At 36.3% G+C, this 217,398-nt stretch overlaps 3 protein-coding genes and 1 non-coding gene across 8 annotated transcripts; 3 read left to right on the top strand and 1 right to left on the bottom strand.

The window, feature by feature from the left end:
• The first annotated feature begins 21,364 nt into the window (after window positions 1–21,364).
• Window positions 21,365–21,439, top strand: LOC124094715 (small nucleolar RNA SNORD51). Its single transcript, XR_006852308.1, has one exon. It is a non-coding gene; the product is annotated as a small nucleolar RNA SNORD51 (small nucleolar RNA).
• Window positions 21,440–24,455: 3,016 nt separating this feature from the next.
• On the top strand, window positions 24,456–29,144 carry CUNH2orf66 (chromosome unknown C2orf66 homolog). Its single transcript, XM_046447624.2, has 4 exons — window positions 24,456–24,641; window positions 25,088–25,254; window positions 26,800–26,998; window positions 28,374–29,144. Exons 2-3 carry the CDS (start codon window positions 25,132–25,134, stop codon window positions 26,977–26,979), a joined length of 303 nt encoding a protein of 100 aa, XP_046303580.1. The 5' UTR covers window positions 24,456–24,641; window positions 25,088–25,131; the 3' UTR covers window positions 26,980–26,998; window positions 28,374–29,144.
• Window positions 29,145–33,187: 4,043 nt separating this feature from the next.
• Gtf3c3 (general transcription factor IIIC subunit 3) lies at window positions 33,188–77,044 on the top strand. The gene is made up of 18 exons (XM_046447440.2): window positions 33,188–33,387; window positions 34,277–34,388; window positions 38,252–38,439; window positions 39,149–39,272; window positions 40,756–40,947; window positions 41,451–41,616; window positions 44,708–44,855; window positions 45,515–45,584; window positions 50,617–50,720; window positions 51,612–51,783; window positions 54,186–54,388; window positions 54,868–54,969; window positions 55,556–55,691; window positions 57,774–58,011; window positions 58,701–58,891; window positions 60,388–60,512; window positions 61,753–61,905; window positions 75,700–77,044. The coding sequence occupies exons 1-18, from the start codon at window positions 33,286–33,288 to the stop codon at window positions 75,820–75,822; spliced, it is 2,649 nt and encodes an 882-aa protein (XP_046303396.1). The 5' UTR covers window positions 33,188–33,285; the 3' UTR covers window positions 75,823–77,044.
• A 12,507-nt stretch (window positions 77,045–89,551) lies between these two features.
• On the bottom strand, window positions 89,552–217,139 carry Ccdc150 (coiled-coil domain containing 150). 5 transcript variants are annotated; one of them, XM_046447626.2, is made up of 27 exons: window positions 216,986–217,139; window positions 210,416–210,579; window positions 206,141–206,361; window positions 205,845–206,023; window positions 203,825–203,893; window positions 191,863–191,979; window positions 190,524–190,653; window positions 187,219–187,262; window positions 185,145–185,237; window positions 183,206–183,313; window positions 182,581–182,705; window positions 182,149–182,326; window positions 181,527–181,595; window positions 146,850–146,963; window positions 143,092–143,175; window positions 130,845–130,952; window positions 125,406–125,534; window positions 123,856–124,025; window positions 122,573–122,666; window positions 121,682–121,851; window positions 117,964–118,090; window positions 103,288–103,482; window positions 102,772–102,840; window positions 102,524–102,685; window positions 101,700–101,786; window positions 95,880–95,999; window positions 89,552–95,184 (listed from the first exon to the last, which is right to left on the bottom strand). In XM_046447626.2, exons 1-27 carry the CDS (start codon window positions 216,995–216,997, stop codon window positions 95,071–95,073), a joined length of 3,252 nt encoding a protein of 1,083 aa, XP_046303582.1. In that variant the 5' UTR covers window positions 216,998–217,139; the 3' UTR covers window positions 89,552–95,070. The 5 variants fall into 5 exon arrangements, with proteins under 5 accessions (XP_046303582.1, XP_058436325.1, XP_058436324.1 ...); XM_058580342.1 differs by having other exon boundaries at window positions 205,923–206,023; XM_058580341.1 differs by lacking the exon at window positions 216,986–217,139 and adding an exon at window positions 211,834–211,877.
• Between the last annotated feature and the right edge of the window lie 259 nt (window positions 217,140–217,398).

Raw genomic sequence — 217,398 nt, 5'->3', positions numbered from 1 at the left:
TTTAAAGGAGAAATTTAGTTAGGCTCAGTGTCAACCATCTGTAATCCCAGCTACTATGGGGACCGAGGCAAGAAGATAACAAGTTCAAGGCTAGCTTGGACAACTTAGACCCTATCTCAAAACATATACTTATATATTTTAAGGACTAGGAATGTTACATTGCTTGTCTAGTATGGGTGAGACCTTGGGTTCAATCCTAAATCGGGGGAGGAGGGGAAAGAGGCCTGGAATTCTGATTTGAAAAGTGACCCAAATGTAATTCTCAAATGTTTGATGGCATTGCCTTGGTCAATAAAATTAACTTGTTTGGGCTCCTAGAAGCAATTAGAAAGATAGTCTATAGGGTTATAAGATGCCTAAAAGAATACCAAATAATTTGAGAGTTTAGAATAGATTCAAACTTCATTAAAATAGATGGAAGAAATAAGAGATTTTGAGGGACAAGTATCTATTTTAACCAGAATTCCTAAGTACATGAATATTTGAGTTATCCACATACACTTTATTGTGTACATTATTATATATATCCAAAAATGTAAAGTTTTAAGGATAAGAAATACGTAACTAGAAACCTTAGTGTATTCTTTGGATATCTAGAGGATTATCTTGAAACCAACAAAATTGTGAAATGACTGAGCATGCAACATGAAAACCTGTGAGCCTTTCCCACCAGTTTTACTCCCCCTTTTCAATTTCCTCTTCATTCCCTTTCCCTTATATATAAGTTAATTCCCATGTAATGACTGCATGGCCAATTACTACAAATTTAACAACTTAAAACAACAACCGTTTATTTGTTCACAATTCTGTAGAAGTTCAAACACAACCCACTGTGTTCTCTATTGAGTCATGGACTTTTGGAATCACTCAAATGACTCTGTTAAGCCATCTGAGGTTCATTCAAGTTATCCAATTCACTTCCTTGTGGGTGATAGGACTGAGCTTCCTGTTTTCTTGCTGTTGACCTGGGACTGTTGCACTTTGGTGCCATGTCCTACGACCTAACACTTCACAACATGGCAATGTGCTCCTTCAAGACCAGCAGAACCACATTTTAAACCATTTTACTTTCTTTCCCTCTCATCTTTAAACCCTGATTTAAAGGGCTTAAGTGAATAGCTAGAATCCAGTGATAATTCCCGCTTTTGGTTAATTCAGTCAACCTTAATTATTTATCTGCAAAATCCTCTTTGCCATATAAGGTAATAATCATATTTCCATCATAGTCACAGGTTCCACCCACCATCCAGGAGAGGGGATTTATTATTATAAAAGGTATGTATACCAGGGCATGAGAATTTTAAGAATTTTAGAATTCTGCCTACCACATAAAACATTGAACTAAAGTGTTTTTGTATAACTGCTATATGTAATAATTCCTTAATTTTAATTCAGAGAGCTGATGAGTTAAATATAAAATGTTTTTGTGGGGGGAAAAAAAGCCCCTCAATGCAGTCATTGAATTTTAAATGGCCTTTAAAAGAGTAAATTATGTCTGTCACTCCTGGGTTGTTTTTCTTGTACATGAGATTAGGTGAGAGATGGATTTGTTCTTTTGCGGGGTGATGTGGCCTAAAATTAAGAAAGAGTATACCAAATTGCCATTGAGTTGTAGCATTTAACTGTACTTAACAGGTATAATTTCTTGTTGGGTATGAGTGGTGAATAATGACAAACTCAAGTAAAATGATAGATCAAACTGGCTTTTAAAAATGCTTCTAATAGCATGCCTGTAATCCCAGCAATTTTGGATTCTGAGACATGAGGATTGCAAGTTCAAAGCTAGCCCCAGAAATTTAGCAAGGCCCTACACAACTTAGTAAGGTCCTGTCTCAAAATAAAAAAAGCTGAGGATGTAACTCAAGGTTAAGCACCCCAGGTTCAACCCCCAGTATCAAAAAAAAAAAAAAGAAAAGAAAGAAAAAAAAGAGAGTTCTAGTAAGTTTCTCTTGAATATATATAGAGAGAAAGAATTAAATTCCATAGACTTTCTAAGTGTGCATAAATCCCTGTATACTGTGGAAGTGAAAGCTTTGGGTTTTGCAAAGCTACATGCTCATGAAGATAAACAGTCGTGCAAATCATCTCCTGTATGGAATAGTTCTATAAGAAATATCCATAATTCATATTAACACATGTTCAACGAAAAGTACCCAGTCACTGTGCTTTCTGCATTTACTATGTGGTGCCATTCGGATCAAGAAAGAATTATAGAGGTTAAGAGAAAAGAGTTAAAATAATCTAGGAGTGAAAGTGTAAAATTCAGCTGAAGCAATGAAGGACTACTTGGTCTAGAACCACAAAAGTTTAAAAGGTGCTTAAAGAGTAACTTCTTTCCTTTCTTTTTTGAATTTATTCTTTTTTGTACATGACAAAGAGTAACTTTTCTGATTCAGTCTCTGTTTCCTCACATGTAGGAAACTGCATTTCACATGGGGTGGGGGGCATTGTTACCCTTAAGATGGCAGAGGATTGGGATAAAAGAGAGGAGGAAGTTGATTTTTTTCTGTAAAAGATTTTTGACCTACTGGAGGGGAAAAAAAAGGATTTTAGGTTTAGAAAGGCATTGCTTTGCCCTTTATAAAAGAATAGAGTTGTGTTCTAATTAAGAAAGTATAACATTTGCTATATTTAGAAATCTTTGTTCTTACTAGTTTTGTTCCCTAATTTTTGTTTTAGATTGCCCATGACAATTTACATCTTACACACTTTAAGTATGTAGTGATATTAAATACCTCCATAATTGCAGCCATCACCACCATTCATCAGCATAACTTTTCCTTTGTAATGGAGTACTGGGGCTGGGAATGTAGCTCAGCCTGGAGTGCTTGTCTAACATGTGAGGCCCTGGGTTTGATCCCCAACTCTGGGGTGGGGGGAACTCCAAACTGGAAATATCCATTAAAACTTTACCATTCTATTCTCCTCCCCAGTCTCTGGTAACTACTATTTTACTTTCTCCATGATACTTACTTTAAATTTTTAATTAATTTTTGAAATTACAGATCCACAAAGGGAAATGTGGCTATGTTAGATAATGACCTCAAGAGCTTTTTGATTGCACACCTTCATTGTTAAAAAAACGTTTAAACTTCCCCCCATAAACATACCACTATGCTTATATGTAAATAATATCTACAATGACATGGTGAAGATTTATATGTTTTATAAATCTTAAAATATTTTGTTAATTATAATACTTCATACTATCAGTAGTTAATACCTTGATCAAATATACTTGGGGCAATAATGAATATAAATTGATTTTTCAAATCCTGGTGAGTTTTAATGGGAAGAAATGACATTAAATTATCAGATATGATTATTCTTTTTAATTCCTCATGAAGCTGGTAAAGGGAATAGAGTGTATTTCCTTCATAGTTTGTGCTTGCTTTGCTGGTTTTTTCAACCTGTGGTTTCTTGGAAGGAGTGTTTTTTAAGCCGCTTATTCAATTTGTGATAGTTCTGTTAATACAATATGACATAGTATAATGCATGAGTTCTTTAACTTAGTAATATATACAGTTATGTCACAATAAGCTTAAAGGGAACAAGCAAATGAATAGAGTAGTAGTAGAATGCCTGTCATCCTACATGCAGTGGCATCCCCAGTCTTCTCTCAGCTTCCATCCCACACACTTGATTGCAGTCATCTGTGATAAAGATGGGTGTGTGTTGGTGTCATTCGGTGTATAAAATACTAGTAACAATTCTAAATACATGAAAATGAGTCATTTTCCTCCCACATCTAAATATGTTGTCTTGCACACACATCACTCACAATGTACAAACCCCATTTGGAGAAACTTAGGATATATTCTGTAATCCTTTTAGATTGTTTTTTCCTCAATTTTATTCAGGAATAAATAAAAATAACTTAAAAATAAATAATTGGGGCTGGGGTTATGGCTCAGTGGTAGAGCGCTCGCCTCGTAAATGAGAGACCCTGGGTTCGATCCTCAGCTCCACATAAAAAAATAAACAAACAAAATAAATATATTATGTCCATGTATACCTAATAAATAAATAAATAAATAATTGGTGTTTTGATATATACGTGTACATTGTGAAATAATTGCCACAATCATGCTAATTACTATATCACCTCTTATAATTACCACGTGTGCACACGCGTGCGTGTGTGTTGAAAACATTTAAGATGTGTCCTCCTAGCAATTTTTTAAAAATAATTTTTATACCTTTATTTTATTTATTTATTTTTATGTGGTGCCGGGGATCGAACCTAGGACCTTGAATGTGCTAGGTGAGCACTCCACCGTTGTTGAGCCACAATTCCAGCCCCCTCCTAGCAATTTCAAGTATACGATACAATATTATTGACTGCCAACACTCAACATGTACATTGGATCTCCAGGGTTTATTCATCCTACATAACTGAAACTTTGTACTTGTCCACCAATGTTTCCCTGTTTCTCTTATCCTCCAAACTCAGATAACCACCATTCTGCTTCTATGTGGTTTGCCTTTTTTAGATTCCATATGCAAGATCATGCAGTATATGACTTCCCTGTGTGCCATTAGGTTATTTCACTTAATGTAATGTCCTCTGTGACATCTATGTCAAAATGACAGAATTTCTCTCTTTTTACGACTGTATAATATTCCATTATTAGTATATGAGTGTGCACACACACACACACCACTTGTTTTATTCATCCATTGATGAGCACTTAGGGTTGATTCCATACGTTGGCTATCGTGGATTGTGCTGCAATGAACATGGGAATGCAGGTAATTCTTTAAGATACTAATTTCATTTTCTTTGAATAGATATCCAGAAGTGGGATTTGGGGATCTTATAGTAATTCAATTTTTAACTTTTTGAGGAACTACCATACTGTTTTCCATATGGCTGTACCAGATTACCATCCAAGCAGCAGTGTATGAGCACCCCCTTTTCTCCACATCCTTATCAGCATTTATTTTCCTTTGACTTTTTGATAACATCCTTTCTAACCCATGTGGATATCTCCTTAGAGTTTTGATTTGAAGTTCCCTGATAATTAGTGGTGAGCATTTTTCCTTAAACCTGTTGGCCATTGTGTGTCTTATTTAGAGAAATATTTGTTCAGATCTTTTGTCCTTTTCTTTTCTTGCAGTACTGGAGTTTGAACCCAGGGTACTCTACCACTGAGCTACATTTTATTTTGAGACCCTTCTCACTCAGTTGTCCAGATTGGCCTCAAACGTTCGATCCTCCTGCCTCAGTAGCAGCTAGGATTACAAGCGTGCACCACCATGTCTGTCCTGTGCCCATTTTTTCATCCGGTTGTTATCTTGCTATTGAGTTGCTTTTCATTACATATTTTGAATATTACCCCCTTATCAGATGTGTGCTTTCTAAATATTTTCTCCCATTCCTCAGGTTGTCTCTTTACTTTGTTGATAGTTTCCTTTGCTGTGCAAAGTTGAGGGTTTTTTTTTTTTAATGAAACCACTTTTATTTTCTTCCAGATAGATAACTTCATGTCAACTACAAAAATCATGAAATGAACTGATCATGAAACTGCAAACTCAAAATCACTAGAGTGATAAACAGGTTTACCCCAGATGACTGTTTTAAAAAAGTAACCAGGATAAAACATTCATATTTAAGTAGTAAACATGTCATATATTTAAAAATAATACAGTATAGCAGTAGAGAAATTAACAGCATAAACAGCATGAAGTATATTGTATTTTTTAAGACAGATGAAATTTCTAGGCACAGTTTTAGGCATTAAAAGAGGACACAGAGGCATAGGTTAGTGTGCGCTGCTCTGTACAAAAATACAGTCTGAATAAATTACGCTGCTAGCCATACAATTAGACATCACCAGTCAATTCATTGCATCTTTAGTAATATACAGCTACATGCTAATCCATATATATCATTTATATTTCAAACACATAGATCTCTCTATTTATGACTTCAAAATTTACATGTTGAACTTACAGAAAGCTAAATACTTATGCAAGAAATCCAAATAACTAGGCTTGCTGAGTACTTTTATGATATGCATGTGTGTGAATATATATTAGGTCTCTAAGATAAATAATGGGTTTGTAGAGGTTTTTAATAGGTTTTTAATATCTATATTTATATTAACTTGAAAGCAAAAGTGAGGTTTCTGGATCAGAAACTATTACTTAAAAATAATATTCTTGTCAGTTCTCCTTGCTTTTTATTCTCCCTTGAGAGCAATGTGAGGAGAGCCAACAGACCCTGAAAGTGCAAAAGGAGTTTTTGTGTAGTTTTATTTTGTTTTGCACAACAGAAGAGGAATGGAAAATTATCATTTTGACAGTTTGTAGAAGCAACATGCTACCTTCCTTCCCTCCTGAGAAAGGGAGGGAACCTGTGCTCCCAAATGTTTTATGGTCCTTTGAAATACAAACAAATGGCTCAGAAATTCATCTTCCTCCCCCTTAAAATGTAAACATATGGCCTCACCAGACAGGAGGCCAGAGGAAGAAGAGCATTAAAGAGCCAGTGACTCCGGAGAAAGAAGACATTAACTTTATAGCATGTCAGTTCCCTTGCTGAGGAAGCCCAACCATGCAGAAACATGAAGATATTTGTGTGGCATTGTCTCCCTGGTAGTCTTCACAGGGCCAGAAATGTTGCCTCTCTGCCTCTTGGCAATACTGCTACTAGAGTCCAGGTCAGAGCCCTGAATTCAAGGCCCCAACTGACTTGATTCAGTCATCCACCTGCATCAGAAATAAGAAAAAAACAATTTAAAAAGGAAAAATGAATTTAGTCACAGTTTGGCCAAAACTGGGAAGACAGCTAATCTGCCTTCACCCATCCTGCAGAAGAAGCATTACATTGTAGAGGAACAAAAAGCCAGGAAATACACTGTCAATTCAGCCAGACAGTGAGCCGGAGCTATGTTACAATTCTGGTTCTCCTGACTTCTTGTGCTCCTGGTGCCAGGGCAAGGCCTTGGGGACACCTCGGGCTTCCATTCTCAGCCTGAGATGATGGCCTGTAGCAAGCTGGAGAAAACAAGGAACAGGTCCCAGCAGGAAAAAGGCTGGGACCCGAAGAATAAGACAATTTGGAACTTCTTTGAAATTTTCTAATTTTAATTGGACTCATTACAGTAGTGTTAGAAACATTTAATATTGAAATGATTTGAGAGTATTCATCAAGTAGAACAACTTAAATGCCATAACTTCTAACTGAGTGGGATAGGCGGGAATGAAACTAATAGGGTCAACTTTGGGGAGTGTAAAGTGGCTCAGAGCTAGAGAGCTCTCCTAGCATGTGCGAGGCCCTGGGTTTGATCCTCATCACCACATAAAAATAAATAAATAAAATAAAATAAAAAGGTATTGTGTACCGGGTTTCTGTTCTCGCAACTAAAAGGCTAAGGGGTCACTCCAGTTAAACTGGGCTAACTGGGCTGCATGAAATAACCACACAAGAGACACAAATACCTTTTTCTTTGGGGTCGCTGTGACGGCTCCTCCGACCTTAAGGGTCCGCAGAAAGAGCCAGAGCATGTGCTGACCCCTTTTATTGAGGAGAAGCTATTCAAATGAGGCAAGGAGTTAGGTTTCAGGGGGCTGAGTAGCAAACACAATCCTTAACAAGAGAAGCAAAGCAGGAGGCATTACAGTACCAGACCTTATACTATAGTAACAAAAATAGCACGGTATTGGTGCCAAAACAGACGTGAAGACCAATGGAACAGAATAGAAGATACAGAGACAAAACCACATAAATATAGTCATCTCATACTAGACAAAGGCTTCATATACATACATTGGAGGAAAGGTAGCCTCTTTAGCAAATAGTGCTGGGAAAACTGGAAATCCATATGTAGCAGAATGAAATCTCTTACCCTGTAGAAAATTCAACTCAAGTGGATCAAGGACCTAAGCATTAGAACAGAGACCCTGTGCCTACTGGAAGAAAATGTGGGCCCACAATAAACAATTAACAACCCACAATAAAAAATTAAAAAAAAAAAAGAAAAGAAAATGTGGGCCCAACTCTCCATCATGTGGACTTAGGAACTGACTTCCTCATTCTTTTCTATTATGAAAATAACCATTGAATTAAATTGTGTGATGTCTACAAATTTTAGATTATGTTGTACAAAGAACATGACACGGACTATAGACAATAAATACTATTTCAAAGAACTGGTGTAAACAAGTGGCAAATTGGCTATTAAATGTTGCAACATCAATTCTTGGTAAGTAGAAGAAAAATAAGGGTATAAAAATACTGAAGAGAAAGAAGAGATCTTGAAAGTGACCCAAGAAAATGGCAACTTCACATCTTTATTTACCCTTTACATAGATATCCAGGGATGCTCCCACTCAGTGTGAATTAATCTTCTGACTTATCTGGTAGCTTGAGAGAGCAAGATGGGGGATATTTTGTGCTGTGATATAATATATGTAGAAGTACAAATGTGAGGCCTAAGTAAACTAGCCTTGTCGACTGTTACGTAGACATTTCCTCTCCACCTATAGAAATACTTTGGTTTGACTTAACACAAAAAATTGTTGAAACTTTAAACAAATAAAATAAAATAAAATATTAAATTATCCCCACAGCTCAAACCATAAAAGAAAAAATTCATAAATTTGTCTTCATCAAAATTCAAAACAATAGCCAAGCTCTGGAACTAACCTAGATGCCCATCAATAAATGAATGTATAAAGAAAATGTGGTATGTATACACAATGAAGTATTATTCAGCCATAAAGAATGACTTTGTGATATTTGCCAGTAAATGGATGGATCTGAAAACTATCATACTAGGTGAAATAAGTCAGTCCACAAAAGCCAAAGGTCAAATGTTTTCACTGATATATGGAAGCTAACCCATAATAAGGGGGTAAGAAGGAAAGAATAGATATTCAGTAAATTAGGCAAAGGGCAATAAAGGGAAGGGTAGGGGATAGGAAAAGGAAAGTTGGTGGAGTTAATTCAAAATAATCTTCCTATATATGTAGATGAACATATACCGTAGTGAATCCCACCATCATGTACATCCATAAGAGTGGGGTCCTAACTAGAATAGGATATATTCCATGCTTGTATAATTATATCACAATGAATTCTACTGTCATGTACAACTAAAACAAACCAAATAATAATAATAATAATAATAATGACAATGAAGAAGAAGAAGAAAGAAGAAGAAGAGGAGGAGGGGAGGGGGAGGGGGGGAGGAGGAGGAAATAGTAGTAGTTTAGCTCCTGAACAAATGATCAGACAAAAAACAAGGGAAAAAAAAACCTAAAAACTTCTTCAAAATAGTATTATGAAAATGGAAAGCCAACTTAAAGGCAGGAGAAAATTAAGAACATTGGATAAGAGCATGTATACAAAATATATAAAGAATTCTCAAAACTAAAAAAAAAAGACCTATTTTTTAAAAATGGATAAAGTACTTTGATAATATTTTATAGTATTGATACCTCACTTGATTTTTTTATTGGTTGTTCAAAACATTACAATGCTCTTGATATATCATTTAAAAAATGGATAAAGTACCTAGGCAGACACTTCACTGGAGAAGATATGTGTATGACAAAATAAAGCATGTGAAAAGATGCTCAACATAGTCATTAGAAAAATGCAAATTAAAATAATGCCTAAAACGAACATTTCAAAAACTGGCAATACCAGATTTGAAACAGCTAGAATTCTCATATATTGCTGTTGGGAATGCAAAATGGTAGGTTATCTTGGAAAACAATTTGGCAGTTTCTTACAAACATAAATTTACCATATAGACCAGCAATACCACTCCTACATATTTATTTACTCAAGAAAAATAAAAGGTATCCACATAAAATTATATATGCAGATGTTTATAGATCCTTTATTATTTTCATTAATTGAAGGCAACTCAAGTGTCTTGCCACCTGGCTCGTGCATAAAAAAAAATGTACCACATCCATAAAATGTAATATTACTTGGCAGAAAAAAAAAGAGTAAATGGCTGACACAAGAAGTAATGATCACCAGGCATGGGGGCACACACCTATAATTTTGGCTATTAAGGATGCAGGGGCAGAAGGACTGCAGGTTTGAGGCCAGCCTGGCAACTTAAGGATGCCCCTGCATCCTTAATAGCAACTTAGCGAAACCCTGTCTCAAAGTAAAAAATAAAAGAAAGGGCTGGGGATGTGTGCTTGAAATTAGTACCCATGGTTTTGATCCCCAGTCCTTAATGTATAAATAAATCAATCTTAAATGCATTGTGCTAAGTTTAAAAATGTCATTTCTATATGATTCCATGCATGTGACAGAAAAAGGAAAAGCTATAGAGAGAAAACAAATGAGTGGTTACAGGATGAATTCATTCCAAAAGGGCTTCCAAGAACTATTGAAGGGTCATAAAAATGTCCTAAATATTAATTTTGATGGTGTTTACACAACTATATGCATATAAATCAATAAACCTGATTTAAAAAGTAAGAGCCCCCACAAAGAAAACTCTAGTCCCAGTGATTTCTTTAATTTGTTCTTTTTAGTTATACATGACAGCAGAATGTATTTCAACTTGTCATACACACAGGGAGTATAATTTCCCATTCTTGGGGTGGTACATGGTGTGGAGTTACACTGGTCACATATTCATATATGAACACAGGAGAGTTATGTCTGATTCATTCTGTCTTTCCTATTCCCATTCCCACCCCCTTCCCTTCATTCCCCTTTGTTTAATCCAACTAACTTCTATTCTTCTCCTCCCTACACTCCGGTTGTTGTAGGACCAATAATTTATTAGTGAATTCTTTGAACAGTTGTTTCCATTGAATGTTGGGTAACACCAATGTTGGGCAACTTTTTCAGAAAACAAAAAAAGGAAGGGTCACTTCACAAATCACTTCATGACACAGTGTGACCTGTTAATAGGGCATGATAAAGAAATTACAAAAATGATGTTACTAACAAATATCTCTCATATAGATTTGATTTGCTAGTATTTTGTCCTTAGCAAATATATATGTATGGTTTTGTTTTTTGTGCTTAGGATTGAAACAAGGGGTACTCTACCACTGAGATACATCCCCAGTTCCTTTTACTTTTTGCTTTGAGACAAGGTCTCGCTAAGTTGCTGAGGCTGATCTTTAACTTGTGATCTTCATGCCTCAGCCTCCCAAATCACTAGGATTACACGTGTGGGCCACCATACCTGGCTGCTAACATCATATTTAATGGTGAAATCGGGAATGGTCAAGAACAAAGCATGATTGTATACTCATCACTTCTTTTTAACATTGTTCTAAAAATCCTAGTCAATACAGCAAAGGCAAAGGGCATAAAGATTAAAAAGGAAGAAGTATACAATTCAACTAGTAGTAATAATTGAATGTAGAGAGATCACAAAATCTATTCAAAAAAACTACAAAAATTCTGTATACAAGCATCAACCAATTGCAAAATAGATCTTAGAAAATACCATTTATATTACAAAAATAAGATACTTAGTAATGGGATATCCCAGACATTAACAATTCTATTTTGGTTCTGGGACTCAGAACCAAAGCTACCAAGAAAAAGAAACTTAAGAGCCCTGTTCCCACACCCCACCCTCCCAAGTTCCCTAACTAAAAAAATCTGTTGTTACCCAACCACCTACATCCAAGTTCAATTCTAATTTGCTGCACCCAAGGTCATCTCCAGCTTGCTCTTGTTCCCTTGTTTAAAAAGATATAAAACCCCTATTTAAATATCTCTGGCTGCTGCGCCACTATATTGGGCAGCCTGGCAGGCCTTTCCTACTAATAAACTTAGTTTCTGAGCATGAGACTCTGTCTTGAGAGATTTCTTAGAGCGTTCTGTCTTAATACTTAGGAATAAATTAAAAGGTCAGGACTTCTACACCAAAAGGTACAAAATATTACTTAGAGAAATCTCTCTCTCTCTCTCTCATCTCTTTTCAGTAGTGCTGCAGATAGAACCCAGAGCCTTTCACATACTAAGCACATACTCTACCACTGAGCTATATGCCTGGCCATACTTTGAGAAATTTTAAGAACCCTAAGATAAATATACAGTATTCATTGATGGGAAAACTCAAAATTGTTGGAATGTCAATTTTCAAAATAAGATGTAGATCAAATACCTCAAGCAAAAATTCAGCACATTTCTAAAATTCTAGAAGTTTATTCTAAAGTTTATATGAAAAAGCAAAGCATTTAGAATAGTCACATATTTGAAAAGAATCACATTACATGCTTTCAAGGCTTTCTCCAAAGCTATTGTAATCAAGAATAAGTTTCTGAGCCAATCTGGGTGGTGCACAACTATAATTCCAGCAATCTGGAAGGCTGAGGCAAGAGGATTGCAATTTCAAGTTCAGCCCAGGCAACTTAGACCCTGTCTCAAAATAAAGAAATTTGAAAAGGTTTGGGGATGTAACTCAGTAATAGAATGTTTGCCTAGTGTGGGTGGGTGACTCCCTGCGTTTAATACCCAGCATCTCCCAAAAGAAAGAAGAAAAAAAGAAGAATATAACATGACAGTAGGCAAAGATGCTTAGAAAACAGAAAGCAACAATGATTTTTTGAAATTGGTAGTTATCTTCCATAAAATTTAAAGACTTTTGCTCATCAAACGACATCATTAACAAATGAGCTATAAACAAAATATTTCTGACAAAGGACTCATTTCCAAAATATATAAAGACTTTGTACAACTCATAATTAGAAACAAAATAACCCATCTTGTAAAAGCAGAATTTTAATTTTCTTTCATTCAAACCAAAAAGCTTCTGCTCAGTAAAGCAAATAATCAACAGAATTAAGAAATACATAATGGGAGAAAATATTTGCAAACTATTTGTCCAACAGGGAATCCAGAATATAAAATGAATCTAAACAATTCAACAACAATAAAAAGAAAATAAACCTGATTTTAAAAAGGAGTAAATTATTTGAATAGACACATAAATGGACAAGTATATTAAAAAATGGTTATCACTAATTATCAGAGGAATGCAAATTAAAGCCACAATGAGATGTCATCTCACTCCAATTAGAAGGGCTTTTATCAAAAAGACAAAAATTTACAAAAAAAAGTGCTTGCAAGGATGTGGAAAAAGGGAAACTCTCAAACACTATTGGTTGGAATTGTAAACTAATATAGCCATTATTTAAAAAAAAAACACAATGAATCTTCTTCAAAAATCTGGAAATAGCACTGTGACATGATCCAGCAATCCCACTACTGGGTACATATCCCAAATAAATTAAATCAGTATCTCAAAGAGATATCTGCACCCCCGTATTTATTGTAGCTCTATTCACAGTAGCCAAAATATGGAATCAACTCAGGTGTCCATCAACAGGTGAATGCATAGTGAAGATGTGGATCAGCCATAAAAAAATAAAATTCTGTCATTTGTGGCAACATAGATGGAACTGGAGGATATTTTGTTGAGTGAAATAGGTCAGGCACAGAAAGACAGATACCACATTTCTCACTTATATGTGAAATGTCACAAAATTGTAGAAGTAGATAGTAGAATAGTAGTTTCCAGAGGCTAGGAAGTGTCGGGGAGCATAGATGAGGAAAGTATGGTTAACAGGTACGGGGTACCACTGGATAGGAGGACTATCTTCTAACATTCTGTAGCAAGTAGGTTGACAACTATGGTTGGCAAAAATTAATTTATATTTCAAAATAGCTAGTAGAGAGTGTTTTGAATTTTAAAGACAAAAATGGTAAATGTGAAGTTAATAAATATGTCAATTACCTTGATCTGATCATTGCATATTGTACACATGTATTGAAGTATCATGCCATACCCCACAAATATGTACAATTATTACCTGTCAATTAAAATTTTTAAAAATATTTTTGAGAACTTAAAAATACATGTTTCCTTTAAATTAAAAATAAGTGTGAAATGCTTAACCAGAAGTCAGCAGATAATATTTTTAGCAGAAACTTAGAACTAGCAGTATTCGGATGCATATTAATGTTGGATGATTTAGGATGAAATCATCTTTTTTACTGAGGTTTCTCATGAATTTTTCCCAGAGCCAGACTTACATAATGCATTTTTTAAGGTTGAGCATAAAGGTTTGTTATCTATTCTATTTTGTAAAAAATAAATAGATAAAGCCATGCGTCATCCCTACTCGGCTGTGGCCCTCAACAATTTCATGCCAGAATGCTAGGTGCTAATATCCTTTGCCAAGAAGAGGAGTATTTTGGGTTTTGTTTTTTGTTGACTTTTTTTATTTCCTTACGATGAAAGTTCATTGGTTCTATTTCAGAGCTCACAATTGATGAATAGTACTAAAAGAATCATATGTCCAATTATGCCCCAAAATATCCAAAGAAATAGTTGTCTGTCTTGTTCTCATTTTCCTCCTTCTCTGAAACTACTTCCTTTAACACACAAAATGTGTACCTGGAAATTTAGGGTGGTTCTATTTTTAAAATGGATGTTTTTTTTCCAAATACTTGAATAATTTTATTAAGGGTTAAAATATGCAGTGTATTACAAAATTATGTGACTCATGCGTAGGGTCTGATCTAATCCCTTTTGTATCAAAAAGATGTGTTAAAGTGTAGGTTTCCATATTTAAAATTCCACGTTCACAATAGACCTTTCAATCCAAACCCATTTTGTATTAGAAGTTGAATGGCAGAACAAGCTCAGATTTCGCAAAAGGAAATTAAGAATTTGGATTCAAGTTTTCTGTCTACAATGCAGCATGTTCAGTAGAACTTAGAGCAGTTGTGGTGAGTCATGGACCTTCCTCCTTTGTGATTGGCCTGACATCTCCACATCCCCTCTGTTCTTTTCCTGTGCTGGATGTAATAAAGTACCAAAAACCAGAGGGCTTAAAACAACAGAAATGCACTCTCTTGCAGTGCTGACAGCCAGAAGTCTAAAATCAGTATTACTGGAACAAAATCAAGGTGTGGGCAAGGCTGTGTTCTCTCTGTAGACTCTAGGGAAGAATTTGTTTATTTCCTCTTCCAGCTTCTGTTGGCTGCTGGCATTCCTTGGCTTGTGGCTGCATCTCTCTGGTTCTCAAGGCTGGCACCAGTCTCTGTTCTTTGCTCTATCACCTTACCCTCTGTGTGTCTATGGACTCTCCCACTGCCTCTCTTTTTTAAAGCCAAGAGGTTATGCTGGTTGCATTGAGGACATCCAGATAATTCAGGATAATCTTCCCATATCAAAAGACTAAAGTTAATCATATCTATAAAGACCTTTCCCCAAATAAAGTAGACCCAACCAGAGCAACTGTAGAGGAAGAAGGTTTACAGTTACAGAGGCCTCAGTCCATAAGTGGCTGGCTCCATTCCTCTGGACTCAAGGTGAGGCAGTACATATCATGGTGGATGAGTGTGGCAAAGAGAAGCAGCTCACATGATGATCAGAGAGAAGACAGAGAGGCTCCACTGGCCAGATATAAAATATATACCCCAAAGCAGGCCCCCAGTACCCTACCTCATCCAGCCACACCCTACCAGCCTTCAGTTACCGCCTAGTTAATCTCATCAGGATTGATTATATGATTGGATTAAGACTTTCACAACCCAGTAATTTCTCCTCTGAACCTTTTTGTATTGTCTCACACATGAGCTTTAGTGGGACACCTCACATCCAAACCATAACATTTATAAATATTAGGAGTCAATGTCTTTGGGGAGACATTTTCAGTCTTCCACATCTCCCAGTGCCCCAGAGTATTTTGGGTAATATAGATCCTAGGAAACCCAAATCCTCAGAGAGAATCTGAAGTTTAGATCTGCATTCCCAGTTTCACTGAAGCCCAGGATCATCTCAGAAACAAGGGTTATTTCATAGAATTCTTGTTCATATATTTCCTATTTTTTGAAACCTGAGATGCACACTAGGCGCAAACTCGTAAGAACTCATTTATCTTTACGCCAAGTAACAAGCTAAGAAATCAGTTGAAAACTCTTGTAACCTTTACTCCTACACCACTTCCAAAGTATAAAATGAAAAGAATGTGGTCTATTTATTGGGTTGTGAAAATTAACAATGATAAGTGACAAAATCACCTAATAGATACCATACATTTTATATCAGAAGGGCAAGCCAACCATAAAATTTGGCAATGAGGTAAACATCTAAACAATTATTTAAAAGGTGCAAAAGAAGAGGTGAGAACTCCCAAGGTGCTATTCATTGATAACTAATAGGAGAACACTTCATTAAGGAACTATTATTCTAAAAAAAAGAATATATATATATGTGTATATATATATGTGTATATATATGTATGTATATATATATATATATATATATATATATATTTTTTTTTTTTTTTTTTTACTAGAGATTGAACCTCAGGGCACTCTACCATTAAGCTACATCCCCAATCCTTTTTATTTTTATTTATTTTTTAAATTTTGAGACCAGGTCTTTCTTTCTGAGTTTCTTGAACTTAGGATCCTCCTGCATCAGCCTTCTGAGTCACTGTGATTACAGGTATGCACCACCATGCCTAGTTCCCTGAATATGTATTTCTTATTGACTGGTTTTCTTACGTGTATTATCTTTGGACTTGGGCAAAATATATCTGTCTCATTTTTTTCAAATACAGAGAAATTTAAGTAGAAAGTGTATATGGTCATATAAGTGTCATAATCCCCCCAGTCTCCATTGGTTTGTATGTAAGCACTAGATAAAATATAATATTAGTTTGTACTTTACTCGTCCATTATGATATACTCAAATCAAGTCAAACAATATTTGTTGGCCACTTACAATGATCTTTTCCTTTATTAAAACTTGATGTTAGTCTCTAGGTAAACTATACTAAATAGAAATGTATAACAAGGCTCAAATTTCAATAGAATATAATAGGAATCTAAGGTCAAATTCTACCTAAAGAATTTTTAATTCCATAAACATTGGTGATATAACTATTCTATGGCAGGCATTATGTATTAGGTACAGCTCTGAAGAACCAATGATTAAAAGCAACCAAAGAGAGAGAGAGAGAGAGAGAGAGAGAGAGAGAGAGAGAGAGAGACACTGCTACTTCAAGGGGCTCACCTTGTAAACTATGAGACATGTGGAAGCAAATGTAATTTGCTTAATTGTCTTAGTCCATTTCAGCTGTTATAGCAAAGTACCATAGATTGAATGACTTATAGACAACAGAGATTTATCTCTTCCAGTTCTGGACGCTGGAAGTCTGATATCAGAGTGCCAATATGGTCAAGTTCTGGTGATAACCCTCTTCTAGATTTCAGATTGTTGTTTTCTTATAATATTCTTACAAGTTGGGGAAAGGGCAAGACATCCTCTAAGGTCTCTTTTATTAGCACACAAATCCCATTTATCAGGGCTCTTCAGGAACTCCCTCAGAGCCCCACTGCCACCATGCTTCCCACAAGCCTCTCAACCCCCACCCCCACTCCTCCTGCTCTTGAGGCCAATTGGCTGGGTTGCATGGGCGGAGCCAAAAGAGTCCCCCAATGAGCAGCTCCATGGTCTGAAAGGGCTGGGAAACAGCCCAATGAGCATCATGGCAGAGGAGCCAATCAGCTGGCAGCTGGAAGTTTGCTGGGGCTGCTGGGAGCCAATCATCAGCTGGCAGCTGGAAGTTTGCTGGGGCCACTGTGAGCCAATCATCAGCTGGCAGCTGGAAGTTTGCTGGGGCCCCTTCGGCTGTGGCTCTCAACACTACCTCATGATCTAACATCTCCCGAAGGTCCCACCTTCTAATACAATCATATTGTAGGTTTTACAAATTTGGGGGGAGTACATTCAGTCAATTATATAACTCAGTGTGGTAAGAGCAGTTGAAGTGACTAAGAAGTCTTCTCAAAAGAAGTGACATTCTATCTGAGTCTTGAAGGACAAGGAGAGATTCTGAGAAGCATACAAGTGTTGGGAAGACCTTCCAGGCAGAAGCAACAAGAAGTTCAAAGGCACTGAGGGATGAGTATTGGTGATGGTCACTGGAGAGATCAGGTGTCTAGATGGTGGGATTAGGTCATATTGAGAACTTGAACATCATGATCAAGAGTTTAGACTTTATTTTAGGTTGTCAAGAAGCTTCGAGAAGTAGGCATGGTGTTGGTAAGTAGTTAGTAAATTTCAGTTGTCTTTGCTCTGGGGTCATTGCAAAACCAAAAGTGATCCCACTGTCTCTGCCGAAAAAGCAATGTGCCTATTGAAAATCTGTTTACAAAACCCTTAGAATATAACCTTTCCAGGCATAGTGGCATATGCCTATAATCCCAGCACTTGAGAGGCTAAGTCAGGAAGATCACAAGTTTGAAGCCAGCCTGAACAACTTCCTAGGACCCTGTCTCAGAATTAAAAAAAAAAAAAAGCCTACTATACTTTAGGAAGAATCCTTTTCTTCTATTATAATTCTGGAGAGTCAATATGGTTTGATATTAGTACTTGGGTCTCAAATCCAGTTTATAGAGTTCAGTTATTAAGCTACTCTCTGCTCTGTTTTAAGTGTGTCTCCCCCACATTCACCTGTTGGAAGCTCACTTTCTTAATGCAGTAGATCTGGGAGGAAGGGCCAAGTGGGAGATGCTTGGTCATGGGTGGAGCCCTCATGAATGCATTAATGCTTTTTGTTGAAGGAACAAATTTAACTATCACAGGTTACTTTTTACCATAAGTGCTGAGAAACAAGAGCAAAGGGATGACCTAAAGGTGGAATATATAATCAAAAGGGAAGCAAAGCATAAAAATCTTTCTTGGCTTGACCATATAGAATGAAGAAGCATGTTTGGCAGAGAATGCTGAGTGTGACCAAGTGACCATTGTTGAAGATATCAGTACAACTGCAAGGGAGCCAGGTGCTATTCATCAGACAATGGAACAAGGCCCTGGAGGTATTTTGGAGATCTTCAATGCTGCCTTTCCTATCACAGACTCAGATCACCAGGAGGCAGAGTGGCTTAGGGGTACTAGTCCAAGACTCCATACCCAGGGCCACCTCAGGACTCTGCTCCCTGCATTCTGGTGCAGTGTGGGGAGCTCAAGTGGCCCCAAGCGCAGCTTGTGCCTCCTCCCCAGAGGATCAAGCAGTAAGTCTTGGTGGAGCCCACAGGGGGCATATTCTGCAGATGTTTAGGGTGAAGAGCCATGGAGATATAGTGGCACCACCCAGATTTTGAAGGATGCTCCATCTAGTTGCTTGGGAGTCTAGACAGAAATCTCTTCCAAGAGCAGCATTCCCACAGAATCTTCACTAAAATGCCTCATAGAGCCATGGGAGTAGGGCCACCCTTGGGATTCCAGAATTGCAGAACCACCACCAATGTGCAACACATGCCTGGAAAAGCTGCAGGCACCAGTTGCAACTCCAACCCAAGGAAAACAAGCACAGACTGAGCCTAGCAAAGCCCAGGAGTTGGGGCTGCCCAACATTTGGGGGGCTCAACCCCCAATGTGTCCAGAAGGCTGCATGGAATGATGATTCTCCAGCTTTAAACCTTAATGTTTGCTTTCTTGGTTTTCAGATTTGCTTGGGATGGTTACTCCTATCTTTTGGTCAATTTTTACCTCTTGGAATGGAAATATGTACCCTATGCCTACCCCACCACGGTGTGTCCTGATTAGCCCTCTTTGATTTTGTGATGCTTGCGTTTAGATGTGAAGAATGCAGGCCAGAGAAGGTTGAAAAGGAGTCCGCTGCCCTAACCCACCCACTGATAATAAAGAGGAGAGCAGAGAGGCTGTGAGGCCAGTCAATGCTCTCAAGAAAGAATGGTCAACCCACTTAGCATGGCCTCTTCCCTTGATGATTCAGGCTTCTGGAATTGGCTCACACTCTGGCCTTTTGAGGTAAAAACAGCTGTCATGTATGCAGACGTGTACCCCTTTAACTTACTTACTTACTTACTTATGTCTATATGTATTTATTAAGCAGTACTGGAGATTCCGGGAGTGCTCTGCCACTGAGATACATCCCCAGCCCTTTTATTTTGAGACAGGATCTTGCTAAGTGCGAAGTTGCTCAAGCTGACCTTGAATTTGTGATCCTCCGACCTGGGCTTCCCTAGTAGCTGGGATTACAGGTGTGTACCACTGTGCTGGGTTCCCTTTAACATTTTTAAACAAAACTGGTGATTGCAAAGAACAAAACAGGGATTTCTCTATAGCTACAGAATCTGAGGGCCAAATCTATGCAATCAGAAACACTGACACCTAGTGTTGACACTGAAAAAGGACAGATGGTGAGAGGTATTTGAGAATGCCATGGGTTTTCTTAACTTTAAGCCCCTATACCAACACGGAGGGGGGCGGGGAGACAATTCCAGCCATTTCCAGGCCTTCCCTCACCTCCCCAGGGTCTCATAGGACCAGGATATGAGAGATGAGCCAGGCTTTCCTCTCCTGTTCCTCCTAGTCACTGTTGCTCCCTGGACCCAGAGCTCTTGGCTTCTGTTCTGTGCATTTTAAGAGGTTTACTTCTCATCTCTCTTATTCTCTTTATTCCACCTGCAATTTGAAATCTGCCCACTGTCAAAAAAAAAAGAAAAAAAAAGAAAAGAAAAAGAAAAAGAAAAATCATTCAGGTGCCTCTGGGTGTAGAAGCACCTTTTTGCCTGTAATGTCCCAATGGCTACATTTACAAATGCTTTTTTTAATGAATAAGCAAAATGAAAACATTTAGACCAGAAACCAATTCTGGTTATGAACCTGAAATGTCCCCCCACCCCCTCTCCTTCTCCCTCTCCTGTCAAAAAAAAAAAAAAATTGAAAAATATCCATTAGTTCAGTGTTGTTATAATAGTACATTCTTCTACCCTTTGAAACAAATTTTAAAATGAGAAGCATAGGAAATTTTTGAAAATTTTTGTTTAAATATATCATTTCTGCTGGGCATGATGGCACATACCTGTAATTCCAGTGGCTTGGAAGGCTGAGGCAGGAACACTGCTAGTTTGAGGCCAGCCTCAGTAATTTAGCGACATTCTAAGCAATTTAATGAGAGCTTGTTTCAAAATAAAAAATAAAAAGGGCTGGGGATGTAGTTCAGTGGTTAAGTACCCCAAGGTTCAATCCCTGATACCAAAATCAACCAACCAACCAATCAATCAATTAATCATTTCTTTTAGCAATCAGGGAAACTCTGGTGTTCATGAATGAGATTATCGTATGTATTTGTTGCCTGTAGTCCATTGCTACTATAAGAAACTATAAATATTTCCCAAGTGGGGAGCTCATTTTTTTTAGAGAGAGAGAAAGATAATTTTTTAATATTTATTTTTCAGTTTTCGGTGGACACAACATCTTTATTTTATTTTATGTGGTGCTGAGAATCGAACCCAGCGCCCCACACATGCCAGGCGAGCGCATTACCACTTGAGCCACATCCCCAGCCCAAGTGGGGAGCTCTTAAAAGGAAGAACATTACATGATGAGTAGAATCAAATCATCCCTTGCTGAGCTCGTGATAAATTTGCTTTTTCCTATCAAAAGCTGGGAGAAAAGGGAGAACAAATGAGCTGTGTTTTACAAAAATGGAATTAATACTAGAAGTTACTTGCGATCAATGGCTATGAAAATCTAATTTATTCAGTGGCTCTCTTCTATTTAAAAAGTGCATTGCCTGTGTATTGAGCTCAATGATCTAGGCCCTCGGAAATTAAAGAGTGAACTGTGTCTAAGGAGTTTATGGTTTGTTGAGTTTGCTGTAACCTCATTAACAATTTAGTACATCAAACTTATTAGGTATTTTAATTTCAGAGTCCTGGAGTTTTAAGGAGAGTAATGAAATTCCAGAATGTCCCTTTACTCATTAACCACTGATGTTTAAACAAACTAGTCTCTCACATTAAAACTACAAGGACACCTTCATTTGACTCCACTTTCTCTAGTTACTGCCTTCTCTCTTTCCCTTCACAGATAAATTACTCAAGAGCTTGCTGTATTTTCTTTCTTTATCCCTTCTCATCTGACTTTCCTCCCACCTAGCAAAACAATTCTAATGTTCCATTGACCCCTTTCAGGCTTCATTTTGTCCAATTCATCTCTTCTTGAAATGCTCTTATTTCCATTCTGTCCTGAGTTCCCCGAATGATAGGGTATACGTGCTGGGTACACGAGGTTAAGGGAACAATTCTATAAAATGGACCCACTGTGCTGACCCCCACGTGCTTTTTTCAGCAAGCAATTTACCTGCAGCCCTGCCCAGCTTAAGTGGACAGAATACGTCACATTCCTCAGCAAACTACCTGCAGGAAAAATGCAGGCCCCAAATAATGTTAAGAGGACCCCAAGTTACCCTGAAGGGGGAAACGTTTGTGACCCTTTTCACAGACCATATCCAGAAACTCAAAATTCAGAGATAAGGATAATTCCTCCTAATCATAAAATCTATAATAATTTATTGTTAAAAATTCAATTAGAACTGGTCAGCATAGGCCAAAGTGTCCTAGAGTTGTCATGGCAGTGGGGCCTTGAAAGACTGATGACACCCTGCTGTAAGAGGTGGATCTAGGTAGGACTCTCTGGAAGCTTCTCTGGGATTGCCAATAAAACTGGAGTGCAGGAGAAACACACCCCTCTCCTCTCCAAGAGGGCCCACACTCTCCTCTGAGGGTGTCCCCTTTCCCTTTTCCAATCCCTTCAATAAATTTATGACTGTTACTCTGACAGGTTTGAAATCTTTCTGACTTAATTGCAAGAATTGGGGTTTGAAGGTGGGAGGGTGTCTTCATGCTGCCTCAGTTTTCTATAATGACTCAGCCCTGTAACACTACCTCCTAGGTCTCTCGTAGATTCTATATATGGCTGTTACATATTAGAATCTCTCAAAGCTCAAGTCCTAGGGCTTTTTCTTTTCATTTTCTGAACCTTACTGAGCTAATCTCATCCATGTCTATGTCAACCACTCCAGTTTATATTTCCTTCTAAGACTTTGCTTCTGAGTTTCAGAACTGCGTAGCCATTGCATTCTATCCATTGCTGCTTGGAGATCTCAAGTTCAACATGTTGCAAATGGGTGGAATCATGATCTTCTCTCCTCCACACCTGTGTCTGATATCTCAGTGAATGGCACTGTGATCCATAGGCTACATAATCCAAAGACCTCGGATTAATTTTGAACCTCCCTTTCCTTTAGTTCTCCCCACACACCCCACCACCACCACAGTATGCAGTACATTACCAATCCTTCTAAATATCTCTGCATCTGTGCTAGTGGTGCCCTAATCTATGCTAATGTGTTTTTCTACCCGGACTACCTGCAGTAGCCACCTAATTGGCTTTGTACATTCTTCTTTTTTAGCTCAGTCTGTTTTCATCACTGTAGCCAGAATAATCTTAAAAATTTCTGGTCCAATAAAGACATTTAGGTGCTTAAAACATTTCTATCACTTAGCATTGCTTGGAGCAGAAAGATCACAATCTGTCTCTTGGTTCCACTTCCCATCAGGCTTCCCCCTTATTCCCTCTTCTCCTGGCATACTAACTTATTTTCAGTTAATGTGCAATGTTCCTTTTTAGCCACAGTTCTTTCTGTACAGCTAGCCACTGTGAGAAACTCTTCCCCTCTTTCTATCTCCGGTTGCCTAGGCAACACCTAATGGATGGTCACTTTCTCACAAAAGCCTTCCCTGACCTGGAGACTGAATCACATTCTCCTTTTCTTCACAGAAATTAGCATCATTTATATTTACACATGTTATGGTCTAAGGATTTGATAAAAGTTTGTCTTACTCAATAATCGGGTTGACCATTAAAGGCAGGAAATGTATTTATCCTTCTTAACCATCTGATCCTCAAAGCCTTATGTAATGCCTGGCACATAGTAGGCATTCAGTAAATTTTTTGACTTAATGAATAAAGAAAATAAACACATGAAGGTCATAGTGAGTTGCCCAAGGTCAGGATGGCAAGGCTGAAACCATAGCCAAATATTCTAAGTTCCGGTCCAGCTCACCAGCCTTCTCAACAATGAGTTTATCCAAAATTTTATTCTGAATCATTGGAACCAAAGTAACTTTACAACTCATCAATTTCTCAAGTCCAATTTACAAGTCCAATTTCTCAACCCTTCTATTTTCTACCAATGGGATTTATTCAGTAAGGTGATGCTGTAGGTATAGTAATTTTTTCTTTTTCCATGAAGTACATGCTATATTTGTTCCATTTTAAAGGGGTATTATGATATGCCACTATTTCAAACTTGTAAAGCTTCTCAGGATTCTAAGAAGAAATACAAGGTTTTTGTCAAAAAGAACAATTTTGTCTCTTGCAATAGAATTTCCTGTTCAAAAAGTGCTATTAATTTGAAAACTATATCTCCAAAAGAACATTCTATTAGGTGGGATCATCATCATCGTATTCCCAGCCGCTATGTATATATCTTCTCTTAAATGTGAAAAGGGAGAAAGCCACTTTGCTGTGTAGAAAAGTGCCTCGTGTGTTTTATAAAATGTTCAGTAGTTAAAGGAGAGGCTGCTGCATTTGTAAGATAAATAGGCTATCCCTGAAGAAGCTTGCAGATCTGATTCTCAAGGGTCTTTGTGCCATGGATGAAAATGGGATCATTACTTTTGATCCTCTGCACACGTCACTGACTCCCACCTCCAGCTGATCCACGGGTTATAAGTACCTATGAATCGTCTTGCAGATTGTAGGCAAGATTACCTACAAGGGCCAGCCAAAGCCAAGCTCCTGGTAAGCTTTATTGCCCTTTGTATTTCTGTTTCCATTTCACATATTGGGGTGGAAAGACAATCTGTATTCATAGGTATGAGATCCATTTCTCTGTCTCAGATGTGTATGTTGGAGGCATTTCTCAGTATAGGGTATCTGAAGTAATTTTTTCTTTTTTAAGGCTGCTATCTTAAGACATAAGTAATTTAAGGTTTGGCTGTAAAACTTGCTTTCTTTGGAGAAAGCAAAGTGTGTATTTATTCAAAGATGAAAAAGGCATACTTGGACTTTCTAGGTTGTATTCATAATTGCTTTGCTCATCATTGTATAATGTTCTCCTTATCATGGACTCTTTTAAGTGAATCACCTGGATTTGGAGGGCCTCATTTGAAAGTGAATATGGAAAAGATGGTTGAAAAATTTAGGTGAACCAGTAGTCATTTCTCCTTCCTTTTCTACCTTTATAGATTACCCGCCCCCCATCTCTCCTTTTACTCAGCTTCATTGCATCATGACCAAAGCACCTCTCTTGCTGCTATGTGTTGCCCTGGTGCTAACTGGGCATGTGCATGGAGCCACACTGAGAAATGAAGACAAGTGGAAGCCACTCAGCAACCCCAGAAATCGTGATCTGGTAAGAACACATCTGGAACATGCTGAACATAAGGTGGAACTGGCACCTCTCTGAAATTATGCACACTGTGTCCTGTATTGTCGAGCAGAGTTGAGAAGAGGCTACCAGGAGTTGAGGATTTCCACAAGGACAGGTCCAATGTTTTGCTAGTTGAGTGGTGGGCATTCTATTGTTTCTATGGCCAGTTCACATTTATTTCTGTAAGGAGAAACATTTATATTTAGAAATGATCTTATGCATACTCAGCACATGACATTTGTAAATGTCTTATATACACATTGACTTTATAGCCTTGATTCCTAATACATACACAAAATAATGTAATTGTGGTATGTGCCTGTAATGCCAGTTACTTGGGAGGCTGAAGCAGGAGGATCACAAGTTTGAAGCCAGCCTTAGCAGCAACATAGTAAGACGCTTTCTTTTTTTATTTATTTATTTTTTAGTTGTAGATGGACAGCATGCCTTTATTTCACTTATTTATTTTTATGTGGTGCTGAGGATCGAACCCAGTGTCTCACATATGCGAAGCAATCGCGCTACCACTTGAGCCACATCCCCAGCGCAGTAAGATGCTTTCTTAAAAAATAAAAAGGGGCTGGGTTACACACCTGTAATTCCAGTGACTGAGGCTGGAGGATTAAGAGTTTGAGGCCAACCTCAACAACTTAGCAAGGCCCTAAGCAACTTAGTGAAATCCTGTCTCAAAAATAAAAAAGAAAAAAGGGTTGGGGGGTATGGCTCAGTGGTTAAGCACTCCTGGATTCAATCCCCAGTACCTGAATAAATAAGTAAATAGTATAGCAGGGAATTGGTTTTTTTGCTCAACATAAATTGTACTGATGATAACATAGACAATCATACAACCAACATTTGCAAAACTTAATCACAAAAATTGGAAAGTGACCCTGCATAGTTATCAACTTACTAAGCATGTTTTTAACATATGGTTATATAGAAAATAGAATTCAGAAGACCAGTAAAAATTCTAAAGCATGCCAAATACAAAACATGTTGATATGACTATTTCAAATATATTTTTTCTAAAGAAAATGATGTGAAATGTAGATTAGAATAATTAAACCAGTAGTACTTTGCCCAGTTTCTATGTGTTTGTTTCCTAAACAGAATCTGAAAAACACTTAAAAAGAAACTACTGCCAAGGGCAGCAAATGGCTCTCTCCTTCAGCAGAGGAGACACTGAGCTAATAAATGTGGAGTTCAGATTCATTTATGACCTCAGTACTCAGACAGCTCACAATGAATCCTGCCTGTGGTGTTATTATGATTGACATTCCTCTCTTGGAATTTTTCATCAACAGTGGTGAATGATCTTGTTTAGGGTTGAAATGTAAGAAAGATGGTAGGAGGAGAGGAGGAGGAGACAAATTGAAGCTTGAACTTCTCTTTCTGGATTTTCAACCTCCTGCTTCTTAGATTAGTCTTAAAGTCAATTCAGGGAGAGAAAAGGAGAGGAAAAAAAAATCATATTTGAGTTGTGATGTTTCATTTACATATGGCAATGAATATTTTCTTTCTCTCTAGTTTTTCAGAAGCCTTCAGGCATATTTTAAGGGCAGAGGTCTTGATCTTGGGAGGTTTCCAAATACTTTCTCCATGAACGAGAATCCCAGACCTCTCTCTTTCCAGCCAGAACTGATAGCTGCTGCGTTTGCAGACTATGAAGAACAGAAAAATTCCTTTCCCAATTACCTCAAAGGCTGAAAGTTTCCTCTGAGCTCAGGTAAAAGTTGTTGCTTTACTCCCAAGATCTAACCAAACATTCAAATCAGCCATAAGTAGAGGTTTATATTTCTTTGAAAAGTGACTTATTTCCTCAGAGAAAAAAGTGCTTAGTTCTGATAATACTCATCACGATTAAATATTTGAGTTTGGTTTGAATATTTTATAGTATGGCTTTTTAAAATATTAGTTACAAATTTAAGCATATATTTCTAGGGATACATATATTAAAATATTGAATTGTTACTCTTAATAGAATGATTAAATTAATTAAATATCACATACTCTTACCTACAGCTTCTTTCAGACCATGTCATATAGCTAAGTTATGTAGAAAATCATACATAAAGAAATATATCAAATTGATCAGTTGGGTTAAATAAAAAATAAAAGTTAAAAGAATGGTTCTTTTGAAGGGGAAATCAAACTCATAGAACTCGAATTTCCTAATTTAGAGAAAAACAAGGTAAAATATTAGTAAAGATGGCATTTATGGGGTTGTGAATATAGTTCAGTGGTAGATATTTGCCTAGCATGTATGAGGCCCTAGGTTCAAGTCCCAGCACTGCCAAAAAAAATCATGTTTAAGACTTGAATTTAGTATTCTTATTACTTTAGCCTTCTATATGTACCATTTAAAAAGAAGCAGGTTATGGTACATTTCAAGAAAATACATTATGGTTCTAGCATATTAGCATCTTGTTTGGCTGAATAATAAACAGAATGGAATCATAATTAAAATCTTTTCCCATTCTTCTACATATTGGTGAAATTGTGAGGAAGCATAACCACCATTATATTTCATTGTATTTTTGAGAGGGTTTTCACTATAGTTCTCTAAAATGAGATGATTAAAAGAAATAATGATCCTTATTTTTAAAAAAAGATGCAATTTGTGATGTGAAATATGAACTTGAATACTATCCTAAGATGAAAAAATAAAATGGAATAAACAGAAAGATACTAATAAAGTTTTTCCTTGACTATTTTTCATAAACAGACTGTAGGGTATCAGAAGCTAAAACAGAATAATCATTAATACCATAGTTCCTATTTTGGTATGAGGTATATAAATTGCTTGTAAGCCTCAGTTTCTTCATTTGTAATTGCAGATACTAATCTCTACCTCACAGAAAGTATCACAGAAGTACTAAATAGATACTTTACTGTAAGCATGGATTGAGGTAATATAGGAATTATTCAAAGTTGTGAAAGAAGCTGAGCTTCTGATTTGGAGTAATTTCATAATTATGAGCTCTATATTTCTAATATCTCTGATATAAAAATGAGAACAAAAAGTTTTCAATGAATTATGTTGAGTTGGGTGTCTTTGTCTTAATTTTCTATTTCATTATAACATTTTCTTGTTCTTTCAGGAGTCAAGGCCATTTTAAAACCACAGAAGCAGCTTCTCTTTAGAACTATTCCACCATGGTCATGGCTAAACTTTTGCGTGTTATTTCTCCTTCATGCTTATTAGTCAATTTGTAATGATTTTATTCTACATGCCCATATTTATATATAAATATTTGGACCTTTGTGATGTATGTGACTTATGCGCATATTTTGGAGTGTTTTTTCCCTTCTATTATCATATTGATGTAGGGCACTGCATGTATTTATAGGACTTACAAAACATGAAAAAAAAAAGACATCATAGGTTCAAAGAGATAATAATCTTCCAAATTAGATATTTTCCTTAAAAACTCACAGTCTTAGTTTCATATCAAATGAGAGTACGTCGAAATGGAAGCAAGCAGATATGGGATTCTAGGAGGTACCAAGGTCTCTGGAAGATGCTCTCATGCTAATATATTCGGAGACTGACATTGTGTTAAATCAAATATTCTAGCTACACTCAGTCTTCAGTCTGTGGAACACAACCTCCTCAAGAAGAGAGAGGAGAAACAGGAGGATTTCTATTCTTTTCCAACCAACCTCCTCTCCTCATCATAGTGTGTTCTAAATTATTCTAATTCCCATATGCTCATTTGGAATGACTACCTGTGCTATATCATTATGGATAGTTACATCATTTTCTCTGTGATTCCTGCAAAAGAAACACTGTACTAGAATATGAACATCAATGTCCTAACAATGTTAATCTGTATGTTCCAAAATAGTTTTAGTGGGTTTTTGTGGATTGTCAATACTGAATATCAATAATAAAATGTTTATGTAAAAATAAATTCTGCCTAGTTTAATATATTTTATTGTAGTTAGTTGTAAATGTGTCTGTTTTCCCTGGAGGATTGTGAGGTCTTGGTGAGAAAAATATCATGTCTAATCCTTTTTTTTTTTTTTTTTTGGTACCAAGGTTTGAACTCAGGGTCACTCAACCACTGAGCCATATCCCCAGCCCTATTTTGTATTTTATTTAGAGAAAGGGTCTCACTGAGTTGCTTGGCGCCTCACTTTTTGCAGAGGCTGGCTTTTGAACTCATAATCCTCCTTTTTTAGCCTCCAGAGCTACTGAGAAAATAAGCATACACAACTCCTCCTGGCTCCATTTTTTTTCTCCTGAGGCTAGCACAATGGCTAGCATGTAGCAAGTGTTCAATAAACACTTGTTAAATTGAAGTAATTGTGCCCTATTCTACTATCCTTCACACTATAATGGAAGCTGCTTTTAGTTGACAAAATTATTCTTTCCCATTAAAATATAATTATTGATAAGCATAGCTTTTATAAAGAAGAGAGTGTTTCACTGCTATTGAGTTCCTTTCCAAGTACCAGTGGTTTTCCTTTTCTCACTCCTACTCTACCACTGGGTGTCAAGACCACCACAAAGGGAGTGCTTATCAGCTTCAGGACCTTTGAAAAGGAAAGACACTCACATAGGATTTAGGCAAGAGCTTGCAAAGTCTCAGGGCAGAATTTTGCATCCTTCAGCTGCAAAATTCATCACAATTAGTAGCTGTTAATAGTAGCCCTTACTCCACATTGCCTTGAGGTCCATAATGATGATGCTATTGATACCTCGGGTTACTGGTGACGAGTTCTGCTCCCTCTGCTCCCTCTGTTATGTTGAAGTATAACATTAGAGAAGCATGCCGAAGCAAGCATACAAAGCAGGGTTCATTTAAAAAGGGGGGTAACAGACTTCTCCCAGGAGGGAGAAGGGGGCCATATTTGGTATCCTGGTATCCTAAGAAGCGAGGTGTTCTGCCTTTTTTTAATATGTCCTAGGCTTCCTTTGTTCTCCTGCTCACTTCCCCTATCTCTCTCCTTCCTTCCTACATGACTAGGCCCAGGAGATGCTCAGTGGGATGGCCAAAAGGTAAGAAGCAGATGGATGGGAGAAGACCAGCCAGGGACACATTAATAACTTTATAACTCCCTGTAAGAGGTGGGGGGCAATTCCTGGGACAGGTTACCTTAGCAACAGGTTGGAGCAGGGGCAGGTTCTTGATAGGGTGGAAGAAGGGCTCTGAAGGAATTAACATTTCATTCCTTCAGGGGACAGTCTCCAACTTCCCGAGCTCAGTCAAATTGGCCTCCTTGATCTGACCTGACTCAATTTACCTATCTATACTGACTGCCTGTCTAATTCTGGCTTCACTGTTGGCATTTGGAGAAGGCAAAATCTTCACTTTGTGTCAATTCTGGTCTTCACACCACCCCTGGGAAACAGAAAAATTGTTAGGAAAATAGAAGAACTGTCGTCTTTCCTTGAAGAGAAATAAATGTTCTGCAAATGTTCAAGGGGTCTGTGGTACTCCTCTACTTAGGACCTTGGCAGCCTCCCACCACTGACCCTGCTCTTTTTCAGTGAGGACCCCATTCTCAGGACATAGCCTGTTGTTCTCTGTCTCAGATCTAGTTTGGTCAAGAACTGTTGAGAGTGTGTGGTTGTATTGTATTTGTAAGCTACACAATAGTTTTCTACATTTTCATCAATCCAGGCAGTCACATGAAACTCCGGTCTGAGACAATTGGCTTTATTTCTCATGATGTGACAGGCAGCATGAATTTTATATTCACGTGGGTTCTCCTCATCCCCCAAATATTGAAGGGAGGGCATGCAAATGTGGGTTCAGGGGCATGCTTGGCACAAGTGGGTTTGTGCCAAAGGTTTCTCCAAACTAGGAAATTCCTACTCTTATAATGGGGCTGCTTGCAAAAATGCTCAAACTTTGCCCTGGAGAGAAACATTATCTTTATTATACTGATCATAAAACAAAAAACTCTATGTCCCAGAAAGAAGCACTATCTCTACTTTTGAGCATGTTTGCTCTATAAAGAGAAACTTACCACAACCTTTTGCAGAAAAGTGAAAGTTCATGGAAAAATGGCCTCCCCAAAAGTGTCACAGCTCTTCCTGACTCCTCCTCTTGACAAGAAAAAAGAATGGAGAAATCTCTTCTCTCTGTACTCTCTTAATTCTCTCGTCATGGTATAAATTCAATGTTCTGCTTCCTTCAGACTTCCCATTTTGATTCTCAAAAATCAGCCTGAAGAACCAAAATGTTTCTTCTTGCTTTTTTCATTATTGCTGTAACAATTCTGCTTCATCACAAGGTAATGTGGATGCCGCTGACTCACCAGGGGACAAATCACTACCAGGAAGTGGGGAAAAAGAAAAACAGAAAGATTAAAAGTTCAAGTTACTCAAGTGTGTTCTGACTTCTAAAAGAACTTTCACATCATCAAGATTCTCCACCCACCCCTTGTGCATTGCTTCCTTCTTCTTTAATGGAAATCTGTACCTTCAGATTTGTTATTCCCAAATTCTAGGTATCCAACAATAAAACAAGCTAGTCTAAACCATCTGGGTCTTAGAGTGTTTTTACCAATTTACCATCCCCTCTTGCTTTGATTCTTTTCTTTTTTCCTAGGAGAGTTAGAACTAGAGATTCTTGACTTCTTAGATGCAGATCCCAACTGCCGGGAAAACTTCAGGGGAAAATTCCTACAAATGATTTCTGTGGATTACCTTGACATATCCCACTTGTTCACCTTTCATATTTTATACCCTGATAGTACCGTGAGGATTCTTCCTCTTGAGAAAGAGTATGAGATATTTTTTTCTCTCACCCAGCAGCCCTGCTTTTGCAGGTCCTGGCTTCTCATTCTGCCATCCTACTGCTGCTTAATTTCACCTGGATTGTCATAAAGATGGTCAAATGACAGACTCCCTGTAACTGTCTCTAACATTAGCTACATACCAAGCTATACTCTCCACACCTCAACTCCCTTGCTCACAGTTTCAAATGCACTTCCATTTTCATTCAATTTAACTCACAAACATGTTTTGAATACAAATTACTGGACTAGAGTAGGGTTTATGATGACACATGAGCTAGTGCTATTCTCAAAATGATTCCAAGTAGTCTCTAGATTAGGATATGAAGAGACACAGTAAATCAGAGTCTGGAGTTGAAAAACAGCTTCATTAAGGGAAGACAGTAAATCATCACAATTTCACACATGGGATTTGAAGCCAGAGATCAGGGATCAAATCCTGGTTCTAGGGCCCTGGTGTAGTTCAGTGGTAGAATGGGTGCTTAGCATACCCGAGGCCCTAAATTCAATCCCTAGCACCAAAAATGAAATTAAGAAATCCTGATTCTAGTATTTACTAGTAACTCCACTGTGGCATTGGGAATAACAACTTTCTTGACAGATGTACTTAATTTGTACGACAGTAGTTGCCCTAAATGGCATCAGCCTATAAACTCATCAAGTATTGAGAAGACAGCTGAGGAAAGCCAGATTTTGAGGATTTATGGAAAATGGGAAAACTGAAGGTGTCAGACGAAGGTGATGTGGTTTAAGGGGTAAATTGTGGGAGGACTTCAGTTTTCTGCAGCAGGAGCGATATGGAAAGTCCGCACGTGGCAGAGCAGTTAAATTAAGGGGGGAAATCATTACAGCCAAGACCGGATTAATTTCTTAAAAATTTCAGAAATGGAAACTGATTAGGAATGAGAATAAAACAATTTCGTGGAGTGAAGGGAGATTATCTAGATTTTAAAAGTCTCTTTGAAGCACATTTTTTTCCACCTGCCCCAAAGTTTTCATCAGCAGGCGGCTGGGGACAGCCCTGAGTGAGAGGGATCCACCGCGCGTCCTGGCGCACCACGCCGGGGCTGGTGGAAGAAAGCCCCGGGCCTGGCGCACCAGCGGAACCCGAGCGCGGTGTCTGCGGCGCGGGCCGGGCAGGTTTCCTTGGAGCACGAGGTGTCCCCCCATCTCCGCGGCCCCGGCGTCGAGTAGAGTACGGGAGTCGCTGCTTTCCTCTTCTTTGTTCCGGTGGTTGGGGCTGATTAAACCGACCCTGCAGACATGTCGGGGTTCAGCCCGGAACTCATCGACTACCTGGAAGGGAAAATCTCCTTTGAAGAGTTCGAAAGGCGGAGAGAAGAGAGAAAAACCCGTGAGAAGAAAGTGAGATGCCCACTCTCTCGTCCTAAAACACTTAGGTGTGGGGGACCCAGGTGACCCTTCCTCAGTGACAGGATGGGTCCAGAAGTCCCAGAAGCTTTTTCCTACTAATACCGAAACTCCGGTTTTCACCCCTCGTCCCTGTGCTAAGATCCTCTTAAAACATTTTCCCCCACCGAAAAGCTTTTGTCTCAGTGGTAACTTCTTCCCTTTTTTGGTAAATTTTTATTTGAGCCTAGCTTAATGCTGGTAGGTTACTTGGGAGCAGGGAGAAGACTTTGGAGTCAGAATGTTTGACTAGTTCTAGTCCTAGCTGTGCCACTAAGTCGTTTGTGAACGTGGGTGGGTAACCCACTTCTGTGGGCCCCAGTGTCTGTATTTCTGGTATCAAGGCCTAGCCCACGCTAGCCCTGCACGCTGCTCCAGAGCTAAACCTTAAACCCTGAGCTCCGGTTTTTGATGAGTCGGCGCTGGTGAGATATTGTCTTCCACGAAGTGAACCAAATTGATAAGAAAGTCTTCACTCATACTTCATTTTTCATACTTAGAAAATATCTGCACTTTGTACATCTTCTCGCTTACTTGAAGTCTCAGGGAAAATAAAAGTGAACATTTTGAAGTTAGCTGATGGTTTCTTGAGTAAGTGACCCATGTCTTTGTTGAAAGTATTAGATTAGTGAGAAAATCACTTTTATTATTTATTATTCTTTACAAATGACTTATTAAGACCGGAGAATAGACCTAAGTACTTGCTTTGACAGTATTCAAATTTAAATCCATATATGGTGTCTAGGTCCAGGCTGTATAAATAAAAGTTAAGGCAAAGCTAAATTTGAGTAGAGCTAAATCTGCACTAGTTTTTGGAATCAATTAAGTTAATTTTCAATCACAGAGTCTTCAGGAAAAAGGAAAATTATCAGCTGAAGAAAACCCAGATGATTCTGAAGTTCCATCATCATCAGGAATTGAATCTACCAAATCCCAGGACAAAGATGCCAATGAAGGTATGTTTAGATCATTTGCTATGTGCATTAAATATTAAGAGTACCTGGGGCTGGGGTTGTGGCACAGCAGTGGAGCGCTGGCCTCCCACGTGCCAGGCCCTAGGTTCCATCCTCAGCACCACATAAAAATAAACAAGTGAAATAAAGGTATTGTGTCCAACTACAACTAAAAAATATTTTTAAAAAAAGAGTACCTAAGCAGAGTAATTTAGTGAAAACATTTTCTTAATTGAAGTGGTATTATTTTTTAGTAGATTATGGATGATTTTTAGTTTCCTTTTTAAAAATATATTTTCTCAGTCTTCTAATGTCAATGTGTGTTTCTTTTGAGAATGAAAAGAGTTCTTAAAACTGTTTTTGCAATTCAGGTGTATTAATCAATGCTATTGTTACCCTGTAGTTTTCATACAGCAAAATGCACTGATTTTAAGCACATAGTTTACTATTTTACAAAAGTATGTACATCCATGTTTTTGCTCAGTCGTGGCATAGGATGTTTCCATTCCCTAGAAAGTTCATTGGCATCCCTTTTTAAATTTTTTAAAAAAAATTCTAATTAGTTATATATGATATCAGAATGCATTTTGATTCATTGTCTACAAATGGAGCACAACTTTTCATGTCTCTGGTTGTACACAATGTAGAGTCACACCACATGTGAAGTGGTATTATTGATTGCCCTGTTTATCAGGAGCATGGTGCTTTGTATGTAGTAGCTGCTCCATTAATATTAGTCATTATATGATAATAGTTATTTTTGTGAGTTCTCCATGTTGGAGAAGTGTTTCAAATTGATGTATTTGTTTGGTGACCTTTATAGTCATTATGTTTAAAATTGGGCCTCCCAATTGGTGACTAATTTCAGATCATACTCACCTAGATTGTAATGAGTCACACTTCTGTACAAACTCCCTTTCAAACCATGTCAGACTGGAAGGTGAGTTGGCTGCTCAGATGGGACTTCACACACATTGTTATTATGGTGTGCTGCCTCATTCTAGGATCCAGTCCTAAGCTTTGAATGTCCAGATATTAAATTTGGTTAGTACATTGAAGACTAATTAAACTCATCAGAGCTTAATGGATGAAATAACATGCAAATCTGTTAAGTTGTAGGGATTGATACACCTAATGATCAGAATGCAAATAGCTCATTATATCCATTTCCCATGTTAAGTTACCAAATATGCTGAATTGTCAATTTGAATGTACCTATAGAGTCTGATGAAGAACTAAACTCAACTCTAGTTTTGGGGGGTAAACGCATATACTGGCTCTTTTGTCTTTGAACACATATGCACACAAGAGAACACACAGAAAACAAACAAGCTTTATTCCTACCTCCCTGGACCACATGAGGATGAAAGGGTAAAGGGAGGAAATTGGGGTTACACTTTCTTACTTTGCCATGCAAGTGGTGTGGGGAAGCGACTGAAGTTCTACAATCTATGGGTCCTTCTTTATTTGCTCAGGGAATAAGCACCTCTTTTATAGTTAGTCTTTGAGATATAAATCTAACAGCAGGAACACTGAGTGCTTGTCAGTCTTATTGCCTAAAGTTGACCTCAAGAGCTGGCCATCAGGCCCTCCCTTTAAAAAAAAAAAAAAAAAAAAAAAAAAGGAGTTCACCTGAGTCCAGTTCTGGATCATTAGAGCAGAGAGGCAAGAACCGGCTGGCCTCACTTGGAACAGTAACCTTAGTTTTTAAAGATATAAGTTTCCCTGTTTCTTAAGAAGGAATTGTCCCAGAACCCTTCAAAGACTATTGGAGAGTGTGAGCATGTTTTCAGAATAGAAGGGATTACTTTTTAACAAGCTTTGGCAAAAGCTACTTATTGAAATATATGGTCTTTTTAGTATCATTTCTTTTTCTTCCTGAACCTTGCTCTTGCGTTCCTTTCCTACATACCACACAGATAGGGTCTTTTAATTTCATATTCAATTCATCATTACTGATATTTAAAACTACAATTTTTATATATTAACCTTGTATCCTACAACCTTGTTAATGTATTCTGACAGTTGTATTTAGATTCTTTTGGATCTCCTATATATAATCATGTCATCTGTAATGATAATATGATAATTTTATTTCTTTGCCATCTTTTGCCTTTTTTTTTTTTTTTTAACTTGGTTAAGACATCCAGTAAAATGAGTAAAATATTGAATGGAAGTGGTACCAACAGGAATTTTTGTTTCAATCTCAGTAACTTTCAATAATTCACCATAAATTGATAAACTATGGAAAGTTAAGATTTTTTTCCCCCCCAGTACTGGGGATTGAACCCAGGGGATATGTGCCACTAAGCTACATTCCCAGCCCTTTTTGTTTTTATTTTGAGACAAGGTCTTGCTAAGTTGCCCAGACTATCCTGGAACTTGCCATCCTCTTGTCAGCCTCTTTAGTCACGAAATTATAGGCATGTGCCACCATGATTCGCCAATAGATAATTTTCATCAAAGTAAAGATCATTCCTTTCATTTCTAGTTGACGAAGACTATTAGGAATGCATTGGATTTTAGCAGATTATTCTTATTTTTTTTTGGAGGTGGGGAGGTACCAGGGATGGAACTCAAGGGCACTCAGCCACTGAGCCACATCCCCAGCCCTGTTTTGTATTTTAAATAGAGATGGGTCTCACTGAGTTGCCTAGCACCTTCCTTTTGCTAAGGCTGGCTTTGACCTAGAGATCCTCCTGCCTCAGCTTCTTGAGCCACTGGGATTATAGTTATGCTTCACCGTGCCCGGGTTGCAGATTATTCTTCAAGATGATCGTATGATTTTTTTTAATCTTTTTTTTTCCTCCTGTGATGAACTTGGCATCTTTCTTTTCATCTTTGTTTTGGATGTTCAGAATTTTTGAATATGATGTTTATGACTTCTTAATAATAATTACTTATTTGTTGTTCAGAACATGTAGCTTTTAAAACCTTTTCTTCCTTAAGTATTACTTCATTTTTTTCCTTTAACATGACTATTTCATTTATTCAGTATCTTTGGGGTTTGAAGTGTTTCATATAACTGAATGGGCTTAAAGGTTTTTGAATATAGTATTTAAAATTTTAACTGTTTTTTTTTGGAATTTTTCTAAAATGTGTTCTATGTCTCTGCTTTACTTAACAGAAAAATGACTTCTGAATATAACCTTTTCTTCATCATTATGAAGGTTATGAACATATAAAAATCATTCTACTGTAATAGTATCCTAATATGCAGATGAAGTATGTCAGGTTAATTTTGTTTCTGAAATAATAATGCTATTTTAATACTATTAGTATAAATAATAGTAAATTATTAGTAAAAATGATAATGCTATTTTAATACTATTAGTAAATTAGTAGTATTCAGTGAGGTTTTACTATTCTAAGCACTTATACAGGGCCTCAGTGATTTGTCCAAGGTTATACAGCTATTGATAGATGGAGATAGAATTTGAAACCAGGCAACTTGGCTGTATAGCTCTCATATCTACCTACTGTGCTGTACCATATGGGTTCTACCATATGCTTGTTTAGTTCTTGGGTCTGTGTCTTACAAATAAAAACGTCTTTTCCCCTCTTTGTTTTTAACATTGTTTCTGATTTTTTCACTTAATATTTACCTCCATATCCAGATGAGCCATAAAGGAGGAGTTGGCTTTCCAACAGAGCAGAAAACATGGCTTTGTGACAACTTTCTTCTTTGGGTTGTTTTTGGGGGATGTTCGTTTACCATTTTTTTTTTTTTTTTTTAATTCAAATGTGATGTTGCTAGAGTCAGAAAATTATATTCCAGAAAACCAGAAAATACTTTTTCCTTTCAAACCCTGAGTGTTCCAAAGGTTTTATCCCTGCCTCTCCAGTCTTACTGCCTCTTTCTGTAGGAGAAACATCAGATGGAGTGAGTAAGTCAGTTCACAAGGTGTTTGCTTCCATGCTTGGAGAGACTGAAGATGATGAGGAGGAAGAGGAAGAAGAGGAGGAAGAGGAGGAAACACCTGAGCAACCAACTGCAGGCGATGTATTTGTATTGGAGATGGTTCTCAATCGTGAAACCAAGAAAATGATGAAAGTAAATTACTTATTTTATATTTCTTTTTAGAGAGTTTATATGTAAAATCTTGGTTATCAAACTATAGTTTTGCTATTTGAAGGTATGCAGTATATCTCAATATTTTTTAAAATCAACTTCATTCTGAGTGGATGAATTTGAAAGGAGGATTGTTTTTGTGCATATGTGTGTTATTGACACTTAAGCCCAGGGCCTCACACATGCTAGACAAGTGCTGTATCACTGAGCTACATCCCTAACCCGAAGGAGGATCATTAGTAGAGTACATCATAATATGTTTCTTGGCATGTACATTCATTTTGCAGCATTATAATTTGTTGTTCTAGTTAGCGATTAGTAATTTCCTGGCCACTTTGATTTTTGTTTATTAGATATTTTACTGTGTTTTGAACTTTTCTACTGTATAGTTTTTTGTTTGTTTGTTTTTTTTTTTTTGTAGTTTAATTTCTTAGGTGCCCCTCTGGAAAATATCATAGAATAATTCTGTTCTTTCTTGCACCTGAGTTTTAGATTTTTTTCCTCCAATGTAGACTTTAAGGCTAAAGAGTCAGTAGTTGCAACCATTTAGTCCTTAGTTCTGAGTTTAGAAGATTAAAAAGTTTTAAAGGGAACTTTCAGTTTCTTTATGTTCTGTATTTACTAATGTCATTGAAATTGAAATCTAATACTTTACTATATTTTATCTGGATGTCATTTTTCTTCCATGCAGGAGAAGAGGCCTCGGAGTAAACTTCCCAGAGCTCTGAGAGGTCTCATGGGTGAAGCCAATATTCGCTTTGCTCGAGGAGAACATGAAGAGGCAATATTGATGTGCATGGAAATCATAAGACAAGGTGTTTTATGTGGGGAATTTATTGATAATAGCAGTTTAATAGTCTAATTTTTAAAACAAATGGAGAAGCATTTCAATGTATATTTGCAAATATATTCAGAAACTTGGAGGTGATTGTGGTAACAGTAACTTGCCACATTCACTTCACGTCATTGCAGAAAATAAGGATCATAGGGTATGATTCAGTGAGATATCATTAAGAACTTTCAAGGCTCTTTTTTGCTTTTTAATTTTTTACACTATGGATTTTAGACTTGTACTGTTGTTATTATTTTTAAAAATTTTATTATTGTGGTGCTGGGAATTGCACCTACTATGCAAGCACTCTAACACTGAGCTATATACCCAGCTATGTTAATCTTTTTTGAAATGGCAGACACATTGTGAATATAGAAGGAAAAAAGAGTGGTTTTTTTCCCCCTTTCATATTCTAGATCAGGCAGTGCTGAGTTATTTTAATCTGTTTTTTGGTAAAGATGCAATTTAAACTTGTCCCCCTATTTCTTAACTAAATGGCACATCTTGGGCATATTGCAGGACATCTTCAAAAGTGATTTTTTTTTTTTTAACTAGTTTTATTTATTATCTTGCTTTGCTGATTATTGTCAGTTGATGTTCCACAGATTGGCTTGGGTAGTTCTGAGACAATGAAATTTTAATTTGTCTTTTTATTATTTTTGCATTTCCTTTTAATTATAATAGGGTTGTTTTAGATGTTATAATTTCTTTAATTATTCATTACGGTAATTTGAAGCCACTACTTCTTGTTGTTACTTCAGAAGTTAGAATAACCCAACTCTTTCTTCAGGACATTTCATTTGGTTCCTCCTTTCCATTATTAGCTACTATTTTATTTCAGTTTATACTTATTTATTTTTGAATTTTTATTATTATTATTTTCAGTGTTGGGGATTCAACCCAGGGCCTCATATAGGCTAGGCACACACTCTACCACTGAGCTACATCCCAGTATTAATCTTTGACTTTAATCCTTAGTCTTTGAATTTTGTTTTGGAAATAGTATTTTAGAAATGTAGATTAGTCAGTCACTTTGATATCCTGGGGTCAGGTTCTGCTTAGGTGAGTTGAGTTCATCCTATACTCTTTGATGTGGAACCAGATCATGAAAATTCATTCCCATGATATAGCTAATGATTATTGGGATGAACTTACTGAGTTATTGAACCATACTTTGCCTTAGTGAAGAGGGATTTTTCACAAGGAAGATGAGGTAGATGATAGGGTTTTTCATGTTGTATTCTGTTTAAATAAAATAATGCTTGAACATTATTTTTTAAATGCTAAACATGTATGAAAGTAAAATAAAGCAAATGTAATCTAGTGTTTATTCTAAATTCCATTAAATGGTTTATATAATTCTGATAGTATCATTCTAAAATAATCCACTGTTTGAACCGTGGGATCAATGTTAGCTCAAGCGACTTCCCTCAGTCAATGGAATTTATTTTTCTAATTCATTATAGCTCCTCTGGCTTATGAGCCATTCTCTACTCTTGCCATGATATATGAGGATCAAGGTGACATGGAGAAGTCATTGCAATTTGAGTTGATTGCTGCACATTTAAATCCTAGTGACACCGAAGAATGGGTTAGATTGGCAGAAATGTCTCTGGAACAAGACAATATTAAGCAGGCAATTTTTTGCTATACAAAAGGTAAATAAACCATTTTTCTCACTTTGATTAGATGTTATGTAATAGGTTGTTTGGTAATTACACTTGCTACTCTGGGCTAAGATGTTGGCTGAAATGTATTTATTTCTCATATTCTGTTATGCCAGAGAATATATTTGGGGTCCCTCTCTTCTGTTTATTAGCAACTTTTTTTTATATATTGTGAGCTAATATACACAAAAGTTGATAGATGAATAGTTTCCCACTGAGGTTATACCATCATCATTTTAGAGAATTAATGTCCTTGAAATTAATGTCATGCTAGAGTAACCAAATGCGATAATATGGAAATTCGGGTTCTAGCTAGTCTTAGATCAAACCTAGTCAAGTTTTCCTGTGCAGGTAGATTTATTCCAGAATAACCTGCTTGTTACCATTGCAGAATTAAAGTGTTCATTAAATTTTTGAGAAGATGTTGGGTCACACTCTGGTACTTAGCACCTCTTCTTGTGGTAAATATGTAATTTTTATTCCTTTCTTTCTAGCTCTTAAATATGAACCTACTAATGTCCGTTATCTCTGGGAGAGATCAAGCCTTTATGAACAGATGGGTGATCATAAAATGGCTATGGATGGCTATAGGCGTATTTTAAACCTTTTGTCTCCATCTGATGGAGAACGTTTTATGCAATTGGCTAGAGATATGGCAAAGTAAGTTTGGTATGAAGTATGTATGGGTACTCTTATTAATCATCTATTTTTGTAAATCAAAGAATATATTCAAATTAGAATATACTTTTCATTGAGGTGCAAGGACCTGTTTGCCTTTTATATTTTTTATTGTGCCTAAATACAGAGGTGGGTTTTAAAAAAAACTTTTCTGTTTCCAAGTGAACTGATGGCTTAGAAAATTTTGTAGATAAGGTTACATTTCCAGTTATCAGAAGCTTGAATACAAAGCATATTTTGAAAGATGATAGGTTTCCAGTTTTCCACAACTTAATTGAAGCTGTATATATCTGTAGTATTTAAAAAAAAATTATTGCACATGTGCCAATGAAATGTTTGTGATCTGAGATTGTCTACAATAATTTATTTTGTGTCAGTACTAAAATAATTTTTAAGATTAAAAAGTTTTCTTGAAAGTTGTTATGTGTTACTGACCATGGTGTTATACTTTATTCTAAATTATGCCATACTGCAGTTACTTCTCTGTTACGTTGTGCAGCAAAACAAAGTGGGGAACATTTTGGTTTAATAATGCCTGTGGTGTGCTTTCTATTCTTATGGATATCTACTATATAGTATTTCAGCCTAGGTTTAATCATCTTGATCTGGGTACATTAGTGTTAACTCCATTCTGTAACTTTTATTCTGGTGATGCTTGGTTGTGAAATTGTCATTTACCCTCCCAGGAATGGGTTATATAGGAATACAAGTAGTATTTTTAGGAAATTTGGTGAGGCAGAGTGACCCTAAGTTGATCACTGACGGTATACCATGAATATTGAGTGTGTTCCCAGGTTATCTGCTAATAAAGCTCTGGCTTTTGGTGGTTAGTCTAGTTGTGTTCTACTTTAAGAATCATTATGTGGCCTGTAGTAGTAAATTTGTTTTTCATTTGTATTACATACATTTTTGTTAGGTGAGAGTGGCAGTGGCCACTTCAGTCACTGCTGTGGTGGTTTTCTTACATGGAATTTTGTTACTGTAACATCTGATTGATTAGGCTTTGTCTTTGGTCCTTAATTTCCCTCCAGAAATATTTGTTGTCTGTATCTTATGTGCTAGATACTGTACAAGGATATCCATTTTTCAACAAATTTTAGAAGTCCTCTGCCTTGTGGAGCTTACTTAAATCTTAGTACAGAACAAACAGCTAAAAATTTAATAGAATCTTGCTACCCCACAGATTGGCAACGTTTGTATTACCAGAGAGCTTGTCAGAATTGCAGGATTTCAGTCCTGCTCCAGCTCTACTGGATCAGAATGTGCCCTTTTGAAGAACCCAGTTGATCTTTATGTACATTCAAATTGAGAAGTAATGGACTAGCTAACTATATTGCTTATCAGTACAGTGGGCACTCTTTGGGCTAGCGGTCATTAATTCAGAGTGGAACCAGTTGGTATGTTATTTGGGCAGGTGGTAATGAAGATAGACATACATGAATTTATTTAACTGTAATGGGGTTTTATCAGGTGATTTTGATAAAGGGAGAGGCAGGGCAAGAGAACAGAGGGTGTCTGCAAGGGAGTAATTATAATGTTGTACTACCAAAAAGGGGAGAAATGAGAATAGGAAGGGCATAGGGAATAAGTGGTAAAACCAGTACTTTGTAGATCCATTAAGTGTTCTTGGTATTGAATTACAGAGGGAATGAGCTGAAATGATAGGAAATTTAAAAGTGAGAAATTAGGTGAAATACTTGAAACTAGGACATTGTTATACATTGTGACATGGTACATTTTTCTCTGAATTAGTTTGGTTATAATTTTTTTTTCATAAATAAGACTTTGTCACTATTTAAAAATCTAAATTTTAAATAGATTCTTGGTCCGGTGGCTCATATCTATGAGCCTATTTAACTTTAGCAGTGATCTTATCTCCAGTTGCTTTTCCAAAATTACCTTCATAATGGAACTCCATCAGTTTCCCCAGTTAAGACTTGGGCTTCTTCTGCACTTCCACTTTTTGTTTTCTTAATTTTCTTTCTTTGTTTCACTTTTGATACTGGGGATCTAACCTAGATCTACTACTGTTCCACATCCCCAGATTCCCCCCACCTTTTTTGTTTAATTTTGAGAGAGACAGGGTCTTGCTAAGTTGCTTAGGACCTCACTAAATTGCTGAGGCTGGCCTCAAATTTGTGATCCTTCTGTCTTAGCCTCCTCAGTCCCTGGGATTACAGGTGTGTACTACCATACTCTGCCACACTTCTGCTTTTCTAATGAAGACATCATGAAGAGTATAAATAGATTGCCAAGCCTTTTCTATCTTTTATAATATTGAATCAGTTTATTGGCCTCTTCTTTCAAGTGATTTGTCTGCATCTTTTGGGTCATGATTCCCACCATGTTTTTCCATGTTTGGCATACCTTTTGGAGCTGAGCATAAGAGGTCTTTCATGATTGTTGTTTTTTATTAATACCAACACACAGACCAGTGAAGCAAATAACCATCAGTAATCTTGACATCAACATGAGTTTCAATAATCATGGTCTGCCGTTTTTTGACTGGGAACCCATTTTGTCATGGTAAGATCCATGCCAAGGAAGTTAGACAGGTTTTGCACTGAATACCCTCAGTAATTATTTTGAATTTTCTAAATGTAATTTCACCTTTCTGCACATCAGTAAGCCCCACTTCACACAATCCTTGGATCCATCAAATGCAATTTTGGTACCTGAGCTCTTGGGACTAGTACTTTTCCAACTATTTGCTTTTCTTTTTTTCTTTTGTGGTGCTAGGGATCAAACAAAGGGTCTTGCACTTGTGAGGCGAGAACTCTACCACTGAGTTGTACCCTGAGACTCCCAACATTTCTTACATTGAACATATGAACATATCTTTCATATCATACCAGTCTTTTTTTAGATAATGGATTGTTTCTGACTCTTTTTGCCACCTTTTGTTCTTTTGTCGTTATTGTGTTGCTCATAGAGCCAGAATGCTGATTATGTTTTCTCCTCTCAAATTTTAAGAAAATGAAATCACAGTTAATTAGAGGGACTCAGCCAGGAACTGAGTTTTATAATCAAAATTAAATAAGTATTTATCCATTTTGTCACTTCACTTTTTTAGGAGTTACTATGAAGCCAATGATGGTACTTCAGCTATTAATATAATTGAAGAAGCTTTCTCAAAACACCAGGGCCTAGTCTCCATGGAAGATGTTAACATAGCAGCTGAACTGTACATTTCTAACAAGCAGTATGACAAAGCCTTGGAGGTAGAAGTGTTTGTTTTTACCTTTGTATTCCAAAAGTTCTTAAACATTGGCAACTTCTTATTTTAATTATATATTAAACTGTATATTTAAAGTTTTAAAGGAAATAATTGATTTCTAGATTCTGCAGTGATTCTGTAGGAAATATAAAATATAGTTATCACACGATAAATGATGTTGCTGTTATTCTAAGTGCCAGTTGTATCTGTATTTCCTGGGAGCAGAACTCAGACTAATTACAGTGTTTCATTTCTATCTTTAGCCATTGAGGAAAAGTAGATTGGTTTGCTGCTGCGTAATTATATATCTTTAGTTTTAGTTAATATCATACAAAATATTAATGTATCTCAGCTAGGATTTTTTATTTTAAGAAGACTTAACTGTTCTTTTTTAAATCCCATTTTTATGTTGCAAGGATTATTATTATTATTTTTTTTTAGAGAGAGAGAGAGAATTTTAATATTTATTTTTAGTTTTCTGCAGACACAACATCTTTATTTGTATGTGGTGCTGAGGATCGAACCCAGGCCGCATGCATGCCAGGCGAGCGCACTGCCACATCCCCAGCCCTTGCAAGGATTATTTTAAGTAACTGTACCAGTCTTTGCATTAAGAAAAGTTTTTTAATTTGTTATTTCCTTTTCTTTTTTTCATTCTTTTAGGTAATTACGGATTTTTCTGGAATTGTGCTACAAAAGAAAACAGAAGAAGGCACTTCAGAAGAAAATAAAGGTAGTAGTTTCCTTTGCATAGGAAAGTGTACATTATTCTCTCTTGATCATACTATGGTATTTTGAATTGTTAATGTTCTCATAGTAAGTATTCCCAAGAAGCAATTTTTCCTCTAAGAAATTTCATATCTTTTTATTGTGAATATTGGTTTATAAGTAATCTTTGAAAAAAAATGTTTCATATTCCTTTTATTTTTTGATAAGAATAAAAGCATTGATAAAATGGCATTTCTCAGAGACCAGTGTCTCTTTTATTCATTCTTTTATCCTAATTATTAAAAACCTTTAGATCTATAGTGATTTATTTTTCAAAAAGGACTTAAAATTCTCTACTATTGGGATGGGGATATAACTCGGTAAAGTGCTTGCCTTGCATGCACAAGGCCCTGGGTTCAATCCCTAACACCACCCAAAACAAAACAAACAAACAAAAAAAAACTGTACTATTAAAAAATTCCACTTAAAACAGGTATTCACATGAAAAGTAGAAACTAATGATACCCTATATTGTCTAAAAACTAGAATATGTAATGAGAGATCTGGTTAGACAGTCATACTGGAAGTATGGCTTGCAGGATCTCTGTTAGTTCTTTCTCTCATATCTGCTGTTTTCTTTCTACCACACCCATTAACCATTCTGTGAAAATATTAACATGTAAGAGCCTATTTGAGGTTATAAAAAAATTGGTCGTCTTTATGGGCAGAGTAGACATCCCTATTCTTGGGAGAGAATTCCTATGTTGTACTTTGCACTCCTACCCTGTGAGGATTTTGATGGAATTGGGGGAAGTGAGTTGATACTGAGTATACTACCTGCTTCAGAATAGTTCTCTCCCTGACTTGTTGTCATATACAAAGATTCCATCATGTTGTAATCCTTTCGGTTAAGGCATAATTACTTAAATTTTTCTTTAAAAAAACGATCCATCTTAATAGCAAATAGTAATTCACTTCACAAATCAGTTTGCTAATTCATAGAGAGCAAGGTCCAAGATGAGATATGGGACAGGTGAATGTTCAAGTGGAAAGTTGTTGAGGGGAATCCCAGTTCAATAAGTTTCTTTTAAGTGACTATGCTTGTGGGTATGACATTTCCTGCCCTCAAGGAGGTAGGGAAGGGTTCAAATAAAGTACATATAATTTAATCATAAAAAGAGTTATATGATGATTTCTGTGGCAAAATGGGAAAAGAGAGGAAGGGAGTATATTGTAGATCAGAGGATGTTTATAGAGGTACAGTTTAAGCAGACACTCATGAGGAAGGGAGTTCCAAATGGAGTCACAGGGTGTGGTAGCATTGCTTAGCCTGGATAGGAACAGATAGCATCCGTGGTTTGGGCCTCTTGAGTGGCTGGAATGGTGTGAATGAGTTAGAAGTAGGAATTGTGGTATGAAAACATGAGTTAGGGCATCTGAAGGACTCTGTCAGTTTTAATACTACTTTGGACCTGGCCTAGGTTAGAATTGAGGCTGTAATAAGTTATTTTACATCCATAATTTCTGTTGAACATTTTTCTCCTAAAAATCATATTTGTATTTTGAACTCTTTTTGTTCTTTGTTTTAAAAAAAATTGAAGTTTTAATTATAGATGTAATGAACTATATTTCACTGATTCTATTTCCTTCCTTCTTCCTTCAGTTTCTTAATGATTTAGCATAGCTGGAATCAGGAAACATCTTAACATAAATCAACATCTTAACATAGAGTTTTCAGTAGTAGTATTTTTCTTTCTTAGAATATTGGTGCCTGCTAGGTATGGTGGCACATGCCTGTAATCCCAGTGACTCAGGAGGCTTAGGCAGAGAATCACAAGTTTAAAATCAGTCTTAGCAACTTAGCAAGGTCCTAAGCAACTCAGCAAGACTGTCTCAAAATAAAAAATAAAAGGGGCTGGGGATGTAGTTCAGTCGTTAAGCACCCCTGGATTCAGTCCCAGATACCCCCTCCCCCCAAAAAAAGAACAGTTGGTCCCTGATTCACAATTTGTGCAACTTTATAATAGTTAATTAGTATGAAAGCAATACATGTTTGGTAGAAACTACACTTTGAATTCTTTTTTTTTTTTTTTTTCTTGTTGTCCTAGGGATCAAACTCAGGCCCTTGCATATGTTAGGTAAACTGAATTTTACATTTTGGTCTTTTCCCAGGTTAGCATTAGGCAGTACCAGAGTCTCTCATGATGCTAGGCAGGAACAGCAGGCCATAGTTCCATCACTCTTAGAGGGTAAAACACTGATACCCTACAGTGGACCATGTTGTTAAATTATGTAGTTCAATGGGTTAGGTATATTAAATGCATTGTTCAGTTGAAGATATTTTCAACTTAGGATGGGTTTATTGGGACATAACCTCATTGTAAGTTGAAGAGGTTTATGTATAAAATAGTGGTGCATCTGAAATCTATAGCATCTTAGCATTGATAAAATAACTGCAAAATATACAGAATAGGAGATCTGAAGGTTGAAACACTTCCATGTAAGCAAAGATTATTTTCTATATGCATTTTTGAAAATGAGAACACTTATTGGTAGATTACGTCGCTATTGATTGAAATTTTTTTAATTCTTCCAAATGTGAAAGATCTAATTGGGAATTCGGGAGAATAAGTGTCAGTAACTAACATCAGCTTTTTAAAATATAGGGCTATGATGTGTTAGTTAATATTGTATTATATAAACTATAGGGAATCTAAATAAATATATTTCTTGGCATTGCCAAATTATTGACAGTGGCTAAATAATTGCTCCCAATCTCTGTACTTACCTGATTGAATTGGTTAACAACAGTTTGTGGATTGGCACGGGTCTTAGACTACACCTTGAGTAGCATTGCCCTGTAGTTTTATAAAGTGTCCTTAGCCTTTTTAAATAGTTTACCTGAATTCTACCTTGTCTGATATTGAGATTGTGACCTCTCTTTTTTGTTTGTATGTTATTTTCAACCATTTAGAATGTCTTGATTTTAGACACGCATCTTGTGTCCAACATAAAGTTGACTTTTACTTTGTGATTTGATCTAAAAGCAAGGTTTTCTATTTATACATCTGTATAGATTATCTGTTTAATGGGTATATTTCATTGAATAGTGTCTTAGTTCCTTTGAGTTGCTATAACAAAATAGACTGAATGATTTATAAAAGACAGAAATTTATTATAGTTCTAGAGGCTGAGAAGTCCAAGGCATCAGCAGATTTGGTGTCTGGTGAGGATCTTGCTGTGTCCTCATATGACAGAGGGACTGGACAAACTACTTCAAGCCTCTTTTTTTTAAAAATTTATTTTTTAGTTGTAGTTGTACACATTCTTTTTTTTTTTTTTTTTTTAAGAGAGAGAGAGAATTTTTTAATATTTATTTTTTAGTTCTCAGCAGACACAACGTCTTTGTTTGTATGTGGTGCTGAGGATTGAACCCGGGCCGCACGCATGCCAGGCGAGCGCGCTACTGCTTGAGCCACATCTCCAACCCCTGTACACATTCTTTATTTAATTTTTTTATGTGGTGCTGAGGATCGAACCCAGGGCCTCGCATATGCTAGGCGAGTGCTCTACCGCTGAGCCACAATCCCAGCCCTTCAAGCCTGTTTTTTAAAGATATAAATCCTGTTTATGAGAGCAAAGCCTTTAAGACCTAATCATGTTCTAAAGACCCTCCACCTCTTAATTCACTTGGTTCAGATTCAACAAATGAATTTTAGGGGAATACAAACATTCAGACCATGGCAAGTATTTCTAGAAAGCAAATCAAAATGATAGTTTGGAATATAGAATCCATATATAAGTAGAATACCATTTTATTAAAGTCAAAATGCTCAATAAAATGATTGCATTATTTAATTCTTATTCAGATAAGTGCCTATGACTACTATTTATTGAAGATACAACCCTGAGTCAGACAGACCTTGTTCTTTTCTTGTCCTATGGAGTTTATATGGGGTCTAAGGTGAAAAAATTTTCATGATAGGCTAAATTTTGTTTTCTCATTGAGCAGAATAAACAAGCTTACTCCACTTACTCCACTTACTCTCCCCAAGGAATTGGGAGAGTCCTGAAGAATGAACCCAAGGGTGCTTTACTACTGATCTACTTTTTATTTTTTATTTGGAGATAAGTTGCTGGGGCTGCCCTTGAATTTGTGATCCTTCTGCTTTACACTCTCAAGTCACTGGAATTACAGGCATGGTAGGCAGGAACAGCAGGCCATAGTTCCATCATGCCTGGCAATAAGCTGTGTTTTTGATACCGGTTACTACCTTGAAGTTCAGTGATTAAAAAGTCTCTTAATTAAACTTGTCCAAATCCTCCTATGACTTGGTAACTTTTGGCAATACTATAATTTATGATGAGTTCTGTAAAATGTGAAATTATTTTAAGTAATTAAAAATTTTATTCTGTCACTTTATATCACTGATATCCTCCTATACTTTAGGATTTTCTAAAATGGAAACATATACTTATTTAGAATTTACTATGTAAAATAAAAATAATATTTTAAATGAGAAACAAAATTTCTTCAATTTCTCAGGGCTTTAAAATATTTTTGCTTAATTAAGATTTAAAACAAAACAGTATTATTTTACCCTTTTTGCCCCCCCCCCCCCCTTTTTTTTTTCTGGGAAGCAGTGAACTTCAGAGCTTTATTCTGCAATATGGAGGAAATAATTTTGCCTGCCTCTTCACAACATAAGCTGTATTTGCCCTTTTCTTAATTTATTGTAATAAAGAGGTGGTGTTGTTGCTGATCATTTTGTTTTTCTTTTTCTGTTTTTTTTTTTGTTCTCTGTAGTTTGATAGAAAGTATGGGAGTTTGTTTTGGATAAGTAGATATTAGGAAAAGAATAAGAAGGATGAATGCAAACAAAAGAGACAGACTGAAGGAGATATAAGATCTAATAACAGAGTTAGCCAAAATTAGAATTGACTGTGGAACCATTTTCTTTGAATGAAGTAAATAAGATACAAAGTAGAGTTTGCTTCATTTGCCCCACATTCTAAGCTTGCATATAGGAACTGCTTCTTGTCTGATGATTTCCCAGCTGGTGAGAATGTTACCTGCACTATACCTGAGGGTGTGCCAATAGATATCATGGTGAAGTTAATGGTCTGCCTTGTACATCTCAACATCCTTGAACCGCTTAATGTAAGTAACATTAAGATGTGCACTTGAGATACTTAAGATCAAAACCAGTTTTCTTTGGATGACAAAAATTGTAACTTGACCCTGGATTTTCACATTTTTTAACTGAAGAGGTCACAGTAATCATCAAATCACTTTTGTATGAATGTCTGAGACAAGCTAAAAATGTTTTGAAATTGGGCTTGTAATAATTTGCTTTTCTTTTAAAATGAGAACAATCCAAAGATGAAAAATTGATATTGGGGCTTTTGTTGATAATAATTTCGATACCTATTTTCTTTTGCTGACTTTGGACAAAGTATTTTTATTGAACAAAAAACCTCTACTTTATTGACTCTAGGATAGGGTATTGAGTAAAATACTTCAAATCCCTGCATCATGGGGTTTTTGTTCTAATGGATTAGGTTAAAAAAAATTATAAAATATGTCAGATATTGGGTGGTGATAAATTTTCTGGAGAAAATCAAGGAAGAAAAATATTGAGGAATATTGGGGGTGGGAATGGTTGCAAATGGGAGTCAGGAAAGGCAGTAAACCATTGGGATATCTGAGGAAATCACTTTCAAAAACATAAGCAAACGTAAGGATGGCAAGGCACAGGTGTGCTTGGCTTGTTAGAGAAAGAGTTCAACAGAGCAGAGTGGTCCTAATTCCTGCAGTTTCCTGTCTTTTAACAGGTCCACATCATGTGTTAGATGAGTGAATGATAGAAATATTGAGTTCTTTTTCATAGAGATAAATAAATAGAAAAATGATCATTTAAGCTGTGTTATTAAGCTTTGCTCCTTTTCAGCTTGCTTCATATAATCAATATATATTAAAATGAGAACTATACATAAATGTGCACACTTGTAATTCATGTTTGATGACTTCAGGCTTTTATTTGGGGTCTAGCCTCTCTTGACAACGCTAGTGGAACAGAATCCTGAAGATATGGGAGACCTATATCTAGATGTTGCTGAAGCTTTTCTGGATGTTGGTGAATATCATTCTGCGCTTCCCCTCCTCAGTGCATTAGTTTGCTCTGAAAGATACAACCTTGCAGTAGTTTGGCTTCGGCATGCAGGTAATATATTTTTAGTGGGAGGGAAAAGTTTTAATCATATAAGTGGACAAGAACTTATTATTCCAAGATGGTAATAATTGTGTTAATATCTTAGTGGAAGTATTTGTGGTTTCAGGCAGTTTTTTTTTTGTTTTTCGATACTGAAGATTGAACCCAGGACCTTACACATGCTACCACTGAGCTATATCCCCAGCCCTTTTTTATATTTTTAAAATTTTATTTTAAAAAAGGTTCTAAGTTGCCTTACTCCTACCTTAGACTCCTGAGTAGCTGAGATTATGGTGTGTGCCACTTTGCCCAGATCAGGGTGGTTTTATGAAGATCAGAATTTATTAAATTGTCAGACTCTACTAAGTGATTTCTCCTCACTAATGCTTTGGAGGAACAATTTACTTATTGGTAACAGAGAGAAGAAGAAGGACTAACACGTCCCTTAAATGTCTGTCTCTTAACCTGTATACTTTGGTTTGTGGTAATGCATTATCAGACTTGGGATGAAATCTAATTTTTGAAGAATTTTTACAGATGGATACTTAATATTTTACTTTGAGAGAAAATATTTAAGGTATTTTCAGTACTCTTTGAGCCACATGTCCAAGATTAAATTATCATTCATTTCACTTTTCCTAAGTCCACAGTAATCTGAAATAACTTAATTAGAATAGAAAAAAACAGCTTCAGAACACAATATCTTGGAAAAATATATGAAAGTAAATATATTCTAACTGGATTTCTTATTGAGTTAACATAGAAGATGCATTAAATATTCAATTGTTTTGGTTTAAAATATTGCATGATGACAGAAAGTTCTGATGGCTCTAAGATATTATTATTATATGAGAACTATTATAGAAAATTCTCTAACTAGAGAAGAACTAGACATTTGAGACAGTAGCTCACTCACATCACAGAAATGAACTGAGAAAGAGAGTATTTAAGATAATGCTTTTCTAGCTATTCATGGTGTAGCATGCCTGTAATCCCAGTGGCTCAAGAGGCTGAGGCAGGAGGATTGCAAGTTCAAAGACAGCCTCAGCAATTTAGTGAGGACCTAAACAACTTAGTGAGACGCTATCTCAAAGTAAAAACACATGCTGGGAATGTGGCTCAGTCAAGTGCTCCTGGGTTCAATCCCTGGTACAAAAAAAAAAAAAAAAGGAATGCTTTTCTGTTTCGATGAGTGAACATGAATAAAAATATAATATTATCATACACTGTTATAAAAAGTCACCTTTGTGAGATTTGAATTTTCAAGATGAGCAGAGAGGTTTTTGGTTTTTATTGCATAAGGCTATGATATTGAAATTACTCCTGTGTTAATAATAGTAATAATAGTAAAAATACATAGTTGATAGTCTAGGCAGATTTGAGAAAACAAGAGGCAAAATATTTAGATCATCACTGCAGTAGAAAAGGAAAGAGATGAAAAGGGCCTAGATTAGTGTTATGGCTATTAGGGTGGAAAGAAGAAATGCTCACAGAGACCATTTTCATATATATATATATATATATTTTTTAGTTGTAGGTGGATACAATACCTTTATTTTATTATATTTTTTTGTGAACCCAATGCCTTATGCCAAGTGCTCTACCACTGAGGCACAACTCCCCATAGAGACCCATTTTCAAGTTCAAATTATAGGACTTGGTGGTTGAATGGGCATAGTTTGAGGAATAGAGTTCAGTACTCTGATGTCTGAGAACTATCCTGGGGAGCTAATTGAGTGAAGTGAGGGGGAGTTGTTGATATTGGGAATCACAAAACTCAGGAGTAACAAAAATGAGTGAAGTGGGCAAGTGATAATAGTAGAGAGAGCTGGAGAGCGCTGTCTAAGGGCTGTTTCTCAGCATGGGAATAGGGGACCCGATGTTGCCAAATCCAAGTTTTTCAAAAGAAGCCAGTACTCTGGGTCTAAATTAAAAATACTAATTAAAAAATGTAGACAATCATCTTTAAAACTGAATAATCATATCTGTGGATTAAATTGGTTTACCAGCTATGAACTGTGGCTTTATGTATATGAAGGTGTTTATTGTGGTATTACAAGAATAAAAATTTGGAAACAACCTAAATGTTAAGTAATATGGTTAATAATGTGATTATTATATAACTATTCAACATGCCAGTGAAAACATGGGGAAATATTTGAAGGATAATGCTAAGTGAATAAAGCAAAATGCCATATTGTATATATACACTGAATACGTCCTTGTAGCAATTAAAATTTAGAGATTGATCAATCAATAAAAATTGGAAGGGATTGTTGCTTGAAGTACTAAAAAAGATGTATTCATTTCTTTCTTGTAATTTTTTATGTTAATGTAATTTTTCTTTAAAAATGGAAAAACAATTTTGGCCAATTTAATCTGTAATTCACATGTTTGCTTTAACATTATTTTAGAATGTTTAAAGGCCTTAGGCTATATGGAGCGTGCTGCTGAAAGCTATGGCAAAGTGGTTGATCTGGCCCCCCTCCATTTGGATGCAAGGATTTCACTTTCCACCCTTCAGCAGCAGCTGGGCCGACCTGAGAAAGCTCTGGAAGCTCTGGAACCAATGTATGATCCTGATACTTTAGCCCAGGATGCAAATGCTGCACAGCAGGTAGACCATGTAACATAGAAGTTTTTCCTGGTGGATTGTATTTTAGAACTTTCTCCTCAGTTAAGGATGTCCCTATAGTTTACATCCAAAGTTTTATTTGGGGATTTTTTTTTTTTAATTTTTGTAGTTGTACAGAATGCCTTTATTTTATTTGTTTATTTTTATGTGGTGCTAAGGTTCGAACCCAGGGCCTCACATGTGCAAGGCAAGCATTCTTCCACTGAGCTCTAGCCCCAGTCCCAAATTTGGGGATATTAAATTTAATGTTTTTGAAAAATTATTTTGAGCCTTAAGATTCAGGCAATTTATTAGGAAACATTATAAATTATAGTTTCTATAATATTAGACATTAATCATTATGAAAAATCATAAAGCAAATGTTCTTAAGGTTTGGTTTCTAAAATAAAGCTTTTCTGTGCAAATAAAACAGTTTACAGCAAAGGAATTTTGTCACACTCATCATGTGTTTGTTTATTTAGGAACTGAAGTTATTGCTTCATCGTTCTACACTGTTGTTTTCACAAGGCAAAATGTATGGTTATGTGGATACTTTACTAACCATGCTAGCCATGCTTTTAAAGGTTGGTAATTATCTTTATATGACTTTTTAAATGTTTGGTATTTGATTTAAACCAACATTGCTACTTATAATTGTTTTACTCTTTTAAATCAGACATTTTAAAGTGAAAGTCAAATATAGACAAAAGACTTAGAAATTAATTAGTGGTGTATAGTTGAAAGTTCTACCTGATATTATAAACTTGACCATAGAGTACATGAAATAAAACCTTTCCTAGAAGTTACTTAGAAAAGTGAGAGTCATAGTATCATCAGTTATTGACCATATAGGCAGAACTATGTGCCAAAATTCTTCTAGACCTGATGTCCTTTCTGAGTTTGGCTGTTTTTGCAGGGAGATGGCATGTCTATGTGTATGTTATAAAGTTAATGTGAATTGCCTTCTTTTTCCTATCTAAGATGAATAGCATGACCGAAATTCTTTTGGTAAAGAAAAAAAAATCAATTTTATTCTACTTTTAGGGTGTTTTTGTAATAATTTGACCTCTTTTCCCCTTACTGGAGGAGCTTTCAGTCACATTTGTGGTAATTGTGGCTCTTCAGTTTTCTTTAATTGACTAATAAAACTAATTACCTTCTTTAATTCAGGTAGCTATGAACAGAGCCCAAGTCTGTCTGATATCTAGTTCCAAATCTGGAGAGAGGCATCTCTACCTTATTAAAGTATCAAGAGACAAAATATCAGACAACAATGATCAAGAGACAGCAAATTGTGATACAAAAGGTAATTTCTTCATTTGCTTTATTATATATAACTTCGATGAATTCAGAGTATCTCATGAAGTAATATCTGACAGTAATCAAGTTGAAAATATACCCTTTTCAAATAAAATGAAATTTTGAATCCATATCTCTCAGGTATAATAAACTCATTTGATGTTAAAAGTCAAGGCTAAATACTTCAATTTTTAAAATATTAAAAGGAAAACATCTGCTTGCAACCTTCTGTTGAAAAATGAAACTTTAATTTTGATTTTTCTTTTTCTTTTTCTTTTTTTTTTTTTGGTACTGGGGATTGAACCCAGAGGTGCTTTACTACTAAGCCACATCCCTAATCCTTGTTTATATCTTTTTTGTTGATGTACTTTTATTTTTTACTTATTTATATGTGATGCTGAGGATGGAACCTAGTGCCCCACACATGTTAGGCAAGTGCTCTGCCACTGAGCCACAACCCCAGCCCTTTATATCTTATTTAGAGACAGGGTCTCACTTAGTTGCCAAGGCTGGTTTGAACTTGAGATCCTCCTGCCTCACCCTCCCGAGCCACGCAGATTACAGGTGTGTGCCACCACACCTGGGTAATTTTGACTTTTAAGAAGAAAGTATATTTGGAGAAATTTGAAGATTTGGTGGCAAAACCAATTATTTGTCCAGTCACTTTGATTATATACATTCCATTCAGTTTCAGTTTTGATGAATGTAGTAATAGCCATAGAAACTTTTTGAAAATAAGTTGCTATGACCTACTCTCAAGTCTTAGGACTTTAAAAGGCATCTAATTTTACTTGGAAAAGCATCAAGTATGTTTGGGTGAGGTTATTACTCAGAAAATTTTGAAAATGACTAAGGCTTTAAACTAGAGGTGTAAATTAGGCAGAATCTGACTTCATTATTAATTAATTTAACAAACATTTATTAAATCACTGTAGCATTATTAGAATTGGAAGAAAGGCAGGAGGACTTAGCTGGTTATCATCTAACTGTAAATGCTTGAGAGCCCTGCCAGCTCTCCAGTTCATTAATTCTGGGTTTATCCCAACATTTTCTACCTCTGTAGTATATATTAGACCATGTTTCCTTAAGTTTTGTTTTTCTCTATATCTGATATTGCTTGTTTCAGTGGATCCTCATTTCAGATCTGTTGTTGGTTTTTCTTAGGTTCATAAGGTCTTGTTGGTTAGTTTTGTTAATGTTATCACGGTGGGGATCACCTTTCATGGTGTCCCAGGGTGGATGAGCTAAACCTTTTTATGTTAAATAGAACTTTATACTCTGATATTTTCACTTAATGTTTTCTCACAGAAATTTTCTAATATTACTCTCTTGTCATAGCTATATTTTAGGACTATATAATATTCCTTTGGATAGCAGTTCCATAATTTAATCATTTCCTTATCATTTTTATATATGATACTTCTGCTAAATTTTTTGTAAATAATGTAGTAAGCATCTTTGTACATATAGATTTATCCATATTTTGATTATTTAGGATAGATTCCCACAAGGAGAATTATTGGATCAAGGACAGAAAAAACTTTTTAATAATTTTTAAGGCTATAAAAGAGAAGCATATTACAGAGAAAGAAGGACAAGGAGGTTGTTAAAAGAAAAACTTCAGAAAGATAAAATTGATTAGAAAAAGATCAAGAACAACTTTAATCTCAAATATAAATTGGAAGTCATTAGCTGAGAAAATGGCATTGGAATGCTTTGTATGTGCAGAATCCTCTAACTGATCACAATCATGGAAAGGCCATTTGTTCTGCTCTGGAGGAGCATACATCCTAGCTGGTACCAAAAAATGCAAATGGGGTTAGTTGGACTTTGTAGAGAACAAGTCATAATGAGAATTAACAATTGCATATTGTTAAGCAGGCAGAGAAAAAGGGGGATAGTGTTGAAGGAGTGTAAACAACCAACTACTCCCTGCTCATTTTTGTAAGGAGTGTTATTGGTAAGAATTTAGGCCCATAGGGCTGTGGTTATTAAGTTTATCTTAAAATAGAGCATGTGAATTTTTCTTTCTGATACACTGTTTCTGGAAATACCGTAACCTAACTGGTTTTCATTGGTCTCATTTTAGCAATATTTGCTGTACTCACAAGTGTCTTGCCAAAAGATGACTGGTGGAACCTTCTATTGAAGGCCATATATTCTTTATGTGATCTATCCCGATTTCAAGAGGCTGAGTTACTTGTAGATTCTTCATTGGAATATTATTCATTTTATGATGACAGGCAAAAACGCAAAGAACTAGAATACTTTGGTTTGTCTGCTGCAATTCTGGATAAAAATTTCAGAAAGGCATACAACTACATCAGGTGACTTTCCAATAATTTCATCAGATTCTTTATGATAGAATATACATTTACTTTGATTTAGACTTATAGTCAGGAATTAATAAGCTATTTTATTACTAGCTTTCGTTGTGTGCTGGTTCAGTTCATTGGTGATTCTCAGAGGCAGCATTTGAGAGCATGGACTCTAGAGCTAGATTTCCTGGGTTCAAATCCCAGCCCTGGCTTTGTGACTTAAGACTAGTTAATTTAACCTCTTGTGCCTCTCTCTCCCATTTATAGAAGGACATCTTAATACCATTACTCCCCCATAGTATTATGAGGGTTGAGTTATGTACAAAGCCTTTTTCAGTATCAGGAGCATATTATTATTCATTAAATGCTTATAGTACTTCAGCTGGGCAGGGAGAGGAAAAAGTGAAACCAATTGAATTTTTTTTTTTTTTTTGGTTTAAGAGTTTTGTTGAAAAACAGAAACAAGATGTAGAAATATTAACTTAAGCAGCATTTTTTGAGTAAAATCTTTTATTGTATAAGAGGTTTTGCTTAAATAGATTGAAGCACTTTGCTTTTCCTTGTTGGGGATGGTACAGTTTAGTATTAGAAGGATAGCGCTAAAGGGTTTCATTCTTAGAAATCAGGAAACGGGCTTTTTTTTTTTAAAAAAAAAAAAAAAACATCATCATTTCCTCCTCACCTTCTTTCTGCAATAGGATAATGGTAATGGAAAATGTCAATAAACCCCAGCTCTGGAATATTTTCAATCAAGTTACCATGCACTCCCAAGATGTAAGACATCATCGCTTCTGTCTCCGTCTAATGCTGAAAAACCCAGATAATCATGCCCTGTGTGTTTTAAATGGACACAATGCATTTGTATCTGGAAGTTTTAAGCATGCACTTGGTAAGTGTCCTGGCACATGACTTCGTCAAGCATAAACAGTATAATGTTAAAGGACCAAGCCTTTGGAGCAGAGCTGCCTAGGCTTAAATAACAGCTATTCTGTGTTGCTCTGTTCTGTTCCTTTATTTCTAAAATGGAGATAATAATTGGACCTACCTTAGAGATTACTGTGCAAATTAAATGAGTTAATATAAACTACCTAAAACAATGCTTGGTACATTGATAGCATGAGTGGCTATAAGTATTAGCAATAATGATAGTTTTTGTTATTCTTAAACTTTAGTTCTGAAAGGACTTATTCATTTTAAAGATCAAGAAATCTCCCTACTAAGGTTTGTTTGTTTTTAAAATAATTTTCAGTAATTATGAATGCTTTGCCCCTAATTTGGTTTGCTATTTGCAAAAAAGGATTTAAGATTTGCTGATAGTAATTCCTCTAGGAGGCAAGTCTTATAAGATTTATTTACATGATGCTTACAAATTCCAATTAAACTCAAGGAAATTCATTACTCATAAAAAGAAAAAAAAAATAAGGAATTAGAGGTACTCAAGAAGAAAAATGCTTAACCAAATGTTTAAACTTAGGCACATCTCTTTTGCTGCCAAGTTAATTCTGAATAAACTGCAATTTTGGCTATTTAAAAGTTAAAAAAAAAATTCATGTTTGTGAATGGCTGATGTTTTTATAATTGTTCAGCCAGTAACCTCAAATATCAGCTTTTGGAATTTTACTATGTATGCTTTTTTCTAATTGTTGGTTTAATATTTAGAAAATGGAAAAATTGAGATTTTAAAAAATGTTCATAGACAGTAAAAATAGAAAAGTCCAAATGGCCATTTACCATCTTTCCTGCTTAAACAAAAACAAAAACCTGTGGTATCATTCCTCCTGGAATAGAACCTAGAAGGAATAGAAGTTTTCATCTATGTAGGATAAATTTGGCTAAATTATCCTACCTCATTTGTTTTTTAACATGAGATAATTTATATCAGAATTCTTAAAACCCCAAATTGTTATTAGACACATGAGCTTCTCTTGGGAAAAATACAGTTGCCACATTTAAGAAAACACTGAATCTAAGAAACAAAGCTTCTTTTCCCTTTTCTCACTTCTATAATTCATCACATTTGAATTTATTAGAACAATTAATTTTATAAAAATTCACCCATGCTTTTAAATAGATTTAAGATCATAAATAGAATTATGATCACAATTGATGCTTTTTTAAAGAAATATTATTCTACATAGAAATATCTAGCTGTGCTAAAAAAAAAGTTACTTTTAGTTACACATTTATTTTCATGATCAAGATACATTTATGGAGACACTTCTAATTGTGTTCTGTGTTACATATTGCTATTAAATTAAATTAATATGTAATGATTGATATCTAAGACAGAACTATATGTTTAGCCTTAAAATGTTTGAATACATGTTAAGGAAATAAGGAACTCTGTTCTTGTCACATCATCTGACACCACTTCTTATTTTCCAGGGCAGTATGTGCAAGCCTTTCGCACTTATCCAAATGAACCTCTTTATAACCTCTGTATAGGCCTAACCTTTATTCACATGGCATCTCAGAAGTATGTGTTAAAGAGACATGCTCTTATTGTGCAGGTAATTCATTTGGATTTTTCATTTTTATGTTCCTTGAAAATTAACATATTTAATGTTTTTAAAATTTCTACTTCAAAAGTAATACCTGCTCAATACATGTTGGGAATCAGTACTCCTGGCCAAGACTTATATAGCAAGGTAGTAAGGATACACAACCAGATCACAGGGGAAAAAGACACAGGCAAAATCTAGAGGAATTTATATGCAGCCTCCCTTATACTCTGGAGCCCCAACATCTCTGCTCTTCTAGGCCCTAAAGATTAATTTAAATTAGTTTTTAAAAATATAACTATATAGTCAGGTATGGTGGTGCATGCCTGTAATCCCAGTGACTCGGGAGCCTGAGGCAGGAAGATTGCAAGTTGAAAGCCAGCCTTGGCAACATTGTGAGACCCTGTTTCAAAATTAATAAATAGAAAGGGCTGGGGATGAGACTCACACATTCACACACACACACACACACACGCACACACATGATAATGAATGTTGGATGCACATAATTTCTTACACCATCACCAAGAAGGTGTTTTTTTGTTTTTCTTTTTAATATTCCTTTTGGGTAGGCTAGGGGTATAGCTCAGTGGTAGAGGGCTTGCCTAGCATGTGCAAGGACCTGGGTTTGATCCCCAGTACCACCAATAAAAAGCAAATTTCTTCCTGGTTCTTATAAAAATTAAAAATTATTTTTGTTTTCCTGTTTACATGTTTTGTAGTTTGTCTTCTCTTATAAGATTACCATAAACTCCAAGAGATAAGATTTTATACCAGCCTTATTTCCACTGTATCTTCAACACTTTGTTTTTATGATTTCCATATTTATTTTTTCTCATCCTAGGGATTGAACCCAGGAGTATTCTACATCTGAGCTATATCCCTAGCCTTATATTATTTTATTTTGAGGCAGGGTCTCACTAACTTACCCATACTGGCCTCAAACTTGAATTCTTTCTGCCTCAGCCTCCCTCGTGTCTGGGATTACAGGCATGTATAACTATGCCTGGCTGATTTCCTTATATGTTTGATGTATCCAAAATATGATATGGAGGGCTGGGGATATAGCTCAGTTGGTAGAGTGCTTGCCTCAAAATATGATATGGTATAACGTATACTTTACTCTTATAGGGTAGGGCTTTTATTTTTTCCTTCAATATTTCTATTCCCAATACCTGGCATATATAGTTTAGTACATCCTTACCAAATGAGTAAGCTGCTGAATTATCTTTTTTTTTTTTTTTTGTAGGGCTTCTCCTTCCTTAATCGATACCTTGGTTTACGTGGACCTTGCCAGGAATCATTCTACAATTTGGGCCGTGGCCTTCATCAACTGGGTCTGGTTCATCTTGCAATTCACTATTATCAGAAGGCCTTGGAGCTCCCTCCATTTGTAGTAGAGGTATTGTATAATTTACTTAACTAAGGAATCACTTCATTTCATCTATAGATAAGTTCAGTTAGTTAAGTATTATGGTTCAGACAGTGAAATTATAGCTTCTTTATTAATGTGTATTTTTCCCTAATTCAGTGTATTTGTAATTATGTTCAGCAACAGATAGATCTTTTACATCTTAGCCTTATGACATGATCAGCAATCATATGAACATGTATATTTGTGATGACCCTGTGATTTGTCCTAAGATAGCCCCTGTACTTTACAGATAGGAACTGGTAGATATGAAGCCCAAGTGTTGAATGATTGCCATTATTCATTTTTAAGTTCAAGTATAACTAACATTTATAAAGACTAGTATTCCTATAGCCTCTTGTTTTAAGATAGCCTCTTATTTTAAAACAGGTAAAGTGTTGCCAGTACTATGATGATATTTGTTTAGTCTGATGGATACTTGAATTCCTAAAGAAGAGTATGTTTTCATTATTAATTTTTAGATGTATATATATGAGTATATATAACTTGTATTTATCTTCATTTGACTTTGGTCTTAAGCCAATGTATCCTTTTATAGTTAAGTTTATAAAATATACTTTTGTATTATTTCATAAATATTTTTATATATTGATACCTTAATTTTATAGGTATCACTTTGAATCCTTGCAATTGTTTTCTCCTATTGACCTCACAGATTTCTCCTGGGGAAGATTAGAAACATCATTCTAATCTATTCTTTTTTTATTTTTTTAAGTTTTTGATACAAATTATACATATATATAGGTTATCATGTGATGTGTTGATACATACATACACTGTAATGGTCAAATCAGAGTAAGAATCTCTCCAAACATAATTTTTTGATATCTTTTTTCAGATAATTTGCTTTTGGCATGTAAAAATGCTGCTGACTTTTGTCAATTTTATATCCAGCTACTTTCCTCAATTTATTTATTAGTTCTAATGAGTCTTTTTTGTAGAGTCTTTAGGGTATTCTAAATTTAGGATCATGTCATATGCAAACACTGACAGTTTGACTTCCTCCTTTCCAACGGGATGCCTTTATTTTTTTCTCTTTCCTAACTTCTCTGGCGAGGACTCCTAGTACTGTGTTACATATGAAAATGGGTATCCTTATCTTGTTCCAGTTCTCAGAAAGCTTTTAGCTCTTTCCTGTTCAATATGATATTAGCTGTATGTATCTTATATAGGGCTTTATTATACTGAGATATATTCTTCCTATACCTAATTGTTGAGAGATTTTTAAAAATATTTTATTTTTTTACTTATAATTGGACACAATACCTTTATTTTATTTATCTATTTTTATGTGGTGCTGAGGATCGAACTCGGGGCCTCGCACATGCTAGGTGAGTGCTCTACCACTGAGCCCCAGCCCCAGCCCCTTGTTGAGAGATTTTATCAGTTCTTTTTCTGCATCTGTTGAAATGATATGGATTTGTGTATGTTCAGCCATCCTTGTATCCCTGAGATAAATACCATTGGACCTTGGAGAATTTCTTTTAAATGTGTTATTGGATTTGGTTTGCTAGTATTTTGTTGTGGATTTCTGCATGTATGTTTATCAGGGTCCATATCTTTTTGTTGTTTCTCTTTTCTTTTTTCTTTAAAAAAATATCCATTTATTTCTTAGTTGTAGTTGGACACAATACCTTTATTTTTTTTATATGTGGTGTTAAGGATCGAACCCAGGGCCTTGCACATGCTAGACGAGCACTTTATTGCTGAGCCACAGCCCCAGACCCTGTTGTTTCTTTATCTGGTTTTAGTAGCAGAGTAGTGTTGACCTCATATAATAAGTTTGGAAGAATTGCCTCCCCTTCCATTATGTGAAATAATTTGAGTATTGGTATTAGTTCTTCTTCAAGTGTTTGGTAGAATTCAGTAGTGAAGCCATCTCTCTGGTCCTGTGTTTCTTTATTATTGATTTAATCTTGTTACTCATTTTTGGTCCAGATTTTCTATTTCTTTATGATTCAGTCATGGTAAAGTATATATTCATTTCTTCTAGATTGCCATATAATTTTCATAATTGTCTTTGATTATCTTTTATATTTCAGTAGTGCCAGTTGTAATGTCTCTTTTTTCATTTGAATTTCATTTGAATCATCTTTTTTTCTTAGTCTACCTAAGGGCTTACATTTTTATCCTTTTGAAGAACCAGCTCTTCATCTTGCTGGTCTTTTTATTTTTAGTCTCTATTTATTTCTGCTCTTTCTTCCCTTCTACTATTTTGGGGTCTGATTTGTTCTTATTTTTCTAGTTCCTTGAGGTAAAGTGATAGGTTATTTTGAGATCTTTCTACTTTTCTGATGATGTTATCAATTGTGCTAAAGTACGCTATTAGTACTGATTTTGCTGCATTCCATAAGTTTTGGAATGTTTTATTTCCATTTTCTTATAATTTTCTTTCTTGATAATTGGTTGTTTGGACCATGCTGTGAAATTTTCATTTATAATTCCATATTACTGTTTTATTGCATTATGTTTAGAAAAGATACTTGGTAGGATTTTTTAATATATATTTTTAGTTGTAGATGGACATGATACCTTTGTTTTATTTATTTATGTGGTGCTGAGGATCGAACCCAGTGCCTCCCACATGCTAGGCAAGAGCTCCACCATTGAGCTGCAGTCCCAGCCCGCGATTTCAGTTTTTAAAAGTTTGTTGGGATTTATTTTGTTGCCTACCTTATTTTGTGTCCTAGAGGATGTTCATGTGCTGTAAAGAATTTGTATTTTGTAATGCAGTGTTCTGTAGAGGTCCATTTGGTTCAGGGTGTAATTGTTGGTTTTCTGTCTGAATGATCTGTCCATTGCTGACAGTGGCATGTTATAAAGTGTCCTACTATTAAGGTACTCTGTTAGGTCTGTTAATATTCATCTTACATATTTAAGTGTTTTGACAAATTGTGTGCATATATATTTGTTATTTCCTCTTGCTGAATTGATTGTTTATCATTACATAATGACCTTCTGGTAATTTTGTGCTTTTTATTTAGTCTCTCTTATTTGATAAAATATGGCTATTCATGCTTTCTTTTGTATTGCATTTGCATGTAATATCTTATTCCATGACTTCACTTTCAGTATGCATATTCTTAGAGATGAAATGAATTTCTATGATTTATATTCATTCATTTGTCTTTTAGTTGGAAATTTTAATTACATTTAAGGTAATTATCAATAGGTGAGGACTTACTATTGCCATTTTGTAATTTGTAATTCTTTTCTCTTTTGTAGTTCTTTGCTTTGTGATTGAGTTTTCTTTAGTAGTGTGTTTTGATTCCTTGGTTATTGGTTTGTGTGTCTATTGTAGGTTTTTGTTTGTTTTTGGTTTTTGGTACCATGGATTGAACCCAGGGCTCTTTACCATTGAGCCATATCCTAACACCTCTTACCCCACCCCCCACTTATTTTTTTGAGACAGGGTCTTGCACAGTTGCTTAGGGCCTTCCTAAGTTTCTGACCTGACTTTGAACTTGTGATCATTCTGCCTCAGTTTCCCAGACCACTGGGATTACAAGTGTGTGCCGCTACTATGTTGGGCTTTTTGGGGGGCGGGGGGGGGGGTAGGGTACTAGGAATGAACTCAGGGGTGCTTTACCACTGTGCTATATCCCCTTTTTATTTTAAGACAGGGTCTTGCTAAGTTGCTGAAACTGGCCTCAAATTTGAGATTCTCCTGCTTCAGCCTCCCTAGTCTCTGGGATTATAGGCATGCACCACTGAACCAAGGATACAGGTTTTTGATTTGTGGTTACTATGACACTTATAAAAAACATCTTTTGGGCTGGTGGTGCATGCCTGTAATCCCAGCAGCTCAGGAGGCGGAGGCAGAGGATCACAAGTTCAAAGCCAGCCTCAGCAACTTATTGAGATCCTGTCTCAAAAAGGGGCTGGGGATGTAGCTCAGTGGTAAACATCACCTCTGGGTTCATCCCCTAGTATCTCCCCACCAAAAAAGTTTTGGTAACAAGCTATGGTGAAATGGTAGCAAATCTATATTGATTATTGTAAAGATAAGAAACAAAACAAAACTCTAGCTGGATGCAGTGGTACATGGTTGTGATCCCTATGACTCAGGAGGCTTGAGGCAGAAGGATCATAGGTTGGAGGCCAATATCAAGCAAATTAGTGAAAACCAGTCTCAAAATAAAAAGGGTTGGTGACATAGTTCCATGATAGGCACCCTGGGTTCAGTAGAATTTTACTAAGTTGCCTGGATTGGTTTTGAACTTGTGATCCTTCTACCTCACTGAGTAGCTGGTATCATAGGCATATACCACTATACGTACATCCATTTCACTTTTTACACTGCCTATCTCAACATATTAATATAGTTAATTTAAAAACTATTTTTTAGGGGGCTGGCTCAGTGGTAGAGAGCTTGCCTAGTTTGTGTGAGGCACTGGATTCAATTCTCAGCACCACATATAAATAAATAAAGGTCCATCAACAACTAAAAAAAATTAAAAAGCAACTTTTTTATTCTTCATGCTGAGGATAAAAATGTTTTATGCACTGTGTTTACAATATTAAAACACTGAGGGGCTGGGGATGTAGCTCAGTTGGTAGAGTGTTTGCCTTGCATGTGCAGGGCCCTAGGTTTAATCCCCAGCACCAAAAAAACAAACAACAACAAAAAACCAGTGAGTTTATATATAGTTATGCTTATTGGTGAATTTTATACTTCCAATATACATGCATTTTTTTTTTTTTGTACTTTATTTCAGTTTGAAGAATGCCTTTTAGGATTTCCTAAAAGACAGATCTGATGGTAATAAATTTTAGCTTGTTTGAGAATGTCTTTATTACTTTCATTTTTTAAGGGTAGCTTTCCTGAGTGTAGTGTTCTTGGTTGACATTGGCATTTTTTTCCCCTGAACACTGTAATCTCTCATGTTATTTTTTCTTGGCCTATATTGTTCTGCTAAGTCAGCCATCAGTCAAATTGGGACACCTTATGTATTGTTTCTTTTGAGAATCCTCTCTTTAAATGCTGAGAGCCTGATTATGTTTCAGGGTAAACTTGGTTGAGTTAAATCTGACTAGTGATCTTTGCCCATCCTGTAATTGGGTACTTCAATACCTTGTCTAGATTTGGGAAGTATTTCCTCTTTGAATAAACTTTATACATCCTTAGCATTTTCAAGTCTCTCTTGAACCACAATAACCCAGTAATACTTACTGTCCCAAAGTTTTTTTTTTCCTTCATCTTTTTTTTTTTTTTTTTTGGTTTTCTGAATATGAAGTTCTTTCTTCTTTTTATCTATTTTGCTATTAATGCTTTCTATTATGTGTTCTGTTTTGTTCAGTATACTTTTATTTTCCTTTGTATTCTAAATTGTTATATATGACAGCAGAATGCATTACAGTTCATATTACACATAGAGCACAGTTTTTCATATCTCTGGTTGTATATTCACAAAGTATATTCACACCATTCATGTCTTCATACGTGTACTTAGGGTAATGATGTCCATCTCATTCTACCATCTTTCTTACTCCCATGCCCACTTCCTTCCCCTCACCTACTTTGCCCTATCTAGAGTTCATCTAATCTTCCCTTGCTTCCCCCTCCCAAGCCCACTATGAATCAGCCTCCTTATATCAGAGAAAACATTTGGCATTTGGTTTTTTGGGATTGGCTAACTTCACTTAGCATTATCTTCTCCAACTCCATCCATTTACCTGCAAATGCCATGATTTTATTCTCTTTTATTGCTGAGTAGTATTCTATTGTGTATATGTACCACAGTTTCTTTATCCATTCATCTACTGAAGGGCATCTAGGTAGGTTGGTTCCACAGATTAGCGATTGTGAATTGTGCTGCAATAAACATTGATGTGGCTGTATGCTGTTTTTAAGACCGTTGGGTATAAACTGAAGAGTGGGATAGCTGGCTCAAAAGGTGGTTCCATTCCCAGTTTTCCAGGGAATCTCCATACTGCTTTCCATATTGGCTGCACCAGTTTGCAGTCCCACCAGCAATGTATGAGTATGCCTTTTCCCACACATCTTTGCCAACACTGTTGTTTATATTCTTAATACCTGCCATTCTGACTGGAGTGAGATGAAATCTTAGAATGGCTTTGATTTGCATTTCTCTAATTGCTAGAGATGCTGAAAAATTTTTTATATATTTGTTGATTGATTGTATGTCACCTATTGAGAAGTATCTGTTCAGTTCATTGGCCCATTTATTGATTGGGTTATTTATTATTATACCCTAGAGATTAGTGCTCTATCTGATATGCAAGTGGTAAAAATTTGCTCCCAAGTTGTAGGCTCTCTGTTCACCTCACTGATTGTTTCTTTTGCTGAGAAGAAGCTTTTTAGTTTGAATCCATCATTTATTAATTCTTGCACTATAGGAGTCTTATTATGGAAGTAGGGCCCTGATCCGATATGATGGAGATTTGGGCCTGCTTTTTCTTCTATTAGATGCACGGTCTCTGGTTTAATTCCTAGGTCCTTGATCCACTTTAAGTTGGGTTTTGTGCATGAGATAGGGGTTTAATTTCATTTTGTTGCAGGTGGATTTCCCGTTTTCCCAGGATCACTTGTTGAAGAGGCTATCTTTTCTCCAATATGTTTTTGGCGCCTTTGTCTAATATAACTAATTATGTGGGTTAGTCTCTGTGTCCTCTGTTCTGTACCATTGGTCTATATATCTCAACATTGTAAAAGGTAACATCCATCATTCTAAATGAAGAAGAATTGAAAAAAGCATTCCCTCTAAAAACTGGAACAAGACAGGGATGCCCTCTTTCACCACTTCTATTTAATATAGTTCTTGAAACACTGGTGAGAACAATTAGACGAAAGAAATTAAAGGGATACAGATAGCAAAAGAAGAACTCAAATTAGTACTATTTGCTGATGATATGATTCAATTCCTAGAAGACCCAAAAAATTCCACCAGAAAACTTCTAGAACTAGTAAATGAATTCAGCAAAGTAGCAGGATACCAAATCAACACCCAGAAGTCAAAGGCATTTCTGTATATCAGTGACAAATCCTCTGAAAGGGAAACGAGAAAAACTACCCCATTTACAATAGCCTCAAAATAAATAAATAAATAAACACTTGGAAAGCAACCTAACAAAAGAGGTGAAAGACCTCTACAACTAAAGAACACTAAAGAAAGAAATTAAAGAAGACCTTAGAAGATGGAAAGGATCTCCCTTGTTCTTAGATAGGCAGAATTAATATTGTCAGAATGATCATACTACCAAAAACATTATACAGATCTAATGCCATTCCAATCAAAATCCCAATGATACTTCTCATAGAAATAGAAAAATCAGTCATGAAATTCATCTGAAAAAATAAGAGACTCAGAATAGCTAAAGCAATCCTTATCAAGAAGAGTGAAGCAGGTGGCATCGCTATACCAGACCTTAAAATTATACTACAAAGCAATAGTAACAAAACGGTATGGTATTGGCATCAGTATACTTTTCAGCTGTAGGATTTGCTTTTTATTTTTGGTACCATAGATTGAACCCAGTGTCACTTAGCCACATCTCCAGCCCTTTTTATTTTTTTATTAGAGGTAGGGTTTTCTCCCACACTTCCTGTGTGGGCCAGGGAAAGGGTTCCCCTTTGGAGGGATGGACTGGCTGAGAAATAAAAGCTAAGAAAATAGTACTATAAAATAAACACAGGACACTAGAAATATGTTCTCAGAGTGGAGGCAGGGATGGGCCAGGCCAACCAGAGGGGTTGCAGCTTCTCACAAAGAAAGGAGCGTGTGCTTGCTTTATTTATATTGGAACAAATCAAAAGGTTTCAATAGAAACTTCTTCTCAAAAACAGAATAGTGGTGGGGCCAGGTAAGCTGCTTGGTTCTTAACAGTTGCACCCATCTCCCATTTTGCTTGGGATCTTTGGCAGAGCTGGTAGGAATTCAAATGCACCGCACTGTCTCAAAACCAGCAGGCGTGCTGCTGGGAGTCCCCAGATACCAGATTTTCCTACTGAGTGGCTTCCAAGCTGATTTGGCACACACACATTTCATGGGTGGCTTCCCACAGGGTTTCACTAAGTTACTGAGGTTGGCTTTGAACTTGCAACCCTCCTGTCTCAGCTTCTTGAGCTGCTGAGATTACAGGCATGAGCCATTGTTCTTCGAAGGATTTGCTTTTTAAAATTATTTTAATCTCTTAAATTTCTCTGACAAAGTACTCAGTTGTTTCTTATGTTTTCTTAAAGTCTATTCAGTTTTTTTAAGTATTTAAAACTCTGAGGGTTTGTACATATTGCTCTTTGATCAGTTTCTGGCATTTTATTTTGTTGTTAGGTGAAATCATGGTTCTCTGAATGTTCTTGATGCTGGTGGTGAACAATGATGACATCTGCATATTGAATGATTAGGTGTTATTAAGTCTTCACAATATGGCTTTGTATCTGTCCTTCAGGATATAGGCAAGCTTCTTTTTTCTGTGCCTGTGGTCACTGCCTGTGTTTCAGCATTAGAACACACCCCAAGACAGGGAGCTGAAAGAAAGCTAGGAACTGGGAGACAGGCAAGCGAGAAATGAAAAGACTTGAGACCAGGCAGCGATACACACAGAGTTTATTTGTCAGAGCTGACAAATAAGGGCCATCTCTTCATAGAAGGAGAGAGACAATACAGGCTTGGGTTCCGAGACTTTTATGGGGCAAGCTCAGGGATTAGAGTTGGCTGGGTCCTAAGGCAGGGTGGTGAAGGGTGTGTGGGGGGGTAGTATGAGGGAGTGGTGATTCACCTTGGGCAGGAAAGAATGCCAGTATAAGGGAGTGGTGAGCCTTTCTCAGAAAGGACCCTGGGAGGGAAAGCAAAATTTTTTCTTAAGATGGCCATCCAGCTGCTAAGCAAGGACCTTACAGAGGGCCTAGAAACCTTATCCAAAGTTACCAATATGTGTGGTTGTCACATCATCTTGGGATTTTGTGGGGCCTCACTTCGGAGGAGCCAGTTCTAGATTCCTAAGTAGTGACATGGTATTTATTTTATTCTTCTTCTCCCAAGTGGACAATGTTTCTTTCCATGTTGTGCTGCCATGCTGAGAGCACTGCAACTGGCGAGAATACAAGTCTATCCCTCTAGGCCCAGGTCTTAGCCTGGCACTGGGGTAAGGTCCAGAGAACCTGTCTACAGCACAGGCCTACAGCTGAGAACCACTGGGATCTGCCCGGTGGTGGATTTCACCAGCTCAATACTGTTTCAAGGCAAAGTTCTATGTAGACTTCCCTGCCCTACCTCATTCACCCCTTTCCCCAATAGGTGAAATCTTTTTCTACACTGTAAGCTCAAGGTTGGAGGAGAAGCATTAGAGTTAAGTCAGTCAGCCACAAGGCTACATGGGAGCCCCTGTGTGTGGCCTGGGAGCAGGGACCTTGGGGCTCTGCAGGGTTCCAAGTCAAGACCTGGACTTAATTCCCTTTTCCCCAAATTGGAGGAGTCTCTCCTCTTGTGCTGAGGAGTGTGACTCGGGCATCTCTTTCCTTCTGCCTTCCTCAAAGCATCTTGTTATGCTAAAACCAGTTACTGCAGTTTCTCACCTGTTTTCCTTAACTCTGTGATGAAGGTAGGATCTTCATCACAGGTGATGAACAACAGGTGTTCACATTGATGTTTCTGTGGGAGACAACTGCTGGAGGTTACTGGGGGGTCTTGTTCTGCAGTTCATTGCTTTGTTATTTAAATAGGAAAAAAGAAAGCACACCTGAGGAAATCATAATTTTATAGATACCTTACTTGACCTATTCTTTATATGCTTGTGTTTTTCCCCCATCTGGTCTTTATATGTTTTTTTAATTAATCACCTCTATGTGATTAAAAAAATATTATTATTTTTTTTAATTCTGGAATTGGACAGCATTTTAAGATAAAATTAGTGTTCTGATGAACCAAGCAGAGGAGGTTGGTTTTATAGATGGGGAAAGGCTTGAAAAAAGCAGATTGGTGGTTTTTAAAATTATTATTCTGTTTCCCTGCACCTCCTTACAAAGAAAGTAACTTTGAAATGACCAATCAGTTAACTTCAGATTACTTTAGGTATTTTCTGTAAGGATTAAGACAGAGGGAACTTCATTATCTTGAAAATTAAGACTTGGCCTTTCTGTAATCCCAGTCTATTGCAAGGTCAGATAAACAGCTTAGTTTTAGCTGGGGGACATGGAAGTTTAGCATGAGTGACTCCATTCTGATTTTTAGTTCAATGTGTAGGAGGAAAACTCCTCCAAACATGGGCCTCTTATAAATGTTATTTAATAATTATCCCTTTTTGAGATGTTAGTGCTATTCTCAGCATCATTTTGGGGTTCTGGTCTCTACAAGTCATTTATAAGTTATGGTGTCCTTGTGATCATGATCTCTTTTGAGTTTTTGCCATTCTAGCTAAAGAGAGACTTTTCACATTTATCTAAAAAAACTCTTTGAGAAAATACAGTGTACCAAAAAGCTATTATACTATCAGGAGACTTATACTAAGAATTTGGAGTATGCTTCTTGGCCAGAGAAGCCAAGTATGGCTCCCTTGAACCAAACCAACTAAATCAAATAATTTGAAAAGTCAGATCAAGAATGTGTTTTAACAAAGTAGCCCATTCATTAATTATTGCAACCAAGTGCCTACAATACATGAAATATTTATCAATATGCAAGAATACATGTTAGCTCCATTATCAAGCTGTTAGCCACTGGGAGTACTAAATTTCTTTGGACCTGTAAAGATATGTGTTTGAAATGACAGACCAAATTAGTTATCTGCAGAAAGTACTAATTGTTAAATTCTAATTACAGCATTATCCTGCCAAATGAAAGAGGTATAGTCTTGGGAGAAGCTGCTTATGTTCTGGTGAGCTGTCTGTGACCCATATATTAGGCACAAGACTTTTCCCTTCAAATTTACATCAAATTGTCCATTTTCGATGTATAGGGTTTCAGGAACCAAGTAGTTTCTGTTGCCAGATACTAGAGAAAACTAGAGTTTAGAATCCAATCCAGTCTTCAGATGGATCATTAAAAACTCAAAACAATGAACAGGGCTACAGTTATATACTATAGCTTTCTCCCTCTAACCACACCTTTTTTTTTTTTTTAAAAAAAACTAAAGATAATCACAGTTAAGACCAGTTTATTTGCAAAATAGTTATAGTCTCTTGATTACTTACATAAGTGTAGCCAGAAATAACCACAGTCTTCTTGTAAATTTCTTATGTTGAAAATTTGAAAGGGAGTTTCAGATTGGACTTGGCTGAAAAATCAAACCAAGGCAGTCTGTTTTTGTAGTACCCAATATCTTGAGGTTTCTGGGCCTGCTAGGAAGTGACAGGTTTTGCTCCCTCACTGTAAGCTTAGAACCCCTTACAGCCAGGCATTCTACGTATATTCTTAAGCATTACATTCTAGTCAAAGCCAACATTTCCAATTGTATCCTATTTTAAAAATATTTTTATTGAATTTACATATATATGTGTGCATATTGCTATAAAAATAAGGGTACTCACAAACAGCTTCCAAATTCTGGAGGGATCAGGGAAAAATGAATGTTTCAATTTTTATTTACAAGAAAATATATTCTACCTAATCTACTGTAACTGAGGTAGCTTAAAAAGATGAAAATTGTTTCCTTTAATCTGGAAAACCAAACATAGAAAAGAATCAACACTTTAAAGAAAAAGTCAGAAAAACCCACCTATAATTCTTCATTGGTTTATTCAGTCTCATATAATTCTTGTTCTTCTTGAATGTTAGCTTATTAATTTTGTAAGGCTAGTTTTTCCATTAGCATTCTGCATTTCTTACTTAGGCTAATTCCTACCAGAAATCTGCACTTGTCAGAGTTCTTTTCATCCTTTCTTTCAACCTCCTTGAAGACAAAAAACTTTAGAATTACAATAGCTTGGGTGGGGGTTGTGGCTCAATGGTAGAGTGCTCGCCTGGCACATTGCGAGACCCTGGGTTCGATCCTCAGCACCACATAGAAATAAATAAGTGAAATAAAGGTATTGTGTCCACCTTAAAAAAAAAAAAAAAAGAATTACAGTAGTTTACAAAAAGCTTCCATAACATCAGAAAAAAGCAATTTAACTACGGACAACAAGATTTAAAATAGCCATGGTTATAATCTGATGAGTTTGATATTCTGTGGCTTATAGTAGGTTTAATGTAATAGCCAGAATGACATCAAATTCTAGGAAATTTATAGTTATTTGAACATAAATGAACAATATATCCATACAAATAGAACTCAAAGAAGGTTAAATATTCCTTCTTTGAGAAGACTTCTCATGTAATTTAACAAATTAAAATAAGCTTAATATGTCCCTTTTTGGACTTTCTTTGAGGTAAAAAAATATTGAAAGCTTAAAACACTCAAATAGAATCATAGATCATTGTGAAATAAAACCAGTGACAGAAAGAATTCAAAGGTATAAGAAATTACAGAATCTTTTTCAACTTTAGTTTTGCATCAATATACTTTTGGTATCAATGCTAAATATTACAAATAATTCCTTAATTTTAGCCAATTTGCTCATAGATTTTTTGTTTACAAGAATCATCTTCCACAAACCTTCAATCTTAATTCATTTGCCCCTTAACTCTCAGTGTGGAACAACCAGCTAGAGAGAAAACCACCCTCAACAAAAACATTCTCATATTCCATAACCACCTTTTAAAACAGGCTTGGCTTTCCTCATAGAATTGTCTCCCTTTCTTATTTTTAGTTACTACATATTAGTTAGAATTTTAATTCTTAGTAATTTTGAACCAGCAGTCTACAGACTAACATCTAATTTCTAGTAATATGAGTACAGTTTTTAAAATATAGAACAATATATATTTACTAACAATAAAACATATATTTAGCTTCTTTATGCCCTATAGAAATAAGATATTTAAGTATATACTCTTTAAACTTATACTTAATAATTGATGTTTTAGTATTTTAACTTATTTGGAAATGACCTGGACATTTATATAACACTTAGTTTAACAGGGCACAACCTTAAGATTTGAAGTTACTGAAAAAAATTGTTCAAACTGTGACCAATTGATTTATAAGTTTTTATCTTATTTATTTACATTCACCTGGGTTTACTGCTTAGAGAAATTCTATGAGACATTGGACAAATAATTAACATTTTACTTCTTAGCGTCTTAGTGACTGAGAGGCTATGATTGTAGCATCTGCTGAACAGCTGTGGAAGAAAAGCCAACCATTTTCTAAGAAAATGTTATATAAGTCTGGCATTTAATAGCATTGTGCCAACTAACCCTAGTACCCTCAAAGCCAAAAAGATTGGCTGGGGGCATAGTGCAAAAAGAACAGAATCTGTGAGAGGCACTTCACTTTCAACCCTTGGGGTCCATGAAGAAGACAGGACTCCTACATTCCTCAAGGTGTCTGAGGAGAGAGCAACTGTCTTTGGGTCCTTTTACTGGTTGCCTGCTCTGTCAAGGGACAAAATTACAACAGTTTAGTTTAATGGTCTTAATAGGCTTTATTAGCCTAACACTTTATTAAATAGTGTTCCCTAAAGTTTCTAGTTTTACTATTATATTTAGAAGGGCCTTTCCCAAGATTTTATTATTCAATTTATTATTATTTTTTTTAATCAGTTAGGTTTATTTTGCTATGCCTCATTGGTGAGATCTTTCAGTATTGTATGAATTTTAATAGCTTTTGCAAATACACACTTATGGAACTATTTGCCATGAAAAAAATTGTCCTGGTTGGCAGTTTGAAATCTTAAAAATATTTATTTTCTTCTTTCCCTCCTAGGGTATAGAAGTGGACCAGTTAGACTTACGAAGAGATATTGCCTACAACTTATCTCTCATTTATCAGAGCAGCGGGAACATTGGAATGGCTCAAAAGCTTTTATATACCTATTGTTCTATATAAAGCATATCAACTGCAGAAGGAGCACTGGACAACTGCTGTGTGTGAACCAATCTCTTTTGTCTCAGGGCTTATTATGAGCTCCAAGATGGGAATACTTGGCATCATCTAGCAGTATTTCATTTTTAACATATGGTTCCTGTAGTACTACCATCACTCCAGTTACCTTAAAAACTGCAGCTTTTGAGTTTGTGTGTAGCTCAGTGGGAGAGTGCTTACCTGGCATTCGTAAGCCTCTGGGTTTAATCCCCAGGACCATAAAACGTTGCAGCTTTTATGTATATATGTGAAAATTATCATTCTTGTAAAACTGTCCCCAGTATTGGAATGGATAGTATTCATTTCTGAGCCAGTTTGGAGTTGAATATATTACTTTACATTTAATCATCTATGCCCTCAGTACTGTATATTATATACTTATGTAAGACAGATGTGGTCTTGTCCTTGTAGCACTTACAGAGTACATTACTGAGATAATTACCACTCTGTACAGTCTTTATTTACTTGAAAGTACAGTTTGCTTTGTTTCTACATACACCATTATTGTCATTTCTTAAAACTGTTACTATATGAGGCAGTGTTTCAAATACATGGAAAAGGAAGTTGCTTATTAAAGTAAGTACAAATTGGGACTCTTAGGTTAGGACAGTTACTTAAATCAGTGTCTAACAGGATTATTTAAAATGATTATGTGGTGAGAAGACAAATAATTGATTTGACTTTTTGTGTTTAACCTTCATATATCTTAGCTTTGTAGACTGGGAAGATGGGCTTAATTCAAAATATACTGCTTTAAGGCAAAGTGCATCATCTATGTGTATGTGTGGCTTCCCCAGAAAAGGGCCATCTTCAGTAACAACAGATATTGTGTCAGTAGGAATGTAGGAAAAACTGGAAAAGTTGTACATATGAAATAAAATATTATCGATGAAAAAAAGATTAAAACCTTTTACTCCAAACATTGTTTATTATTGAATCCAAAGATACTTGCTATATATACTATTGACATAATAATTTTTAGGGGAAAATAAATGCCATAGTAAATGTGCATAAGATTGTAGGCTGCAGTCCAGATGTGGGAAGGAAACATGAGATTTAGAGTCAGAGAAATACAATGAACTTTTCAGGATTGTATAAACTTTCTAGTTGAGAAACTGAATTTGTATTTAATAAGTAAATACATCACACACCCTGTATATAAGTTAAATAAATTCTATTTTTGTAATTCGAGCGTTTCACATGCTTATATTTTTTAATTTCATGCCCCTGGCAAGTAATGGCAGGTAATGGTAAAACTGTGATAGAGAAACAAGTTATAGTTATGTCTTAGAATCCTACCTATAGATCTGAGTATTTGGATTCAGAGTTTTTCTCTTGAATTAAGCTCACAGGGCTGTGAAAGACAAATAGAGACTATGATGTCAAGACAGTTACTTCACTCAGAACCTGGCAAAAATTACTCACTGCTTATGTGGTGGGGAAGACAATTAAAATTTACTTTTTACCATCTTAGCAATTGAGAGGCTATGATCTGCTGAACAGCTATAAAAGAAAATCCAACCATTTTCTAAGAAAATGTTACACAGTTTAGTATTTAAAAATCACAGGTACCATTTGCAGAGGGTTTACTGAGTTCAGTGCTGGATGCTTTGGATATAATATCTGATCTTCTCAGAAGACTACCTGCAAAGTAGGTGTTATTACTGATATTATCTCCACTATGAACGCAGAGGTTGAACACCATGTTCAAGATCACTAGCAAGCAAGTTCTTGCTCAGATCCCTTTAGAGGGACACACTTTTTCCATTTCAAAGTAAAAACATAAAAATTGAGTTATTAATAATTGCTATATTAATAATTACTGTAGAAAATATCTTTGGGGGGTTGGGGTTGTAGCTCAGTGTTAGAGTACTTATCTAGCATGTTTGAGACACCACACAAAAATGAATGAAGGTATTGTGTCCGTTTTTAAAAAATATTTTCACTTTATATAGCAACTAGGGAGACTTAAAAGAATTTGTTGCTGAATTATAGGAAATATTACAAAGTCTAATTAAACCCTCTTAGAGTTGAAATAGTAGCAGTGTGCCTATTGGTTTGACGGTGTAAAATTGACAAATTGTTCACTACTGTGCTGCTCATGGTAGTTAATACTGTCAATATTACATTAGTTAATACTACAAGAAGCTGTATTGGCTTCCTGACACTGTAACAAATGTCTGAGATAATTAAGAGAGAAATGGCTTACTTTAGCTGACAGTTCTGGAAGGCAGGGGGAAGCATCTCCTCTGGAAGGAGTCCCCACGATCACCTAGGCGATGATCTAGCCCATGTTGGGTGCCAAAATTGTTAGAAATATGGGGGTGCTGTGAGGAATCAAACACATGCTCAGAAGTAGCTCAGCAAGGCAAACTTTACCTCTGCAAAAGGGTGTGCAAGCACACCTTGATGGGCAGTCTGCCTGTTTTATCCCTAATGTAGCATTGACACTTGCTCTGATAGAAGCAGCTTGGGATTACAGTCTATGTGATTGGCTAATTTAAAATTAGGGAGGTCAAAAGGAAGGGTTGTAGTTAAAATGGCTATGCTTGGATATAGGTTGGGAAATTCAAAATAGCCATAATCAGATCTTAGAACCCAGTTAAGACTAAATACTACTCTGAAAATGGATCACTGCATTTATTTTTCACAAGACTGACAGTTTGGGGGTTTAGGTAGGAGTTTAGGGATACCAAGGTGTTAGAGGCAAGGTAGAAGAAAAATGCTGGAGGACAAGACAGGGAGATAAGTCATCACCTCCCATTACCATGATGACTCCTGCACTGAGGACTTACCGCCTGTGGTAACTCTGGCCACAGATTCAGTATATGAAACAACCAAAAATGGGTGTAAAGTGGACAGTATTATAATTAGGTATGCTAAAGTAACCAATGGGGTAAATTGGACAGTGTTCTAATCAGGTACCATTAGGTAAACAATGGGACAGATGGGGTAAGGTCTTTCATCAGGTCTGTATAGGGAAGAGAACTCCTCAGCTCAGCATGTAAGACAAGAATTTCCAGACACTGGGGCCTTGAGCCTCTCCTGCTCAGCCCACTCTGCTCTACCTTATGCAGTACTACTTTCACCTTCACCTTCAATAAATCTGTACGTTGCCTGTTACTTCTGTTTGTCTTGCTCAGTTCTTTGTTCGGGACACCATGGACCAGGACCCCGTCTGGATACCCCAACAATAACGGGTTCCCAGTGAAAGAACCTGTCCTGGCCAGGGAAACCTGCTACTGAACTCCCACTGAGGCAGTCTGTTTGTTGGCACTGCGCTATTAGCATGAATGGACAAGCTCCTGGTCATTAGATGTTTGAGGGAAGACTGAAATGAAAGAGATCCATATAAACAAAGGGAGTAGGGAGGAGCTCAAAGGGTTCTGCACAGAACTAGTGCAGGAAGTAGAAAAATAAAGAAAATACAATTAATTTCTCTAGATAGGAAAATATTATGTATGTGAAATAAGACAGGGATACACTAAAAAAGAATGAATGCAAAGAATGAGAGCTTTATGAGATTAAAAATGTAACTGTCAAAATTAATTCAATGAAGAGATGGAATTTAAGATAGAATTTAAAAAGACAAAAATGGAAAATTAAAGACAGGAGAAATTTTCAGAGAAACACCTAAGCTTACCCAACATTTAAATTATAATTTATTTGTGACAGTTACTGTATCTTATATTTAAGATATTTTTAAGATGTCTGATTATTACTTGATTATGTATAATCCCAGTAGGACAAACTCCTGTAAGGATTTTTTTATATGCAGTAGATGGCAGTACATTTCCATAAATTAAAAATTTTACAATTTCATTGTCTTAATATATTGTATCAACTTTTAATATTTTCCTTGAAAAATTATGCTGAACTTTTTAGTTAGTATATAAAAAAATTCCAGCATTCTCCTTCCACATCTAAGCAAAAACTTTCTGCCCCTTTGCACTGTCCCTCATCACCACAGAAAGAAACCAGAGCCCTATCGCATGTTTCTTACTGTCCATTTTTCTGCCTTAACTAAAAAAAAATGGCAGATATCAAGGTAGTAATATCACATATGAAAAGTCTAACCATGACCCTGAAGATCATACCCCAAATTTATACTGTTTGCAGATTCAAGGTAAGCAAGCTAATATGAGCATTACAGTACCACCTTGGTGTTTTAGTACTAAAAGATAGTCACATATTTATGTCCAGAGAAGGGAGTTGGTGGAAGTGTACAGAGGAAAGGGAAGGCTAATCAACACACCTCTGGCTCCAGGATTGGCAGTTGTACATAAGAGGATCCCTGCAAGTCAACCAGATTATGGCTAATTCTAGGCATGTCAGTTTTACTTCCTCTTTCTAAAGCTGGTCACTATTGTAGTTTACAAGGGGCCTGGATGCAGCAAAATGTGTTTCTTTATTTAAACATAACCTCAGAAAATGAAAGTATCAGTTACACTGATAACACACTTCACGAACTTGGTTCTGTCTTGTTTGTGCGAAGGTGCTTGGTTAAATCTGTGCTGTGTGTGAGACATGATAACTGCATTTCTCCTTTTCAGGTGCTTCGGCTTATCTGACCAAAGGAGAAAGGAAGTGAATCTAGCCACTAGAGGGTGCATGATATTCACAGAACTTCCCAAGGCCTTGAAGGCCTTGGGCCATACACAAGGAGTGATCATCAGGCTTCCTAGGGCCACCTGTGCCCTTCATCTCAATGGGATGTACAAGTGTTGCATCTGTATGCCACAACATGAAAAAGTTTGGAAAGCATTACCTTCAAGTTGCTCTGAATAAGTAGAGGACAATTCGCATGGACTCTGCATTTCCAGGTTATCAGGCTTAAAAAAATTCTGATGATTTTGGCAGTGTTAAATGCCAGTAGAGATTTTTCCCCTCTTTTTAATCTCTTTTCTCTTCCATCCCCTCTTTTTCTAGAGGAAGCTTCTGTAAGCTTGAGAAAAAAAAGAGACACGGTGACATGTTAACATGTTGAAGCCCTGTAACAATATAAAGGTCTGTTTGTGTCTTTCAAATGATTCATGTGAAGAGGCCTAAAGTTTTCCTCTAAAAATGATAAAACTTTTAGGAACATAAGTTAGCCTTTCCAGGGGAGAAAGGAAAGAATCGGGCATGTTTCCTGTGTATATAGTCAGAATTAGGAAATCACAGGACACACATTTTAATACATATTGCCAAGTTGCCCTCCCAAAGGGCTGTATCAATATGGGGATACTTCTTTCCTATTCCTGCTTCAACTTGGTATTTTTTCCCCAAATGATAGGTGAAAATGGTGGTTTCATTTGCATCCTGGGGTAAGGTTGAAATCTATCTTGAAAACCTTTGAATTTTTCTTCTCTGTATTGCTTTTGATATATTCTTTGCCTACATGTTAAAAATTATATCTCTTACTGGATTGTAGGCAATCTTTATTATAAATATTAAGCCCAATCATTAGCCCCTTTTACTTTATTTATGGTGTCTTTTTGTCAAACTCAAATTTTAAATCGTTATAAGCAAAATTAGCAATCCTTTTTTTTTGTCTTTTTTTTTTTTCACTAAGGCCAACATGAAACTTCTAAACAAAGTTGAATTGCGGGGCTGGGGCTGTGGCTCAGTGGTAGAGCACTTGTCTAGCATGTGTGAGGCACTGGGTTCAATCCCTAACACCACATAAAACTAAATAAACAAAATAAAGGTATTATGTCCCTCTTTTCAACTAAAAATATTTTTTTAAAAAACATGAAGTGTGTTTGAGAAAGTAAGGAAGACCCTGGAAAATCAAATGGAGTTCTGGGGAAGGTCCCATTAAGAAAGCAAACCCACCCCCAACTATATCTGGATAGAAAATAGGGAACAAATAAAACCATTGAAGTGGCCTCTGCAGAATGCTACTAGGTTGTATAAACAGAGAGCAGGTGCGAGAAAGGAAGAGGCAGCTGATAGAAACATGGCTAGACATTTCAGAAACTGAAAGGCAGAGGTGGATTTTGAAGGACTTACAAGGTCCTCCTCTCCTTTGAGATGTTGAAAGGATGAAAGAGCATGTCTGGTCTGGACTGATGAAGTGCTTTAGAGCAAATTTCTGTCTTTGCCTTACACAAAAATGGTCCTATTCTCATCATGAAGCCAGAAGTCCCTTCGCTTTGTCTCTGCAAGGAGGAGTTAAGAACTTATTTATTGTATGTTTATGAAAGTGTAGACAGTGACAAATCAAATAAGTCAGGCAGCTCCAGAGGCAAAAGAAACTCTACAGATACTTTTTACACATCCAGAGGTGGTGATCTCATTTATGTGTATAATCCATCTGAATAAAAGACCTGTACTGTGAGGTGGGATGAGACAGAAATCTGCTTGTTTCTCTAAAGGCTAACTCACTAGTCTGTTGTTTTAATGAACTTTGCTTAATATTCTTTACCATTGTTTGGCAATGCTTGGTCGGCAGTAGGCTCCAGTCAGCAGGACACTTGTACAACCAATAGGCCACACCTGGCATCAGCTTCACTTCATTCTGCAGAACGACAGAGGGTAGAAATCACAGAACATCAGCAGAGGAGCATGTGATGGGGCATCAGCAAGGGCACCAGTCCAGGAGCTAGTCTCAGGCCCAAATGACAGTGCAATATAAAGGAAAAAGAACACCAGAGGAACTAATATTGCCTCTAAGAATCCATGTACATTGCATTGCATCCAGGGTCCTGTAAGGGAGAATGCAATGAGTTAAAAGAATTACACTATACAGGGTAGCTCAACTACCCTGTATAGCACAACTGCCTACTTCTAATCCTCCCTATCCATTGCAGTTCACTGCCTAGGGGTCAGTAAACATTGCTTTACTATAGGCAATGTTGCCAGGCAACATAGCTGCCCATCTGGGTAGTAGAGGAAAGCTGCTTAGCTCATGAAGCCAAGAAGCTGAGAGAGCTCTGCTTAGCAAGGAGAAAATATAAACCCCAAAGACACTCCCCCAGTGACCTACTTCCTCTAGTTACACCCTACCTGCCTACTTACCATCCAGTACAGCAGTCTTCTCAAATTATTAATTCATCAAATGAAGAATCTACTGATTAGGTCACAGTTCTTATAATCCAAACGTAATATAACCTCTGAACATTCCTGCATTTTTTCACAAATGAGTTTTTTTGGGGGACACCTTATATCTAAACCATAACACCATATATGTGTGTATATACATATTTGATCATGTTAAGAATATCTTTCAGTGGGTGTCAAATTTTATCAAAGGCATATATGACTTTAGCATATATGGAGATAATTACATGACTTTCATCTTAGATTTTTAATAGTTTTTCCCTTTAAATTTTTAATATGGTATGTATTAAAAAATACCCTAATATGAAACCAACCTTAAATTCACAGAATAAATTTCAGTTTGGCCAAAGTATTATTTTAATGTGATGGTAGATTCTGTTAATATTTTAGTATTTTTGATTTGATATGCATGAGTGATACTGGTCTGGAGTTTTACTTATACAGTAATCCCTCTTATCCTTAGTAGATGTGTTACATGACACCTAGTGGGTTTCTGAAACTGCAGATAGAGTATGTGTTTTCTTATACATACATGCCTATGATAAAGTTTACACTGTCATAAAATTGTCAGCAACATTACTCTTGCACTTTGGGGCCATTGTTAAGTAAAATACAGGTTACTTGAACAAAAGCATTGCAATACTACAACAGTTGAGTTGATTAAAAAATGTTTAGTGCAGGCTAGGGCTGTGGTTCAGTGGCAGAGCGCTTGCCTCACACATGCCAGGCAATGGGTTCGATCCTCAGCACCACATAAAAATAAATAAACAAAATAAAGATATTGTGTCCATGTTATAACTGAAAAAAAAAAAATGTTTAGTGCTGTGAACTGATCACACCAGAACAGGAGGACAGGGCAAGTTTCTCACTTGCTTCCCTACCTGCCAAGATAACTGTCATGAGACAGTTTCATGTCCACTCCCAGATTGATATGAACCTTTGGCACAGGTGCAGATCCTAAAGCTGCTTAACTACAGCAAGATACTAGCTTGTCTGAAACATGGTATGCTATCATCTGTGTTGTAGCCATCTGGCCACTTTTGTTTCAATGTCATCTTGCCTAAGGGACAGAAGAGAGCTAATACCTTTGATTACTTTTTCTTTCACTGACTATGTAAGTAATAAACTGCCTGAATCTAATGAGGGCATGATGATAAATGGATATGTCAGACTTATCTAGTTTTGTGATTGACAGTTGTTTTGTTCTTTGTTGTGTATTTACAAGTGTCATATCTTCATTGTGAATTGTAGCTTTTAACATTTAAACATGACAAAGCAGGATATTTTATTTGGGTTTGAATTCTGTCCTTTGGACCAAATCAGGCCCATAACCTGTTTCTGTATGACTTATGAACAAATCATTTTTCTTTCACAATTAAAGGGTTGTAAAAATACATGTCATGAACCATATGTACCATACATGTATATACATGGTAGTTACATACATGTATGGTACATGTCATGAACCATACAAAGCCTCTCAAAGACTGTAATATTTACTATCTGCTCTTCACAAAAAGAGTTTACTGATCTCTTACTAGTGCATTCCTCAAGATAGGCGCTGAATTCCCTAAGTTTTTATGTTTAAAACTGATTTTCTATAATTTTAATATGTGAAGGACACCTTTGCTGGATAGAAAGGTTCACACACATTGAGTTTCAAAAAACAAAAAATGCTACTTGTGTTGATTTTATATTGCTGCTACCACGAACTTGGTGGCTTAAACAAAATGTAAACCTATCTCCCAGATTCTATGGGTCAGGAATCTAGGCACAATGAGGTTTGAGTCTGTTCTTCTATAAGGCTGAAATCAAGGTGTTAGCAAAGCTATGTTCCTTACTGGAAGCTCTGAGGTAGAATTTACAGGCAAACTCTTTTTGTTGGCTTCCAGCTGGGGCCACTCTCAGCTCCCAGAGGTGGCTTGCATATGTGGCTTCCTCCTCTTCAAGCCAGCAAGGGCACATGAAATCCTTCATGTACTTCAAATCAGTCCCAGCATGATGCAAACCTCTACACAAAAGAGCAAGAAATCTTAGGGCCTATGTTATAATTCTGCCAACTGTACTGCCGCTGTCATCTTGCTTAGTATGTTGTTTTTTACATGTCAAATGCCAGTCTATTTTGCATTCAGTTATTTGCCCCTTTTGCCTCTAGAACCTGAAAATAATTTGTCTTTGAAATAGAACAGTTTCATTAGGATGTCTCAGTTGATCACTCAGTTTCTCCCAGGTTCCCAGTCAGCCCAGACTGTTTCCTCCATTTTCGAAAGTGTTCTTGAATTATACTTTCAAATACCCGTTCTATTTTGATTTTCTTTTTCAGAGGCTCCAATAACAAATATTATTCAGTTTTACCCATCTTCTATTTTATTACTTCTCTGACCTTTTTTACTTCATTTATATCATTTTTATTTTCTTAATTGTTTTCCTGCCTTTTTCAATGACGCTTATTTTCATTTGACTCTACTTTCCCTTTATTTTGCAGTACTTGGGATTGAACACAGGCCTCTCACATGCTAGGCAAGCACTCTTATCACTGAGCTACATCTCAGCTTTTTTTTTTTTTTTTTTGTTAGCTCATTAAGCTACCTAGGCTGGCCTCATACATGGGGTCCTTCTGCCCCAGCCTCCAGAGTAGCTGAGATTATAGGTGTGCACCACCATGCTTGACTTCTGTCCTATTTTTGAATTTTTATTTTTTTAATATTTATTTTTTAGCTACAGGCAGGCATGATATCATTATTTTTATGTGGTGCTAAGGATTGAACCCAGTGCCTCATGCACGCTAGGCGAGCACTCTACCACCGAGCCATGGCCCCAGCCCTGGATTTCTATTTCACAGTGGTTTTTCATATCCTCAAAACTTTCAATGTGTTTGGTTAGAATATTCACTTTTGGTTTCTTTTCCTTCATGACTGTTTACTAGGGGAGATGTTTTTAAGTTGATGGGGAATTTCTAGATTTTCTGTAAATCTATAAGGATTTAATTCTCCTCTTGCTCACATTTATGGTATGGGGTTGTTTTGCAATATTTCTAGTTTATCCTGTCTTCTTCTGTCAATCTAGCAAAGTTGAGGTAACTTTTCCAGGGTGTTTGTATTTTGGTGGTTGGAGAGCTCTACTAGCTCAGAGGTCAGTAAACTTTTTCTGTAAAGGGCAGACAGTAAATATTACAGCCTTTGGTGGTTTCAGATTCCACCTTAAACTCCTTTCACTATTTCTCCCAATAATGCCAAGCTGAAGACCAAGCCTTCTGGGGACATTCCAGATCCAACTGAGACTTTCTATTTTATTCTTCTTTTTTCTTACTATGTCCTAAAATTCCCACCCCTTCTCTTTAACAATCCAATTGCTAAAAGAATTTCCCCCTTTCTTTTTTGCCTTCAAAGCTTTATTTCAAGCTTTGAATTTTGAAGAGGGACTCTTTAAATCATACCTGCACCTTTAAATCATGAGTGCTTTGAAGCTCCTTCCCTTGAATTTCATGCTTTGTCTGGACAATTTTTTTTTTTTAAGTATCTCCGGTCTTAGTGTATACTTCATTTTCACAGTGGTGGTTTCAGATCCACTTTAAACCCCTCACTACCTTCTTCTATCACCTCTGCAGCTTTTATTGGTTAGCCTTTGTTTCCTACAAAGCCTTGTGGTGAAGTCAAGGTGGGGAAGAAGTATGAGAGTATATATATAGTTTGTGATTTTTCTTTTTAATTAGTTATTTTGAAGTTTTGGCATTATCTGCCTTTAAGTTATGCTGAGTGTGTGGTTTCATGCAGAATTGTTTCCCTCATTTCAAATTGCATGTAAAGAAAATATTGGGAGGTAGGTAGTAGCTATGTATCTCCATTGTCTTCCGCTACCTAGGTTATTAAATAATCTATTTTTAAAAGAACTGAGCCAGGTACAGTGGCACATCCCTGTAATTCCAGCAATTCAGAAGACTGAGGCATGAAGATCACAAGTTTGAGGCCAGTCTTGGCAAGTTCAAGGACAGCCTGATCTACTTAGTGAGACCTTCTTTCAAAATAAAAAATAAAAAGGGCTAGGAATGCAGCTCAGTGGCAAAGTGCTCCTGGGTTCAATCCCTAGAATCTCAAAAAAACAAAAACAAAAACAAAACCTGAAAGCTTGTGCCCTCTTAAGTAAATATGCTAGAGAGGGCTGGGATCGTGGCTTAATGGCAGAATGCTTGCCTCACACGTATGAGACACTGGGTTCGATCATTAGCACCACATAAAAATAAATAAAAAAAAAGGTATTGTGTCCATCTACAACTAAAAAATATTTTAAAAAATTCTAGAGAAACAGAAACTAATGCTGGCAGCGGCATTTGTGGAGTTTGGTCATGACCACCTTTGTTTCTTTTCTCTATTTTTAATATTATCACTTTTGTGATCCATATCTGTGGAAATGGTTTTTGTTTTGGGGAGGTCTACTTCCACTTCCCCTTTCTTTAGGGATTTTCTTTGGGGAACCCCTCAATTTCAGGAATGGGTATATGATGCAGACCCAGCTGGTAAGTACATATGTATCTTTCAAGTCATTGTGTTTGGCTGAAAGTGGGCATGTAATCAGTCCAATGAGACTCAATCTTGGATTTATGCTAAAAAAACAGAAAAAGCTCTATTTCTGCTGGGGTTAGTAAGTAGACAATATTCCAGTCTTTTCTAGTCTGCTATACATTATATGTTGTTTTTGACCATTTATAATATTAGCAAATGGTCTTCCCAATCTCTATTGTCCAAAGTCCAAGGCAGATAATATATGATCATACAATGCAGTGCCAATGTAAGGCCATCTTGCTCAATGAAAATAGACTGGTCACCAGATAAAAGCCAGAATAAATAAATGCTCTTGAGAAGAGAGATGCCAAATATTATCAGTCAAATTTCTTAACAATTTTGACCTTCTTTCCTCTCTTTTAATGGGTTCAAATCTAAATTAGAAAATTTAATGAGGAGAAATTGAAATATGAAACTATTTCAGAAAACATGTAATGTGTGGCTATATATTTTTAGAAAGCCTTAGAAAATAAATGAGCTTGAAATCAATATAACCTATGACTGACCCCTGAGATAAAAAGTGACCAAAAAAAAACTTCTGTTATGAACTGAAGCTTGGGGTTGGGGATGAAGCTTCTAAGGCCCTGGGTTCAATTCCCAGTATTAAAAGAAAACAAATAACAACCCTGAAAGCCTGTAGATAAAGAAATCAGGAAATATTTGAAGCACAAGAGTCAGGGTAATTGAAAGAATACTTTTCTAGTATTGGCTAAGATACTCATCCAAAATCTGTCCAATGATGCCACCCCAAGGGAGTTGTTAGATTACAATTTCCTATCCTCCCTCTAAACTCCCATGTGGAACCAAACAGCATTCTTGTTGCCATCAACGTTATCCATAATTAATTAATCCCACTGCTATGGAATATCACATTCTTCAGAGCAAAATTTAAAGTTGTCTAAAAGGCAAATTGACCCATATGATGAGATGGAGATTTTGTCTTGTAACTGTTTTATGATAGATGAAGAAAGAAGATAATAAAGATGAACTTTAGAATGCACAGTCATAATAGAAGTTTGAGGGGAAATGAACATTATTTGCTTTGGTTTACCAGAAGCAATAAAAATGAGTATTCATAATAAACTTAAGTCTACATTAGTCAGTTTTTCGTTGTTATGATAAAATACCTGAGATAATCAACTTAAAAAGAGGAAAGGTTCATTTAAACTTACAATTTCAGGTTTCAGTCCATGGTCACTTGGTTCCATTGTTTATGGACCTATGGAACACAGGACATCATAGCAGGGAGCACATAGTAGAAAAGCTGTTCATATCAAGGAGGCTGGGAAGCAAGGGTGTGGGAGAGGGTTCCAATATCTCCTTCAAGGGAATGCTCCAGTGACCTAAGTTCCTTCCACTAGGCTATGCCTCTTAAAGGTTCTACCTCTCCTAATAATGCCAAGGTGAGGACCAAGCCTTCTGGGGACATTCTACACTCAAACTATAGTGAAGTCCTTTTCTAAGTCCCAAACCGTAGCTGATACTTAAAAAAAAAAAAAAAAAAGCAGCAGCAAATACAATGTTTATTATTCTCTGACTAAAGTGTAGTTGATACTTTGGGATCACTATTGGAACAATACTCCTTCACTTTCTGTGACACTTATATATTTCAGAGGTAGGATCTAGTTTCAGATAATATACCCTACAGCCCTTACATGTTATGATATTATAAAATAATATGATATTATAGGTGATATGATATTATAAAATCTATCCTACTCTCAGTAAATAATGAGGAAATTACCTGAGAAAAGCTGTGGTATCCAGAATCCCCCAAAGAGAGTTCAAAGATTAAGCCTGTGAGCAAAGTCAATTAGATTTCTTCATTGATTCTCCCTAGATTTAAAAACATTTTTTGTTTTAATTAGTTATACATGACAGTAGACTGCATTTATGTACTGTGATGTATCATATATAGATGGAATAATTTCTAATTTTTCTAGGTGTACATGTTTTCGAATCACATTGGTCATGCAGTCACATATATAAAGCAATAATATCTATTTCATTCTATCCTTTCTATCCCCACATTCCCTTCTCTCCCTCCCTTCACTTCCCTCTACCTAATCTAGTGCCCACCCACTCCCCATTGTAAATTAGCATCCACATATTAGAGGAAACATTTGGCCTTAAGTTTTGTGAGAATGGCTTATTTCACTTAGCACGATATTCTCTAACTCCATATCTATTTACTGGCAAATGGCATAATTTCATTCTTCTTTAAAGCTGAGAAATATACCATTAAATATATATACCACATTTTCTTTATCCATTCATCTGTTGAAGGACACCCAGGTTGGTTACATAGTTTAGTTATTGTGAATTGAACTGCTATAAACATTGACATGGCTGCATCACTATAGTATGCTGTGGGTATAAACCCAGGAGTGGGATACCTGGGTTTAAATGGTGGTTCCATTCCAAGTTTTCTGAGGAATCTTCATACTGCTTTCCAGAGTGATTGTACCAATTTGCCATCCTACCAGCAATGTATGAGTGTACCTTTTTCAACACATCCTCACCAACATTTATTGTTACTTGTATTCTTGTTGATTGCCATTCTGACTGGAGTGAGATGAACTCTTAGTGTAATTTTGATTTGCATTTCTCTAATTGCTAGAGATGTTGAACACTTTTTCATATATTTGATGATTGATGGTATTTCTTCTTCTGTGAAGTGTCCCTTCAAGTCCTTGGCCCTTTATTGATTGGGTTATTTGTTTTTTTTTTTTTTTGGTGTTAAGTTTTTGAGTTCTTTATATATCCTAGAGATTAATGCTTTATTGGAGGTGCCCACGTAAATACAGTTATTTCATACTAGACAAAGGTGACAAAATCATTCACTGGAGAAAAGATAGCCTATTCAACAAATGGTGCTGGCAAAACTGGAAATCTATATGTAGCAAAATGAAATTAAACCTGTCTCTTATCCTGCACAAAAATCAACTCAAAGTGCATCAAAGACTTAGGCATTAGAACAGAGACCCCAATCTTCACCATGTCAGCCTAGGATCTGACTTCCTTAACAAGATCCCTGAAGCACAAGAAGTAAAATCAAGAATCAATAAATTGGATGAATTAAAATTAAAAAGCTTCTTCTCAGCAAAGGAAACAATCAATAATGTGGGGAGAGAGCCTACATATTGGGAGAAAACCATGTGGTCATGCATCTTCCTAGATTTTTATAAATCTCTTTTTGTACAAACATGAATGAATGAACTGATGAAGAATTATAGATGGGGTTTTCTGCATTTTTCTTTAAAGTGTTGATTCTTTTCTATGTTTGGTTTTCCAGATGAAAGGAAATGATTTTCATTTTTTTAAAGCTACCTACTTGCTCTAGGGATGTTAACAAAATGGCACACATAGAACTACTTTTTTACCCTTAACTTACAGCCATGGCTTAGTTTGTATCTAATCATCAGTATTCTCAGAAATTAGTCAAAACACCTATAGAATTACCTTTAAATCTTATGTTACTGTGTGTGGCAAATCTATGTTGTGAAAGGAAACTACTAGTTAATTACATAATTATGAATTGTCATCATTCTCATATTACCATCTACTAGTATACTAACTTTTTGAACATATACAGTTATAATTTTTTAACATCCTTGTCTGCCAATTCTAATATCTGTTGGTTCTGGGTCAATTCCGATTGACATCTCATTAGGAGTCATATTTTCCTGTTTCTTTGCATGCCTGATAATTATGGATGAATTCCAGGCACTCTGATTTTACCTTATTGGGTACCATATATTTTTGTATTCCTACAAATATTCTTAAAGCTTTATTCTGGGAACACAGTCATTTGGAAACAGATCATTGGGTCTTACTTTTAAGATTCGTTAGGTAGGACTATAGTGGTAATCACATTAGGTCTAAATAGTCTCTACTAAGGAGATAAGATGGATCCTTTTGTATACTCTACTGAATGCCCAGAAAATCATGAGGTTTCTAATTCTGGCTAGTGGGAACTGGCACTACTTTTATGTGCCAGGTACTGTTACCTCTACCTCTTTTGGAAGATTCTTTCTCCAGCTTTGGGTAGTTTTCCCACATGCATATGATAACCAGTACTCAGCCCCTATAGATGTCTGAAATATTCCTTCTGTGCAATTTTCTGCTTTCTGGTACTCTGTACTAGAATCTCAGCTGTCTTTGACTTTGGACTCTCAGCTATAGCTCTTTAGCTCAAGGGACCTGCTAGGCTCCACCTTAACTTCTCCTTGATGTGCCGCCAGGGCAATTGTAGTATTCACCTTATTTATTCACCTACTCTCAGGGATCACTCTGCGTAGGGTACTCTAACTAAAGTCCTTATTCAAAGACAGTTTATAGGACATCAACAACAAAATAAAAATATCTATGGAGAGGTTCCAGAAATCTGTCTTAAACCCACTAAATCTTTCCCACTGCCAAATTTTAGGAGATCCTTGAGGATAAGATCTAGTAAAACCGGGCTGGGGTTGGGCTCACTGGCAGAGTACTTGCCCAGCATGTGTGAGACACAGGGTTCAAATCTCAGCAGTGCATAAAATAAAGGTCCATCAACAACTAAATAAAATAAAATAAAAAATATTCCTATTTAAAAAAAAGATCTAGTAAAACTAGATTAAAACTAGTTAAACTTCAAATAGATACTTACTTAAAATCTTTATTGCTTCATTCTAAGTGTTACAAATACATATTAATAATGGCATTTGTTTTCTCTGGATGGACAGAGCATTTGTCTGTCAAGAAGCTGAAGCACTAACAATGGAGAAAAAATGTTTGGATTTTGTGCTTCCTGCCAAAGATGCTCTATCTAATGATATAGGGAGGAACACATTAAGTTAGAACTGTTATTCATGATTTGGATTATCTAAACTTTGCCCTTTAATTGGGATCCCCCATTGTCCACATTACTCTCAATCCTCTAGAAAAACAGAAAAGGTCATAATAGAATTAGAAAGTTATATGTACTAGAGAACTCAAAGTTCTCCAAAAAACTTCCAGAAGCAGATGATCTATAGCATGTGACTGCTAACCTAAGATCCTTAGAACAAGCAGGTGCCTGAGACGGTCGGAACAGGATTCTTTTGTCCTATTCTCTTACATATCCTCATCATACTCTCTTTCACATATTCTTCTGGTCATATTATTTTACTCTGCTCTTTAGTGATTTAGGGTTATATAGTTCTGAGATTTAGTTTTCATGTCTCCCTTACTAATAACAACTATAAGTTTCACTAGTAATGATCATCAATCTACTATAATTTCTTTCTCCCAAGCTATTAATAGCCAATCTAAAAAAAAAATTAAACAAAAGGATGTTACAATAAGTTTATCAATAATGATACTGTTTGATGACAATAAATGAGGAAAAATGTCCTTGTTCTGGATGAGGATATATATATTATTGGCATATATATATGACCATCATGACAATAATCATAGCAATGTGTTTACAATCCATTTACAGTGATCATCTCTCTTGTGTGGTAAATGGGATCTTTTTTCCTTTATGAAATTCAGGATCAAGGCTTTCAGTATCAATAGCCAGGACCAAGGCTAATTTTTCTATTGGACTTTTGGCTAGACTGTTTCAAGACCATTTCTCCCCAATAGCCTCAACTGATTCTATCTCCTTAAGATATATAAAAGATAAGATAAAGAATCCAAAGAAACAGATCTCTTTTTGAGTAATGAATCCTTTGGATGTTAATAGGAATTCAACAACTTAAGGAGATCATCAAAAATATGTTCAATCATTATGGCTGACCCAGTAAACAACAGAACCCACGCCCTGGAGATGTAGCAAATAAGTTAAAAGCCCTTCAATAAATGTCTCAGTTAATTTTTGCTTGCTTTAAACAAAATACCTGAGAATATAAATTTATAAAAACCAGAAATTTATTTCTCACAGTTTTGCAGCCTTGGAAGTCCAAAAACATGGTGTTGGCAGGTTAGGCATCTGGTAAGAATCCTATTCCCTGCTTCCAAGATGGTGCCTTGTTGCTGATGTCCTCTGTAAGGGCTCAATGCTCTGTCATTATATGGGGGAAGGTAGAAAGGCAAAAAAGAACTATGCTAATTACCTCCAGCCTTTTCATGAGGGTTATGCCCTCATTACTTAACCATTTTCCCAAAGGCCCCATCTCTTAATACCACCCCAATGAGGATTAAATTGCAACATGAATTCTGGAGGGGACACATTCACACCATAGCATCAAAGTAATTATAAATAATTAAATAGTCACAATTTTTTTTCTAACCAGAGAGGTTAGAAAATAGTTGTTTAATGTTTGTTGTTCAGTCTGAAATGCTTCTATGGAGCTGCTGTCCTGGGATATGAAGACCAAAAGGGAGAACAAAGAATAAAATGTTCCCACCTTCTGGGAAGAGATTGATTGTTTGAAAGCCATGGTAACAAGCAGTTATCAACACCAATTTTAAACTTGTCCATTAGATCAGTGACAACTTGCTCTAGTGTATATGCTTTTACATGGCTGAACAATGCAGTCTCTCACTTCTGAAAGTCAGACAAACATGGCTCTGAATGCCCATTCAATGAACAATAGTATCACCTAACCAAGTATACATCTATAGATAGTAGAACCTACCCAAGCTTCTGAAAGTCTTCAAATCCTTGAATTCCATGTTCCTCCCAATCCTGTATGAGATAAACAGTGTGCTCTGCTCTGGGAGGAAATAGGCCTGAATAACATAGTTCTCTCTTTTACTATACAGTAAACAGTACATTAAGTTTTACCCTTTTGTTTCAGGTAGTGAGTGGTGGGCTCTTCAACCTTTGACAGTCTTACATTTGATATTTCCATCAAATATATAATTGTATTATATAACAAACTAATTTCCACCAAATTACATAATCATAAACTTCATTTAGGTCTTCATATCAGCAGCTACCATTACTTAAATATTAAAATAGGCATTATACCAACTCATTATATACCTTAGGTCTGCATCACCTAATCCAGCACTCAATATCTGACAAAGTTCAACTTATTAATTAATATTGTAAGGGAAATCTACATTGATCAGGCAGTTTCCTTAAATGGAGCATACTGACATGCTTTTTAAAAAGCTTTCTTTTAATGATCTAGGAAGTTGTAAATATAAACTTTGAGATATGTTATTTAAGAACATAGGTATTAGTCTTATTAAAGACAACACTGGTGATTACTCAGTATAGAAATGTACATGTTTATAAAGCAATGGAAGAGTTTTTACCATTTTCCAGGTGACTTTTTCCAGGAATGATCTACTGGATATGAGACTAGTACTGACTCAAAGTATTATATCATTTAACACCTCACTAAATACTTTTTGATAGAATGTAATAAGAAATAGCCAAATATCATGCAATGGCATTTCCTATTATACAATAAACTAAATTTATTGGGTGGAAAATAGGGAAAGGGACAAAGATAGGGTGGTTCTGTAGTGATTATAAAGGTTTGTAAAACATTAACTAAGGTCCAAAATCTTCAGCCCACATCAAAGACTTCACATTCTTATGACTGTACAAACAGGCCAGCCCTAGTTGTGTGGCTTGCAGAATCATGGAGGTGTAGCTGCACATGAAGAAGTTCCTTTGTCAAGGACATCACTTCCTCTCTACCTCAGAATGATACTTCTTGGGCATGAATCCAAGATTCTGTTTAGCCTCCCATCGATGCAGAGCAGACTGATTAGAAAAATCATGTCTTGTATCTTGATCCTGTTGAAAAGAAAGTACATTTGTCTGTTCTGAGTACAGTGCTTAGCACCTAATGGCCTCTGTGAATGTCACTTAATTCATCTGGTAAGGTGGTCCTAACCTAGACATTAGAAATAAGGTATAACTTATTTTTTTAAATACTTATTTTTTAGTTTTAGGTGGATACAATATCTTCCTTACATTTATGTGGTGCTAAGGATCAAACCCAGTGCCTCATGCATGGTAGGTGAGCACTCTACCGTTGAGTCACAATCCTAGCCCCTAACTTATTTTTATTATCATTGTAGTTATATATAATATTGGGGTTCATTTTTATATAATTATAAAACATAGAATATAATTTATTCCACATCAGTCCCCAGTACATCCCCTGTCTGCCTCCCTCCTCCCTCTCCCTGTTCCCTTTCCTCTACTCTACTAGGCTTTCTTCTATTTATTTATAGTTTGTTTTAAATTAGTACATTATAGATACACATAAAGGTGAAATTCACTATGGTATATTCATACAGGAGAGTTTGGTCAGACTTATTCCACCATTCCTCTCTTTGGAGAAAAAAATCAGTTCGTTGGTTTATTAGAAGTAGTTTAAAGAAATCTAAAGATTAATAAAAGAGTAGCTAGATGATATAAGACTTCTGTAATTTGAAGTTTGAGAAGGTATAAACTTGAAATTGTTTAAGGCATCTTAACCTTACCTCTTCTAGCCATATGTCTTCCCGGGGAAGCCTCTGCAACCGATTTTTTGTCAATTCAAGTTGCAGGCCATCAAACTTGCACTGAAACCAGCGGTGAGCTTCTTGCAGGTTAGCTGTTATCTGAATACAGGTTTTTTTTTTTTTTTTCTATTAGTTTTACAGACTTTTACCTAGATAAAGACCTAAGTTCTGACTGCAAGGTCCTTGTAAACTATTCATACATACAATACGTTTAACAACCGATTAAATAAGAGTAATTTCTAAATGAGGGTTAAAGGAATGCATACAGGCTCACTGCTCTTCATGCACTTGTTAATGTTTCCAGGACATCCCTCACCTGAATCTGGATTTCCCTCACCTAGCAAGGTATCTGACACAGAGTAAGTCCTCAAGAAGTATGCACTGCTGTCTACCTATCGCAGATTAGTTAGGTCAGTATAGGGGGCACACTATAGGAAGCTAAGAAAACTGAACTCAGTGTTATTTAACTTTTAGAAACTACAAAGCTAAGATGTCTTCCAGGTCCGTTTGTGCATCTTGATAACAACTATAATTCCACTTTTCCCAAACCAAACTTCTCTTTCTCTAGCATCTACCAGGAATGGAAGAAAAGGTACTTGAAATAGCTTTGTATAAGACATCTATTGTATGATGAATGAGAAGGAGCTAACACTCAGAGATATCTACTAGAATAAAATAATTATTGTGTGGATGTGGTAACTGATAGGGAAGTTGCCTAAGTGCACTAGTCAGTGTCATAGTTGGCACTCAAACTCGGGTCTCTCAGAGTACATACTATTCCTAATATACCATTCTACAAATCATGTTGTATTCAGTGGCTACAAGAGGAACAATGATAAAATGACAGCAGTGATACTTTAAAAATGTCTGTTTTCTAAATCTAGAAAATAAAGGGTGGTTGTGGGAGAACTATAACCTCAAAGAGCCTTCCTAGATCTAAAAATGTATGATTTAAAACACTTTCAAATAGGCCAATTTAAGTTTATTTTTAATTTGTTCTTTTTAGTTATATGTGACAATAGAATTTATTTTTATATAGTTACACAAGCATAGAATAATATCTTATTCTAAATAGGATGTATACAATGTTCAGATTCACTGTGGTGTATTTACATATGAACATAGGAAAGTTATGTCAGATTCATTTCACTGTCTTCTCTATTCCTATCTACCCTCCTTCTCTTCATTCCCCTTTATCTAATCCAATGAACTTCATTCATTCTTTCCCTACCCACCCACCATATTGTGGTTAGCACCCATATATAACAGAGACCATTCAATCTTTGATTTTTTGAGATTGTCTTATTTCATTTAGCATGATAGTATCCAGATTCATCCATTTACTGGCAAATGCAATAATTTAATTCTTCTTTATGGCTGAGTAATATTCTATTGTATATACACTATAATTTCTTTATCCATTCATCTGTTGATGGGCATCTAGGTTGGTTCCATAGCACAGCTATTGTAAATTGAGCTGCTACAAATGTTGATATGGCTGTGTCACTATAGTATGCTGATTTTAACTCCTTTGTATTTATACTAAGGAGTGAGATAACTGGGTCAAATGGTGGTTCCATTCAAAGTTGAGGAATCTCCATACTGCTTTCCAGAGTGGTTGTACTAATTTACAGACTCGCCAACAATTTATGAGTGTATCCTTTCCACCAAATCCTCACCAACATTTATTGTTACTTGTATTCTTGAAAATTGCTGTTCTGTTTGGAGTTAAGGTTAAAACAGGATAGTTTTACTTTACATTGCTAGAGATGTTGAACATCTCTTGTTTACATACGTTTGTTGACTATATTTCTTCTTTTGAGAAGTGTCTATCATCCATTCATCATTCAATAGCATATTTTTTAGTATCAAGGTGTTTGAGTAGCTTCTTTTTTATTTTATCGTTGATTTCTAATTTTATTCTATTATGATTTGATAGAATGCAAGGTATTTTGTGTGTGTGTGTGTGTGTGTGCATGTGTGTGTTTATTAAGAGTTGCTCTGTGGCCTAAGATAGTCTATTTTAGAGAATGATCCATGTTCTGCTGAGAAGTATGGTCAGTCACTGATGAATGAATATATGTCTTGTAAGTCTAAATTATTAATCGAATTATTCAGTTCTCTAGCTTCTTTATTACTTTTTAAAAATAATATCTATTTAGTGATGAGAGAGGCCTGCTAATGTCATTAAGCATTGTGTTGTTGTCTATTTGATTCTTGATATTGAGAAGAGTTTCATGTATACAGATGTTCCATTGTTTGGGGCATAAATATTTATGACTGGTATGTCTTATTGATGTGTAATTTCATTAAGCAGTATGAAATGACCTTCTTTGTGGCTTCTGATTAATTTTGGCTTGAAGACTTCTTTAACTGATATGAGAATAGAAACCTCTGTTTGTTTATAAGATCCATGTGAATGATATGTTTTTTCCCATCCTTTCGCCTTCAGTCTGTGGACGTCTTTGCTTATGAAGTCATTCTCTTGGAGACAGCATATTGCTGAGTCTTATTTTTTAATCCAATCTTCCAGCTTACATCTTTTGATTGATGAGCTTAGGCCATTTACATTCAATGTTATTATTGAGGGATGATTTTTACTCCTGTAATTTTATTTCTAATTTTTAATTGTATTAGTTTCCTCCTTGGATCAACTATTCTTCTAGCATACTTCCTCCATATGCTGGTTTATAATTTTATTTTTCATTTCTTCTTCATGAAATATTTTATTCATGCTTGTAGTGTAGGCTTTGTAGTTGTGACTCCTTTTGTTTATTGTGCAAAGTTTTTACTTCATCTTCAATTCTGAAGCTTCATTTTGCTGGGTGAATATTCCATATTCGTCTCCATATTGAGCTTGATACATATTATTCTAAGACCTCCTAGCTTTGAGAGGTGTAGGTTGAGAAATCAGCTGAGATCTGAATTGCTTTATGCTTGAATGTGACCTGTTGTTTCTCTATAGTAGCTTTAAAATTCTATCCTGATTCTGTATATTAGTCATTTTCATAATAATGTGCCTCGGTGTGAGTCTGTTGTAATTTTATACACATGGAGTCCTGTTTGCCTCCTTCATTTGATTTCCCATTTATTCTTAAAATGAGTTGGGAAATTTTCTGATGTTATTTCATTAAAAATATTGTGCATTCCTTTAGTTTGTATTTTAGAGCCATCATCTATTCCAATGATTCTTAAATTTGGCCTTTTCATGTTATCTTGTATTTTCTGAAAATTCTGTTCATAGTCTCCTAACATTTTTTCATAGGCAACTTTATTTTCAAGACTACATATTTTGTCTTAGTTGTCTGAAACTCTGTCTTTCAAGTAGTCTAATCTATTGGTGATGCTTTCCATTGAATTTTTAATTTGGCTTATTGATTTCTTCATTTTGAGGATTTCCATTTGATTCTTTTTCAGAATCTCTCTTTATTGAAGTGATCTTTCACTTCCTGTATTTTATCTCTGATTTCATTCCCTACATCATCTTTTACTTTGCAAATCAGTTTAGTTATAAACTTTCTAAATTTTTTTCTGTGACATTTCCCCCACTGTGTTATAGTGGATTCTCATATTGAGGTATTTTGTATTGGGATGGTTTGTTCCCTCGCTTTTTCACTTTGTTTGTGTGTTTACCCATTTATCAGTATGAACTGGAGGTGGCAGAGTTCCTACCTTATGAACTCAGTATCCCTGAAGGTTTCTAGCACCTCATGGTTTAGGGGGACACAAATAATAACAACCACCAATGTAAACAATATATAGCATTAAACTAAAAACTTAGTACCTATTATGACATCTACCATGTTAATTGGTATAATAGGCAATTACCAAAATTAAAACGATAAGTTTGCGAAAGGCTTTGCTATTTCAAAAGTGAACAGAAAGAATGTTGAAGAGATATAGGATGTGATTATGAGGGAGGAGCAAAGAAAGTAGAAATAAAAAATTAAAGGAAGAGTAAAAGAGAGAGCAATAGAATTTGGCTGTTAGCCAAAGAAAAGAGAAAGAAAGTAAAGAGAAATAGACAAGGAAAAAAAAGAAACTAACCCAAAACATACTAATCAAAAACCCTACCCCTCAAAAGACAGTCATGAAAAATAACTACCTTCAAAAAATGCTATAAATGAGAAAAGGGACAAATATAAATGTCCATGAATAATTTAGTACACAAGCAAACAATAAAAAAAAGTTCTTGATGAAAACTTAAGGAATTGTTTCTATTGTGGTGGTTAAAAATCGTCAATGAGAATATATGTTTGTTGACTGTTCCCAAATGTCTTTCTTTCCATATGTACCACGCACAAGAATGCTAGCATACTAGCTGCAAATCCTCGCCTCTTTTTGTGTTGCTCATCTAGTTGCCAGTTGGAGTTCAAAAATTCTTGGCTTCCCTTGTGGCAGTATGAGGTGGAGTGGGTTGAAGAGTGCTGTTCTCCACTCTCACGATGGGATCACTGTAGAATTCTGTGAGAGGAGTTCCTATCGATGGAGGTCCTGAAGGTAGGGCTTAGGTCTAGTTAGGCCCCAGGTGCTACACTGAATGGTGATTGGTCTGAGAATTTTAAATCAGAACACCTCCAGGGTCTGGCAGCTGCTGATCCATGCTGGGAGAATGAACCCCAGGAGTCTCCCCTGGGCCACACTTATGCAGTGGAGGAGCCAATCCTGCACCACCTATGCCACATGCAGATTTCACCCTTTCTGGCCTTGGGCTCAGTCCCCAAGCACAGTCACTCCTGCCCATCTGAATTTCCTGCCCACCCCAGCTGATCCTGCAAGTCAATAGACTCAAAGAGGGAGAGGGACCCAGAATCTCTCAGGTTTCAACAACCTGAATTCCCCCAGGTAAAACATTCTCGAGGCCTGAATTTCTCCTGGTCTCCTAGGCACACTCTTGAGTCATGTGGTAGGCATCAGGCAAGCCTGACTTTCAGACCCAGCTCAGATTTTCCAGGTCCAGGCTCCTAGATTTGCTCCCATAGCTTCCAGCCACCACAGCACAGTGAAAAGATGGCTCCTGCCTTGGCTCTCTGTGGACCACCAGGAGACACACAGCATCTTTGTCACACAAGGCTAATAGTGTGGCACACTTTTGGATCAGTCTGCCAGTGTCCTTGATCTCTGATTTCTCCATACCAAGACACACCACTGTGCCACCTGAAATGCAGGTTCTCTTAGTTCCCTTCCCTGCTTTGCCCACAGTGTATTAGCTCTGGCAGCCACTAGCACTGGCAGGGCTTTCTTCTTTTATTTTATTATATCCAACCTTCTGAGTCTCCAAGCTGTTCTGAGAGTCCAGCATTAAATCCCAGTAAAATCCCTCTTTCACCCACCTCACTGAGCTATTTATCTGCTATCTTGGTCTCACACCACAGAGTAGCTTGGAAAGCAACCTTGTTTCCTCTGCAATCTTCCCAGTCCTCCCCCAATTTACGTTTAGAACAGAGAAAGCAAATTCACATATTAGGACATACTTTATGCTTCTAGTTATTGATATAACAAAGAATTTCCAATTTTCTTAATTCAAGTCAAATAATGCAGTAAAATCAACACACATGGTGTTCTTCCCTTATATTTAGTGGTCAAAACTTAGAGACTTCAACATTCAATTAATATCTTAGTATTCTATTACCTATTATCAAGACATAGACTCTTAATCTAAAAACTACTTATTTTTTACAATAGAGACTTTACTTAGTAAATTATTGGTTCTTGCCTGTTGTACTCATGACAACTGATGAACTCACTTGTGTGTTTCAAGGCTATTGTCTAAGTCTTTATGGCTATGGGCTGGCTCACCTGTTCTGATTCCACACTGGCTTCTTTCAATTTGTTCTCTGTTGCCTCTTTACATTTCTTCAGGTGTCTAACAGTTTCTCCCAATTCCTGAAGATGTGAGAAAGATTTTTAAAAACATCCAATGTACCATATAAAAGAAGTTTCAAATATGTAATACAGCAACCAAATTATGAAAGTAGTATTTTAGTATTCTATACACTTTTGAATTTCAGGTGCTACCAAAATACAAGATACAAATTTATCACTAGTCTAATTCACACTCTTCAATACGTATATTGTTACAGATTCTGATCTGAATTATGAATTCTGCTGCGAGAAAGTGATTAATGTCTCTTTTCAGAATTGGAGAGATACCTTTCATAGCAGACAATCCCTATTGGAAGACAAGAATTCAATGCTCTCTTGAAGTACCTTTGTAGCAATATAACGTCATACTTTTTTACTAGGTTAGGAATAGCTAAAATTCCTATAATAGCAACAGGTATGCATCTATGTTATAGGGAAGAATCAATGGGTATATGTTTCCTAAAGACTATGAAATCCACTTCAGAAGTCTGACTACTTAGTAACTGATATTTTAAAAATGTGAACTCTAGCTTTTCTTTAAAAGTAAACACTTATTAAATTGAAAATGGAAAACATTTGCCATATTCCAAGCTCAGGCTTCTTCCTAGGTATTACTCTTCTAAGAACTTAACTAAGATGAACAAATTTTAAATATGTTTTCTACTACCGAATCTAGAAAACCTAGATGCTATAATGCTGGTTTTAGGCACAGGCCATCTGCTCATAATCTTTGAAAAGAATCTTAAGAAACCTTTTACCTGACACCGATTTTCTAATTCCTGCCTCATTTTCTGCTCTGCTATTAGTCGCAGCTCTTGCTGTTTATTCCGTGCTGAAGTTTCATATTGGCTCTTGGCTAACAGCTGCATCTCTTTCTGCAGGTTACTCATTTCAGATACGAATCTCTGGATACTCAATGACTGGCAGAGAACAAATAGGAAGATATTTAGTGTATCTAAGTTGGAATTTTGTAATGAATAGTAAACAGATTGTAGAAATCATCTACCTGTTCATAGTTTTTTTTCTGATATTGATCCTTAATTAGCTCCATTTGCCTCAATTCTGTTTCTATTTGCTGAAAGTAAATGTAGAAATAACATTAAAAAAAAGATGATCAATGGGAAAAGCAGCTTTTTCTTTTTGCCTTTAGATGACAGAATCCCATATGAGAACCAAGGTTTTATAACTTTGGTTCCTGTTGGGCTCTTTCCTATGTGGCTTACTGACCCGCAAAGAGCAAAGTGCAGTACGATCAACACAGAGAAGACAGATGGGGAGCCAGAATGTGACACTGGCAGCTAATAAGAAACCAAACATTTACAGAGATACATCTCCACTAAAATAGAGATGGTCCCACAAAGGCAATTTGCCCACTTCCCAGTTGTGGCTGTAAATTCTCAGAGGATACATGCTCTGTTAAGGCTCTAAAATCTTTCTTTCTTAGACTCCCATGACTGTCTGGATCCTCATAGCACACTAAGAAAGTGAGGGGAGACTTAGGGACATAGAATGTCTCAGACACCTTCATTCTCTCTACATTCTGAGCATTATTCATCTTAGTGGATAAGTGGAGTTTTATTTGGGCCTTTTGATTCTTTATTTTCTCCTTGTTACTGTTCAGTGTTTTTTCCAGCTCTGCAAGTTTCTGCCGCAGCTCTCTGTTGGTTCGGGATACCTCCACTGATCTGAAGTTGGCTTCATCAAGGGCTTTCTTCAGCTTAGGACACAAAGGAAAAAATTGGAACATTTTTAACTACCATTTGGTAAGAGAAGCTTGTTTAGTTTTGTTCTTATATTTTGCTGACTTTTAAAAAGGAGAATAAGCAACATGATAATGATGTTGGAGTAAGCAGATTTATAGAGCAACAGATCAAGTGATTTTCATAATTTTTAATACTAAAGAATAAAATATTTCTTACAATAGATAAAGAACATACATGTATATTCCTTGTTCGCAGTTAAAGAGCATGGCTTTGGAGTCAGACAGACTCCTAAGTTCAACTCTGAGCTTCACTATTTACTATCTGAGTAATTTGGGGCAATTAACTTTCTCAAGCCTCAGGTTCATCAACCTAAAAGTATGAAAAAGATATTCATAAATCTAAATTAAATAATAAAATGTAGAGAAAGAATGTGAAGCCTGGTACACAATAATTATTGCCATGCTATAAGCTCTTCTCTTCTGTCATTTGCAGTCTCATGTCTTGAGAAGTGAAAATAAATTATATGGTAATTTATCATTAAACTTGTCAGCTGTCAACTTCACTGCATATGTTTTTATAATATTGCTTTTTGAAGCCCAAGTCTAGCTCAAAAAACAAGCTGGGCAAACCTATGCTGCGTGACAGAGAGTGTGCCAAAGTGACCAGGAGAAAAATCAAGCATGGATAGAGGTTTACACAGGGTAATACTGGTTGAGGAAACCCACTTGGCTTCCCTCTCCCCTTCTAATCATGCTGCTTTCAGGACCCACTGGGAAGAGAAATGCCTGACCAGGAATTCAAAAGAGTAGAGGTGGGAGAGATTGAATTTGGAGACTGAATCTGAGACCAGGAATTGTGAGGTATGCAGGCAATATAGTGGGCTAAGAACAGGCTCCTACACTACACGAATAGAACCCAAAAGACATTCCAGGGATGCAATCTTCCAGCATGGCATGGCAATTGCTGGGCACTGGAGGTGTGCTGACTTAAAATCTCCAGACCAACTGGCATTCAGCAAAGAGATTGAAGTATACCTAAGTCTATACCCCACCCTCTAGGAGTTACCACTCCTGGATTAACCCTCTCACCCTAGAAACCCCACCCACTTAACTGCTAAGAAGTGAAGCTGAGAAGCGGAAGATGGCGGCGAGGGGAGTGCATTGCCCCCGTGTGCTGCGTCACTGTGTGGGATTATGACGAGTCAGGATGGCTAAAGGCTATCTTGTTAGGAATTTCCAGCAATAGTGGGGTGCTCCGGAACCTGGAGGAAGGATTTCCATCGCACGAGGATCGGCTACGGGGACTCAACAGCGAGAGATGTGTCGCACGGAGGGTAACACTGCTTACTCAGCAAATCGCCCCACGGCTAGAGTCTGCAGCGCACGCTGGGAAACGAGAAGATAGCGACGCAGGGATACAGCGCTGCAGTTTCTGCCAGCCGTGCAAGCACCGTACTCAGTGCTGAATTCTGGGTTCGAGACGGGGGAAGGAAGCGGTCCATTTCGGTTCTCCGCACCGGTCAGACCACAGAGGAGGCCAGCAGCCACCATCTTGGAGAGCTGACGTCACCATCCCCGTTTTCGACTGACCACAGCTCATGCAGCCATAGAACAGGTAATTTCAGGCTGCCATTCACCTGCGGCTTGCAGACAGATTACTCAGGCTCAGTGCCTGAGTGCTTCTTGGAGCCTGCTCTTATCAGAGCATACACCGAGCACGGAGCGGCCGAGTTCCGGCTCCCGGAACTGCCCTGGCCCAGGGCTAAGGAGCCCGCGGAAACTGCTTCTTGGAGCCTGCTCTTATCAGAGCATACACCAAGCATGGAGCGGCCGAGTTCCGGCTCCCGGAACTGCCCTGGCCCAGGTCTAAGGAGCCGGCGGAATCTGCTTCTCGGTCTGGGTCCTGCTGAGGGCCGGTCAGGACTCACCCGTTGCTTTGGTTACCCGGCAAAGGGAACGAAATGCTGCCATTCGCATAGGATACCAACATGGCAGAGATCTGATGTCATCAGAAAGCGGTGGAGGAGAGAACTTCATCAATACCAGCGGCGACAGAAACAGTTGGCATCCTGGTAGGGAGGGTGAGGCACAGACACCCGACTCTCTCTCGATTTGTCGTCGAGCCAGAGGGGAGGAGCCGGGCCGCCACCCGCGCCCGGAGCAGGCCCAGTGGCTCGCTGGCGTGGTGATCGAATGACCCCAATTGGAGAGGGGGCGGAGCGGAGCCGCCACCCGCGCCCGCAAGGTGGGCAGACCCGCGACCCAGTGGTACACGGGCGTGGTAGGAGGGGCAGGGCAGAGCCGCCACCCGCGCCTGCAAGGTAAGCAGACCTGCGACAGACTGGTGGGTCAGGCCCAGGGGCCTGCCAGCGTGGTACACACGTCACCCCAACTGGAGTAGGGGCAGAGCAGAGCCTTTGCCTGCTCCAGGATCAGGCCCCACTGGTGTGGTGGTCACGTGACCCCAATTGGAGTGGGGGCGGAGCGGAAACGCCACCCGTGCCAGCAGGGTGAGCAGACCTGCGACCAACCTGCAGATCAGGCCCAGCGGTCCGCAGGCGTGGTAGGAGGGGCAGGGCAGAGCCGCCGCCCGCGCCTGCAAGGTAGGCAGACCTGCGACAGACCGGCGGATCAGGCCCAGGAGCCTGCCGGCGTGGTACACACGTCACCCCAATTGGAGTAGGGGCAGAGCAGAGTCGCCGCCCGGGCCAGGAACAGGTCCAGCGACCTGCCGGTGTGGCAGTCACGACACCCCAATTGGAGTAGGGGCAGAGCAGAGCCGCCACCCGTGCCTGAAAGGTGGGCAGACCTGCGACCGACCAGCGGGACAGGCCCAGTGGCCTGCCGGTGCGACAGACACGTCACCCCATTTGGAGTAGAGGCAGAGCAGAGCCGCCACCCATGCCTGCGGGGAAGGCAGACCTGCAACCGACCGGCGGATCAGGCCCGGTGGCCTGCCGGCGTGGTACACTCGTCACCCCAATTGGAGTAGGGGCAGAACAGAGCCGCCGCCCGTGCCCGGAACAGGCCCAGTGACCTGCCGGCATGGTAGTCACGACACCCCAATTGGAGTAAGGAGAGAGCAGAGCCGCCGCCCGCGCCTGCAAGGTAGGCAGACCGCCGCCCGACCCTGCAAGGGAGACTTTTCAACTATACAAGAGCAATATAAATATATAGGGGAAAAAAACATTTCAAAAACACAACAGTTTCACCAAGCAGAAAGAAACGCAAGCAGTATGAAAAGACAAGGAAAGAAAGGACCACAAGCAATGCAGGTCAACTCAACTTTAGAAGAGGTAACAGCTGCAGCAGATGGAATGTCAGATAAAGAATTCAGGATACACATGCTTCAGATGATCTGGAGTATCAAGGAAGACATTAGACAGCAAAATCAGACAATGAAAGATCACTTCGACAATGAATTACACAAACAAATCCAGGAAGCAAAGGATCAACTATACAGGGAGATAGAGGTTATAAAAAACAAACAAACAGAAATCCTAGAAATGCAGGAAGCAATAAACCAACTTAAAAACTCAATGGAGAATACTACCAGCAGAGTAGAACACTTAGAAGATAGAACATCAGACAATGAAGACAAAGTATTTCAACTTGAAAAGAACATAGACAGCTCAGCAAGACTGTTAAGAAACCATGAGCAGAACATCCAAGAAATATGGGATAACATTAAGAGACCAAACTTAAGAGTCATTGGGATACAGGAAGGTACAGAACTCCAAACCAAAGGAATGAGCAATCTATTCAATGAAATAATATGAGAAAACTTCCCAGACTTGAAGAATGAGACAGAATCCCAAATCCTAGAAGCCTACAGGACGCCGAATGTGCAAAATCATAAGAGATCCACACCTAGACACATTATAATGAAGATGCCCAACATACAGAATAAGGAGAGAATTTTAAAAGCTACAAGAGAAAGGAAGCAGATTACATTTAGGGGTAAGCCAATCAGGATAACAGCTGATCTTTCAACACAGACTCTGAAAGCTAGAAGATCCTGGAATAACATATTTCAAACACTGAAAGAAAATGGGTTCCAACCAAGAATTGTGTATCCAGCGAAATTAAGCTTCAGGATGGAAGATGAAATTAAAACCTTCCACGATAAACAAAAGTTTAAAGAATTCGAAGCTAGAAAACCATCTCTTCAAAACATCCTCGCCAAAGCATTACAGGAAGAGGAAATGGAAAATAACAATGAAAACCAACAGTGGGAGGTAGGACAGTAAAGGGGGGGAAATAATCAAAGAGGCAAACAAACCATGTTTAGTAACAGAAATAAACAAATATGGCTGGAAGAAAAACCCATATCTCAATAATAACCCTAAATGTTAATGGCTTAAACTCACCAATTAAGAGACACAGGCTAGTAGAATGGATCACAAAACAAGACCCAACAATATGCTGCCTACAGGAGACGCATTTGATAGGAAAAGACATACATAGGCTGAAGGTGAAAGGTTGGGAAAAATCATATCACTCATATGGACTTTGGAAACAAGCAGGAGTGTCCATACTCATATCAAATAAAATAGATTTCAAGCCAAAGTTAATCAAAAGGGATAAAGAGGGACACTACATACTGCTTAAGGGAACCATACACCAACAAGACATAACAATCATAAATATTTATGCCCCAAACAATGGTGCAGCTATGTTCGTCAAACAAACTCTTCTCAAGTTCAACAGTCTAATAGACCACCATGCAATAATCATGGGAGACTTCAACACACCTCTCTCGCCATTGGACAGATCTTCCAAACAAAAGTTGAATAAGGAAACTACAGAACTCAATAACACAATTAATGACCTAGACTTAATTGACATATATAGAATATACCACCCAACATCAAGCAGTTACACTTTTTCCTCAGCAGCACATGGATCCTTCTCAAAAATAGATCATATATTATGTCACAGGGCAACTCTTAGACAATATAAAGGAGTAGAGATAATACCATGCATCTTATCTGATCATAATGGAATGAAACTGAAAATCAACGATAAAAGGAAGGAAGGAAAAAGCATACATCACTTGGAGAATGAACAATAGGTTACTGAATGATCAATGGGTTATAGAAGACATCAAGGAGGAAATTAAAAAATTCTTAGAGATAAATGAAAACACAGACACAACATATCGGAATCTATGGGACACATTGAAAGCAGTTCTAAGAGGAAAATTCATTGCTTGGAGTTCATTCCTTAAAAAAAGAAAAAACCAACAAATAAATAATCTCATACTTCATCTCAAAATCCTAGAAAAAGAAGAGCAAAACAACAGCAAAAGAAGTAGAAGGCAAGAAATAATTAAAATCAGAGCTGAAATTAATGAAATCGAAACAAAAGAAACAATTGAAAAAATTGACAAAACTAAAAGTTGGTTTTTTGAAAAAAAAAAAAAAAAAAACCAAAATCGACAGACCCTTAGCCATGCTAGCGAAGAGAAGAAGAGAGAGAACTCAAATTACTAGCATACGGGATGAAAAAGGCAATATCACAACAGACACTTCAAAGATACAGAAGATAATCAAAAATTATTTTGAATCCTTATACTCCAATAAATTAGAAGATAGTGAAGGCATAGATAAATTTCTTAAGTCATATGATCTGCCCAGATTGAGTCAGGAGGATATAGACAACCTAAACAGACCAATATCAATTGAGGAAATAGAAGAAACCATCAAAAGACTACCAACTAAGAAAAGCCCAGGACCGGATGGGTATACAGCAGAGTTTTACAAAACCTTTAAAGAGGAACTAATACCAATACTTTTCAAGATACTTCAGGAAATAGAAAAAGAGGGAGAACTTCCAAATTCATTCTATGAGGCCAACATCACCCTGATACCTAAACCAGACAAAGACACTTCAAAGAAAGAAAACTGCAGACCAATATCTCTAATGAACCTAGATGCAAAAATCCTCAATAAAATTCTGGCGAATCGGATACAAAAACATATCAAAAAAATTGTGCACCATGATCAAGTAGGATTCATCCCTGGGATGCAAGTCTGGTTCAATATACGGAAATCAATAAATGTTATTCACCACATCAATAGACTTAAAAATAAAAACCATATGATCATCTCGATAGATGCGGAAAAAGCATTCGACAAAGTACAGCATCCCTTTATGTTCAAAACTCTAGAAAAACTAGGGATAACAGGAACATACCTCAATATTGTAAAAGCAATTTATGCTAAGCCTCAGGCTAGCATCATTCTGAATGGAGAAAAATTGAAGGCATTCCCTCTAAAATCTGGGACAAGACAGGGATGCCCGCTCTCTCCACTTCTGTTCAACATAGTTCTCGAAACACTGGCCAGACCAATTAGACAGACGAAAGAAATTAAAGGCATAAAAATAGGAAAAGAAGAACTTAAATTATCACTATTTGCAGTGACATGATTCTATACCTAGCAGACCCAAAAGGGTCTACAAAGAAACTATTAGAGCTAATAAATGAATTCAGCAAAGTGGCAGGATATAAAATCAACACGCATAAATCAAAGGCATTCCTGTATATCAGCGACAAATCCTCTGAAATGGAAATGAGGACAACCACTCCATTCACAATATCTTCAAAAAAAATAAAATACTTGGGAATCAACCTAACAAAAGAGGTGAAAGACTTATACAATGAAAACTACAGAACCCGAAAGAGAGAAATAGAAGAAGCTCTTAGAAGATGGAAAAATATACCCTGTTCATGGATAGGCAGAACTAACATCATCAAAATGGCGATATTACCAAAAGTTCTCTATAGGTTTAATGCAATGCCAATCAAAATCCCAACGGCATTTCTTGTAGAAATAGAGAAAGCAATCATGAAATTTATATGGAAAAAATAAAAGACCCAGAATAGCAAAAACAATGCTAAGCAGGAAGTGTGAATCAGGCGGTATAGCAATACCAGACTTCAAACTATATTACAGAACAATAGTAACAAAAACAGCATGGTACTGGTACCAAAACAGGTGGGTGGACCAATGGTACAGAATAGAGGACACAGAAACCCATCCACAAAACTACAACTATCTTATATTTCATTAAGGGGCTAAAAGCATGCAATGGAGGAAGGATAGCATCTTCAACAAATGGTGCTGGGAAAACTGGAAATCCATATGCAACAAAATGAAACTGAATCCCTTTCTCTCGCCATGCACAAAAGTTAATTCAAAATGGATCAAGGAGCTTGATATCAAATCAGAGACACGCCGTCTGATAGAAGAAAAAGTTAGCTATGATCTACATTCGGTGGGGTCGGGCTCCAAATTCCTCAATAGGACACCCATAGCACAAAAGTTAATAACTAGAATCAACAAATGGGACCTACTCAAACTAAAAAGTTTTTTCTCAGCAAAAGAAACAATAAGAGAGGTAAATAGGGAGCCTACATCCTGGGAACAAATCTTTACTCCTCACACTTCAGATAGAGCCCTAATATCCAGAGTATACAAAGAACTCAAAAAATTAGACAATAAGAGAACAAACAACCCAATCAACAAATGGGCCAAGGACCTGAACAGACACTTCTCAGAGGAGGACATACAGTCAATCAACAAGTACATGAAAAAATGCTCACCATCTCTAGCTGTCAGAGAAATGCAAATCAAAACCACCCTAAGATACCATCTCACTCCAGTAAGATTGGCAGCCATTATGAAGTCAAACAACAACAAGTGCTGGCGAGGATGTGGGGAAAAGGGTACACTTGTACATTGCTGGTGGGACTGCAAATTGGTGCAGCCAATTTGGAAAGCAGTATGGAGATTTCTTGGAAAGCTGGGAATGGAACCACCATTTGACCTAGCTATTCCCCTTCTCGGTCTATTCCCTAAAGACCTAAAAAGAGCATGCTACAGGGACACTGCTACATCGATGTTCATAGCAGCACAATTCACAATAGCAAGACTGTGGAACCAACCTAGATGCCCTTCAATAGACGAATGGATAAAAAAAATGTGGCATTTATACACAATGGAGTATTACTCTGCATTAAAAAATGACAAAATCATAGAATTTGCAGGGAAATGGATGGCATTAAAGCAGATTATGCTAAGTGAAGCTAGCCAATCCCTAAAAAACAAATACCAGATGTCTTCTTTGATATAAGGAGAGTAACTAAGAACAGAGTAGGGACAAAGAGCATGAGAAGAAGATTAACATTAAACAGGGATGAGAGGTGGGAGGGAAAGGGAGAGAGAAGGGAAATTGCATGGAAATGGAAGGAGACCCTCAGGGTTATACAAAAGTACATACAAGAGGAAGTGAGGGGAAAGGGAAAAATAATACAAGGGGGAGAAATGAATGACAGTAGAGGGGGTAGAGAGAGAAGAGGGGAGGGGAGGGGAGGGGAGGGGAGGGAAGGGGGGATAGTAGAGGATAGGAAAGGCAGCAGAACACAACAGACACTAGTATGGCAATGTGTAAATCAATGGATGTGTAACTGATGTAATTCTTTAATCTGTATATGGGGTAAAAATGGGAGTTCATAACCTACTTGAATCAAAGTGTGAAATATGATATATCAAGAAATTTGTAGTGTTTTGAACAACCAACAATAAAAAATTAAAAAAAAAAGAAGTGAAGCTGAGAAACTTTTGAACTCCAAAGGAAACAACTGTCAATTTTTCCTCGAGATCGTTTTAGTTTTTACCTTTCCTTTTTTTTTCTCTCACATTTCTATCATTTTTGAAACCAATTATTTTTCATGCATCAGTTTATTGAGGAATAGGATGTATGAACAGTATATTTGTTTTGTATTCTTTATTTTTACTTTTTTCTATTTTTCATTTTAAAAAATTTTTATTTTATACATATTTTTTCTCTTATATGTTTTCCTTGATTTTCTTTCTCTTTTCTCCTGCTAACAGCCAATCTCTGTTATTCCCTCTTTCACTCCTCCTATAATTTTTAACTTCTATCTCCTCTCTTACTTTCTCATAAACATCAAACCTTACACAACTTCTGTTCTTTGTCCACCACCTGAAATTGTAAACTCTTTTGCAAACTTACTGTTTTTACTGTAGGCAATAACTAAAATTATCATTTCTGTTTATTGTGACAAAACTATAGACAACACAGTAGGAGCTATTTGGTTTAAGGCTGTATATTGTTTGCATTGGTTGCTGTTAATATTGGTCTTCCCCTTAAAGGTGAGGTCCTGGAAGCCTTCAGGGACACTATAAATCTACAAGGTAGAAAATGTACTGCCTAAGATCTACACTGATAGATGGGTAGACACAAAAACAGCATAAGAAAAGGGAATTTCCCTAAATAACGTAAGATGCTCCATTTATAGAATCCATTGATCCACAGCAGAAGAAATGTCTGAAAAGTTGTTTAGAGTGTACAGGGTTAAACTGATCCATGAGGTAAAGGACGATGTAAAGAATAAAATCAGAGATAAAATTCAGGAGGTGAACGATCACTTCAATAAAGAGATAGGGATTCTGAAAAAAAATCAAGCAGAAATCCTCAAAATGAAGGAATCAATAAACCAAATTAAAAATTCAATAGGAAGAATCATCAGCAGACTAGACCACTTGGAAGACAGAATTTCAGCCAAGGAAGATGAAATATATAATCTTAAAAATAAAGTTGAGGGCTGGGGCTATAGCTCAGTGGCAAAACACTTGCTTAGCATGTGTGAGGCACTGAGTTCAATTCTCAGCACCACATAAAAATAAAGAAACAAAATAAAGGTATGCTGTTCATCTACAACTACAAAAAAAAATAAAGTTGAACATAGAGGATGTTAAGATACCTTGAAAAGAACTTCCAAGAGATATGGGATAGCATAAAAACACCAAATTAAGATTTATCAGGGTACATGAAGATGTGGAGATACAAAGCATGATCTTTTCAATGTAATAATATCAGAAAATTTACCAAATTGTAAGAAATGAAATAGAAAATCAAATACAGGAGGCTTACAGGTCACCAAATGTACAAAATTACAACAGACCAAAAAACTTTATTATGAAGATGTATATCATACACAATAAAGATAGAATTTTAAAGACTGGGAGAAAAAATGTCAAATTACAGTGTAGAGGTAAACCAATCCAGATCTCAGCTGATTTCCCAATCCAGACCTTCAAAGCTAGGATGTCCTGGAATAACATACACCAAGCTATGAAAGAAAATGGATGCCAATCAAGAATGCTATACCCAGCAAAATTAAGCTTCAGAATTGACGATGAAATAAAAACCTTCCATAATAAACAAAAGTTTAAAAAAATTTACAACTAGAACACCTGCACTACAGAACATTCTCAGCAAAATATTCCATGAAGATGAAATCAGTGGAGAAACTAATACAAATTAAAAACCAGAAATAAATAAAAATGATAGGGAATAAAGATCTGTTTTCAATAACAACCTTGAATGCAAATAGCCTAAATTCATCAATCAAAAGACACAGATTGGAAGACTGGATTACAAAACAAGACCCAACAATATGCTGTTTCCAAAGAACCTCATAGAAAAAGACATCCACAGACTAAAGGTGAAATAATGGGAAAAACAATATCACTCATATAGATCACCTAAACAAGCAGGGGTTTCTATTATTATATCAGACAAAATAGACTTCAAGCCAGGGTTAATCAGAAGGGACAGAGAAAGTCATTTCATAGTGCTTAAGGTAATTATACATCAACAAGACATAACAATTATAAATATTTATGCCCCAAACAATGGCGCTTCTACATAAATCAAACAAACACTTCACAATTTCAAGAATCAAATAGACCACAATACAATAATTTTGGGTGACTTTAACACACCTCTCTCACCACCAAATAGATCCATCAAACAAAAAGGAAACTACAGAACTAAATAATACAATCAATAATTTAGACTTAACAGGCAATATAGAGTATCTCATCAATAAATTATAGAATTCACTTTTTTCTCAGCAGCACACATATCTTATGCCACAAAGCAACTCTCAACAAATAGAAAAAAAAACAGAGAATTCTTGCATTCTATCAGATCATAATGGAATGAAATTATATATCAACAATAAAATAAAAAATAGAAGCTACTCTAACACCTGGTGACTAAATAATACATTACTGAATGACAAATGGATAGCAGAAGAAATCAGGTATGAAATTTAAAAAAACCTTAGAAGTAAATGAGAATAGTGACACAATATATCAAAATCTCTGGGACACTATGAAGCAGTGGTAAGAGGAAAGTTCATTGCATTGAGCTCATTTATTAAAACAATGGAAAAATCAACAAATAAATAACCTAATATTACATCTCAAAGCCCTAGAAAAAGAAGAACCACCATCAAAAGCAGTAGAAGACAGGAAATAATTAAAATGAGAGCTGAAATCAATGACACTGAAACAAAAGAAACAATTAAAAAAATTGCCAAAACAAAAGGTTAATTTTTAAAAAAATAAAATCAATAAACCCTTAGCTACACTAAAGAAGAGAGACAGAAAATTCAAATTACTAAAATTTGTGATGAAAAAGGAAATATGATGGACACTTCAGTAGTCTGAAATACAGACAAAATCAGAAACTATTTTGAAAATCTGTACTCCAATAAGATAGAAAATCTTGAAGATATTGAGAAATTTCTAGAGACATATGACCTACTCAAACTGAATCAGGAAGACAATCACAATCTGAACAGATCATTTTCAAGCAGTGAAATAGAAGATGCCATCTAAAGCCTAAAACTAAGAAAAGCTCAGGACCAGATGGATTCTCAGTCAAGTTCTACCAGACCTTCAAAGAAGAACACCTAAATCCTCCTCAAATTATTTCATGAAATAAAAAAGGAGGGAACCCTTCAAAACTCATTCTATGAACTAGTATCATTCTGATACCAAAACCAGACAAAGACACATCAAGGAAAGAAAACTTCAGACCAATACCCATGATGAACTTATGTAAAAATTCTCAATAAGATTCTGATAAATCATACATAAAAACGTATTTAAAAGATAGTGCACCACAATCAAGTGAGGTTCATCCCAGGGATGCAAGGTTAGTTCAACATATGGAAATCATTAAATCACATCAATAGACTTAAAGACAAGAATCATATGATTCTCTCAACAGATGCAGAGAAAGCATTTGACAAAATACAGCATCCCTTCATGTTCAAAACACTAGGAAAACTAGAGATAGAATGAATATACCTCAACACTGTAAAAGCTATATATGTTTACCTAAGGCCAACATGATTTCAAATGGAGAAAAGTTGTTCTAAAAATTTTTATAAAAACTAGCAAAAGATTATTCTAAAAACTAGAACAAGACAAGGATGCTCTCTTTCACCACTTCTATTCAACATAGTCATGGAAACTCTAGCCAGAGCAATTAGAGACGAGTGGTGGGAGGGAAAGGGAGAGAGAAGGGAAATTGTATGGAAATGGAAGGAGACCCTCAATGTTACACAAAATTACATATAAGAGGTTGTGAGGGGAAAGGGGGGGAAAACAAGGGGGAGAAATGAATTACAGTAGATGGGGTAGAGAGAGAAGATGGGAGGGGAGGGAAGGGGGGATAGTAGGGGTAGGAAAGGTAGCAGAATACAACAGTCACTAATAATGCATTATGTAAAAATGTGAATGTGTAACCGATGTGATTCTGCAATTTGTATTTGGGGTAAAAATGGGAGTTCATAACCCACTTGAATCAAATGTATGAAAGATGATATGTCATGAGCTTTGTAATGTTTTGAACAACCAATAAAAAAAGAGCCTCAAAACCACTACTCACTTTATACTAATTTTAAGCAGCATGATAATTACTTCACAAATACTTTTCAATTTAATTCTTAAAACAAACCTGGACCATAGTTGTGATGATTTCTATTTTGTGACTGGAGAAACTAATACTCAAAAGTTAAGTCACTAAAGAATAAATTAACACACAGCTAATGAGAGGCACTGCACATGACCCACTGCTGTTTCCACCTGCTCACTCATGTCACATTTTCACTGTTCCCAGGGAGGTCTTCTTACAACTTCACCATCTCATTGACCCTTGTTGTTAAAGGATTTCAGTTTTATAAGCATTCTGAACAAAAATCTCTGACTAAAGGTACATTTTTACACTTAGTGCATTTTTTTTGTTTTCCACTGAATATGCTCATTATAATATTTATATTTATGTAGCATTTTGCAATTTATAAAACAATTCTATATATCTATATTGGCTTGTTAATGAGATCTGTCAATGACAATTACTGAATCTAACAAATTTGGAAAAACTCACACCAGCCATCTTAATCAAATCTTGGAATTGTTTAATTTCTTCCTCTTCATGTTCATTATACATTTAATGTCTGACTATTTTTCTATTAAAATGGCTTTACGGGCTGGGGCTAGGGCTGGAGTTCAGCGGCAGGGCGTTTGCTTAGCATGCATGAGGCACTGGGTTTGATCCTCAGCACCACAAACAAATAAACAAATAAAATAAAGACATTCTCTTCATCTACAACCACAAAAAAACAAATTTAAAGAAAGGCTTTCTGACTTAATCTTTCTAAATTTTCAGGAGAACTATTTGGGTTGGCCCTAATCATCCATTACCCAAATTAACTGCCATGGTTTTCTTGTATTTCCAGGCCTAGAGTTCCTCTGCCGTCTTCCCTACTCTGTACTGCTGTCACATTAACTCTTAAAATTGTTCTTATATAACCTCTTTGCTCAGAAACCTATATCACTCCATTTTCACCTAACAGTTCACACTGAATTGTCTAGCAGGTGAGGCCAACAGTCACCTGGCTGCCTATGCTCACCACTCTCCCTCTAACATTTCCTAAGTGTCTGGTCAGAGGGGCTCCTTCTAATTTGCTTATGTCCTGTTGGTTTTTGTAACTCAGCTTTACATGGGTTCCTATAGACAGTGTCCAGCCCTGCCTTTCCACCAAACTCAAAGCTATACTTTCATTAAGTTTCCTATCTTCTAGAGCCAGCCTAAAATAAACTTTGTTACTTTGAATTCCTCAAAAACTGTACATTTCCTCTAGCTATCCTAGAAAGGTTCTCTGATGTCTTCCCTGTTTGTCTCATGTCCAGAGTGGAGATCACAATTAAACCAGGGTTATTTAGCACAGAGCAGGGACTATATCTCCTACCGCTTGATTCTGTGGCTCTCTGGAGAAGGTGGATGCACAATGGATGCTGGTTAAGTGAACTGAGATGTGACTGGGTTTCCATCAAAGGCAGTCTCCTCATTCCTCTGTCTGGCTCAGTTATTGCTCTCTGCTGTAAAAGTTCTCCTCAAGGCATTCCTTCCCAGGGCAGAGAACTGTATATCAGAAAGTGTAGCTTTACAAACAGCATAGAGATGGCTAAATTATATCTCACTTGCTGACCAGAGGGGAATGAGAAGAGCCAGAGAACAAATGCAGTCATCCTCTGAAATCCTTCAGCTGGCTATCCTCTTAAAAGGCATTCACCTAGAGGGAAGCTTTGTCACTTGACTTCTTACCTCAGTACTTTCCCGTTGTGCTGCCTTCTTTGCAGTGTCTCTCTCAGTTTGAAACTGTTTTTTTAGAGTTTCTATGCGTTCAGCATGCAACTCTGCTTCTACTTTGGACTCCTCAGCCATATGTTCTCTGTTTTGAGGAAGACAGACAATAAATAAGCTTTAGAAACCATCTCAGGAAGCATGAAAGATTTGGAGAGGAATGAACAACTCTCCAAAATGTGTGTGATTTACAAACAAGATCAGTCTTTAGTTGAATCTCATTTGGAATTCATTAAGAGAAAAAAAGGTCCATTTACCTGCAGCATTAAAAACAAAAAACAAATGTCCGTCTATATTAAGAGATTCATCAAAAGAGTGAAATAAATCATAGGAAAAATATTAGCAGAAGCAGTCATACTTTGAGACACTTTTCATTTTATCATTTTTTTTTGCTAGCACCTATTCACTCCTTAAAGTTTTAACTTCTAATTGTTATTATTTCTTTATCTTTGAAGTGAGGGTCTTATATTAGATCAGCATTCTTAACTTGGGTTCCTTGGTCAAGATCCAAGATTTGGCTTTTGAAGATGCTGAAATACCCTGAAATGATATGCAAAATATTATGTGTGGGTGTGAGTTTTTGACTCTTACAAGTATAGGTGACTCCAAGAAAGGTTTAAAAAGAATGGACTCAAACAACAGCTAGGCTTCTTCCAGTTTTAACCTTCTCTTATTTGCCTCCAAATACTAATGCCTTAGTATGGCACTATTCCATGATTATCTGTATTTCTCAAAGAGCAAAAGGAGCCTGCCTTGCCATGAAATCTTCCTTTCCCCACTCTCCTCCTGAGCATCTTTTGTGTTTATTTGGATTACATACCCACATTCCTCATGTGCCTCTAAAAGTACCTCTGCTAATGGACTCAGCTAGTCTACTTGGCTTGGTCTATAGAATGAGACCTGCAGGAGACAACTGCAACTGTGCCCCACCCTTACTTCCTGGTCCTCAGGTGGGAACATGGCAATCAACTTTGGCACATCATCTCAAAAAAGTTGCTGACACATGTTCTAATGGCACCACATAAACAGATGGGAGATCCGAAGTCAAGGGAGATGACTATTTTGTTATTTATTACATACCCACATTCCTCCCCCACCCACACCAATCTAAAAAATGGACAAAAAATACATGGAGATCCATAAAGGGAACAAACCATTATTTGTGTAGCAGGTATTGTATTTTTATTTTCTTAACAACTTTCTAAATTGTCTTTAAATTTATTGTGCTTATTCTAGCAAAGTGATAAAGACTAGAGGTTTTAGAGTCAGCCTGCTGCTGCCTAGATCTAAATCCCGACTCTAACAAGATGATATGTGATCTTGTTATAGTAAATCATCTTTCCATGCCTGTTTCCTTATCTGTAAAATGGGAATAACAACAGTACCTAGCATCAAATAGTCACAGTAAAAAAGGAAGTGCTCAGCACAATACATGTCAGCTACTATTATCTAGTCCTAAAAATTCTAATTTTTATTAAATGTAATTTGTATTTTTCAAATGCAATTTGAGCTTTTATTAACTTTAATTTTAATTTAATTTTTAAAACTAATTTTCCTTTTACCCTCAACTTTCATATCCATCTCCAACTCTGAAACATAACATAAAATCTACCCTCTTAACAAAGTTTAAGCAATATAGTACAGCACTGTAAACTACAGGCACTATGTTATATACATCTCTAGAACTTATTCAATTTGCTTTTAATTTCTTCTAAGAAAAATATCAGACCATCCACCACTGGTTCTCTGAATAATGAACCACCTTCTTTTCCTTTCCTTCTGATCTCAGAGGAAGAAATGCATAACCTCAATTTCAATGATAACCCCTCTACTTTTCTTTGTTCTCATTTTTCTCCATTTCTATAAGATTCTTTCCCCTACTCTTCAATCATGCTCCAGTTCCTCCTATCCTAAAACAAGACCCTAGCAGAATAACTTTTCTTCATCTACTACTTTTCTTCATGAACTACTATTCAATCTTTCTTTTCACCATTGCCTTTTCTCATCAATCACTTATTCCTTTTAATTTTCTAGATGGACAAAAACTGACTAACTGAAGGATGCTCAGCAGGTACCAGTTGCAAAGATTAATGCTCTGTCTCTGGTCTCATTGTTTTTGCCACTCTTGTAGCATCTGACTCATTTCTGCCTACAGTGACTCTATATCCTCCAAATTCTTTCCTTGCCTCTGTAAATGCTTCCTTTCTGACTTTTGTTCCTTCCCCTTGAAATGTAGTGGATCCCCCAAGTTCTGAACTTGGTTCACTTCCTAGACTTCTTTCTGGGCACACTAACCCACCCAAAGACATCAGCTTTCATCTTTGTAAAGTATGAATTTCAACTTCTAACTTCTTGTCAAAATTGGGCTTCCATTTCTCAGTCTAAAAATTCTACCTCAAAACCAACATGTCTAAAACACAATCTCCCAAACTTGGTCTTTCTTCCTGCATAATTTCAAGAGGCTGACAGGTCTTATGTGAAGCATGATGAAAACATGAACTATTAAACAGTGACATAAAGGTAAATTCTGAAGCAAATGCTGCAAGGAGACCTCTGACTTTCAGTTCACCCTTTTCCTCTAAATGATCCAGCTATGATCATTTTAGCAGTAGGAGGAGGGATTATATTTTATGGTTACCTGGAGCATTTTCAGGGTTTGAAATAATTTATTAGCTATCTAAACCCTATCTACCTAAGTTGTCATTGAGAGTTCTGGGTTTTTGTTTTATTTTGGTTTTGGTACTGGGAACTGATCCCAGGGGCACTGTATTATTGAACTATATCCCTAGCCCTTATTATTTTAATTTGAGATAGAGTTTTGCAAAGTTGTTGAGACTGATCTCGAACTTGTGATCCCCCTGCTTCACCCTCCCAAACTGCTAGGATTTCTGGTGTACACCACTGTGCCTGGCTACTGAGGGGGTTTTAAGTGATTTGGCCAACCACTACATAAACAATATTGTTTTAACTAATTCTGAGTAGTCTTGAGGCAGTAATTGTTAACATTTTATCAGAATATAAAATTTGCACAGATCACATATATGAAAAATACCTTGTTCTGCTTCAGTTCATTCCTGTCTCCTATATCAACATGTACACTAACTGAAAAGAACAAAGATCTACATGCATACTGCATTTAGCTTAGGTATAAATTTTCATTTAATAATATTAGTATCTAAATCATATTTACCTAGGTTTTAACTTAAGACAAAACTTAAGTGGTTTGTCCTGAACTTGATGGGCTTGATCTAACTAATTTCATGTCAAAATTGAAAATAATTAATGGTTCAACATCTACTTAGATGGAATTGTTCCATTCTAGTCTCACCTAGACTGCTTATTCCTTGTCCAAATCATGCTTCAAAAGGATGCATAAGCTTGGAAGAAACAATGTAAGAATCCTTTCCAATCAATATTATTTAATTTTTTTTTAACCTTCACATAAGGAAGCAGCTTGACCTGACCATGGGAGAAGGAAGAGATGAAAAGGAGAACCAAATGGGCATGCGCCAGCCAGCTGTTATCTGCTGGTGATCATCTAGGCTTGGTTTTTTACTATGGTTTGACTTGAGTACTAGCTCAAAGTAGGAGAAAAGCATTTAACTGGCTTATGTAAATGAACTGGTCTTACTCTTCCAGAGGCTCTTTCCCAAGTTTACTGTGACTATATTGCCCTTACTTGAAGGTTTCCAAATTCTGCCGCTCAAGTTCTTTTTTTTCCAATTTTTCTTGAATGTGATCTAGCTTACATTGCAGATGATTATTTGTCTGAAGAGCTTGCTCCAGGCTCAAGGCCAATTTCCTGTTGTCTTCTCTTGCTATTTCTAGAGCTTTGTGTAGAGGCTCCATCTGAAAGAGAGGAGTGTTTTTAATGCCATTATAATAGATGCAAGAAGCCCATTACATTCCTTACACTGTATCCTCAAGTGCCATTGAAATAGGAGACTCTTAGAAGGCAATGGGAAGGCTATGCTGCAGTGATCATCAGAGAGCTTTGGAAAATAGAGCCAGCTTAATTTCTCAAAAATTGTAACTAAAATTCCTCTTCCCAATCCTATCACCTTCTGGTTTCATTCCCTAGGAGAGATAAAAACTGGCAACTATTTCTTGTATATTCTTCCAAAAAGACTTATTTATATAAAATATCCATGCATATTTTATATATATTCATATGCATAGATACATATTTATGTATGTGCACACGTGTTTGTGTTTCCTTATTAACAGTGGGATCATTCCAGCTATTTTTGAGATTATGTTATGTTTCTAATATATTATGTTTCTAAGTCTTTTAGTTTCTGAAATCATTTGTGCATTAAGTGAAAAGATGTGGACTATACAAGACAAAGAATATCAGTCATAATTATGTTCCTGGATTGCCAATAAGTGACTCATTGTGAGGCTTAAAATTAGGTTCATTTCCAATTTTTAAGTATGTCACTGCTTAAAAACTCAGACTTGAGTGAAAAAGAAATTTACTTGATTTTTTTCACTTAATTTTTTTCAAACAGCAACATCCTAATAAAATAAAATAGCTCAGTATTTTCATCTTTAAACACCTGGCCCTTACCTCACTGCTGTGCTGTGCATCCATAACAAGCATTCTGGCCTGCCACTGGTCCACTTCAGCTTCTAGCTTCTGCACCCTCTGTTGATTTAGAGCCCTAAAAATAAAAAGCCCAAGAGTGATTCTAGATTAGAATCATCTAAGAATTATACCACTTGGAGTTTCAGGACACTTTTCTTCTAAGACGCTCAAAGAGCGTCATATGTAGTAGGTCACAAATGCTCAAAATACCTGAGTTGGTAAATGACAATTACAGTCTCAGCTTCAGAGAAATAAACTAAGGCTCCTAAGGAATTAGATAACTTGTCCCATCTATGGTTCAACTTGGCTTGATGCATTAAGCTATCAATATATGTTTCTGAATAACTCATAGGCTGGTAATTTTACACTACCTATATCACTAATTGTTAAAAAAAACTCATCACTTTTATTAGGATTATTTTGCTGATGAGATTTTTGATTCTAAATACAAAGTTCCTTAGAAATTTATTGTGAATGGCAAACAATATTTTTAATATTGTCCTCTTGACTTTTGGTTTTACTTCAAAGATAATATATTTTCACAATATGTAAAAAAATATAAGCACAATGAAGAAAGTAGAATCCATTTATTCTCTCACAACACAGAGGCAACTTGCACCACTAATACATACAATGTATTTTAGAAGCCCTGTTATACTCAGGCCATTTGTTCTTTAACCTAAAAGGAAAATTTTATATAATTTTTAAAACAAAGAAGAGCTTATTTGTAAAACAAGGCTAGAAGTAGTTAGTTCTCAGAATAGTTCACCCAAAATAATTTTTAATCTTGAAACAGGATAGTAATAAATAAATAATTCAAACTAAAGTAGTCAAATACATATATATATTTTCTTTTTCCCAGTTGCTGAGGATCAAAAGTAGGGCCTCATGCATGGTTGGAGAGTGCTCCACCACTGAGCTACAACCCCAGTCCAGCTTTAATTATCTCAGTAATACTATTACTATTCATAGAGCCAAGAGAAGAATTAGGTTTAAATTAGAAAGTAACAAAGGAAAAACAGCAATGCAGCATGACTTTCAAGGATACATACTTCTTCACATAACAACAAAACATGGCCATTTTGAATTTTTAGAAGTTATGTTCACTTCTAATTCCAGGTTTCCCCCAATTTGCTAGATCTTTAAAGAAAATTTTAGTAGTCTTTCATGAGGGAAGTGATAAAAAGTGACTTCATGTTCTCTCTGGACATTCCTTTATAGTACACAATGCAGCAATATGGGGGACAGAAAATAATCACAGGTACCTTTCTTTCTTGAGGCCTGCAATCTCTGAATCCCTTCGCCCAAGCTCTATCTGTACTTTCTCTAAAGCACCTTGCATCTTACTATGAGAAGCCAGCACATTTTCCAACATGATTGTAACTTTGCAGTTGTCTTCTTTAGCCTCTGCTAATTGTCGCTGAAAGTTTCCTACCTAAAAGAAAATGAAACAAGACAAATACTCTTGATCCTTTCTGATTACACTTGTGTGTCTCATTACTCCTAGGAGAGAGTATGGAGAGCAGGTATGGTAGAACACTAAAATGAATAACTAAAATACATTATATTTTTATATTTCTTAAGTTATTGTGACTTTGAGAAAAAGCAAAGTAGACCCCTGATCCTACAGAAAACATGGTAGACTACTATCACTACACAGCACACACATTAACCAGAGATGATAAGGTTGACAAATTCGTGAGTTCAGAGGTGTTCCCAGGTGGTATGCTTAGCTGTCTTCTGATGGGGTCAGAAGAGAACACATCTGAAATCCATCAGAATTATCTCTTTTTCTAGACTGCAAGAGAAATTGGAAGCTGTTGAAGAAAGATATAGCTCACAGCCCTCTGCAGAGAGGCAAAATCTAGTATCTGCTCTCAAGAAGTTTGGAATGTGGTCAGATAAATGGACAAAGAAAATGTGATACATATATATGCAGGATAATATTATTCAGCAATAAAAATAATGAAATTCTATTATTTGCAACAACATGGTGGAACTGGGGGACATTAAGTGAAATAAATCAAGCACAGAAAGACAAATACTTTATGTTCTCACTTACATGTGGAAGCTAAGAAGTTGATCTCACAAAAGCATAGAATAGAATATTGGTTACCAAAGCCTGGGAAGAATGAGGGGGAATGTGGATGGAGATGGGATGGTTAACAGTTCAGGAGTACAGCCAGATAGGAGAAAAAACTCCTAATGTACTAAGCACAACAGGTAATTATGGTTGACAAAAACTAGTTGAATATTTCAAAATGACTCATAGGATTTTGAATGTTCCCAACACAAAGAAATGATAAATGTCTGAGGTAACAGAGATCTTAATTACCTCAATCTTATTATTATATATTGTATACATGTCATACAGAATGGCACAAATATATACAATTACAGTGTATCAATTAAAAATAAAAATGTTTTAAAAAAGCAAAGTTTGGGATGTGACTTCTGTTCCCACTAAGCACACACCATAGGAATGTTAAAGAGAAAGCATCATAGTACTGTTATATCACATTAACGAAACAAAAGTATGAATGTTATTATTACCAAGGTCAGATGAATTTTAATAGGAAAAATTAAGACTTTTGATTCTTTCAAGACAGTTAAAAAACATTGGAGTTACATGACATATCTTTAAGGGAAATATTTAAAACCATAATGAAGTTATCTTCTATAAAAAGAACTCTTCCTCTGATTACTTCTCATTCCTTTTACTAACAGATACAAGAAGATCAGTAATACGGCTCGTGAAAGCTTTAATAAGCACTTCATCTTAGTGACAAACTTTCAGAACAGAGAGATGCCTTGCCTTCTTATTTTCCCTATCCTCCAAAGCCTCCAAGTTCCCTTTCAACTTATGACTCTCTTGCAGGGCTGTATCTCGACACTTCACTGCTTGAGATAGCTCTTCTTCATTTTTTTCAAGAATGGATTTCACCTTAATAGAAAAATAGAAACAATAATTTTCTAAAATACCATAAATCAATGATGAGAATAAGGCACAGCAATTTAAAAACCAAACTGAAGATGCTTAATTAAACTTTTATTCATTAGTATAAATAAATTCCATCTTTATTAGCTGTTTATCCCTTTATAGAAAACTGCAAAATAACAACAACAACAACAACAAAAATCTGTGTGAAAAAACACAGGTAAACCTAACATATTAGTCACTCCCTATGAAAACATATGAATAGAAATAGTAATATTATGAAGACAAAATGTAAAATGATTATCATGGAACTTCTTTTTGAAAATGTAAATGCATAAATTAATATAATAAAAGCCAAGACAAATAAATAATAAATAGTTCTATAAACCAGGTAGAAGTCTTAGAATTTTATATTCTTGAAACACTCCCAGTGGAGCCACACCATCATTTTAGATAATCACACTATTTTAAATATTACTTTAGCCAGGCACAGTGGCACAATAATCCCAGCAGCTTGGGAGGCTGAGTTAGGAGGATCATGAGGTCAAAGCCAGCCTTAGCAACTTTGCAAGGCCTTAAACAACTTAGCAAGACTGTCTCAAAATAAAATATAAAAAAAGAGCTGGGGACATGGCTCAATGGTTGAACTCTCCAGGATTCAATCAATCCCTGATGCCAAAAGAAAAAACAAAAACAAAAACCTTTTTAATCTCAAATTATAGGGCTACAAAATATTTGAAAAATAGTATAAAAAGTTTTTTGTAGTTCCATAGCAAAATTGGCTTATTATTATTATTATTATTATTATTACTATTATTAACTAGATTACAGAATTCAATCAGTTTTCACCATTTTTTAACTTTTCATGCACCTGTGTGTGTCCCAGAGGTGCATGTGCACACACATATTGGACTGTTCCATACACATGCTTATGTGACCACCACCATAATCATGATAAGAACCCTTCCATCATCACTTCTTCCTTTCTACTACCTCTTTGCATTCACTGCCCCTCCAAACCCATCCATCCCCAGGTAAACATTAATTCATTCTCTATCTCTACAGTTCTGACAAGAATATTAAACATTTTGATATAATAAATATTTGAACAGGTAACACATTCATATTCTTTTAAAACTGTTACTGAGGTATAATTGACACAATAAGCTCCATATATATAAAGTGTACAATCTGAGAAGTTTTGACTTGAATAAACCCTTGAAATCATAATAAAAATAGTGAACATTTTCATTACCCCAAAAGTTTCTTTATGTCCTTTTGTAATCTCCCCCTTTATTTCTCCCTGTTTTCTCAACCCAACCCAAGGCAAGCTCTGATCTGTTTTCAGTCACAATAGTTTGCATTTCCTAGAATTTGATATAAATGGAGTCATTGTTATGTACTCTTTCATAGTTATTTTGAGATTTATTCAATTTATTGCATGCATCAATAGTTCATTCCTTTCTGTTGCTTAGTATTCTATCTGGATATATCTCAATTTACTTAACTATTTACCTCTTGGATACTTGAGTTGTTTCCAGATCTAAGCTATTACAAATAGAGCTGCTGAGAACACTTGGGTACAAGTCTTTGTATAGACATATTCTTTCATTTTTTAATGGGAAATACTTTGGAGTGAACCAACTTAGATTCACATAGTGGTAGCATGCCTTGCGTTTTTTAAAAAGTAGCAAACTACCTTCCAAAGTGGTTGTGCTATTTTACATTCCCATCAGCAATGTATCAGAGTTAGTTGTTCTACATCCTAACACTTGGTATGATAACTTGGTATGAAAAATTTTAGAACTTCTTATAGGTGTATGGTAATATCTCACTGAATTTCCCTAATGGTGGATGTTTAATAACTTTCAAGTGCTTATCTATCATCATTCATGTATCTTTTTTTGAAATATCTGTTTGATATTTTACCCATTCTTGTTACTGGGCTGTTTCCCTAATGAATTTTGAGATTTTTAAAAAACCCATTCTAGAGAAAAGACCTTAACCACAAAAGTGGTTTGTAAATATTTCCTCCCAGTCTGTTGATTATTTCTTTATTTCTCTTAATGCCTTCGAAGAATGCACATGTCAATTCTAATAAAGTACAATTTACCACTTTTGTCCCTTTATTGATTATAATTTTTCCTTTATTGATTATAATTTTTGTTCCCTGATTCCCCTGGTACTGAGAATCAAACCTAGAGCCTCATGCATGCTAGGCAAGTGCTCTACCATAGAACCAACCCTCTGGATCACACTTCTGATGTTAAATTTAAGAAATTTTTGCGTAACCCAAGATCACAAAGATGTCTTTTTACGTTTTCTTCTAGCTTTATAGTTTTAGAGTTTACATTTAGATCTATGATCCATTTTCAATTAATTTTTATATATGTTGTGAAGTATGGATAAAATAGTTTTCATTTTTACACATGGATATCCAATTATTCTAGCACAATTTGTTGAAAAGACTATTCTTCCTTAGCTTTTAGTTTTATTTAAAATGAAATATATCCATAAGTTAACAATTTGAACATATAGCACATTCACCTTATTTTTTTAATGTACAAAAAAATGTAAAAAAAATCTCTCAGCCATAGTTTCCTTCCTCAAAAATTTTGCCAGCTTATTATAAACACAATGCATATACAAATAAATATGCATGTATATATTGTTTATTTCCCTGCCCTTTTTGCATGCAAACAGTAAAATACTATCTATTTCTGAACCTTGTTTTAACCTAATAATATACATATCTTGAAGTAGATTACAAGCTAAGATACATGTGATTTATCTAGCCAGTCTCATTGATTGGATTCTGGTTGCTTGCAGCCTTTTGCTATTCATCAACAACTCTTCAGTAAGTAATCTTTAAACAAGTCATGTGTATAAGCTACTAAATATGTAAGGAAAAATCCTAGAAGTTAAATTGTGAGATCGAATTTTGTCACAATTATTACCAAGTTGTACTCCATAGGAATTTGTACCATTTATGCTCCCAACAGCAACCAAGAATGTCTTTTTCCCACACCTTTCTCAACATGTTTATATATCCTTAAAATTTAACCTGCAACATTTAAAATACTTTAACTTTTTCTGTAAGGATTACAGAATAGTGCAAAGAAGCCAATTCATTGGTTCTAAAGATCTATTGATTTTTTTTCTAAAAAATAATACGTTTTAATTTTTAAAATTTTACCAGTGTTTACAAGATATATTTACACACACACACACACACACACACAAACAATATTGCTAACGAAACTGTTTACACAAAGTATCTAAATAGTAGTCTACTTCATAAGATCATCTATAGTATTTTTTATTTTTAAACTTCCAGCAAAGATGGATGCTCTAATAAGTTCTCTCTGGAAAGTACATCCCAATGTTCAATTTCATGGGGATTTTTGGATTAATGTATTTCTATTTTTTTAATATTTATTTTATAGTTGGACAAAATACCTTTATTTCACTCATTTATTTTTTACATGGTGCTGAGGATCGAACCCAGGGTCCTGCGCGTGCGAGAGGAGCGCTCTATCGCTGAGCCACAACCCCAGCCCCTATTTCTATTTTTAAATCATGACTTATTCAAGCATTTTAGCTCAAATGTTGAGATTAGTTAGAAATTTTGAATTTTTAAAAACTCAATTAGATTTATAAAAACTCAATTGTAACTCAAGCCAAATTTTCTATGCCCAAATGAAAATTAGCTGATGGCCAAGAATGGTTTCAAAATTTACATCAGTTTTTATTATTTGTTAAGAACCAATTTATTTGTTGTTATGCATATCTTTAAGTATTATCTTCCTAGATTGTTACTGCTTTCTTCATTATCATATAAATCTGAAGTTTCCCTAAGATTTTATTTGTGTTCTTCACTTACCAAATCCTGTTTAAAACAATTTGGTGATTCATCATTTAGTAAGGGTCTTGAGGCAAGAATGTCTATTTTGCCTTCTAATCTTCCCTCCATAGTTTTAATAGCATTCAAAAGTGTCTTTAGAGAGATTCTGGAGTCTCCAATCTCCTGAGATGTTCTCACAGAAGGCAGTGTAGGTGCAAAACTCACACGGCGTGTGGAGTTTGGAAGAACACTGGGCAAACCAACTGTTGAAGTTCTCTCCTTTACATTATTTACATAAGACCTAGAGCTTTCAAGGGATTTTGAAGACGCTGGCCTCTCTGGAGATTTCCTTCTTCTTGGTGGCATCACCATTTATAAACAAAATAAAAAATTAACTAAATTTAGTGCTATTTTTCAAGGAATTGTTTCTCTCAGAGAAACAGCAATAAAAAGCAGCAGCCAAAATAAAAAAAAAAAAGGTTTGGAAATGTGTTCCTTTGCTTTCAGAATGAAGAGATCACACTGTAAAGTATGACCTAGTAAAGAAATAGGCCTTAAACCAAATTTCCTGTAGGAGAGTGTATCTAATGAGGTCACTCTTACAACTTTGTGACCTCATCACTCATCAGTAGAGCAAGTAGCTAGAACTCCATGACTATTCCACCGGAAGACATATTCTAGTACCTTGGTTACAGGGGGTCCATACACACAAATATTGTAGATACAGAAATCATACATGCTTACACCTAGAGTTGAAGATTTTTAAAATAACCTAATAATCTGTAATCATTAAAAGAACCACTTTCTTTTGGTAACACATTCCTGGGTTAAGTTCTTCACTAAATATTTTATATATTTTGCTTGTTTAATTAATTTGTTGAAATGTTATGTGACCTACAAAGGTTTCAGCCTCAACACTCTTCTTGCTGATAAGAAAACATCTTCACTATTAATACCTCTTTCAGGTGAGCTTCTGACTGTTGCAGGTATACCTTGTTGGCACTGAGTTCTGAGTTTGCCTATCACTCAAAAAACAGATACTTGTTCCTCCCATCTGCTAAGATTTTTTAGGCTCAAATTAAAAAAACACTTCCTTTATGAAAGCATTTACCAATGCTTCCAATCATATTAATGCTTTCTATGCAGGCTCATTAATATAATCTATATTTTTTCTGAAAGGCATAACTTTCTATTCTATAATAAGGTTTATTAAGAACATTCATAAACATCCTTAGAAGCAAGTTGAATGTCTTGATTCTGCTTCAGGCACCTTTATAATATGAATTCCTCTATGGCCTAGTAGAATCTTGTACACAGTAGTGCTTAAAAATGTTTGTTGAATCAAGATTGGATATTCATCCTTCTGGAATTGTATGGTAAAGTAGGGAAAAGGGCATCAAACAATTTCTTAAAAACTAAAACAACAGAACAGCAATCAGACAGCAATCAGCTTTTGAAGTTATTAAACATACATGAGCATATTTGGCCTCTAGAGCCTTATTCAGCTTGCGTAGATGTTCATTCTGTAAACTGGTTTCAGTAAAACACTGAAGTTGTTCTTCTAGCTGTTTAACTTTTGCCTAGAAAGAACATAGAAAAATAATGAACTTCATAATTTCCAAGAAGAGGAGATGTAAGTTTTGCAAAAAAATTAACAGAGGAAACTTGAAACTTTCAAAAAAAAATCTTCAAGTTTTTCTAATCATGCAAAGAATTCTATTTCAACTCACAGTTAAAAGTATATTATAGCCATTTAAATGTACTGAGATAACTCATTTGGTTTCTATTGCTCATGGAAAATACAAATCGATATGATATATAAACTTAACAGTGAGATTTTGTATTTAATATATTTCAATTTTAAAGGAATTTTAGTACCTGGCATTCAAAAACCTTTGAATATGGATAATTAGCATTGTCAATGTGCAAGAAATAGAAATACATTCTTGTTTTTTACTGACAAAGAATTAGAAAAGTTGAATAATTGGAATTCAACTCCATTATATTTTAAAACTAACTCATAAGGATAACTATACATATTTCTCTTTTAAAATTATCTTGTGGGATAAAAATAACATATACTTACAAATATGCAAATTCTATAATTTGCCATATTTTCTTCCTCTTAGCCCTCTTATATAAAAGAACAATTAACATTACTGAGCCTATCCGTGAATCAACAAATATGTATCCAAATTTTTTTGTTTTGTTTTGTTTTTGATACCAGGACTGAACTCAGGGGCACTAGATCACTGAGCCACATCCCCAGCCCTTATCCACATTTTTAAATTTATAAATGTTATTTAATTTTTTCTTGATATTTTATTTGCTATCTGTGGACAGCAAACACCCTTTTGGCTGTAGCTATTAGATTTTCAGGAATTGTTAAAAATTTGAGTGCTAATAGGGTAGAAAAAAGCTTTGTCTTAGGAAATCTCTTTTTTAATTTTTTATTGGTTCATAAATTATACATAACATTATGATTTATTTTGAGATAATTATAAATGCATGGAGTTAAATCTCCAGTATTTTACTTACCCTCCCTGTTTCCTTTTCTCTAGTCTACTGAAGATCTATTTTATATTATTAAAAAAATTAGTGTCTTCTGGGTATACATAATATGATTCACTGTAATATATTCATATAATGTATACTGGTAAGTTAGGTTCAAACATTCCACGGATTTTTCCATTATCCTGTCATTCCTCCTTCTCAATTCCCTTCTTCTACCTCCCCTGATCTTTTAGACTACCTTCCATGTATCAGAGGAAACATTCAACCTTTGATTTTTGGAGTCTGGCTTAGGAAATCTCTCTTATTTCATCAGCAGAATACTTGTTTCTTTCACCTTTGTCAGTTTCTGCCAATCTCTTCCACAGTATACAGTAGAAAACATGTGCTGTGGCTCTCCAAATCATTAGTAAAAATTAATCATGGTTTTCACTTAAGGATAAGAATTAAAATGGTATCTCTAAAGAGAGGTATTGATTCAACAATTATCTATTTTAAATATAAACCACTGTTAGTCCACAGAACCCAAGGAAAAATGAACTGTATGACTAAGAAGACTTTAATGTTTGCCTCTCTTCAAGTAATACAAAGTCCTATTCCCCAATAATACTTAGATAATTCATCCTACTTGATCCCGTAAGTGCCCAATAAAATGCCTTGAAACTCCAGACAGCATGTTCTTATTCATAAAGCACTTTGATATTTATATGGAGTCTCTCACTTGGCAAAAATTAACTCAGGACATTCAAAATGGGAAGAAACAAAGAAGAATGGGTCCGAAGCAAATAAATACTGCTGCCTCTCAGAGGTCTGGTGTTTCTGTGATCATTAAAATCCAAGCAGTTTCTATAACTGTCTTATCAGCCAGTCTTAGGAATAGAAATAATTTAGGTCAAGGTCATACGCTCATATTGTTTCAACTGGTCTAAATATATACATATGTATATAACTCTAATTATATTAACAATAGAGAAACAGATAACTAAGAAATGGAGGGTGGATACAAGATGGCGGGCGGAATAGAGGTAGTCCTGATTCTGGCTGCTCTGTGGCAGGAAACCAAGAAAGCAGACAGCTTATCCACAAGGTCTTGCCTAGACAGAATACAACATCTCAGAGAGTGTGAGAAGACCCCTATACAGCAGATTTTCACAGAATTCACCAGTGCTACAACCACATGTGCAGAAATCAGAGCCTCTGCGTTTGGGTAAGTTTCTAGACTCCAGACCCAAACCACAGTCCTAGCTCATGCAAGACTCACAAATGGCTTAGCAAAATCACCTATCAGCACCTCTGCACAACTCCAGACTGCTCTCCACTCCCACGCAGGTCAGTCAGCTGCTACTGATCCACAGCAGAAGACCATCCCGCAGCTGTCCCCACATCACCAGACACGCTGGAAGCAGACCAACTCCATCTTGGAAAACCTTCCTCGCCATTTTTGGTGGGCATGGCTATCAGATGGGATCACCATTTGAGCAGGTACCTGATTTCCAATTCCCCGCCCCTCCCCAGAGGCGATATCTCAGCACGTGGCCACCCAACACAAAAACAGGTCTCAGTTGGACAGGAGTGCAGTTCCAACAGGGCGCTGCCCACCTGGTGTGAGCCTGGGGTGAGAGGTCCTGCAGGTGGGACCTGATAAGAAAGAGATGGGAGGGGACCAAAGTCTGGAGCATAACAAAGAGACCAGGATCTGTGAAATTTCCAGGCAAGAGAGGGAGACCACAGTGGGGGCTCAAGTCAGATGAGTGGTCTCAAAAAAAGACACGTGAGGTGCTATTTCCCTGCTGGAACTGGTGGGTGGCACTCCCGGCTTCCAGACGCTCCACACCAGGTCCAGTCTTCTCACCCTGGTTATCTATACCATCCTGAGGGCAGAGACACCAGCTTAAAACAGACAACTCTACCTACTGGATGAGAAGAGAAGAAGGAAAGAAAAGGATCTCTAAGAGTATTTTTTTTTTCCTCCTCCTTCTACTTTTTCTTCTTTCTCTTCTACCCTTCTATCCTCTGGCCTTCACATCCCCGATATATGTATAAACAAGAACTTTGCATAAAATAGGACTTTGAGGATTGAGTCACCTGAATTATACAATATAGAGGGGTTGCATAAGCCTCTTTTTTTCTTTCATTCTTTCCCTTTTTTTCTCTTTCCTCTTCTTTCACCCTCTAAATTTTACTAATTTTACATCCTATATTTTTCTAAATACAGAAGTGTTTGTTTTATGTACTCTACTATCTACCCACGTACTTGTCTACCCCAAATTACTCCCTCTCTATTCCCCTGCTACTAACCATCTTCATTAGATTTCTCCTCCACATTCCCTAAGATGTAGTATCTCTATCCCTCACATCTTTTCCCCTCAACATATTGTCCTATGCCTGACCCCCAGTTCATTGTCCACTGCCAGAATGTAAATCTTTTAATGAAACTACTGATTATATTTTAAATAATAATTGAATCCAACATTTCTGGACATGAGACTAAACTGTAAATATCTTAATAACAACAATTTGTTCATAGGTGATATATTGTTGATATTGGGACCTGTTAACATTGTCCTTCCCCATAAAGGAGGGATCTTGGAACCCTACAAGAGCCCTACAAATCTATAGGATAAAAACAATAACACACCAGATCCACAGAGCTGGAAAGGAAGACACATGAGCAACATGAAAAGACAATGGAAGAAAGTACCACAAACAAATCAAGTCAACATATCATTGGCAGCATTGGCAGCTACAGCAGAAAAAATGACAGAAAAAGATTTCAGGACATACATGGTTAAAATGTTTTGGGATTGCAAAGAAGACATAAAACAACAAATATAGGCAGTGAAAGATCACTTCAACAATGAGCTACATACACAAATCCAAGAAGCAAAAGATCACCTCAAAAGAGAGATAGAGGTTCTTAAAAAAACGAACAAACAAACAAACAAAAAACAGAAATCATTGAAATGAAAGAAATAAAAAACCAAATTAAAAATTCAAATGAAAGCATCACCAACAGAGTAGACCACTTAGAAGATAGGATATCAGACAATAAAGATAAAATAAATCATCTTGAAAAGAACACTGACCACACAGCGAAAATGATAAGAAACCATGAGCAGAACATTCAAGAATGGGATAGCATAAAAAGACCAAATTTAAAAGGTATTGGGATAGAGAAAGGTACAGAGATCCAAACAAAAGGAATGAACAATCTATTCAATGAAATAATATCAGAAAACTTTCCAAACATGAAGAATGAATTGGAAATCCAAATTCAAGAAGCCTACAGACGGCAAATGTACAAAATCACAACAGATTCACAAGGCACATTATAATGAAAATGCCCAACATACAGAATAAGGAGAGAATTTTAAAAGCCACAAGAGAAAGAAATCAGATTACATATAGAATAAAACCAATTAGGATAATGGCAGAGTTTTCAACACAGACACTGAAAGCTAGAAGATCCTGGAACAACATATTTCAAGCTCTGAAAGATAATGGGTGCCAACCAAGAATCTTGTATCCAGCAAAATTAAGCTTTAGATTTGAAGATGAAGTAAAAACCTTCCATGATAAACAAAAGTTAAAAGAATTTATAGTTAGAAAATTGGCACTACAGAAATATTGGCAAAATATTTCATGAAGTGGAAATGAAAAACAGCAATGAAAATCAGCAGAGGGACGTAGTACACTAAAGAAAAAACTAATCAAAGAGGAAAACCAAGTCAAGTTAAATAAAAAAATAAACAAATATGGCTGGAAATACAAACCATGTCTCAATAGTAACCCTAAATGTTAATGGCTTAAACTCACTAATCAAAAGACATATGCTAGCAGATTGCATTAAAAACAACAACAACAACAACAACAAACCAATATGCTGCCTCCAGGAAACTCATCTGATAGGAAAAGACATACACAGACTGAAGGGGAAAGGTTGGGAAAAATCATACCCCTCACATGGACTGTGGAAGCAAGCAGGGGTTATCATACTCATATCAAATAAAGTAGATTTCAAGCCAAGGTTAATCAAAAGGGATAAAGAGGGACACTACATACTGCTCAAGGGAACCATACACCAACAAGAAATAACAATCATAAATATATATGCCTCAAACAATGGTGCAGCTATGCTCATCAAACAAACTCTTCTTAGGTTCAGGAAGCAAACTGACCACAACACAATAATCTTGGGTGATTTTAACATACCTCTCTCACAACTGGATAGATTTTTCAAACAAAAATTGAATAAAGACACTACAGAACACAATAACATAATCAATAACTTAGACTTAACTAACATATAGAATACTTCAACCTGCATCAAGTGGATACACGTTCTTCTCAGCAGCACTTGGGTCCTTCTCTAAAACAGACCATTGTGGGAAACCAACCTTACACGTGACTGAGTCACACTCCTCGGCTGGGTGCTGTGGCGCTCAGTTGCAGAAATGTGGCAGAACTTTCCCCACCCTTCTTGGGTTCAAGGGCCAGTGTCTCGTGCATGGGTGTGTCTTGCTTTACCCGTGGGTGAAGCTATGCTCACCTGTTCCTTTGTAATATAACCCCTTGCTCTGTTTAGGATAGAATCTTCCTTGGAAGTGCCTTGTGTGTGTCCCCTTCTCTTACTGTGCTCTTAGGTGTGGCCTACCCAGGTGTCAGTCAACCTGCTGACAGTGGAAATCATGAAGATAGACTCAGCCCCCTGAAACCTGAACTCTTGTCTCATTTGAATAGCTTCTTCTCAATAAAAGGGGTCAGCACATGCTCTCGCTCTCTCTTCCTGCGGACCCTTAAGGTCAGAGGAGCCGTCACAGTGATCCCAAAGAAAAAGGTATTTGTGTCTCTTGTGTGGTTATTTCGTGCAGCCCAGTCAGCCCAGTTAGCCCAGTTTACCTGGAGTGACTCCTGAGCCTTTTAGTCGCGAAAACAGAAACCCGGCAGACCATATACTATGCCACAAAGCAACTCTTAGCAAATACAAAAAAGTAAAGATGCTATGATGCATTTTATCAGATCATAATGGAATGAAATTGAACATCAATTACAAAATAAAAAATAAAAATTTCTCCATTACCTGGAGGCTAAACAATATGCTACTAAATGAACAATGGGTTACAGAAGACATCAAGGAGGAGATTAAAAAATTCTTACAGGTAAATGAGAACACAGACACAACATATTAAAATCTCTGGGAAACTATGAAAGCAATACTAAGAGGAAAATTCATTGCATGGAATTCATTCCTTAAAAGAAGAAAAAGTCAACAAATAAAATGACTTCACACTACATCTCAAAGCTCTGGAAAAAGAAAAACAAATCAGCAGCAAAAGCAGTGAAAGGCAAGAAATAATTAAAATTAGAGCTGAAATCAATGAAATCTAAACAAAAGAAACAACTGAAAAAATTGACAAAACAAAAAGTTGGTTCTTTGAAAAAATAAATAAAATTGACAGACCCTTAGCCACGCTAATGAAGAGAAGGAGGGAGAGAACTCAAATTACCAGCATACATGATAAAAAAGGTAATATCACAACAGACACCACAGAAATACAGAGGATAATTACAAATTATTTTGAAATCTTATACTTCAATAAAATAGAAGACATTGAAGGCATCGACAAATTTCTTAAGTCATACGATTTGTCCAGATTGAGCCAGGAAGATATACACAATTTAAACAGAGCAATATCAAGTGAGGAAATATAAGAAACCATCAAAAGCTTACCAACCAAGAAAAGCCCAGGACTGGATGGATACACAGCCGACTTCTACAAGACCTTTAAAGAAGAACTAATACAATATTCTTCAATTTACTTCAGGAAACAGAAAAAGAGGCAGTAATTCCAAACTCATTCTATGAGGCCAATATCACCCTGATCCCCAAACCAGGCAAAGACACATCAAAGAAAGAAAATTTCAGCCCAATATGTCTATTGAACATAGATGCAAAAATTCTCAATAATATTCTGGCAAATTGAATACAAAAACATATCAAAAAGATTGTGCACTATAATCAAAAGGATTCATCCCAGGGATACAAGGTTGGTTCAACATATGAAAATCAATAAATGTAATTCATCACATCAATAGACTTAAAGATAAGAATCATATGATCATCTCAATAGATGCAGAAAAAGCACTGAACAAAATACAGCACCCCTTTATGTTCAAAACACTAGAAAAAATGGGGATAACAGGAACATATGTCAACATTGTAATGGCTATCTACACTAAGCCTAAGACCAACATCATTCTAAATGGAGAAAAATTGAAGGCATTCCCTCTAAAAACTGGAACAAGATAGGGATGCCCTTTTTCACCACTTCTATTTAACATAGTTCTTAAAACACTGGCCAGATCAATTAGACGAAAGAATTCAAAGGGATATGTATAGAGAAAGAACTTAAATTAGCACTATTTGCTGATGATATGATTCTATACCTAGAAGACCCAAAAAATTCCACCAGAACACTTCTAGAACTAGTAAATGAATTCAGCAAAGTAGCAGGATATAAAATCAACACCCATAAATGAAAGGCATTTCTGTGTATCAGTGACAAAGTCTCTGAGAAGGAAATGAGGAAAACTACCCCATTCACAATAGCCTCAAAAAAAAAAAAAAAAAAAAAAAAGATTTGGGAAACAACTTAATGAAAGAGGTGAAAGATCTATACAATGAAAGCTACCAAACCCTAAAGACAGAAATCAAAGAAGACCTTAGAAGATGGAAAGATCTATCTTGCTCTTGGATAGGCAGAATTAATATTACCAAAATGACCATACTACCAAAAGCACTATACAGATTTAATGCAATTCCGATCAAAATTCCAATGGCATTCCTCATAGAATTAGAAAAAGCAATCATGAAATTCATCTGAAAAATAAGAGACCCAGAATGGCTAAAGCAATCCTTAGCAAGAAGAGTTAAGCAGGTGGCATCGCTATACCAGATCTTAAACTATACTACAGAGCAACAGTAACAAAAACAGCATGGTACTGGTAGACTAAGACCAAGACTGGTAGACCAATGGTACAGAATAGAGGACACAGAGACTAACCCGCACAATTACAATTATTTTATATTAGACAAAGTTGCCAAGAACATGCATTGGAGAAAAGATAGCCTCTTCAACAAATGGTGTTGGAAAAACTGGAAATCCATATGCAACAAAATGAAATTAAACCCCTATTTCTCACCATGCACAAAACTAAACTCAAAATGAATCAAGGACCTAGGAATTAAACCAGAGACTCTGCATCTAATAGAAAAAAAAGTAGGCCCTAATTTTCGTCATGTGGGATTAGGCATCAACTTCCTTAATATGACTCCTATAGCTTAAGAATTAAAACCAAGAATCAATAAATGGGATGGAACCAAACTAAAAAGTTTCTTCTCAGCAAAAGAAACAATCTGTGAGGTAAAGAGAGAGCCCACATCCTGGGAGCAAATTTTTTCCCCTCACACATCAGATAGTTCTTTATATACCCTAGAGATTAGTGCTGTATCTGATGTCAGGATGATATACACAATTTAGACAGACCAATCAAATGAGATGAAATAGAAGATGCCATCAGAAGCCTATCAACCAAGAAAAGCCCAGGATTGGATAGATACACAGCCAAATTCTACAAGACCTTTAAAGAAGAACTAATAGGGTATATAAAGAACTTAAAAAAATAAACACCAAAAGAACAAATAACCTGATCAATAAATGGGCCAAGGACCTGAACAGACATTTCTCAGAAGAGGATATACAATCAATCAACAAATATATGAAAAAATGCTCATCATCTGTAGCAATCAGAGAAATGCAAGTCAAAACTACTCTAAGATATCATCTCACTCCAGTCAGAATGGCAGCTATTATGAAGACAAACAACAATAAGTATTGGCGAGGATGTGGGGAAAAAGGTACACTCATACATTGCTGGTAGGACTGCAAATTGGTACAGCCAATATGGAAAGCAGTATGGAGATTCCTTGGAAAATTGGGAATGGAACTACCATTTGACCCAGCTATCCCTCTTCTCGGACTATACCCAAAGGACTTAAAATCAGCATACTACAGGGACACAGCCACATCAATGTTTATAGCAGTGCAATTCACAATAGCTAAATTGTGGAGCTAAACTAGATGCCCTTCAGTGGATGAATGGATAAAAAAACATGTGGTATATATACACAATGGAATTTTACTCAACAATAAAAGAGAATAAAATCATGGCATTTGCAGCTAACTGGATGGTGTTGGAGAAGATAATGCTAAGTGAAGTTAGCCAATCCCCAAAAAACAAATGCTGAATGTTTTCTCTGATATAAGGAGGCTGACTCATCCGTGGAGTAGGGAGGGGGAGCATGGAAGGATTAGATGAATTCTAGATAGGGAAGAGGGGTGGGAGGGGAAGGGAGGGGTCAGGGGATCAGCAAGAATGGTGGAATGTGACATTATCCAAAGTACACGTATGAAGAATCAAATTGGGTGTCAACATACTTTATATATAAACAGAAACATGAAAAATTGTGATATATTTGTATACTAAGAATTGTAATGCAAAAAAGTACATGTATAAAGGCATGGATTGGCGTGAACATATTCTATATACAAAGATATGAAAAATTGTACTCTATATGTGTAATAAGAATTGTAATGCATCCCACTGTCGTGTATTTAAAAAAATAAAATCAATAATACTAAAAAATAGAAAAAAAAGAAATGGAAAGGAACTCTTCTTTAGACTGTTTATAATGCAAATATTCTAAAATAATACAATTAAAATTCCTAGGTTTTTTTCCTTCAATATATACTGTAAATTCTAAATACAGTAGGACATACCAATAACCTTAGCTTATTTATAGTTTGAAATGAGCTTCAGCATTAACCCATTATGTCCCGTCATTCTATATGTAGTTTTTATACAAGGCCCTATATATGGAATGCCGGGACATAATAGGTTAAAACAACAGGAATGGTCAAAGTTATGCATTTTAATAAATGTATGAAAATAGACTTAAGAACTGATAATTTCAATATAGCATATTTTTTTCTTTTAAGGCCTTTATCTAATATTCATATAATGGTACAACATGCATGCAGCAATGCAAAACAAAGAACCAGCACGACAAATATGAATAATAAAACTCACTACTAAAATGTTGGGTTAAAGAAGCAGGACATTAAAAAGTATGTATTGTGCGATTATGTGAAGTGAAAGCATAGGTAAAATTAATCTGAGGTGTTGGAAGTCAGGATGGTAATTAACCATGTTGGGGATAGTTATTGGAAGAAGGTTCTGGATGTTGGGAATGTGCCGTTTCTTGATCTGAGTGTTAATTTTAATTTGTAAAAAGTTCATCAGGCTGGGTCCCATGTTCTTTTAAGTATATACATTATAGTTCAAGAAAAAGTTTACTAAAACATAAAACAAACCCTTATCTAATCTGTAAATTAAGTTCACAATTGCAGTTGCTTACAAGGGCCAGTCTGCTAACATGTTTGAATCCAGGTGTTGATGTAAGTGATGCAACCAATGGCAGATTATTGCAAGGCTAAGCGACTCAAACTGGCACGTTTAAAAATGATTTTATAAAGTGTTGGAACTCTTTCAAACATATATGATAATATCCCATCTACCCATCATTCAAATTAAAATAAAATATTACCAGATCAATTGAAACCTCTGGACTGGGTGTGTAGCTCAGTGGTAGAACACTTGCCTGACTTCAGGCCCTAGGTTTGATCCTAATATCTCCCCTGACACACACACACAAAACAAACAAACAAACAAACAAACAACAACAAAAAAAACCCACCAATCCTGTAGCACCCATTCTAACCCAATCTCCCCCTCGTCAATTACAATGCTGGATTTGGATTTGGTATTCATCATTCTCAGTTTAAAAATCTTACTATATATGTATCTTTAAATAGTATATAGTATGAGATTCATCCATGTTAACATATGTAACTCTAATGCACCTGTTTAATATATCTGTATATACACTGCTTTTAAAACTGGCATAACTACTTTTAGGAGAAATCCAGTAAATCTTAAGATACTATATGACCACTAATTTAGATAATCTTTTGGATATGAGTACATGAGATATTTAGAAGAATTCATCATATCAGCATCTGGGGAGCTTTAAAAAGTATCAGAGTTTAGACTAGCCCCTAAAATTCTGTCTTAGTTGCTCTGGGTTGGAATTCTAGACATGGGGATTTTTTTATTCTTACATTTTACTAAGAAAAAACTGAACATACAGAAAATTTGACAGAATTTTACTAAGAGCATGCTTTAGGGTCCACCAACCAAATTCAACCATTATTTTTTGTTTTTACTTATCACATATCTATCCATCTATCATTCTCCCTATCAATCCATTAATGTATTTTTTTCCCTAGGATGCATTTAAAAAAAGTGGCAAACATGATGCACGTTCCAGAGCTCAGACATCTTAAACTCTCCCTAGGTGATGATGATGTGTACTAGGCTTAGAACCACTGATGTAGACATTGGTGTTTCCACTGCAGTGGGCTAAAGACAAGCTTAGTCACATCTGTAGCAAGCTTTTGCTCCAACGATGGCGCGGGCCATGCTTCTCTTCCAGTACTAACTTCCCCATGCCCCAAGACAGCGGCAGGAAGAGCCGCCCAATGGTGAGCCCTGCTGACCCTCATGATCATTACCCACCAATCAGAAAGCACCCTGTGCCAATACCCTGCTGTGTTGAACCGCCCCCGGCTCTAAAATGTGCAAAGCTGCTCCTCAATAGGTAGATGCCATGGGGGTAAAATGCACAATCAGAAAAAGAACAGTATCATCACTTTCACTTAAGTCTATTCTATTGTCTCTGAGGCCCAATTGTCAGAGTTATTTCTTTTTAGATGTTTTATAAAAATTCATGAAAAAAGGAAAGCATAGGACCTCTATATTTTCAGTGAGTGACGAGGCATAAAATAACTACAGTAAGTCTTCAAATCATCACAAAATTTGTAAAGATTGTCACTGCATTAGGCTTCAGTATTATATGAATTGAATATGAACAGAAGTCATCTGGATATTAAGGAAGCCACAAACAGGGAGGTTCAAAGACTACAGAATTAGTAAACAATAGGGTAGGTCTTCTAAAAATCCAGCAATATTTAGTTTTACAATTAGTATCTTTAAAAATCATATAAAATATGAAAATAAATCTCATACCTGGAGTTTTCCCTTTTCATAGGCCAGTTTATTTTTACTCTCAGTAATTTTTCCCAAGACATTTTCCACCTTTTGCTCAGCAAGCTGATAATGTAAACACAGGTATCAGTACCTCTTGGCATAGAAAGGAATAAGCATTTTCTTTTGGGGAAAAAAAAGTACTAGTACCCTTACTACTTCTATAGTATTAAGATCAAGATTCATATTTATTTGTTATTGCTGCCTTCTAGTCTCTCCCTAGATAACTGGTCTCAGTGCTAACAAGCAACACATAAGGAGACTTGCTGATTAAAGTATAGAGCCTTAAGAGCCCCAGAGTTTGTTGTTCCTTGTACATTGCTGTTGTTGTTATTTTGCTATGTTAGTTATTTCTTAGCTGTGATCCAAGCCAGATATGGTGTGGTTATATCAGTGGTTGCAGGTACTCTACCACCAGGGGTACTCTACCACTAAGTTACATTCCCAGCCCCTTTAATTTTTTATTTTGAGTCAGGATCTCATTAAGTTGCCCAGACTGTCCTAGGATTTGTAATCCTCCTGCCTCAGCCTCCTCACTTGCTGGAATTACAGGTGTATGCCACTATGGCTTGCTATAATTTCTTTTCAAAGATTAAAAAAAAAATCTATGTGTTGCTCCCACTAAAAGAAAGTATTTTTCTAAAAGCAATGAGACAACTAAAATATTGGTTTCAAAATAATCTAAGGGATGGACTGGGGTTGTGGCTCAATAGAGCACTGGCCTGGCATGTGTGAGACACTGGGTTCTATCTTGAGCACCCACATACAAATAAATAAATAAAGACATTGTGTTCATTTACAACTAAAAAAAAATTTAAAAATAACCTAAGGGAAATGAAGTGTGTTATTAATGATATCATAAAATTAGCTAGTCATTAACTAACATTCTGTTTGTGAAAGATATACAGCCCCTTTTTCTATTTTGGAAACTATGATCCAAAAATCATTCCATAAATGAAACATAGTTTAGGATTATATTTTGACCAACTCTTCAGTCACAAAAAAGTTATGAGGTCAATATGTTACAAAAATAAAACTACAACAAAAAACTTCATTATTTAAAAGTCAGTTTCAAGTTCTATAAATTAAGTTTTCCCAATGTGCTATAAAGTATACAGCATATTAAAAAATAAGAACTAGATCCAACCTAAAATATGATTGCTATAACAAATATAAAACATTCAAAAATAACTTCATTTATCTTCTTGGAATATGGAAAGGTTTTTTTTTGGGGGGGGGGGTTGTTTTGTTTTAATATATAGATGATCTTGGTCTCCTGTAAAAGGGGTCCAGGAAGTTTTTAAACATGGCACTTTTTTCCCCTCAATAAAATTCCCTTTTATGCAAAGGGATAGAGAAATTCTATTAATATTTAAATACACTTTAAAGATAATTATTTCCCCTTTTTGCCACCAAAGAGAATGCCAACATAATAAGTAAAGACTAAATAAAGTCAAAATGTAACAACATTTGACACAGGGTCACTTATTTAAAATCATGACAAAGAGAATTGTTACTAGTTGCTAAGGCACTTACTTATTGTTTACAGATTATTTAAATAGGCCCTGTACTTTAATCAATCAGAGACTGGAAATTAGAAACTACTTAAATGAGTGAACACCTTGGATTCTGAGTTGTACAAAGAAAAATGTCAATGTTTAGATTATATCTTTCAATTCAGAAACACAAGGATATTGCAGGAACAACCACAGAAGAATTATCTTAAGATATGAAAGGTAGGTTGTCATGGATCCACAGTGCTATGGTTTGTGATCTGGAATGCTCCCCAAAGGCCCATGTGTTGAAGGCTTGGTCACCAGCTAGTGGCATTAATGGGAAGTGGTGGAACCTTTAGGAGGTAGGAGCTAGTGGAGGGAAGTTAGGTCACTGGGAGTGTGCCCAATGAAGTGGCTACTGTGAACCTGGCCCTTCCTGTCTCTTTTTGCTTTCCAGCCATGAAGAGGTAAGTAACTCTTCTGCCATATGTACTGCCTTCCACAGACCCAAAGCAATAAGCCAACTAACCATGGACTAAAATCTCTAAAATGGTGATCCAAAATAATTTTTTTCTCCTTTAAGTTGATTATCTCAAGTATTTTGTCATAGTGATGGAAAGCTAACACAAAGAGTAAGTCACAAAACACTTTCTAAAAATATGTATGTATGTATATGTGTGTGTGTGTGTGTGCATTTTTTTTTTCTTTTTGGGGTCTTGGGGATCATATCCAAAACCTTATGCATCTAGGCAGGTGTTCTACCAAGGAGCCATCCTAGCCCTAAAATAATTTTTTGAACTATAAAAAAGTTAGCAGACACTGTTGAAAGAATATATAAAATGAATGAGATATTGGCATATAAAGTAACTTTATAAGCAGAATTTAAGCAAGAATCTTAGTGAAAATATGACATAGGCCTCAGCAGCAGATTGAACCAACTTTGATACAGTTGAATTTCAAATCATTAAAGTTCTATTGCATAGGGAACTGTATTTCTATTTGGTGCTACTATTTAACAATGTGTGGTTAAAATGCAAAAGAGAAGTAGGGAACAATCATTCAACTTGAGTTCAGGAATAGTAACTTTCCTACTATATTTGGATTTTTTCTTACTGTAGTTGCCTGCTTAACTGCCTGTGGTAATGGACTTAAATTGCATTATCACTGAAGGCTAAAGTGGCAAAAATAAACCTAATATTAGAATATGTGAAAGAAAAAAAGGAGAGAGAATAATATTTATTCATATATACTACATGTAAGGGCTCATGATGGGCAATTAGCACTCAAGATGACAATCCTTACAGCCTGGCCAGATATGCGACTGACTCTGTACTTTATTTGATCAATGTTTCCTAATATGCATTAGGCATTATGCTAGAAGAAAGGAGTATAAAGGTGGATGGATAACTTCTATTCTTTTATTAGAAGAGATTGAAAGTAGATACATAAAGAGGTTAGTTTCTAATCAATGTGGTAATTATTCTAACCCTCTCTGCATTGAAGGTTAAAGATCATAGCCCCAAATTGAAACCTAGGCTTAAAATCCATGAAAATGTAAGATAATTTACTTAGTTTATATAAATTCTTCTTAGTTGAAGTAATCAGCAGTTTACGACAGGCTTAAAATTTAGTTCATATAAGAGACTCATATCAGGACTTTATATGAAAATTTTCAAAACTGATTTGCATGTTATAAAAATAACTAATTCCTTTTCAAGTATTCAAAAACACAAAAATTATTATAAGAAAAATTATTAACTTGTTAACAGAATGATCATCTCTTTAATTCCCCCCACTTAGAGATGTTTTAAGAACTCTACCATTTATTTATAATGAACTAACATCATCAAATATCTTCTAGAAAACAGATATATTACTGATTACATAATGGAAGAAACTGACAGGGGAAAACACAAGTTTCTTCCTCAATTTATGGGAGAGAAAATATTTTGAAACATCAGCTATAGTTGTGCTTTTTAGATTATACATCATCTGTGTAGGTGGTCATTTAGTAACTACCTTAAATTCTTGCTTTCTTAAATCTTCTATTGTTTGAAAACTGCAGATATGTCTGCCATATGTATCCCATTATTCAGGATTTATGATAATTACTAATACATGCACACACGCACACACACACACACACACATACACACACCAGAGAAAACCTATCTCCTGACTTTGGATTTTTAAAAAACTCATTAGTCATTATTTTCTAACTCAGACTGACCTTTTTATACCCACCCCATGGTATTCAGAAGTGGCTCGCTGAAGTTCCAGAGAAGCTATTTGATCTGCCAGGTTCTTATTTTCTTCTACTAATGCCTGCAGATTTTGGTTTAATGCATTTATGTCTGCCTTTGAAAAATAAGAGGAGAAAAGAAACTATTTATGCCATATCCATAAATATAATCTTATTTCTAAAATGACAGTTCTAACTTGTGCAAATGTTCAAGTAGCTCGTGAAAATGTTCCTCGAGTCTAAGTGTGGAGATTTGACAAGTCAGTCTGATAGCTCTATGGTGTTCTAAACAGTTTGTGTTTTTATTTTCTTTTTAATTCTTTCTGCTTTACTAGTTGTCTTCAGTAGGAGGGTTACCCCACATGATACAGCTTACCTTTACTAGAAGTGAAAGTCCTCCTGGTACTTAGTATTTGCTTAAAGATTAATTTGAGCTTATGAATGTAGATGCAGAAATCCTCAATGAAATATTAGTAAAACGAATCCAGCAATATTCAAAAAAGGATATAAGACTATGTGGTTATCCTGGTAAAGTTAGTTGAATATTCATCATCAATTAGTACCATCTACCACATCAATAAATTACAGAAGAAAAACTATTCGACCATCTCAATAAAGAATAAGCATTTCAAAAAAAATTCAACACTGATACATAATTTAGATATTAACAAACTAGAAGTGAAACAATCACTTCTACCTGATTAAAACATACCTACAAAAATCCTACAGTTGATATCATTCTTAATAGTGAAAGATTAATTGCCACCTCCCCTGCCAAGACTGGGAAAAAGACACGGATATCTACTCTCACTATTTCTATTCAGCATTATAAGGAGGCCATAGCTGTTGCAATAAAGCAAGAAAAAGTAATAAAAACCATTCATACTGAAAAGGCAGAAATAAAGAGCTGGGCATGTAGCTCAGTGGAAAGTACATACCATGTAAAAAATAATCTAAAAAAAATGAAATGACTACGCTAGTATTAGACATTAAGATTGAAAATTGGTGAGATAAATGAGTATATTAAAATACTCTCATCCAGAATATTTATAAATATATTCATTTAACAACAGAGTCCAAAAATATATGAAGCCCAAAATGACAGAGTTGAAAGGAGAAATAATTTATTTAAGCATAACTGGAAATTTCAATATCCCACCTATGAATAACTGATAAAACAACTAGACAAAAGATCAATGAGGAAATAGAAAACTTGTACAACACTATAAACTAAATAGACCTAACAAAACATCTAGAGAATAATCCTCCAACAAGAGCAGAATATACATTTTTTTTAAAGTGCTTATAAAACATTCTCCTTAAAACAACTCTCAATAAATTTAAAAGAACCAAAATGATGCTAAGTATGTCCTCCAACCATAGTGGAATAAAACTGAAATCAATAAAACAGAGAAATCTGGGAAATTCACATATATAAGGAAATAAACAAAGTTTTAAACAACCAATAGGTTAAAAAAGAAATCTCAAGGGAAGTTAAAGAATAATTTGAAACGAATAAAAAACACAAGATAACAAAACTCCTGGTATGCAGTCCAGAGAAGAAAGCTGATAGCTATAAATGCCTATATTTTTTTTTAAAAAGAGTACTTCTCAAAGCATTAACCTAAGCTTATCTTAGAAAACTAGAACAAAAAAAGAACAAGTTAAAGACAGAAGATGCAAATAATAAATATTAGAACATAAATAAAGAAGAGAAAAACAATAAAGAACATTAATAAAGCCTAGATGAAACAGTTGACTAAGCTAATCAAGAAAAAAAAAGAGAACACAAATTACTAAAATTAGCAGTAAATCTTGTACGTCAGTGTTCATAGAAGCATTATTCACAATAACCAAAAGATAGAAACCATTCACAAGTCTATCAACTGCTGAATGGGAAAGCAAAATGCAGCGTGTATATATATATATATTTTTTTTTTTTTTAAATATTATGCAGCCTTTAAAAGGAAGGGAATTCTGGCATATGCTACAGCATGAATGAACTTTGAAAGTATTATGCTAAGTGAAACAAACCAGACACAAAAGGACAGATGTTGGGTAATTCATATGTTCAGTATCTGGAAGAGGTCAACTCATGGAGACTGAAAGGAGAACAGAGGTTGTTGGGGTCTTCGGGGAGGGGCATTATAGTTTAATGGGTACAGAGTTTCTGTTGGATGTTGTAAAAGTTCTGGAAATGAACAGCGGTGCTGGTGGCACAACATTGTGAATGTCTTTAATGTCATTGAATTGTATACTTAAAAAGGGTTAAATGGTAAATTTTATGTGGTGTGTGTTTTATCACAATTTGTTTTAAACTATAAAAACAAAGAACAGATTGCCAGGGACTAAGGATAAAGCAGAATGAGGGAATTTGGGCAGAGGAGGGGTGATGGAACTATTCTGTATCTTGATTGTCTTAATGGTCACATGACTATTCTTTTATCCAAATGCAAAGAACTGTGTATCAAAAAGAATGAATTTTACTCCGTGTAAATTTAAAAATGCTTTTTAAAAAGATAGAGGTGCTCCTAAATAAATAAATAAATAAAATTAGCAGTAAAATAAAGGACATTACTACAGAATGAAGGAAAAAAAATAAAGGACTATTCCAATCAACTGCATACCAACAAGTTAGGCAGCCTAGATGAAACAGAAAAATTCTTAAAATATGTAATCTACCGAAAGTGACAAAAGAAAAACAAATCTAAAGAGACCTACAAGATGCTAAATCAGCAATAATTTAAAACAGAAGAACAATAACAAAAAAAATCTCTGAACCAGATGATTTTCAGTGATAAATGTTACAAAACTCTAGAAGAAGAATTAATACCAACTGCATAAACTCTCACAAAAACAGAAAAATACACTTACCAATCATTTTAGAAGGCCAATATTGTCAAACAAAATTGACATTACAAAAGAAAAGAAAGCCACAGAACAATATCATTATGAATGAATACAAATGGAAAAAAATCTCAACAAAATACTAGAAAGCCAAATCCAACAAGATACAAATAGCCTTATTCATCATGAAGTTTATCTAAGCTTCATTAATGTAATCTTAGTTAAGAATTTAAAATCAATGTAATTGCATTCTTCAGCTTTTTGTCAGTGTGACAAAATACCTGACAGAAACCAACTTTAAGGAGGAAAGATCTATTTTGGCTAACAGTTTGAGAGGATTCAATCCATGGTCACTTGCCTCCATTGTTTCTGGGTCTGTGATAAGACAGGACCACCATGGCAGGGAGCATGGTGAAGCAAAGCCGCTCACTTCCTGGCAGCCAGGAAGTAGAGAAGGGGTGGGAAAGGACCAGGGACAAAATAAGCCCTTCATAGTCATGACCCCATGACCTTCGTCCTCTAATTAGGCTCCAACTTTCAAATGTTTCTGCCACATTTCAACAGTACCATCAGCTGAAACTAAGCCTTTAGCAAATGACTTTTCAGGAACATTTAAGACCCAAACCTTAAGTTTTAATGTACCATAGTAATAGAATAAAAGAAAAAGTCCACAAGATTATCTCAATGAACTTAGAAAAACTATTTGACAAAATTCAGCATACTTTCATGGCAAAAATTCCCAACAAATGAAGAATAGAAGGAGATTTCCTCATTTTTATAAAAGTGTCTACAAAAAAAAAAAAAAAAAAAAACAAGCAAAAAACACACACAGCTAACATGATCTTAATGTCAACAAGCTAAAAGTTTTCAACTAACAACAGGAACAAGACAAGAATGTCTGCTCTAAACCATTTCTTTCTTTCTTTTTTTTTAAAGAGAGAGAGAGAGAGAATATTTTTTAATATTTATTTTTTTTTAGCTTTTTGGCAGATACAACATCTTTGTTTGTATGTGGTGCTGAGGATCGAACCAGGGCCGCATAAATGCCAGCGCACTACCACTTGAGCCACATCCCCAGCCCCTGCTCTAAACCATTTCTATTCAACACTGTACTGGAGGTTCTAGTCAAGGCAATTATATAAGGCAAAGAAATAAACGCAGCAAAATTTGAAATAATAAATGAAGAGAAAACTCAAATTACTAAAATACAAGATGAAAAAGGAAATATCACAAAGAACATGCTTGAAATACAGAGGATAATTAGACTATTTTGAAAATTTACATTCTAATAAAATAGAAAATATCAAAGACATCGACAAATTTCTAGAAACATATGACCTACTCAAACTGAATGAGGAGGTCATACATGATTTAAACAGATCAGTTTCAAATCATGAAATAGAAAACACCATCAAAAGCCTACCAACCAAAAAAAGCCCAGGACCAAATGTATTCTCAGCTGAATTCTACAAGATTTTCAAAGAAGAATTAACACCAATACTCCTCAAAGTATTCCATGAAATAGAAAAGGAGAGAACCCTTCCAAATTTATTCTATGAGGCTAAAATCACCAATACCAAAACCAGACAAAGACAAATCAAGGAAAGAAAACTTCAGACCAATATCCTTGATGAACACAGATGAAAAAATACTCAATAAAATTCTGGCAAATTGCATACAAAAACATATTTAAAAGATATTGCACCACGATCAAGTGAGATTCATTCCAGGGATGCAGAGGTGGTTCATATATGGAAATCAATAAACGTATTTCATCATATTATAGACTTACAAACAAGAATCATGTGATCATCTCAACAGATGCAGAAAAAGCATTCAACAAAATACAGCACACCTTCATGTTCAAAACAATATAAAAACTAGGGACAGCAGGAACATACCTCGACATTGTAAAAGCTATATATGCTAAACCAAAGGCCAGCATCATTCTAAAGGGAGAAAAATTGAAAGCATTCCTGCTAAAAACTGGAGTAAGACAAGGATGTCCTCTTTCACCATTTCTGTTCAATATCATCCTTGAAACTCTAGCCAGAGCAATTAAAGGGATACAAATAGGTAAAGAAAAACTCAAACTATCACTATTTGCAATGACATGATCCTGTACCTACAAGATCCAAAAAATACCACCAGAAAACTTCTAGAACTAATAAATGAATTCAGCAAAGTAACAAGATATAAAATCAACACCCATAAATCAAATGCATTCCTATACATCAGCAATGAATCCACTGAAAGAGAAATTAGAAAAACTAATCCATTCATAATAGCCTCAAAATACAAACAAACAAACAAACAAACAAAAACCTGAGAATCAATCTAACAAAAGAGATGAAAGACCCCTACAATGAAAACTACATAACACTAAAGAAAGAAATTGAAGAAACCTCAGAAGATGGAAAGATCTCCCATGCTCCTGGATAGGTAGAGTTAATATTGTCAAAATGGCCATCCTACCAAAAGTGTTATACAGATTTAATTCCATTCCTATTAAAAATACCAATGAAAATTCTTCATAGAAATAGAAAAAACAATCATAAAATTTATTTGGAAAAATAAGAGACCCAGAATAGCTAAAGCAATCCTCAGCAAAAGTGAAGCAGGAAGCAAAACATACCAGACCTTAAACTATACTACAGAGCTATAGTAACAAAAATGGCATGGTATTGGCACCAAAATAGACTTGTAGACCAATGGTACAGAATAGAGGACACAGAGACAAACCTACATAAATACGGTTGTCTCATACTGGACAAGGGTGCCAAAAATATCCAATGGAGAAAAGACAGGCTATTCAACAAATGGTGCTGGCAAAACTGACAAATTAAATTAAACCTCTATTTCTCACCCTGCACAAAAAATTAACTCGAAGTGGATCAAAGACTTAGGCACTAGAACAGAGACCCTGCAGCTATTCGGAAAAAAAAGGCTGAAATATTCACCACGTCAGTCTAGGAGATGATTTCCTTAACAGGATTCCTAAAGCACAAGAAGTAAAATCAAGAACCAATAAATGGGATGGGTTCAAACTAATAAGCTTCTTCTCAGCAAAGGACACATTTAATAATGTCAGGAGAGAGCCTACAGATTAGGGGAAAAAACTTTACCACATGCACCTCCAATAAAGCATTAATCTCTAGGATATATAAAGAACTTAAAATACTTAACACCAAAAACCCCAAATAACCCAGTCAATAATGGGCTAAAGAACTGAACTGACACTTCTCAGAAGAAGAAATACAACTGATCAACAAATATATAAAAAAAATTTTCAACATCTTGAGCAATTAGAGAAATGCAAATCAAAACTACTCAAAGTTTTCTCATTCCTGTCAAAATGGCACTATCAAGAATACAGTCAAGAATAAATGTTTGCGAGGATGTGGTGAAAAGGCACCCTCAAACATTGCTGGTGGGACTGCAAATTGCTGCAACCACTATGGAAAGCAGTATGGAGATTCCTCAGAAAATTGGGACTGGAACCACCATTTGATCCAGCTAAGCTACTTCTTGATTTATACCCAAGGGACTTAAAATCAGCATACTATAGTGACGTAGCCACATCAAAGTTTATAGCAGCTCAACTCACAATAGCTAGACTATGGAACCAATCAAGATGTCTCTCAATAGATGAATGGATAAAGAAAACGTGGTATATATACTCAATGGAATACTATTCAGCTTTAAAGAAGAGTGAAATTAGGGCATTTGACAGTAAATGGTTGGAGTTGGAGAATATCATGCTAAGTGAAATAAGCCAATCCCACAAAACCAAAAGCCGAATGTTTTCTCTAATATGTGGATGCTAATTCACAATAAAGCGGGGGGCATTAGGGAAGAAAAGTGTTACCTTAAATTAGGTAGAGGGAAGTAATGGGAGGGGAGGGGTGGGGATATGGGGATAGGAAAGATAGTAGAATGAAACAGACATTATTACTGTAGGTATATATGTGACTACATGACCAATATGATTCTACAACATGTACACTCAGAAAAATGAGAAATTATATCCCATCTATGTATGATATATCAAAGTGCATAAATGCATTCTACTATCATATATAACTAATTAAAACAAATAAAAATTTTTTAAAAGAATAAAGTAAAATTACTTGTGTTTCTTTGTATCTATAAAATATACAACTTATTGTATAAGATTGAAATATTCCCCAAATTGACCTATACATTCAATGATTCCAACTTCCTTTTCTTTTTTGATATCAGGGATTGAACTCGGAGGTGCTTTATCACTGAGCTATATCCCCAACCGTTTATTTTTATTTTGAGACAGGGTTTGCTAAGTTTCTAAGGACTTCACCAAGTTGCTGAGGCTAGCCTCTAATATGCAATCCTCCTGCCTCAGCCTCTTGAGTCACTGGGATTACAGGTGTGCTCTTCCACACCTGGCATGGAAAGGCTGATCCTAAATTGATATGGAAATGAAAGGAATCAGAACAGCCAAAACAATCCTGAAAAAACAAAATTAGAATACTTGCACATCTTGATGTCTAACCTTCCTATAAAACTATAGTAATCAATACTGTATGGTACTGGCATAAGAATGGACAATGTAAGAAAACTGGAAGTCCATGAATGAAGTCATACATCTATGATTGATTTTGACAGGAAGCCAAGACTATCCAATAGAAAGAATCATCTTTTCTACAGATGGTTCTAGAACAACTGAATATCCAAAGGCAAAATAATGCATGAATCCCTCTCTTATACCATACACAAAATTAACTCAAAATCACAGATCCAAATGTAATAAGTAAAACTAAAAAAAAAGTTTAAATTAAAAAAGCTAGTCTAAAAGTCTTTGTGACTTGGATTAGGCAAATATTTCTCAAAGTGATAAAATAAAGTTACCTTGACCTAGCAGTTAAACTCCAAGGATATATATAAGACAACTAAAAATATGGGTCATGAAAAAATTGAGTATAAATGTTCATAGAATTATTAATATCTCAAAAGTGGAAACAACCTGAATGCCTATCAACTGATAGATTTTTTAAAAAGGTACTAGAACAATCAGCTATCCATCTGAAATTAGAATGAACCTTAAAATAGACCTTACATGATATGCAAAAATTAAGTCAAAATGGATAATAGGTGTAGGGAGCCACAATGAAGGACCATACCCTTCCAGTCTTGATGCCTCAGATTCTGACCAACCACTGCATTCGCTATGGCTTGGGTGGGGTCTGGCTCAGATATCAAGAGGTCATCTTTGTGGGATGGGCCCCTAGGGCGAAGTTACACTCATCTGTCCGCCCTTTTTTTTTCCTTTGGATACAACTTTGTCAGAACAAGAGTCCTCCGGATAAAAGCTCACTTCTGAACGTGCTCTTGCCGGCCTCTTGTGACTTTCTCTTGCTCTCCCTTTGGGGAGCCTGAGGCCAAGAGGAGGGAAACCGTCCTGAAGCTTATGTAAAGGTAAATTTTGTCTGTTTTATCTGGTGTCCCTGCAAATTCACACAAGCCATCTTAAGTTCAGCTGCCTGCACTGGTCAGGGGCAGCAAATAGGTCTAATGATAAACTGTAAGACTTCTAGAGGAAAACAAATAACATCTTGGTCATCTTAGGACAGGCAAAGCTTCTTAGAGATGATATGAAAAAGTATGGTCCAGGGCTGGGGTTGTGGCTCAGTAGTAGAGCACTTGCCCAGCACATGTAAAGCACTGGGTTCAATCCTCAGCACTATATATATATATATATATATATATATATTTTTTTTTTTTTTTTAAAAAGCTATTATGCTTCTCTATAAAAATTTTTTTAAAGTATGGTCCATAAAATTTTTTAAATTGATAATTAGGATTCATCAAATTTAAAACTTCTGCACTTCAAAGGAAAAGAAGTCATAAAATGTAAGAAAATATTTATAAGACACATATCTAACACAAATTTGCATATATACAAATAGTAAGAATGTTTTTACTTAATATGAGAATGTTTTAAAATTTCTGAAAATTCAGCAAGAAAACAAATTAAAAATGGATTAAAAAATGGTTTGAGTAGATGCTCCAATGCGTAATAGTAAATAAGCATATGAAAAGATACTATTATTAGTTACTGGAAAAACATAAATTACAACTACAATGACAATACATTAATCCAAGAGCTGAAAATATCATATGTTCGTGGGTATGGAGAGAATCTGGAACTCATAAATTCCTGGTTGGGATGCAAGATTGTATAGATCCTTTGAAAAACAGTTGAATACTTTCCTATTGTATTAAACATATATTTTGAAAGAATCCAAAATCTAACTCTTGATATTTACTAAGAGAAATAAGAATATATATGTGAATATTTATAGAGGCCTTATTCATAATTGCCAGAATCTAGAAACAACCAAATGCTCTTCAATTGGTGAATGGATAAAGAATCTCATACATCCATATGTGAATACAAACTGTTGATACATATGGTATGAATAAATCTCAAACACCTGATGATAAGTGAAAGAAGTTAGATTGAAATGTCACATACTGTGTGACTCCATTTATATGACATTCAGAAAAACATTATTATAGGAACAGAAAAAGAAATCAGTGATTTCCAGGGACAGGGGTCAGAGGAAAGGAAGAGGGAACACAAAATAACTTTTTAAAAAATTAATTAATTTTTTATTCCAATATGCTATATATGACAGAATGAATTACAATTCATATTATACATATAGAGAACAATTTTCACATCTCTGATTGAATACAAAGTATATTCACACCATTCATGTCTCCATTCATGTACTTAGAGTAATGATTTCCATCTCATTCCACCATCTTTTTTACCCCCATTCCGAATGCTCCCTTCCCCTCTCATCCCCTTTCCCTATCTAGAGTTCATCTATTCCTCCCATGCTCCCTCTCCCAACCTCACTATGAATCAGACTCCTTATATCAAAGAAAACATTCAGCATTTGGTTTTTTTGGATTGGCTAACTTCACTTAGCATTATGTTCTCCAACTCCATCCATTTACCTGCAAATGCCATGATTTTATTCTCTTTTATTGCTGAGTAATATTCCATCGTGTATATGTACCACAGTTTCTTTATCCATTCATCTACTGAAGCGCATCTAGGTAGGTTGGTTCCACAGATTAGTTATTGTGAATTGTGCTGTAACAAATATTGATGTGGCTGTATCCCTGTAGTATGCAATGTTTAAGTCCTTTGGGTATAGAATGAGGAGTGGGATAACTAGGTCAAATGGTGGTTCCATTCCCAGTTTTCCAAGGAATTACCATACTGCTTTCCATATTGGTTGCACCAACTTGCAGTTATACCAGCAGTGTATGAGTGTACCTTTTCCCCCACATTGTTGTTTGAATTCACAATAGTTGCCATTCTGAGTGAATGAGATGAAATCTTAGTTTTGATTTGCATTTCTCTAATTGCTAGAGATGTTGAACATTTTTTTTATATATTTGTTGATTGATTGTATATCCTCTTTTGAGAAGTGTCTGCTCAGTTCCTTGGTCCATTTATTGATTGGGTTATTTGTTTTTTGGTGTTTAGCTTTTTGAGTTGTTTATATATCCTAGAGATTAGTGCTCTATTTGATGTACTTGTGGTAAAAATTTGCTCCCATACTGTAGGCTCTCTATTCACTTCACTGATTGTTTCTTTTGAGAAGAAGCTTTTTAGTTTGAATCCATCCCATTTATCGATTCTTGGTTTTAATTCTTGTGATACAGGAGTCTTATTAAGGAAGTTGGGGCCTACCCCAACATGATAGAGATTTGGGCTTTTTCCTTCCATTAGGCACCAGGTCTCTGGTTTAATTCCTAGATCCTTGATCCACTTGGAGTTGAGTTTTGTGCATGGTGAGAGACAGAGGTTTAATTTCATTTAACACAAAATAACTTGTTAGAAATGTTCTATATTTTGGTTGTGGTAGTGGTTACATAGTGATGCATATTTGTCAAAACTCAGAACTGTACACAAAGAAGAGTGAATTTCACTGTATGTAAATTTTGGCAATAAAACTGACTTTAAAATACACAATAAAAATTAATTAAGATTTGAAAAGTGGACTCTGTGTAAGCATTATCATTTGGCTTAATAGAATCTAATAACCAAGTATCTTTTAGCCCCATGAAGTCAACATGTGGTCTACATTAAAACAAATGAAATCAGTCAAAACAACAATGCTATATTTTTATCACAAATGTTTTCCCAGCATTTTCCTTAGCCATTTTTAAATTTTTTATGATTTTCAAGTAAAAAGTTTTAATGAATTTTGTAGTAGCCACCAACTTTCCCAATTTAAACACCATAGTGGGCCAAAGTGACACCAGGAAAATCTTTGCCATGGAAAGTCAGTTTCATTTAAGGATTTTTAGGGTGGGTCATTTTCATATCACTAGATATGAATGAATATTATCACAGGGGGTACTTGCCAGCCTGGTGGAAGCTGTGATTTTAGGCTCCAAATTCAGATTTTTCTTCACCCTCCAATTTTATATTCATTATTTCACATATAAAATACAGTAATATGAATAATAGTAACATGAATGTTGTTTTTGCAAAAATAAAAAAAAACAGCAACAACAAGACAGTAAAAGCTTGATAACTTTATTCAAATTCATAGTCTAGGATTAAAATTCCTGATGCTCTGGATATATATTCTAGATGACAGTGATGCATGATATTTATTTTCTTTAAACTTTGAAACACAAACAGCAATGTTTTAAAAACTGGGTTTTTAAAATTTTTAATAAGGATTTTATTTATTTCTCTGGATATTCTACTTTTTAAGAACCAAGAAAATGGTACCTTGGAAAGATCCAGGATAGGTGAATAGAGTACCCTGCTTACCACTGTCACAGGGAACCAAGACAACAATGGAAAAAATAATTTCTAAGAGTGACTAAGGGAGAACTGTAGAAATCAGAAGGGAAGTGATGGGAACCTAAATAGTACAGAGTCAGAAAGAAAATCGAGGGAAAGGAAAAAGCAAATTTCAACTTCAACCTGGGCTCCCTGGCCGGGGGTGGGGGGTTGGAGAGGTGGGGTGGAATATCTTCACATTGCCAGAAAAGTACCAGCAACCACCATCATAGCAGGAGAATGATAGTCCTAACTACAAGAGAATTTCACAATCCTCACAAGCTTTGAACCTAGTTTGGGGAGCTGGCTGGTCTCACATCAACTGTTCTGCTCCAAAGAAAGAATTCATACTGAGTCCTCCCAAACTCACAGAACACAAGCTGCTATAACAGTCACTAATAGGTAACATTCTGTCTTAGAGTCTAGTGGTTTGTTCCCTGACAATCGCATGGGCTGATGTGTGCCTTCCAGGCAGAAGACAGATCCCTCAGCGTCTCATAGCTTTATGGCTGCCAAAGCCACAGCCCTAGCCACACTCACATTCACTCCAATAGAACTTGGGAAAATCTTCTCCCCAGTCTACTAACTTGAGACTATGGCAGCTAGTACAAAACCTTCGCATCATATGTGCCACAAAATTTAGGGAGGTCCCATCTATGCATTGTAGCTCCAGAATTATGGCTACCACTACCACAAGCCCCAGATATAATAGCACTTGTTCCACATGACTTGGGGACAGTGCTGTTAATGTCCTGCAACACCCAGACCAAGAATAACAAAGCCAAAAGCCCTGACACCACCTGCATTCACTTTATGGGATCTAAGGAAGGTCTCTTCCACTTCCTATGCCTCTGAGATTGTGGAGAGCAGTGACTCAAGCTCCAACATCACATGCATAATAGTGTGGGAACTAGAGAGGGTTTCCTCCACAATTAATGGCCTTCAAACTACTTTAGGGGCTGGGGATGTGGCTCAAGTGGTAGGGCGCTCACCTGGCATGCGTGCGGCCGGGGTTCGATCCTCAGCACCACATACAAACAAATATGTCCGCCGAAAACTAAAAAAATAAATATTAAAAATTCTTTCTCTCTACAAAAAAAAAAAAAAACTACTTTAGGACCTGGTCCCATCCTTGATCCTCAGGGCTCCAGAAATGTAATTTCAAGCACCACAAGCCCCAGTGCCAACTGTGATTGCAGCACAGGACCAAGGGAAGTTCTTCTTTGAGTTCCCAACTTCAAGTCCATGGTTGTTGGTACCACAGATGCAGGCAACCCCTGTGTTCATCTGACAAAACCTGAAGAAGATATAAACCCATCCCATAATTCCAGAACTGTGGCTGCTGATACCATAGACCCTGAAGTATCCTGCATTCATTCTGAGGAACTTTGGAAAGGTTCTGTTTGAATTCTTGGCTCCAGGACTGTGACTATTAGTGTCAAAACCTTGGTGTTACCTTGCTTGCCCGATGGGACCTAGGGACAGTTTTGTCTATACCCTGCACCACTAAGCCCACAGATGCTGCTGTTATAAGGCTCAGTGTCACTGGTAGTCAACTCTGTGGGGTCTGAGGACATGCATTTTTAGAAGCCTACATCCATTTCATAGTCATATAACTACTTTCATGAACCACTGAAGTCTACACTATTGTGGCACTTACATACATTGCTGACATCAATTGCAGCTGAAAAAAATCACGAATAGCAGAAATCCTCAAAATGAAGGAATTAATAACCTAATTAAAAATTCATTGGAAAGCTTCACCAACAGAGCAGACCATTGTCTTCAGGTAATGAAGACAAAATATATAATCTTGAAAATAAAGTTGACCATGGAGAAAATATTTTAAGAGACCATGAACAGAACTTCCAAGAAATATGGGATAACCTGAAAAGACAAAATTTAAGATATATCAGGATACATGAAGGTTCAGAGATACAAACTAAAAGAATACACAATCTTTTCAATGAAATAAAATCTGAAAATTTCAAAAACTAAGAAATGAAATGAAAAATCAGATACAGGAGGCATACAGGCTCCCAAATATACAAAACAATAACATACCTACACCAAGGCACATTATTATGAAGATGCCTAACATATAGAATAAGGATAGAATTTTAAAGGCTACCAGAGTAAAACAGGTCACATTTAGAAGGAAACCAATCCGGATCTCAGCTTATTTCTAAATTCTCACCCTCAAAGCTTTGAGGTCTTGGAATAACATATATCAAAAGCTCTGAAAAAAAAAATGGATGCCAACTAAGAATCCTATACCCAGCAAAATTAAACTTCAAAACTAACTATGAAATAAAAAAACCTCCCATAATGAAAAAAGTTAAAAAAATTCACAACTAAAAAGTCTGCATTAGAAATGAAAGATTAAAGTGAAAAACAGTAAAGGAAGGAACTACACTACAAGAGCCAACCAAGGGAAAAATAATTCAAATTAAAAACCAGACACAAATCAAAATAAATGGAATAAAATAATTTCTCAATAATAACTTTGAACATAAATGGTCTAACCTCATCAATCAAAAGACAGATCAGCAGATTGAATAAAAAACAAGACCCATCTATATGCTGTCTCCAAAAGACTCACCTCATAGGCAAAGACATCCAAAGCCTGAAGGTAAAAGTATGGGAAAAGACATCATTCAGATGGGCCTTGTAAACAAGCAGGGGTTTCTATCCTCATATCAGACAAAGTGGACTTGGAGCCAAAGTTAATCAGAAGGGTTTTAAAGAAGGACATTTCATACTGCTTAAGGGAATATACATCAAGAAGACATACCAATTATAAATATTTATGGCCCAAACAATAGAGCATCTATGTACATCAAACAAGCCCTTCCCAATTTTAAGCCTCAAATAGACCACAACATAATAATACTGGGTGACTTTAATATGCCTCATTCATCACTGGCTAGATCTTGCAAAAAAAATGAATAAAGAAGCTACAGAGTTAAAAAATACAGTTGATAATTTAGATATAACAGACATATACAGAATATTTCATCCATAGATGACTGAATACATTTTCTTCTTAGTAGCACATGGATCCTTCTCTAAAACAGACCATATATTAGGCCACAAAGCAATTCTTGGCAAATACAAAAAAAGAAAAAGAAACAGAGATCATATCTCGTATTCTATTGGCTCATAATGAAATAAAAATTAGAAATAAATGATAAAATAAAAAATAGAAGCTACTCTAATACCTGAAAATGAAACAATGACCAATGAATAGATAAAGAAATCAGAATTGAAATTAAAAAAAAAACAATTAGAGGTAAATAAAAATAGTGACACAACATATCAAAAACTCTGGGACACTATAAAGGTGGTTCTAAGAGGAAAGTTCATTGTACTGAGCTCATTTGTTAAAAGAATAGAAAAATCGACAAATAAATAATGTAATATTATAGGTCAAAGCCCTAGAAATAGAAAAACAAATCAACATCAAAAGCAGTAGAAGATAGCAAACAATAAAATCTGAGTTGACATCATAAAAGCTATCTATGCTAAGCCCCAGGCCAACATCATTTTAAATGGAGAAAAATTGAAAATATTCCCTCTAAAAACTGGAACAAGATACAGATGCCCTCTTTCACCACTTCTATTTAACATAGTTCTTGAAACACTGGCCAGAACAATTAGACAAAAGAAATTAAAGGGATACAGATAGATAAATAACAACTCAAAGTAGCACTATTTGCCAACGATATGATTCTATACCTAGAAGACCCAAAAAATTCCACCAGAAAACTTCTAGAACTAGTAAATGAATTCAGCGATGTAGCAGGATACAAAATCAACACCCATAAATCAAAGGCATTTCTGTACATCAGTGAAAAAATCCTCTGAAAGGGAAACAAGGAAAACTACCCATTTACAATAGCATCCCAAAAAACCCAAAACACTTGGGAATCAACAAAAGAGGTGAAATACCTCTACAACTAAAACTACAGAATGCTAAAGAAAGAAATTAAAGAAGACCTTAGAAGATGGAAAGATCTACCTTGCTCTTGGATAGGCAGAATTAATATTATCAAAATGACCATACTACCAAAAGCACTATACAGATTTAATGTAATTCCGATCAAAATCCCAAAGGCATTCCTCATAGAAATAGAAAAAGCAGTCATGAAATTCATCTCAAAAAATAAGAGACCCAGAATAGCTACAGCAATCCTTAGCAAGAAGAGTGAAGGAGGTGGCATAACTATACCACACCTTAAACTATGCACAGAGCAAAAGTAACAAAAACAGCATGGTATTGGCACCAAAACAGACTGGTAGACCAATGGTACAGCATAGAGGACACAACAACTAACTCACATAATTACAGTTATCTTATATGAGACAAAGGTGCCAAAAACATACATTAGAGAAAAGATAACCTCTTCAACAAATGATGAAAAACTGGAAATCCACATGCAACAAAATGGGAAAACTGGAAATCCACATGCAACAAAATGAAATTAAATCCCTATCTCTCACCATGCACAAAACTCAAAGTGGACCAAGGACCTAGGAATTAGACCAGAGACCCTGTATCTAATAGAAGAAAGAGTAGGCCCAAATTTCCATCATATGGGATTAGGCCCTGACTTCATTAATAAGACTCTTATAGCACAAGAATTAAAATCAAGAATCAATAAATGGTATGGATTCAAATTAAAAAGCTTTTTCTTAGCAAAAGAAACGATCAGTGAAGTGAATGGAGAGTCTATAGAATGGGAGCAAATTTTTACTACTTGCACATCAGATAGTGCACTCATCTCTAGGGTATATAAGAACTCAAAAACCTTAACAACAACAACAACAACAACAACAAACCCAAATAACCCAATCAATAAATGGGTCAAGGAACTGAACAGACACTTCTCCAAAGAAGATATGCAATCAAATGTAGGCCCAACTCTCCATCATGTCGGCTTAGGAATCTACTTCCCCAACAAGACTCCTAAAGCACAAGAAGTAAAATCATGAATCAATAAATGGGATAGAATCAAACTAAAAATGCTGCTTCACAGCAAAGGAAACAATTAAGAACATAAATAGAATAGGAGAAAATCTTTTAACACCTGCATCTCAGAGCATTAATCTCCAGGATATATAAAGAACTCAAAAAACTTTGCACCCAAACCCCCTAAATAACCTAATCCATAAATGGGACTGAACAGACAATTCACAGAAGAAATATGATTGGTGAACAAATATCTGAAAAAAAAATGTTGAACATGTCTAGCAATTAGAGAAATGCAAATTAAAACTACACTGAGATTCCATCTCACTCCAGTCAAGAATGGCAATTATCAAGAAGACAAGTAATATAAATGTTGGTGAGGATGTTGGGAAAAAGGTACACTAGTGGACTGAAAGTTAGTACAACCACTAAGGAAAGCAGTATGAAGATTCCTCAGGGAAACTTGGAATGAAACCACCATTTGTCCCAGTTATCCCATTCCTCCTTATATAACCAAAGAACTTAAAATCATCATACTGCAGTGATGCAGCTTCATCGACATTTTTAGCAGTTCAGTTCACAATAGCTAAGATATGGAACCAACCTAGACGCCCTTCAACAGATGAATGAATAAAGAAATTGTGGTAGATATACACAACAGAATATTACTAAGCCATAAAGAAGAATGAAATTATGACATTTTCTGGTAAATGGATGAATTGGAGACTATCATGCTAAGTGAAATACGCCAATTCCCCCAAAACAAAGGTTGAATGTTCTAATATGTGGTTACTAACATAGAATAGAGAAGTTCATTAGATTAGACAAAGAGGAATAAAAGAAATGGAGGGGGATAGGAACTGAAAACACAGTAGAATGAATCAGACATAAATTTCCTATGTTCATATATGAATACATGAACAGTAGCATACGTACAACCACCAGAATGGGAAGTTATATTCCATATATGTATACCATGTTAAAATATACTCTACTGTCATATATATCTAAACAAAATAAAAAAATTACAGAGGCTACTTTTGAGCTCACCTATAAATTTTGTCTAAAAAAGGTATTCCATAAAATTGGAAGAGGTGACTGGTTACACTAGATACACAAACATCAATGTAAACATAAAAAGTATGAAAGCAAGTATGACACTTCCAAAGGAACACAATAATTCTTTATAGAAGAACTTGAAGAAAATCTGCAAAAACCTGAAAAAGAATTTTAAATAATAATTTCTGGAAAAATGAGTAAGATGCATGAGCTCACAAACAATTAATACAAAGAAATGAGAAAACATCTTAGGTACATGGCTGTAATCCCAGTGACTCAGGAGGTGAAGCAGGAGGATCTCAAATTTGAGGTCAGTGTGGCAACTTTGTCACCCTGCCTCCAAATAAAAAAAAATAAAAAAGGGATAAGGATATAGCTCAGTAATGCAGCACTCTTGAATTCAGTCCCTAGTATGCAGGGAAAAAAAGTCAAGATATGAGTGCGATACTGACCAAAAAAAATCATGAAAAAGAACCAACTAAAAATCCACAACAGATTAGAATAGAACAAAGAATTCCTAACCTTTAGGAATGGTCTTTTGAATTAACTCAGTAAGACTGGGGAAAAAAAGAAAGGAAGGAAGAAAAAATTAAAACCTGTTTTACAAAATAGCTGAAAACATATTACTCAGCTACAAAGAAGAATGAAATTATGGCATTTGCCAGGAAGTGGATGAAACTGGAGACTATGATGCTAAGTGAAATAAACCAATCCCAAAAAACTAACGGCAAATATTCTCTCAGATATGCAGATGCATACTCATAATAGGATAGCAGGAGGGAAGAATATAAGTTCATTGGACTCGATAAAGGGGAATGAAGAGAAGTGGGAGGGGACGGGAATAGGAAAGACAGTAGAATGAATTGGATATAACTTTTCTGTGTTTACATATGAATTCATGACCAGTGTAACTAACTTCACAATATATACAACCACAAGAATGGGAAGTTATACTCCATGTATGTAAAATATGTAAAAATACATTCTACTGTCATGTGTAACTAAAAAGAACAAATAAAACATTTTTTTAAAAAGCTGAAAACTTCCCAAAAATTCAAATAGATATGAATTCAAAGGCAAGGAAAGGTCCCCATTTACATTTATCCAAAAGAGAGCCTCACCAAGGAATATTATAGTCAAGATGTCAAAAATCTAAGATACAATCATATTTCACCATATAATTGTCACAACTCTGCTTTTCAAGACCAAAGATTAGTTTATAATCTCATTGTGTAATCATCACAAGGCATAATTCTGATCATCATGCTGCTTAAAAGGGAAACCGAACAAAAAATATCTAAAATTCAAGAAAGGTCTTTTGAAATAATTGGATTCATAGAGCAGCATGGTATTTACCAGTGGCATATGGATGTATATTTGTCTTCTCATGCATTGTGAGCTATAAGCCTATGAGTCTCATTACATGCACATGGTCAATATATTTCTTTCTTTTTTTTTTTTTTTTTTTTGTGGGGGGGAGGGCAGTGTACCAGGGATTGAACTCAGGAGCACTTGACCACTAAGCCTCATCGCCCTATTTTTTGTATTTTTAAATTTAGAGACAGGGTTTCACTGAGTTGTTTAGTGCTTGGCTTTTTGCTGAGGCTGCCTTTGAACTTGTGATCCTTCTGTCTCATTACAGACATGCACCACTGCTCCTGGCCAGTCAATATATTTCTGAAAGTCAACTTGCATGGTTTTGTTAGAATGTTAAGCACTAACAGTAAGCACATGCTATAAAAGAGTGGTACTGAGAACAGTATCTGATAATGAAAAAAGGACAGCAGTGCACAAAACAAATGACAGAGGCACACAATCTCCAGACACTGATTAAGTTTTTTAAGTTCCAACTTTGTGACACCATAGTAATTATTCTCAAGTGTAATGTTTTAACTATTATGCACACATCAATAACAATTAATATGTTTCCTTTTATCAGACCTGAAAAATGTTCACTAAACTAACATGAAGAAATTAAGTGCATCATATGGACTCTTCAATCTTTTTATTTTTATTGTTAATGAACCATTAATGTTTTGCTTATATCTGACAGCAGAATGCTTTATAATTCTTATTACCCATATAGAGCACAATTTTTCATATCTCTGGTTGTATATAAAGTATGTTCACACCAATTCGTGTCTTCATACATGTACTTTGGATAATGATGTCCATCACATTCCACCATCCTTGCTAACCCCCTGCCCCTTCCTTTCCTTTCCCACCCCTCTGGCCTATCTAGAATTTGTCTATTCCTCCAATGTTCCTCCTCCCTACCCCACTATGAATCAGCTTCCTTATATCAAAGAAAACATTCGACATTTGGTTTTGGGGGATTGGCTAACTTTAGCATTATCTTTTTAACTCCATCCATTTACCTGCAAATGCCATGATTTTATTCTTTTTTTATTGCTGAGTAATATTTCATTGTGTACATATGTCACATTTTTTTATCCATTCATCTATTGAAGGGCATCTAGGTTGATTCCACAGTTTAGCTATTGTAAATTGTGCTGCTAAAAACATTGATGTGGCTGTGTCCCTGTAATATGCTGTTTTTAAGTCCTTTGGGTATAGTCCGAGAAGAGGGATAGCTGGGTCAAATGGTAGTTCCATTCCCAATTTTCCAAGAAATCGCCATACTGCTTTTCATATTGGCTACACCAATTTGCAGTCCCACCCAGCAGTGTATGCGTGTACCATTTTCCCCACATCCTCACCAACACTTATTGTTGTTTGTATGCACAATAGCTACCATTCTGACTGGAGTGAGATGAAATCTTAAAGAAATGCAAATCAAAACCACTCTAATTGCTAGTAATGATGAACATTTTTTTCATGTATTTGTTGACTGATTGTACATCATCTTCTGATGATGTGTCTCTTCAGGCCCTTGGCCCATTTATTGATTGGGTTATTTGATTTTTTTGGTGTTTAGCTTTTTGAGTTCTTCATATACCCTAGAGATTAGTGCTCTATCTGATGTGTGAGAGGTAAAGATTTGCTCCCAGGATGTAGGCTCACTATTTACCTCAGAGATTGTTTCTAGAATGCTGAGAAGAAACTTTTTAGTTTGAGTCTGGTTGTATTCCTTAGGTTGTATTCCTAAGTCCATGATCCACTTTGAGTTTTGTGCAAGGTGAGAGATAGGGGTTTAATTTCATTTTGTTGCATATGGCTTTCTAGTTTTCCCAGCACCATTTGTTGAAGAGGCTATCTTTTCTCCAATGCATGTTCTTGGTAACTTTGTCTAATATAAAATAATTGTAGTTTTGTGGGTTAGTCTCTGTGTCCTCTATTCTGTACCATTGGTCTACCAGGCTGTTTTGGTGCCAATATCATGCTGTTTTTGTTACTATTGCTCTGTAGTATAGTTTAAGGTCTGGTATAGCGATGCCACCTGCTTTACTCTTCTTGCTAAGGATTGCTTTAGCCATTCTGGGTCTCTTACTTTTCTAGATGAATTTCATGATTATTTTTTCTAATTCTATGAGGAATGCCATTGGAATTTTGATTGGAATTGCATTAAATCTGTATAGTGCTTTTGGTAGTATGGTCATTTTGATAATATTAATTCTGCCTACACAAGAGCAAGGTAGATCTTTCCATCTTCTAAGTTCTTCTTTGATTTCTTTCTTTAGGGTTCTGTAATTTTCATTATATAGATCTTTCAACTCTTTCCAAAGAGATCAATTTCAAGTGATGAAATAGCAGACACCATCAAAAGTATACCAACCAAGAAAAGCCCAAGACCGGATGGATACACAGCCAAGTTCCACAAGATCTTTAAAGAAGAACTAATACCAATAATCTTCAATTTATTTCAGGAAATAGAAAAAGGCAGCACTTCCAAACTCATTCTATGAGGCCAATATGACTCTGATTCCAAACCAGGCAAAGACACATCAAATGAAGAAAACTTCGGACCAGTATCTCTAATGAACATAGATGCAAAAATTCTCCATAAAATTCTGGCAAACCAAATACAAAAACATATCAAAAAGATTATGCACGATCAAGTGGGATTCATCCCAGGGATGCAAGGTTAGTTCAACATATAGAAATCAATAAATGTCAGTCATCACATCAATAGACTTAAAGAATCATATGATCATCTCAATAGATACAGAAAAAGCACTGGACAAAATACAGCACCCTTTATATTCAAAACACTAGAAAAACAAGGGATAACAGGAACAACATTGTAAAGGCTATCTATGCTAAGCCTCAGGCCAACATCATTCTAAATGGAGAAAAATTGTAGGCATTCCCTCTAAAAACTGGAATAAGACAGGGATGCCCTCTTTTACCACTTCTATTTAACATAATTCTTGAAACACTGTGCAGGGCAATTAGACAGATGAAAGGAAAAAAAGGGATACACATAGGAAAAGAAGAACTCAAACTGGCACTATTTGCTGATGATATGATTTGCTGATGATATGATTGTATACCTGGAAGACCCTAAAAGTTCCACCAGAAAACTTCTAGCACTAGTAAATGAATTCAGCAAAGTAGTAGGATATAAAATCTATACCCATAAATCAAACGCATTTCTGTATATCAGTGACACATCCTCAGAAAGGGAAATGAGGAAAACTACCCCATTTTCAATAGCCTCAAAAAAATAATAACTTATTTATTTATATGTGGTGCTGAGAATCAAACTCAATAGCTCACATATGAAAGGCAAGCGCTCTACCACTGAGCCATAATCCCAGCCCAGCTATTCAATTTTGATGTACATTTGTGAGTATTCTATGTATCCTAATATTATTCCAAAGATAGTTTAGTAATATATTATTTTAACATAGTAGCATGATTTTTTAAAAAAAGCTCTACATAATGCCTGCACCTCGTTTTTTTTGTAAAAAATTTTTTCAAAAAATTTGTGATGATTATGGGATAAAATAGGAAATTCTAAAAATAACAAGAGAAAAGCACCTAATGACATATAAAGGAATGTCCATTAGAATAATAGCAGATTTCTTGGCTGAAATATTACAAACCAGAACAGGATGAGATGATATATTCATAGTCTTGAAAGAAAAACCCCTGCCAACCAAGAACCCTGTACACAGAAAAACTTCTCTTCAGAAATGAAGAAGAAATAGTTTTTCCCAGATAAACAGAAACTTAGGGAATTCACCATGAGACCAGCTCTACAAGGATTGCTTAAGGGAGTCCTACTCTAGAAACAAAAGAACAATAACCACCATCATGAAAACACATATAAGTGTACAAAACACACTAAAAGAATAGAAACACGAAAAAGAGAAGAGAATCAAACTTACAAAGACAAATTACAAGAGAAGTAGAAAGGAACAAGGAATATATAAAACAAAACAAATGAAGAAAACAACAAAATGATAGGAGCAAGTTTGTGCCTGTTAATAACTGTGTTAATCACAGTGGCTGTGACCAAATACCTGAGAAAATCAACTTAGACAAGGAAATATTTATTTTGGCTCATTGTTTCAGGGGTTCAGCTCCTGATCTCTTGGTTCTGTTGATTCTGGGACTGTAGTGAGGCAGAACATCAAGGCAGGGATGGAATGACAAAGTTAGAGCTGCTCACTTCATGGCAGATCACCTCAGAATGGAAGAGAAGGGGGAGTAAAAGAGAGAAAGAACACATGCAAAGATTGTGAGAGGGAAAAAATATACTTTTAAAAAGGCATACACCCGGCTTCGTGGAGCCTGCTCTTATCAGAGCATACACCAAGCACAGAGCGGCCGAGTTCCGGCTCCCGGAACTGCTCTGGCCCAGGGCTAAGGAGCCCGCGGAAACTGCTTCTTGGAGCCTGCTCTTATCAGAGCATACACTGAGCACGGAGCGGCCCAGTTCCGGCTCCCGGAACTGCCCTGGCCCAGGGCTAAGGCGCCGGCGGAATCTGCTTCTCGGTCCGGGTCCTGCTGAGGGCCGGTCAGGACACACCCGTTGCTTTGGTTACCCGGCAAAGGGAACGAAATGCTGCCATTCGCATAGGATACCAACATGGCAGAGATCTGATGTCATCAGAAAGCGGCAGAGGAGAGAACTTCATCAATACCAGCGGCGACAGAAACAGTTGGTCTCCTGGTAGGGAGGGTGAGGCACAGACACCTGAGTCTCTCTTGATTTGTCGTCGAGCCAGAGGGGAGGAGCCGGGCCGCCACCCGCGCCCGGAGCAGGCCCAGTGGCTCGCCGGCGTGGTGATCGTATGACCCCAACTGGAGAGGGGGCGGAGCGGAGCCGCCACCCGCGCCCGCAAGGTGGGCAGACCCGCGACCCAGTGGTACACGGGCGTGGTAGGAGGGGCAGGGCAGAGCTGCCGCCCGCGCCTGCAAGGTAAGCAGACCTGTGACAGACTGGTGGGTCAGGCCCAGCTGCCTGCCAGCATGGTACACACGTCACCCCAACTGGAGTAGGGGCAGAGCAGAGCCTTTGCCCGCTCCCAGATCAGGCCCCACTGGTGTGGTGGTCACGTGACCCCAATTGGAGTGGGGGCAGAGAGGAACCGCCACCCGTGCCCGCAGGGTGAGCAGACCTGCGACCAACCTGCAGATCAGGCCCAGCGGTCCGCAGGCGTGGTAGGAGGGGCAGGGCAGAGCCGCCGCCCACGCCTGCAAGGTAGGCAGACCTGCCACAGACCGGCGGATCAGGCCCAGGAGCCTGCCGGCGTGCTACACACGTCACCCCAATTGGAGAAGGGGCAGAGCAGAGTCGCCGCCGGGGCCAGGAACAGGTCTAGTGACCTGCCGGCGTGGTAGTCACGACACCCCAATTGGAGTAGGGGCAGAGCAGAGCCGCCACCCGTGCCTGAAAGGTGGGCAGACCTGCGACCGACCAGCGGGACAGGCCCAGTGGCCTGCCAGTGCGACAGACACGTCACCCCATTTGGAGTAGGGGCAGAGCAGAGCCGCCGCCCACGCCTGCAGGGAAGGCAGACCTGCAACCGACCGGCGGATCAGGCCCGGTGGCCTGCCGGCGTGGTACACTCGTCACCCCAATTGGAGTAGGGGCAGAACAGAGCCACCGCCCGTGCCCGGAACAGGCCCAGTGACCTGCCGGCGTGGTAGTCACAACACCCCAATTGGAGTAAGGAGAGAGCAGAGCCGCCGCCCGCACCTGCAAGGTAGGCAGACCGCTGCCAGACCCTGCAAGGGAGACTTTTCAACTATACAAGAGCAATATAAATATATAGGGGAAAAAAACATTTCAAAAACACAACAGTTTCACCAAGCAGAAAGAAACGCAAGCAGTATGAAAAGACAAGGAAGAAAGGACCACAAGCAATGCAGGTCAACTCAACTTTAGAAGAGGTAACAGCTGCAGCAGATGGAATGTCAGATAAAGAATTCAGGATATACATGCTTCAGATGATCTGGAGTATCAAGGAAGACATTAGACAGCAAAATCAGACAATGAAAGATCACTTCGACAATGAATTACACAAACAAATCCAGGAAGCAAAGGATCAACTATACAGGGAGATAGAGGTTATAAAAAACAAACAAACAGAAATCCTAGAAATGCAGGAAGCAATAAACCAACTTAAAAACTCAATGGAGAATACTACCAGCAGAGTAGAACACTTAGAAGATAGAACATCAGACAATGAAGACAAAGTATTTCAACTTGAAAAGAACATAGACAGCTCAACAAGACTGTTAAGAAACCATGAGCAGAACATCCAAGAAATATGGGATAACATTAAGAGACCAAACTTAAGAGTCATTGGGATACAGGAAGGTACAGAACTCCAAACCAAAGGAATGAGCAATCTATTCAATGAAATAATACGAGAAAACTTCCCAGACTTGAAGAATGAGACAGAATCCCAAATCCTAGAAGCCTACAGGACACCAAATGTGCAAAATCATAAGAGATCCACACCTAGACACATTATAATGAAGATGCCCAACATACAGAATAAGGAGAGAATTTTAAAAGCTACAAGAGAAAGGAAGCAGATTACATTTAGGGGTAAGCCAATCAGGATAATAGCTGATCTTTCAACACAGACTCTGAAAGTTAGAAGATCCTGGAATAACATATTTCAAACACTGAAAGAAAATGGGTTCCAACCAAGAATTGTGTATCCAGTGAAATTAAGCTTCAGGATGGAAGATGAAATTAAAACCTTCCACGATAAACAAAAGTTAAAAGAATTTGCAGCTAGAAAACCATCTCTTCAAAACATCCTTGGCAAAACATTACAGGAAGAGGAAATGGAAAATAACAATGAAAACCAACAGTGGGAGGTAGGACAGTAAAGGGGGGGGGGGAATAATCAAAGAGGGAAACAAACCATGTTTAGTAACAGAAATAAACAAATATGGCTGGAAGAACAACCCATATCTCAATAATAACCCTAAATGTTAATGGCTTAAACTCACCAATTAAGAGACACAGGCTAGTAGAATGGATCACAAAACAAGACCCAACAATATGCTGCCTACAGGAGATGCATTTGATAGGAAAAGACATACATAGGCTGAAGGTGAAAGGTTGGGAAAAATCATATCACTCATATGGACTTTGGAAACAAGCAGAAGTGTCCATACTCATATCAAATAAAATAGATTTCAAGCCAAAGTTAATCAAAAGGGATAAAGAGGGACACTACATACTGCTTAAGGGAACCATACACCAACAAGACATAACAATCATAAATATATATGCCCCAAACAATGGTGCAGCTATGTTCATCAAACAAACTCTTCTCAAGTTCAACAGTCTAATAGACCACCATACAATAATCATGGGAGACTTCAACACACCTCTCTCGCCACTGGACAGATCTTCCAAACAAAAGTTGAATAAGGAAACTATAGAACTCAATAACACAATTAATGACCTAGACTTAATTGACATATGTAGAATATACCACCCAACATCAAGCAGTTACACTTTTTTCTCAGCAGCACATGGATCCTTCTCAAAAATAGATCATATATTATGTCACAGGGCAACTCTTAGACAATATAAAGGAGTAGAGATAATACCATGCATCTTATCTGATCATAATGGAATGAAACTGAAAATCAACGATAAAAGGAAGGAAGGAAAAAGCATACATCACTTGGAGAATGAACAATAGGTTACTGAATGATCAATGGGTTATAGAAGACATCAAGGAGGAAATTAAAAAATTCTTAGAGATAAATGAAAACACAGACACAACATATCGGAATCTATGGGACACATTGAAAGCAGTTCTAAGAGGAAAATTCATTGCTTGGAGTTCATTCCTTAAAAAAAGAAAAAACCAACAAATAAATGATCTCATACTTCATCTCAAAATCCTAGAAAAAGAAGAGCAAAACAACAGCAAAAGAAGTAGAAGGCAAGAAATAATGAAACTCAGAGCTGAAATTAATGAAATCGAAACAAAAGAAACAATTGAAAAAATTGACAAAACTAAAAGTTGGTTTTTTGAAAAAAAAAAACAAAAAACCAAAATCGACAGACCCTTAGTCATGCTAGCGAAGAGAAGAAGAGAGAGAACTCAAATTACTAGCATACGGGATGAAAAAGGCAATATCACAACAGACACTTCAGAAATACAGAAGATAATCAAAAATTATTTTGAATCCTTATACTCCAATAAATTAGGAGATAGTGAAGGCATAGATAAATTTCTTAAGTCATATGATCTGCCCAGATTGAGTCAGGAGGATATAGACAACCTAAACAGACCAATATCAATTGAGGAAATAGAAGAAACCATCAAAAGACTACCAACTAAGAAAAGCCCAGGACCGGATGGGTATACAGCAGAGTTTTACAAAACCTTTAAAGAGGAACTAATACCAATACTTTCCAAGCTACTTCAGGAAATAGAAAAAGAGGGAGAACTTCCAAATTCATTCTACGAGGCCAACATCACCCTGATACCTAAACCAGACAAAGACACTTCAAAGAAAGAAAACTACAGACCAATATCTCTAATGAACCTAGATGCAAAAATCCTCAATAAAATTCTGGCCACTCGGATACAAAAACATATCACAAAAATTGTGCATCATATCAAGTAGGATTCATCCCTGGGATGCAAGGCTGGTTCAATATAAGGAAATCAATAAATGTTATTCACCACATCAATAGACTTAAAAATAAGAACCATATGATCATCTCGATAGATGCAGAAAAAGCATTCGACAAAGTACAGCATCCCTTTATGTTCAAAACTCTAGAAAAACTAGGGATAACAGGAACATACCTCAATATTGTAAAAGCAATTTATGCTAAGCCTCAGGCTAGCATCATTCTGAATGGAGAAAAATTGAAGGCATTCCCTCTAAAATCTGGAACAAGACAGGGATGCCCGCTCTCTCCACTTCTGTTCAACATAGTTCTCGAAACACTGGCCAGACCAATTAGACAGACGAAAGAAATTAAAGGCATAAAAATAGGAAAAGAAGAACTTAAATTATCACTATTTGCAGTGACATGATTCTATACCTAGCAGACCCAAAAGGGTCTACAAAGAAACTATTAGAGCTAATAAATGAATTCAGCAAAGTGGCAGGATATAAAATCAACACGAATAAATCAAAGGCATTCCTGTATATCAGCGACAAATCCTCTGAAATGGAAATGAGGACAACCACTCCATTCACAATATCTTCAAAAAAAATAAAATACTTGGGAATCAACCTAACAAAAGAGGTGAAAGACTTATACAATGAAAACTACAGAACCCTAAAGAGAGAAATAGAAGAAGATCTTAGAAGATGGAAAAATATACCCTGTTCATGGATAGGCAGAACTAACATCATCAAAATGGCGATATTACCAAAAGTTCTCTATAGGTTTAATGCAATGCCAATCAAAATCCCAATGGCATTTCTTGTAGAAATAGAGAAAGCAATCATGAAATTCATATGGAAAAATAAAAGACCCAGAATAGCAAAACCAATGCTAAGCAGGAAGTGTGAATCAGGCGGTATAGCGATACCAGACTTCAAACTATACTACAGAGCAATAGTAACAAAAACAGCATGGTACTGGTACCAAAACAGGCGGGTGGACCAATGGTACAGAATAGAGGACACAGAAACCCATCCACAAAACTACAACTATCTTACATTTGATAAAGGGGCTAAAAGCATGCAATGGAGGAAGGATAGCATCTTCAACAAATGGTGCTGGGAAAACTGGAAATCCATATGCAACAAAATGAAACTGAATCCCTTTCTCTCGCCATGCACAAAAGTGAATTCAAAATGGATCAAGGAGCTTGATATTAAATCAGAGACACGCCGTCTGATAGAAGAAATAGTTGGCTACAATCTACATACGGTGGGGTCGGGCTCCAAATTCCTCAATAGGACACCCATAGCACAAAAGTTAATAACTAGAATCAACAAATGGGACTTACTCAAACTAAAAAGTTTTTTCTCAGCAAAAGAAACGATAAGAGAGGTAAATAGGGAGCCTACATCCTGGGAACAAATCTTTACTCCTCACACTTCAGATAGAGCCCTAATATCCAGAGTATACAAAGAACTCAAAAAATTAGACAATAAGATAACAAACAACCCAATCAACAAATGGGCCAAGGACCTGAACAGACACTTCTCAGAGGAGGACATACAATCAATCAACAAGTACATGAAAAAATGCTCACCATCTCTAGCAGTCAGAGAAATGCAAATCAAAACCACCCTAAGATACCATCTCACTCCAGTAAGATTGGCAGTCATTATGAAGTGTAACAACAACAAGTGCTGGCGAGGATGTGGGGAAAAGGGTGCACTTGTACATTGCTGGTGGGACTGCAAATTGGTGCAGCCAATTTGGAAAGCAGTATGGAGATTTCTTGGAAAGCTGGGAATGGAGCCACCATTTGACCCAGCTATTCCCCTTCTTGGTCTATTCCCTAAAGACCTAAAAAGAACATGCTACAGGGACACCGCTACATCGATGTTCATAGCAGCACAATTCACAATAGCAAGACTGTGGAACCAACCTAGATGCCCTTCAATAGACGAATGGATAAAAAAAATGTGGCATTTATACACAATGGAGTATTACTCTGCATTAAAAAATGACAAAATCATAGAATTTGCAGGGAAATGGATGGCATTAGAGCAGATTATGCTAAGTGAAGCTAGCCAATCCCTAAAAAACAAATGCCAAATGTCTTCTTTGATATAAGGGGAGTAACTAAGAACAGAGTAGGGACGAAGAGCAGGAGAAGATTAACATTAAACAGGGATGAGAGGTGGGAGGGAAAGGGAGAGAGAAGGGAAATTGCATGGAAATGGAAGGAGACCCTCAGGGTTATACAAAAGTACATACAAGAGGAAGTGAGGGGAAAGGGAAAAATAATACAAGGGGGAGAAATGAATGACAGTAGAGGGGGTAGAGAGAGAAGAGAGGAGCGGAGGGGATGGGAGGGGAGGGGGGATAGTAGAGGATAGGAAAGGCAGCAGAACACAAGAGACACTAGTATGGCAATATGTAAATCAATGGATGTGTAACTGATGTGATTCTGCAATCTGTATATGGGGTAAAAATGGGAGTTCATAACCCACTTGAATCAAAGTGTGAAATATGATATATCAAGAAATTTGTAATGTTTTGAACAACCAACAATAAAAAAATTAAAAAAAAAAGGCATACACCCAGTGACCTACTTCCTATAACTAGGCCCAACTTCCTATAGTTTCCACTACCTCCCAATAGCACCATTATGTTGGTACCAAGCTTTTAATCCATGAACTTTGGGAAGACATTTAAGATTCAAACCACAGGGTTGGGGTTGTAGGTCACTAATAGAGCATTTACCTAGCAAATGTGAGGCATTGTGTTTGATCCTCAGCACCACATAAATATAAATAAGTAAAATAATAAAAATATCCAAACCATAAAAATAACCTTGAATATAAATGAACTAATCAATCAAAAGACAGACTGGCTGAATGGATTAAAAACAAACAAGATCCAACTATATGATGCCTATAAGAAACTCACTTCATTGGTATAGATACCCACAATGAAATGAAAAAGATATACTATGCAAACAAAAACCAAAACTGAGGAGGGGTAGTTATACTCATCAGATGAAGCTGATTTTCAACCAAAAACTATTAAAAAATTGAAATGAAAGGGCTATGAATAGGAACAAAAGAACTCAAACTATCATTATTTGCCAATGACATGATTCCATATTTAGAGGATCCAAAAAAAAATTCCACCAGAAAACTTCTAGAATTAATAAATGAATTCAGCAAAGTAGCAGGATATAAAATCAATTCCCATAAATCAAATGCATTTCTATACATCAGTGAGGAAAGCTCCGAAAGAGAAATTATGAAAACCACCCCAATTCAAAATAATCTCAACAAACAAACTTGGGAATCAATTTAACAAAAGAGGTGAAAGACCTATACAATGAAAACTACAGAACACTAAAGAGAGAAACTGAATAAGACCTCAGAAGATGGAAAGACCTCCCATGTTCTTGGATAGGCCATTATTGTCGAAATGGCCATAGTACCAAAAGTATTATACAGATTTAATGCAATTCTAATTAAGATCCCAACAACATTCCTCATAGAAACAGAAAAAGCAATCATGAAATTCATTTGGAAAAGAGACCCAGAATAGCCAAAATAATCCTTAGCAAGAAGAGTGGAGCAGGTGGCATCACTATACCAGACCTTATACTACACTACAGAGCTATAGTAACAAAAACAGCATGGTATTGGTACCAAAATAGACATGTAGATCAATGGTACAGAATAAAAGACACAGAGACAAACCCAGATAAATACAGTTATCTTGTACTAGACAAAGGCACTGAAAATATACCTTGGAGAAAAGATAGCCTCTTCAACAAATGGTGCTGGGAAAACTGGAAGTCCGTATTCAGCAAAATTAAATTAAGGCCCTATCTCTCATCATGCACAAAACTGAACTCAAAGTGGATAAAGGGCCTAGAAATTAGACCAGAAACACTGTGCCTAACAGAAGAAAAAGTAGTCCCAAATCTTCATCATGTCAGATTAGTTCCTGAGTTCCTTAACCAGACTCCTAAAGTGCAAGAGATAAAATCAAGAATCAATAAATGGGATGGATTCAAACTAAAAAGCTTCTTCTAAGCAAAGGAAATGATCAATAATGTAAAGAGAGAGCCCTCAGGGTGGGAGAACTTCTTTCCTACACGAACATTAGACAAAACACTAATTTCCAGGATATATAAAGAACTCAAAAAACTTAACACCAAAACAGCAAATAACCCAGGCTCAGGCTGTAGCTCAGTGATAAAGTGCTTGCCTCTCATGTGTGAGGCAATGGGTTTGATCCTCAACACTACATAAAAACAAGCAAATAAAATAAAGATATTCTGTCCATCTAACACTACATTAAAAAAAAAAGCAAATAACCCAATCAATAAATGGGCTAAGGAACTGAACAGACACTTCTCAGAAGAAGATATACAATTGATCAACCAATATATGAAAAAAAATGTTCAACACCTCTAACAATTAGAGAAATAAAATCAAAATTACTCAAGATTTCATCTCACTCCAGTCAGAATGGCAATTATCATGAATACAAGCAAGAATAAGTGCTGGCGAGGATGTAGGGCAAAAGGTACACTCACACATTGCTGGTGGCCTACTGCAAATTGGTGCAACCACTCTGGAAAGCAGTATGGAGATTCCTTAGAAAACTTAGAATGCAATCACCATTCAACTCAGCTATTCCACTCCTCAGTCTATACCCAAACGACTTAAAATCAGCATACTATAGTAACACACCCACATCAATGTTTATAGCAGCTCAATTCACAATAATTAATCTGTGGAACCAATCTAGATGTCCTTCAATAGATGAATGGACAAAGAAACTGTGGTATATATACACAATGCCATATTACTCAGCATTAAAAGAAAATAAAAGGGCTGGGGTTGTGGATCAGTGGTAGAGTGCTTGCCTAGAATGCATGAGGCACTGGGTTCAATCCCCAGCACCACATAAAAAACTAAATAAACCAAATAAAGGTAATGAGTCCATATACAACTAAAAATATTTTTTAAAAAGAGAAGAAAATATGGCATTGTAGGTAAATGGATACAGCTGGAGAATATCATGCTAAGCAAAATAAGCCAATCCCCCAAGACCAAAGGCCAATGTTCTCTCTGATAAGTAGATGCTGATCCATAATGGGGGGAGGAGGCATGGGAATAATGGAGGAACTTTGGATTGGGCAAAGAGGAGACTTGGAGGGGGGGAACATGGGGTAGGTAAGATGACGGAATGAGAATGATGTCATTACCCTAGGTAGATGTATGCCTGCACAAATGATGCGACTGCATAGTGTACAATCAGAGAAATAAAAAGTTATGCTCCATTTGTGTACAATGAAGTGAAATGCATTCTGTTGTCATACAAATTTTTTAAAATTTAAAAGAGTTTTAAAAAGTATAAAAATTAATTCATTATATATTCATAAAAGAATTCATCAAGAAGTTATAGCAATTGTAAATATATATGCACTAGACTTCCCAAATATATAAATATAAAACAAATATTATATATAAAGGGAGTGACAGGCTCCAATATAATAATAGTTATGTACTTCTACACCCTACAGTCCTCAATAGACAGATCAACCTTACAGAAAATCAATTAAAAAACCATAGTTAAATCATACTATAGAGCAAATGTGCTTAGCAGACATTTACAGAATATTTTTCCAACAGCAGCAGAATATTATATTTTTCTTATCATTACATGGAACATTTTCCAGGATAAATCATGGCAGGTGACAAATAAAGTCTCAATAAATGAAAAAAAATTAAATTGTCTCTGTATCTCCTTAGACTATAACAGAATAAACATATAAATCAACAAGAATAATGGAAAGTTAAAAAAACTTAGAAATTGAACAATATGTTGCTAAATGATTTAAGTATAATTGATGAGATTAAATGGGAAATCAATGTCTTGAAAAATGAAAATCAAAGCATATCAAAATCTGAGATATAGCAAAAGCAAGTAGAAATATATAAATAAATATATATAAATAAATATGTGAATATAAATAAATGCATGCATCAAAAAATATTTCAAATAATTTTTAGTGTACCTCAAGGACTTAGAAAAGAAAAATCAAATTCCAAATTAGTAGAAGAAATAATGAACAGAAATAAATAAAACCAAAACTAAAAACACACATACAAAATTTAACGAATCAGAGTTGGTATTTCAAAAAGACAAAAATTACACACCTTTAACTACACTAACCAGCAAAGAGAGAAACAAACAATAAAAAAATAAACAAATGAAAAAAGAGCCATTACAACTGATATCACAGAAATACAAATACATTTCCAAATGTTTTGAGAAAAAGAATACAACATTCTTGATATGTACAAATATTGATGTTTTAAGAAATGGAAGTGCTTATTCCCCTGATTTGATCATTACACATTGTACACATGTACTAAATTACCATAATGTACCCAATAAAGATGTACCAATATTATGTCTTAGGTTTTTGAAAAAATTTTAAAAAGAGAAAGAGAAAAGGGTACCTCCAAGATAGAGTGGCAGGTGCTAATAGGTACTTAAGAACCCTAAATTAGTTTTTTCTTTTTTTAAACCAGCAGTGTCTGCAATCATCCCTTTGCCTCTTACAGGCCCATTAGCTCACTCTCAGGGAACTTTCTGGCTAAAATACTCAGGGAACACTAAGGCCAGAGGCAGTGAAGACTCACTAGCAAACTCTATATGTTCAATAAGCAAAGGTCCCCCAGAAACACCCTTTTGCAATAGTGACTAGAATGTTCCAAGTGGCATCAGTTTTGCGACTCCCTTTCCCCCTACAACTTGGTAATCAAAAAATCTCCCATCTCCTAATTAAGATAAGCTGATATGGTAGGCAGCAATCAGAAGGAAATGAAATACAGTGAAATATCAACAAATAAAATGTGGAATACCTTGTTTTTAGCTAATTCCTTTTCCCAATTGCTTTTCTCTTGTGCTATTTCTTTTTCAGTTTTATTAACCTGCCCAAGGGGGAAAAGAAATGGGTCAATTTTACAGCAGTTGACAGGCTCTTCTATATCAGATACATCCTGCATATTAGTTAATACCTACACTGCAGAGATATCACATCCTCTCAGAAAAGGGGCCAATCAGGGAGTCTCTGAGGCAGAGCAGACTTCACAAAGAGCCCTGCAAGTAGAAAGACACGCCTGCATGTCAGACTCTGCTGATTCCTTCCTAACTAGGAAAAAAGGGCTCTTTCCCTTAACCTCCACTGTCCCACTCCTTCAGGGAAAATAAATTTTTAAAATCTGACCCCTTAACTAACAGGAGGATGTGTGAATTATTAGTTGATATTTACTGATGCTATATAAGGTATACTGCACTATTAGGCCCAGATGACTTCACATGTCAAAATGCACAGATTAGCCACCTAAAGATTTCTTTAATGAGCAACTCAGAAAACCTGCTCTGAATTTTCTTTCTTTTTATGTCTTTTGCACTTAGAGTAGAATTTTAAAACAGTATAATCACACTGCAAGCAGGAGGTAATATAAATCTGCTTTTCCCTACCTCTTTCTGAAATCTTTCATTCTCCTCTAGCAGACACTTCTTCTCTTGTATTGATGCTTCCAGTTCACCTCGCAATCTTGTAATAGTTGATTCTAGAAGCTCTTTTTGTGCAGCTGTTCTTTTCTCAGCATCCTGTGCTTTCTGGATACACTGGTTATGCTCAAGGATTAAATGGTCCCTGCACAAAGAGAACAAGGAGACATGAAAGTTAAATGAGAGTTCTGCTTTAATAGAATAATTAAGTGTTCTTATAGAACATAACTCTCGCCTAAGAGCAGTTACCACAATGTTCTAACAAAACTTATTGTTGAAGGCAGCATCTTTATTTTATCTTTGTGGCTGGCCCAGAAATCACAGAATTAAACATTTTCATTAAAGAAATTCAAGTGCAAGAATGAAAGATACATAGGAAATTGCCAGTAATTTACTTACAGATGTGTTTGGAGTTGGGTTTTTTCATTCTGAACTGTGTATAGTTCATTTGTGATGCTGGCATGGGCTGCATCCAGCAGTAAGTTCTGTTCTTGAAATGTCTGCGTCATCATTTTTTGCTCTACCTGAGTGTTAGGAGTAATTTTATAAGTTGAGATGCCATTTAATAGGGTATATTTTCAGAATAACTGATTAAAGATACCAAACTAACTTATAATATAAAAGTTTTATCTCCATAAATAAAATCTCTTTTAATAGAATTTAATGTCTCAGCTTTCTCATTGTTCCACCCTGAGTTGACTACAGTTCTATAGTTTTATACCTCTACTAGCCAATAATCAAGAGGCACTGTTTACCCAGCCTGCTGCAAATTCTGTAAAACTCCTAACACCAATACCTATTTAAAAGTTATGATATTTGAAAAGAAACCATGAAAAAGTACTAAGTGTAAGGCCAAATCATTCCTCTGATGAAAACTGGAAACTAATAAAAAATAATAATACTTCAATAAACTTTTGAAATCATTTAAATATTTTATTTATTTAGTTGGCAATGTACATTTTCTGACCTCTTAGGTTGGCTTTCTGCTGCTTCTAGCAGAAGTTCACTAGTGTTAAATGAGTACCTGCAGAATGGCTTGGTGGTCAGCAATAATCTTGGCATTTTCCACAGTAGCATTCTGAAGCATACTGCTTAGCTCTGAGCACTTTCTACTCAGTTGGTCATTTGAAACCTAAGACAACATATACAGCAAGTCACAGATCTCCTCGATAAAAAATTATTTCACTTATATATCATTACTTTTAATGATTGCATAGTATCTCACTATATGGGTGATTCTAATTTATTTAACCTATTTCCAATTAATATTTCACTGCTTTATAGAGTATTTTAAAATATCTGGAGTCAAAATCCTAAAAAATTCTAAATTAAAAGGAGAGATTTGTTGATTAGGTGGAGCAACTAAGGCATCTGGCAATTTACTTATCTGTTTTTCATAATTTTGATCACTGATCAATTAGTGCAAGACATCTGCAGAATGGAATTTACAATGTATGTATACCCAGATAATCTTTTTTAAATTGATTTCTATCACTACATGATGAGCATTCAGAAATATTTAGCTAGTAACATGAAATATCTAAGTTCCTTTGCCACCAAAGATAGTACTGAATTTACTATGATGAGGTTAATCTTTTAGAATGAAACAAAAACCTTGTGATACAGATCAGACATGTAATTTGTTGAGAATTCTTATTGCTACTGGGGATCAAACCCAGGGCCTCATACATGCTAGAGAAATGTTCTATTGCTGAGCTACACATCTCCAGCCCTAGTTAATAATTCTCATCTTTTCATATTTTGAAATTTATATTATGGAAAACGTTCCTTTGAATTTTGAGCTATTTTTGCAAGGTAGATTTGGCAAGGACCTTGTGTTTTAATGAATAAGTTCTTCAAGGATAAGGGCATATCACTTTGAAGGAGAAATAGGAAAAAATAAATAAAATGTTTAAGATAAATGAAAGATGATCTAGCAAGTATACTGTACTATGCCGTACAGTGGTTAGGAACACTTTAAGAGGCATGTTAAAAGTCATAACCAGATGTACAAACTATTCATCAAGGAATACCTAGGAGTGAGACACATGGAGAACACTTGCTCCTTGAAAAAATAGTTCTTCCCCCCTTTAAAGCCAGATTGCCTGAGCTCAAATTCCAACTGTCACTTATTAGCTACACTATTAGTACTTTTTGTGTGTCAGCTTCCTTATGATGTAGCTAATAGTTTCTATTTCATAGTACTATTCTACCAATTATGATTTGTTAGAAATATTTGGTGCTAATAATTGTGCCTAGAACGTGGGATGGGTTCAGAAAAAAATGTTAACTACTATTAGTATAGAAAAGTGGTAGTAGATATTGCTATTATTTTATAAAGACATATTTGTATTTTCTTTATTATAAAGAAAGCACAGTACACTATGATCCTTACATTGTAGTAATCAAATTGTACCAACATAAAAGTTATTCTGAGTGATAAACTCTATTTCTTGGGCTCTGTGATAACTCTAGTTTTCCTGTATATGTGATGATTATCTAAAATGTACATGTGTTTATTAATATAGATAAAGTATCAGCTAAATTTGGGAACAACCACCTCACTGAGAATGATTACACCTAACTCCAAAATCCAATAAACATTAGTTCAGTTCCGACTGTGTTATTTGCTATAGAAGATACAAAGTATAATATTTAGCCCTTGTCATTGAAATGCTTTTTTAAGTTCATTGTAGAGAGGTATTCATATTTAACAACTAAATTAGAAAGCAAACTGTAAACTAGTCCATGATTTAGTGATAGATCTTATATATTATTATGTCACAGAAATTTGGAGATCAAAATGAAAACTACAGTTATTTTGATAATGCATCATAGATGAAACAGATCTTATGAAAGTAAATAGTTTGATGATATATATAGTATACATTTATATAATCAAGATTAACCTTGGTTCTTTAATTGAACAAAATTAAATAACATTTAAAACAGTGAATATCTACCTGTGTTTTTGCTGATGCTTCATGAAGGGATAATATTTCAGACTTCAAATATGTGTTTTCTTCATGTTCCTTGTTGAAAGACATTTGCATGTTCTATTGGAATTAAAAAAAATTCCCTTTTTCACATGTACAAGATATCATACATATCTCTATAAAAATACCTATCTGTATTCTGGCCAGTACTTGTTCAAGTTTTCCAATGAGATACATGTATATTTGTCTTACACAAATTATTAAAAATCTTAGTATTTTCAACTCCCAAACTTCTCTTTATTACAAGATACTATTATACACCTATTAGAATAGTAAAAATCCAGAACAATGACAGCACCAAATGTTGGTAAGGATATAAAGCAACAGGCACTCTCATTCATTGTTGGTTGGAAAGAAAAATGACAAAGCCACTTTGGAAGACAGTTTGGTAATTTCTTACAAACTCAAATTATTATTACCATATATGATACAGCAATCACGCTCCTTGGTGTTTACCCAAAAGAGCTGAAAACTTATGTCCACAAAAAACCTACCCATAGTTATGTTTATATTGCTATATTTATAGCATCTTTATTCATAATTAAAAAACTTAAAATACTAAGTGAAAGAAGCCAGTCTAAAAAGGCTACATGTACTATATGATTCCAACTATATGATATTCTTGAAAAGGCAAATCTATGAAGACAGTAAAAAGATCAGCTGTTCCAAGGGGAGGGGTAATAAATAGATAAAGTACAGAAGATTTTTAGGACGGTGAAAGTACTCTGTATGATTCTATAATAGTGAATATATGTCATCATACATTTGTCTAAATCCATAAAATGTACAAGAGTGAAATCTAATGTAAATTACAGACTTTGCTATGTCAATATAGTCATCAATTTGTAATAATTTACCAGTCCAAAGAGCATGTAGATAATAAGGGAGGCATGTATAGAGGCAGGAGGGTACCTGGGAAATCTCTATAGCTTCTGATCAATTTTGCTAGAAACCGAAAACAGCTCTAAAAATACGGTCTATTTTTTTTTAAAAAAAAACTATTTGTTAAGTTTATTCTCACAATGGGATTCCAATCAGAAAGAACTCCTTAAACTATAACCTAAATATTACTAATATCCTTATATCAAGAAAGTTCTACTCTATGATTGCAGATTTCTTATATTGCATATGCATTTTTTTTCCTATTAGCAATAAGCTCTTGCAATTTAAAAGGTGTACATTCAAGGATTATTTAAGAGACATTTCATCAAGAACTACCTGGAAGTGGAGGCTGGAAGGGGGTAATCACAAACTAGTTTTCTTGAGATAGGAGAGTGACAGTGATGTGAGTTGTAGGTTGGGCTTTCTCTACCAGCTACTTGTAGAACGGGAAAGAACATAGTATAAATTTTTTCACTACAGAGAAAAACACTTTTCTACTTTTCCAGGAGAAGCATTTCAGGAAAGGTAAACATCACACAACACAGGATGAGACAGCACCAGAAAAAAATTTCCAAATGGGATCCTCATCATCAAGAGATTAATTTCAAAGTGTAATAAAGCTATAAAAAAGTTTATATTTTTAAAGTTATGGTAAAGTAAATATGAAAATTACCATTATAACTATTTTTAGTAGTACAGTTCAGTAGAAATGAATACATTGACACTGCTATGTATTTATATTTCTTAAATTTCATTGAAATTTTTTAATAGTTTATAAATTGGCAAAATCCACAAATATCTCATCATATTTGCCAATTCACCTTTTTTAAAAAAATTTTTGTAGTTGTAGATGGACAGAATGACTATGTTTAATTTGTTTTTTATTTTTATGTGGTGCTGAGGATCAAACCCAGTGCCTCATGCATGCTAAGCAAGTGCTCTGCCACTGAGCTACAGCCCCAGCCCTAGCCCCAATTCACCTTTTCAAACTATAATAACTTGCAAGAAATGATTACTTAGTTCCTAATACCTAGTATTATCCAGAATATGCAACTTATTTATCTAAATTTTTTTCCTAAAGTTTTTAAGATAAACAATAAGGACTGTAAAAAACAACATGAATGAGAAAATATGACTTAGTAAACAGAGGAAAACTTACCTTATTGTCTTCGACCAACTTGGAAATGAGGTCATCTCTAGAAACTAAAAACAAAAATCCATATAATTATGACAATAATAACTTACTACGCTGAAAACACAAGATATTTTTCCTCCTCAGAAACTAAGTTTTTTAATCAATATTTTGTGAAAGAAGAATTCAAAGATTCTATTCTGATTTTCATAGGCCAAAAACTATTATAAAATCATCAATAAACTAGTCTATAGTCATTTACAGTGGTAAATGAGACAACATTTTATCTACTCAATGCATTGATGATGAGTCTGAGGGATGTTAAACCAGGAAGAGTGCTGAACAGAAGTTTTTTGTTGGAGAGATCACAGAAGTTTTTTGTTGGAGAGATTCAATAAAGGCAGGAAGATCAGTGTAAAACAGTGAGAGCTGGCTCTCTTAGGATAACAACAGGGCTGCAGAGGAAAAATGGACTTATGAAACAGTAAACAAAGAGGACTGTCAGGACTTGGTGGTTATCAGTAGGGTAAATGCAATAGAGGAGTCAAGGAGAATCTATCGCATTCGAACTTGGGATGCAGGACCCGTCAACTATGAAATACAGGGCAAAGAGAATGTTTAGAGGCTAGAATGGGTAAAAATGAATAAACTCTTAAGTTTTCCATATGCTCTGATGCATCTGAAGAGCATTCAAATATACATGTTTAGTTGGCAGTAAGATACTGGTCTAACAAGGTATGATGGTACACAACTATAATACCAGATACTCAGGAAGTTAAGGCAGAAAGTTCAAGGCAAGCCTGGGCAACTTAGAAAGACTCTATCTCAAAATAAAAATTTTTAAAAGGGCTGGGAATGTAGCTTAGCAGTAGAGTGCTTCTCTGGTATGAACAAGGACCTGGGTTCAATGTCTACCACCTCAAAAAATAAAATAAAAAGATACGAGTCTGGAGCTCAGAAGGGATTTTATGTGGGGGGGAAAGACATTTGAAACCACTCAGGAGCATAGGCAATAAAAAGAAAGTAAAAAGCAGAAAATTGGGGAACAGTTTGGCATTATACACTTTAGTCAAAAGATATAAACTTTCACCTGTGTGGTGGTGCATCCCTGTAAACCCAGGGTCTTGAGAGGCTGAGGCAGGAGGATTACAAGTTTAAGGGCCACCTCAGCAACTTAGTGAGGCCCTAAGCAATCTAGCAAAACCCTGTCTCAAAATAAAAAATAAAAAGGGGTTGGGATGTGGCTCAGTGGTATAGCGTCCCTGGGTTCAATCACCAGTTACCAAAAACAAACTTTTCTGAGAGTAATTAGACTTTGTAGACACTGCCCAAAAATATTTTAGTTTTTTTTTTACTTCAATGCTAAAGTCAGAAAATTATGAAAACTGACATTTTATATAGGATATACCTTATAAAAACCATACTCTTTGAATACATAAATCCATAACTCATTAAACTCTAATTAAAATGTGTGAAGAATCAAAAAGATAGACTATATGACCTATTTTGAAAGTTCTACTAATCAAAGAATGACAGAGGAGTGTTTATCTTGGGAGAACAATTTAATCACTTTAAGTAACAGGTATATAAATTTTTGTTACTACATGAAGTTAAAAAATTACATTTTAAAATTCATTGAAAATATTTAAAGGCATTTTTATTAATCCAGTTAGAATAACTATTTGTACCTTAAAGTAATAAAATTACTTATAGTAAAAAGTCTATAATTAAAAATTCAGCACATAATTGATATTCATACTATATTCATATTTTCCTCATGTTAGTATGAATTACCATTGTTTGAACCTTCCTTTTTTTAATGGTTTTCACATATTCTTTACAAAATTAAACAATAAAGCATTAACCAATGTGAAAGTAACATTTTTAAAAAACCTCAATAAGATAGCCAACTAAAAGAAAGATCTGCAGTTTAGTGTCAGCTATTCTATTTGCTGTGTTATTGGGTTCAGTCTCTCTGATCTTTTTATTCTTCTGTGTAATAGGTATATTTTCTTATCTTTCTGAAAAGACTGCTGTAAGGCTCAACTGAGATAATATGGAAGCATCATAAAATGCAACATACATTTTTGTAGGCACATGATTATAAGAAGACAGAAGGTTTTCTTGGGCCATTGTCAGAGAACTTCATATAGTAATTCATTACCTAACAACTTTAAGGAAAGTTATTTTCCACTAAAAAGAGTAAATCAAATGGTGGGCATAGTGGCACATGCCCATAATCCCAGCTACTCCGAAGGGTGAAAACAAGAGGCTTGCAAGTTCAAGGCCAGCCTTGGCAACTTAATGAGACCCCATCTTAAAAAAAAAAGAAAAGAGAGATAGGGATGTAGCTCAGTGGTAGAGCACTTGCCTAACATGTACAATGCCCATGGGTTCAATTCCCAGTAACACACACACACACACACACACACACACAAAGTGGAACTAGAAAAATCAAAACATTGATCAGATTACTCTTTGTTTTATTTTTTATAATTTTCATTTCCTTTATGCTATTCCCTTGCCCCAATACAGCAAGGGAGCAGAGAAGGTGCAACAGATGGAATACGGGACTTAAAGGGTTAAAAGATCCAGGTTTAGGCTTCGCTTTGCCATTTCTTTGTTCAAATAATTTTGAACAGCCGTGGCTAGCTTTGAGTATTAAATAATTTTTGTAAAAACCATGATACACATGACTCTTCATGATTTCTATAGTTGAAACTACTTAAAAATTGCTTTACAATGACATATTAACAAAGTGGTAAGACAAAGAGCTGATGAGTTAGAAGCAGCATGATTGAGTACCTATACTCAGGATCAAATCTAGGCTCTTCCATTTACCAGCTGTGTCACTCATCTCTATAAAATGAGGGAAACAGTCTAAATACTATTTAAGTATCTGACAACTACCCATCTCTACAAATATAGGTTAACCAAAACATATTGATAACCTGAAGAATGGAGAGTTTGACATGAGGAATTGACAGAATCTGTAGTTAGCAAGAACAGACTTATTTCCTTATTAATATTTTATTATCCAGTATTCAATCTAAATATCTGGAAACCAAATGTTCCCAAGTACCCAAACACTTAAATAAGAAGGGAAAATAATGTAAAAGAATAGTTTACAACAAATAGGGTGCTAATTTTATTACCAACATTGATTTTTGTTTCAGTGTTATAGATAGAAAAGAAATCAGCAGTTACTTACATACAGAACTGTGGGAAATGCCAGTAACACTGGCTACTTCAAGAATTTGGGATCATAGGAGTTTTTGCATGAAATCTCAAAGTACTAACAAAAGTGTGACTTCTAGCATCTATGTTCATACTTAGATCAGACTTGAGCTGTGAGATAGCCATCTCCAACTCTTCTTTTTTCTGTTGCTCCTGTGCCAGTAGTTCTTGGGTGGCCTGTATAGAACTGCGTAAGGCAACACAGTTTTGCTGCAAAATGTGCACCTGAAATTGTAAAAGAAAAACTCATTTTCTGTTAAGATTTCTAATAAATGACCTTATAGAACTTGTGGAAGGCAGAATTTCCAACCTCAATGTCACTGAAGAGAAAAGAGGAGTATTTAATATGTTGTCACAGTTAAAATCTCAACAGAAGCTGGGCATGGTGGCTTATTTCTGTTACCCAGTGATTGGGGAGGCTGAAACAGGAGGATCCCAAACTCAAGAACAGCCTTAGCAACTTATGAGACGCTTTCTCAAAATAAAACAAACAAATAAGAAGGATTGGGGATAAATCTCAGTGGTATAGCGCTCGTGTGTTTAATACCCAGTACGGTCCCCCATGCCCCCCCAAAAAACCACTCAACAGAATGCAGTGCCTTATAACAGAGCTGTCCAATAGAACTTCTGTGCATTCTTCAACACAATAGTCACTAGCCACAAGAGGCTAATGAGCAGGTACAATGTGGCCAGAGTGAGGAATTGAATTTAAATAGCTTAAGTGGCTAATGACTATCACACAGGCAGTAAAAGTTACAGCAAAAAAGAACCATTTCTAAATTCCTTAAGTAGAATCCTTTTAATAATTCTGCTGTTAATGGCAGTCATTGGTTAAAATATTAAAAATTATATAATCTAATTATGGGTATTAAATATGAAAATACAATTGCCCTGGGTAGTTAGAATTTAAAGTATTCTAACTTACATATAGATATTTCAAATACTACAATGAAGGCAAAAATATTGTGTTAAAATTATAAATGAAATCAGCAGTGTAAATACATTCTTGATTGTTTTACTTATTAACATTCTTTGAATGTTAACATTGTTAGTTCAGGTTAGTCTTTATTTTCTATCCAGATCATATACATAGCCCAGGGCAATGCCTTTCAAAATCAATGCCTGTAGTAAAGACTGCTTGGTGTAGAAGAAAGATATTGTACCAGGAGTTAGGAGTTCACCTCTATAATACCTGAAACAAATTAATTTCTCTGGTGCTTCATTCATAAATGAAGAGTATTACAATACATAATATTAGAGTCCTTTCTTATTTTGCACTAATTTTTTAAAAATCATACTAAGAATGCTAATAGGTCACTAAAGAAAACTAAACAATAAATCTAGAAGAAATTAGCAAAATAAAAAGTTTATTGATGAAGTTATCAGTTTTTCTTTTTTTTATTTCCCTAATATAAATAAGGAGAAGAAATCTACCTGTTTCCGTTCTTCTTCCACTGTTGATCCCATTTCCTGTATTTTGAGTAGCATGACTGATTCAGATTTCTCAAGAGATTCCCTGAAGTGCTTCTCCTGAGCCAGTTGTCTCCTTAGCTATAGAACAATACTGCAGTTAGCAAGACCAATTGAACATATATCTAATGAACAGCAAAGTTACCATGAAAAGTTTCCCAGACATGTTATCCCATCCCCAAATGTTCTTCTTTCATTTATGACTACTCAGAAACATGCTGGTTTCTCCCTGATGGATGGCTTTCTAGGAAACAGTCAAACTGGGTTGCTCTCATCTTCATACTGTTAAGTCTGTTTTCCAAATTGCCTGTTAAGACCCAATAGAGGAAGCTGGAAGCAGCACTTAGGAAAAGGAAAATAGTAGAGCAGAATGGAAAGAAATTAGAGCACACAGCCAAGTAGTAAGGATAAGTATTGCTTCATGGAATGTTGCATGTATGCAATTCATGTCCTGCAATGGATTGTAATAAAAAAAGTTTAAAAAACACAAATACCAGATTTCAGTAACATATTATTTCTGAATTTTCTGAATTTTTGTCAACTCTTATTTTCTCATATTTTGATACTTTTATATATTTTAATCTATTGTACTATAGCCATGCCTCTAAAAGCTATTTCAATTATTTTGTAATTTAAAGGTCTAAATAATGTAGCAACTTTTAAGGAGAAGACAAGACTGACACTCATTGAGAACCTGTGCACTGTGGTATTGTGACATAAGATATATATTATATTTGGTCTCTGCTCCTGGCTCTTGGCATGCAGCTACTAAAACCTTTAGGATCTCCAGGTAAGGGCATCTTTCATATGTTATGACATGATTATGAGATGACTGTGGCTGGGGTCCCCTACATAGCTTCAGCATAGAGGCTGGTCAGAAAGGCATGATCAGTGATTTAGAAACTTTGGTCCTACCTGCCAGCCTCTGGGAAGGTGAGGGGGCTGAAGGTTGAGTTGATCATTAGTGACCAATGGTGTAATAAAACATGCCTAAGTAATGAAGCCTCAACAAAAACTCAAGAGAGCCAAGTTTTAAGAGCTTACAGATACCTGAACACCTGCAGGTGACTAGAGGGGGTGCTGGGAGAGAGCTCAGAAGCTCTACCTCATTTCTCACATGCCTTGCCTATGCATCTGTTCCCTGGCTGTTCATCTGTATTCTCTGTAACACAGGTGCAGTATTCCTCATTCAAAATGCTTGGGACATAACTCTCTATCATATCAGCCTAGGAACCAATTTTCTCAAAAAGCACAAGAAGTAAAATCAAGAATTAATAAATGGGCTGCTATCAAACTAAAAAGTTTCTACACAACAAAGGAAACAATCAAGAACATGAAGAGAGAACCTACAGAATGGGAAAAAATCTTCACCACCTGTACCTCAGATAGAGCATTAATCTCCAGGATATATAAAGAACTCAAAAAAACAATAAAAAAACACCAGATAACCTAATTAATAAATGGGCAAAAGAACTGAACAGGCACTTCATAGAAGAATAAATACAAGAAGTTGTTTTCGATTGATCGCAGCTCATTCAGCCATAGAACGAGTAATTTCAGGTTGCCATTCGCCTGCGGCTTGCAGACAAATTACTAAGGCTCAGTGCTAAATAGCCCGCGGAAACCGCTTCTTGGAGCCTGCTCTTATCAGAGCATGCACCGAGCACGGAGCGGCCGAGTTCCGGCTCCCGGAACTGCTCTGGCCCAGGGCTAAAGAGCCCACGGAAACTGCTTCTCGGTCCAGGTCCTGCTGAGTACTGTGGAGGTAAATACCAACCGAGCCTTTGTGGGCAGTGGCAACGGGACTGAGATGGGGCTTGTGAGGGCCGGTCAGGACTCACCCGTTGCTTTGGTTACCCAGCAAAGGGAACGAAATGCTGCCATTCTCATGGGATACCAACATGGCAGAGATCTGATGTAATCAGAAAGCGGCAGAGGAGAGAACTTCATCAATACCAGCACGACAGAAACAGTTGGTCTCCTGGTAGGGAGGGTGAGTCACAGACACCCGAGTCTTTCTCGCTTTGTCATCGAGACAGAGGGAAGGAGCGGGGCCGCTGCCCGCGCCCGGAGCAGGCCCAGCGGCTCGACGGCGTGGTGGTCATGTGACCCCAATTGGAGTGGGGGTGGAGCGGAGCCGCCACCTGCGCCTGCAAGGTGGGCAATCCTGAGACCGACCGGCAGGACAGGCCCAGTAGTCCGCGGGCGTGGTAGGAGGGGCAGGGCAGAGCCGCCGCCCGCGCCTGCAAGGTAGGCAGACCTGCGACAGACCGGCCGATCAGGCCCAGAGGCCTGCTGGCGTGGTACACACGTCACCCCAATTGGAGTAGGGGCAGAGCAGAGCCGCCGCCCGCGCCCAGAACAGGCCCAGCGACCTCCCGGCGTGGTAGTCACCACACCCCAATTGGAGTAGGGGCAGAGCAGAGCCGCCACCCGTGCCCGAGAGGTGGGCAGACCTGCGACCGACCAGCGGAACAGGCCCAGCGGCCTGCCGGCGCGACAGACACGTCACCCCATTTGAAGTAGGGGCAGAGCAGAGCCGTCGCCCGTGCCCACGAGGTAGGCAGACCTGCGACCGACCTGTGGAACAGGCCCAGCAGCCGGCCGGGGTGGTAGGCACGTCATCCCAATTGGAGTAGGAGCAGAGGAGAGCCTTTGCCCGCGCCCAGAACAGGCCCAGCGGTCCGCGGGTATGGTAGACAAGTCACACCAATTGGAGGAGGGACAGAACAGAGCTGCCGCTCGCGCCTGCAGGGTAGGCAGACCTGCAACCAACCGGCGGATCAGGCCCGGTGGCCTGCCGGCGTGGTACACACGTCACCCCAATTGGAGTAGGGGCAGAGCAGAGCCGCCGCCCGTGCCCAGAACAGGCCCAGTGACCTGCCGGCGTGGTAGGCACGACACCCCAATTGGAGTAGGGGCAGAGCAGAGCCGCCACCCGTGCCCAAAAGTTAGGCAGACCTGCGACCGATCGGTGGAACAGGCCGAGCGGCCGGCCGGGGTGGTAGGCACGTCACCCCAATTGGAGTAGGAGCAGAGCAGAGCCATCACCCGCGCCCAGAACAGGCCCAGCAAAATCATAAGAGATCCACACCTAGACACATTATAATGAAGATGTCCAACATACAGAATAAGGAGAGAATTTTAAAAGCTACAAGAGAAAGGAAGCAGATTACATTTAGGGGTAAGCCAATCAGGATAACAGCTGACATTTCAACACAGACTCTGAAAGCTAGAAAATCCTGGAATAACATATTTCAAACACTGAAAGAAAATGGGTTCCAACCAAGAATTGTGTATCCAGCGAAATTAAGCTTCAGGATGGAAGATGAAATTAAAACCTTCCACGATAAACAAAAGTTTAAAGAATTCGCAGCTAGAAAACCATCTCTTCAAAACATCCTTGGCAAAACATTACAGGAAGAGGAAATGGAAAATAACAATGAAAACCAACAGTGGGAGGTAGGACAGTAAAGGAGGGGAAAATAATCAAAGAGGAAAACAAACTATGTTTAGTAACAGAAATAAACAAATATGGCTGGAAGAACAACCCATATCTCAATAATAACCCTGAATGTTAATGGCTTAAACTCACCAATTAAGAGACACAGGCTAGTAGAATGGATCACAAAACAAGACCCAACAATATGGATCCTTCTCAAAAATAGATCATATATTATGTCACAGGGAAACTCTTAGACAATATAAAGGAGTAGAGATAATACCATGCATCTTATCTGATCACAATGGAATGAAACTGAAAATCAACGATAAAAGAAGGAAGGAAAAAGCATACATCACTTGGAGAATGAACAATAGGCAACTGAATGATCAATGGGTTATAGAAGACATCAAGGAGGAAATTAAAAAATTCTTAGAGATAAATGAAAACACAGACACAACATATCGGAATCTATGGGACACATTGAAAGCAGTTCTAAGAGGAAAATTCATTGCTTGGAGTTCATTCCTTAAAAAAAGAAAAAACCAACAAATAAATGATCTCATACTTCATCTCAAAATCCTAGAAAAAGAAGAGCAAAACAACAGCAAAAGAAGTAGAAGGCAAGAAATAATTAAAATCAGAGCTGAAATTAATGAAATCGAAACAAAAGAAACAATTGAAAAAATTGACAAAACTAAAAGTTGGTTCTTTGAAAAAATAAACAAAATCGACAGACCCTTAGCCATGCTAGCGAAGAGAAGAAGAGAGAGAACTCAAATTACTAACATACGGAATGAAAAAGGCAATATCACAACAGACACTTCAGAAATACAGAAATAATCAAAAATTATTTTGAATCCTTATACTCCAATAAATTAGAAGATAGTGAAGGCATAGATAAATTTCTTAAGTCATATGATCTGCCCAGATTGAGTCAGGAGGATATAGACAACCTAAACAGACCAATATCAATTGAGGAAATAGAAGAAACCATCAAAAGACTACCAACTAAGAAAAGCCCAGGACCGGATGGGTATACAGCAGAGTTTTACAAAACCTTTAAAGAGGAACTAATACCAATACTTTTCAAGCTACTTCAGGAAATAGAAAAAGAGGGAGAACTTCCAAATTCATTCTACGAGGCCAACATCACCCTGATACCTAAACCAGACAAAGACACTTCAAAGAAAGAAAACTACAGACCAATATCTCTAATGAACCTAGATGCAAAAATCCTCAATAAAATTCTGGCGAATCGGATACAAAAACATGACAAAAAAATTCTGCACCATGATCAAGTAGGATTCATCCCTGGGATGCAAGGCTGGTTCAATATACGGAAATCAATAAATGTTATTCACATCAATAGACTTAAAAATAAGAACCATATGATCATCTCGATAGATGCGGAAAAAGCATTCGACAAAGTACAGCATCCCTTTATGTTCAAAACTCTAGAAAAACTAGGGATAACAGGAACATACCTCAATATTATAAAAGCAATCTATGCTAAGCCTCAGGCTAGCATCATTCTGAATGGAGAAAAATTGAAGGCATTCCCTCTAAAATCTGGAACAAGACAGGGATGCCCTCTCTCACCACTTCTGTTATACATAGTTCTCGAAACACTGGCCAGACCAATTAGACAGACGAAAGAAATTAAAGGCATAAAAATAGGAAAAGAAGAACTTAAATTATCACTATTTGCAGGTGACATGATTCTATACCTAGCAGACCCAAAAGGGTCTACAAAGAAACTATTAGAGCTAATAAATGAATTCAGCAAAGTGGCAGGATATAAAATCAACACGCATAAATCAAAGGCATTCCTGTATATCAGCGACAAATCCTCTGAAATGGAAATGAGGACAACCACTCCATTCACAATATCCTCAAAAAAAATAAAATACTTGGGAATCAACCTAACAAAAGAGGTGAAAGACTTATACAATGAAAACTACAGAACCCTAAAGAGAGAAATAGAAGAAGATCTTAGAAGATGGAAAAATATACCCTGTTCATGGATAGGCAGAACTAACATCATCAAAATGGCGATATTACCAAAAGTTCTCTATAGGTTTAATGAAACGCCAATCAAAATCACAACGGCACTTCTTGTAGAAATAGAGAAAGCAATCATGAAATTCATATGGAAAAATAAAAGACCCAGAATAGCAAAAACAATGCTAAGCAGGAAGTGTGAATCAGGCGGTATAGCGATACCAGACTTCAAACTATACTACAGAGCAATAGTAACAAAAACAGCATGGTACCGGTACCAAAACAGGCGGGTAGACCAATGGTACAGAATAGAGGACACAGAAACCAATCCACAAAACTACAACTATCTTATATTTGATAAAGGGGCTAAAGGCATGCAATGGAGGAAGGATAGCATCTTCAACAAATGGTGCTGGGAAAACTGGAAATCCATATGCAACAAAATGAAACTGAATCCCTTTCTCTCGCCATGCACAAAAGTTAACTCAAAATGGATCAAGGAGCTTGATATCAAATCAGAGACATGCCGTCTGATAGAAGAAAAAAAGTTGGCTACGATCTACATACTGTGGGGTCGGGCTCCAAATTCCTCAATAGGACACCCATAGCACAAAAGTTAATAACTAGAATCAACAAATGGGACTTACTCAAACTAAAAAGTTTTTTCACAGCAAAAGAAACAATAAGAGAGGTAAATAGGAAGCCTACATCCTGGGAACAAATCTTTACTCCTCACACTTCAGATAGAGCCCTAATATCCAGAGTATACAAAGAATTCAAAAAATTAGACAATAAGATAACAAACAACCCAATCAACAAATGGGCCAAGGACCTGAACAGACACTTCTCAGAGGAGGACATACAATCAATCAACAAGTACATGAAAAAATGCTCACCATCTCTAGCAGTCAGAGAAATGCAAATCAAAACCACCCTAAGATACCATCTCACTCCAGTAAGATTGGCAGCCATTAGGAAGTCAAACAACAACAAGTGCTGGCGAGGATGTGAGGAAAAGGGTACACTTGTACATTGCTGGTGGGACTGCAAATTGGTGCAGCCAATTTGGAAAGCAGTATGGAGATTTCTTAGAAAGCTGGGAATGGAACCACCATTTGACCCAGCTATTCCCCTTCTCGGTCTATTCCCTAAAGACCTAAAAAGAGCATGCTACAGGGACACTGCTACATCGATGTTCATAGCAGCACAATTCACAATAGCAAGACTGTGGAACCAACCTAGATGCCCTTCAATAGACGAATGGATAAAAAAATGTGGCATTTATACACAATGGAGTATTACTCTGCATTAAAAAATGACAAAATCACGGAATTTGCAGGGAAATGGATGGCATTAGAGCAGATTATGCTAAGTGAAGCTAGCCAATCCCTAAAAAACAAATGCCAAATGTCTTCTTTGATATAAGGAGAGTAACTAAGAACAGAGTAGGGACGAAGAGCAGGAGAAGAAGATTAACATTAAACAGGGATGAGAGGTGGGAGGGAAAGGGAGAGAGAAGGGAAATTGCATGGAAATGGAAGGAGACCCTCAGGGTTATACAAAAGTACACACAAGAGGAAGTGAGGGGAAAGGGAAAAATAATACAAGGGGGAGAAATGAATGACAGTAGAGGAGGTAGAGAGAGAAGAGGGGAGGGGAGGGGAGGGGGCATAGTAGAGGATAGGAAAGGCAGCAGAATATAACAGACACTAGTATGGCAATATGTAAATCAATGGATGTGTAGCTAATATGATTCTGCAATCTGTATATGGGGTAAAAATTGGAGTTCATAACCCACTTGAATCAAAGTGTGAAATATGATATATCAAGAACTATGTAATGTTTTTAACAACCAACAATAAAAAATTAAAAAAAAATACAAGAAGTCAACAAATATATGAAAAAATGTTCAACATCTCTAGCAATAGAGAAATGCAAATTAAAACTACACTGAGATTCCATCTTACTTCAGTCAGAATGGCAATTATCAAAAAGACAAGTAACCATAAATGTTGGCAAGAATGTGAGGGAAAAGGTATACACTATATTGGTGGTGGGACTGAAAATCGTTGCAACCACTAGGGAAAGCAGAATGGAGAGTCCTCTGGAAACTTGGAATGGAACCACCATTTGACTCAGTTATCCCACTCCTCAGCATATACCCAAAAGATGTAAAATCAACATACTATAGTGACACAGCCACATCAGTGTTTATAACAGCTCAATTCACTATAGCTAAGCTATGGAATCAACCTAGGTGCACTTTAACAGATGAACCGATAAAGAAAATGTGGTACATATCCACAATGGAATATTACTCAGCCATAAAGAAGAATGAAATTCTGTCATTTGTTGGTAAATGGATAAACTGGAGACCATCATGCTAAGTAAAATAAGCGAATCCCCAAAAAATCAAAGGCTGAATATTCTCTCTGATATGTGGATGCTGACTCACAATAGGTAGGGGCACAGGAATGGGAGGTTCACCAGACTAGACAATGTCACCCACATCCTGCGCGGGCGGCAGAAGTAAGGCCACTCCGGGTGAATTGGGCTGGGAACGAAAAAAACACACAAACACGAAAATATCTTTTTCTCAATTGTGGTGGTCAGGAAGGCTCTGCAACCTCAAAGATCAGCTCCAACACTGGAAAGAGGGCAAGGAGAGCAAGAGAGGCAAGCAAAAGAGTGAGCACACCTGAACCCCTCCCGCCATTTATTGGGGAAAAGCTATTCATTGAATATTCCACCCAAATAAGGCAAGAGATTGGGTTTCAAAGGGTGGCGTCTTGCTTAGCAATGTCTTGTGGTCAGAAGGTTGACTGACATCTTGGAAAGCCACACCCACCTCAGGTGCTGTGTGGGATCACAGGTAAAGGAGATAAAAGGCACACATGCGACGCACAGCCCAATCAGGCAGCAACATCAGGCCAATCCCCTCATACCACTCAAATGCACATAGCTCACACACAGAGCCCATGGATAGCTCGCAACAGGACAGGACAGAGTCAGGGGAAGGGAGGGGTATGGGAATGGGAAAGACAAGAGAATGAATCAGACATAACTTTCCTATGTTCATATATAAATACATGACCAGTGTAACTCCACATCATGTATAACCACAAAAAATTGGAAGCTATACTCCATGTATGTATGTCAAAATATATTCTACTGTCATATAATTAAAAAGAATTTTAAAAATTTTTAAAAAGACAAGTTGCAGATTGGCAGATAATACTTGCATAACAAATATTTCATGAAGAACCTGTACCTATTATCTGTTGCTATAACAAAACCCCTGAGGTTAAATAATGTATAAAGGAATGAGATTTATCTAGTTCATAGTTTTGGAGACTGAAAGTCCAAGATTGGATGGCCCCATATGTTCAACATCTGTGTGGGGCAGATGGCATCACAATAGAAGAAATGCTTTTAGAAAGATCACACAGCAAGAGAGAAAGCCAGAGAGATCTGGGGTCAGGCTCACTCTTTTGTATAACAATCTGACTCTCTGAGGAACTGTGAGATCTGCATTAATCTCTTCCAAGCGTGGTGTCCCCAGTGACCTAAACACCTTCCATAGATCCCACCTCTTAAAGTCCTGACTATCTCCTTATATCATGATACTGGAGATCAAGTTCCAACACATGCACCTTCAAAAATACACTCAAATTATATCCAAACCAAAGAATATTCAAAATATATAAAGAACTCTAAAAACTCCATATTAAAAAAACTTAGTTACAAAATGAAAAAAAGATCAGATACCAAAGAGGATATACAGGCAAATAAGCCTATGAAAAGGTCCTCAGTGTTAAATATCATTAGGGAATTGCAAATTAAGACACAATACCAATACACACCTATTAAATGGCAAACAGTCCTGGCTGGTGGGTATCAATTATTTTGTGTGGGGGGATGGCAGTTTCTTAGAAAGCTAAACATAGGCTTACTATACAATCCAGCAATTATACTCCTAGGTTATTTACTCATATGAGTTGAAATCATATGCCCACACAAAAACGTACACACACATATTTATAGTAGCTTTATTCATAATTTCCAATGATTGCTATCAACTAAGACATCTTTTAATAGACAAGTACATGAACAAACTGTGGTACATACAATGCAGTATTTTTCAGGAATAAAAAGATATGAACTATCAAGCAATGAAAAGACATGAAGGAACTTTGAATGCATATGCTAAGTGGAAGAAAGGCAGTCCAAAAAGGGTACATACTGTATTACTCCAACTATAACAAAACTATAAATACTCTCTAAAAACAATGTTTGCCAGGGACTAGAGGGACAGGCAGAAGCTTTGAGTATGCAGACCACAGTGCCTCTTTAGAGCAGTGAAACTATTGTTTCTGACCCTGTAAGGTAGATAGATGGCATTATGTAGCACATTCATACATTGTTGGTGGGACTCTTTATTGTGTACCCACTCTGGAAAGCAGTATGGAGATTCTTCAAAAGAATAGGAATAGAACTAACATATGACCCATCTATACCACTTTTTGGTATTTATCCAAAAGAACTAAAATCATGCTGTAGTAATACAGCCACTACAGCATATTATAGTAATAGCAGCACAACTCACAATAGCCAATTTATGAAACCAGCCTAGACCTGTCAACATATGAATGGATAAAGAAAATGTAGTATATATACAAAATGGAGTTTTATTCAGCCATAAAGAATAAAATTATAGTATTTGCCGGTAAATGGACAGAAGTGGAAACAACCATGATGAATGAAATAAGCCAGACTCAGAAATAAAGGATTGAATATTTTCTCTCATATGCAAAAACAGAGCAAAATAGGGGTGGGGGGAGATGGGGAATCCCATGAAAACAGAAGGGAGATCAGTGGAGCAGAGGAAAGGGATTGAGGGAAAGGGATGAGGGATGGGGAAGGGAGAAATGGTGGAATGAAATTGAATAAATAATGCTGTGTACATATATGAATATACCAAAGTGAATTTCACTTCATGTATATTTATAAAGAACTACTTAAAAAAAAACTATAAGTAAATGGAAGGAAAACCAGTAGAGTAGAAAAAGGAGGCCAGGGGAAATGGGGAAGGGAAAAAGTTAGGGAAAGGAGAAGTACTGGGAAATTAATTGGAGCAAATTAGTCCACACATGTATGATTATGTCAAAATGAATCTCAATATTATAAATAACTATAGTGCACTAATAAAAACATTAAAAAAGAGAACTGTATAGAACCATAAGTGAAGTCTAATATAAACTATGGACTTTAAATAGTGAATCAATACTGGTTTATCAAATGTCAAAAACATACCATTCTAATGCAATAATATTAATACAACCAGAGAAGTGAAAAATTGTGCTCCATTTGTGTACAATGAATCGAAGACCATTCTTCTGTCATGTATAACTAATTAGAATAAAAATAAATAGATAATATTAATATAAGAAATTGGGAGTGGAGAGGAGTAAATGGGAACTCTGTTTTCTGCACAATTTTCTTTCTTTCTTTCTTTTTTTGCAGTAATGGGGATTGAACCCAGGGGTGCTCTCTACCAGGAGCTGAGATATGGTCTCACTAAGTTGCCCATGCTGGCCTTGTTGCTATTCCACCTGCCTCAGCTGGCTCTGCACAATTTTTCTATAAACTAAAAACTGCTCTAAACTATTAAAATATCTAAAAAAATAAAAAATATTTTTAACTATGAACAATCATGCTTTTATTACTAATTACTGGTAAATAAAGTTCTCTATGGAAGACAGTTTTAACGATAGCAATATTTACCAACTGAAGAACTATCATCTATAATTTTTAAAAAAGTTTTGCATGAGAAATTTCCTAAAAAGTGTGTTTACTTCTCTGGTTTAAATAAAAGAATCTTTTAAATATAATTTGACCTTTTTAATTTGGACTAATACCTATTACTATTCTGTCAGGGATTACTGGGATTGTAAGGCCACTATATGATATACTGATTAGTAATTCTTCACTCTCCTGTTTTTAGCTGCAAATTTTTAGCCCTACAGTTTTTAGCAGTCACTCATGTGGTAATTCCCAGAACTTAAGCTGAAATTCAGGTTTCTAGATAAAATTAAATGACCTGTCTTATTAAAAAACTTTTTATGTTAAACACAATTTTGGATTAAAAGGCCTTTCTATGAAAGTGTCCACTTAATTGTTGTAGTATATGGGCAATAACATGAAAATGAGCAACCATATGTGGTAACTATTTCCTTCTTAGGTCAGAGGGCATTTATTTATCATGTCCAGTTTTATGGCAGTATTGAGACAAAAGGAAGTCTGTATTGCCAAGTAAAGGCAGACACTTTCACCTAAATTACATGGGGTGTATTTTTAGTATTCCTATTACATAGTCACATATTTTCTTCTTCAAAGGATTCTTTTCATTCTCTAAACTTTCTTGATTTCCCCTTTGCAATTCCAATGCCTCTGCCACCCTTCGGCATCTTTTTGTCTTACCTCCTGAATTTTAAGGTTCATTTTACGTTTTGTGGTCTTCAGTTCCTCTTCAATAATAGCTGCAGTATCCTAAAAAATAGGAAAAGAGGTTTTAAATAATCTAAAATGACAGGAATGATTTTCTCTATGGATTATCAGTTCAAATCAAGGCATGTTCCCAACATATTAAAAATAAAAACTATCTTTAATATGCTTATAAATATTCCTTATAAGTCTGAAGTAATTATTACATAAGATTTTATTACTTTGATTCACAGTGTCTATCATTTCACCTTTTAGATCATAAATAGTGATTAATCACACCCACCTTTCATGTAAAATTCAACAGAGGACAAGCTGGTAAATAATAGATATTTTCCTTATAGGGGAAATTTTCTAAGAATGATTTCGTCTAGCTTTAAATATTGTTCATGCTTAGGAGTTGAGGATGAAAACCATAGCTTCCATTACTTATTCTCTTCTTTATTATTAATGATAGTGGCACCACAATCCTAGATGTAAAATCTCAGACTCATTTTTGTCTTCTTTCCTACCTTATATCTCTACCTAATACCATATTTTACAATATCTTTCTTCACAATGTATCTCTTACCTCTTTCCTTTCAAAATGTCACAACCCCCAGTCAGACTTAATTTTTCTCAAGCCAAATAATGCAATAGATTCCTAATTGGTTTTCCTGCCTCTGATCTCCTTTCTCCATAATCAATAATGTATAATACCCCCAAATTAGCTTTTCCTATTTTTCTTTGTGATTTCTTAAACCCTTCCCACAGGCTCAGCCCAACTATTGATTATTCTATATGTTGATGACATTATTCTTGATATTCTCTACAATGTGTTCCCTAGCTAATGCCCAACTTATTTCCCACAAATTCTCATCCCTGTCAGGCTAGTTTATATATTTCACCCTAACTGCACGTGGAAGAAAGATGTAGGTTGAAACATGGGCTTCAGGAAGAAGATGAGCATGTGGTAATCTTGGACAAGTGACTTCTCCCTGCGTCCCAATAGTCTTATTGTTAAAAATAGGAATAGTAATATCCTACTTCATAAGGCCTTGCAAAATAGTATCTTGAATATCTATTATACTGCTTGGTCCCTGGAAAGAAAACAATACTCTGAGTTTCTTTTCCCAGCAGACCCTACTCTTTGCTATCTCTGTGTGTGTTCTTGGAAATGTTCTTATCCCTCCACTTTGCCTTCGCAAGGTTCAGCTTCAGTCCTAGCTCTTTCCTGAAGCCTACCTAATCTCGTTAGATAAGGGATTTCTCACTTCTCAAATACACTGAATACAAAGGCCTTACTCTGCAATATTCATTTATTGTCTTAGACTGTCTTCTAGCATTTCCTACATTTATTTTTCACTATTTATCATTATATGCCTTGTTCTCCCAACTAGCATACAAGCTCTTGAAGAGCACACACTACCTCATACCTCTGGATGCTGTCTATTGTACAGGGTAAGGACTCTATTTAAAAAAAAAAAAAATCAGGCTAGGGTGGAGCGCTTATTTTGGCTCAGTGGTTGAGTGCTTGCCTAGTACATGTGACGCACTGGGTTCAATCCCCAGCACCACATAAAAATAAATAAACAAAATAAAGCTATTTAAAACAATGATACCATGTTTTTTTAAAAAACAAACAAACAAACAAACAAAAAAACCACTGACAGCACACAGTGATTTTAGTTATCAATGCACGTAAATGTCAAATGCTAAGAATCCTCACATCAACACAAACTATTTGTTTGGAATTGGGGATTGAAGCCAGGGGCACTTTATCATTGGGCTACATCTCCAGCCATTTTTATTTTTCATTGTGAGACAGTTTCTCACTGTTTCTGAGGCTGACTTCAAACTTGTGATCCTCCTGCCTCTGCCTCCAGAGTTGCTGAGATTACAGGAATGCACCGCCATGACTAGAAACAGCTACTACTTTTAAAATCAGTTTTATGGGTCTGCTATTTCCTCCAGCTAATATACAAGAGTAAGTTTATACTTCAGAACTCTGGCCTCAAACCTTTGTCTCTGAGGCAACTTCCACAGGGGCAGTCAAACTCTGCACTTCATCTTGTGCCTTGTCCTCTTCCTCTCTTACATCTTTCAGTTGTTGGCGCAAGTTCATCACTTCAAGATGCAACAGCTTCAGGTCCTTAGAATGTTCCTCCTGAATTGTGTTCAATCGATCCTTGAGAAAAGCTACCAGGCAGCACAAGAGGGGCATCAACAGTAGAAAGAAGGTCAGCCAAGGAAAAGAATCATAAACACATCAAGTACCCAACAGGATCAAATTTCTGATGATTCTCTTCCATATACCTGTTTTCTGTGGATTCAAATCCTTTTCAGTTTGCATGCGAAAGATATTCATCTTCAAGGACTGAATGAGGCTTTCCAGATGGCACATTCGATTTACCAGAAACTCACAGTTCTTCCATAAAAAATCTGTTTTTCCTGAACAAATTACTTCATTCTTGATAGGACCAAAGAGTTTCTGGCTGGAAAGCTCTTCTAAACCCTTTGGAGGTTCCAAATGGCCTCTGGACAAAGATCCAATACAACAATATTATGCAACGTTATTTGTAGTATGTTAATCCCAACCATTGAGTCAATGTAATCTTCCTAATAAGTAGAGAGTGACATCAGCAACACAGCAGAATAGGAAGCTCTTAACTCTCCCTCCACCTATGAAGGCACTAAATAAACATCTATACACACATTAATTCCCTGTAACAGAAAGTCAGAAATGAGTTGAGAGATTCTTATAAATAAGTCTGAAAAAATATCCACATCAAATGAATAGGAAAAACTGAAGCACAGTTGGGCACAAATGCCACCTGGTGAACTGCATGCTATAGTTAGGAAGGATTCCCCAACCCTAGCTTCTCCCTGATGGGACAGGATTTAGACTACACTTATAGCACTTTAACTCTAAGGCTCCCCATGGTGTGGCTCTTAATTCACCCAGCTCTAAGAGCAGCTGGGATTAAGTATATATATCTCTCCAGACCACAGAAAAAAGTGGAGACATTATATGGGTGTGTGCACACTTCCAGGGATTATACACCTTCCAGGTATGTATATATATATATATATATATATATATATATATATATCCCTGGATCACAGAATGAAGTATAAGTTTTTATGGGCATGCACAAAATTCCACAGCTTAATCCCTCAGGATCAAAGCAAAGAAAGGGACTAAAACTTAAAAGCTCCCAGTTTCTCTGTGAAAGGAATGTGCTAGAATACTCTGCCACTCTGTACTCTGATTAAAGACTGAAGATAACACAAATAAATGGAAAGATATCCTGGATTCATGATTAGAAGAATTAATATTGTTAAAATATCTACACTATCCAAAGCAATCTACTTAGTCAATGAAATCCCTATTAAAATCCCAATGACATTTTTCACAGAAATAGAAAAAAAAAAACCCTTGAATTCATATGGAACAACAAAAGATCTATATATATATAACTAAAGCAATCTTGAGAACAAAGCCGAAGACATCACACTATCTGATTTCAAACTACATAACAAAGTTGCAGGGTACTAGCATAAAAAGACACATCAAATAGGATGGCCCAGAAATAAACCCACACATTTTTGGTACGTGGATTTTTGACAAAGGTACCCAGAATACACAATGGCAAAACAATAATCTTTTTGAAAAAAAAATGGACTAGGGAAACTAGCTTTCCACACACAGAAAAATGAAATTGGACCCTTGATTCACACCATGTGCAAAAAAATTTATTAAAGACTTCAATATAGACCTGAAACTAAAACTACTAGAAGAAAATACAGGGGAAATCTCTGGTTTTGGTCTTGGCAATGGTTTCTTGGATGTGATTCCCACAGCACAGGAAGCCAAAGCAGACAGACAGATGGGTTTGCATCAAACTAAAAAGCTTCTGCACAGCAAAGGAAGCAAAAACATGAAGAAACAGCCCACACTGGAAAAAACATTTGCAAATCATAATCTGGTAAGGGCCTAATATTCAAAATACATGAAAAACTCAAACAACTCACCAGAAAGAAAATAAATAATTTGGTTAAAAAATGGACAAAGAAAATGAATAGACATTTCTCCAAAGATGACATTCAAATGGCCAATAGGGATATGAAAAAGTACTCATCCTTACTTGTCATCAGGTAAATGCAAATTAAAACCAGTGAGATATCATCTCACACTTGTTAGAATGGCTATTATCAAAAAGATGAAAGAAAACTATATTGATGAAGATGTGGAGAAAACTGTCAAAATTGTTAGTGAAATCTATATATTTGTACATCAATTTTCTAAAACAGTTCCTCAAAAAAACTAAAAATAGCATTAACATATGATTCAGCAATTCCACTTTGGGTATTTATCCAAAGGAATTGGAATCAGTATGTTGAAAAGCTATCTGAACTCCCAGGTTCGATGCAGCATTATTCACAATAGCCAAGATATGGAAACAACCTGAGAACCCATCAACAGATGAAGGGATAAAGAAAATATGAAACATACACAGTACAGAATATTATTCAGTCATTAAAAAAGGATGAAATTCTATCATTTGTGACGGAATAAATGAATCCTGAGGACATTATGCTAAGTGAAGTTAAGCTAGGTACAGAAGACCATATAATCTCACATCTTAAATTTTAAAAAGCCAACTCATAGCAGTGTTGAATAGTGATTATTAGTGGCTGGGGTTGGGGATACAGACAAGGAATAAGGAGATGTTAATCACAGGGTATAAAGTTTTAATCAGATGGGAGGAATAAGTTGTTTTTGCAATGCTTGGGACTGAATCCAAAGTTCATGCATGCTAGGCAAGTGCTCTATCACTGAACTAAATTTCTAGCCCCTAGGTGTAATTGTTTTTCTTTTTCCTTTTATTTTTTTTGTTGTTGAGGGATTAGAGGAACAAGTTCTAATAATCAATTGTACAGCATTGGTGACTATAGTTAATAATTATGTCTTTTCTTTATCAAAACGGATAAAAGAGGGCTGGGGTTGTGGCTCAGTGGTGAGCGCTTGCCCAGCATGTGTGAGGCCCTGGGTTCGATCCTCAGCACCACATAAAAATAAATAAATAAAGATATTGTGTCCAACTACAACTAAAAAATAAATATTTAAAAAAATAAACCAACAAAATGTATAATATTTTAAATTTTCTTACCACAAAGAAATAAGTAGATGAGGTGATAGATGTTAATTAGCTTGATTTAATCATCCCACAATGGATGTATGTATCATAACATCACAGTATACCCCATTTTTGTGAATGCTTATATTTTATATTGCCTCAACATTACTTTTAAGCTTAACTTTCTCATACCAGAAGCAGTGCCCAGTCACACTTGACAGTTTCCAATATTCTAACACACCTGAATGGCTCCAGCTGGTGGCCAGAGATAAAAATGCAGAGGTATCTCTTCTGCCTAATGGACTGAGCTCCCTGCTTTCTTTATGCTTCCTTTAAACAGACCATTCACGTATCTGCCCACAAACTTCTCAGTCACAAGATGACCTCCTGGAACTAGTGCCTGCTTGCTTTAAATCTACCAAATAAAAGATCCCTGCAGGAAGTGTGTTTGGATAACACCTGGCTCCTATAACCAAATGGGTCCACAGGCTCTTTCTTATTAGCTTCTCCAAACTCAAATACAGAGAAAACTATTGGTTAATGAGGATGAACATAATGTGGGATGAATAAAGATCACTTTTTAGTGCTGGTTTATTTTAATCTGGACTTTTTATAAACTTTTTTTGTTACATCAAAACAAGTGATACTTATTAGATAATTCTATAATGGTAAACTAAGAATTAAAGTTTATATTCTATATTGACATATATATATATATGTTAATATAAACATAGTCGCATTTTTAGAAAAATTTTAAACAAAGTCATAATAACATTCCTATTTTCTAACATACTTGACATTGTACCAAATGCTGTTATCTTTTAATGCTGAAGTTATTTATTCAATAGGTATTGTAATACCAACTATATTAATTTTATCTTAATGAGAGACACTCAGGTGTTTTTTTTTTTTTAAAGAAATCATACCAACACATTCAATACTGTCTGTGTAAGGACACAGATTGCTTAGACTGTTGATAATTCAACTTTAAAGTCAACAACTTCTTCAGTACTAGGAGAAAAACAATTCAGTTCTTTTGTGAGTACCTAATTCTAAATTATGAAATATTTAAAACCCCTGAAAAAAATGAAGACTAAATTAATGGCATAAAGTAACATTTTATATTTTTTTCTTAACTGATTTTAAAATAAAAACTAAAAATGTTTTTAATTACATGAAAAATTACATTTTATTTTTAATCATACATTGAAGGAGAAAGGATTATCAGTTTTCATACTTAACACATTTTAAATAACAGTACAGAGGAATGGTGACGGCTCTATCACAGAATAACAACTCTATCTTGCATATATTTTCTAATATTCAAATAGTCATCTCTCAATTCTTTTATAAATATCTATTTCATTGACTATACCACAGTGACTCCCTATTACTAAGCAGTGAAGCAAAATTCATCATAAAACAGATCTAGTTCACTTTTTTTCATTACCTTTTTTCACCATAGTTCAACATAATTAAGTCATCCCTCAGAGAACTGGTCTGTTCTTCTACTATTCTCATCCTTTGCTGAAGCACTGTGAATGTTTCAGAAGCTGTAGAGTTGATGTGGGTTGGAGAGAGGATTGGCCTACGTATTGTAGTTTCCATACGCTCCTACGATTAAAGTCACAATGTTAGTGTGGCAGATTCTATTATTTTTCAAAATTGTATACATCCCTCCTATCAGAATATTAATCACTGTCCTGTTGAACTCAGGTGTAGCCATGTATTCTGCTTTGATTAAATGTGGGTAGAAGCTTTAAGAACCAGCTGTTGTTCATCATCTCTTTTCCAACATCCCAAATAGAGCCTGTTCCATATACCAGGGTCATGATCCTACATAAGTGGAGTATAACCTAGATAGCAGAAAGAAAAGCTTTTAAACCCCTAGGGCTGGTTCTGCTGCCAAAAACAGTGCTGGAGTTGAAGCCATTGATTGTTTGGGTAGGGTGAAAAGGTGGGGGCAGGGGGATAACAAGGAAAAGACACCAAATGAGTTTCTCTCCATTTTATTTTCTGTCTCCTACTGTTCCAATACTGCTGACCTATAAATAAACCAGACTTACGGTGGGGAGAAAAAGTAGGGAAAACAGGTTAAGGGGGCTTATGAGACACAGTTGGCTCCTCTGTCCTCTTTCCAAAGGCAGTTGAAAAGTTTACCTGCTCAGCATACCCCCTAAAGGTGGCACATTCATGTGATACATCCTGCCTGGCTTTAGACAGAAGTTTGTAAAAGGGCTTTGGGGATTCTTTAGTTTTTCTGGTTAAAAAAAAAAAAAAAAAGGCCAGAAACAATGGCACCTGACCCTTCCTTTTCCTCCTATGATGCCCAGAGCTCTCCTTCAGATCTTCATGCAGTGCCTCACACTTAAACATAAACAAAGAGCCAGGGATCACCAGTAACTGAAAAACAAGGAAAAAGCCAGGGCGGCTCAGCTTAACCTGATATTTTTGGCAAAATCAGTAATCTCCAAACTCTGCTCATGTGAGGATAAATAAAATTATTTTTTGTTTTAGTCACTTCTAAAACATGGTAGTCTCAGGCAACAGTTGGTGGGAAAACAAATAAAAGGAAGAGGTCAAGAACAAACAGTGTGGGGTGAAAAAGGACAATTTCTGTGAAACTTATTAGGCCCAGGTAGCTGGTTCTTATATAAAGAACTGCCCATATTCAGAAGCCAAACATATAATACTAATAAAAATATAGCAGAAGTCTACCTTTAGAAAAAGATATAGGAAATGGAATAGAAATTTTCTCCATATAGGATGCAGATTTTCACCTCAAATTTTTTAATGTAATAGTTGAAATGTCTAGTTTTGTTGATATTTCCCTAAGAAAGGTACTTATGATCTGCATAAAATACTTACATTTATTTATAATGAGTGTACACACATTCAGCCTTAAAAATAAAACAGAAAACAATTCAAATTCAGTTGTTTCATTTGCTTAAAAAAGAGTGTTTACGTGCTGGGGTAGGAATTTGGCACCCATCTAACCCTGTTCCAGACTAGAGCTTCTCAGGCTTTCAGAGAAGAAAACTACTCTAGAACAAAAAGGAAGAACCAACTTGACCCCCAGCCTCTGTGGGGAAGGTGGTTTAATTACAGGCCTGTAATTTCAGCAACTGGGGAGGCTAAGGCAGGAGGATCACAAGTTCAAGGCCAGCCTCAGTAACTCAGCAAGACCCTCAACAACTCAGCAAGATCCAGTCTCAAAATAAAAAATAAAGGGTTGGGGATAAAGCTCAGTTGTGAAGTACCACTGGGTTTAGTTCCCAGTATAAAAAAAGGCGGGGGGGGGGGGGGGGGGGCGGAATTCAGCCTAAGAAAGGCAAGATCAAGATGACTGGAAACTGACTGGCGGTAGGCAGGAGACAAAGCTTTTAAATGAAATAACACGGGGTTGTCCTTGAAATAGTCTCTTAGTCATTGAGGATCTTCTTCAGGTAGTAAGGAAACTGCTGACTCAAGTAAACAAGTCAATCTAGCTTTTGGGAGATTTATTAAAACAGGGCTCACAGTTAGTTGAAAACCCTTTCTCTCTCATCCCACTTGCCTCACCCCACCAAGAACAAACAAAAAACAATGTCAAGCAAGCTCAGGAGAGCCCTTGGAAGAAAGACAGGGAACAGTGATTGCTGATAGCTAAAGAAGGACAGCCTTAAAAGTCATTAGGGAGAGTCCCTGAGTATCTGGGAAGCTGTCAAAAGAAGTGCAAAATAAGGACTTGGTATCCAATACACTGATCTGTTGAGTCAGATTTAAAAATCACAGAGATTTGCATTTTCACTGCAGTTACTTATCTGGTAAGTCTAAAGGAGGAGCACCATGGCAAAAATGCCACCCCCCACACAAACACAATCCATTGGCCACTTAATAGATCCTTATAACTGACTCTAAGAAGTACAGTCTTACAATAAATATTTTAATTATTAATATTCCAGCAACAAAAAAATAGAATTAACAAATTTGTGCTTTGCCAATTTTGAAAAGGAGTAAATATTGAATGTGGCCTTAAACCTAAGTCCTGATGCTTGGCAGTAACAATAAAAATACAAAGATACAAATTTTTATTTAAAAAAATTCATTCACATGAATAAATATTATCAAATGAATCTAGTTCTGTTTCAATGTTTAGGGAGAGTATTTCCAAAGAGCTTCTAGGCAGTTAACTTCATGGAAAGCATGCCATGAGAAAGACAAATGTGGTACAGAATAGAGGACACAGAAACCCATCCACAAAACTACAACTATCTTACATTTGATAAAGGGGCTAAAAGCATGCAATGGAGGAAGGATAGCATCTTCAACAAATGGTGCTGGGAAAACTGGAAATCCATATGCAACAAAATGAAACTGAATCCCTTTCTCTTGCCATGCACAAAAGTTAACTCAAAATGGATCAAGGAGCTTGATATCAAATCAGAGACATGCCGTCTGATAGAAGAAAAAAAGTTGGCTACGATCTACATACTGTGGGGTTGGGCTCCAAATTCCTCAATAGGACACCCATAGCACAAGAGTTAATAACTAGAATCAACAAATGGGACCTACTCAAACTAAAAAGTTTTTTCTCAGCAAAAGAAACAATAAGAGAGGTAAATAGGGAGCCTACATCCTGGGAACAAATCTTTACTCCTCACACTTCAGATAGAGCCCTAATATCCAGAGTATACAAAGAACTCAAAAAATTAGACAATAAGATAACAAATAACCCAATCAACAAATGGGCCAAGGACCTGAACAGACACTTCTCAGAGGAGGACATACAATCAATCAACAAGTACATGAAAAAATGCTCACCATCTCTAGCAGTCAGAGAAATGCAAATCAAAACCACCCTAAGATACCATCTCACTCCAATAAGATTGGCAGCCATTATGAAGTCAAACAACAACAAGTGCTGGCGAGGATGTGGGGAAAAGGGTACACTTGTACATTGCTGGTGGGACTACAAATTGGTGCAGCCAATTTGGAAAGCAGTATGGAGATTTCTTGGAAAGCTGGGAATGGAACTACCATTTGACCCAGCTATTCCCCTTCTCGGTCTATTCCCTAAAGACCTAAAAAGAGCATGCTACAGGGACACTGCTACATCGATGTTCATAGCAGCACAATTCACAATAGCAAGACTGTGGAACCAACCTAGATGCCCTTCAATAGACGAATGGATAAAAAAATGTGGCATTTATACACAATGGAGTATTACTCTGCATTAAAAAAATGACAAAATCATGGAATTTGCAGGGAAATGGATGGCATTAGAGCAGATTATGCTAAGTGAAGCTAGCCAATCCCTAAAAAACAAATGCCAAATGTCTTCTTTGATATAAGGAGAGTAACTAAGAACAGAGTAGGGACGAAGAGCAGGAGAAGAAGATTAACATTAAACAGGGATGAGAGGTGGGAGGGAAAGGGAGAGAGAAGGGAAATTGCATGGAAATGGAAGGAGACCCTTGGGGTTATACAAAAGTACACACAAGAGGAAGTGAGGGGAAAGGGAAAAATAATACAAGGGGGAGAAATGAATGACAGTAGAGGGGGTAGAGAGAGAAGAGGGGAGGGGAGGGGAGGGGAGGGGGGATAGTAGAGGATAGGAAAGGCAGCAGAATACAACAGACACTAGTATGGCAATATGTAAATCAATGGACGTGTAACTGATGTGATTCTGCAATCTGTATATGGGGTAAAAATGGGAGTTCATAACCCACTTGAATCAAAGTGTGAAATATGATATATCAAGAACTATGTAATGTTTTGAACAACCAACAATAAAAATTTAAAAAAAAATAAACAACTCATTCTGACTCCCCCCCCAAAAAAAAAGAAATACATTAGTAAAAGCCAGATGACTTTGAAAAGAAAACACTTGTTTCTGTGCATACAAAACCTACACCTAGCAACTGCTATAACCATGTGCTGTTGGTTCCAAAATAACAATAAGTACTCAATATTGTTTATCACAACCACTAGAAAATAGTTCAATGATATTATCTTCATTCACTCATACTTCTATCAACTATTTCCTGAATGTTTAACATGAACCAGACACTGTTATAGGTACTGGGGAATTCAGCAAATGAACAAAACAGACAGAACTCTGCCCTTGTGGAGTTTATATTCTAATTGGACAAGATAGACTCGAAGTAAAATAGTTGTTTGTAGGTGATAAAATACTATAGAGAAAAATAAAGAGAACGGGATAGAGGCTGCAGTCCAGATTTCAATTTTAAAGAGTGGTCAAAGAAAGTCCCTCACTGAGATATCTGAGCAAACACCTGTAAAGAAGGTCAGGCATGAGCTATATGAATATCTTGAGGACAGAAAGTCCATAAAGAGCAAATACTAAGTACGAAAACACTGTATTAGAATATCTGATGAATCCATAAATGGTAAGGAGATAGTTTTGATCACAGACAAATGAATGAAGGAGAGAATAGTGAGAGATGAGGTCAAAGGGATAATAATAGGAAATCACACAGGGCCTTGAACACCCTTGTAAAGGTTTGGCTTTCGCTCAGCAACTCAGAACCCTGAGATGATTTAGAGCTAAGGATTGTTGTGACCTAATTTACCTTTTAACTCAATCCCCCTGGCTCTTCCACCCACTAAGCGTAGTAGATGGCAAGGGCAAAAAAATAGGAGATGCTATAGGTTTTTGGCCTGAGTAACAGGAAGGATGGTATTACCATTGAGACAACAGAAACCTATTAAGAATCCATTTGGGGGTTGGTATTGTGGCTCAGTGGTAGAGCACTTGCCTAGGGTGTGTGAGGCACTGGATTCAATCTTCAGCACCACATAAAAATAAATAAAGGTATTGTGCTCATCTAACTAAAAAAAAAAAATTAAAAAAAACTAATTTTGATCAAGTTTGGTGGGGCACACCTGTGATTTCAGTGACTTGGGAGGTTGAGGCAGGAAGATTCCAAGTTTGAGGGTTTACTTAGTAGATCCTAAGCAACTTAGCAAGGCCCTGTCTCAAAAATTGCTGGGATATGGCTCAGTAGTAAAACACCCCTGGGTTCAATCCCCTGTACCAAAAAAAAGAAAAAGAAAGAAAGAAAGAAAAAAGCCATTTTGGGGGAAGACAGAGAGTTGGCTTGGAATTTTTTAAATTAAAAACAGGTAAGATGCCCAGTGCATGATTGAATGTCTGGATCTGGAGTTCAGGGGGGAGGTATGGCCTGAAGACATAAATTTTTAAGTTAATTCTGCATGGTGCATAAAATCATAAGACTGGATAAGAAACAAAGTATTAAAGGACCTGAGCACTCAGAGATAAAACCAGGTACATGATGTACATGTCCAAAACAGATTAATGTGAACATCTCCAAAGCCAGGTTAGATTCTTTATCATTTTTCTGTCTTTAGAGTCTAACACAGTCCTGGAATATTATGGGTGGCAAACAGGAGGGCAATTCAATACAAACATAACGAATGTCTACTATATCCTAGCAGGATATTCTTTTTGCATGACTAGGAATTGAACCCAGGGCCTCCAGCATGCCAGGGAAGCACTCTGCCACTGAGATACACCCTCAGCCCTTAAATATTTTTTGAGACAAGTTTTCGTTAAGTTGTGGAGGTTGCCCTCAAACTTGGAATCCTCCCACCTTCTGAGTCGCTGGCATTACAGGCATGCACCAGCGCCCCAGGCCTGACACCTACCTATAGTCTAGTAAGTAGGCCGGGGAGAATAACCAGTGGGGGAAAACAACAACAACAAACATTAACATCGAAATGGCCTTCCCAGGAACCTATAACCTCCAACCCAACTCATAAAAAAAGATGGAACTGGGTTTAGCTAGGGGCTTTGGTGGCTAGCCTCTTCCCTCCGCTGGAGTCAGGGCAATGCAAATTTAGCTCTTAAAGGACGTTCACAGGCATCGAATGCAGAAATGCCTGAAATCCGGGGAGCGGGGCGGGACTCCGCCTGTGGGGAAAAGGGCGTCAGGGAAAGGTGATGGTGGCCTTGTCCGAGCCGTCGGTTTCTCCCTCCGGGGCCCGGCAGCCTCACCCCGGAGTCCATCTGCCCGCTGATGGCGGTGTCCTGCTGCAAGCAGGCCGGTTTCCATGGAACTAACACTGCACTTCAAACCAACCCGCTCGCTGGCGGGGTAGCTCCGGTACTCAAGCGCAGGTGTAGCAGGGCATGCTGGGAAGTGCAGTTCTCAAGGCCCAGCAGGGCCCTCCTCCCGGGGCGGAACGCAGGCCGGAATCCCGCGACGCGTGGGGAAACGTGCAGACTCGTAGCCCGGATGACGACAGGCTCCATTGTGTTCGCGAGCGGGGCTCGCCGGGATATGTAGTTTCCGCTCTCTCCCAGCGGACTTTGCCGGGGTAATTGGCTGTGTTACACTAATTTCGGCAAACCCTCGCCCTGCAGCACACCCGAGTCCGAGATTAGAAAATGCTTTTAGTTGTAGGAGG

The sequence above is a fragment of the Marmota monax genome, unplaced genomic scaffold, assembly GCF_021218885.2.
Source record: "Marmota monax isolate L192 unplaced genomic scaffold, Marmota_monax_Labrador192_F-V1.1 WCK01_AAM20220418_F8-fsc00007, whole genome shotgun sequence".
Taxonomy (NCBI): domain Eukaryota; kingdom Metazoa; phylum Chordata; class Mammalia; order Rodentia; family Sciuridae; genus Marmota; species Marmota monax.
The sequence above is the reverse complement of the archived record's forward strand: the minus strand, read 5'-3'. Positions and strand labels throughout refer to the sequence as shown.

Coding starts and splice junctions, on each gene's coding strand:
- Gtf3c3 (XM_046447440.2), top strand. CDS start 33,286: ATGTCGGGGTTCAGCCCGGAACTCATCGACTACCTGGAAGGGAAAATC. Junction 45,585..50,616: donor CACTTCAGAAGAAAATAAAG/GTAGTAGTTTCC, acceptor ATGATTTCCCAG/CTGGTGAGAATGTTACCTGC. Junction 51,784..54,185: donor AGTTTGGCTTCGGCATGCAG/GTAATATATTTT, acceptor ACATTATTTTAG/AATGTTTAAAGGCCTTAGGC.
- Ccdc150 (XM_046447626.2), bottom strand. Junction 182,706..183,205: donor ACCACCAAGCCATTCTGCAG/GTACTCATTTAA, acceptor CCTAACACTCAG/GTAGAGCAAAAAATGATGAC. Junction 181,596..182,148: donor ATGAAAGATTTCAGAAAGAG/GTAGGGAAAAGC, acceptor CCCCTTGGGCAG/GTTAATAAAACTGAAAAAGA.
- CUNH2orf66 (XM_046447624.2), top strand. CDS start 25,132: ATGACCAAAGCACCTCTCTTGCTGCTATGTGTTGCCCTGGTGCTAACT. Junction 25,255..26,799: donor ACCCCAGAAATCGTGATCTG/GTAAGAACACAT, acceptor CTTTCTCTCTAG/TTTTTCAGAAGCCTTCAGGC.